Raw genomic sequence first — 250,145 nt, 5'->3', positions numbered from 1 at the left:
GAATAAGTATTTTCAGAATAAATGAATAAAGCTGACTTAAGTATCGGAGTGTTCCCGGTCTAGAGACCGGGAACCCGTTGATGTCGCTTATTTTGTAGGTAAAATCTTTCGGATCAGTCCTAGCCGAGAGTCTCGGATCAGTCCTAGTCGAGTGCAAGAAGAAACTCTCGGATCAGTCCTAGCCGAGAGTCTCGGATCAGTCCTAGCCGAGTACAAGAAGAAAACTCTCGGATCAGTCCTAGCCGAGAGTCTCGGATCAGTCCTAGCCGAGTACAAGAAGAAAACTCTCGGATCAGTCCTAGCCGAGTGCAAGAAGAAATCTCTCGGATCAGTCCTAGCCGAGAGTCTCGGATCAGTCCTAGCCGAGTATAAGAAGAAACTTCTCGAACCAGTCCTAGCCGAGAAGGAGCCTCTCGGATCAGTCCTAGCCGAGAGCAAGAAAAAGCCGAGAGTCTCGAATCAGTCCTTGCCGAGAGCAACAAGAAAGCATTCTCGGATCAATCATTGCCGAGAGAGAGAAATAAAGAGAGCCAGGGGGGTCGAATTTAACCCTCGGGTTTTGCAGGTTTTTCAAGAGACAGGGAGAAAACCCTAAGGAAAAAGAAGAAGGTAATGGGGGTAAGATTTAACCCTCAGGTTTTGCAGGTTAGCAGGTTTTCAGAAGGAGACAAAGCTCGGGTTTCCTTAGACATGGAATTCCCATTATTCAAGCAAGCTTCGGATAAGGGAATTGGGGGGTAACTGTTGGGGATAAATCCCACTCAACCCGATTCAAAGAGGAGATTCGAAAGTCAAATAAGGTCAAAACAGATAAGAATAATGATCATATCAGAAATCTAAGAAGATATCAGATCAGAAGTCTAAGAAGATATCAGATTAGAAGTCTAATAAAGGATCAGAGTCCAATTAGAACTTTGATATCAATTCTAGATCTCGATTAGAACTCTGACAGCAGTTCTAGATCGACAAGGAGCAGGAGTTTTAATCCAGCTTTGACTCCACCTCTTTGCCTATAAATAGGCTCATACCCCAGGTACAAACGAAGACTCAGTTTTTATGCATAGAGTATTATTTTCTTGCAGAAGCTAATTTAGGCATCGGAGAGGACCCCCGGAAGGGTCCCTTAGTTTTTGTTGTTTTGCAGAATTATTAAGAAGCGTGAAGAACATCAGAAGAACGTGCAGATTCACACCATACCGGAAACTGTACCAACAGTTTCCAAACTTTAAAAGTGACATCAAGATGCCCCATACTCTGTTGCATGTCAGATTAGACACCTTTGCGTTTTTCTCCCCAAAAAAGGATGGCCCTTTACATATTAGCCACCTTAATTATTATTTACTTTTTTCTTTTCAAACAGTTTTTTTTTTTTTTTTTTTTTTTTTTTTTTTTTTTTTTTTTATAACTTTCAAGGTATTTTAGGGAGCAAAACTCAAAAGTGTCTAATTTTACACGCAATAATAGTATGGGAGGTCCGATGTTACTTTTTAAACTTTGGATGCGTAAATAAAAACGTGGTGATAATTTAGGAGTAAAATATATTTTCCCCAAAATATAAAGATTCAGAAACAGAATGCTCGTTTACCTTTGGTTTCTTATCTTTATCCAACAGTATAGCTCTACAGCCCTACATTAAAAGGGCGAGGTCTTAAAATCATCCACAAAGGAAGAAATTAGGAGAAGAAAAATGTTTTGAGTATGCTGAAAACCTCAAAGAAATCCTTGCTGACTTTTCCTCGCATGACATGACAAATCATTCTATACTCTCGGACAAGGCATTGACCAACACCTTGGAGCCTTCCTTGTCTGATCTGTTTTCAAGAAGAGAACCAACATTTAAGTCAGAAAAAGTTTTCAGCAGATTTAGACAACTTCTTCATCAGATGATTGCTTTGTTCTGTCTTTACTCATAAAAACTATTAGGGGAACTCAATTTCTTAGCTTAGATGGTATGGGTATGCAACAAACACCTCTTTTTTCATTATATATTACTGTCCTACGCTAATGTTCCATTTGCTATGTTCAAAAGGGTCGTACACATTTATCTAGATCTAGGTAAGCATAAGTGGCAAATACCTTCCCGCCCCGAACTTTTGTTTGTAATTTTGACCTATACCACCAATATGTTACACCAGTACCAAAAACAATAAGACGTGTCTCGTTTGATAAAAAATAAAAAGATTTTATTTTTTTACAAAAAAAGGGAGGGGGGAGAGAGGAGAAGGTGGTTGGCCACCCCCACATTGGCCAGAGAGGGTGGCTGAACCACCCCATGGCCTTGTGGGTGGTTCGGCCGACGGCCACCCCTTTGGCTAATTTGGGGGTACAAAAAAATTGGCCTTTTCTTTTATATTTATATATTTTTTTTTCTAATTGTTTTAATATTTTTTTTATCAAACGGGACACGTCTTATTGTTATTAATGTTAATGTGGCACATTGACAGTTTCTGTCAAAATTACAAACGGAAGTTTGACGTGGAGAGTTATTTGTCATTAATGCTTACCACAAGGAGTTTTAAGTCCTTTTTAAAACCCTAAGGAGCTTATTGCAAATCGGAGCAACCACATAGACTGGTTTTTTATTTTTCCATGTTTCTTTTTATAGTGGTAACCACACAACAAAGCAGTCTTTAGCACTTAAAAACTGAATGAAATGACATTACTATCAGTTTGGGTGTTCGATTTTCGAAATCAAAATTCAATTCTTATTTGGTGCGCGGGTTTTGAGGTTTGACTTTGTGAGATAAAATTAGAAAAAGTTGAATAAAATATAATTTGTTTAGAAAAAGTTGAATAAAATATGATTTGTTTTTTAAAAAGTGGTATAAAATATGATTTAATTTAATTTAATTTTTTTTTTTAAAAAAAAAAAACAGAATCATATTTGCTTTTGAAATTATGGTTGCCAAACGAATTAGGCTTTTTGTTCCCTCACTGATCTCAGAGAAATTTTGAGGCTCATTGGAGATGCCCCCTTCAGTACCCAAAGTAAAAGACCAGTACTCAAAGCACAAGCAAACTTTCCGTAAGACACCTAACAAAGAGGATATGAATTCAGTTTCTGAACATGGAAACAATCCATATCAATAACTTACAAGGGCAGATAAAATTTCTTCAACTGTTCTTCGAGAGAAGCACTTATCAATGACATCCAATCTGTAACAATATAGATATAGCCACGAAAAATGAGGATCTTGAGCTTATAAAAATAAAATTAAAAGTTCGAGGATCTTGGATGGTGGAAAGATAGGCAGCTTAACAAAAATGATTTTAATGAACCTTTCCAGCATTTAATCTTTGAGATGTAGTTCCTTTATATTTATATACGTTACATCGCCGTATTATAAGATGATACATATTAGATTTATTTTTCACATGTACATGTGACCTTTTTTGTACACGTGCTTAATTCTGTTTAGCATAGATCAACAGCTGTTAGTTAGCATAGACAGTTAGCGTACTTGCTCAGCAAGCTTTGTAATATAATATATATTCTGCAGATTCTTGTAACTTTACACTTACTTTTGATTAATACAGAAAACAGAGGATTCCTCTTCTCTCATTTTTCTCTCTCTCTCGTACAATTCCTAGCATCTGTTTGTTTCTGTTCTTCATCAATCATTCAATAACAGAAATTCAATATGGTATCAGAGCTTTCGTGATTTTTCTTTCGTGATTGTTCCTTTCAAATCAAGTTTTTTTTTCTTGATTCTTCTCTGTTCTTCATCATTTTTTTTTATGGAAAACCTATCTCTCACTTCATCTTCTTCAGCGATGGATTCTTCTAATCCATTGTATCTCCACAACGGAGATAATCCAGGAATTCCTCTTGTTTCTCAATCATTGACTGGAGACAATTATTACACTTGGAGTCGATCAATGCTCATGGCACTGACTGCGAAGAACAAGGTTCTTTTCATCAATGGAGGTTTGCCAAAGCCCGACCCTTCCAGTCCAGATTTCTTGCCATGGACGCGATGCAACAACATGGTACTTTCTTGGATCATTAATTCTGTTTCTAAGGAAATTGGAGTTAGTATCATTTGTGTTGATACCGCTGAGGCAATGTGGACCGATCTTAGGGATCGTTTCTCACAACAGAATGGACCTAGAATCTTTCAGATTCAAAAGTCCATTTCTGACTTGAGACAAGATAATCTTTCTGTGAGTAGCTATTTCACCATCCTCAAGGGATTATGGGATGAACTACTCAATTACAAGCCTTTACCACCATGTACGTGTGGTACAATGAAGGTCCATAATGACTACCAGCAACAAGAATATGTGATGCAATTCTTGATGGGATTAAATGAATCCTATGCTCAGGCTAGAGGTCAGATTTTGATGCTTAATCCTCTTCCACCTATCAACAAGGTGTTTTCACTAGTAATTCAAGAAGAAAGACAGAAGGAGATTTCGAATTCTGTTACTTCTCTTAATCAGAATTCTGCTGCTTTGCTCACCAAGTCAGTTGTGACTACATCTGGAAATTCAACACCACGAGGTCGTTTTAATAAAAACACCTCTTATCGTAAAGATAAGCCAACATGCAGCCACTGTGGAATTTCTGGTCACACGGCAGAGAAATGTTATAGGCTGCATGGGTTTCCCCCTGGCTTCAAATTTACCAAAGGAAAGGCTGCTGAAGACCTTTCTGCCAATCAAGTTTCAGATTTTTCCGGGATCCAAGAGGTCTCTTCATTGCCTTTCACTTCAGAACAGTATCAGAGGATCATGGCTCTCATCACACCTAATTCTGAGATTAGTTCAGCCAATCAAGTAGGTCAATCTCAGAAACTCATAGCCAACATGTCAGGTAATTCTTTCTTTATGCCTCATTCTACTCCTCATTTCACACATTCTGTTTTTTCTTCAGTTTCCACATTTCATAAAGCCTCAACATCTAAAAATTGCCCCTGGATTCTAGATACAGGAGCAACCGACCATATGGTTTGTTCCACATCATATTTTACCACCCACATTGCATCTATTTCCAAATTAGTAAAATTGCCAAATGGAAATTTTGCTACCGTCACCCACATTGGAACTGTTAAAGTTTCTTCCACCCTTACCTTGACTAATGTCCTTTGTGTTCCTTCATTCTCTTTCAATCTTGTATCAGTTAGCAAGCTCACCAAAAATATATCCTGCTGCATAATTTTTCTTGCTAACATTTGCTATATTCAGCATCTACAGACATGGAAGACGATTGGAGTGGGTAGGGAGTTTGGAGGTCTGTTTCATTTACAGTGTAATCATGTTCCTTTTTGTAACAATTCTGTAACATCCTCTAACATTGTGCCAATTGTGCCAATTCACAGTTTTTCTGCTCATACGGTTTCTCCTAGCACATGGCATTCTCGGCTAGGTCATCTCTCGGATGCTCGTCTGAAGCTCCTTAGTAGCCAAAATTCTCAGATTTCTTTTGATTCAAATAAGTGTTGTCTTACTTGTCCTTTAGCTAAGCAACACCGTTTACCTTTTCCTATTAGTAATTCTGTTTCCAGTCACCCTTTTGAAATTGTACATTGTGACATTTGGGGCCCTTTTTCTACAGCATCTCTTACAGGTGCTAAGTACTTTCTTACCATTGTAGATGATTTTACTCGATTTACATGGTTACATTTGATGAATAATAAAGGCCAAACTCGTTATTTGCTTTGCTCTTTTTTTTCAATATGTTGATACTCAGTTTCAATGTAAAATCAAATGCATTCGTAGTGATAATGGTATTGAATTTCAAATGACAGAATTTTTTAACTCCAACGGAGTAATCCATCAGTTGAGTTGTGTTGAAACACCTCAACAAAATTCTGTTGTTGAGAGGAAACACCAACACATTTTGAATGTTGCTCGCTCCTTACGTTTTCAAGCACATTTGCCTTTGTCTTTTTGGGGTGAGTGTGTCCTATCTGCTGTTCACATCATAAACCGAATCCCCACACCAATTTTATCTAATATTTCTCCTTTTGAAAAATTATTTCATAGCCCTCCTTCTTTTTCACACTTTCGGGTATTCGGTTGTCTTTGTTTTGTTTCCACTTTATCTCATCACCGTACTAAGTTTGCCTCTCGGGCCAAACCATGTATCTTCATTGGTTATCCTTGTGGTATCAAGGGTTACAAGGTTTTTGATCTTCATAGCAAATCAATTCTTGTCTCCCGAGATGTTATTTTTCATGAGGATATTTTTCCTTACAAAACAACCACTTATCCTCCTGTTTCTAATAATTCTTCTCTTATAAATAATTCTGTCTTACCTTTTTCCATTTCTGATTCTACTTGTGATCCTCTCATTCATTCTCCTATAGTTACTACTTCTAGTAGTGATAATCATACTAGTTCAGTTCCTGTTTCTGTTAATCCTCCTAATCTTGTTTCTGTTTCTGATATTGATGATTCTTCTCTTTCTCATTCTGATGTTCCTGTAATTCCTACTCGAAAATCTTCCAGAGTTAGACAGCAACCAACTTATTTACATGACTATCACTGTCAATTGGTGGACTCTTCTCACTTTACTACCCAGCCATCTTCTTCTTTGACTGCAGATCTGCCCGATTCAGGTATTCCTCATAGCCTTTCATCTGTTTTATCATACTCTCGATTATCACCATCTCATAAACACTTTGCTCTTTCAATTTCCACTTCCATTGAGCCTCAATTCTTTCATCAAGCTGTCAAGCATGCTTGTTGGCGTGAAGCCATGAAATCTGAAATAGATGCTTTAGAGTCTAATCAAACTTGGACTCTTACTCATTTGCCTCCCGGAAAAACACCCATTGGTTGTAAATGGGTGTACAAGATCAAGCATCGAGCAGATGGATCGATTGAACGGTGTAAAGCCCGTCTAGTTGCAAAGGGTTTCACTCAATGTGAAGGATTGGATTATTTTGAGACTTTTTCGCCAGTTGCTAAGATGACTACTATTCGGTGTCTTCTTGCTTTGGCTGCTATTCATAATTGGAAGCTTCATCAACTCGATGTGAACAATGCATTTCTGCATGGAGAGTTGGATGAAGAAGTTTACATGCAATTGCCTCTTGGTTTTGCTAGCAAGGGGGAGACTCGGGTATGCAAATTAAATAAGTCCCTTTATGGTTTGAAGCAAGCATCTCGGCAATGGTTTTCTAAGTTCTCAACCACTCTAGTTCAACATGGTTTCATTCAATCTAAGGCAGATTATTCATTGTTTACTAAGAAGTTTGGTTCTTCTTTTATTGCCTTATTGTTATATGTTGATGATATAGTATTGGCTAGCAGTGATTCTCAAGTCATTCAAGATTTCATTGTCTTTCTCAATACTCGGTTCAAGCTTAAAGACTTGGGACCTCTCAAATTTTTTCTTGGGCTTGAGATTGCCCGCAACAGTACTGGCATTGCTCTTTGCCAAAGGAAATTTGCTCTTGAAATTCTTTCAGATGCAGGACAGTTAGCTGTTAAACCAGCTAAATTCCCCATGGAGCCGAATGCGAAATTTTCTGCTCATGAAGGTGAATTACTTGAAGATCCAACTGTCTATAGAAGATTAATTGGTCGTCTTTTGTACCTCACCACTACTCGACCAGACTTGACATATTCTGTACATACTCTCAGCCAGTTTATGCAATCTCCCAGACAACCGCATATGGCAGCAGCTCTTCGAGTTTTAAGATATGTTAAGTCTGCTCCTGGTCAAGGCCTCTTCTTTCCAGCATCTTCTACTTGTCACATTAAAGCTTTTTGTGATTCCGACTGGGCCGGATGTCCTGACACTAGGCGCTCAGTTACTGGTTTTTGTGTCTTCTTAGGCTCTTCCTTAATCTCTTGGAAATCTAAGAAGCAACACACGGTCTCTCGGTCCTCAGCTGAAGCTGAATACCGATCTATGGCTGCCGTTTCTTGTGAGATTACATGGCTATGTAGTCTTCTTAAGGACCTTCAGATTGATCATTCTTCTGCTGCTCTCCTTTTTTGTGACAGCAAGGCTGCCATCCATATAGCCGCAAATCCTGTCTACCACGAACGCACGAAACACATTGAAATAGATTGTCATATTGTGCGTGAACGAATTGAAAAGGGTGTGATTCGGACTCTCCATGTTTCTTCTGCAAATCAGCTTGCAGACCTCTTTACTAAGTCTCTTGGAGCTGTTCCTTTCCATTCTCTTTTGTCCAAGATGAACATTATGGATATTCATTGTCCATCTTGAGGGGGAGTATTAGATTTATTTTTCACATGTACATGTGACCTTTTTTGTACACGTGCTTAATTCTGTTTAGCATAGATCAACAGCTGTTAGTTAGCATAGACAGTTAGCGTACTTGCTCAGCAAGCTTTGTAATATAATATATATTCTGCAGATTCTTGTAACTTTACACTTACTTTTGATTAATACAGAAAACAGAGGATTCCTCTTCTCTCATTTTTCTCTCTCTCTCGTACAATTCCTAGCATCTGTTTGTTTCTGTTCTTCATCAATCATTCAATAACAGAAATTCAATAATACAAACAAGTGAACAACCGATTAATTCGATAGAGCTTTTTTCATTTGAGGCATAGCAGATTAGATATCTAAGAGATAAGTAAACCCAAGAAAAATTGGTCGCCCGAAAATATAAAATATTATAGAATTTTTTAACGGTTTTAATTTAATTTTAATTTTTTTTTATTAAAAAGAGAGATAGTGAAATTAAATCCAGACGACCAGTGAAAAAGATACAGTACAACAAATCCCTCCACAAGAAAGAGAGTACCTCCTGGCTCCTACTAGTAGTAGTTGGATATCTCTAGTTAAAACTAGAAGAACATTACTTTGAAAAAAAGATCGAAATTGTCAGAGTTTAATGGTTCCTAATTATCTAAAAGCTAGGGAAAATGAAATAACTATGAAAGGAGCTAATTAATGAAGTTAATTAGTTGGCAGGAAAAGTGGACTTGCAGATTGTCAAGCTAATTCTAGATCCACTATCATCTCTGCAAATTCCAGTCTTGCCCATAAAAAGTTGGAAAATAAATTGAACTTTGACATTATATATGTCTAGTCTTACACGTCTATATATATATATACACATATATTTCAATTAACTCCTAAATTTAGTCTAATTAATCATTGGATTTCACCAAACCTCCCAAAGTTTTGCCTTAAATTTGCAGACTATATATTTTCTATCCATTTAAGAAAAAAGAAAAAACTAAAATATTCGATTCGATCTCATATTCTCTCCCATGTGAACATAATTCAATATTTGTAGTTAGCTTATGTTGAATGAAAAACAGTGACTTGTGGACAACGTTCAAAGATTATGGGTCATTTGAGGTTGGTAGTTGGCCGGTCAAGTTTATAAAGAATACAAGTGGATCATTTCACGTGAAATAAAAAGAATCTATTTCGCCTCCTTTATAACCCTTTTTTTTTTGTTATTAGTGAGGAAAAAAAAAAACTATTTTATGTTCGGGAGAATAATAAAATATTAATTAAATAATTAAGAGCTTATTTGAATTTGAGTTAAAAAAACTTTTGAAGTACTTTTAATATATAAAAAGTTTTGCTAAGCAAAAACTTTAAGTCCGTTTGATAAAAAACTTAATTCTTTCTTCTATTGCTCTAAATTAGTAAAATGGTCTAAAATTGTGTTTTGAGATAAGCTTGAAAATGACGTTTATATATATATATATATATATATATATATATATATATATATATATATATATATATATATATATATAGCTTTTTCATACTTTTTCTATAGATAAAAGCTATATTTTCCAATGCAATTAATCCCAAACAGGTCACCCATTCTTATCGGCTTAATCTTTTGAAATAAATAGCAATTTTAACAAAATTAGATTAAATATTGAGAAAAGTACACTATCCCCCTCAAACTACCACTCAATTGTCAATGTCCCCTCCAAATTACCAATTGTGTCAATGTCTCCCTTCAAACTACCAAAACATGTCAATGTTCCCCATAAGTCTAACAAAATGACAAAAATGACCATAATTTTTTTTTTCAATAAGACAAAAATGCCCTTATAAATTCGGAAAAAAAAACTAAAACTAAAAAAAAAAAATACAAAAAAAAAAGAACGATTTTTTTTTTTTTTAAAAAAAAAAACAATCGAAAAACAATTGAAAATTATATATAAAAAAAAAAAAAAAAAAACAAAAACAAAACCCTTTTTTTTTTGTATAAATTTTTGTTATTTTATATTTTTTTAAATAACTTTTTTAGTTTTCTATTTAAAAAAAAAATTGAGGATTTTATTAAGGGTGTTTTTATCATTAGGGGAGACATTAACATTTTTCGGTAGTTTAGGGGGAGAGATTGACACAATTGGTAGTTTGAATGGGCCATTGACAATGAAGTGATAGTTTGAAGGGGTTTTGTGTACTTTTCCCTTAAATATTTCACAAATCTAATAATATATATATAAGGGTTGCCTAAATCTTGAAACTTAGCTGAGATAATTAGCAATAATTTATTTATCTTTCTACACAATAAACAAATTAAGCCATAAAAGTTTTCACGGTCAAAACTTAGGGGCTGTTTATTAATTAATTTGTTAAAATCTTAAACCGCAAGTTTTGCATTTATAGCAATAAATAAAGCCTTAAAGGTTTTCACGGTCTGACCTAAACTTTATGGTCCTAGATTCAATAAATACTCCTCTTCGAATTGGACCAATTAGATTTCAAAGTGTATTAATTAAGTCCCCTCCTTTGTAACCCCTTTCAATATTTGTCCTTTTCCTAGGTTTGAAGGACCATTACCCCACAAGTCTGAACCTCCCTTAATTTGCTTATGAAAAGGTTATTAATTAGTCAAAGAAAAAGTTTCTTATGGTCCATTTATATATAACCTCCATTTGTAGACCATTTTTTTTTTTTGTTGGTTATTAATATAATATACTTTTTATTTATACTTTGATCTCCCTATTTTTATAGAACAGAAATTTTTTTCAAATTGGTTTGTAAGAAATTTTATTTTGTAGGAAATTTCCTACAACCCACATATAAAAATGACATGTGAGAAGCATATGTTTTTTTTTATTAAAAAAGTACACAACTCTCCTCAAACTACCACCTCATTGTCAATGTCCTCCCAAACTACCAATTGTGTCAATCTCCCTCCTAAACTACCAAAAAATGTCAATGTCCCCCTAATGACAAAAATACCTTTAATAAAATTATCATTTTTTTTTTAAAAAAAAAAAACTAAAAAAACTAAAAAAATTATTTCAAAAAATATAAAACAAAAAAATTTATACAGAAAAGAAAAGGTTTTTTTTTCTTCATATATATAATTTTCAATTAATTTTTTCCTTAAAAAAAATTATTCTTTTTCGTTTTTTTCCTTTTCTTTCTCTTTTTAATTTTTGCAATTTGATTTTTTTTAAATTTTATTTTTTTTCTTTTTATTTTTTGTTTTTTGTTTTTAGTTTTTTTTTTTTTCGAATTTATAAGGACATTTTTATTTTATTGAAAAAAATTTATGGTCATTTTTTTTCATTTTGTTAGTCTTAGGAGGACATTGCATGACATGTTTTGTTAGTTTGAAGGGAAACATTGACACAATTGATAGTTTGGAGGGGACATTGTCGATCAGAGGTGGAGCTAGGATTTGAGATTTGGGGGTCCAAATTGAAAAAAAAAAAATTGGAGGGGCCAAAACTAAAAAAATAAAAAAAAATTAATGGTAAAATAATTTTTTTGGGGGGGCGGGGGGAAACCCCTAGCCTTGGGGGGCCTAGAAGGCCAAGGGTATCTCTACCCCTGTTGACAATTGAGTAGTAGTTTGAGGGGGATACGTATACTTTTTTTTTTTTTTTTTATTAATACTATTAAAAAAAACATGTAAGAAGTACACATTATTTAAATAACATGCACTTCTCACATGTCAAGGGATATATGTCAATCTTATATGTGGATTGTATGAAATTTTTTACAAACCGATTTGTAGAAAATTTATGTCAATTTTACAAAAAAAAATAAAATAAAATAAAATTGACCCCTCCGCATAATAATGGCCAGCTCCATCCTTGATCATAACCCCTAAGGATCATCTCCCTTCCCACACTCATAATCCATGTCCTATATATATATATATATTTATCATTTTCTTTAGTAATGCATGTGACACGCACAACTTTTTATAATTTGTTAACACGTGTTAGTATGCGATTGGAACATGTCAGCCACTATAAAAAAAAAAATAAAATAACATCATTCAATCACGTAATAACACGTACATATTAACAAATTGTAAAAGATATACTTGAATCGCCTCTGTCAACTACTGTACGTACATTTTTTTTGGTAAGCTGCATCAACCAATTACGTTACCTACCGATTTGCATTACCAATATTAGCCTATAAGGTTTGTTTTCCAAAGATTGAGGAGTTGACTATCCAATTCTCAACGGGAGCATGCAGCATGCAAGTATCTTTTTACTTATTTATTAATTTCAATATATGATGGTAAATTACAAAATATGGAAAACCCTCTTTTGACCCATGCATAAATTTTCAATCCCAACAAAGACAGCATGCTAGATTAGATATAGCCATATTTTGTAATTCACCACAAAATATATAGCATATTAGCATGCTATATTATATATATATAGCATGCTGTCTTTGTTGGGTTTGAAAATGTATGGCCGGCTCAAAAGAGGGTTTTCCATATTTTATAATTTATATATATATTTTTTGTATACTCTTCGTCTACTAGGAATTTTCTTAGGCCTTGTTTGGTTTGCGGAATGACCATTCCATTAGAAAAAAGAATAGCTATAGCTATTCCTGAGAATAGAAGGTGATGGAATGGAATGACTATTCCTATTCTTTTGTTTGATAATAACTCACACATTTTAATCTGAATTCAAAAAATACCCTACAATATATTATTATTATTATTATTTTTTTTTTAAAAAAAATCAAACTAAAAAAAAAACCAAAACAAAAAATATTAAAATAAATTGGTGGCTGGCTGGCCACTCACCGTTTACCGGAGGTGGCCGCAGCCACCCCTAAGTGGGCTCCAGGGGTGGCCACGGCCATCCCTGAAGCCCATCGTGGCCGATGAGAATCGAGGTAGCCCCGAGGCATTCCGAGGGTGGTGCAACCACCCCTGGCCCTAGCCTCCACAGTGGCCGGCCGACCACCCATTTGGGGTTTAGTTTTTTTATTTTCTTTTTTTTAAAAAAAAAAAAACAAAAAACAAAAGATTTGAAAAAAAAATAAAAAATGAGTTTTTTTTTTTTTGAAAAATGTAATCTTTACCCCAAAGAATAACTATTTCTCTCATTTTTTAGAGGAATAGGTATTCCTCTTCGTAAGATAATAGCTATTCCATGGAATAGACCATTACCAAACTAAAGAATAATTACTCCTATGGAATAGCCATTCCATTCTAGGAGTCTATTCCGCAAACCAAACAGGGCCTTATTCTTCAATAAAATTATTATTATTTATAAAATAAAATAAAATAAATCTAAAGACTTTACTAGCAATAAACCTAGCCCATGGATTAATAGATAATATAACAAACTCTATCGTATTAAAGTTAATTTATTCAAAGTAGACATCTTCGAAACTACTATGTGGTATAGCCGTGTACCGGGTAAACTAAGCTCGAAAATGCTTCTTATAAAACATACATAGTTTATAAAATATTTTTCAAATTTTATTAAGCCCTATTTTTTCCACAGAAAAATATGAGGAAAACATCATTCTTATTTTATTTGGCAGATGTAAAAGCTAGGAAAATATTATTCTTATTATTATTTTATAGAAACTTGGAGATTTTCATTAATATGAAGAAACATCTTGCTTAGCAAGTACAATAATATTACTAATGATTACAGAAAAATCTTTCATCCAAACCTGATCTAAGGATAACTATCTTAGCTAACCTGTGTGCCGCTTCATTTGCATTCCTAATTTGTACAGTTCCCACATACTAGCTATGACTAAAAGCTGCTCAGAAGAATTTCTGCATCAGTCATCAAATGCCCATATTTGCCCCAATAGCTCCCATCTCTCCATAAAGCATAAGCAATCTCCGACTTATCCCCCTCCATCATAATATTTTGATAGCCCAAATCTCTACTAAATTCCACAGCCTTTCACGCTGCCATCACCTCTACAGAAGGGTTAGAATTATATGGCTTTGTAGCGCACATGCATTGATGCTAACACTTCCCCTTCATGATCTCTAGCTATTATCGATCCCCATTCCCATCATCTTTTTATTTTTGCAACAGCAGCATTATTCCAAACCGGGACAAAAATGGCCGGTAGACGAAATTATGATCTTCATGGTGAACGAAATTATTACAAACAAAATTCGTCCGAACGAGATTATGAAATCAAATAAATGGTAGAGATAGACCGGTATATTGCAAATTTTATCTATCCGAACACTTATCCTAACAGGTTACACCATCCATACTCTCACATGGACCACCCTATTTCACGGGATCCATAAAAACTAGTCAATTAGTATAACAAAGACATTTAGAGATAACAAATTATCATTTATTTATCTTCTGAAAACGTCATTCTGCACCAATACATGCCCCCGATTGAAAGTGATCATATATATATATATATAAGAACAAACCCTCCCCTCCTTTTTCTTTAACATTTTACTTTGGTTTTTCAAGAACTTCTCTAGCTGGTTAGGTTGCTTAATTTGCAAGTTGAAGTTAATATTAGATAGTGTTTAATTAGGCTAGCTAATTAAATGGGTCAACATCTGTGTTTTGTAATTTGATTGTGACTGGTAATTGGGTCAACGGGTATCTTAGTTGAACCATATATATTCATTCGTTACTCTTTGTTGACTATATATATATATATAATACCTTTCAAATTACTTAAAGTTATCCTTCTTAATTTGTCCCATCTATCAAAGCATCGGCTGACAATGGACGTACGCTTATAGATTCAACATTAGTTCAATTGTTATACAAACAAAGATTAATTAGACGGCCACATATGTATTTCTTGTCTCATATGTGTTAATAATCCAAAGAACAATTTCATTGAATTTAATTAGGGCACGATTAATAAAAAGGCTAACTCAATTGAAAGAGCAACCTGTTTCTAAGACAGTTGCTGCACGCAGTGGGGAGCCAAGATTTTGGATAAGGGAGTCAAGATTTTTTTTTTTTTTTTTTTTTTTTTTTAATTTTATGAATAAAAAAAATTAAATTTGGAAAAAAAAAATTATTAAAATTATTAAAAAAATATAACTAATGCAATATATAAATAATTCAGCAAAATTTAATTATTTTTTAAAACATATAAATTTAGCTTACAATTTATTTTGTCACGTCTTGCGTTAATTAATCAGTTGTTCTAAACCACTCTTCATACATTGAGATCGCTGCATGATTTTTTCATTGTTGATAGTCTTGAATATTCCATTATCAAATAATTACAATTATATATTTTATACAATTAAAATATCAAACAAAAATTATATATATTCACAAACAATTAAATATGAAAAACAATTATGAAAAATAAAAGCAATCCAAATTTAAAAAAAAATAAATAATAAATAACAATAACAATAATAATAATAATTTAAAAGAGCAAATGAGAGAAGAACGATTTTTTTTTTGTGGGGGGGGGGGGAGGAATATATTCGGTGCCTTCGCTGCCTTGTCACTTCTTTGTTTCACAAATGAAAGAAGAACAAATTTTAAAAAGAAAGGTCATGTCTTGACAATCTTGTTAAAGGTGCAGAGTCAATTGTGCAGTGCAAAGTTCTTTCTTACTTATGTTATACAGTGCGTTTTGAAAAGAAAAGAAAAAATATGTTTGGATCGTCTTCAACCTTGGTCTCTTGTTCAACTTCTATAATTTTTCTAACCTAATTACAAAAATGCCTTGAAGGCTTGAGTTCTGAAAATAAAAGAAAATCACAGTGGATGGTTGGAAATTTGCCTCCTAATGAGTTTCGGAGGGTGGGCAACTGTAGCATAGGTAAAAATTTTACAATGACTAAGGAAAAAAAAATAAAAAATTATTGGAGTTGAGAGGGGTATTTGACTCCCCTCGACCCCCCCCTCCATCCGCCCATGGCTACAGGTAGAACACTAGAACTAAAAGGTTATTACGTGGTTAACAATCAGCCAACAACTACCAAAATCCATCTCCCGAGTACCTCGGATAAAAATAGACACAAAACTCCCAAAAAAAAGAAAAAGAAAAAAAAGAAATAAAGAGTAGGCCTTTCGTGACTCATAATATTTTTGATTGAATCTCTTTCTTAGAATTCATTACTGATCGATTTAAGCATTGAAAGCTTCTCGATGATCTCTTTCGAATAGGCATCATTCATTTCTTGTGGTCTTTTCTTATTTCGCAAGTAACCACCGTTCAATTCGACCATGCAAAAATATGCATCAACATTACAAAAAGTATGATGGATTGGAAGAAAATGATGGAAAATTGGAAATCCTCACTTACACAAAATAAAATAAAATAACTATAGAGGTAAAAAGAGGAAAAAAAAAAAAAAAAACTTTATTCATATATGTATAATTCCTCAGCCTCACTCACTTTGATAATAATTTGCACCAGTGTACTACAATGACTTTGCAGCCTTATATAGTTATATATACACAAATATTTCTTTTTAATTTTCCTTTTCTTTTTCTCGTTTTTTTTTAATATACTTAAAAATATTACTTAATTTAATTACGACCAATCTCAGGCCATGCCGAGGTTGATGTCAGACTCGGGCTATTTATTTCTACATGGCCAGGCCATCTATTAGATTCGCATTCACTGCTTTGCCAGAAAGCTGGGCCCAGTTATTGGATTTTAGTATGGGCCTAGGGAAGGCTTTACATGCCTTGGTCATCTACTCCACGCTTTTCTATATAGAAATTAGGAGTATACATGTAGTTGTAGATGCGATTGTTTGTAATATTTGTAGCCGCATTCACAAAATATAGATACCATTGTAATATACCTGCATCATGTTTTTACTAACCGCACTTACAAGGTTATTGCGATTATTAAATGCGGTTATTATTCGCTCTTTGCATATTAGGTAATGGGCCTTTTGACATATTTTAGTATTTTGAGTATTTTTTAAGTCTTTATTAGGGCATGTTTTTAACGATTTTAAAAATGATTTAGACCAATTTTTCGTGTTTTAAGCTTGTTTTAATTTTTAGTGCTACACAAGAAAGCATCACACCAAATTAAACCAATGTAAACATAACCTATACCCAATCCAAAACGACTTCGTGTTGGTGAATTATTAAAATTAAATATAATTTATATATAATATATAAATGGTATGGATGTGGTTAATAACTGCACTGTATGCCCTAAAACTATTATCTGTGTCCGCATTATGGATAACGGTTTTTACTAACCGTATCCGCATGTGCAGATAGCGGATTGTTTCGAATAGCGGATGCGAGTAGTTAATATCCGCCCACATGTATACCCCTAATAAAAATTATACTCGTTAATATGTATGCAACTTGTGGGATGGTAATGCTACTGGTACGAGGCTCCATTTGTTTTGGCGTAATATAATTTTTGAAAAATATGCTTTGTATTTTTCATTGCTTCCTATGTAGAATTAACTTGGAAAATGAATTCTAAAAAAATAAAAAAAATAAAAAAAAAACCCATAGGGTCTAGCAGAGGCCAGAACAGTATTCTTGCATTGGTCCAGCAATTTGAAAATGTTAATCTCAAATTCGAATAATGGTTTACATTTTAACAAATGAAAACCATATTACAGAAATTAAAGAAGCTTTTTCAGTCAAACAGAAAAAAAATAAAATAAAAAATTGTCGCACCAAACATTAGAAAATACGAAAAATATTTTTCGCCAAAACAAACGGATCCCTAAAACCGTAAACCATTTTTCTGAGTTTGATCTTCTCCTTATCAAATCGCTAGAGTTCGCCGGACCACTGCCGAAAATCGCCGACCCTTTTTCACCGTCACTCATTTTCCATACGAACCAAACGCAAAAAAATATTTTACGTCAAAACAAACGGAGCCTAACATTTGAAAAGAGTAAGGGTACGAGTGGTAAGCAGAATAACTATTCTATTAAGAAAATGAACAGCTATTACCGGAAGAAATGGAATTAGTGGAACCCAAAGGCGCCCCAACAACAACAAAGACCTAGCAGAATGGCCAACAAGCATAAGCCAAACAAACTTAACATGAATTTTGCTGACATGCATTTTATTAGGATTCCAAAAGTGTAATGATTTTATTCATCTTGACACATCAAAGCTTTGCAATGGCTGACAAAGGCAAGTTGGATCTTGCAGGGAGCTTTAAATCTTCCCACTCTTCAGCATCCACCATAGACAAGTACGACTCAACCATATCATTGGTAACAAACTCCAATCTAGAGGGTTCCTACAATCCTACTGAACGAAAATCCAGAAAGAAGGAAACCGAAGATGAAAATTAGCCAAAGAAGGAAATCTATATTTATGGAAAACATTGAGAGACTATATATAAAGTCTCTAAAATGCAAAGATACAGAATCAGAATGTCGGTTTACCTTTGGGTTCCCATCCTTTTCCAACAGTATACCTCTATAGCCCCTGCATTAAAAGGTAAGGTCTTAAAATCATCCACAAAAGTTAAGGTTTGCCAATCTCTTATGACAGGTCTCCTAATATTTTGTCTAAAGAATTAGACCTTTTTTTAAATGAAATTTTGCATGTCCTCAATATTCAACCACTTTGAATATATTTGTTAATGTGTTTTTGAAGGTTTCTGTTTTTGTATTTTTGTTTAAAAAAATATTATGATGTGACATAAAATTGAAAATTGTTTTTAGAAATGTTTTTTAAATGGGACCATGTGTCCTTTGAGAATATGTTTTCTTAAAAAGTGTTTTCTACGAGGTCTTCCTTTAAGAAAATGTTTTCTATAGTGTCCACATGCTTATGCTTATGTTTAAAAACCCAAACAAATGTAGAACTCTACTTATACAAAATAAAAAATTAAGAGGGGAAAAAAAGAAAAAAGAAAAAAAGAAGCCTGTCAGAGTCGCTGCACAGTCAACCAACAAGCAAGGCCACCCCTCCTCTACTTCGGGTGGCCATACAGCCATCCTTCTTTTTTTTTTTTTCTTTTTTTAATGTTAAATTATTTAATTTTTTTAAATAACAAGTTAACTCTGATATCTACAAAAGTTAAACACAAGTTTTGTCAAAATATTCCTACAAAAATAAGACATTTTTATAAAAAATGTTTCATGTTAGAAGTGTTTTGTGTTTAGAATTGTTTATTAATTAATGTCTTGAGAACAAAAAACATAAGACATAAAGCATGTGCTCGAACAAATTTGGATTATCTACTTTAACTGTAGTTTATATATATATAAACAAGATTAAGAAGAATCTTAAATATCACAGACTCCATATTGCACTTTATCCTAGACCTCTATAATATAAGAAATGACTTAATATCACTTAGTAAGAAATCAAAAGTGAAACAATTTCCCCTTTATCACCTACCTTGATACACTAAAGCTTCGCAATGGCATATGTAGGCAGTTTGGATCTTACAGGAAGCTTTAAATCTTCCCACACTTCGTCATCCACCATAGAGAAGTACGAGTCCACCATATCATCACTAATAAGCTCCAATTTAGAGGGCTCCCACTGGGAATGAAAAACCAAAAATAAGGAAACCAAGGATGGAAATAACCAAATAAGCCTACGGAAATTATATTTATAAACATTGTTGTGCAATTGTTGTATAAAAGTTGTGCAACTAACATATCTCTATTTATAAAAACCATTGAGAATGGATAATCTAAATAAAAACCATTTTCATTTACGCCTCCAAACTTTAAAAGTGACACCATGACCCCGCATACTACATCACATGTCAGATTAGACACCTTCACGTTTTTCTCCCCAAAAAAGGGTGGCCCTTTTCATATTAGCCCCCTTAATTTTATTTACCTTTTTTTTTTTTCAAATGTTTTTTTTTAATAACTTTAAGGGTATTTTGGGGAGAAAAACACAAAAGAGTCAAATTTTACACAAGGTGGTAGTATGGGAGGCCCGATGTTACTTTTTAAACTTTAGATGCGTAAATAAAAATGCAGTGGTAATTCTGGGACGACTACAATATATTTTCCTCAAAATATAAAGATTCAGAAACAGAATGTTCGTTTACCTTTGGTTTCTTGTCCTTATCCAAGAGTAAAGCTCTACAGCCCTACATTAAAAGGGCAAGGTCTTAAAATCATCTACAAAGGAAGAAATTAGGAGAAGAAAAATGTTTGAGTAAGCTGAAAACCTCAAAGAAATCCTTGCTGACTTCTCCTCGCATGACATGACAAACCATTCTATACTCACGGACAAGGCATTGACCAACACCTTGAAGCCTTCCTTGTCTGATCTGTTTGCAAGAAGAGAACCAACATTTAAGTCAGAAAAGTTTCAGCAGATTTAGACAACTTCTTCATCAGATGATTGCTTTGTTCTGCCTTTACTTATAAAAATATCAGGGGAACTCAGTTTCTTAGCTTTTTTTAGATGGTATGGGTATGCAACAAACAAACGACTATTTTTTCATTATTTATTACAGTTCTACGCAAATGTTCCATTTTTTTATGTTCAAAAGGGCCGTACATTTATCTAGATCTAGGTGTATCATATTTCTTTGGGAAAAATACAAAACCAATTTATTTGGTTGCACCGATTTGCAATAAACCTTAGGGTTTAAAAAACAACTTAAAACTCCCAGTAGTAAGCATAAGTGGCAAATACCTTCCCGCACTGAACTTCTGTTTGTAATTTTGGCCTAAACCGTTAATATGCCACACCAGTATCAAAAACAATAAGACGTGTCTCGTTTGATAAAAAATAAACAGATTTTTTTTTTTTTTTTTTTAAAAAAAAAAAAGGGAAGGGGGAGACGGAGAGGAGGTTGGGGGGGGGGGGGGGGGGGGGTGTAAGGTGGTTGGCCACCCCCACATTGGCCAGAGAGGGTGGCCAAACAACCCCATGACCTTGTGGGTGGTTCGGCCGACGGCCACCCCTTTGGCCAATTTGGGGGTGGTCCAACCACCCCCAAACATTTGGCCTTTTCTTTATATTTATATTTATAATTTTTTATCAAACGGGACACGTTATTATTAATGCTAATGTGGCACATTGACAGTTTCCGTCAGAATTACAAACAGAAGTTTGACATGGAGAGTTATTTGCCATTAATGCTTACCACAAAAAGTTTTAAGTCATTTTTAAAACCCTAAGGAGCTTATTGCAAATCGGTGCAACCACATAGACTGGTTTTGTATTTTTACCTATTTCTTTTATAGTGGTAACCACACAACAAAGCAATCTTTAACACTTAAATATTGAATGAAACGACAATACTAAGGCTTTCTATTCCCTTACTGATCTCAGAGAAATTTTGAGGCTCATTGGAGATGCCCCCTTCAGTGACTGAATTGTCGCAGAGATCCAATCATCCTTTGTATTCAAGGCCTCTCTCTCCTACAATAGCAAGCATAAGGATATGGTCAGGTAAATGGTTAAATTCTATCTATGCACACCAAAAACACCCAAAGAAAAAGACCAGTACTCAAAGCACAAGCAAACTTTCCGTAAGACACCTAACAAAGAGGATATGAAATTCAGTTTCTGAACATGGAAACAATCCATATCAATAACTTACAAGGGCAGATAAAATTTCTTCAACTGTTCTTCGAGAGAAGCACCTATCAATGACATCCAATCTGTAACAATATAGATATAGCCACGAAAAATGAGGATCTTGAGCTTATAAAAATAAAAAATCAAAAGTTCGAGGATCTTGGATGGTGGAAAGATAGGCAGCTTAACACAAATGATTTTAATGAACCTTTCCAGCATTTAATCTTTGAGATGTAGTTCCTTTATATTTATGTATGTTACATCGTTGTATTATAAGATGATACAAACAAGTGAACAACCGATTAATTCGATAGAGCTTTTTTCATTTGAGGCATAGCAAATTAAATATCTAAGAGATAAGTAGTAAGCCTTACATACTTAATGTCGAAGTACCTCGTATAAGTACTTATTTTGGCCTTCCCAACTTAAGTTGCACGTTAATGAAATCATATTTATTCATGCATGCAAAACACAGGTACAAAAATAAGTACAGATTAAAACAAAAGATTAATACAAGCCCCACAATTAAAGCTTAACATGGATAAACAAAATGCATTATTGCATTTCAACCTAATTTACATGGGGGGCCTATCATTAGATAGAAAAACAGGGGGGTTGAGAGATCCCGTGAGGAGGGGGGGGGGGCTATTTTTTGCTGACAATTTTAGTCGGTGACAATATAGAGTTCACTTAGAGCAGTTAACTTCATGATTGACTAAAATTGCCACCACAATTGTTAAAAATCCTTGGCATACATGGAATACAGTTATATGAACAAAAACAATAAAGGCCATTTAATTAGAACTAAAACAAATAACATTAATTCAACGCAGAAATTACCTGCGATATGCACTTTGCTCTTTCAAATAAGGTTTCTGTGAGTATTCATCAATAATTGCAGAAATGATGGGTGGATCACTTGAATCTAGCTTGTGCAGTGCTTCTTCCAACAAAGACAATCTCTGTCCAATAACTAAAACTCATAAGAAGGCATTCAAATGGCCTAACTATCATGATTAAAGGACAAAGGCTTTAATAAGTCAAGGCAGAGAAACATAGAGGTGAGGACTACACATTTAGCGCATTTCATGTTAAGGGCATAATCAACAAAAGATTCTTAAGGACAATTATCAAACAGCAAGTAGGGATAATAAGTATATCCTAAAGTTAAAAAATTCATTATCTACTTTCAGCAAATATGAAAGATTTTTGAATAAATAAGTTTCATTTTCCATGCAATATTATTGTATTTTATATCCTTCCATGACTGCAGATTTAACTTTAAATTTTATCAAATGAAACATCAATTTGACTTCTACAAATGACCATTACTGATATTTAAATATGAAAGATGCATGCCACCGTTAACAGAAGCGAATACCTGAAAACTTGAAACTATGTTAAATACAAATATGTTGCATACACACACATACACAACTATAAGAAGTCTCTTACATGCATGCAGCAGTTTGCATCATCCCCCCTTTTCTGGGACAAAGTTGCCCACATTATAGGTAATAGTAAAATGATTTTCTCTTCCTCAATCATAGTAATGGGTTTCTTCTTCAACCAACTCACCAACCCCCACTAATCTTCTGCACTCACCATGCAAACTCAGTTCCCTTTGTCCTTTTAACTTCAGGCTCTACGCGTATAAAATGTGTTTGAGGAGGTTTTCTTTGAAAATTAGGTTCAGCTTGAGACTCTAAAAGGATGGGCAGGGTTTGTGGGACTTTGCAAGAACCTTAGAGATAACACTTGCCACCATTACCAGCTAAAATGCACAATGGAATATGACGTCATTTACTGTTCAACCATTTTCAACATTGTGCCTCTTACCTAGCAGCACTTCTTACAATATAAAGAGATCAACGAGAAATCAAGAAAATTTTCAATTAGAAACTTACATGTAATTGTAAAAGGATGAAATAAAGTGAAACCAGAAAAGAAATGGAGAGAATAGATTGGGGGGAACTGGAGTGAGGGAATGTCGCAAACTGGAGGCCTGGTTGTGGCTTTTTGAAGTGATGTTACTGTTGAGAAACAGGAAGAGAGAGAAAGGGCTGGAGTAGAGAAAGTCGTTTTCTTTGTTATTATTTTCTTGGTAAGTTATGCATGCACGAAATGGGTCTCAAACCCATGACTTCAGCATCTCCACTGTTCTTTTTCTTTTTCTTTTTTTATAACTTATAAGTACCATCTCCACTGTTCTTACAGAGAAGAGGTGGTGCCATTTACACTAGAGCACATTCGCGAATTTGCTTTCCAGTGTTTTTGATTAATGACTTAATCAGCCTCACCTTTAATGAGAAAGAAGGGGCACTTTTGTCCTAGAAAATTGTGGCACGTAAATGTATGTATAATATTTATCACAAATTTACTTCTCACCTAAATAACATAAAAAAAAAAAAAAAGAAGAAGAAGAAGAAGAAGAAGAAAAAAAAGGAAAGGAAAAACTTAGACAGGAAACTTAGTCCACGAAAAACCACAATCAATCATGCCAGCAAAACCATGCCAATGCATGATACTGTTTCCAACAAGCACTATTCCTCAACCAAACAAGGTGATGTTTTTTCTTCATTAGAACTTTGTGCACTATATCTAAAATCTAATAATTAAAGTAGGATGAAATACTACCGCCGAGGGGACAAAGTGAGTTGCAAGGCCACATGCAAGCATTTCAGCACCATCCAACCTAGTGCCCGTAAGACCAACATATTCTCCTGCCAAAGGTTTAGTAATATAATGAATATTCAATTACAAATGAGATCAAAATCTATAACTTCATGACAGTGGCTAAAACAATCAAAACAACATGAAACTTTCATATAAATCAAATATAACATATACATGCAAATGAAGAAGAGGATGGGAGAGAAAACACTCGAGTTCATTCGGATTGCAAGTCAAAGCACCTGTTATTCTGTTGATAATTATGGAAGAATTATGAAACTTTGAGTTTTCTAGAAGATTACTTGCATAGTAGGCTGAATCAGTGCCCATGATGGTCTGTTGCACCTATGCTCATTGTAAGATTTTATTTATTAAAAATATTAGTCCCCAGTTTCTTTGTTTCTTCAACTTTTAGTGAGATGTAACCACCCATTTGAGTACTTGATCCCAATTTTTGTCCTTTTTTTTCTTTCTTTCTTTTTTTTCCTCTTTTGTGCTAGGAATTGATAAATTGATCCCTATAACCAAATACTTTAATTCCCAATGAAACTCCCAAGCTGCAGATTATGCATCTCTCTCTTTCAAGTCCTATACCAAGTAAATATAATTCTCACACCAAGGCTACTAGTTTGCAGTAGTATAAGTCATTCATCTACAAATAGGAATTGAACTACTCACGAAAATGATCTACTAAAGAAATAAGCTGACTAAAATCCTACGAACTACTGATGAAATTAAACTTCACCTCCTTGTTTAAGGAATAAAGAGTTAGTACATAGATCAAGAATGTAAATGGCATTACCAAAGAATCCAGGCAGTCTTGACAAGTAATAAGAGGCACCTACATCTGGGAAGAGTCCCAAAGCTGTTTCCGGCATTGCAAAGACCTGCAACAAGTCCAGTATCAGAATACATTTTAACCAAAGAAAGCTAGAGCTAGTAAATCTAAAAGAATACTCCTCAAAAAAATAGAAAAAGGTGAGAGCAGTTCATTTTTTTTTTAAAAAAAAAAATGTAAATACAACTCATGTACTAATACGGGATTGAACATGTGATCTCACCCTCCACTATCAATTGTTTGTAGTGAGAGAAGATGCCATTTGGTCCAAAGACCCTGGCAAAAGAAATAAAATCTTGAACTTCTAAATTTAGAGATTTTTAGAGAAATCAAGAACTATTACCATTTTCATAGATTAACTGAACCCAACTCAATAATACATGATCTTTCAATTATATTTATTTCCATCAAGAACGTTAAAATGGGAAACAAATAGTTCAGATGGCACCTCATTCCCCCATAAGTACAAGGTGAAAAGTGAGGTTGTGGGTTTTAAGACACTAGATGTGTGTATAACATGCCAATCAAAAGAAAAAAAACAAACGCAGATCAGCATTGACTCATTTTCAGTAAATTGTCATTTATTTGAATTCCCACAATGACATAGGTTAGAAAACAGCACCATGGAACCCACCAACAATAAACAGCATGCATAAACCAAAATACATACCATTTTGAGATGGATGAATCAAACCAATTCAATTGATAGCATTGACATAGAAAAGGGGAAAGAAAACTGCAAACGCAAGTTGTTGAAAGATTAAGCTACAAAATCTCTAGCTCCTCAAACATTTTCCAACTCAAAATTTTCAACTATAAAGATAAAACTTAAAGAAATCTATAATCACCACAGCCCAAGGAAAGGCTAATTCATTTATGGACCTTTTCCCTATCAGTAAAATATGTCCATACAAACACCTCATAAAATTTTCCAATTCTTTAAGTTGGAGACGAGGCAATATCCTTGGGTGGATCAGTGGTGAATTCTTATGAACTACATCATGAGCAAATTCCAACACTTGGAACCATGTTTAAGAATTCGTGAAAAGCACGGTTGAGGCCTACCAGTGGCTTTCTGTACGCACAATGTTTTTAAAGAAGATTCGTAAAGTGCCCATTTGATCTCTTGAAAAAATGGATTGCCTCCTAAAAGGACAGTCATCTGCAAGTCAACTCCCCACATTCTACATGATCTATTGATACACCATTTTTCATTGAGCATTATCTGGCAACTTTTCACACGTGGATACAATGTAGAATTATTAGCCCCAAATGTTTGGAGTTGCATTGGGATGCTACAATTTAGAGTATGCAGAAACAAAAAGGAGCTATGTAAAACCAAATTGAAGAACATTTTAACGAAATTCAAAACAAAGTGCTGTAGTGAAAACATCCAGTTCATACATTACAATTTTTTTTTCTTGACTCAGAGAAACAGTCCATGAGATAGGAAGCAAGATTGCTTAAAGTACCCAAAATAAATAATAACAAAATCCAAAACAAAGTGCTGTAGTGAAAACATCCAGTTCATACATTACAATTTTTTTTTTCCTTGACTCAGAGAAACAGTCCATGAGATAGGAAGCAAGATTGCTTAAAGTACCCAAAATAAATAATAACAAAATTCAAAACAAAGTGCTGTAGTGAAAACATCCAGTTCATACATTACAATTTTTTTTTTCCTTGACTCAGAGAAACAGTCCATGAGATAGGAAGCAAGATTGCTTAAAGTACCCAAAATAAATAATAACAAAATTCAAAACAAAGTGCTGTAGTGAAAACATCCAGTTCATACATTACAATTTTTTTTTTCCTTGACTCAGAGAAACAGTCCATGAGATAGATAGGAAGCAAGATTGCTTAAAGTACCCAAAATAAATAACAAAAAAAAAGGGTTTTTTTTCAACACCCACATTGTTTATCAGATAACTTTCTTGTCTCTTAAATGCAATAGCAACAATTGTACTAGCAATTATACATTTAGTTCACTTTTATTTTTGTTACAAGTGATTTAAAAAGAATGTTTGCAGTTAGTAAGCAACAATTAAGATGAAAACTGGGTTTTTTTTTGGGGGCGCGGGGGGGGGGGGAGGGGTTGGAAATTGAAAACCATGAGATAGACAAACATAATCCAGACATTCAGAACAGACAATCATCAAATAGAATTGGCCATAATAATGAAAAGACAATGTCAGTGTCTTAAATCACAGAAAATTGTGCAATTCATAATAAAATTCACCATTATCGAAAGAAAAAAAATATATTAGAGCGCACGCAAAGGGCTTTGAAGATTGCGAGAAATCGGTGGAACAACTTAAATCCATTATGCTCAAATCCCTTTTATGCATGGAAGGCGGTGTTTAGTAGTCCTGATTTTTCTAGCTTCACGGAATTTTTAGAATTTTGTTCTTTTTTTTTTCTCCATTGTAGGGGATTTATCCTCTATACTCCATGTGTACATAGGTTGAGCCCCCTCTATGCTTTTTATAAGATTGATTTACTTATATAAAAAAAAAAAAAAAATCACCTCTACAAGGTGAAGTAAAACTCTATATAACTTTAAACTAGAGATAAAGAGACAAATACCGAGTTCTCTGTTGCAACCCGGAATCTACCATGTATCGAAGCGCCAGCCCCACCTCCCATGACAATTCCATTAAGAATTGAAACCTTCACCAATTTCACATGCTAATGGTTAAGAAAGAATATATACATGCAGAACATAGATGCAAAACTTAACTTGACCAAGAATGCTACCACTCTAAAAAGTCATTATAAAAGATACATTAAAATTTACACTTCATGGCAAACTGGGTCACCTGGGTTTTACGATATGTGGCCATAATGTAATTTAAGATGAACTCCTTGCAAAAAAAATGTGCACCTAATCTCCAGTCACCTAATACATACAAATATGAAAGAACAATATTATATGCTTTGCATTCATTTCCTTCACGTCTTACAACATAAATTATTGACATTTACATAAATCAAGCATATTCTAAAGAATAGAATCTAGAAGAAGAAGAAGAAGAAGATGAAGAAAATGCTTCCATATTAACTGAGGTTGAACCTTATCAAAAGTTGTAGGTCATCAATATTCTAAATGTTAAGGATCAGTGTGGTCCATTAAGCAATAAAAAGAACATATACCTTCAATAATATCACGAACAACAGCTGCAACATCACCACCAGCACAAAATGCTCTTCCCTTTCCCTACAAAATCAGGACAACAGAAGAGTCATAAAGATTGCATTCTCAGTGAAGCTGAAACGATAGGTTGCACGTCCAATTTTTAAATTATGACAAGGATCAGTTAAACAAAGTAAAATACCAATCTTACATGAATGGATGAGAAACATTCTTAAAAATCCTGCAAATGAACAACCTTTACAAGCTATATGAATGAAACCAACAAATTGGATGACTATTAGGTTCTTCAAGTCTTGCAAGTAAACAACCTTAAGAAGGTGGCTTTTTCAAACAAGTTTGCGCACAGGACTAAAGCAGTCAATCAATTTTCTTTAGCCAAAATCAAATCAAATTACTTTTCGGCACTCACTACAATGCTGGGCTTGTATTTCAAACCAACAGCTACAACTAGGGGTTAACTTTACAACACAATCCTTAAAAGAGTTGGTAGAAATACATACCAAAAAAAAACCGTCACAATAATACATTAAAAGAATCTTAAGACTGACACATATCCACATATATATGGGACATGTTAGACATCTATCCCCTAACCATCTCCTACCCATCTCCATACAATCAAGTTTCAAATCCACCATTGGATCTGTGGGACCCAATGTGGATTTGAAATTGAGATGGGTAGGGGATGAATGTGTATCATTTTTCATGCATGAAACATATGCTCCAGAAAAATGATATCCATTATACAGATTTTAAATTAACATCCTCTAAGATGCAACTGAATTTCTTTATGGTTTATTTACAATACAACTTGAAGATAAGACTTGAAGACTGTATTTTAGAAGGAGAGTACCTTGACGATTACCAACTTGACATTAGAATCCTCCTCGTAGGCAACAAAAAGTTCCAGTAGCCGAGAAATCTATAATTTGAAAAGGAAAAAAAAAAAATGAAGAAGAAAAAAGAAAGAAAGAAAGATAGAACAATTAAACTCTAGTTCCAGATTTCATGTTATAGCAAATTGGTTACTTCATTTACACCATCCCATTCATGCACATGTATTTATGCATTTTAAATAGGTATGTATAACATTATCTTAAACAAAGCAGAATATCATGACCAGTAACAGCAATGAGAGAAACCACATAAGAGGAACAAAAATGGAAAAAACTTCCCCAGATTCAATCGATGGTTAACATACAAGACAATTAAGAGAAGGACATATATATATATAAAAGAAAAAGAAAAAAACAGAAGAAAGTTGATCCACCAAAACGGACTAGAAATAGCAAATCATCCATATTCAAGAAAGAGTATTCAACGGATAAATCACTCCAATTCTGAAACAAGGAAGCAGCAACACAGAATGCAGATATATAAACTCATCAATGAGTCAAAATTATTAACTCAAAGTATTGGATACAAGCTTGGATAGGTATCCTATAATGCATGTTTCCCGATCTGTTGACCGAATCTGACAAACCCAACCAGGCTTATAACTTTGGCTCGCAACTTCGAAACCATGTGCTGAGATAAATGTCACCTACTGACCCCTTTCAAATCTTGCTTTTTGAAACTAATGCATAAACTGAACTAGAGAGTGAATAACTCTTAGCCAAATGAAATACAGTTACTTTTGCATCAGCCAGAAAGCTGAGCTTGTAGTTAATAAGAACAACTAGGGTTGGTAACCTAACATTGGTTCACGAGACAATCCTCAAAGGAATTGTGAGGAAGTACCCACTAAAAAGAACAATCTCCACAATGATGCATTATATATATATATTTCCTGAAGAAAAATAAATGCACAAAGTAATGCCATTCAACCAAGATATGCTTGAATGATTATTTAGAGGAAATTTTCCTGAAATGAAAGGATAACTGATGTTTTTAGAATAAACCACGCTCCAAGTTTCTTTGATTTCTTTTTTTTTTTTTCTTTTTTTATTCATACAGTTGCTATGAACACAGTATGGGATATATTTTTCTCCACCAGTTATGTTGATTAGGAGACATAAAAGCCTCAACCAAAAGAAGACCAAATGGACAGCAACCATATAATGAAGCTTGAAAGAAAAAAGGAAAGCAAAAGAAAAACCAGCAAATTCAAGTGGAACATTAAAAACCTGATTATGTGATTATTTATTCTTTTACATGTCATTAAGATCCTCAAAGAATAACATAGAAAGTGATTCAAGAAAACACGCTAATGTCACAATATTATAGTTATTTGTCCAAGAAAAGTAACAAATTTTTTAAAGGCTGTTTTGTAATCATAACTCAGATCAAGTAGCAAATAGTGGATATACACAAGAGGAAAGCGCTATGTAAAATGCTATAAGCCAAAAGCAAAATCTAAGCATAAGATTTGTTATACAAAAGACGCTTCGATGAAAAAATTAGCATTTTAAATCTCTAATACAGAGGATAATTCAAGAAAATACATCAAAGTATCCAATAATTTTTACGCCGTACCATTTGAAATGAAAGGGCATTCAATTGCCTAGGCCTATTCAACGTCAATATTCTCGCATACGACTTCTCTTCAATCAGAACCTGAAACATACAAAGTTAATCATGATAAATATGAAAGGAGGTTATTGCAAAATTCAAAAGTAATTTAACAATATCATGTAGTTTCAAAATAGTATTAATTCATGCTTTCAATCCGCTAATCAGCGTGAAATATCTTGATTTACAAATGGAGTTTCATCCAGTGATTGCAAAAGAAATGAACTGAAACGCTAATCCTCTGTTTGGTTGCCTAGAAAGAGTGAAAAGTAGAATAAACAAGTTTATCGATTGATTAAAATTTAAAGGTTGAAGATCTTAGTCTTGCTTCGAACGTACTAATTGATAGCTAAGCCTGTCATAAGCCCAATCAAAATGATGAAAAACCAAACCGAGCATGAAAATGAATTGAATTCCAGAACGTAGCGCGAGATTGAAAACTGAAAAGCTTGAAAATCGAAGAACCGGACGGACCTGATCCTCTTCGGGTTTGGTTGAATTGAGTGGAGCCATGGTTCTCTGCTTGTGAAGCTGTGTGTGTGAAATGACCTGCTGGTTCTTGATAAGCGCGGTGGCTTTCACCGTTGGGATCAAATTCGTGCCCGCGAGTAGTAGGCCTCTACAAACTGGACGGGTATATTCCCTCTGCAATTGTTATCCGCATAACCGCTTTCAAAAGCGATTATTTAACTGTTTAAGCGGAGGCAATTAGCAGTGATATTTGCTTTGCAATCAATAACTGCCTACCCTTGTAATACATATTACATTTTGGAATAATTATCTTTTTTCACCATAAACTATCGATTTATGTCATTTTACCCCCACGAACTATCACTTCGACCAAAAGAGAGCATCAAATTACTATTTTTACACACTTTGCCCCCTTCCGTCAGGAATCCTGTTAAGTTGGATGGAATATGCCATTTTTTTCCGTCAGGAATCCTGTATAAGCGGAGGCAATTAGTGGTTATATTTGTTTTGCAATCATTAACTGCCTACCCTTATAATACATATTATATTTTATATATCGAAAAAATATATGTATTAAGAATTTGTTTAAATTTAGTTATTTCGATTTGTAATATTTTGGTATATTTGGTTATTTGGATTTGTAATGGTTTTTATTTGAATTTGGATTTGTATTTGTATTTGTATTTGTATTTTTTTTTAATAGATATTTTAGATTTCTATTTAAATTTGTTAATTTTGTACCAATAGGTCCAAAAATTATAATTTTTTTTTTTTAAAAAAATAAAATCTGCCAAAAAACCGGCCCAAAGCCTAAATTAAAAAGCGGTTTTCAAACCGTCGATTATAAACATAATTACTGCTAACCGCCTAGGCAGAGGCAAAGGCGGTTACAATTGTTAAAATTCAATAACCGACTTAGGCGGTTGTATTAGCGGTTTTAGCCAATAACCATTAATCGTAATCGCTTGTACCACCCTAGCTGGGGTACATGATTATTTTGAAGGGATCAAAACTTTGTCACTTATAATGGCGACCTACGAGTCGACAGTCGCTACATTCGGCTCATTGATTTAGATTTTAGAGATACTCTTTTCTTTTCTTTTCTTTTTTTCAAGAAATGCTACGTTCACCCCAAGTTCATACTTTTAACTTGAAGAAATTTTTTTAAAGAGAAAAAAAATTAGAATTTTAACTTTTAACTATACATTTCTTTACATGAAAATTATTATTGAATTTTAAATAAATCACCATTAAATTTTGGACCAATGGTAATTTTCCCTATCACTTTAGAAAGTGTGCACTTTAGAATGCATATAAATTTTTTCTTTTGAGGAATGTTGCATTATTCAACAACTCAACAATAGTGTACTGCTTGACGAAAAATTCTATTCTAGTTTTGGGAGTGTTTCCCTCTCCTCAACCTTCCTCCGATGGTTGTTATTGTTACCCTATTTGAGGTTCGAGTAGGGTTGAAAGGTCTTTTGAGGGTCATGTCCCTACTTGCGTCCCCTTCAATGAAAGTTTGAGCAGGGTTGAAGGGTCTCAAAAGAGTCATGCCTCTACCCGTTCAAGTAGGGTTGATGGTCTCGCGAGGGTCATGCCCTTGCCCTTCCTTTGTTTTGGTTTCTATGCCACTTTGCCGGCCCTTTCTTGGCATTTCTCAAGGTATAGAGGATAGGTTTTTTTTTTTTTTTTTTTTTTGGTTATTTATCTCTAGCTTTGGAATCATTTATGGACTCATTCCTTACTTTCTGTCATTTTCGACACAGTTTCTTTCATTTGGATTTGTGGTTAAGGAGCCCGCCCATCTTAAATTTTTGTTCCTTTCTAATCCTTCTCCATTTTTTTTTTTATAAGTAATAAATTGGTTTTCATAAAAGCGTAAGGTGCCCCTAAATACACTGGAAATATACAAAAGAAAGCACCTAACTAGAAAGCGAAAAAGAAACAGCCCAAAAAAAGAAATATAAACCCAACAACCCTCAAACCCGAACCTTCAAGAAGCACACCCTACTACAACACGAGAGCCCTATTACAACACGTGAGGCTTGCCTATCCTATACCGAAAGGATGTGCTTGTATCACCAAATTCAAAATCTCCCTCCGAAGAAAGTCCTCTTCGAAGGCCTCCATAATCGCCAAGAACGAATCCTCGTTCACCCTGGAATCATCATCCTTTTCAACATACAAAAGGAGTGCCGAAGTCGATGAAGACACAACTATCTCTAAAAGCAAGATATGAGTAATTGAAGCTTTCATAGCCGGACTCGGGTTAAGAAAGCCCCGCCGAAGGAAGCCTTTCATCGAAGAAAAATTAAAATAGCATACTCTTTTTTTATTCCTCATTATTTATCTCAAATTTTTTTTTTTTTTTTTTTTTTTTTTTTTTTTTTTTTTGTGAGTCTCCTTTCCTTTTACCGTCTTTTCCATCTCTTTTCTCACTCTCACCAATTGAAAATTTTCACTCTCCTCTCAAACATTTTATTCCTTTCCTTTTGAAAATATAGCAATTAGAAAAATAAAAAAAAATAAAAATAAAAAAAGACAAATTTTTAAAAATACAAGCAATGTTCGATAAAGTTTTGCTAAACTCTTACCACTTCTCAAATGCTAAAAACTCTTCTCAAATAAGTTATCCAAACAGATTTTTAGATGTGGCCCTACCACTAACACACTTTTTAAAACACTAGATAGCTCTTCTCAAAACTCAAAACACTTTTAAAAAAATAAAACACAAGATTCTTCTCAAAAAATAATTACTATAAACTTCTGGTAGCTCCACAATACCGTGAATCCGCAATGGCCACTATGAACTTCCAATAGTCTTGCAATAACCGCTAGGCAGCTACCACAATGATGTGTAACCAACAATTTTTTTTTTTTATTTTTTATTTTTTTTTTATTATTTTTTTTTTATGTTGAGGGAAACACTCTTCAATTTTTTATTTTTCAAAGACACTTCTCAAAATTTTACCAAGCCAATTTTTATTTGTTGATTTCACATACAACACTTTTCTTTCTTCTTCTTCTTCTTCTTTTTTTTTTTTTTTTTTTTTTTTTTTTTTTTTAGCCCCCAGTGCCCCACTAAAGCATTTATGAATTTTTACCTTTTTCAAAACCCAAAACACTTTACCAAAGAGACCATGCATGATTGTTGGAAAGGCGTTTTAGCTTAGACATGAGACTTTTTTTTTTTTTTGATTAGAGCTTAGACATGAGACTAATAATAGAAACTTTCCCAGATTTTGGTGATGGTGAGTTCGACGATGGTCACCAAGAAGACTTTTACAATCAATGTGAGTTAAGCTCACGCAGATACTTGTTGTCACTCTTTTTATGGCATAGTACTTATTTTATATGTATCAAACATGCATATTTTATACTCAAATGCATGAATAATTTGCAAATATTGTGAACTCTATCTTTTGTGTAAATAGGGCGTTTTTAAATGGAATTTTTTATCGTGACAATAATGAAATTTCATTTTATGACATGGCTAGTTGTGTGGGAATGACAATCACGAACTTATTATTATATTGGCTGTGACTCGATAGTGCATGTTTACTTTTATGTGGTTGGTCTTGTATCTAATATTTGTTAGTGACCAGCACATTCATGTACAAGGGTTGTAGTTATGCTTTGTGACATTGTTAGTGGTATGAATAAATCGGGTTGGACTGACCCATATAACAGTAAGTTTAGTAGAGTTCTTTTTTCCCCTTTATCACCTTGATATACTAAGACTTCGTTTGGTTCGCAGAATAGATATTCCATTAAAAAAATAAATAATTATTACTGGGAATGAGAAATATTGGAATAAAATAATTATTCAAATTCCTTAATTTGGTGACAACACATATTACACAATTGGAATTGACTCAAAATTACTAAAAAAAATCCACATAATTTCTTATTTTTCAAAAAAAAAAAAAACTCAAATCTTAAAAAATAAATAAATAAATATTGGACCTTAGATTTGTGGGTGGCCAGATTTGATCTAAGTTCTTTTTTTTTTTCTTTTTTTCTTTTTTAAATTTGTTTTTAATTTTTGTTTTTAATATTTTAATATTTTGTTTTTTAATTTTTAATTTTTTTTTTTAAGTTTAGTTCGAAAAAATTAAAGAAAAAGATGGTTTTTTTTTTTTTTTTTTGGGAAAAAGGTTGTCTATTCCCTTAGGAATAACTATTCCTCTAAAAAATGAGAGAAATAACTATTCATCTTCATAAAGGAATAGTTATTCCCATAAAATAACTATTTAATAGGTTCCTACCAAATAAAAGAATAGTTATTTCAATAGAATAATCATTTCATTTTAAGCACTTATTCCGTAAACTAAAAGGCTTAAAGCTTCGCAACGACATATATAGGCAGTTTGGATCTTGCAGGAAGCTTTAAATCTTCCCACACCTCATCATCCACCATAAAGAAGTACGAGTCCACCGTATCATCGCTAATAAGCTCCAATTTTGAGGGCTCCCACTGAATAAAAAACCAAAAATAAGGAAACCGAGGATGGAAATAACCAAATAAGCCTATAGAAATCTATATTTATAAAAACCATTGAGGGTGATAAACTAAATAAAAATCATTTTCATTAACGCTTCCAAACTTTAAAAGTGACATCAAGATGCCCCATACTTTGTTGCATGTCAGATTAGACACCTTTGTGTTTTTCTCCCCAAAAAAGGATGGCCCTTTACATATTAACCACCTTAATTATTATTTACTTTTTTCTTTTCAAATAGTTTTTTTTTTTTTAAAATAACTTTCAGGGTATTTTAGGGAGCAAAACTCAAAAGTGTCTAATTTTACATGCGGTAATAGTATGAGAGGTCCGATGTTACTTTTTAAACTTCAGATGCGTGAATAAAAACGTGGTGATAATTTAGGGGCTAAAATATATTTTCCCCAAAATATAAAGATTCAGAAACAGAATGCTCGTTTACCTTTGGTTTCTTATCTTTATCCAACAGTAAAGCTCTACAGCCCTACATTAAAAGGGCGAGGTCTTAAAATCATCCACAAAGGAAGAAATTAGGAGAAGAAAAATGTTTTGAGTAAGCTGAAAACCTCAAAGAAATCCTTGCTGACTTTTCCTCGCATGACATGACAAATCATTCTATACTCACGGACAAGGCATTGACCAACACCTTGGAGCCTTCCTTGTCTGATCTGTTTGCAAGAAGAGAACCAACATTTAAGTCAGAAAAAGTTTCAGCAGATTTAGACAACTTCTTCATCAGATGATTGCTTTGTTCTGTCTTTACTCATAAAAACTATTAGGGGAACTCAATTTCTTAGCTTAGATGGTATGGGTATGCAACAAACACCTCTTTTTTCATTATATATTACTGTCCTACGCAAATGTTCCATTTACCGTGTTCAAAAGGGTCATACATTTATCTAGATCTAGGTAAGCATGAGTGGCAAATACCTTCCCGCCCCGAATTTCTGTTTGTAATTTTGACCTATACCGCCAATATGTTACACCGGTACCAATAACAATAAGACGTGTCTCGTTTGATAAAAAATAAAAAGATTTTTTTTTTTACAAAAAAAAGGAGCGGGGGGAGGGGGGAGAAGGTGTTTGGCCACCCCCACATTGGCCAGAGAGAGGGTGGCCGAACCACCCCATGGCCTTGTGGGTGGTTCGACCGACGGCCACCCCTTTGACCAATTTGGGGGTGGTCCAACCACCACAAAAAATTTGGTCTTTTCTTTTATATTTATATTTATATTTTTTTTCTAATTGTTTTAAATTTTTGTTTTTTATCAAACGGGACACATCTTATTGTTATTAATGTTAATGTTGCACATTGACAGCCTCTATCAAAATTACATACGGAAGTTTGAAGTGGAGAGTTATTTGCCATTAATGCTTACCACAAAGAGTTTTAAGTCCTTTTTAAAACCCTAAGGAGCTTATTGCAAATTGGTGCAACCATATAGACTGGTTTTTTATTTTTCCATATTTCTTTTTATAGTGGTAACCACACAACAAAGCAGTCTTTAGCACTTAAAAACTGAATGAAACGACATTATTATCAGTAATTGGGTGTTCGATTTTCGAAATCAGAATTCAATTCTTATTTGGTGCGTGAATTTCGAAGTTTGACTTTGTGATATAAAATTAGAAAAAGTTGAATAAAATATAATTTGTTTAGAAAAAGTTGAATAAAATATGATTTGTTTTTTAAAAAGTGGTATAAAATATGATTTAATTTAATTAAATTTTTTTTTTTTAAAAAAAAAAGAATCATATTTGCTTTTGAAATTATGGTTGCCAAACGAATTAGGCTTACTGTTCCCTTACTGATCTCAGAGAAATTTTGAGGCTCATTGGAGATGCCCCCTTCAGTGACTGAATTGTCGCAGAGATCCAATCATCATTTGAATTCAAGGCCTCTCTCTCCTACAATAGCAAGCATAAGAATATGGTCAGGTAAATGGTTAAATTCTATCTATGCACACCAAAAACACCCAAAGTAAAAGACCAGTACTCAAAGCACAAGCAAACTTACCGTAAGACACCTAACAAAGAGGATATGAAATTCAGTTTCTGAACATGGAAACAATCCATATCAATAACTTACAAGGGCAGATAAAATTTCTTCAACTGTTCTTCGAGAGAAGCACCTATCAATGACATCCAATCTGTAACCATATAGCCACGAAAAATGAGGATCTTGAGCTTATTAAAAAAAAAAAAAAAATTAAAAGTTCGAGGATCTTGGATGGTGGCAAGATAGGCAGCTTAACACAAATGATTTTAATGAACCTTTCCAGCATTTAATCTTTGAGATGTAGTTCCTTTATATTTATATACGTTACATCGCTGTATTATAAGATGATACAAACAAGTGAACAACCGATTAATTCGATAGAGCTTTTTTCATTTGAGGCATAGCAGTTTGCATCATCCCCCTTTTTCTGGGACATGGTTGTCTGCATTATAGGTAATAGTAAAATGATTTTCTCTTCCTCAATCATAGCAATGGGTTTCTTCTTCAACCAATTCACCAACCCCCACTAATCTTCTGCACTCATCATGCAAACTCAGTTCCCTTTGTCCTTTTAATTTCAGGTTCTACGCATATAAAATGTGTTTGAGGAGGTTTTCTTTGAAAATTAGGTTCAGCTTGAGACTCTAAAAGGATGGGCAGGGTTTGTGGGACTTTGCAAGAGCCATTAGAGATAACACTTGCCACCATTACTAGCTAAAATGCACAATGGAATATGACGTCATATACTGTTCAACCATTTTCAACATTGTGCCTCTTACCTAGCAGCACTTCTTACAATATAAAGAGATCAATTAGAAACTTACATGTAATTGTAAATGGATAAAATAAAGTGAAACCAGAACAGAAATGGAGAGAATAGATTGGGGGGGAACTGGAGTGAGGGAATGTCGCAAACTGGAGGCCTGGTTGTGGCTTTTTGAAGTGATGTTACTGTTGAGAAACAGGAAGAGAGAGAAAGGGCTGGAGTAGGGAAAGTCGTTTTCTTTGTTATTATTTTATTGGTAAGTTATACATGCACTGATGCACGAAATGGGTCTCAAACCCATGACTTCACCATCTCCACTGTTCTTACAGAGAAGAGGTGGTGCCATTTAAACTAGAGCACATTCGCAAATTCGCTTTCGAGTGTTTTTGGCTAATGACTTAATCACCCTCACCTTTAATAAGAAAGAAGGGGCACTTTTGTCCTAGAAAATTGCGACACATAAATGTATGTATAATATTTAGAGAAATGTTAGAAAAATACGAGTGACACACCCCCTCACAGTGGGCCCTACCTCATGTGAGATAAGGGTGTGTAACCAGTGTGTAATTGATGTTTTTTTAACACCCCTATAATATTTATCACAAATTTACTTCTCACCTAAAAATCAAAAACAAATAAAAAAAAAAGGAAAGGGAAAGGAAAAACTTACAGAGGAAACTTAGTCCAGAAAAAAACTACAATCAATCATAATGTGAATGTAAAGTCTCTACATGCCAGCAAAACCATGCCAATGCATGATACAGTTTCCAAAAAGCACTATTCCTCAACCAAACAAGGTGATGTTTTCTCTTCATTAGAACTTTGTGCACTATATCTAAAATCAAATAATTAAAGTAGGATGAAATACTACCGCCGAGGGGACAAAGTGAGTTGCAAGGCCACATGCAAGCATTTCAGCACCATCTAACCTAGTGCCCGTAAGACCAACATATTCTCCTGCCAAAGGTTTAGTAATATAATGAATATTCAAGTACATATGAGATCAAAATCTATAACTTCATGACAGTGGCTAAAACAATCAAAACAACATGAAACTTTCATATAAACCAAATATAACATATACATGCAAATGAAGAAGGGGATGGGGGAGAAAACACCGGAGTTCATTCGAATTGCAAGTCAAAGCACCTATTATTCTGTTGATAATTATGGAAGAATTATGAAACTTTGAGTTTTCTAGAAGATTATTTGCATGGTAGGCTGAACCAGTGCCCATGATGGTCTGTTAATTGCACCTATGCTCATTGTAAGATTTTATTTATTCAAAATATTAGTGGCCAATTTCTTTGTTTCTTCAACTTTTAGTGAGATGTAACCACTCATTTGAGTACTTGATCCCAATTTTTGTCTTCTTTTTTTTTTCTTTCTTTTTTTTCTTTTTTTTTTTTTTTTTTTTTTTTTGTCTTTTTATTTCTTTCTTCGTTTTTTCCTCTTTTGTGTTAGGAATTGATATATTGATCCCAATAACCAAATACTTTAATTCCCAATGAAACTCCCAAGCTGCAGATCGATTATGCATCTCTCTCATTCAAGTCCTATACCAAGTAAATATAATTCTTGTTAGAAATAATTAAATAACAATTATTTCTTTAACCTAACATGTACAGTGAAAAATTAAATAGAACAGTTTTAGGCATACCTCTGGCCATTGTTGCTCAAGCACTCCTCCAGAACTTCTAAGAACAAAATTATGAGGTGTCTTCTAACCTATGCCTATTGCTTGATGGCTGTATTGATGGTGTACACAGGCACTCTATTTATAGGCTAGGTTAGGGACCCTCAAAATGGTAAACACCGTATTTGTTTCCTTCCATCAAGGAAACAATATTGTTAATTAATTTTTTAAATCAATTAACCGATTCCATATTTACGGTAATCTAAATTAACCATAATACCGTATATTTGTTTATTAAAATATAATAAACGATTCCATATTTCATTACGGTAATTTAATTAATTAAATTACCTAACCGTAATACCGTATATACTATTTATTTATTAAATATTAATAAATACTTCTTTATGTGGCATATAAGCCATATATGGAGATAATATCTAACATTCTCCCACTTGGCCTTTATGACACATAACCTTATGGTATTAGGTTCTTTAGTTTGGCCAATCACTTATGGAATCCTCTCACTCAGATAAGAAATGTTCCACACGAATCATGGCGGTAAAACCATTATAAAATTAGGTCGTCCCTTCCATGTATCACAATGTAAAACACTCCTTACATGAGTACCTTATGGATAATCAAGCTTTATGAATGAACTTCCTATAAGTCATTCGGGTTCAACTTTATTTATCCTCATGGATAAAATAACAAATGTGCACAAAATCTTTATTATCATAACTTTATGTCTATAGACCAAAAAGAGACAAACCAAGCGAAAATGAATTAATGAGTCTCATATATTCCACATGACTTTATTCTTTCTTTACTGGTAAACTTTAAGTCATGGGATCCGCAATCATTAATTCAATACTTATATGCTCAATGACCATTTATGTCTCTTAATGTTATCTCTCGTACTGAGATATTTGATGTCGATTTACTTCTGCTTCTACTCTTTATTCTTATAAAAGAAGATTATAGTAGAATTACCGCAGAGTATCTTTATGGTCTAACTGTGAAATCGACAATATTGAGACTTTCAACAAAATGTCTCATCCATCATGCCTGTGTTCTAAATTCATAGCACGCTAGAATTTTAGCTTTCTTGGTAGACGTAGCAACCATAGTCTGCATACTGCATCTTTAAGATATATCTCTCAATAAAAGATATATACCCTAAAGTAGACTTTCTACTATCTACACAATCAGCAAAACAACTAACCACCTTCAAATGGAAACTGTATCCTTAGGTTAAGTTGTACTTCTTGGTTCCTTGCATATACTGCAAGACTTTATTTGCAGCACTTTATTGACTCAATATACTTATTGTCAGTCATATGGTTATGTATAATGCAGACGCTTAAAACTTTTCATCTGCCCTTATTCCAATACCTTTTGGGACATTAATCTGTATTTAATTGGTCCCTCTTAATTGCTACTGAAGGTACATAATCCTTCATTTTAAATCTTCCCAAAACTTTTTCAATGTAGGCCTTCCGAGACAATGTTAATATTCTTTATGTCTCTGTGAATCTCTATATCAAAAGACATAAAAGATTTCACCCAAATCCTTCATTTCAAAGTTTTGTGAAATGAACTTTATGTAGCAAACCTAAATCAGCACTTGCAAAAATAATATTCACATATAGGACCAGAAAGATTACTATACTCCCACTGACCTTAAGGTATATATACTAATTAACAAGGTTTTTCAATAAACAATAAAATAATAACCTTGTAAAAAGTATATTACCATTGAGAGATCTATCACAGCCCATAAATAAAATTCTTTAATTTACAAGCTTTCTGATTGTTATTTATAAAACTTTTTTGATTGTTTCATGTAAACCTCATCTTTAAGATCCTCATTCAGAAAAGTTGTTTTCGCATCCACTTGATGTAGGTCTAGATAGAAATGAGCTACTAATGCTATGATTATCTTGATGAACCATTCTTAGACACTGGAGAAAATGTTTCACGATAATCAATGCCTTCCTTTATGAGTAAAACCATTGGCTACGAGTCTAGCTTAACCTTTTAGCCATGGACTTATCTCTTACTTCATGGCACTAAATCTCAATGTGGAGTTTTCTCCACTCATAGCATGTGAAACCAAATTTGGATCATCTTTATGTCCAATGTCAACATTAGACTCTGGGAGGTATACAACATAATTACTAAGAATTGTTGATCTCCTTATTCTATAGGATTTTTCTTAATTCTACTTCCTCTGCATTTTGCAATGGGAGAATAGACTTTTGAACCTGTTCTGTATGAGTTGGTTGTTCTTAAAATGATTGTGGTTCAGGATAATTAATCTGATTTTCTCTGAATACAATCAATCATCCTCTATGAGGAGGAGATTTGGCCAACTCTAGTGCTTCCTCAAATTCCAATTTGTGTGAATGAGCACTTCCACTAGGTTCCGCATCCTCTATAAATTTTACAATCAACAACTTTAGGCTTATGTGAAGGATAATAAAAACCCCTTAAAGTTTACTAGATAGCTTATAAAAGATTCGCTGGTTGTCCTTGAATCTAATTTCCTTAGGCGAGGATTATAAATCCGCTCTTTAGCTAGGCAACCCTACATGTGTAAATAATTTAAACTTAGCTTCTATCTATTTCATAAAAGGTGTCTCAAGGACAACTTTAAATGGAATCCTGTTTAACATATATACAACAGTCTTCAAAGCTTTACTCTATAAGGGTAATAACAGATTAGTATTACTAATTATTTCCCTTTTGTGTATACCTACCTTAATACTCTATGCCTATATTAGATCTTATGATCTTCATGTTGTTTCTCCTCTTCTTCCTTATAGGTATTAAAAACATTCAATACCCCAGCTTTAATATTTAGAAGATAGAGATACATAAACTTTATATGGTCATCATTAAAAGAGATAAAAATATCTCTGACCATTTAGACAATGAGTTTGAAAAGGTTAACACCTTTCAATATACATGATCTCAATAATTTTAAAAGGCTCTCTTTGGCACCTCTAGTGGTCTTGTTGGTATACTTTTCCTTATGCAATCCACACAAGAACCAAAGTCGGTAAATTACCGACTTTTATTTACTGTATGGAGATATATTTCGATCTCCAAAGCCATAACCAGAGCATTTTTAAATTCTCAAAGACTCTACTTTACATCAACATCAATACGCAGAGACAAACAAATAATTTTGTTTCAAAAGTTGGGATGTAGGTCAATTTTAAATAGGCTTTAAATAAACCCCAACCAATATTCCACCAAAAATAAGAAAAATTTCAATTTAAAATAAAATTGAAATTTTTAACAAGCCAAACCAGAAAATAAATTTCTAAAAATATAACTGAATTTCAAAATTAACCTATAGATCCCAACAACCTCAAATTATAAACGTGTTATTCATTTTTAAAAGGACTCTGCATTTGTGTTGACAACGTGGATTGTTAAACCATAATCAATCCACAATATATATTTGAATGAGTCACTAAAAGAGATTCATGACATACTAGATATATGATATTATCTTTATTTTTTAAGTCATTTCTTACACTTCATGCAATCTTTCTTTATATGCCCTTAATTTTTCTTATTGCATGAAAAGTAAGTATCTTGATTGCTATAATACTTTATTGGCACCTTATTCTCATGCTTTAAGTGTTGGACATGATTGCATTTATCGGTCATTCTCTTGACATGAGTAACCATGTGAACCCTTTATGAATTTTCTCATATCCTTGAACACACATGGTTAGAAGTTCACTTACTAACCATTTATCCTTATGTGTGTTAAAAGATAAAATTTTACACTTAGAAGAGAGAATTCAAAAAATGAAATAGACCAACAATGACTCAAAAAATCTCAATCTTTAGGTACTTAAGCTAAGTTATAATATCCTTCATTCCCATAATGAGATTATAAACACTTTAGAAACTGTAAAAGGTCGTCTTTAAAGCTTTTTCTATTAGGGTGCTGGCCAAGTTTTGTTTGAACTTATTAAATGTTCATAAACAACCTTTATAAAACTTTGGCTCTAAAACATTCAGGAATAAATCCCTGATGACTTTAGTGACATGAGATTTCATGAACATCTAACTTAAGTGATTAAATCACTCCCACCGTTCATGCTTAATAATCTCATGTGGCGTACTTAATTCCGCGGGAGTAGGTGGTTGTCCACACGGAGCACCAAATTTTTAACACCACAAATGAAAAAGCATATTAATATTTTTCAGTCAGAAAAATATTACCATAATGTATTGGAATATGAAACTACCAAGGTAGAGTAATATGAATAGCTGCAATAACCCAAACATAAAATAAATACTTTAATGCTATGAATTAACTTTATTTTAAATTAGCCAATGCCAATTTAAATAGTAAATTTCAACCTACCTGTGGGCAAATGTTGCATCACGCATGAAATTTATTCTTTATTAATAAGACTAAAGCAAATTTAAATATTAATAAATAAAATTCTCCGTACCTGTGGGCAACCGAGAGAAATTTTACTTTCAATACTAAATTTGTCATCTTATTCTAATTAAGTCATAAAAATAAAAACTTCCCTGTGGGGATAAGTAATTAAATTTATGAATTAATTACAAAACGATGTTAATTTTTCTATATGAAGTTCACGTGTATGATCTTTATGCGATTATTATAAAATCGAGATGCTGTGGCTCTCCCAAAATCATAATAATCATGCTGTAATTCATGAGCATCTAATAAATCTTTATGAGGTTCATGCGTGTAATCCTGATATAATTATCATTAAAATTTGGGATGCTGTGGCTCCCCAAAATCATAATGATAATTACGTGTGTGTAATCTTGATGCAATTGTCATTCAAAATTGAGATGCTGTGGCTCTCCCAAAATTATCATGATAATTGCTACTTCATTAACATCTAACAACTTTATAGATGCCCCCTTAATAGCCCCAGGAATATAACAAACTAATACTTAAATGGGGTAAACAGTATTTTTCAAAGGTGCAACCAGGTGAGTTCCCAGGAAAGTGAGGGGGGTCACATGGACACACTTAAATCCCAAGACTTTCCTAGCCAAAACTTTTCTAGACATTGCATTCTTGGCATTACTGTAAACACACCAGTATATATGGTATTGTTAATTATTCTTAGGTCTAGGCATCAAGCAAACAATATAAATTCAACAATTAAAAATATATTCATCAATTCATGTATTAAATAAACAATAATTTTAATACACAGTACTGTAAATAATAAAGGGAATAAAACCTTAATGTGAAAGTATAAAACCAGGCTTAGCTCAATGGTTTGAAGCTTGTCACTTTATGGACATGAAGGTCCCAAGTTCGAACCCCATATGAGCCAAATCTTTTATTTTATTTAAATGCTACTGTAATGGGCTACTATATTGGGTTGGGCTACTATATTGGGTTCTGCTATATTTGGAATCTTGTGACCCAGAAGCCCAACCCAATATAGTAGCCCATTACAGTAGCATTTAAATAAAATAAAAGATTTGGCTCATATGGGGTTCGAACTTGGGACCTTCATGTCCATAAAGTGACAAGCTTCAAACCATTGAGCTAAGCTTGGTTTTATGCTTTCACATTAAGGTTTTATTCCATATTTACGGTAATCTAAATTAATAGAAATAACCATAATACCGATTCCATATTTACGGTAATCTAAATTAATAGAAATAATCATAATACCGTATATGTTTATTAAAAAATAATAAACATAACAAACACCGTAAATGTGATATAAAGGCCACAACAAAAAAAGAATATTACATTTACGGTGTTTGCTATGTTTATTATTTTTTAATAAACATATACGGTATTATGATTATTTCTATTAATTTAGATTACCGTAAATATGGAATCGGTATTATGGTTATTTCTATTAATTTAGATTACTGTAAATATGGAATAAAACCTTAATGTGAAAGCATAAAACCAGGCTTAGCTCAATGGTTTGAAGCTTGTCACTTTATGGACATGAAGGTCCCAAGTTCGAACCCCATATGAGCCAAATCTTTTATTTTATTTAAATGTTACTGTAATTGGCTACTATATTGGGTTGGGCTTCTGGGTCACAAGATTTCAAATGGGCTACTGTATTGGGCAATTAGGTCAACCCACTTAATCGGGTCGGGCCTCTGGGTCTATGTATAGTGCTGGCCCAAATTTGGGTCTATGTATAGTGTTGGCCTAAATTGGGTCAGCTCACTTAAATGGTCCAAAACTGCATTGGTTTTAAAAAACCCTGCCCAAAAATATATCCAACCCAGAAACCTTAATGGGTCGAAAACCCTATCCGGTCACCAATCAACCCGACCCGTAATGTTCCAGATGGGTTGAAAACCCTAAAAAATGGAACCTTAGCCGCTACCCCTTTATGAAAATACCCATATCAAGATTACGGCAAGGATCTATTTCTAAACCAATATGCTTTTCAACCATACGTGAACATCAATAAATGTAATTACAAATAAATTATGTTCACAAAAAAAAATATTGAATTCAACAAAAAACTTAATACTGAGAAATACATGAAAGTACCCATATCATAGTTCAGGAATCCATATCATAATATACCATGAATAGAAAATATCCATATGTTATACATGAACAAATTATGTTCACAAAAATACTGGATTGAACAAAAATATGTTTAACAACCGTATGTGAACAATAAAAAATAGATTATGTTCACAGAAATTATGGATTCAACAAAAAACTTATTGCTAAGCAAAATAGCATAGAAGTTGCTCTGATACCACATGTTAGAAATAATTAAATAACAATTATTTCTTTAACCTAACATGCGCAACGGAAAATTAAATAGAACAGTTTTAGGCATACCTCCGGCCATTGTTGCTCAAGCACTCCTCCAGAACTTTTAAGAACAAAATTATGAGGTGTCTTCTAACCTATGCCTATTGCTTGATGGCTGTATTGATGGTGTACACAGGCACTCTATTTATAGGCTAGGTTAGAGACCCTCAAAATGGTAAACACCGTATTTGTTTCCTTCCATCAAGGAAACAATATTGTTAATTGATTTTTTAAATCAATTAACCGATTCCATATTTACGGTAATCTAAATTAATAGAAATAACCATAATACGTTATATTTGTTTATTAAAATATAATAAACGATTCCATATTCCATTACGGTAATTTAATTAATTAAATTACCTAACCGTAATACCGTATATACTATTTATTTATTAAATATTAATAAATACTTCTTTATGTGGCATATAGGCTATATATGGAGATAATATTTAACAATTCTCACACCAAGACTACTATTTTGCAGTATTATCAGTCATTCATATACAAATAGGAATTGAACTACTCAAGAAAATGATCTACTAAAGAAATAAGATGACTAAAATCCTACGAACTACTGATGAAATTAAACTTCACCTCCTTTTTTAAGGAATAAAGAGTTAGCACATAGATCAAGAATGTAAATGGCATTACCAAAGAAGACAGGGAGTCTTGACAAATAATAAGAGGCACCTTGATCTGGGAAGAGTCCCAAAGCTGTTTCCCGCATTGCAAAGACCTGCAACAAGTCCAATATCAGAATACATGTTAACCAAGAAAGCCAGAGCTAGTAAATCTAAAAGAGTATGCAGAACAAAAAGGAGCTATGTAAAACCAAATTGAAGAACTTTTTAACGAAATTCAAAACAAAGTGCTGTAGTGAAAACATCCAGTTCATACATTTCAATTTTGTTTTTCCTTGACTCAGAGAAACAGTCCATGAGAAAGGAAGCAAGATTACTTAAAGTACCCAAAATAAATTACAAAAAAAAGGGTTTTTTTCACCACCCACATTGTTTATCAGATAACTTTCTTGTCTCTTAAATGCACTAGCAACTATTGTACTAGCAAGTATACATTTTTTGTTACAAGTGATTTAAAAAGAATGTTTGCAGTTAGTAGGCAACAAAAAGGTAGAAATTGGTTTTTTTTTTTTTTTTTTTTTTTGAGGGGAGAGAGGGAGGGGGGGGGGGGGGGGTGGAGGAAAGTGAAAAGTGAAAACCATGAGATAGACAAACATAATTCAGACATTCTGAACAGACAATCATCAAATAGAATTGACCATAATAATGAAAAGACAATATATATATATATATATATATATATATATATATATATATATATATATATATATATATATTTTTTTTTTACAAGTAATAAGCCAATCTCATTAAAAGCATGAGGCGCCCCTTAGTACACTGGGAGTATACAAAAGGAAACACCTAACTAGAGAAACGAGTAAGAAAATCAAGAAAGCTAAAAGATAAGGGGAACACATAAGTCATAGTCCAAAGATACAGAGTGTGATAGAAGGAAGATAAAAGTTTCTCAGGGGTTTTCTCCACGTCCTCAAAGCTCCGGTTATTGTGTAATTCATAATAAAATTCACCATTATCGAAAAAACAATATTAGAGCAGAATGCAAGGGGCTTTGAAGATTGCGAGAAATTGGTGCAACAACTTAAATCCGTTATGCTCAAATCCCTTTATGCATGGATGGCGGTGTATAGTAGTCCTGATTTTTCTAGCATCACGGAATTTTTAGAATTTTGTTCTTCTTTTTCTCAATTGTAGGGGATTTATCCTGTATATTCCATGTGCACATAGATTGCACTCCCTCTGCACTTTTTATAAGATTGATTTACTTATATAAAAAAAAAAAACATTCACCTCTACAAGGTGAAGTAAAACTCAATATAATTTTAAACCAGAGATAAAGAGACAAATACCGAGTTCTCTGTAGCAACCCGAAATCTACCATGCATCGAAACGGCAGCCCCACCTCCCATGACAATTCCATTAAGAATTGAAACCTTCACCAATTTTGCATGCTAATGGGTAAGAAAAAATATATACATGCAAAACATAGATGCAAAAATTAACTTGACCAAGAATGCTACCACTCTAAAAAGTCATTATAAAAGATACATTAAAATTTACACTTCATGGCAAACTGGGTCACCTGGGTTTTATGAAATGTTGCCATAATGTAATTTAAGATGAACCCCATGCAAAAAGAATGTGCACCTAATCTCCAGTTACCTAATACATACAAATATGAAAGAACAATATTATATGCTTTGCATTCATTTCCTTCACGCCTTACAAAATAAATTATTGACATTTGCATAAATCAAGCATATTCTAAAGAATAGAATCTAGAAGAAGAAGAAGAAGAAGAAGAAGAAAATGCTTCCATATTAACTGAGGTTGAACCTTATCAAAAGTTGTAGGTCATCAATATTCTAAATGTTAAGGATCAGTGTGGTCTATTAAGCAATAAAAAGAACATATACCTTCAATAATATCACGAACAACAGCTGCAACATCACCACCAACACAAAATGCTCTTCCCTTACTCTACAAAATCAGGACAACAGATGATGTCATAAAGATTGCATTCTTTGTGAAGCTGAAACAATAGGTTGCATGTCCAATTTTTAACTTATGATAAGGATCAGTTGAACAAAGTAAAAGACCTATCTTACATGAATGGATGAGAAATGCTCTTAAAAATCCTGCAAATGAACAACCTTTGCAAGCTATATTAAGGAAACCAACTAAATTGGATGACTGTTAGGTTCTTCAAGTCTTGCAAGTAAACAACCTTAAGAAGGTGGCTTTTTCAAACAAGTTTGCGTACAGGACTAAAGCAGTCAATCAATTTTCTTTAGCCAAAATCAAATCAAATCAAATCAAATCAAATTACTTCTTCACTCACTACAATGCTGGGCTTGTATTTCAAACCAACAGCAACAACTAGAGGTTAACTTTACAACACAATCCTTAAAAGAGTTGGTAGAAATACATACAAAAAAAAAAAAAAAAAAACCAATTAGCCACGTGTAATTAATACATGTGGCTAATTGCAAATATAAATATAAAAAAATTACAAAAAATATAAATATTTTAGCCACGCGTATTAATACACGTGGCCAAGTGGCCACGCGTAATGAATACACGTGGCTAAATGTCATCTAGCCACGTGTATTTATTACACGTGGCTAATTGGCCGCGTGGCTACAGTAACGGCTACTATAGCCACGTAGCTAATTGCATGTTTTTTTGTAGTGACCACTTTGTAAGAGTTTTTTTTTTTTCGTAAAATGTTTTGTAAGACTAGCATTTTTTAAGTAATTTTAAAAGTCTTTCATGTATTATTTTTATGTTTTTTTAAAAATAAAAATTATCATTTGATTAAAATTTAATAATAATCAATCACAAGCTTAATAATAATTTTAAAATCACCTCATTTTTTAAAAAACATAAAAATAACACTAAAAAACTTCTAACATCACTCAGCATTCCTCTTAATCAATATAATAGTAGATTTTTCTTTTCTTTTATTTTTTAGACTTTATTTAGTCTTAAAGTTCTGATGTCAAGTCAACTTTCTTCTTGCGCAACACGACTATACCCCACAAACCGTATGGACAGCTCCGGATCAAATCCACGCGGTTTTGACTATCCACCCACAAAACAGCCATCAGAGGCAAATCTTAGTACGTATATTACATATATATGCCGAACATAGATGCAAAAATTAACTTGACCAAGAATGCTATCACTCCAAAAAAATACATTAAAATTTACACGTCATGGCAAACTGAGTCACCTGGGATTTACGATATGTTGCCATAATGTAATTTAAGATGAACCCCTTGCAAAAAGAATGTGCATCCGGGCATACCTAATCTCCAGTTACCTAATACATACAATAAATAAAGAAAAAGAAAAAGAAAAAAAAAAAAGAGAAGAATATGCTTTGCGTATCATACACCGCTAGATCGCGAGACGAATATAATTCCCACCACACAAGTCCACACAGATCGCCAGTTGAATCCCTCGTCAAATTTCTAGTCTAATTAAAGTCCCTTAGCTTCATTAATTATCCTATAAATCATGAATTGAATGAAGACTGGTCGCTATCTCCACAGGATTATAATTCATGAAGTGGAAATTTGAGGTACTCTTAAGTAATATTATACGTGTGGACCCAATTAAAAATGGCCGGGTTTGCCTGTTCCGAATGGAAGTGACCATTTTATGAACTTTATGATGACGGATTGTACTACACCCTAATTTAGTGTAATTTAGGTAGACAATTTGTACAAACCAAAGATGAGTTATACTATTCCATTGATTGTACGTGTGTATCTTATTAAAGACGTAGCTAATCCATACTTAGGGAAGACGCGTCGTATCACTTCTTAGTGGTTAGATGGAATGTCCGTGCTAATCGAAGATGGATTATACTTATTCTTTAGAGATAATTTCTTGACTACTTGAGTGAGACGAACCCTATATCATGCATAGTTTGAATTTTCCTTGTTAATTTATAATTATTGACAATTGTTATGCGATGAGTGGTGAAATCAATCCCACCCCTATTTTTTTTCTATTTATTACAATATTTATTTTTATGTCTTTAGTTTTATGCATATAACTTAATTATAAATAAAATAAAATCAAACTTCTTTTAATTAAGTTATATTTAATCTTGAAAAACTTAGTAGCAATTCATACGTAGTCCTTGAAGTTCGACACCCTCAATATAATCCTATTCTACAAGGATTCATACTATTACGAGTGGTAATTTTATTATTGATATTTTTGCACACAAACTATCACATCACACTTTTTTAAAATCATCAAACATAAGGATATTCTGGACCTAAGGGCATGTTTAGGTAACACATTTGTTTTTATTATATTTTATTGTTTTTTAAATATATCTTTGGGTTGTTTTACTAAATTTGATCAATTCTACTCAATTTTATCCAATTTTTTATTTTTTATTTTTTTTTTGTCTTAGATTTTTTAAACCATTCAAACATAATTTAAAAAAATAAATAAATTTTCTCCATATTTATAATTTGAAATATAATAAAAAATATTAGAATATAATAAAAAAAAATTACACACCAAAACTTGACCTAAAAAAGTCTGCAATGAAGTTTAAAAATTGGTCGGACAAAAATGAGTAGAAACGCGCGTGGTGGTGTAATGTGAAAAGACTAACACATTTGTAAGGTTTTTTTTTTTTTTTTTTTTTTTTTTTTTTTTTTTTTTAATTTAAAAAAGTATTCTAATATGATATTCAGGTGAAAATTATTCTTATATTTTTAAGAATATTTTGTGTTTGAGATATTTGTTCGTGTTTTTATTTGGAGCAGACAAAATATTTAACAAACGGCGCCTATATTTTTTAAAAATTATTAACATATAATTTAAAACAAAAGCGAGTCTCATCAAAATATTACTCATAATATTTATATCAATTCAAAATAGTTTTTAAAATTAAAATATAAGAGAAATACTAGACATTATATTTCTATCAAACATTCTTCCGACAAACGTGATACGTATCAACTAACTTACTAAATTCTTTGATTAATTTTTGTTAAATACATTACAAAATAAAAATATAATATCCCCCATTAATTAAAATAATATATATATATATATATATATACACAAATTATTATCAATATATTAAAAACCTGAAGAAAAAAAAATATATAGGCCTCAGGCAGCTAGAGGTGATCAGCTTGTGTTCTAGTGGGGGCACCGAGGATATTGTGGCGTAGTTTTGTTCCTTCCCGTTCACGAAAGGCGAAAGGCGTTGAAGATGACGTCAGAGTCGCAGCAGCCGTGGAGACTGGACCCCTTCCGGAACATCCCTATATCCAACGGCTGAGATATCACCGAACTCATTGGACGGCAGAACTGGTAATTGTTTGGTTTATATATACATATATCATATAGAGTAATGATTCACTACCACCTAAATATACAACTTTTCACCACCTTGTCTATGTGGTAAGGTGGTCCCCCACTACTTTTTGAGTTTTTTTATTTTTTAAAAATAAATTAAGGTGGGGGACCACCTTGCCACATAGGCAAGGTAGTGAAAAGTTGTATATTTAGGTGGTAGTGAATCATTATTCAATCATATATGTATATATAATATATATGCCAAGTTTGTTCATTTTTTCGGTGCGTGTCTGTTGGGCCCCACCTTCCCTAAAAAAGAAGTCCTTCATAAGATAAGGAGGGGTGCTACACATGCACCCCTCATCCACCCTTCATCTTCCATTTACAAAAAAAAAATTGATTTTAAGCAAAAAGGTGTCTGATGTGACATCAAAGACACCTTTTTGCATAAAAATTAATTTTTTTAAGCAAAAGAGGTGGACAAAAGGGGAATGAGGGGAGGATTTTTAGCATTTCCCTAAGATAAGATTGGACTTTGCTTTGGCCTCGGATCTTTCACACAGTGTCTGCTCCTCTTTCGTCCGTCCTCTCTCTCACACACATTTATTTCTATTATCAACTACTTGAGCTATTATTTTCAACTAGGGGCACGTTTAAATAACACATTTGTTTTTATTATATTTTATTGTTTTTGAAATACATGTTTGGATTGTTTTGTTAAATTTGATCAATTTTACTCAATTTTATTCAATTTTTTTTTTCAATTTTATCTTAGGTTTTCTAAACCATTCAAACATAATTTTAAAAAATAAATTTTTTAAGTATTTATAATTTTAAATATTAGAATATAATAAAATAAAATAAAAAAAATTACACACCAAAACTTGAACTAAAAAAGTCTGCAATGAAGTTAAAAAATTGGTCAGACAAAAATGGGTAGAAACGCGCGTGGTGGTGTACTGTGAAAAGACTTAACACATTTGGTCTGAGTTCGTGCATGGGAGGACGTGTCCCAGAGGAGTGTCTTCTCTTGCTCGGAGCCACACTTTGGGTTGGTCGGGTCTAAAGAGCACTAGTATCATCAGTTATTTTATATTGGTTCTCTTCCTTATATTTAGAAATTTTTTTATGAAAATTATAAAAAAAAACCTTCCACAGCAGATGCCCTATATTTAGATGAGAGGGTTGAGAATGAATAGTGATTCCCTATGTATACATGTCTACTATTCATTCCCTATGTATTATTTTAATATAAAAGAAATATAATTAATTGATATATGGAAGAGAGAAAAAGTAGGAAAGGGAGAAAAATAATAAAATAAGAGTAAAAAAATAATGTTTAATTGATATAGAGAAAAGTAAGGAAATCTATTGTGTGATATTTTTTTATAGGGAAGCGAAAAGTAGTTTTATTCCCTAAATATAGGAAAAATGGTTGAGAATCTGCTGCTAGTGCTCTAAGGGGCGCTTGGCCTCCAAAGATTCAATGTCATATAAATAGATACAATTTTTCATCATTTTGTTATATAAGTAAGGTGGTCTTTTATTATTTTTTTGAATTTTTTTTTGAATTTTTTAAAATAAATTAAGGTAAAAAATTACTTTATCACATAAGTAAGATAATAAAAAATTATATATTTAAGTGCTAGTGAATTATTACTCATTATTATTTACCTCATACCCTAAAAACTGGCCACGCCTGCTGACGACAATGTGAGAGACAGATTCCTATAAATTAAGGTGTTGGTCCTGTTGGAATCCTTCCGCACTCGGAGAGATCTGAGAGGTTTTTTCAGATATATTGGTGGCGTGGCAGTGGTGGTGGAGCTGGCCCCTCATACACAGATATTCACAAGGCCTGCAGGTTAATTTCCAAGTTTTCCGCCTTTCCCCGCTGTCACCGGCCTCCCGTAGAACTTTTAGCGCGCACTTTCCGCTGGTTGCGTTACTCCTACCGTCAGCGCGTGATCTGTATCCACTGGCGAGCGACCTGCAAACTGCTGGTCAGTGTTGTTCTTTTATTTTCTTTTTTCTTTTATGCTATTTTCTGCTTTATTGAGATACCAAAAATTAGTTTTGTGACAAGATCTCATGTATATACACATACTCAACTCCTTTGGAGTTTGGAGATTTTCAGCAGGAAGGGATCAGCTGCCGTTCATCAAATCACTGATCAGTGGAATTCGAACTAAACACAAAGGAAAGATATGTCAGCTGAAGTGACAGAGCTTAGAAACCCTAGAACTCCAAGTCGCGGTTTCAGAATGATCCGTAAAGTTAGAGTGCCCATGGCAAAATGGGTGAAGGAAAGAAAAGGTCTCTCTCTCTCTCTCTCTCTCCCTCATGGCAAAATGGGTGAAGGAAAGAAAAGGTTTCTCTCTCTCTCTCTCTCTCTCTCTCTCTCTCTCTCTCTCTGTGTGTGTGATGAATTAGATACCATTTTCATTCAACAACTGAACCAATTACAAGCAAGCTAGCCAGTTAACTGGACAAAACAAAGGAGACTACAAACCAGAGTACTCCGTACACTTCAAACAACAAGCAAAACAAGAGCAACCCTCATTAAGAAAGAAGCTCACAAACCAGAAACTGCAACTGCTGTAAAAAAAAAACCTGATGTATCAAGAATCAACCCAACAAATCCAAGATATAGAAGCCTTCTCCTTTGTTTAATTTGTACAATATTTGGAGTTTGATCTGCACGTGCATGTAAGCTTTAGACACAGTTTAAAGTTTCTGTACATTTGTCAACTTTTAAAATAACAAAGTCAAGAACCCAGTTAACTATATATATATATACATCATTTGCACTGAGCATCTCTTTGAGTTAAAGTGCATATATGTTTTTGGTGATTATATATGCAGTGAGCAAGGTCCAGGGAAGAGTACATGTACATCAAGCTATATCCCCTTCTTATTTTTGATTTCGTCAGTGATTGGCCTACTCCAAGCGGAGAAAGCGCTTAAGGCTCATCCTGCGAACATGTGGATCTCCGTAGTTGCCTTGGTCATCTTTTGCTTCTCACATGCAACCAAGAAGAAGATTAATACTCAGAGTACTCGTTGGGCAAGATGCTCTCCGATCGTCGAAGCTTTTCGTGTCCTTTCGGGAACACTTGTAGCGGTCTCACTGATATCAATCTTTCTGCCAGACCCTTTTTGGTGGTTATTTTTCGTCATATGGGTTCTTCTGGCTTTTGTAGTTATTTACCTGAGAGGTATGAAAGCATTTCAGATTGATGGAACGTATCACAGTGCAGTGAGATGTTTTGCCTAGCTAGCTAGGTTATAATATCATGGGTTTTTTTGTATTATAATAAGTTAATTTACACGTGTATCAAATGCCTAGTTGTGTTCAAAAATAAAAGATAAATATAAGTTTTATGTAGTCTATATGGGAAACGGCTCTTAATTAAGCATCGACAGACTATATTTGGATTACATTTAAGTTAGGAATTTGATGCGAATTGCATTATTTTTTATAAAGATTATATTATCTTGAATTTAGGAATTTGATGATATTGAATGATCCTAAATTAAAAGATTTGATTAAGATTATATTTAATCTGTAAATTCTATAAATAGAACATTTTGTATTATACATACACTTATCAAGTGATCAATAAGAGTATATATAATGTAGTTCTTCAAGTTTTATCGTGTGAACATAGGTCATAGACCGATTCATGCACGTATAATGTTTTGTTTTTATTTTTTATTATTCCGCTATTGCATTTATATTTCTCTACCATTATGATTTTCTCCAAGGTCTCAAAGCTATATCAAACGCTAGTATTCGATCATGTAGTATTTTGATTTGATTTGATTTGATTTGATTTGATTTGATTTTCTTTCTTTTCTCATCGTTTTGTCTATGTTCTACACAAATATCGGAGAACAAAACTATTTATTAGAGTAGATATTTTATAGACAAATATTTAAAGGACCCACAACAAAATAAGATGAAGTGATGTTATAGTAACTTTGAGCTTAATCATGGAGTAATTGTTTTAAGATAAACTTTCTCTGAATTGTTAATTCAGGTGGCCATTACATCTCAAATGTTTTAAAAATGGTGAGGTATATGCTAAGAACTAATATTATAGAATCATTAATCTATAGAGAATATAAAAAACAGTGTCGAAAAAAATGAGAGAAATGAGTTGGTACTTGACTGGGCCTAACTAATACAGGCCCAACTAATTAGCAAAATGCCAAAGCCCACTAATTCAGCTAAGCTCAGTATTTTCTCCAAGGTCTCAAAAATGAGAGAGAAAGGGCTGGAGTTGGGAAAGTCGTTTTCTTTTGTTATTATTTTATTGGTAAGTTATCCATGCACGAAATGGGTCTCAAACCCATGACTTCAGCATCTCCACTGCTCTATTTCTTTTCTTTTTTCTTTTTAAGTACCATCTCCACTGTTCTTACAGAAAAGAGGTGGTGCCATTTAAACTATAGAGCAGTTTCGCAAATTTGCTTTCCAGTGTTTTTGACTAATGACTTAATCACCATGACCTTTACCTTTAATGAGAAAGAAGGGGCACTTTTGTCCTAGGCACGTAAATGGATGTATAATATTTATCACTAATTTACTTCTCACCTAAAAAACAAAAGCAAATAAAAAAAAAAAAAAAAAAAAAAAAGGGAAAGGAAAAGGAAAACTTACACAGGAACACAAACGGCTCATAACCGTTAGAACCGTTTGTGTTCAAAACAACTCCAAACGGTTAGAGCTGTTTTTGTTCAAATGGCTCTAATTAGAGCCGTTTTAGTCAAAAACGGCTCAAAACCATGATTTCCATACCCCATATTCTAAGCCGTTTTCAAAAGGCTAAAAAAAAAGGGCTCAAAATAGTTTGAGCCGTTTTTAGGCCTTAAAACGACTCCAAAAAAGCGGCTCAAAATGCCCATTTTTTTTGTAGTGAGTCTCTCAAAACCATGCCAAAGCATGATACTATTTCCAACAATCACTATTCCTCAACCAAACAAGATGATGTTTTCTCTTCATTAGAACTTTGTGCACCATATCTAAAATATCAAATAATTAAAGTAGGATGAAATACTAGCTACCGCCGAGGGGACAAAGTGATCGAGTTGCAAGGCCACATGCAAGCATTTCAGCACCATCCAACCTAGTGCCCGAAAGACCGGCCAACATATTCTCCTGCCAAAGGTTTACTAATATAATGAATATTCAAGTACAAATGAGATCAAAATCTATAACTTCATGACAGTGGCTAAAAAAATCAAAACCGCATGAAACACTGGAGTTCATTCGAATTGCAGGTCAAAGCACCTATTATTCTATTGATAATTATGGAAGAATTATGAAACTTTGAGTTTTCTAGAAGATTATTTGCAAGGTAGGCTGATCGGTAAGAAAGAATATATACATGCAGAACATAGATGCAAAAATTAACTTGACCAAGAATGCTACCACTCTAAAAAGTCATTATAAAAGATACATTAAAATTTACACTTCATGGCAAACTGGGTCACCTGGGTTTTACGATATGTTGCCATAATGTAATTTAAGATGAGCCCCTTGCAAAAAGAATGTGCACTTAATCTCCAGTTACCTAACACATACAAATGTGGAAGAACAATATTAATTATATGCTTTGCATTCATCCCCTGATCGGAGAATATCATCGCCTTCTTCCCACCACACAAGTCCCACTAGTGCCCATGCCAGTTGAGTTCCTCATCAAATTTCTAGTCTAAATTCCCTTTATTATTCTTTAAGTGAATGAAGACTTGGTACTATTGACTAATGTGCATTTGGAGATCAACCCACAAAGTGAACCTTGTTTAAAATAAGATTATAAGTGGAAATTTGAGATAATCTTAGGTAATGTGGACCCCAAAATGGGTTTTTCTGTGTGAAATGAAAGTGACTTTTTTGATATTTTAATTTCCATAATATTGTGTGTTTATAAGATCACCAGAAAGTGAATCTTATTAAAAAGAAGACAATAACTGAGGCGTACGTGTGATAATTACCGGAAAATGGTTTTATTTGTTTGAAATGAACGTGATGGGCTTTTAAAGTAATTTTTTCGCCGTCTACTTTATATTGATTCAACTCAATCCTTCATATTTTTTGTGATTATGTGAATGATTGTTATACAGCGGTTTTAATTGATATATGATCAAGAGGGTTAGATAGGCGATGCCTAGGGAAGATGGATTGCACTACACCCTAGTTTGGTATAATTTAAGTAGATAGTTTGTACCAACCGAAGATGAGTTATACTATTCCATTGATTGTGTGTATCCTATTAAAGACGTAACTAATCCATACTTAGAGAAGACGGGTCGTGCCGCATCTTATTGGTTGGGTTGACGGTCCGTGCCAACCGAAGATGAATTATACTTATTCTTTAAAGGTAATTTATTGACTACTCAAGTGAGACAAGCCCTATAGTATGCATAGTATGAATTTTCCTTATTAATTTATGATTCACAATTGTTATGCAGTGAGTGGTGAAATTAATCCCATATTCTTTCTCTCATCACTACAATATTTACTTTTATGCATTTAACTTAGTTATAAATAAAATAAAATCAATCTTCTTTTAATTAAGTTATATTTAATCTTGAAAAATTTGATAGCTAGCAATTCCTACGCAGTCCTTGTAAAGTCTCACATCGCCTGGGAATGATGATATACTTATATGTATAAACGCATCATTCTCAACATAATGCGTTTTAAAACCGTGATGACCATGAACCTATTAGAACTCTGCAGTTAAGAGTGCTCACCCTCAATATAGCCCTATCCTACAAGGATTCGTACTATTGCGAGTGATAATTTTATTATTGATATTTTTGTATACAAAACGACCACATCACACTTTTTTAAAATCGCCAAGCATAAGGATATTCCGGACCTAAGGGCATGTTTGGGTAACACATTTGTTTTTATTATATTTTATTGTTTTTGAAATACATGTTTGAGTTGTTTTGTTAAATTTGAATTCTACTCAATTTTATCTAATTTTTTTTTTTTTTTCAATTTTGTCTTAAGTTTTCTAAACCATCGAGACATAATTTTAAAAAAATAAATTTTCTCAGTATTTGTTATTCAAAGAGTAGAATATAATAATAATAATAATAATAATAATAATAAAATTACACACCAAAACATGCCCTAAAAAAGTCTGCAATGAAGTGAAAGAATTGGTCGGACAAAAATGGGTTTAGAAATGGGGGAATGTGTGTTAGAGCTTTCTCAGCAATATATGCAGCTTATTTGTTGACTTCTCAATTGTTATTTGTTGTCTTAATTTCAGGGAAACGAAAATTTTAGGAAGCTGCATTTGGAGGGGGTTTTATAAGTGATTCTCATACCTTACATCGGTTTGTTGTCTTCTCAATTTTGGTCACTTACAAATTAAACCCCCTCTAATGCAGCTTCCTAAAATTTTCCCGAAACGAAAATTTACACGAAAATTTTAGGAAGCTGCATTAGAGGGGGTTTAATTTATAAGTGACCGAAATTGAGAAGAACAGGAAAATTTTAGGAAGCTGCATTGGAGGGGTTTAATTTATAAGTGACCGAAATTGAGAAGAACAGGAAAATTTTAGGAAGCTGCATTGGAGGGGGTAAAATTTATAAGCGACCAAAATTGAGAAGACAACAAACCGATATAAGGACTGCGTAGACCGATATGAGGAACAAGAAGTCAACAAATTTGTTGGAAAACCGGCGATTAGCCACTTGCAATTTGGTATATATGCTGCCCAGGTCTCTAAATCACACCATTGGAAACCCAATCGTAAATGCCACAAAATCCATTACACGAATCCCCTGTTCTACAATCTACACCATCGTCCCAGAGGAGTTCTTCTCTTGCCCTGTTGTTTTTGTTGTTCGACTCTCTGACGGTGCGCATCGTCGTACACAGAAAGACACTGAGAGGGATGTGTGTTTGAGTCCTTTCGAACTCGGAGAGAGAGGTTTTTTCAGATATATTGGTGGCGTGGCGGTGGTGGTGGCCGGTGCTGTCCGTCCCCTCATACACACAGATATTCACAAGGCCTGCACGTTAATTTCCAAGTTTTTCGCCTTCCCCCGCTGTAACCGGCCTCCGTGGAGCTTTTGGTACCTTTCGCTGGTCGCCTTACTCCTACGGTGAGCGCATGATCTTCACCCGCCTGTAAGTGTTGTTTTTTATTTATTTTCTATTATATATGCTATTTTCTGCTCTATTGAGATTCCTAAAATTAGTTTTGTGACAAGATCTCGTGTATATACATACTCAGCTCCTTTGGAGTTTGGAGATTTTCAGCAGGATGGGATGAGCTAGCTGCCATTCATCAAATCACTGATAAGTGGAATTCTAACTAAACACAAAGGAAAGATATGTCAGCTGAAGTGACAAAGCTTACAAACCCTAGAGCTCCCAGTTTCAGAATGATCCGTAAAGTTAGAGTGCCCATAGCAAAATGGGTGAAGGGAAAGAAAAGGTTGCTCTTTCTCTCTCTCTCTCTCTCTCTAGATTCCACAATTACCATTTTCATTCAACAACTGAACCAATTACAAGCAAGCGAGTAAAGTACCAGAGTAGTACTCCATACACTTCAAACAACAAGCAAAACAAGAGCAACCTCATTAAGAAAGAAGCTCACAAACCAGAAACTACAACTGCTGCAAAACACAAACCAGATGTATCAAGAATCAACCCAACGAATCCAAGAGATAGAAGCCTTCTCCTTTGTTTAATTTGTGCAATATTTGGAGTTTGATCTGCACGTGCATGTAAGAGCTTTAGACACATGTTAAAGTTTCTGTACATTTGTCAACTTTTAAAATAACAAGTCAAGAAAATATATAAGGGTATTCAACCAATATCTGAATTCAAAAGGGCCCGGCCGTACGTAGTACATTTCATATTTCTCCACTTTTTTTATTTTTTATTTTTTTATTTCCACTTTTGATTCCAAAGAATCTATGGGAAGTGACCCAGTTAACTATATATCATTTGCACTGAGCATCTCTTTGAGTTAGAGTGCATGTTTTTGTTAAGTTTTTGGTGATTATGCAGTGAGCAAGGGATGAGTAATTCTTCCACTACATCAAGCCATATCCCCTTCAAAATTTTGATTTCGTCAGTGATTGGCCTACTTCAAGCAGAGAAACTGCTTAAGGCTCATCCTGCGAACATGTGGATCTCCGTAGCTGCCCTGGTCATCTTTTGCTTCTCACGTGCAACCAAGAAGAAGATTACTCAGAGTAGTACTCGTCGGGCAAGATGCTCTCCGATCGTTGACGCTTTTCGTGTCCTTTCGGGAACACTTGTAGCGGTCTCACTGATATCAATCTTTCTGCCGGACCCTTTTTGCTGGTTATTTTTCGTCATATGGGTTTCTCTGGCTTTTGTAGTTATTTACTTGGGAGTTACGAAAGCATTTCAGATTCATAGAACGAATCACAGTGCAGCGAGATGTTTTGCCTAGCTAGGTTATAATATATATCAAGGTTTTTTTTTGTTAATTTACACGTGTGTGTATAAGGGAAGCGATGATCGGATAACACACTTTACACAATAATTATATAACATGTTTATATGAGGTGAGACTCATGTGGTGGGTTTCACTCACATAGATCTTACTCATGTGAATGTGCTGTGTAAATAATATTATTTTTTATAAAGATCATATTACCTTGAATTTAGGAATTTGATTAAGATTATATTTAATTTGTAATTTTGTATTGTACACTCATTAAGTGATCAATAAAAGTATATCCTTTTAGCTTTATCGTGTGGACATAACTGAACCACACAAAATGTTTTATCTTTATTTTTATTATTCTGCTATTACTTTTATATTTTTATACCATTATGATTTACCCCGTGATATAAGAGCTATTGCGATTTAAAAACGCAAAAAATCTGTATTTTCAAATCGCAGGTAAGATGATTTTTTTTGAAAACGCAAAATTTTAAAGGCTAATTTACGATTTTAAAGGTTAAATGCTATTTTGCCAAACGCTTAACTGCATTTTTAAAAATCACTTTTTTCAAATCACACATTTTAAAATTATTATTTTAAATCGTACTTTTTAAAATCGCAAGTCCAAACGGACCTTAAGATGAAAATATAGACAAATATTTTATTTAAAAATTTAATTTCATGTACTAATTTGACTTAAAATATAAAAATAGCACTTATAAAACAAATATTGTATATTTAAGAAAAGTAGATCGATTTTAATATTTCTTAAGAACTTTAAAAAGTTTATCTACCAATCTCTGTTTTTTTTTTTTTTTTTTATTGGTTGGGGTGAAGACTCGAATCTCTCTGGGTACCATTGCTCTCCAACTGAATCCAATCAGAGTATAGTAAAGCGATCTCGGCGATCAACCCCTCCTTTCTTGCATACACAGACGGAATCAAAAGCAATGGAATTTGGGTTTGAAGAGAAGGACTTCCTAGCATGCTGCGGAAGCACCAAGTTCGCGAAGGAAATGGCGTTGAATTCCCCTTTCGCTTCACTGGAAGAAGCCGTGTCTGCCGCCAGAGACGTGTGGTTCAACAAGGTTGACGTCCACGCTTGGCTTCAAGCCTTCTCTGCCCATCCCCAGATCGGAGATTCCTCCCCTTCTTCCCACCACACAAGTCCCACCAGTGCCCAGTTGAGTTCCTCATCAAATTTCTAGTCTAAATTCCCTTACTTTATTATTCTTTAAGTGAATGAAGATTTGGTACTATTGACTAATGTGTATTAGGAGATCACCCACAAAGTGAACCTTGTTAAAAACAAGATTATAAGTGGAAATTTGAGATAATCTTAGGTAATGTGGACCAAAAATGGGTTTATCTGTTTGGAATGAAAGTGACTTTTTTGATATTTTACATAATATTGTGTATTTATAAGATCACCAGAAAGTGAACCTTATTAAAAAGAAGACTATAATTGAGGCGTGTGATAATCCTGGGTAACAAGCACCAAAAAATGGTTTTATTTGTTTGAAATGAATTGTGAACGTGAATTATTTGATAATTGCCACTGTATGTCTAGATAAACTTAAATGAAATCTGTTTATTTATAATACCCAGATGAGCTTTGGCATTGAAATGGTTTTGGGTTTTTGAATTTTGGAGGAGGAATTAAGTGATGCGTTTGTGAAGACTATCCCAGGACTCGACATACTGGATCAGTGAAAAACCAATACTCGCTTAAATTGTGGAGTTAGAGAAGCTTAATATTATATTTGTTAAATCAATACTGTCTGGAGATTATGGTGACTAAGAAGGTTTATATCCTGTAGACTTTTTCTCTGCTCTACTTTTGAATTTCACTGGGTTTCTTCTTTCAACTTCTTCTTCTTCTTCTTCTTCTTCTTCTTCCTGTTATTTTATTTTATTTTTTTCAGTTTCAAGTTAATAAATCTTATACTACAAAATGACAAGACATACTAAATTTTTAATATTTCAACGTTTATTATGAATAGAATATATGTTTCATTGAACTTTTTGGTTGGGAAGTTATGTATTTCATTGAATTTTATATGATATCATGTTATATTTTATCAATATATGGTATATGGGTCACATTATTTGCTCATTTATCTGGCCTTTGTCTGCAATCTGGATTTATATTTCAATTTTCATTGTTTCTTTTTGCTCTTATGTTATCATCAAATTCAGGGAGCATCCAAAGTTTCTTCTTTGTTTAGCATACATTTAGTCATTTTAACCAAATAGGTGGCTGAGTTTCAGCTTTGATGTAGTTTAGCCAAGTTATGTTTGAGTTGTTTTGTGAACACAATTAATACATGGGAAGGGTTCAGGCGAGGCATTAAAGTTTATTGTGTACCAGAAAGGGCATCATTGACCAGATGAACTGCTACCAGCTCGAAACATGGTGGGGGGAAAAAGGCAACAAGAGGGGCAACCTTGTATTCTACTTCTTGATTACATTGATGTCATATCATCAGCCACTTAACCCTTTCCTCCTTTTTGTGGCATAGCCTTGATTGTTCTCTTTATATGCCTTTGCATTCTGAATAACTTGTCACGAAATCTTTCTGTAGGTGGAGTAAGGGAGAGCAGTCAACTGCTTTAGCAACTGCTACTGGTTCTGCCTTACAGGTTAGTATACTGCTGCAACAAGTATAGTCTGTTACCTATTAAATTCAAAGCTACCAATGGTCCACCTCAGCTGTCATGTACTTTGGGGCCGGGGGTAAAGAGAAAAAAGGTACTGGCAGAATAGTGTGGTCCAAAAGAATTTATTGGCAACTTCACTTTCTACATTCTTGTAGCCTTGACCTTCATGATAGAGCTTGAGCTTGTATAAACAAACCAATGTATTTAATGCTTTTATTGCTATATCCCAAGAGCCCACCAAACACCAAAAAAGAAAAGATGTTTATACTTAATTGACCTGTTTGTGCTCTGTGCTCTAATGTCTTTGCATTAATATGTCCCCCTTGGCCTGTGCAGGAACTGTCTGAATGGAATGCTCGGTATAGGCAAAAGTTTGGTTTTGTATTTCTTATATGTGCATCTGGGAGAAGTTCTGCTGAAATACTTGCTGAATTGAAGGTAATGAAATTAGAGTTTGCTTTTCAAGCCGACATTAACATAAAGAACATGATTTTGTAGAAATACAATAACTTTAAGAAGATAATTTTTTGTTAGATTACTTTGTTTTGTCAACATTTATTTCCAGAATCTGTACCTATCTTCAGAGTGTCTAAGACATTATCATCTGGTTTTATGAAATAAGTAAACTATTGCAGTTCCTCTTTTAACATGAGTGCATTCAACAAACTCCAATTTTCCTCTATTTTAATTGTCTTAACAGAAATAATAACCAATCAATGAAGAACACTTCTAAGGTGGGTTGGCATGGCAAATATTTACATTTCTACTAGATTTTCATTCGATAACCATGAAATGATAAAAAGATACCGTTTGTTTAAGACCAATGTTATACCAACGTTGCATAATCATTTCTTGTGTTATAGACTTGATGTTAAGTATCAGGTGACAATTTCGTTATAATGGCCTTTGGAGTTTATGGGTGGCAGTTTGATGTTGACATTTTCCATTTTGCTCATTGCAGAATCGGTACCCTAATAGACCCATAGTTGAGTTTGACATTGCAGCTCAGGAGCAAATGAAAGTAACAGAACTACGTCTAGCGAAGCTCTTTTCAAGCAAAGCTAAAGTGGCATCGACAACTAACCAATATCCTGCAGTTGTCGCAAAGAAAGTAGAAGGTAGTTTTTGTTTTGTTTTGCTTCTGGAACAACTTTTCCAGTTTCATAGAAGAAAATTCATTTAGTCCCAAGTTATTAAATACTCGGGTTTAGGTGTTTCTTTTTACCCAACATATGCATGTTCGGACCCTCGTTAGAATATCTTGCTTCCTCATAATAAGTTAGTCAACTTTCTACTTGCCTGATGAGTTTAGTCAATTTCTTCTTTTCCAGCTCCCTAGCATAAGGAAAATGTCATAGTTAGAAATAGATTTAGTGGGGATAAAATAAATTTACAGTTGGGTGACATTTCTACCATCTACAATTGGTTTTACACTCTAGCAAATTCCCTAAAATTTCTGGTCCAGAATTGTACAGGGCTTCTTTCTAAATCTACACAGTTTGTGTTATTTTTAGAAAAGAAAAATTAAACAGAGTTCTTGTCACTTGTTATCAACATGTTCCTAATTGCTTTCCCCCTCTAGAAATTCATTCTTGGTTTTAGTTAAGCCAAAATTTCTTGCGTGTTACTGTTCCTCTGAAGTTTCTGTGGTATGTTCTTTTGCTTCCAACTCTTTCCCAACCAATCCATAAACTATTTATTCCTGAGACAGGTCTCTTATCCGTGCATGTCTTGTTACCGTTCAAATTAAGTCAATTTGTTCTTTTTTTCCTTTTTTTTCTCTAGAAGATCGTGTGAGTATTATTGGAGGCCATTTAACTGTCACTTCTGAAGCCACAGCTGGGAAAACAACACAAATTTCAACTAGAACCCGTCCACCCATTACAACCCATGTCTTGGATGTTTCCCGAGGGTCTCCAGCTGCTGGTATCGAGGTACGTCTGGAAATGTGGAAGGGCGCTCAACCCCGTCCGTCATTTGGTGAGACGGAAATAGGTGGTTGGGTATTTCAAGGTTCTTCAACTACAGATAATGATGGACGAAGTGGACAATTGACGAGCATAGTTGATGCAGTGGATCCAGGCATATACAGGATAAGTTTCAACACTGGTAAGTACTGCCCAGCCGGGTTCTTTCCCTATGTCTCTATTGTATTTGAAATCAGAGAGTCACAAAAGAGGGAACATTTTCATGTTCCTCTGTTGTTTTCACCATTCTCATGCACTACTTACCGTGGAAGCTAGAACTCTATGGTCGATCAGTTGATGGATAAATCAGTTGTATTTCTGCTGCAAATTATCTAGAATGAATAAAGCAGTAAATATTTTTAGACCATTGTTTCCATGTGTAACAAGTTCTAAATAGCGTGTCAATGATATAAAAATGCTCTGCTTGTTGCTGTAATATTGGTGCCCTTGTATGCTGTCACTGAGGAATATGTATAACTTGTGACAAGTGAGACATGTAGTACATTCATGAAAGGTAGATACTGTTATGGAGATTGATATCGTGGGAAGCGTTATAGTGAAATTATATAACATATTGGGATATTACTCGACGTAAAAGCTTAAGCCTATGAATTTTGGCCTAATTATGTTATGTTAACCATTCACTCTTGTTACATCATTTTAATTTGTGACTAAACATTTTTATACTTACACGTGTATATTCTATAATTTCTCCTTCATTGTATGTTAATCTCCACATCGCTACAGTTCTATCAAATGGAAGCTTTTTTTATTATTGTGGGTCATCTCTAAGATCACTTGTGTGGGCTATGTGGCTTTATCCATATCCAGAACCTTTGTCCCTGCTCTAATTGCGAAAGGGATCCACCATTCATGCATGCATATAGTCTATACTCTCCGACTACGAAAGGGAATCACCATCATTCACCATCATCTACGATATCTTTATACTCTCTCATTCAAATGAAAACCTTTATCAATCTTAAGATACTCTCTCATTCAAATGTAAACCTTTATCAATCTTATAAGACGTCTTTAGGATTACTTGTGTGGATTGTGGGTTTTTGTTCCAATTGCAAAAGACACCACTAATATCTATCATACCACATTCAGATACTGGCTTTGATACCACTTGTTATGAAAATTGACACATTTAGGAACATTCTTGTTATAATAATATAACATATTGGAATACCATTCGGCGTAAAAGATTAAGCTTATTGATTTGGGTTCAACTATACTAATTAATCCTCCACTCTTGTGGCATGTTTCTAACATGGGGCTTAACCTTTCTATACACATGTATGTTCTCACATTTTTTTTTTTTTTTTTTTTTTTTTTTTTTTTAATGAAGCTTGCATTACCTTTTTTACTCTTTTAGGCAACTGCTAAAGGTTTTTGTTTATTTATTAATTATTGAAATGGGGAAAGGGTTGCAAGGGAGTTTTTTTTTTTTTTTTTTCTTCACTCTTGATCCGAAAGGAAGAGAGAGTGGAATATCTAAAAAAAAGGGTGGACTCCTCAACAACAGACCAAAAAGGCAATAACAATACAGAAAATACATACAAATAGTAGGAAATTAGTTAAAAGATGACTCAGTCCTATTAAGGGGTTGCATAAAGCGGTGAAAACATCAAATCATAAGACACATGCAGGGGCATGACCGTCTCAAGACCCTTCAACCCCATCTGAATCCCAAAGGACATGGTAAGGGGTATGACCTTCAAAATATCCTTTAACTTTACCCGATCCTCTGTATGACCCTCTTACCATGCTTTTTATCTAATATTTCAAAACCTTCTAAATGGGTTGATTGGTATAATATATCAAAATGAACTGATCATCCCTCTTCACTTCTTTATTGAAAATAATTGCACTCTTACAAGTATACTTAAGTTTTGTTAAAAGTCACATGTAACATAAATATTATCTTGAAACCTTATGCTCCAACCAAAAGTCACTTTATTGTCCAAAGGCCATACTTCTAAAAATCTAAATAGTTAAACAACATTTTTTTTTGAATAAAATTACTTTAAGAATAAATCAATTCAGAATTATTAAATCTTTTGCTCTAACCAAAAGTCACACCACTTGCATATAAGTGTAAGTGTTTAAGCCTTATTGAATTAAACTTCAAAATAAGAAAGTTTAAAGTATGAGAAAAACTATGGTTACCAAATGTATTAGAAAACTTACGTTTGTGATGATGGAATTAATTATCCTTATTCTTCTTGTTGTGCAAGCCAATGAACTTGCCCCTACCCCATTTTGTCCATATTCACCTCCCATGCAGCTATCTTATTCCTCAGAACTTGATGAAGCTAAAGGATTAATGGAAATTTGTCTTACAAGAAAATTTAAAAATTGTGAGAGTTTTAAGAAAACATGGCCACTTCCCGACCTTGAATATGAATTATGTATTCATTATGGTCATCTTTACTGCCTGAATCATATCAAAGTTATTCATGACCCAGTTATAGATTGCTTCACAATCAATTGCAAGCCAAAATCAAAAATTAGACCCCTTCCCCTCTCTTATGTGAGGTGTTTATTAAAATGTTATACAAAGTATATCAAGAAGCACCCAAATGTCATCCATACAAAGAATCATTGAGTTTCGGTTTTTGATTTGGTAAGGAGTTCCTAAATACTCTCATTCTCTGTCTCTTTCTTAATTTAAGCACTTCATATCAACATTCTCTAGAATCATGTAGATTTCCTCAAATTTCAACCATTTTTTCAAATTAAATGGTTGAGATTTATCATATTTAGATGATAAATAGAAGGTTGATTAGGAATTACATAGTTTCATTCACCAAAAAAATATTAATTAGTGATTCTTTTACATGAATCTTAACTTGTATTAAAAATTGATATTCATACACCTTTGCTAATTTATAGAATATTTAATTAGTAATTCCAATAGTTAAAGGGATGCCAGATAAATTCCACTATTATCATAACCCATGGTTGTCACTATTTCTCTTTTACTTAACAAAACTATTGTTACAATATTTGTATTGATCTTGTTTTCTATGATAAATATGTATAAATCGCCAAAAAAAAAAATGACCAAATAGTGATGCAGAAATTGATGGAGTCATGGTGCACCACGTATTAATGTGCAGTTCTACTACCATCTGTAATTCCCAAGAAGTTCAAGTAACATAAAATAATATAAAAATATGTTCAATTTGTATGAAATAACTTATTAATTTTTTAGTATGAGGTACAAGAATACCTTAGAAAAATTAGAGCAAATGGCTGCAAAATGAATTGAGAGCCGAAACAAGCTAGGGTTTTTGGGTGAGCAAGAGCTCGGTTGACCGAGATGCACAATAGTGGGTGGCTGGGAAATTAATGTAGATTGGGCGGCATTTGAGTATTTGAAGACATTAGGAACAGAATATAGTGTGAGTGTTTGAACGTCCGACAGCTGTTCAAACGACCCGAAGAATGTAGATCAATGGCAATCTAGAAGCATCCATTCCAAGTTCATTTCGGACTGAATTTGGGACATACCGTTCCAACGTTCAATTTGAATTGAACTTGGGACAGACGAATCTATCTAGTCCTAATCTGGTCGATCCAAGTTCAGTTTGAATTGAACTTGGAATGGAGTGTTTATTTTTTTACCATTTGGAATGAATTTCCTTCTTGTACCCACGATGAAGAGAGAATGAAGTTGTAGTTAATACAAAGTGTCATTTTAAATGTTTCTCAACCTTTTGGCCAAAGGATGTGTAAGGGTCTTAAAGTGTAACACCTCCAAAATGAGGTAATTGTGTTTACTTAACTGGGTGGGTTACCGGCAAATTGCTCAACTTAATTAACTTGTAACTCACTGAAGGATTCACCTTCAAATTAAATCAGAGTAATAACGGGCATGCAGAAGTGGAATCATGATCTGAGATATTTTAGTTCTAAACTTGCAACGAAAGTACGTATCATCAAACACAGGCTCACAGCTTCCAAGCAAACATTACTATAATAATAACATTCTAATTACTTGAACCTTACAATATGAGTTATCCACTTGGCGTCTTCATTTCAACGAATTCCTCACTTTACTCTTATGAGACATGCTAATCTGTAAAACATCAAAGTGTTTCACAGTGGAAGGGTAAATAACTGCGTAAGTCCACGACTTAGTAAATAAATAGTCCCAAACCTTTCCACTTCTCTTCGATCATTGAGTTAAAGATTTATATAACATAAAGCTTAAATGTGGGTTTTCATAATCAATGTATATTGCTCCTGTTATTATGCTAAGGAAAATGATGGTTTATTTCAAAGAATAGATATGGCATAATACCGGTAACAATAATGTTATTTTGATGCAAGAAAATCATGACATATTCCATGTGGTCTATTCCAGGATATTAATCCATTCCAAGTAGAGTTGGCACTATCCTGAGGGACTTATAATACAATACCGGTATCCTACATATTGTACGCTACCATCCATCACTAGCAAATCGACCGAGTCTGACTTCGGTTGGTCCACATTACTAATGAAGTCTGTCTATAGTGACCACTAGGGGTGTGCATGGGGCGGGGCGATGCGGGTTTTCGCCTTTTTTGGCCCCGCCCTGCACCTTTGCGGGTTGGAAATTTCCAACCCGCAAACCGCACTTGATAAAGATTAACCGTGCGGGGCGGATCACTGTGGGGCGGGTTCGCGCGGGGCGGGGCTGGTATTTTGAGTGGCATTTTTATGTAATTTTGATTTTATTTTGTAAAAAATAAAAATTCAAAAAAATACTGGTTTTTTTAATAAAAAAATTAAATTCATATTAATTTTTCACAGAATCTTATGAATGCAAAGTCAATTTTTTAGGAAATCAACTCTGTTTCATTAAAGAAAAAAAATTATAATTTCAAAGCTCATTAAATTTAGTCCTTCGACATGTTGACACATATCTTTCAATCGTTCATATTTCCATACAAAAACATTTTCCATGGAATTAGCCTTGTAAACTAAACTAAAAACTCTATTAATTATAGATAAAATTCTAAGAAACATGATTTTATTTTATTTTTTCTTTTTTTCTCCTTTGTGCGGTGCGGGGCGGGGCGGGGTGGGGACCCGCATTTTTTAAAAGGCTAAACCTGCAACCCGCCCCGCCTAAATTTCTCAAATTAAGACTCTAACCTGCAAAAAAACCTGAAAACCCGGTCCTCTGCGGGGCGGGTGCTGCGGGGAGGGGCGGGGATTGCGGGTTTCGCACACCCCTAGTGACCACCATGAAAGCATGACTGCGCCAATTATAACAACCATTGGATCTAAGACCAAACATCTTCCCAAGTAATCTCTTTGACCATAGGGTCAAGCCCATATAGTAAGTACATGGTCATTATACCGCACGTACCGGTATACCATGTCATACAATGTAAATATTGTTCATTTATTAACGTTATAAAGTAAATATTACTAAGTGCGAACTTTTAGTAACAACAACAGGTTCACAACATATCATTAAGAAGAATAAGAATGTGTTTAATCAGCTGACATATCACACATTAAAAACAAGACTAGTTTTGTAAGTATTTACTTACCTCAAACGCTCAACCAAGGGTTCAGACATCTCAAACTCTCGCTGCTGCGAAATGTGACATAATGTTAGACAAAATAAACTGAGAGTCCTAATCCATGCACATAGAAATCCTAAAAACCACTTAAGCATTCTAACGCGACATTAAACCCTAATTACCTTTTCCTGGCCACGGTCGAATGTTCTGTATTGGGGTCGATTGCTCAATCATTGTGGGGGTCGTGTTGAAGTATTGATTAACTGCTCAAATTCACCTCTTCCTATTAACTTAAGCTTTTGGGATAAGCGGTAATTTAACATGGTAATCTATACTTTAACACTTTCTCTCACGTATGGGCTCAAACTCATTTTTAATAGGTGATGCCTAACACATAAAATATTTTAATTGAAATGTGAGGTAAATGAAAGAGACAGGGTTCAAACTCAGATTTTTTTTTGTTCTAATACTATGTTAAATCACCACTTATCCCAAAAACTTAAGCTAATAAGAAGAGGTAAATTTAATTACTTAATCAATATTTCAACAGGTCGAATGTTTGGTCCTCCGAGACGAACATTCGAGAAGTACCAGAAAGCACAAAAATCTTAAAACTCGTACTTAAACTGTTTTCTTTCCCAAACCAAAACTTAAAATAGCTTGAATACAATATGTTAAATCATGCCAACGTAAAAGTTTGTGAAAATAAGTGTAGGCTTCTAGTTTTTCAAAACAATTTTCCATATTCAAGAGAAATTAATTGTAAACTTATTATGACACATTTAAGATTTAATTACAACACATGTTTAGGGTATTAACAACATGAAAAGAGTTTAGAAGCCGAAATTCTCAAATGAAGTCGAACAACACCAAAGTCGCTCATTTCTCCAAAATCTCTCTCATTCAAAATATGGGTAATATGGATGCATGGAGGGGTAAGAGATGTCTGAGGGTTGTGAGGGGTGGTTTATATAGAAGGGGGTTGAGAGGATAAGGCGGAATGAGGTGGATAGTAGGTTAAAATTGTTTTGCAAGCTATATCAAGCGTTCGGTGTACTGGCTTGAACGTTTGATGTACTGTTTCGAAAATAGAAAGGGTTCCACATCAAACATTTCAAAGATTCCTTGAATGTCTGGTGGTCTTCGCTCGAACGTTTGATGGTCCATGTTTGAACGTTTGGTGGTCCTTGTTCGAATGTTTGAGGTATTACATGAAGATTGGAGCACACAACCCAATCATATGGGGTTAAATTAGTATGAAGACAAGTAAACTGCATAAAGACATCTTAAAATGCAAATGATGTTTGTTTATTGCTCACATATGATAATTTTTTATTGCATAAAATTCATTTTTTGCTTGAATTATGATTTATTTTATTTTATTTTATTGTTTATAAAGTTTGATATTCTAACGATGTCTTGAAGTTATACATAATTTAATCATATTTATTTACTGATTGTCGAATCATTTCTTTATTATATTCTTGAAACTTCTAGATAGTGTCGAGGCACATAGAAATTTCGTAGCACGATTGAGGTTTTGGTCATGGTAGATGGTGAAGTTAGCAGTAAGGAATAACTTACTAGCAACTTAGTGTATTGTTTGGTCATGACATTGTGTTATAGTTATGCTTTATTTGAATTTTAGAATTGGAATAAATTATAAACATTATAACTGTTACATTTCAAAGTTTGCAAGTTATAATTTATGAAGTATTTTGCTCTCATTAAGTTATATGGTATTTACGTTCCTTTGCATAATAAAAATGTAAGATCACTTATTTATTCTTCATAGGGTCAAGATGTGTTAATAGGGAAGTTCTCAATTTTTTCAGGTGTAACATTGAATTCCTTTGGACTCTGGAATAATATTCTGCATAGACATTGTATACCTCATGATACCATTATATTAAGTAATGTTGATTGGACAATTTCAAGCCCAAAAGTGATCTACAAAAAAATATTTAAGGCTCAAAAGTGATATAATTTGGGAACTTAATTTTAGATGAAATTTGTTGATTTTATTTTATATTTCGACATTTTGGAGTGGCTGTATTGAGACCTCAGAAATAATATACTTTAGTATGTAATATGTAATACCCCAGCTTACATTCAAAGGAAAATGGGGAGTTTTGATTTTGGTCTTAAAAGCTAAGCAAATTTAGAATGTTTTGCATTGGTAAGATTGTGAATATAGGTGACTTTTGGACTAGGTCATGGATTAAAACCGCCAGGGAATGGATGGTTTTAATTGGTGATGTTAAATTTGCAGGGTAAATGATTAGGATAAGTGAGATTTGTGATTATTAATACATTAGAAAGTGCAAAAAAAATTGAGAAGAGAGAGAGATTAGTTGGAATTTTCAGCGATTTAAGTTTTAATTTTGTGTTCCTAGTAGATGATGGAATGATTCAAAACTCACGTAAGTCATGACTCAATGAGTGATTGGTGTAATAAGTGCTCAAGAAATTTGAAATTCATTTCAATTGAGGTTTCACAATCATGCATGGTTTGAAATTCTATATTCACAAATTCTATAGATCATTTGTGAAGTTATACATAAACATGCACAACCCCAACAAGAGAACAAAAATAAAAAGAACACATGAACAAAGTAGCATTTTCATGGAGTGTGAGGGTGGAATAGTCTTTTAATTCCTTTGTGTATGTGTGCGTGTGTGTGTGTGTATTTTGTCATCTTGGAACCCAAATCCATGAATTTGATATGAAAATTAGTAGGTGGTTGATTTTGAAATATTGTCGTGTTAATTTGTTAAAATCTTTGTTTTCTATCTTTTGTTATATGTTCTCAAAATAAAAACATTAGCAAACAATCAAACACACAAAACATTTAAAAAAAAAGTTTTCACATTTATTTCATATCAGAACACTTTTTTCTTAAAAAAGAAAAACACTCTTCAAAACTCATTAACACATATCCCATTATATATAAAAAGGCATTCAAAGAATATCTGAATTAAAAAGGGTCTATTGTCATGTGCATTTCAATTTTCTTTACTGTTGAAGTGTTTTTGTTATCTTATTGATGATTGTGCAGTGGATCTCTATAGCTGCCTTGGTCATCTTTAATTTGCTTGTAATACATGCATGCTAGGGGTGTAAAATTGGTCGGTAGCCGTTACTAACTGGTAACTGGCCAACCGGTTTTGTTACAGGTTGAAAATAATCGATAACCGACCCATCGAAGCTATTTTTAATTTTAAAAAATATTTAAACCGATTATAACCGGTAACTAGGTGGGTATGTGGGTGTGTGTGTCTATATATATATTCTAGCCTCTAGGTTTTACTTTTTGATTTCCATTCCAACCGTCCGCCTCTTTTTCTTTCTCTTTACTTTCTGCCGTTCTACTTCTTTGAATCGTTTGAATTTGGAATTTCTCTTTTTTCTTCTTCTTCAGTTCCTCTTTTTCTTTTCTTTTTTTTCTTTTTTTTTGGGCCCAAAAATCCAATGTTTAAAAATGCCCTTTTTTTTTTTTTGGGTTTTAAAAAATGGCTAAAAATGTCTAAACTAAACCCAAACAACCAATTGTTTAATTTGTTTACCAGTGCAAATAGCCAGGTACCAACCAGTAATCATCGGTTATTAAATAACCGATTAACCGGCTACTTGATTACTGAAGTCGGTTGGAGATTCTGGCCAACTAGCTATGCCGATTACAGTTACCACTTTTTGCCAATAACCAGTAACCGTAACCATGATTTCACTTCTAATGCATGCAACTAAGAAGAAGAAAATCCTAGCTATCATCAATCTTTTTGCCACACCGTTTTTTGTGGTTATTTTTCGTCATATATATGGGCTCTTCTGGCTTTAGAAACAAGCTTTGGTAGAATTGCTCATCCCAAGGCCAATTCGAACGAGCGACAAAATTTTAACTTGTTCAAATGAGTACTAAATGGTCTAGTTTGAACTGCCTGCAACAAATTTTTGTAATCTGATTTTCTTTTAATGTTTTGTTAGGGTTAAGAGTCCAGGTAGTTTAAACATATGTTTTGGCCGTCTAGAGCCCCGGTTTTTGATGTGTTGTGATTAGAAATCAATAAGAAACACTCGATGAGTGGTTTTTATTTATTATTATTTTTAATCTTTTTTGCCTCAATTTCATTATTGATTCTTGGTTTTGGGAAGAATTGTAATTCTTGTTCTTGTTAATTCAACGAACACACTATGTCGCATTGCAACAATTGGTATCAAAACCCAGCAACTTTCCTGCCATGGCGCAAAGAAGACATGACATAGGAAACAAATATGCAAGCCTTGGTGTTGTGTAAGAGCGCGAAGAAACAACACGTGGGGAGCGACTAACGGTATGGGAGCAATGCATGGACAAGCAATTTGATCAGCTTACAGATCAAATTGGTGCACAAGTGGGAGCGCTAATTGAACAATTTGCCGCCATGGGTGATGCTAATAGCTAGTCGTCGTTGCCATTAACCAAATCCGCGTGTCTTGGATGAGGATGACAAAGTTAACCTTTAGTGATTAGATGCGATCTCAACGGAGAAATTTACGGTTTAACCTGCCGGATCCGCGATACGTTGCCTTGACCGTTATTTATGAGCCTTAAATCCATCTACCGAATCCATCCATCTTATATATGTTGAGGAGGAAAATGAGTTTGTTGATGAAGAGTTCTTAGAAGAGGAGTTCATTGATGAGGAGTTCCAACATGCATGAAGAAGACATATGCATATTGAAGAGCCTTTTCAAGAATTATTGGAACCTATAATATTGATGTTGGTTAGGAAGATTTTATGGAAAATTCTTTGTCATATGATAAAACAATCGGTTGGATGAGATAAGTCTCTCAAATAAAACAGAAAATTTTGTTGATGAAAATGTTATATATATATATATATATATATATATATATATATACTTCATGTGTTTGATGAACGCCCAAAAAATGAGGAATATTTAATATCCTTATTTACTAAAGCTCCCACAAAAAAGATTTTTTTTTTTTTTTAAATAAAAATAAAAGAAGGAAGATTCATAATTATCAAAAGAAAAGGGCCGAGAGTTTCACAGATTTCGTAATACTTCGCAAATCTTGGAAGTCATCGATCGGTGAGGAAACTTCTCATTTATTTAAGCGTTATATTCGGCTTAATTAGATGAGATTAGTCTCCTCAAGTGTCATCCACAATTTGGTATTAAATGTCTGCATGTATGACACGTGTCAAGTATCCTGCCATATGTTAACAGAGAGACAGAGAAGTTTGTACGTGATCAATCAGTGTATAAATGTGGAATATGTGTGGTGTTTTTAGGGCATTGTATTTGCTTGCCATTCATTGAGTTTCCGCAGGTTTAGGTTTTGAAGAAGACAGGGACAGCACAGTACGGAAAAAATGCAGGCTGTGAAGGAGAAGCTACAAGATATGAACGCCATGCGCAAGGTCAAGGCTGAAGCCAAGGCCGAAGAGCAGGTAATTAATTAGAAGGAATACCATAATTAAGATGATAAACATTTTGATATATGCTGGGTTGTGGGTCATTTTGTTTTGTTTTTGGTTGTGCTATTGATTAGGCAGTGTTAATATTGATGATCTATAATATAATGTTTCGAGAATTGTTAAAATATTAATTAAATAATTTTTTTTTATTAATTTAATTTTTTTATGATAAGTAGTGATCTACTTAATTAATGTCATATCAGATCCAAATGTCACGATGAGTTCGAACTCTGACTCTACAATTCACCTCATTTCATATTAAATATTTCACGTACGTGTTGGGTGTCACTTGTTGAGAAGTAGTTTAAACCCATACATGAGATGGAGAAAACTTTTTACATAATCGGTGATTTAACGTAAACCAATACACAAGCATCTCGTCAAGGGTCATGGATAGATTTTTGAATCTCCAAGTGAAACATATTAATAATATATCTTGCACCTTATACACATTCTAGATTTATAGGTTTATATTAAATTTAGAGGTAAATATATTTAAGCCCCTTGAACTAATAGTTATTTTCAACTTAGACCCACAAACTAACAAGTGTGATACTTGGATCAATACATCAAACTACCATTTTGTATTAAGAAAAAAAAAAGGCCACTTTGTTTGCAAGGATAGAAAAGTACGTGGTCAAGTTTTTTACCCGATACTTCCTAAAATACCTATATTTTTCTAAAAGACAAATCAATTAAAAAAAATATATAAAAAAAGTCTCCCCAAACCAATTGCTGGCCACCCCCAACGTACCGCTCTTGGGGTGGAAGGACAAATCTGGTTTTTTAATGGTCAAAGTGAGAGTGTTTTCAAAAGATCAATTTTGGTCAAACTGGTCACATGCATGGCACGTGACTAGCTTTTCATCCATTCTAACGTCTCACGCTAATGGAAGGGTATTTTTTTTTTCTCACGAAATTGTAATTTAATGTATCCAAGTACCGCACTTAATTGTTAGTTGGTAGAGGCTAGATCAGCTAAGTATGTTGAAAAAATATATAATTGTTAGTTCAAGGGATTAAGTTATTATAGTTACCCCCTAAATTATAATATACTAATCATTCACTTTTGAGACTATATATCATTTAATATAGAGCATAATAACTTATACTAAAACGTTTATATATATATTTTCAAATTTATCAATTTTTATTTTATATGTAGGCGGAAAAAGACTTGGCAAAAACCAGGATGGATGTAGCTCATGAGGTTAGACTGGCAAAAGAGGCTGAAGCCACGATGGAGCTGCATGTGGCCAGGGCTGGGCAGAAGATAGAAAGGGAAGCAGCCAAGCATGAGCCTATGCACCCAAATGCAACTCCCAATATCGTCGATCCAGCCGACCATTGTGTTTTGGCAGCAGAAAATAACACATCCCTCAATTGATAAAGAACAAGTTGCGTAACCATTCATTAAAATTCAAATATTGTTGAATCTCATTTTTTTTCTTCATTATTTTATTTTCTAAGCAAATCACAGTGTGTTTTCATGCCAGTTATTTATTGATGTTTCATATATATATATATAGTACGTATAGCATGCAATTTATGCATTTCCATGCTTCTCTACATGTGTACTTATTTACGTACGTGGGGAATAATAAGCCATGATCGAGCAATTAATCATGCATTAATTTGGGCGTAATTTACTGCTAAGATGCTGTGTTTATATATATAAATTAAATTATTAAATTCATCAATTTCTATTCACTTAAGCTTGATCAGCTTTTAGAATAAGTGGTGATAAGCTCAAGCTTTTAGAATAAGTGATGATGATCAGTTTGAGCCCATACGTGAAGAAGTGTACGTATTAGAATATAAATTAATAAATGATAAAATTTATAACCAGTGATGAGTTTGAGCCCATATGTGAGGAGAGTACTGTTAGAATATAAATTAATAAATTATTAAATATTTCGTTTCCTATCAATTATATATATGTAACTATGCTGCGCGCCCGTTTCCTGGTTAACTCGATAGTTGGAGTTGAAAAACGATAGACTTGTTCTTGCAAAGCCATTTTCAAATCGGGATGTGTCGATCTCTTTCAAATCAAAAAGGGGCATATCAAACCATTAAGGATGGTGGTTCAGTGGCTTAAAGACAATTCCCATGTGATGCAGTAAACACTAGGGTTGGAAGAATCTTTATGCTTGATTAGTGTAAACCATTTGAAGTCCCATGCACTAATGTTCTGAAAGTTTTGGATCAATCTATGAAAAAAAAAAAAAGAAGAAGAAAGAGAAGGGGTCACATCAAAGAAATTGAGCTAGGTATACGTACACATTTTACTGGATGGAGTACTCTTTGTGGTGATGGTATTCTCATAAACATCATGTCCAAAAAACTTTTAGAAATTCCCATCTTCATTTTTTTTTTTTTTTGTATAGTAATGGTACAAGTGTACGTCATATTTACGTGCCAATAACTTGACTTTTGACCTAAATGTCTACTAATTTAAGTGATAACATTGAAATATGATTATGTAATTATGTCTTAATTACGATTACATAAAAATAGTGCTCAAAATATACTTATGTACGTCATGACAGACGTACATGAAGTCCGGTGATAAATGCACATGTACACCCAAATATCTTCTAGATATATATCTTTTTTCTTTTCCATAATTTCACCGTTATCTTTTCTCCTATATATCTCTCTCTTTAATTAATAGGTTTATATATATATATATAGATGACTACATCGGTCCCTTCTATATTTGCCACGCCTTCATTGTTGTCTTTTTTTATTTTTGTTAGTCCTTCATTGTTGTCTTGGAATGTGAAATAATTAAGAAGCAATTATATATGTGCAAATAATAAGGAAAGAAATTAAGGGAAGAAAAGGGCACACAAATTGATTTTCAAAAACTCTATCTATATATATATATATGGAATCAAATTGATTTGTACACTTAATTGGCCAAGTGGATATATCTATACATCGGGAGTGAGTCATAATCTATATCTCAAGATTTGAGCTGACAATTTTTGGAAAATTCTCTCTCCCCACTATTAATTTGTTATAATTTACTGTGACAAACAAAAGAAAAAGAAAAAAAAAAAAAAGAAGGGACTCAAATGTCATGATGAATGAGCTACACTAGCATCTTTCTAAAGCAGTACCAACCGTTATTACTTGTCATTCAATCTTAGGATCCATCATTAGAATAAGAATATATGTTAGTTGATTAAATTCACCTTATCTCATTAATTTAAGTTTTTAGACAAGTAATGATTTGACAATATAATCATATTTAATTGTCCCACTTAAATATTTTAAATGAAATCAAGAAAATTTATTTTACCGTCAAGATTTTGTTTAATTTGTTGCAGTGTATATATAATATACCACGTCATTTAAATGGCATATTAACGCATACACCATTAAATTTGTGAAATTTAATTTAAACAATAAAATGTATCTCTTAATTTACAATTCAGTGAAATGGGGAAGTGATCCACTTAAATAACATGTATTAATTCTTCAATCAATTCGGTATAATTAATTGTTTCCATGGCACCGCAATTCCCTCAGCGTGTATCTCTACTCAGGATTTCTTAGCTGTAGTAATAGTAAAGCAATTAAGATTCCATTTCTAGCTAATTTCTTGGCTGGCGCTAGCTATATGCTTTACATGCAAGCTTTGCTCCCTGATTATTTTTTAATTTTTTTTTTTTTAATTTTTTTTTTATTCAAGAGGAACTTTTTGACATATTACATACTCTATCATGTAATTAGTTGTGCCACATAGGGCTGGAAATTTTTGAGACTGTCTCATAAATTCAATACAAAATTAGCGGATAATGGTTGAAGAGTCTGGCGCATTTAATTAAATGGATCGTGTTAGAATTAGCTTATATAATTTTATTCTCATGCTTCAACAATATCACTCGAACTTAACACATGGCAATATTAGGACGACTAACAGTTTTTGACATGAACCAAACAAGAAATTTGCGATTGGGTTAAAGTTGAGGAATTTGACCATTTTAGTATACTAAATACGGCCAATTTAGATTTCCTAATCTTAAAATTAAGCTGGTCTGACCTCCATACCAACTAATTAGAACTTCCTTGGCATGCATAAATAGGTTTTTCGATTCTCTGAACCAACTCGAATTTAACCTGCCTGGCTGGAGACTAAATCAAAGTATCTTTTTCTCTTAATTATTTTTTCATTATGTCAAATGATAAGATTTGAACTAGTGTTGTATGCTCTAAATGATGACAATCCCTACAATTGGGATGCTCAAATTTTACAAAGACAGTGGAATCCAACTGCGCGCGCTCTGGACAGGTTAAAGTGCATGCGTGCGGAATTTGCCTGCCTAAGGTAGGTGAGCCCACAGCCTCCTACTTAAGTACTGGTCAATTGTATGGAATCCCAATCCGCATGCTCTATGGTGATCACGTCCTACATTAGGTCAATACAACTTGGTTGGCTTCGGTTGGTGGAGTTCAAAACCCTCCAAATTTGGACCTGAATAATAGCCAGATCTAGTTATAATGTCTACAATAAATTCAGAAACCCAAATAATACATATTGTTCATTATGAGAATCTTACAAAATAATCAATTGTCCAACCAGCTGTCCATATATCCAGCTATTCAACTACGCAATCTTCCACATTAACAAAGGCATCTCTATCTTTAACCTATAAATACATGCTTTTTTGGAGAAAAAAAAAATTACCAGAAGTGTCTGCCAAACAGCCATCAAAACCCATATTTCCTCGAGAAATCATCTCTGGCTAGCCAGCCATGACAAGAAAGAAAGTTAAGCTTGCATACATCACAAACGATAGCTCAAGGAAGGCCACCTTCAAGAAAAGAAAGAAAGGGCTGTTGAAAAAGGTGAGTGAGCTTAGCACCCTTTGTGGGATCGAAACATGCGCAATTATTTACAGTCCTTATGAACCACAACCTGAGCTTTGGCCATCCCCCATGGGAGTCCAACGTGCGATCGCAAGGTTGAAGACGATGCCGGAGGCCGATCAAAGCAAGAAAATGGTGAACCAGGAAAGCTTCCTGAGGCAAAGGATAACCAAAGCTCAGGAGCAACTGAAGAAACAGCAGAGAGAGAACCGGGAGAAGGAAATGACGCAAGTCATGTACAGAAGCTTGGTTGGAGAAGGGTTGGGAAATCTGAGCATTGGCGACTTGAACGAAATGGGGTGGCTTATTGAGAAGAACATAGCGGAAATTGAAGAGAAGATTAAGTCACTTCAACAAAAGCCTCCTCCCCAAGCCATTAAGACTGAGGAGAATGACCATCATGATCAGGCAGCAGCAAAGAACACGATTGGTTTGGGTATGGATGCAACACAGAATCAGCAGCAATGGTTAATGGAGTTTCTGAAACCCAATGAAGACTACATGGCAATACAGAATCATCAATGGTTAATGGAGTTGCTGAAATCGAATGATCAGAACGTGGGTTTTGGCAGGAACGAAGACGTGCTTCAGCCATATGCATTCAACAGTAACAGTAGTTTGTGGTACTAGTTTCCCTTTCCCTTAAATTGTGCATGATTTCCTGTGAAAAAAAACATGCACGTTGTTGGAATAAAGGAGCAAAGCTACGCAAATATCAAGGAGAAATATGGCCGGCCGGTTAGCGAATTATGTGTAGCTAATCTTTTGTTTTTTTGTTTTCAATTTCCTTACTTTTCCACTCCCTTAATTACTCCTTAGTACTATAGTTTTTATCTCGTTCTATATTTTTCTTGAAGTTTGGTAATCTCTCAAGTCTTATTACAGTTTTTGTACGTACTTTGTGGGAGCAGATAGCTAGTAAACCCTATCATAAATTGAAACAAAATAAGAATATTCTGAGCAGGAAGGATATTTATTAATAATCCTGACATGAATGCTCATTTAAATCTACAGTAATGTAAAGGGATATTTAAAATCTTCTGGATTGCTTGTAGTGCAGGATGGAATTCTTAAAATCCTAATTATTATTTTTGAGGCAATTGTCATATCAATACTTAACACCCGTAGAGAATCTTATTTTTTTTCTAAGTTGTACGGTATAAGTTGACAAAATTTACATTATTTAATAAAAGTATAATGTTAAGATTTTAAAAACTCTACCTCGAAAATCCAATTATGAATTTGAAAATGAGATGAAGGTAGGAGATGGCCATGGGTGCGTAGGAGATGGATTTATATCAGTTTTCTTTTAGCTAGGAAACTCTACTATATATATAGTGCATGCTCTTAAAATTTCAACGATTATTTTTAGATCACTTTATTTAGATTTTATCATCTTTAAGGGCTCGCTTGAGTTTGCGATCGATTTCAAAAAGTGAAATTTAAAAATAGCGATGTTAAAATGTATGATTTAAAAACGCATTTAAGTAGCAAAATCGTAGTTTGACCTTTAAAATTGCAATTTAACCTTTTAAAATTGTGCATTTTTAAAAAAAAAAAATATCATATTGCCTATACTTTGAAAACGTTAATTTTCTGAAATTTAGTTTAAATATAATTTTTTTAATAACGAAATCACAATAATAAATACACCCTTACTAATCCAGTATTTACTATATATGAATTCAATTTGGACAAAAATTTCCTACAAACCTAGAATGCGCTTCTCACATGCTATTTTAATAGCATTAATAGAAAAACGTGTGCTTCTCACATGTTTAAAGGGCACATGTCACTCTTATACGTGGGTTGTACGAAATTTCCTACAAACCGATTTGTAGGATTGTGCAAATTCACCGATTACCGCCTACCGAACCGCAGCTGAACCAACATCGACCGTCTACCGACTCTACCGACAAAATTCGGTTCAGTAGTCGGAGGAGAATCTTTTAACAGAAAGTTGGTCGATTCGGTAGGCAGTCGGTTAAACGGTTAACTGACTTACCGAACTGGCTCGAACCGATGATTAGCCGACCGCTTAACTGAACGGCCTAAATTGAAACAAAGTCGTTTTAGTGATAACGAAACAATGTCGTTTCAATTAAACTTTTTTTTTTTTTTAAAGAATAAAAAATCAAAGCAGCATCGTTTCGTTACACATGAAACGACACCGTTTTATGAGGACTATATATTCATTGCTTTTGTGAATCATGAGTCCGTGACCTTGACCTAGCCGGCTAGCCCTCTCCATTCCATTTTCACCTTTTCGGACTACCAACCACCGCAGCGCCTCCCGGCCCTCCCCACGACCCCACCTGTGACCTGTGACCTATCCCCGCCGAATTGGCATTCGGCGAATTGCTTGAAGCCTGAAGCCTGACGGGTGTCTCTTGCGCTGAACACGGATGGGTGAGTATTTGTCTCCATGTGCTAATATTAAAAAAAATTACTATATATTAAAAAAAAAATTACTCCTAAATTTTTTTTATCAAACCGAGCCCATGTAATTGCAAATAAATTTCTTTTTGATTGAATTGGATGAGTATTACTCTCCGCGTGCTTGAATTTTGTGGGTGGATTGGATGACAAATAGTCGATCTTGGTGTGCACAACTTGCTGCGAAGCTTACAGTAATTAGTAATTGGTCAATGGTAAAATAGCCATGTTTTATTATTATTAAACGGTGCTTAGCTAAAGAAAAAATTGTATTATTCATTATTTTTTCTCAGTTTGATTGTAGTGCGGATGGGTTGTCTCTTGCGCTGACATCACTGTTCCCGCTGCGCATGACTCTGTTTTCCTGGTAAATGCAATGAATTCACCTTTATTCTCTTAATTCATCATTCAACTCAAATTGTACTTATAACTACTTACACATATTTGTCTTGGTCGAAATGTCGGTTAGTGGTTACATTCGGTCGATATTCCAGTTTTGATGAAAATATTACAAAAAATTTAAAATATAAATAATATTATTTAGTAAACTGTTATATAATTTGACGAAATAGCTATGATAGTGAAACTTGGTCTTTGAATCAATATTAGTAAAAAAATAAATAAATTAGTTAGAACCCCACTTTCACAACCGGCTTGGATGTTCTGTTCAACTCGTAATTTGTGGTTGTCAAGATTGTGTCACCAAGTTGGCTATGATGGGGAAACCCTAAACCTATGGTTAGGGTTTTAAAATAAATTTGCTTGAATCGAAATTCATAAAAAGAGTGTCCTAGGAAGAGTCAACCTCACACTATACTAAACTGGTATATCTATTAACAGAAGCTTGTTATGCCAAAAAAACACAAAAACACTCACGGTTAGTTTTCGACCAGTGACGAAATTAATGCGGTTAATTTCCTAGGAAGAGTCAATTTTCCTTGTTCTTGAATCATCGATAATTGATGTTGTGATGATGTTGTCCTAGTATGAAAAGTTTGATCTTTATTAATTTATTATTTTCATAATCCAGATGGATGCACCTACACTTATGGTTATTGGTACTGGTACACCTACACTTGCACCTACATTATCAGTAGCTACATCTTGTTATCCATCTCCTCCTATTGATAGACATGATAGTTCAATAGGTATTGAAGAAAACATTGATGTTGAATGTGATTCTGATGAGTTGGAGACGGATACACAAGGGATTAGATGTGCTGGTTGTGGTGGACGACCACCACTCCCTAAGAACAAAAGAAAAAGAAAAAGAAATGTTAGGAAAAAATTCATAGTGTGGCAACATTTTACTAATGATCTAGAAAGTCCTGCAGATAAGTCTGGGGCATGTTGTAATTATTGTGGGCTTGAGTATAAATGTCACAGAAAGAGCAATGGCACCTCTAACATATTGTACCATGCCAATTGCCAAAGCATGCCAACAGTACAAGGCATTACTAGCTAATCAAGATGCATCTCAATCTAAGTTTACTTTTGAGTCTGTGCCAAGTGAGGGTGATGGTGGTACTGGTAGTTGTAAGAACCTAATAATTGCAAAGTACTCTAAAAAAATCATTAGGGAGACACTTTGTGAGATGATTATTGTGTATGAAATGCCTTTTTCAACTGTGGATAGGATGGAGTTTAAGAAATTGTTCAAGGTTCTTGAGCCTCGATTTAAGCTTCTTTCTCGCTATACATTGATGAGGGATTATGTCAAATTGCATATGCGGACTAAGGAAACAATGAAGACCAAGTTTTTGAAAATTGGTCAAAGGGTTTGTTTAACCACTGACATATGCATGGACTTCGATTCAAAATATGAATTACATGTGCATCACTGGACATTTCATTGATCCTAGTTGGAAATATTAGAAAAGAATATTGGCATTTCGCCGAGTGTCAGATCACAAGTGGTTAACGAATGCGAAAGAATTGGAGCAATGTTTGGAGGAATGGGGGATTCCAGGGTCATTGACAGTATCACTTGACAATGCAAGTACAAATGATATTGTAGTTGATTGTTTTAAAAAGCGAACTATAGCCAATAATGGAGTTATTTGTCACCATGAGTTTATTATGTAAGGTGTTGTGCACATATTATCAATCTAATTGTGCATGAGAGATTGAAAGATGTAGATAATTCAATCGTAAGGATCCGAAATATGGTGAAATATGTAAAGGGATCCCCTCAAAGATTGGCCATCTTCAAGTCTTGTGCGGAAATGGAGACAATTGGGTATCATGATTCATTGGTTCTTGATGTTCTAACTCGATGGAACTCTACTTATATGATGTTGGATGTGGTAGAGAAGTATGAAAGTGCATTTGAACTAATGTCAGATGAAGATGTGAGTTTTGGGAACTACTTGTGTGAGGATGGTGGAGGAAGAAGGGGGTTAAGGGTTCCGCTTGATGAAGATTGGAAAAATGTTCAAAACTTAGCTAAATTTCTGCAAGTGTTTTATGAGGTGACAATTGAGATATCGGGTTCCATATACTCGATTTCTAACAATTATTTCATTATACTCCAAAATGTTTATAATACTTTGATGGAGTCTTGTGAGAGTGATGATGATTCGTTTAGGTCCATGGCGATCAAGATGAAAATGAAATATGATAAATACTGGGGAGACTTTGAGAAAATTAACCCCTTGTTGTTTGTCGCTTCTGTGCTTGATTCACGTTACAAGATGATCATTTTAAAATTTTGGTCCAAAAGTAATGTAGGTGAAGAAAAAGCAGAGATGATTATCACCAAATTGAATAATGCATTGGAACAGTTGTATAATCTCTATGCTAAGAATGTTGGAGGAAGTGGGGACAAGTCAAATGAAGAGCAGAGTTGCGGAAATTTAGCCTCAGTGGGTGCGGGTACTTCTACTACTTGTAGAAGTAAGAAAGATGCTTTAACGGACTTCCATTCACTTCGGGCGTCCATAAATTTGGCATTGTGTCGGACAGTGATAAAAAGATATTTTGCGGAAGATGTTGAGCCACCATGTAAACTTTTGATGCTTTGATGTGGTGGAAGATAAATTCATCAAAGTTTCCAATTCTAGCTGAGGTTGCACAAGATGTCTTGCCAATTCCGATTACCATTGTTGCTTCCGAGTCAGCATTTAGCACTGGAGGTCGCATCATAGATCCTTTTCGGAGTTCTTTAGCTCCGAAAATAGTGGAGGCTCTTATATGTACTCATAATTGGTTGAGATTTTCTTAGGTCAGTGAGCATGATGAGTTACATATTCTTACTTTTGAAGATGAAGATAGCTACAAGCTTGACTCAAGTAATATTTGTTAATCATATTTGTTCATTTCATATTTGTTAATTGATTCAATTATTCGATTGAATTGATTTTTACTAATTCTCTTAAAATTTCCTTGTGGTAGAAATTATGTCTGACTCCATCACATTTGACAATGAGACTTGAAGGATGTACTTTGTCACGTTGAAAGTAAGTGGTATGTTTTTTCATCTTATTATTTTCTTGACACTTACTTGTTTGTGGTCTAATGGTCTTTTACTCTTTTTTATTGATCACTATATTTATGACTTATGTTTTTTGATTTGTTTGATCATTGAAGGATTAAGGAAGCAAATTGAAAGTCATCACATGTCTCTTGGAGGAAGTTTTTATTTCTCTAATTCTCTTTTGGAGTTTTTGTTGGAGACTTGGAGCTGTAATTTTTAGCTTGTTACTATTAAATTATGATTTTGTAACTTTTGTTTGAAATTATGGAGCTTTTGGAACTAATAATGTTTTGAATTTTGGAGTTGTTGCCTGTTGGTGGAAACTTGATAAGTTTATACTTATTATTGTGAGTTGGTATTGAGATAGAGATAGAATATATTCTTTTTGTTTGATGTGTGCTATGATGAATCCTGAATTTAATATTCTGATTTACCAGAATATGCAAAGGATTTCTGAGCAAATTCTTTTAGACAGTCTTTCATTAGTTTCAATGTTTCATGTATTTTTAAATTTTTTTCCTGCATTTTTTAGGATGATACAGATATTACTATTTTTTCTTGCTGCTTTTTTTTTTCCCTGCTTTTAGTCTTTAGAACATATGTTTTCCTACTTTTTTTCTTGCTTTTTTAATTTTTTTCCCTCCAGGCTGCAGCTAGCTAGTAGCTGAACATTAAGTTATTTTTATTTTTATTCAAGTATTAATGTATTATTGAAGAAAAGTAGAGTAATCAGTAATTTTGTAATTTATTATGAATGTATGATTGTGAGTTGTGGTTTGCACTCAGAACTGAGTGTCTGAGTGCATTTGACTCATTTTGCAATTTGCACAAAGCACAATTGCACTCACCGTGAATTGGATTTTTATGTAATTATGTTATGTTTTCCACTTTTCTAGTTTTTTCTATTTTTATGTATTATTGTTTTTTCTTTTAAATTATGTAAAAATGACTCGAGGCATAAGAATATTCAATAATTTTCATTTGAAATTTGAAATTTGGAATGGGCCACCGGCATTGGCTTGGGGTGGACTAGTAGTGGTGCGGGGGCTTCTGGGCAGGGGCTACTGGCAATTGGCAAATATTTAAAATTATTTTGACCTATTAAAAAATAAGGCCCAAATCAAGAAGGGCCAGAAAGCCCATTTTAAGGCTTATTGTTAACCTAAACCGATTAATCGACCACCTTAATCGATTGTTAACCAACGCCTTAACTGACCGCCTGCCGATCTTCTGCCAATCGCCTTAAGTTCTTAACCGAGTTAACCGAAAACTTCAAAAATATTGCTTGCCGGTTAAATGTCGGTGAATTAACCAACTTAACCAACCAAGTCGGTTAACCAAACCGCGTTAACCGATTTAACAACCGACTGAATCGCTGCACACTCTACCGATTTGTAAAAAATTTATGTCTAATTCAAAGTATTTTAAGATCCTGTGAATTCGTGTGCAGAAGACAACTTTTTAAATATTCTAAGCCGTACAATTGGACCATTCTTTTTTTTGAATTGTCTGCGCTCTGCTACATATATACTATACTAATTAATCACTCAATAATTTTCTTGTGAATTATCTACCCCAGAAATGTCTCCTTCAGCCGGCCTGCGCGTAAAGCATTTTATAAGTGCAACTTGACTGTACGTGCAACTTGTAATAGGATATATGTTTTTTTTTTTTTTTTTTAAGATAACTTGTAATAAATAAATTAACCATTTAATTAATATTTTAATACGTAGTAAATTACAATAAACTTTGTGAAGAGTCAATATTTTTGTACGTAATGAAAGAATCGAAGTTAATATTTTTCTAAGAGTTAATTACATGGGATAATGGTTAATTATACAAAGGAATTAATTAACTTGCATGTAAAAAAGAACCAAAGAAATGAAATTAATCAAAAAAGCTTGCTTGCAAATTCATCCGCTTCAGTTCCACCACCATGGGTAGAAGCCGATTTTCGGGCAAGTTTTCTGAGCTGTGACAAGCTTCGTCCCAGCTTCAAAGCCACCTTCATCTCAAACAACTCTCCATTTTCTCTTTTCTCCAAATCTTTTTCTTCAAGTTCGCCTTCAATCGACTCTTCCAACAGGTGAAAGAAGCCAGCGCAATTCCTGTACATCTCAAACACCATCCCGACTTGCCCGCCATGCTCAAAAGCAGTAACCGCGCTAGCTAAAGCGCCGGCAGTCACCGCCACTATCGCTGCCACCGATCCATCACCCACAAAAGCAGAGCCCACGGCCGCAATGCCGGTGAGCACCGGCCCTGCGACGGCCAAAATCTTGTTGATCTTCAACGCCAAGTTGCCTAGCCTTACGTAGTCCTCAATGTCTTTTCTCTTCACAATTTCAACGATATTTTTCATTTCCGCTTCCAGCTCCTCACTCCATCCATTCCTCTCCATCTTCCGGCCGTCACGCCGTTTTCCTGCATCATTTGATTTGTCTTTCTTCCTCGGCCACCAAACCGCCGGCACAAACGTTGCCGGGAATTTGTCAAGCATTGCTCCAAGCAAGGGAAGTGGGTAGGCTTTGTCAAGAGCCAACAACTTTTCCATCACCCTTTTCACGTCCTCCTCAGTTGTCGTGCGAAGAGCGAGCATAGCTTCGATTTGGCTCTGGAGCTGCCTGAACAACCTTCCGGCATTGCGCTGCTCTTCCGCAAGCTGTGAAGGCTGGATTTTGTTCATTACAAGCAGCATCGCCGTGGCGGCAGAATACAAGAGCGTGGAAGACAGTTTAAGAGCCAGAAGAGGCATTCCGACGCCTCCAATGGCGGCAACGCCCGCCATGGTCGCGGCAGCAAGAGTTATCATGTTGATGGAGCTCAAAAGAAGGGTGTTCCAGCTGTCACGCTGCTCTCCAATGTTGGTGTGCATGTCTACTCTGTCGGCCACGACCTCAAGGATGGCATAGAGCTGCGTATTTTTTTCTATCGGGACGTCCCTTAAAATCAATTCCTCTACCGCCTGGAGATTTCTTGTTGGGATTTTTGGAGCTGAGTAAAGGAGTCTCGGAAGTTTTGGGACGTGAATGGAAGCATTAATAATGGTTTTCTTTGATGAAGAAGATGAGGAGAATAGAAGAAATGAAGCTTGTAGGGAAGCCATTAATTTGTTTGATCCAGGAGGAAAGATTGAGAATGGGAGATAGAGGAAAGGGTACGTAGTAGGGTCTTTTTTATAGTAGCCAATTGGAAAGTGGTCAGCTGTGGAAAATATTGACTGGCTGAATGGTTCACAATGGCTGACCTTGAATCCCTCTCTGTACGCATATATAGTTTAATTTTCAAGTTCAAAGTTTTCTCCTTTGCCTTGGTTTCTCACTCTACACCCAATAAAAATTCAATTTTTAAAGGTAAAACTTCACTTAACAAATCTCCTAAATTTTCGTTACTTTTGAAATAAATTTATTTTTCAAAGTTTAAAAACTCTCACTTTAATGTATCTAATTTTTGCAATCTTATCCGTCAGTGGACATTCTCCACACTCAATTACACCAACTAACGTGGACCACTTAAAAAAAATTTTGTCTTCATTTAGCTCGTGTTAAGTCAACGGTAGGGGTGAGCTAAACCCACCCAAAACCACAGATCCGCCCCGAACTACCCCACTTTAGCCGATTTTTACATTGTAATTTGCAGTTTTTGGTTGAAATTCAGACTACCCGTGCGGTACGGGTCGAGGCACGGGTATAGCATTTTAAAAAAAACGGATCCTCGACCCTCACCGCATCGCCCCGCATATATACAACTAACACCTAAAAAAACCCTAAATTCATTTCATTTCGTCCTCCTACCTTGTGCCGCTTCTCAGTTCTCAAGTCACGGCTCTCAGTCTCTCACAAAGATTCATCATTTTGTTCACCTCTCTCTCGGCTCTCAGTCCACCATAGTGCTGCACACTAGTATTGGTTTCGATCGTGGGGATATATTGAAAGATCCGATCTCAGAGCCTTAGATTAGAAATTTGAAGATGACAAGCAACTTCCAAACCCATTTTTACTGCAAAAAAGCTTCTCCATAATTGTTGGTATTGCTTTTGTCTATCTCTGTTGAATTTTCGAAGGCTTATTTTGTTTGATGGTGTTTCTTTGCGTACTATTTTAGTGTTTTTGTTCTTACAAAATTGTTCTTTCAAGATTGGAGCAGAGTAGGGGTTTCTTGAAAGTGGAAACTGGAAGTGCGCCAATGTCCAATAAATGAAGATTTGGGTTCGATCTACAGATGCCCCGATCCGCCCCGCCAAACCCGCACTCCCCGCCCCGCTTCATCCCGCCCTGTACATACCCACCCTCCTCGGCTTCCCCTTGGAATATGCGGTTCATGGGTTGAAACTTGGCAACCCGTAGGGGTGCAAGGCAGGGGCAAGGGCAAAAAGGGCAGAAAACTCCCCCCCCCCCTCCCCCGCCCGTGCTCACCCTAGTTAACGGTATGAAATGAGTATAATAAAATAAACGTGAAGTGTAGCATTATTCAAAATATAAAAAGTAAAATATAACATTAATTAGTCATTAGTCAACCAAATAACATATAGTCATATGGATTTTAGCCGCTATCAAAGGCCAATCCTGTTTGGTCTATATAAATTATCTGGCAAACGGCCCAACGTTATCATTGATCTTCCACTAACAAACCAAGTTGGCAAGTTGGTCTCAAATGAAAAGAAATACTTTTCTTAATTAATTTCAAAGATTCTTGCTTTATTAACTGATTTTTTTTAGCCGCGTTTTTGTTTATTTCCTAATTAATTGGTTACAATCATTTTATGTGTTTAAAATTAGCCATTTAAATTTTAGATACTTATTAAATTATATATATATATATATATATATATATATATATATTTTCTCTCTTTCTCGTCGACAATATACGACAATGTCTGCCGCCATGGATTAGGTATATATGAATGCGATAATTTGGGAGTTGTTTGGGCCATTCAGCCTTTTCAACGTCCAATCCAACTAATTTGCCTACTTAACCAATTTGTCTTTTTTTCTTGTCGATCGTTTGTGCGTTTTCATTTTCGTTACTTTTTTTTTAAACAATAATTTATCCCCACCCATTTTTTTTTTATTTTTTTTGAGAAAAAACAAAAACTGGGCTCAGTTTGACAACACTTTTTAAGATAACATTTTACTTTCTAGTAAAAAAATAAAAGCATTAACAAACAACTCATTAACTCAACACACAAAACTTATTAATTAACTGACAAGTGTCTAAAATATATGTGAGAATCACTTTTTTTTAAAAAAAAATAATGTATGCAAAAATTACAAATTTATGTGATTTTCACGTGTACGTACGTAGTATGTCAGTTTAATAGATATAGAAGTTATAATAAGTGAACGTAAAAAATACGGAAAAATCAATTTATGTTAGACGTTTGAAACTTATTTCTTCAAGTTGATCACCACGAAACGCAAAGGAATCTTTCAAAAGAAGACTTAGTACTCCTATTGAAATTGAGGTAGACTATGACTTTTGAGATTTGAACATTTTGCCAGCTGAGAGACAAGACTCCCACGAACGTCAAATTTTATTGGTAGACAAAGCAGTCACAAGATTACCTTAGTTTTTGCCAAAAGAGAAAGAAAATCATGATCTAATCTACAAAGAAATCACCAATTCTTTTCTTTTTTCGTGCAAGTTTCAAGTAGTTGGCGACCAAAGATAGCTGTCTAATATTATTTGTTGAGATTTGTGTATAAATCTAAAATTGAATAAAAGCGGAATAGCTAGTAACGGAAGTAAGAGAGAGAAAAGAGACAGAATTTGCGTGGTTCATTTATGACCTACATTCACAGGGTAAAGTCCAAATGGTTACATTGTGCTCAATAACTTGATTATTTACAATATATAGGTTTTTATTTATAGTTGAATAAGTCGACATATACAAGTAAACCTAATTAAATCGACTTATACTAGGAAACACAAATCAACCTAGACTCAAAAATATAAATCAATAATATTATATTCAGAATATATTCTAACATTATTAATAATATGCATTAATTTCTCCATATATATATATATATATATATTCGAGTTTCAAAAGCTGCTCAACTACCCTCAGCAAATCCCACACCAACATGTTGCCTTTGAAGCATATATACGAAAGCTTATACAATTCGTTGCCCTTTCTTGAGCTTTGAGTTGCAGCAAAAATGGCAGGGGAAGATGGAAAGAAAGAGAAAGAGAAAGATGAGAAAGATGGAAAGAAAGAAAAGGAAAAGGTTGAGGAAGTGATCACTGCTGTTTACAAAGTTAACATCCATTGCCAGCAATGTGCACGTGATATCAAGAACCCACTTACACGTACACAAGGTATTATCTGCATTCCTTTTTTGATGTTCGATCAGTTTTTGTTTCCCTTAATTGTGCTTGGCTTCCAAGAAAATGGAGGAAAAAGAAGAATGTCTGGACTACTATTGTTTCCTTTTTGTTTCTTTCATTTACTTGGCATAGCAAGGCGATAGGAGCCTAAAACTGTTAAGAGTGTTTATTAAATGATAAAATTTATCTTTACTTATTAGTTTTTAAGTTTTTCGGATGAGTGGTTTTTAACAAAAGTATCATTGCCATTGTGATAACCAGGGGTTCATGCTGTGGATATTGACGACGTGAAGGGTGAACTGAAGGTTAGAGGTGTTATCGACCCAAGTAAAATTCATAAACAAATAGAGAAACTGAGTAAGAAAAAGGTTGAGTTGGTATCACCCAAACCCAAGATCAAGGAATTGGTAGAGATCAAGAAAGTGGTGGAAGAAATTAAACAAGTGAGTCTTCATTTTCACAATCAATCTTGTTAATAATCGAAATCACTAAATACAATTGCATCTATTTAATATATATTTTTCATAGAATCTTTAATTTTCAAAGGATTATAATTAGAGTATTTAATAAAAAAAAAATGGGAAAAATATGGTGGCGAAGGCCCCCAAGCCACCATGTAGCTCGATCTGTCCGTGTGCATGGATATATAGTTGAAACTAGAACTTGATGAACTCTTGTACGTACATCTTGGTATTATATATCATTTATAATCATTAGTAGATGAAATTAGCTCATGTTTTGAATCTTAGCCCATTTTGCATTCCATAGCATTTCAACACAGAATCCCATCCTCCAGGATCACATTAAGAACTTTCACCAGCTGGTTCATTTTTGAAACCAACATGCATGCATATATGATACCTCCATTTTGATTGACATGATCATATTTCATCACTAAGAATACATAACATTTTTCTTCGTCCATTATATAGACGACAAACATATCCAACAAAATAGGAATGTTCCAATCAACCTGAAGAAGGAAACATAGCAATCTAAATCGCTATTACATTCAACCGAATATGTTGTGCCCCGGCCCATTAGAATCAAATGTTCGAGTGCTGTTAGATGTACTACAGCTTTTATTACACGTCCCTTACAAATTAAACTGATGTGTCAGTCTACATAGTATGTACTTATCACGTCAGTCATCAAACAATTAAATTTACCTATCAAATTTTTTTCACCGCACATGATAGGTCCACGTACCATGAGTTTGTAAGGGGGTTGTACTAAAAGCTGTAAAACCCTGAATTTATATTGTAAATCCAGTACTTCATAAGTTAAACCCTTATAATTATCCTCTAAACTGATCATGTTTCCAGTTTGTCACAGTTTTCTTTGCAATTAATAATGGTAAATGCATCCCCTAACAATACGTTTCCTTAGTTTGTACAAACTTCCGCAAATGCAAAAAACTGACCTATTTTTATGATTAATTGCAAGCCAATTGTGCGCACAACATCAGTGAAAGTTAACATGCACTGCGACAAATGTGAGCAAGACCTGAGGAAGAGGCTACTGAAGCACAAAGGTAAAAATCAAAAGAATTAATTATATATTAAACGATTTAATTAACACCTAATCTCATATATAATTAAGTTTCTCAACGACATGCACAGGTATTTACAGTGTTAAAACTGACAAGAAAGCAGAAACTCTGACAGTTGAAGGAACCATTGAGCCTGATAAACTACTGTCGTACTTAAAGAAGAAGGTTCACAAGCATGCAGAGATTATAACCACAAAACCAGAGAAAAAAGAAAAGGAGAAAGGTGATCAAGGTAATAAATCCACGGATCAGAAACCCTCCGACAAAAGTGAAGGAAAATCCACTGAGAAACCCTCTGACAAAGGTGAAGGAAAATCCACTGAGAAAACCTCCGAAAAAAGTGAAGGAAAATCCACTGAGAAAACCTCCGACAAAGGTGAAGGAAAATCCACTGAGAAACCCTCCGATAAAGGTGAAGGTAAATCAGGTGGAGGGAAAACTACTGAGAAACCCTCCAATAAAGGTGAAGATAAATCAGGTGGAGAAAAAACTACTGAGAAACCCACTGAATCCACCAAGATTATAGAAGTTATGGAAGAGATAAAGATTGTGGAGGTTAAAACTAAAGAGGGAAAGGATCCATATTTTATTCATTATGTCTATGCTCCCCAGATGTTTAGTGATGAAAATCCAAATGCTTGTTCTGTAATGTAGATATATATATATATGGGTGATAGTACTGAAATAAAGAGTCTTGTTACAATTTATTTGGGATTTTTCCCAATTTTTATCATACAACTGAACTATGAAACAACCACAATATATATGCTATGAACCTTTACATTCGTGAGCAATTTTTATTTTTATTTTTTATGATTATACAATATTTCCATATCGTGTTTTCATTTTAAGTACTTGTTTTCTTTATCTATTTAGCTTTTCATATGATATTAATGTGTGTAATTATATCAACCCAAATTAAGACAATGGAGGTTTGTATTTCTGGTTTATCCATTCCTTAGTCATCATTACCATATTGTTCTTAACAAAAATGCGAGTAATTAGTCATGGCAATCCTATTAGATATATGATACATTGTCACATTACCACATAGACAAAGTGGTCAAGAATAGTGTCTTGAGGTAACAAAAGATCATATCTCTCATCCTATTATTATCATAAAACATATTAAAGTACAAAGAGTTTCTGACATATTTTCAATCAAATAAAACAGAAAATGCAGGACGTAAATGGCTATCGACTCTTAATATAACATATTAGAATATCACTCGACTCAAAATCTTAAACGTAGAGGTCTGAGTATGGTGTTATGAAATACTACAAGTTCACTAGGAGCCCATTAAAGCTCACTAGCCCTCGGACCCATAAAGGCTTGTCCACCCTAAGGAAGAACCGAGTGTCCCGTCAACATGGGACCCCTAAGATGTTTCATTAAATGATGAAACTTCAGCCGACAAGTAGCTCCTAGATGATCTGATTATAACTAACTAACCCTCAATTGACTTACGGTCCATAACTGGTGGTTACGTAACCGGCTAGCGGCCATATGTATAGTAAAAAGGCTATATAAAGAAAGGTATCCCCTCATTAACAACATTTCTTATTTGGATGTGACGCTCTAAAATAATGAAGGACATTCATGAGAATCTACCACCATCCATGTTGAATATCTCATTTACCTCCGATGTTTGCTATATCAGACCTACTTGCCCTATGTATGCTTATCCTATAAAGAAGGTTACAAACCCTAATTTGATGTATGGATTCCATTCCCTTCTCATCCTCTTACTTCTTACCCTCTCAGAGATTACTCTACTAACTTAAGTTTCGGAGTGTCCCCTGTTGCCATTCTCCGATAAGTCACCCGTGTTTGTTTTAGTCTTTGTAGGTATTTTTAGCTGAATTACCAGGATGCGGTTAACTATATCAACGAAGTCCAATTATTTTATATTAATTATTCATACTTTTGAGTGCTAGTAGCTATTTGATGAGGGACTAGCTTAACCTCTCATATTTGCACGTATATACTTCAAGAACATATTTGGGGTCAACTAATAAGGTTGTAGAAGTCATGCTTTTTAAAGATCTATATACAGAAAATGGGTGAAATTTTTTAGGAAAAATTAAGTGGTGAATTTTTTTTTTTTTAAAAAAAATACCAATCTTAATTAAAAATCTACTGACATTAGAAACTTTTCTTTCTTTTTAGATATTCATGATTATTATAGCAAGGTATGTTCAAATTTGAACATATGGGCTTCATCGAAGAGTGGAAACTTTAGGTGTTGTTGATCATAAAATCAGACAAATCTGAATTAATCCAGATCTCCTAGCTAGGGTATTAAATCTAAGATAACGTTCTTAAAATCCTAACTATTATTGTTTTTTAAATGGACCAGATTTTATGATTTTATAATCACAAATATCGTTAATGTTTCTTTAATTCAATATATCTTACTTAATTGTATGTTTATATGGTAAAATAATAAAACTATTTAATCTAAAAATAATGTTTTTTATATGTAGAGCGTGAATTATGTAAAATACAAGAGGATTTGCTGAGAGAAGATTAAGGTATATATAGATATCAAAATCATCAACATGACCATTTCTCAAGGTTTGGAAATATTCAAACAAGTGGCTTGAAGAAGTGTCCTCTCTTCGTACGTGCTTAGAACTTGTCCATTTTGGTAGGTTAAATAAATTTGAACTTAGTTTTGTCCTTCCCCTAAGAAACTTGGACATCTTAATATAAATCTTGGAGTACCGTCAATTCAGTCATCAAAGTTAGCTCATCTACTAAAGGGCATTAATTCTACACAACATTTCTTCTTAGCTTCATATATAATACTGTCTAATAAGTCCTTATCACCGGCAAAATAAATTGTGAAAGTCTTAGAGAAATACTTTTTTGGTAAATGAAAAGAAAAATGAATTCATATGGCTCGATCATCTAAAATGACATGACAATTAAGCAGAGTAAATTGCCTCATTCACTTTCTTATAACTCAACCCGGCCCCAACTTGCTTAATTAACAAGAGAAAAGTACATTGGAGAATAATGCATGCCTACTAATTCTTAATTTAAGTTAATTTGTATGAAGTATAAAACTCCTAAAGATAGCAAATAGACTTAAGAAATTTAAGTAAAGAATTGATTAAACTGATTTTTTTGTTTTCACTTCTTAGTTTCATCCAGCAGGTCTGATATATAGTTTTTCTTTTTCTTTTTGTGATTATTTCTTGTTCAATTAACAATACAAGAGTAATCTGAGATCTAAGTGAATTTATAAATTGTCAAAGAAACCATCAAGTGATCGACATCAAGAAATGTTAGTTGATCCAAATTATCACAAGATGGAATTAACTATTAATTGTACTTGTGGAATTAACTATTACTATACAGATGGATCGGAATCTATCTATCTATCTATCTATCTATCTATCTATATATATATATATATATATATATATATATATATGTAAACTCGATCGTGCTAAAAGTAAACAAATAAATAAGCTTCCTAAACATTAGTAACCTGCCTAGATTTGCTCGATCTCTTGAGAGGTTTAAGAAAGAGATAGAGATCAATTAAAGTTGGTCGATCAGCTAGCTATGTCGTTTTATTATTGTATATTATTATGACGTTTTCAATGTATAACTTTAATTCGCTGGACCACCAAGATCACATGATCACATTTATCCTTCGATCAATTGTTGAAACCATAGTTTATTTATACGATCTTTATTGAGATTTGAACACAATTAGTTTCATCAACATGACCCTTCAAGATTCAATAGATATATATAAATATATACAAACTTTATAATTCACTCAGTTCAATAGATTATATATATATGAAGAAAACTATGATCATCTTTAGAGTTGTTCTTGAAAGCTGGATATATCTTCAAACCACTTGTAATGAACAAAAGGAGTTCCACAAACGATCAAATACATGAGAAATTAACCAAAGTTACAACATTAACAAACATAAAGCAATTAGCAAGTAATTGTACAAAGATTAATTGATGAGGTCTAAGGATACCCTAACCTTTAAAAGGTCAATAAGGCGTTCGCCCACCTGAGTTCCCAGCCCAACCATCAACAGGTAACTGACCATTCAAGGGAAGATTGAAGAAAGGCAGCCCGGAAGAAGGGTCCGCCGGAAACGGTTTTCCAACACCACCGCCAGATGACTGCGAAACTTGTTGATGAATCTGCAATGGTTCCTCCTCGTCCAAAGGCAACCTCTCATACGCCACGTTAGTGAATGACGAAGCTATGACAATCACCGGCCCTGAAGCAATCAAAGCTCCCATAACGTTCCCTCCCACAACCTGTCCTTGCCCGCCTGCTAGAAATATGTTCAGGCTCGTCGCACCGGGTGGTGCCGGTGGGGGAAGAAACGAGCCTGAAAGGGATAATATCTCGAAGCGGCCGTGCAGAGTGACAACCGAGCCGGCAGCCGACGGCTGCCTCAAGCTCACGTTGGTGACTGTGCCGGTGCCGCTCAACACGCAGATCCCACGCTGACGCTTCCGCGCATACATGGCCACCGACTCGAACACGTCGCAGCCACTGCTGACCTCCAAGATATGTGCTCGAAGCGCGTTAGCGCTTTCTCTAGTGATGATCACCGGCGGTTTAGGCTTGTTTTTGGAGCCGGCCGGTCGACCCCTTGGCCGGCGAGCCACGACATCACCATGAACTAGTTCATGAGGGATGTCATCGTCATGGTCCGGTGTGGTGTTGTCATGATAGTCGGCATCTTCCGGCGGTCTTTGGAGATGAAGGTCAGGGCGTTGGAGGTTTTGAACAAAGCGAGATGAACCCAAATCTAAGCCAGCCATACACACAGAGCAAAAGCAAACAGAAAACAAAGGAAAATATAGTAAAATAAGGGAAACTAATAATAGCTCATTATTTTATGATTCTTTAAGGAAATGAGAGGCCATAATTCAAACCCTAGAACGAATAGAAAACAAATGGTGGAATCGAGTGCAGAGAAAGAGAAGGGATCGAGGAAGGGAAGAGGAAAGAGACAAAGGTAGCAGATGCAGCCATTCGATCTCTCAAATCAAAGAAAGTAAACTTGCGTATAAAATATTAAAAAGATTACAAGTATTTTAGTGGGGTTTTAGTTTTCTAATGAACTTTTAAGAAAGTAAAACATGGGGGGATAAAGTTTGTTGTATATATATATAATATGTCCATGTCGAAGGTCCATTCATGGATTCTTGAATGAGTTTATTACAACTTTTATTATATATATTTTTTTTACAATTTAATTGACAAATATCAATCTATAAATAGCAAAATAATTAAACAAAAATCTGATTTATCAATTTCATTAGTTAATTACAAACCCGTTAATCATACAGTACTATTAATTATTTTACTGATTAAGAACTCACACATCAGTTTATAAAAAAATTATAATTTTCTTTTCTGCATATATATATATATATATATAGAGAGAGAGAGAGAGAGAGAGAGAGAGAGATGTTCTGGCCCCAACAAATAGAAAAGGAAAAGTTATCCTTTTAGATCTTTTTATATAGGCAATGAGAGAGAGAGAGAGAGAGAGAGAGAGAGAGAGAGAGAGAGAGAGAGAGGATAATCCTGGTTTAATATATGATTCCGAGCTGAAGGACATTGAGGTGAAAGATGATTTAGTTGGTTTTGATACACTACCACTAGTACTAGAGGAATGAATTAATAAATGAGTTGGCCTAATTGTAAATTAAAAACTAATTAGTCTAATAAATTAATTAGTAAGCCCAAACGAGGACAAGCACGTGTATGTGAGGGCTTTGTGACCCACCAAATGGTCATTTTACAACAACTACTAAAAGATAAGACTTTGAATTTATAAAGAATAGACTTGTACGTGTTTCAAACTTTGGTGAGCTTCATCATTTCTACTGGGATAGGTGTTATATAGAGCTCTCCAAGAAGACACGGAAATATTGTTTAATTGGGGCCCGTTCGTGTTTACAAGTTCAAAAAGTGTAATTTAAAAATAGCGATTTTTAAATATGCGATTTGAAAAAATTATTTTTAAAAACATAGTTAAGCGTTTTGGCAAAATCACAGTTTAGCCTTTAAAATCGCAGGTTAACCTTTAAAATTTCTACATTTTCAAAAAAAATATCACATTACCTGCGATTTGAAAATGCAGTTGTATGCGTTTTCAAAATCGCAATTTTTTAAAAATGCAATTTTCAAACGATTCATTTTCTGGGATTTGGTTTAAAATCACACTTTTTGTTTACGAAATCGTAATCCGAAGCACACCCTTATTAACGCAAATTAATATGTCATAAAAAAAAAATATATATGCAAATTATATAATTTCTTTGAATTATTCATAATACTTGACTGAGACGCCATTGAGATAGACTCGATCGATTCCTGAAAATAATATCCGAATTCTCTAAATGCATCATCTCCACTAATAGCATGAAAACTGAGACTATACAAAATCAATAAATAATGGTCCCTCATAGTTTAGGTCAGACCAAAAAAAAAGCCCCTCGATCAAGATTTTCTTGGTTATCCACTTTTTAAACAAATCCCAAGCTTTTTCATTGTTTCAGGTCTTAATTGGAATGGGAGGCACGTTAGGAAGAATGCAAAAATAGGGCTAGGGGCGATCCAGCAAGCAATCTCTAGATCGAGAAAATATGAATGAAAGAATACCCACTCTTTATTCATGACGTTATATGTATGAGAAAGGAAATTAAGCACGAAATTTTTATTTAAAAAAATCAATATATTTCAAAACATTTTAACTTTTTATTTTATTTTATTTTTTATAATCATTCAAATAAAAATATCAATCGCAAAACAAAATTTGTTTACTATTCTATACAGATTTTTTCTTTTTTATATTCCATTAATTAGTTCTTATTATTAAAATAATGTGGCTTTTAAATAAAAAGTGGTAAAATAATTGTGTGATAAAAATTGTTATTTAAGATAAAATAAGGCAATTCACATACATCCGGGCCGGGACAACTCGTACGCCCATATATATAAAATAATAATAAATAAATAAAGCACTAGAATATTCATGGTCGACCCCATTCATAGCCTTTCATAATACATTTGATGCCCCAAAAGTGGGTTGGTTTAATGATATATATATATATTTGGTTTAATGATATATATATATATATATATATAGGTAGGTAGGTAGGTGATCGCAGCCCCCAACTATAGAGGAAAGTGACTCAAATATTGCTTTCTATTCGTTTGAAAAATAGCTCGAAATACACCCCAAAGGACAAGCATGCAACAATTAGGGCATGCCCAGCTAAGCGATCGACCAACATTTCCCAAAAACAAATATAATAATAAAAAAAAAATGAAAAAAAAAAATTGTGAGGGATAAAATGCTGCCATGTCACTCGACACTCGTCTCCCGAAAAAAAAATTTGTATTAAAAATAGAATAAGATGTACATGTAACATTTTTTTTTTTTAAGGAAAAATTTAATCATTTCATTAATACACCCAAAGGATAACATAGTTACAGCTAAACTGAGTCAAACTAGACTCAGACCATTACAAGGACTCAGAATAATACAAGTACTCCATTACAGTTACCCCAGAACATAAATCATACCGACAGTTACTACAAATAAGCCTAGCCAACAGAAATGTGCATTTGCGTTAACAAATGAACCTCTACTTGCACTATAGAGTCGGTCATAAACAATCTGTGCTAAAAAGCAATGATCAGGCTAAATCTAACACAGAGCAAAACTCTCAAATACAATCTATCAAATACAAGAGAAACATCCAAAACAGAAGTTACCGTTGGAGGAAAACACCACCGGAGACAGCGCATGTAGCACACGCGCCGCCATTGGAAGATCCCCTACAGCAACCGAACACCAGAAACCCTCGGACGCCACCAGACAGGACAAAAGAGACGGAGCGTGGCCTTCACGTGCTGCCCAAGGTGTGCAGAACACCCTGGCGCGTGAAGACCACACACTGATCACCAATGAGTTTTCCAGCCGTAGCAAGCGGCAACTGAACCAGAGGACGGCAGTGAGCAAGACTAGAGGGCGCGTGTCGACTAGAGGGCGGCGGAATAGCGCAGATCTGGCCTCAAAGATTGATAGAAACTGAAGCGCGGCCAAGCCTTTCTACCAGCGACACGAGCAGCGAACTCTCCCCCTCCAGAACCTCTCTGGAGTGTTTTCCTACCAAAAACAAAGAAAAACTAAAAAACCACACAAACCTCCATAGTCCAAAAGGACTATGAGAACTAAAACCACTACCGAAACAAGTCTGGGAGGACTCAAAACTCCACAGCCTTAGTGGCTGAGAAACTCTAGCCTCCACTGGAACAACTCAGGGAGGAACAAAAACCTCTCTAACCCTAAAAATGCTAGAGAGGAAACAAAAACTGTGAGGAGGGAGGCTTGGAACCTCCCTCCCCTGGCAAACGACAACACTGTTTAGATTAGGAGTTTCTGAAGAGATGTGAAAAGCCAAGTTTTGGAGGCAATGAATAGCAGTTGAACCAGATGTACATGTAACATATCTCTAAGAAATATTATCTAATTGCAATATAAATAAAGATTAATTACGTACCTTAGTACTAATTTAGGAGACCCTAAATCTGAATTCTGAGTTCCTATATATTGTGGCCACTTGATGCTTCCTGAGTGCAACCAATAATGGATACATAAAATATAGGAGATGAGAATAAGGAATATTACAAGAGCTAGTTAGATTAGAATAAGGAACTTTGCGGTTTGTCAAAAAATTCCTGATATTTAGAAATAAATTGTATAAATTCAAGACTTCGTCGTCCAAATATGCTAATTTGACATACCCAAACTTTTCACAAATGTTTACTAGAAGTTTTTCTATTAAAAAAATTAAAAATTATATGATTATATACATTCAAGTTTATAGAATCGATGAGGCAGATATCTACAAGAAAAATGATAGAAATTATTTCGTTGTACATTGGATGTAAATCTCTGTACAGCAAATTTACAAAAGGAATGGACCGGATCGAGATCGATGTACAATAAAATGATGTCTAACAACTCTCTATTTACAAAGAATCCTTTAAACCCAAGACACCGTAACCCTAAGTAATCTTTCTCATCACCTTAGTTGTTAGGAAAATTATCCGCTCATAAGGTTGTAGGCCACGAGGCCCGTGATCAGCCCACAATTAAAGTCCTAAATGATATCAGGTCAAGCCGCTAGGTTTGCTGCTACCTCTAAGCCTATAAATACACATTTATAACAGGTATAATCCTAGACTCAATTATTCCAAGCACACTGTCTTTTTGAAATTAAAATCAATACTCTCTGACTCTGGCATCGGCACTCCCGACGCAATGTTTATTGTTTTGCATATCATGAAGAACGAAAGTGAATTATCAGGCGAATCATAGAGTGACACGTCACCTACCGAAAAACCGTATCAACATTAGTGAAGGTGTAAGAATATTCGATGGATTAAACCAATAATCTAGTTCCCCCCCCCCCCCCCCCTCTTTAAATTGGAAGAAAAATAACACCAACGTACATCATCACCGGGGATAAATGGAGTTAATTATTAGAGTGGAGCATAGGAATATTGAGTTCTTGGTTTGATCCTTAATTATCAAAGACCAAAAAGAAGTGGATTTAATAACATTTTATTTTCATAAAAGTAAGATGGGTATCTCGTATTTTCTTTTTGGGACTAGTGGGATTGATCATCGTGACCCAAATGTCTTCTATCCGCATTATATAAAGAAAGATTCATGGGTTAGATCATAACAATGATTATGTTTTAGACATATTGCAAAATGGACAGAGAAATTAAAGGTTGTAATTTAAGGATCATGTTTTGGGTACGATCGATCGATGTCATGTTTGGCAAATGATTGCTATCACGACATTTTCTTATAATTTCATAGGACACTTTATGTAACATTTATTATGCCTAATTATTAAAATATAAATTATTAGGTGACTTTTTTATAAAATATATAAACTAATTATAGTGACAATGGTTGAAAATCTTTTTAAAATGAGACCTGGTACATGCGATCTTTATACTACATATGTTGTCTATCTATTTTGTAAATTAATTATTGAATTTAAAAAAAAAAAATGTATAAAAATATAAAGCAGATGTACACACGTGGGAAGAAAAAAAATCATTTCTCTTTTTAAATTAATTCATTCATTTAGAGTGGGGTGTGAAAAAACAATTTTTTAATTGGTTGATTAGAGGGCCAACTCGCTCTCTTCCATTCTTTTAGAGCTGGTCAAAACTTTTCATACACGGGAAAGCGGAAAGACCGGGGGGTTATGGGTCCCCGCCACGTGGTGCAAGCTAATTTCACACCCACGCGCCCATTAATACAAGCCACGCGCTCAACTTGTTTCTATTTTCTTTGAATGCGAATCACCTGCGGGGAGGTGTATTTTATAATCAAAGAATACGTTTACTTCTTTCCTTTTTACAAAATGAATATGGACACGTGGAGAAAGGACAAATTTGATGAGTAGTTAGAGCTATACTTAAGCTTTACCCCACCATTTTATCTATATTCATGATCATATCAAAACTCAATTAGTCCACAAATCCATATTGATTGCTAGTATTAAAACAAAACAAAAATATGATACCAAATAGTTTTTCACGTGCAATTGAATTCACAGGAAAGTGAAATAAAGAAGATTTATTTTACGGTCAAAATTTTATTTTTTTATATTTAACAGTATTTATGGTGACACGTAATTTAAAGTTCGTAAATAATGTAGTAACATATACATCATCACATCCGTAAAATCTAATGTAGACTATGAAATTGAACATGATGCCAGCATACTTTGAGTTGCCATCAATCTTGCACATGCAATTGTAAATCAACAAAAAAAAAAAAAAAATAGTTGTATGAATCTTAAGTTAGCACTAAAAAAGGATTGGAGGAGATCCCAATCCTTTACAAAATTGTTAAGTGAGAAAAGGAACAGGCCATTTTCCAAGCTAGCCTTTTTGATCTTGTTAGCAAGCCTAAAGGACAAGGGACCAAGTTTCATGCAACACCTAGTTTCGAGTAAGCCAAATTAAATCTAAAACCGTGGGCTAGAAAAGGTTGGAAATCAATATATTTTGTGGGTCGTACACTTAAAATGAATAATTCATATTATAACAACAAAGCAATGAAAAAAAAATTGAAAGAAAGAAAAAAAGAAAAGAAAGGAAAGGAAAGGAAAGAAAGTGGCTTTTAGTGTTTGATGTGGTGGCCAAACCACTAAAGGGTAATCTGCGCACTATCTACTATATGGGCATTCATTGTTGGATCTCATCTGTATTCCCTACCATCAAGAGAACTCAGGACAAGGCCTTTTTTTTATCTTTTATCTAGACATGTCTACCTTACTTGAAAGCTCCTGGTGCTGCGACTATCACCGGTAAGTTGCGACTATTTAAGTCTAGCATTCGTGGGTCGTTTAGGGCGATTTGGTTGATTTAAAAGTAGTTTGGTCACCCCTATCCAAAGAATAGTTCGACCACCCCCAAACGGTGATTTAGAGGTGGCGCGTTCACTCATGATGAGATCTAGGATGGCCGAACAAAAGGGTGATGTGGCCATCCCAACAAACACCAAAAAGCCACCTTTAAATAATATTATATGATAACAATTTTAACTCCTCTCTCATCTTACTAATGTGCTCTCAAGTGTATGCATACAAGAAGCATTCTTTTTCTTTTTCTTTTTCTTTTTCTTTTTCTTTTCTTTTTTGAAGGAATATAAGAAGAAGCTTAAACTATCTTTGTGGTTCCTATAGGATTTTGGATGAAAGCCGGCCTCTAAGAGATTGCCTAGCAGGCTTGGCATGCTCTTAGAATTGTGGAAGGTTTTAGTTCTCCATTTATTTACGTATGATTCTGTGCAACTTTTTTACTCTAGCTGCAAATCATTTGGGGCAGCTTGTAAATTTATTGCATGTTCTGAGGGGCTACTGCTAGTAAGTTTTCGCATTCTTAATTTTATTTAATGTGAAATGTGAATCAGTAATAGCAAGGGGAAGGATTTCCGTTTATGAAATTATTGGCTTAACAATCTCTTGGTTTTGAATACTGATTATCGCTGTTTTTGTATTTAATCAATATTATATTATATATATATATATTCCTCTCATGTTCCCCAATCAAAATACAATAATATAATTGGAAAATCATGGTACTTTATTTTCTTACCTTTTTTCCCGTTCTTTCTCAACCTAAGAGGAATAATGTTACAATGTCAACTTTGCTTACCAGACGAAATTTGAGCAGACCAGGTAAAATAGACATCATAAATTTATTCAATAAACTCTAGCTCAAATGACAAAATGGGATAGAATGTGAGATCTTGTATGTAATACCATCACACTTCAATTACTATTATATGCATGTAATACACTATTCGCCACTGTCTCAAAATATACTTGATGAATTGGGAATCTATCACAAAAAAGTTCTCAATCTATTGAAAAGAACCTATCAGTAAAACTCGACTGTACAAAGCTTTGGTAACAAGCTGAAAAGGCAGGGATTCTTCTCTTCACTATTACAGTTTGATTCTAATACCAACAAGGCAGCAAGCAACAGCAATGGAAGCTGGGAAAGGCACACAACCAATACAAATCCCTCAGTCAATACCCAAGCTGGAATAGGGTTCAAAGCCACCCTGACAATCAGAAAAATTCAAAATGAAATTACTATGAACACTACTGTTGTCAAACTAAAAAGAAGCTATGTAACATTACCCTGACCATTAAAAAGCACTTGACACACAGGAAATCTATCAACAACATGGAAAGCATATATAGGTTTCTTTAATTTTTTTTGGTAAACTTGGGTACTCTAAAGCTTCAAACTTTTCAAAATTCAAATTTCTGATATGGTCTAGGGTGTTATATTTCAGCTTCGTCTTATTCTTCCACTTGAATGTATCACTGACATTGGCAAATAAATTTAGACCTCAAAATCAAATGCAACACATAAACTGCCATGTGTTGAGAAGGATGAACTTACAGAGCAGTCATCATGAACACGCCATATGGTCTCCCCCAGGAGGTTTGCTACTGACAAGACTGTTAGCTGAGGAAAATAGTTTTGCTCCAACACCGGAATGGTATTTGTTATGATCACTTCTTGAAACAAACCGCTCGACAGCCTCTCTATTGCAGGAGGACTGCAAACAGAAAAATAATGCAATTCATTTTTCAATATAACGAGATGCACAAACATTGATTGCATTTATCAAATTACAAGAATTCTTATTTGATAGTCATAATTGAATTGCGACACAAATATACCAGAATTTTATTATAACCCATAACGATGGCCAGAAAAAGAATTTACAATCAATTAAAAAGAAATATGCAGGACCAAGTGCAACAGACTACATAGTATCAGTAATCAATTAAAGGAATTTAACCATCATAATCGAAGGACCTTTTTGGGTCCTTAATCATATCTATATGAGCGTCTTTAGAGAAATTGGGGAACATATGTAGATATGATAACCCTATAGGTTGCATGTGTTGGTAAGACATCTACAAACGTTTAATGTCTCAGGAGAATTTACAACAATTATAGCCAAAAAAAACTGCAGAATTTCTTCCAGAGACTTTATCATGCTTAAACTATAGTTCAAAAGATATCCAGAGACTAGAAACGTGCATGACCATTCAAAAAGTTATGTTGAAGTACTACAACAATCTTTTTCTTTTCTTTTTTATGAGTACTCAAAATTTTAAAAAAGTACTACAACAATCATTAATTGATATAAATCTGGTGTTTCAGCCAAACTAGTATTTAAAAGAATAATCCTTAATCAACTTGTGCTTAAAGACTGCACAAAGATGGTAAAGTGTTTCAACTAACAAATTTGAATATTCAATCACAGAATTCAAATCTACTTGAAATGAAGCACTAGATTTTCAATTCAGCTGCAAAATCACTAAAAAATGAACCCAAAATGAATGCATATGCTTTAAGGAGAGAGAACTCTCTCCACCACCCTCTTTTTTTACCTTCAATGCAGAAAGAAGGAATGGTTATTGGCTCCTGGTCCAACTTCCATTTATGTATATCAGGCAATTTGCAGCTTCAGCTAATAAGTTTTTTATTTTAATATGCCAGGATGAATGAAAGAGAATATTCATGAGCTAGAAAGGATCCAGATACCTAAAAACAGCATGTGTACTGCATGCATAGACTTCCCTCGCCCCCTCTTGGTGTAAAAGAGCTGCACCTTTGGAAATAGTCCCTGTACCCACCAGACAAACAGTTAACCGATAACAAAAAAGTAACACCAATTAATAAATATGAAAACATGAGCAGACAAGTGAATTCCCTAGGATAGGAGATATACCATCCATAGCTTTTACAGCTAAAATGATAACAATATAGCCATATAGGTTTAAGGACTATTCCTTCCACAGACTTAAAAATTCCACAAACAAGATAATAATATGATGGAGAATACATATTTGGTCAACCTATGTATTTATTGAGGAAACATTCAAAAAGAGTGTAAGAGTGTGTGTGTGTGTGTGTGTGTGTGTGTGAGAGAGAGAGAGAGAGAGTAGAAGGAAAAAAATAATAACTACCAATGAATTGCAAGATAATCATATAACCACCACATGCAGGCTTAGGCACGATTCAAGTTAGTCATACCCAAATAACTTCTGGCAATGGAATCACTTAATACAGTAATACTGCAAGCCCCATAGATGCATGTCAAATAATTGGCAAAAGCCATGCACATCACTAAAATGCGCAAACATAAAAAGTATAATGATACACCATAGATGTCCTTCATCATAAATTGAAGTTTCTTTTATCCTTTTCTTTTAAAAGGGCAAAAATTAAAAAATAAAGACACGTTTGGTAAACATTCTTCCATTTGCAACAAACATTTAAGGAAAAATTAAAACAAGAATTTTATGTTTCCCATCACAAGATGCATTTCAAAAGTATTTCATCATAACAACTACCTCCCTCACAATCACCATTGCCACCACTGCCACTGCTTCATCATTACAGTGAAACCACCATAGTGTTCTCATCACCACTGCCGCCGCCACCACACCACCAGCACTATGACCATCGTCATCATAATTACTGCCATGTAACCACTAACTCCACCATGCTCCACCACTAACACCACCGTTGTTGCCCACCACAATCATCACCACCATACTGCCACCACTATCATCATTATTGCAGCCACAACCATAATCAGAACACTGCCATTGTCACCATAATAATCACACTATTACCATACCACTACCACAATCATCCCCACCATCACCGTCACATTCCCGCCACTTCCATATGTGATTGTTGTCTCCATTACATCATGCCTCTGTTGCCACAACCTTATTTTGACTACACAACATGTATCCTTTTTTCATTAAAATGGCAATGAGAAAAAAAATGATTAATGTCTCTATATATCTTCTTCGAGCCTTTCTAAAAAAAAAAAAAAAAAAAAAAAAAAAAAGCAAGCAAGAACTTTTTTCAAAACTGCTGTATCTACTTATTTACTCTAATTCATATCAGCAATCATTTTCCAGTCAATTAAGACAGAAGTGAGGGTGTAAAAACCCACCAGCTGTGTCAATCATATCATCCACCATAACTGCTACTTTCCCCTTCACATCACCTATCAGATTCATCACCTGCAAGATGACATTCAGCATATGCTTGGGTATCTGTAGATAGCTGTTTCAATATTGAATCAAACAAGAGAATTACATAGCATGTGTACGAGTATATATGATTGTTTATTTGTGTATGAAAACTTAGATGTAAAGATAAGGTATGATGCAAATCAACATTTTGCAGGAAAACACAACTATATGGCAATGAAACAAAGAGCAATAATCTAGCATACCCTAATGCACCCATCGCCACCCCCAAAATGAAAATTTTTTTTTTTTTTTTGATAAGTACCCCCAAAATGAAAAATGAAATATACTTGCATAATATAGGGTGCCAAATTACATTTGGTGGCCATTTTGGTTGGTCAGGAAATGGAAAATTTTCGAAACATATCGAGGACATTTCAGAGAGAGTGTAATTTTAGAGTTGTTACAAATACAGTAATGTAAGTCCTTTTTTATTTTCTAGAAATTTAAGGTTGGTATGATTCCATACATATAGGCATACTCTCAAGGACACATTTGAAGACCAAAAATTTTGTGCATGTTGATGCTAACACCATAACATATTTATAGAACTGCACATGCATAAATAATAGATCAAACTCTAAGAACATGTTTACCATTAAAATTAGTTACGGTTATCCATGTCAAGACTTAATTATTTCTTATTAAATGGATTTCGCACTATCTCTACTTCCATTTTTATTGACATTTGAATTTATATTGTTAAAATTATAAGTTTAAGGCGTCGCATTGAGTAACATTTCAAAGCTGAAAATGGAAACCTTTACAGTAAAAGCTACATTTAATTTTTTTAGTCAGTAATTTTGATTTATAATAAAGATCAGCAAATAAGAGAGAAATATTTTGAGGTTCACTTGTAACAACATTCAAGGAATAAGGGCTTAGTAAACTGCATATAGGAAATTACTTTTGGCATCAAACTCTTACATAGATGTAAGGTTTTCCATTTACCTGTGCAATGTTATGAATGTGCCCATTGTTTTCTTTGTTGTTATCCTTCAGTGTTATAAAACTGTATCAAATTTTTTATTTTCAATGATTATGGCCAGGGGGGAGAGGAGGCCCTACAGACAACAAGCATTTTACCAATTTCTCATCTCTTTTCCCAATGATCCTTCATATTTCATTGAGGCAATATGAAACATATGAACTTTAGGAATTCTGGACCACAGATCACAAAGTGTAAAGAGATAAAAATCTAATTAGAGAACCAAAGTAAATTTAAATTTCAGTAGATCCACCTCTGCGACATTATGTCCATGACGCCTTTTATCAACAATGGCAAGAGGCGCATCAGATAACTTTTTGGCAAAAGCACGGGCTCTAGCAACACCACCAACATCTGGCGAGACCACCACCAGATCATCACAATATATACTCTTGCTGGCAAGGTAATCAAGTATCACAGGCTGGTGATGCACAAAGAAACAAACATACAAATGATCAACCAACTTATAAGGAAATGTTACTAAGAAAAATTTCTATAGATCATACGTGTAACACGCAGTGAGACTGATGCAGTTGAGAGAGCCAAAAAACTTAATATACTTCAAACTAACATTGAAGAAAGGCTCTCAAAGTGAAACAAAAGGAGTCTCCCTACCTGGATGCTAAATCAAGTAGACTCTTAAGTTATTAAAAGAACTTGAAAAAGCCCAAGGCATTTCTCTTTGATAGGTGAATATCAACCATCTTGAATGATTTCACAGTCTTCTGATAAAACAAATCCTATGAGATTATTTTATTGAGGGCTTTTTGGATACTTAGGCTGAATGTAAAGACATTTATGGATGAAGAAATCTAAGTATTCTCTTTTAGCTTTTTCAGCAAAGCCAAACTCTATCTCTATTTAACTCAACTTCAGGTAGCTGTGTTAGAGATAGGACATCCTCGTCAAACTCCAGCACTGTTGTACATGAGAAATAATATGGAAGAAATGCAAGTTGCAAGGATTTCTTACCTGACCATATACATGATCTACTGGAATATCAAAATAGCCCATGGACTGCCCGGAATGGAGATCACAAGCAAGAACACGGTTTGCGCCTGCTTCCGTAATCAAATTTGCTACAAGTTTGGCCGCAATTGATTCACGCCCGTGTGTCTGAAGGAACAGTATTCGGAGATCACGAATAAAACAAACTTGAACTCAGAAAAAGAGTTATCTTGGATATTAAACATTGACTACAAAATTCTTATGCAGAAGCTACTAATTATCTTAGGCTTCTAAAATGCATAGCAATTTATGATTTTTCAAAATCTACTAAAGGGTAGCTTTCTCAGTCATTAACAAATTATGCATTTTAAAATTTCCCACTAGGTAGAAAATCTGTTTTTTCTTTAGACTTCACCATTTCACTCAAAATTATAATTTGGGAATAGATACTCAAAAGCAAAACATACACTAGCAACCAAGTAACAAGCCACAATCTCTAAAATTTTCTCTCTGGTTTTGGACGTGGAAGTTGATTTTTCTCATCTCTTGGGATGGAGAAGGTGGTCTAGTTTCGTTTGTTACTTGTGGCGTTATCATTTTTGTAGCCGTTTTCAACTCCCGAAAACCCTCTGCCGTGATATTAATACTATGATGGCTAAATTTTGGTGGGGTCATAAGGAGAACACTCCCAAAATCTCGTGGATGAGTTGGACTAAATTGGGTAGAAACAGGAATTCGGAAGGTTTGGGGTACCGAGATTTGGAGGCTTTCAACATGGCATTATTGGCCAAGCAAGGCTAGCGGTTGGTTCAACATCCAGAGACTTTGGTGGCTCGTGTCTTTCAGGAAAAGTACTTCCCTGGGGGTTCTTTCTTGGCAGCTTAGTTTGGAGAGAGACCTTCCTTCGCCTGGCGGAACATATGGAATTCCAAAGCTCTTCTTCAGGAAGGCTTATTGTGGAAAGTACGGAATGGGGACAGTATCAAAATCTGGGGTGATCATTGGCTCCCTTCTAATACCCATGAATTATACCCCCCCTCAGACAGTGTGGATTCTCAAACAACAGTTAAAGCACTTATTCATCAGGGTCTGAATTGGTGGAACGTACCTCTAATAGAAAGCATTTTCCCAGCGGCTGTGGCAGCATAGATTTGCAGTATTGGAATTTCTCCTCGTTCCCACGAAGATCGTCTAATTTGGCCGGGCACTAAGACTGGAGATTTCTCTGTCTGCAGTGCTTATTTCCTGGAGGTTGATCGGCGCAACCAACTCCACGGAAGTTGCTCATTGTTGGTCTCTGCTAATCCTTTTTGGAAATTTATCTGGAAGCTGCGAGTTCCCTGTGCTGTCCAACTGTTTCTTTGGTGGGGTTGCAACAATATTCTTCCTACAAAGGATAAATTGTTTCACCGGAAAGTTGTCCCTGATCCCTTCTGTCCTCTGTGTGGGGTCGAGGTGGAAACTGCAGGGCATTTCTTATGGCGGTGTGGGTGGTCAACTGGGGTCTGGACAGAGTGCACGAGAAGTACTCAGAAGAGTGTCATCTCTGATAGTGATTTTCTTACCATTTTTCATCATTTCAGTACTCGTCTGGAGATTGAAGTTCTGAAATTGATGGCTGTTACGGCCCATAAACTTTGGACTAGAAGAAATCGAGTGGTGTTTGGGGGTAAGTTCTTGCCCCCCAGATGTTTGGTGGATTGTGCGAAAGAAACTCTCTCTGATTTCCAGCAGGCCCATTCCTCTTTGAAGCCGGTTCTGGGTGGTGGTACGCGGGTTCAGCAGCGTTGGGTAAATCCCCCTGATGGGTGGATAAAGCTGAATTGGGACGCAGCCATTGATGTTCATTCGAACACTATGGGGCTAGGTCTTGTCGCGAGGGGTTCTACTGGTAAGGTGAGGGCAACGATGAGTAATTTCCTTCCCTATCTCACTGACCCTGCGGTGGCCGAGGCGTATGCGGCTCGTCAAGGTGCGATACTAGCGCGAGATATGGGATATCAGAAGCTGATTCTGGAAGGGGATGCACAGGTGATTGTTCAAGCTCTCAACTCTGGTGGTGGATGTGCGGTAACCTACGCTAGTTTGGTAGCTGACACGAGGGAGATTATGAAAGATTTCCCTTCCTGGCGTGTTGTGTTTGTTTGAAGAGAGGGTAATGCCGTTGTGCATCACCTGGCTCAATTGGCTGTTTCTACTTGCATCTTTCGGGTTTGGGTCGAGTCTTTTCCGGACTCTGTCCGTGACTTTGTAAGTTTGGATCAAGGGGGACTTTCCCCAGGTTAATGAAGTTTCTGTTTGTTATCAAAAATAAAAAACAAAAGTAACAAGCCACAATGACTGACCACAAACTAAGAGTGGGAGACCAGATGAAGTTAATCACATAATGTAATAAGGACCTAACTGCAAGTTATGAACATAAAGAAACTATACCACATAGATTATATAAATTTTTTAAAGGCCCTGATCTACTATTGGAAGAAGATAGTCAATTCCAGGGCCATGAAGCAGTGTACAGAAATAGTTCTTCATCAAGTTATCATGTGAACAATTTGAACTAGAAATTGATAGAAACAATAGGAGTGTTTCCACATTTGACGCTCAAGCTAAAACGAGATGAGTTCATTAACCAGATTTTGTGCTAATTACATGAAGTTACCTTTCTATCAGCCCTGGCATATCCGAAATATGGAATCACTGCAGTAATATTTTTGGCTGATGCCCTCCGACAAGCATCAATCATTATCAGAAGCTCCATAAGATTCTCATTTGCGGGAGGACATGTGGGTTGCACAAGATAAACATCACACCCTCTGACACTCTCTTGCAACTGAACATATATCTCGCCATCAGCAAAACGTTTTATCTTAATTTTTCCAAGCTCCAGACCCATGTAGCACGCAATTTCCTATTTAATACCCGATAACTATCAGACATGTATATAGCAAACTTCTATGCACGACAGGGACAAAAATTCCTGATATAAGTAAACAATAAAATGTCATATTATTAGGAAAAAAATCCAAAAGCATTATCCTGAAATCTTCCTTCTCATACTATGGCCCATATATCTATATAGGGATTTGTTATACTCTCCACCTCCAGGTAGAGGACAGGTCTAGGTGCCCTTTTTTATCTGGTCAAAGATGTCTCTCTCTCTTCAACTCAAAAGATTCTAAAATGAATGAAAAAAAAAATCATCACAAGCAACCTTTTCTTTAATCACCATTGTGGGTTGCACCCCTCTGCGCTTTTAATGATTTGAAGTACAATTACTTATCAAAAAAAAAATATCAGTGTCCTCAACATCTCTGTCCAAAATTTTCACATTGGTCGGTTTTAATGTAATCAACTCGTTAGGTGAACTTTACAATTCAGTCCAAAATTTTCACATTGGTTGGTTTTAATGTTATCAACTTGTTAGGTGAACTTTACAATTCAGTGAAATTCAATTCCAGAATAGAGAATAGTGATCATTAGATTCATTGCAGTCATAATGTTAAATGATGCAAAATAACAACGAAAACATCAAAGGGCAAAAGAAAATAGCAGCTGTGGCTGTGTGCCGGCAAAGATTTAGATGATGCACAGCATTAGTGTTTGGATGACGATGAACAGATTCAACAATTGCAGTGGCAACAAGAAAGTGACTATAAGGGATGGGATATTCAGCTTGAGACTCGGCAAAAGAAGATGGAGATGAAATTGAATTTCAATTTCAATGATGCATATTAGCTTTAGTTAAGGCTTAGCTATCAAAGAACAGGGAATTAAGGGTAAGTTGCAAAGAGGAGGTTATGGCAATATATGAAATATAGCAACGAAAATCTTAAAGAAACAGAGAAAGTTGAAATTCATTCCCAAACAAGAAACACATACACAAAGAGAGAAGTCAAGGGTCCAAGCATTCACAAAATCGAATTGGCTGTTGGTTAAAATAAGAAAAAGAAAAATAAAGAAATCATGGAGGACTATTCTCCAAAGCACTCATCTAATGTACTCACATTTTCAGGTGTAACCCCAAATTCCATTCCCAAACCCTGTTTGGACAAATCCTTTATCACCCTAAACCCTAAACCTTTCAAGATTGAACCGTCATGAAAATTACAAATGCAACATTGACAACCAGAGAAATATGCAAACTATATGAAAAGAGGGGGAAAATAAAAAGTCATATAAATTCACTTAAAGAGTGAGATTTATGCTTCAAACGCTACGAATTCGACCTGAGAAAGAGCGGGATTGGCCGTGCCGGAGAATATCCGGAGGCGGGTGTCGTGCTCCAAATGCGCTGCGCTCGAAGGCAAACGACTCGGCGTCGTAGGCTCGCCGGCGATAAACGGAGAGTACGGCTTGCCGTTCTCGCACTTGAGCGAATCCCTCACCACACTGCATTTCTGGTAAAAAAGAAATCATTCTCAGTTCTCCAACAAGAAAGAATTAAAGCATTGAAGAGGAAGACGAAGCGGGTCTTACGACGCCGTGTTGGGAGGCCGGGATTCTAGAGCGGAGCTCGCTTGGGAAGAAACTCGAGCGTCGAAGACATGGCGAGTGAGAGTGAAGCAGAGAAGACATTTTTCTCTCTTTTTCTTTTTCTTTTGCTCTTTCTTTTTGCTGCCTTTTTCTGAGCTTCTTATCAAAGAGTTCATTTACGAGAGTATACAGTTAATATTTATATGTATATATATATACATAGTTATTAGTTAGTTAAATATAACAAAATAAAATTAAGTAAAATAATTCATCTATATTAAGAGATCTATTTCCATAGATTTGGTGAATTCAACTTAAATACGAAACTGTTTTATTTTTCTATTACCAAGAAAAAAAAATCTGAATTTTTTTCTGAGAAAATAAATATCAAGGGAAAAAATTCCCTCCTAAATATACATGAGATTGAGTTCGTCTATACGGAGGACGAGGGTCAGACCCTCGTCCGACCCTCGTCCTACGTGGCACCTTCTTTAGGTTTTTTTTTTTTTTTTTTTTAAAAAAAAGAAAAATCCAAAAGAAAATCCATGAATGACTTTTCCCTTTCTCCCCATTTCAGAAAAGCCATCTTCCTCAAAATTTCAAAATCCCCAAACTTCATCCCTCCATCTCCACCGTCCCCCTCCCCACCCACCGCCGACCGCTGCCGCTCACGACCACGCCGCACGCCGCACAAGCCGACCGTTTCACCTTCCCCCTCCCCCACCGATAGCGTTTCAGCTTCCCCCTCCCCCACCGACAGCATTTCAGCTTCTCTCCACCATGAGCACCGCCGATCGCCACCCACCGCCTACCAGGAACTCCAACGCATACCCAGTCAGTCTCTCTCTCTGACTTATCCATGGATTTTCTTGATTTCTTGCTATGGGTACGTGTTACTCTGAGTTTTGAATAAATATTGGCAGTGGGTCTTGATTTTTCGGTTTGACATAGCTTCTATGGTTTTGTATTCGTTATTGTTCAAAAATTTAGGTTCTTTCAAAAAATACCTGTTCTTTTTTGTATTCGTTGATGGCCTCACCATTTTCCTTGTTTTGGTGTTTGACTGTTTTCTTTGTTTCTCTTCGAAAGTTCAAATAATGATTTAATGTTGCTTCCATTTACACATATATCCAAACAGATCCTAGACTCTACCTTAAACTAAATGGCAGATGGCATTGCCAATTTCCATTTTATCGATTGTGTTAATGTTTGTGTTCTCTTTCTTTCTTGCAAATGGCCGTATGGTTTTTTTTTTGCGCTCTAATTCTCTGATTTTTTTATGAAGGCAGTAAACCAAATGATAATAGCAGTTTATATCAGGAATTTCTGAATTATTTTTTACATCAATTGGTGTTTGGAAAATTAGCCTAATCAAACTGCTACGTTGAGTTTAACATATGTACACCCAAATACATAATGCTAAATTAGTCATGAATTAATATATTCTCTAGCCATTACTGCGAGAAAGAATTTAAGGATATTTGTGACTCAATATTTTGAAAGAAAATGGAGAAGGTAATGCTGTTTACAAGTTAATGTGCTTGTCCTGGATTTTGTTCCTGTTATACAAGAACTTTGTCTTCTATAATTTGTTCATTAATAGCTGGATTTGAGCTTCAATCTGTCTGTTTTTTTGTCGGTTTTTAGATTTTGAGGTTGAAATTTTTGGTTTTTGATTTGCAGATTAGGGTATTGTGCAGTATGAATCATGAGGATCTGAAGCAGCTTATTTAGAGAAGGCATAAGTGGGTGTATTATATTATTTGCTTTGAATTTGTTAGATGCTCAAAAGCAGGCTAGGGGTGCCAACATTTAATGTCTATTGAACTACTAGCTTTGGAGTTCATAGACACTCCTTTTATGTGCAAATGCTGTAGTGGCTTATGATATTTATAATCAGCTTGCAATTGCTTTTTCCATGGTATTGCTTTTCCCTTCCAAATTTGTGTTTAATTTGATTGGAACTTTGGGTGTGTTTGAAAGCAACTTTGAGGAAGAACATCCATGTGACCGTGGCAGGCTGCAGTACAATTCGAAACTCCTCAATCCAAAGATAAATCATAAAGTACCATCCAAGCCCACCAGGCACCACCAAATGCAAAAAAGCACTACTAGCATGCGAACCATACCCTCTTCTATGAAAAAGAAGCTAACCAATCATTATCTTCACAAGCAAAAAGAAATTGCTTCACAAAAACAAACAGCAGCTAGCAGGTCCAATTTGCTTAACAAAACGAACGTCCACGGCTCACCTCAGATTCAGGAGTTCATCTATCTGTGGGACGAGGGATACTTGTTTGCTGTTTTTGTTTGTTTCAGTTGAGAGCTTGGTTGAGTTTTTGTTTTTGCCTATGCTTCTTTTTTGGAGTTGGCTTTTTTGCTGTGTTGGGTTTTTGGTCCAGGCGTGCTGCTAGTATGTGGTGCTTTTTGGAGTAGTTTTCTTTGTGTTGTATATAGCCAATAGTCGATTTTAGCTTTTCTGTGTGCTTTGTTTTGAGAGAATTTTGTTGTAGCTTTGCGCTTGAGTTCCAGCTTGATTGCTGGGGTGAGTAATTCTTTAGTTGGTTGTTATAAAATTTTCATTCATCCAAGGCGAGATAATGATTCTTATTTTTATTTTTATTTTTTTCCTGAAATGAAAAAAAAAAAATTTGAACAATTGAAATTTGGTAAGGCCCGTACATGAATTATTATTATATCAAAATAATACATGAAATGTGCAATACTAAATATATCAAAATTTCATTGGTTGCTAGAAACATTCTAATCAGATTTCCAGGACATAAAGGGGGCAAAAAAATTCTTCTACATTGGCAATCCAACAATAATCTGAGCTGCCTATAATGAATCCCAAAGGAAGAGTTCCACTTCTCCAAGAATTTAATTGCCTTTGAGCACAAAGCAAGCTTCTCCAATTCCTTCCCTGTATCAAAAGACAAAATTTGATCACCCAACTGGATTGAAAGAAATTATGGTGGCAACAGTTTCTTACTGTACGGGAAATCTACCACTCATCTCATCCTTTTTAAGACAAAATAATCGATAAAATTTCTGTCAAAGCAAACCACTTTTCCAGGGATTTATAAAATTTAGTGTGTATAAACTTGGTAAGATCATCATATCAAAGTATGACCTAAGGGATTCCTTGAAATGGAGAGCCCAGCTAAACGTACCAAGTACACCAATTTGATATATATTATTGACAAGATTGAGCCAAATTTTGATTTCAACATGTTTAATCTACAACCATATTGACAACCAATCCACCTAACGTAGCATGATTCACAATTAGTTAAGGGAGAATTAACCTGTTAAAAATTCCCTAATTGAGCTCTTCAAATATTCATACTCCTTCGCAAGCCCATAACCAGTTGCCATTGGGACAACATTGTCAATCATCCATTCCTTGCAAAATGAATACATTTAACAATAATCAATTTATTTTTGCAACAGGTACACATAAATGTTGAAACATAATATTCAATAATCACAACATTGTCAAACAGAAACAGAAATATAACTCAAATGAATGAAAACTACAAACTGCTCGTAATCTGAGGCAGCAACTGAAAACAAAACAGGAAGGGCATCCATCATAATTTCCTGTTTGGAGAACATTTTGGTGGACTAAATATGTAGAGAAAAAAGCAACAATTACCCGAGTTTAAGACATGATTTTCCTTGAAAGAGAAAAAATATAAATAAAAATGGTATCTCACAGTGAAGAGTTCATCAATTATGAGAAGTGTGAGATACCTTACCTGCAACAAATTATGTCTAGATCAAATCAATGTTCACCAAAGCCTTCTTTCTCTTGAAACAACAGCAATATTGCACTTAACGACAATATTTTTAAGGCAGAGAACCCAAAACCGATAAACAAACAAATTACTTCCACCCCCCAAATAACCGTAAAATGAAATTGTTCCAACACATTTGAAAAGCATATATTTGAGTGAATGCTTGATTTTTCCCCCACTAACAAAAATAATATCTAGAGTCCTGTTTATAGCATGACCAAGGATACCACAACTACATTGCAATTCACAAGCATCGACTTGACTCTTCAACCCACCTAACCCAACAAAAAAGTATCTAAACTGCCTGTAAGCTAGATAAATTCATAAGGCCAATATCTTGTGTAAAAAGCTCAAAGAATCTTAAGGACTCAAGTTCATAACTGAATGACTTGTGGTCTCACACTACCAATCTACCAAACAGACTCTCAGATTTCAAAAGGATTGCATTTAAACAAATACTAAAACGGAATACTAAAACGGAATTAAGGCAACCAAACCAAATAGCAGAAATTAGGGATTTGTCTTGAACAAATTAGTTTTATTTTAATTTTCCCATCAGTCTTCTCAGAAACCAAACACAGGCTAATAAAACAAACTCAAACACAAATCAATGCAAACTGATTGTCCGGAAATCCAAATTCCAAGTAGAATCTAATCCCAATGCATAGCTTAATTATCGGCAAAAAAATGTAGAATCAAACCCTGTACTTATCCACACAACAATATCCATCGAAACTCATAATGAAAAAAGAAAAAAGAAAAAAGAAAAGAAACAGATAGGCTGAATTATTATGAAACAATTAAGCAAAAAACAATTAAAGAGACAAAACGAATCCGAAAAATGAGGACCTGAGAGTGATCGCTCTTCATAAGGTCCATAAGGGTCTGGGCGGCGAGTCAGAGCTCCGGATCTGAATCGCGGACAACCGATTTGATAGCCTTGAGGAGGCGAGGGTCCACCTCCGGAGCCGTGGAGTAAGTCGCCTTCTCTATCAAAGTCCTTACCTTCCCTCCCTCTTCTCTCTCCTCCATTGCCATCAATTACTCTGATTATTACAAAACAAAGAGGGATTGATTTTTATTTGAAAATCCCCAATTTATATGGCTCTAAACCTTTGGGGGCAATTAGACGGTACATTTAATTACGAGTTCGTAGAGAGAAAGAGCAAGAAACCAAAATCGAAATACCCACCTGTGCAAACCTCAAAAAATCAACAAAAAAGCACCAAGGAGAGCAAGAAGAAAGAGCTTACCTCTCTGGGTCACACCAAAACCAAAAGCCTCAAAACCCTAGATCACCATCAAGGAAAAAGACGAGCCTGAGAGGGAGAGAGAGGGAAGATGGAGGTTAGGTCGGCGATGGGCGGCGTTGGGAAGGGGGAGAGGGAAGATGGAGATGGAGGGATGAATTTTTGGGTGAAAACCAGATCTGAGGTCGCCGGAGGTTGGGTGACGTGGTCACCGGTGCTCGGAGGTTGGGTTTTGATGGTTCCCGATGGGTGGCTTTCGGCCGGAGGTGGGAGGGAGGGAGAGGGAAGATGGAGGAGCGCGGGAGAAGAGATGAGGAGGGGGAAAAAATTTTGGGGAATGAAAAATATTCAGAAAGATATGTTGCATCTGTCTTTTATTTTTTATTTGAAAAAAAAAAAAAAAAAAAAAAAAAAAAAAAAAAAAAAAAAAACAATAAAGGTGCCACGTAGGACGAGGGTCGGACGAGGGTCTGACCCTCGTCCTCCGCATAGACGAACTCCATGAGATTAGTGGATAAGGTTTATCTTTATGTAAATTTCGTGACAAATGCAAACAAAAATGAATTTTTACATTTGAGTGGGAATGCCAAAAATCGTATTTTTATTTAATTTTGTTGATGTAACACTCCTTATTAGCTCTTAAATTAGCTATTATTAAAATAAAAATAAAAAACAGAGCTAATTGACAAAAAGTTAAGTAACATATCTACAATTATTTTTGTCAATTCAATATTTAATTCCCATATTTCACTTCATTTTAAAATAGATAAATGCTGATTAAAATCTTAACCATTTAGTTTGAAAGCAATAATAAAACATACTTTTTGTTAGAATATATTCTAATTATTATAAAATATTCAGAATATATTCTAATACTTTTAGAGAGATAACTATCGAATAAAATAAAACCATTCTGAATTTATGCTTGGCTAATATGTAAGAATGGTTCAAATTTTTGGATTATAAGTGTATTTAATCTTATGACCACACAATAGGAGGCTACAGCATTTTATACTTATGTTTCGTTTGTTTCACCGTAAAATGTATTTTTTTAAAAATATTTTTCGGAGTTTGATTTTTACGAAAAAAATCACTGACAACGAATAACTATTGGTGACGAGATTCCATCACTGGCCGGTAGAATTGCTGCCACTTTCATTGGATTCGGGCTACTGTTGTCAAATTCCAATGATGGAAACCAGAAATTACCAGATAATCTAACTAATAATTATAAGCATGTCAAAATTACATGCTGCATTAAAAATACATAGAAAAAAAAAAATGCATATAAATATTTGACACATTTTGAACAAATATCAATTTAATAAATCCGGATGGAAGAAAACTTTGTCCAAACTTTGTCCATAAAAAAGTGACATTCTCAAAGGCCATACCCATATCATTGAATCTTTTATCTACTTTAAAAAGACCGAATAAAATAGTAAATACTGAGTCTGCACAATTTGCAAATCATCCATTTTGAACACTTTGAACAATCCCCACGGTGCTAAATTTTTAAGAAGCAATAATCAAGAGAAAAATAAATAAATTAATAACTATGATGTCGGCTATTTTGCCAAATCATAGACATTTTCTCTATCATTATTTATTTATTTATTTAACTACACAGAAAATTCAAGAGACCATGTAGAAGACAATGCTTAAAAGCTCTAGGCCAACTTGAGCAGACCTGCTCCAAAGAAGAAATACAGAAGTAGTAACACAAGAAATGCAGAAATGCATAAAGATCTACAATTATGGACCATCCAACTTCCAACTTATTCACATGAGCCAAAACTTATCTTCCTTTACAAGTGCAATAGTACTCGTTAAAAGGACAAGGGAGTTTGAATAGTTTAAACTGAAATGGGATCTTGTATAAGCTGACAATGAAAAGCATATCACATGCTGGATCTAGGCATCAAGAAGAAACCCCATATGGAAGAAGCGCAGCAGCCACAACCCTACCCTCCTCATTCAGTATGTTGTAAGTGGACACAGCATTTCTCTGAAATGATGAAGTTAAAAATCATCAAGATTCTAATATAAGTTACCAGTGTTGTAAAATCGATTTTGGTTGGAGTCTTGGTTTTTCACTTGGAAAATGAGCATAACAGTACCACTGCCGGTTTCGGGTGTAACACTAATTAAGAACAAATCTCTACACGAGGGCACATGCACTGAGCGCGCACACACACACAACACACAGAGATGTAGAAAGAGAAGCAAACACTGAAAGATAATACCCCCACTAACTGCTAACCTATGTTAAAGAGCGACGTAGGGTAGAATTTTAAGTTCACTAGAACTATTTTCTTTAGTATTTTCACCATCATACCCCACCATATACAGCAAACAACAAAAATAAATTAAAAAGGTGAATATATATTACTGGTTGATTTTGGCTGAAATGAAAGGTGAATATCAACCACAATGGACTGAGACTAATACTGGAAAACAAAGGCATCAAGTACTGTGTTTAAGTTAAACATTTGGTCAAACATACAATCCTTTAATAAAAATGTTTAGCCAATTCAGAAAAACAGAAAACATTCACATTAGTGTTTGCTAGTATGTAAATGCATTTACAGATGCCCATTATTGAATTAGCTCATTTCTTGTGCACTAAATCTCAAAGGGCTCCACCCCAGCTACACATGTTTGTTGTGCCACAATTACTATTTTCACAAATGACAGCGAAGGTAAGAAACCAAGCAATGACAGGTGCAGGCAATTAACAATCTTACAGGCATATGCAATAGGAAGATATAGCTTATGAATGCCTTTTGACTAAATCGGCCATTGAGCCAGAGTCCGGCACTCAAGAGAGCAAGTCCGGACCTCCATAACTAGAGGAATCAGGACAGACTTGTAGAGCAAACCCAGAATGAAGAAAAGGACCCGATGGGCTCAACAAAGCAAGAAGACTTTTTTAAAATTCTATTGATGAAGAGATATCAAGACTCAACAAAGCAGGGAATATTTTGGATGCTTTTGGCGGATTGCTTACTACTAGGTTGGATAGGATGTCAACCTGTGGAGGCACCATTTGTTATTATTGGACAAATTTCTCCTTTCGTTTTCTTCTTGTCAGGATCAACGACGTTGGGATTAGATTAGCAAACTATGAATGGGTCAAGAGGTTGAGTAAAGTCTCTGTCATCTCCCAAAGCAGGGTGGTTAGGTTGCAGTCTTCATTGATCGGGTGGTCGGACGCAATCTCAAGTGCCTGAAAGGTCCTTTTAACAATTTATAACGCAAGCTTGCTCCCCTAGTTTTACCTAACAAGCTAACAACCTCAACTCTACGATGGGTCGGGCAAGGTAAACTTCGAACAACACCAAGCATGCCTAACTTCCAGCCCTTGGAATCCAGATGAATTCACCAGAAAACCCCGAACCATTTACACATTTCCCATATAGGAAAACCTCACCACCCTGTTGTTCCTTAAAGAATATAGGCATTTTTCAACACTTAAGATATCCTATTACTTTAGCACAAACTTCTCTTCTCCTCTCTTACTCTCTACTGCACTCTCTTTTATTGCTTGGTACTCTGACAACATTTGTAACTTGGTCTTACTCCTCTCATGCTCCCCAAAACACCAATTTCATTGGAAAATCATATTACTTTCTTCTTCCTTCTTTTCCCTTGTTTTTTTAGCCGAAGAGGAATTATGTCAGAATTTGGACTTTGGTCAGAAATCCTACATCTATTACTCCATTTATTGATGAATTAACAAACAATATAAATAACCATGTGAGACAGAATTATAACAAACTGAGAATGAGGTCAAGCTCAGAAATAAGGGGGAAAAAGCTAAGATACCGAGTCAAGGGCTTCTAACTTCATGCCAGTAGACCGAATGAAGCGCCGAAGTTCAGGATCTATTACTTCAATGTTCCTCCCACAGCCAAGGATCAGAATCTCTGGAAAAAAGTTATTAAGTAGAAGGTCAATAAAAAATAAGCAGCAGATTGTTAGTTGCTAACAAAAACCAATACTCAGCGATTACTCTACATAGATACAAATGTACATACATATACATACATAGACATTACTCTACAGTGACATTATGGAGAGAGTTTAAGTACTTATACCAAGATGCATACCTATTGAGATTCAGGTCATTGTCAAACACTTGAGGACTAAAATTACAAATGTAAGTATACAGATCATCTTTGGCTAACTCCAAAAGTACGTCTGGAATTTTTTTTTTTTTTTTAATGGAGTAGACCTAAGTTTATCATTTCCTCGTTTAATTATTTATGATGGTATATCACCAAACCGTTTGATGCACACAATGTGTATTATTGGCAGGGAACCCATGTTTAACATAACAATTTGAGTCACAACACAGGCAAGGTGCGTGTGAGAAGTAAAAACAACGGGCCAACATGACAGGACAATACCACAATTTCAATTCTTACCTGGTATAGGCCGCACAATTTGGAAGATAGATAAGCTGCACCACAGCATAAAGAAGATGAAATGTCAGACTCAGGTGTGTGGCGAACCCCATATTCTTCTTCAAGCTAAAAGAATAATTGCAACAGGGAACTTGAAACTCTTAGAAACTCACAGGAGCTGGAAGAATATCGGAGACAATGAACCAATATCTAAATACATGCACCCAACAACCACACACGACACAAGGCAATAATTCATATAAAACTAAAAAATGGAAAACTAATGCAAAGCATATGAGGCGATAAATCATACAAAACTAGAAATTGGAAAATTCATGCAACAAAATGGCAATCATATTCAAGTTAGTATATAGGAGTTTTGATGATATAATGACTAAGAACTTATGCCCAAACAAAAATTTGTCACTCCAAAAGAATGGGGAAAAAAAAAACAAAATTTACACCACACCTATCTGGGGTGACCTCTGGGAATTTCTTTGGAGCCCAAGACATTAACATGTTCCCCACACAAAGCAATCCACCTTCATAATCAACGCCATTTACAGTGAACCCCGTTTCCGTATACCTAAGTTTAGCAAAAGCAAACACAATTCAATCTAAGTTACGCAAAGTATGTGTGATTGAAATGAGAAAAGGGATTTGATTTTGAATGTTGTAAAAATAGCGTGATGGTTGAGTGGTAATTCATGGCATTCTGAAGGGGAAAAAGCGGGAAAAGAAGGTACCGTTGGAAGCGGAGCTGGTCTTCGGGGACGTTGTCGATGAGATTGATCTGATCGTAGAGGGAGAAAGCGCGTCGCAGTGACGGCAACGCCGATGGGTTCGTGGGCTTTGGGGACTCCTTTCGGAGGCTCCGAATGAGGCTGGGCAGCGTTGCCACCGCTCTCTGTCTCACTGCCATCCAGTCAATTACCCAAGTATGTGGGAGATGTGAACCTAAAACAGAATATTAAACATAATTTTCCAAAACAATTAATGGACTTGCAATAGTAAAAATAAAATAAACACAAAAAGGAATTGATTCATATCAGCGAGAGATTATTCACCAAATACATAGAAGAAATGAATAAAAAATAAAAAGAGAAGAAGAAGAAGAATAGGAGTTAAAAATGGAAGTGGATGAGATCAATTATATTTCCCCAAGACCTTTCCAACTTTAAGCTCCGTTTCCCTTCATTTCCCAGTTCTCTCTTTCATTTTCACCAACTGGTAATAACCCCATCTCTCTGTTATTGTATTTATTATATGTATATGTAAGACTTTAGGATCATGCCCGAGACAATAACTCCAGCAAGGGGATCTAGAAATTTAACTCCGAGAATAGAGCCTCCTAAAGTTGAGATGAATAATACAAAGTCAGCAAGTTTTCACCAGATTGAAGAGAACCAGGTTTTCAAAGAAAATTTATAAAGAACAGGTTGAATAAACAAATAATATGAACATGGTTGATCACTCTAAAGGCATTTAGTCAACACGGAACCACCAACCATAGTTGGAAGGGAAGACGAAATAGTGCATATGTACTGCATCACTCATCATTTTTCCTAAGTCTAATCAAACTCAGATGGATTAAGCCCAGAAAAAATTGAACCCAAAATGGGAGCAGGTTTGGCACAAAACATTATTGGATAGCATCAGCAAGCACATGACATATGAAAAGAGGAAGTGCAATGAAAAGGTTATCTTCATTAACTGCTTAAGCAGTGGGAAGAGAAAAATTATATTTATTATCTCTCTGAATTCTTTTTTCTGAATTAATTGCACAATCTTTTGGAAGATATATAACCTACACCCATGAAGATTTTTTAATCGGATATAGCACCATATATCATCAGGCATTATATTACTTGCCTCCACAAATTTCTCCGTAAATGGAGGAGATCGGTACCGGTGCCGGAAATGAGGGAAATGGTCGCCGGAACTGTGGGAGCCCAAATCTCAGCCAACTTTGTCCCTCCAATTCCTGCATTTTCTCAGCCAAATCTCACCCAAAAACAACTAAAAAAACCGGATCTGGAGAGAAAATCAAAAGGAAAGAAAACAAAAAAAAAAAAAAAAAAAAAAAAAACTTAGAAAACCTTACGGTGGATGGGCTCGTCGGCGGCGGCTGTGGTGGTGGTTCGTCTGGGGCTGCTCGTGGCGGTACAGTGGTTGGGTCGTCGGATTCTTCGGAGCCGAACCGGAGATGGAGAACGGACGGCGACTTTTGTCCGGAGATGGAGAACGCACAGTGGCGGCTCGTGAGTGGTCGACGGTGTCGGGCTCGTGAGTGGTCGACGGTGGCGGGCTCGGGAGTGGTTGACGGTGGCGGGCTCACGGTGGGGTTGAGGAGAGGAGATGGAGAGAGGGAAGGAAAGATTTGGGGGGAAAATAGTTTGGGGAAGAAAATGGGTTTAGAAGAACGGAGATGTCTTTCAACTTTTCAAAATTCGATTTTTTTTTTAATTTTTTTTTATCAAAAGAAAAAAAAATATATATATATATATATATATTAAAAGCCAAAATCACTACTCCTTTTTCTGAGCTTGTGATCACATAGTTCATTTATGAGAGTATACAGTTAATTTATAATTATATATATAATTATATGAATATTGCTATATAGTTATTAGTTAGTTAAATAAAACAAAATAAAATTAAGGAAAATAATTCATCTATATTAAGAGATCTATTTCCATAGATTTGGTGAATTCAACTTAAATAGAAACTGTTTTACTTTTAATTAATCGTATCGCATAGAGAAAAGTCTTCTTTCTAGAGAGAGAAGGTCTAAAATTTCTAGAGAGAGAGAGAACTCTGTGAGTTCCGTTCGTCGGGGGGGGGGGGGAGGCTCCACGTCTCCCCCTCCTGGTGCTGGTGTTCCCCTGGCCGTTAGGGCAAGGGGTTTTTGTCTCCTAGCTTTTTGGCTGTAGGAGTTTTGTTCCTCCCGGTGATTGAACCGGTGGAGGTTGCTGGTTTTTCTTTTCTTTTTTCTGTAGTTTTCTTGTGACAAGCAATGATTTTCAAGTGCTGACCCGTGAAGAACAGTGGGTGTTAGAGGATTTTTTGTGGAGTTTTGTTCAACGTCAAATCTATTAGCCTCAGCTGGTTTTTCTCCAACAAGAACTTTCCAAGTGTGGTGGCCGCCCTCTTCTGGTCAGGATGGTTATTTTTCTAGGCCATGCAGTTCGTCCATGGTCGGTTGTGACCCGCACGCGCCGGTGTTTAAGTTCTTCTGCTTTTGCGTGTGTGGGCTACAACTGTTTTCTCCGGTCTTAGAAGGTGCCGATCTCAGCTTGTGGAAGTCGTCTGTCGCTAGGAAGGTTCCCGGCGAGGGAGCGTGTTTTACACGCGCCGTCTCCGGCAATCGTTTCTTGCCGGTGTCTGCATTATGGGTTTCTGTTTGTGTTTGTTGTATATTCCTACTTGTATTCACAGTCTACCATTTGGTAGCTGCTTCAAACCAGGTTTTCCTGGTTTTGTGGATAAAGATTCTTCATCTTTGTTCACTCCGATGGCCTTCGGGCTCTGTTTCTCGCCTTTGGGCGTTATATTTGTATCTGGTGCCCTGCTTGTATTGTTTGTTTCTTCTCTGGTTATGTATCCTTTTGGGGAGTTTTTCTAAGGAATGAAATGGAAGAAGATGGCACTGTGTTAAAAAAAAAAAAAAAACTATTTTACTTTTCTATAACCAAGAAAAGAATAAAAAAAAAGATCTGAATTTTTTTCTGAGAAAATAAATATCAAGGGAAAAAACTTCCCTCCTAAATATGCATGAGATTAGTGGATAAGGTTTATGTAAGTTTCGTAACAAATGCAAACAAAAATGAATTTTAACATTTGAGTGGGAATGCTAAAAATTGTATTTTTATTTAGCTTTGTTGTTGTGGCACTCCTTATTAGTTCTTAGATTAACCATTATCAAAATAAAAATAAGAATCAGAGCTAATTGACAGTAACATATCTGTAATTGTTTTTCTCAATTCAAAATTTAATTCCCATATTTCACTACATTTTAAAATAGATAAATGCTGATTAAAATCTTAACCATTTAGTTTGAAAACAATAATAAAACATACTTTTTGTTAGAATATATTCTAATTATTATAAAATATTCAAATATATTCTAACACTTATAGAGATAACTATCCAATAAAATAAAACCATCCTGGATTTATGTTTGGCTAACATGTAATATCCTATTATATTATGAAAATTTGAGAGAAAACCATGACAACTTCTTCTTGCAAAAACTAACGTGTTAGTGCTCAGAATTCTCGCTCAATTACTTAAAGTTTTTATTTTGCTATTTGATGTGAGAATGAATTATTGGATGATGGATTCAGTTTCTAAGGTTTTTAGGAATTTGTGTGTTCGGTTGAATTTTTATCCTTTGGATTCGATGAGTTTGGATTCTCCTCTGTTTGTAAGGATCGAGAAATTGATGGAATTCTTGTGATTGGGCGTTAAATGTATGTTTGTGTGACTGGGGATTGACGAATCTGAACTTGATAGTGTGAAGGTTAATTTTAAAGTGTTGTTTGTTTGTTGAGAGGGTTCATGAGGAATGTGTATGGTGGCGGTGCTAAGCTAGAGGAATTTCGCTTAGTTACAGCTTTTCAGTTGCCATAAAGGAGTCAGGAAGCTCGTGTCTTGTTGTCTAAATTTTAATATGCTCTTCATGGCAACTCTTTCACGCATCTTGAGATATTGAAATTTATCATTTTCACTTGATGGGTAAATAGTAGAACGATAGCTGAAACTGGTTAGATTCTTCAATTATAATGTTTTGAGGCCAAACTTAACTGGATTGAAAATAGTAATTAATAACTTCAGTTTTCCAACTATGATATTATTTGACCTTTAATCCATTATGTAATATTGGACTCTGAGCATGTAAATTATTATTGTGATGTAAACTAGACAACTATTCAGGTTAGGAGAATGAGCTTAAAAGAAATAGAAAACTCAACTCAACTTCATTGTGTTCTTACTGTCGGCTTACATCAGGGTGTTACTGGACTTCTAATGAACCTCTAATGACTAATAATGACTCACCCATGATAGGTTAATAACAACTAACTAAAGATTTTCCACACCTCAAATTTATATTCTGCTAACTAAAGATAATAAACAAACTAAGATAATCCAATAATCCAATTAAGGAAATAACCCACATGCATGAAACAGGAAATAACAAAACTAATATAACTAGTGTATGAGAATGACCGCTGAAAACTTGACATTAATCCTTTTTCATATTCTGGCAAATCTTGAATTTTGGATCTTTTTAGTTTCTAAGTTGAAATAGATATAATATCCTCAGCTACTTTACAAGGGTATATACTGGATCGTGCCAATCATTGAAAGGGATTCATGCGTTTGAAAACTGTGCATAACACTGTTAGAAAGATTTATTTCAGTATCTTGGAACTAGGACTATATCATTAGTAATTTGCTGAGAATTATGGAGACTTGATTATTTGTTGCTAGGATTTTCAAGTCTTTAAAAGTTTGTTTCTACATGAATATGTAATGACTCCTATGTTTTTGTAGATTAGAAAATGCAAACCGTATTGGATATATGTCTTTACTTCGAGTTTTCCGTATAATGTATTCCAAATTTGATATCTTTTGAAATACACTCTAAATATATTCTTATGATCTAATCTAGGTAAAAGTAACTAGAATCCTACTCAGAAGCATCAGGTAAGGGAAACACTACCTCAAAACCCCGGTGATGTTTTAATAGAATTTTTTCAAAAGAAAAAGTCGGAGATTTTCTTAACTCTTTCAACTCTTTTAATATTACTTGCCTTTTTATATTACCCTCATAATAATGCTCTTATTATATGATGTGATTGGAAACTCATGTGGTCATATTTAGCTTATATTTGATACATATGCACCATAGGAATAAAGTTGGTGAAATCATAGTTCTCAAAGTATGTGCACCATATGAATAAAGATGGTGAAATCAGAGTTCTCAAAGTATATGTGCCATATGAATAAAATTGATGATATCATAATATATGTGTTACATGCACACCGTATGAGCAAAGGTTGATGATATCATAATATATGTTATATGTACACACAATTTTACCCCCACAACACCATGTCATAGACGATCCGAATCATATATGTGTTATGTGTTATGTGTTATGTGGGTAGCATGACAACCACGCGGAAGGACGAAAGTGTGGGCTATCAGCTGGGTGGCCTTTACCTGGGGACAGGGACGGAGGGAGGGGGGGGGTTGGCAGGGGCCATGGCCCCCCCCCCCCCCCCCCCCCCCCAAATTTCCAAAAAAAAAAATTTTAAGGTGAGAAAAAAAAAAAAATCTAAAAAATTAAAAAAATTAAGGTTAAAAAGAAAATTTAGCTTACTTGGCCCCTACCCAAAAAAATTTTCGGCCATTGGCCCCTCCCCATAAGAACTTCTGGCTCCGTCCCTACCTGGGGAAGTTTCCAACCCGGTACAACTCTTCCCTGTGACGACAGGATGACGAGCCAAACGTGCGCTGCTCATGGTTAAAAGCGGAATTGGGCCAAGGAAGGTTAAAACTTACACGCTATATAAATGATACTTGAATTTGATCTAATTGTATTTTATTTAACTGTTTATTTATTTGTATAAGTATTTGAACTCTATTCAGAATTCTTGAAAAGAAAATTACACTTTTGTTTGTTGTGTTTTTCTTATTGAGTTGTTGAGCTCGCTTTTTTTCCCCAATCTTTTCAGATGACATAGTAAGCCGGAGTCATTTCTTATAATGGTGTATGCCAAGAACTACTATTTATATATGATGAAATATAGCCTCGTGCTATTTCCTGAAAATTACGTGGATAATTTTATTGTATAAATCTAGTTCGCGTTTTTCCTTATATCCTAAAACGGGGGTGTGAAAGAATTATAAATACCATTAAGAATTAAGCAAAAGCACTAGTGGTGATCGGAGGTTTTTCGGTGTTTGGGGGTTGAGGGGATGCTCTGGCGCCGGCGCGTGTATTACACGCGCCGCCACTGACGGTGGCTCTCCCGGAAGCCAGATTCCCCTTTGAGCTCTCCTGTGTTTTAATTTAGTTATGGGTTTCTCTGACAGTTTGCATTGTGCGTGTACTAATTCAATCTTTGGTTTTTGCCCAGTTTGTGTGACCGACTCCTTGTTCAAGTAAAGGTGTATGTCAACGCAGAGGCACCATTTTGTTGGTTAGATTTTTTTAGTTGCAACTGTCTGTATTTATTTGAGTCTGACTCAAATTGCTTGTACACCTCGGGTGGATGATTGCTGGAATGTATGTAGTCTGAAATGTTTGCTGTAATGGTTGATTATATCAATGAAAGTTCAATTTTCCTTAAAAAAAAAAAAAAAAAAAAAGCAAAAGCACAGGGTAACTATAGCTAAATTCCAATCCCACACATGCAGACAATCTTGAACACACAAAAAAAAAAAAAAAAAAAAAAATACATGAATCATGTCAAAGCTCACAAAACAAAACCAAAAGTCCACTCAAAAGAACCCCAAATTCAAATTACTCAGAAGCACAGTTTTGACAATAAACTCCCAAAAAACACTTCTACAAATTTTTCCCCCGAACCCAAATCTTTACTGATCATCATCATCAGCGTACTCATGTAGCTCATGCATCAAATTTTAGCACAAATAACAGCGCATAATCATCAAAAACTAAGCTATTGGTTATCGTAGGATTTCCATTTATTTATTTATTTTTTAGGGTAAAATGGAAATACCCAACAATGGTCTTTGTCACTAAGGAAGTGGCTGGGCCCATTTCCTAATAGAAGTACAAAACGTGGTCTTAAGATGGAATTAATTGTCGGCGATCAAAACTACCTGCATCAAAGATTCCATTCTCCCCCTTCGTGCACATTCCTTATAGCACTAATAGCAGTTACCATATATTGGTTCACTTCCCTATATTTAAGAAAAATTTCATGAAAAACATAAAAAAAAATCCCCCACAGCAGATGCCCTATATTTAGATGAGAGGGTTGGGAATGAATAGTGATTCCCTATGTATACATGTCTACTATTCATTCCCTATGTATTATTTTAATATAAAAGAAGTATAATTAATTGATCTAGGGAAGAGAGAAAAAATAGGAAATGGAGAAAAAGAATAAAATAAGAGTAAAAAAATAATATTTAATTGATATAGGGAAAAATAAGGGAATCTATTGTGGGGTATTTTTTTATAGGGAAGCAAAAAATAGTTTTGTTCCCTAAATATAGGGAAAATGGTTGGGAATCTGCTGCTAGTGCTCTAAAGCACTAGTAGCAGATGCCCTATAAATGGTTCTATTCCCTAAAATAGGGAAAATTTAAAAAAAAAAATTACCAAAAAACGCATCACAATAGATGCCCTATTTTACATATTCATCATTGGGTAGCTACAGTGCTACCCAATAATGTATTGGGTAGCATTGTAGCTACCCAATGCTTAATATAATGATAAAAAATAACACTCTCTCTCCTCTCACGCGTTCTTTTATTCTGAATCACTTTTTATCTTTTGTTTTTTTTTTTTTACCCCTACGCTTTGCTTCATCTTCCTTTCTATTCTGAATCTCCATACCCCTCTCTCTCTCTCTCTCAATTTTTGCTTCCTTTTGGTATACACTCTTTGGAGCACCAGATCAAGGGTTAGCCTTGGAGGATGCTGCTGTCGCTGCCGACGAGCTCACCGAACCAGAGTAGAGGAAAACTTGGGCCTTGGATTTGTGTTGTCTTGTGCCAATTTAGATTTCATATCTCTTAATCTCTCTGATTGGAGAGAAAAAAAAAATATGAAAAATGGTTGAAAGGCAAAATCGTCTCTTTGTCTCTCTGTTTGGAGAGAAAAAAAAATATGAAAAATGGTTGAAAAGCAAAATTGTCTCTTTGTCTCTCCTTGCTCTTTGCCTCTCTGTGTTGTCTTGTGCCAATTGCCAATTGCCATTTGCCATTTGCCAGTGTTTTGTTGAAGAAGAAGATGAAGAATGGGGTTTGGAAGGGACAAAGTTGGACGTTGATGAGAGAGAGAATTAATTGAGAAAAAATAAAACTTGCTTTTGGAATAAAGTTAAAAAATTAAAAATTAAAAAAGGTAAAAAAAAAATATTATTTTAATATATAGGGAAAGATAAAGGGAAGCTGTTGTGAAGTGTATTTATATAGGGAAAGAAAAAGTGGTTTGATTCCCTAAATTTTCCTTAAATTAGGAAAAATGGTTGGGAATTTGCTGCTAGTGCTCCTAGAAAATTTGATGTGAATTTTAATTGTACTCGCAAGTGCACGAATCGTTTGCAATAAAGAGTTTTACAAGTGCGAATTCGATCTCATAGAAAATTATGTTTTTGAAAACAAAATTTATAACTAAATTAATCAAATCCTAACCCAATTTTAAAAAAAAAAGTTTGATTTTGATAAATAAAATAAAAACATAAATAAAATAAAACAAAAAAAAAAATACTATGATTGGTTTGGATACAGAGAAGAATAAGTTTTCTTCTTGGGTATTTGTTCAAAATCCGAAAACCCGCATCACACCCGCAAAAAACCTGAATAAAAACCCGAATTCTATTATTCTCAAGGCTGTCTTTCAGATTAATGGTGGGACCCACGCGCAGGAAAAGTTGACTAAAAAACGCATGGGTCCCACATTTAAATAATAAAATATTAATAATTTAAATCAAAAAAATAAAATAAATGAAATTAAAAAAAAAAAACAGAGGGGTGGCTGCCGGCTGCCTGACCCTCTTGGGGGAGGCCGCGCGGCCACCCTCGACCTCCTCTGGGGGTGGCGCGCGACCACCCCCATTGCCTGGGGGTGGCTGCCAACCGGCAGCCACCCCTTGCTTCATTTTTTATTTTTATTTTTAATTTTTAATTTTGATTTCAATTATTTTTTTTTAAAAAAAAAATTATTTATTTATTTTTAATTAAATAATCAATATATAATAAATTATTATTATTTAAATTATTATTTCACACAACTTTTCAAAATACTAATCATTATACACAACTTTTTAAACTTCTAATCATTTCTTACCATTAAAATATAATATTTTTCAATCTCAAAATTCAACACCCAAACACAATTTTTTACCTCGATATTTATAAATAGAATTAGAATTCAATTCTAATTCTAAAAATTCAATACCCAAACGAACTATAAGGTTTTGAAATCTACTCACCGAATCCCTACCCCACCCTTTTTTTCCCCTGTCAGTACGGATAATCAGGAAACTGAAATAGTTGGTTGCTTGAGAAGCCAACTATTTTATTCTATTCCTATTTTACTTCCAACATTTTAGTTTATTATCTTTTTTTCTTTGTTCTTCATATTAAAAAGTTGGGGGTAAAATTGGAATAGACTGAAATGTTAGCCTTTCGAAGAAGTCAACATTTTATTCTATTCCTATTTTACCCCCAACTTTTCAGTTTATTCCCAACTTTTTTGATTTTTCATATTGAAAGATTTAGGGTAAAATTGAAATAAAATAAAATGTTAGATTCTTTTTCAAACTTCTCTGCTATCCGTAGATTCCGTACCGACACAAACTGACGAAAAGGAGGGGAGGGGAGGGGAGGGGGAAGGGGTTAAGTGAACGGGGCCGGAAATGGGCCCAGCCATCTTAAGACCACGTTTTGTACTGTTCTTAGGAAATGGGCCCAGCCACTTACTTAGTGACAAAGACCATTGTTGGGTATTTCCATTTTACCCTAAAAAATAAAAAATAAAAAATAAAAAATAAAAAATAAATGGAAATCCTACGACAACCAATAGCTTATCGCCACATTACAGACATTTGACTGCCAGGATGATTAAGAAGTGATTTGACTACCACGTTTACGTTGCATTGATAATGAGGGTTGATTTTGTTCTACATTTGCAATACATGAGTGCAAAAATTTATGACTAATTCCAACCCTCATAATCAATTAATGCGACGTAGAATGTGGTAGATTGACTGCCAGCAGTCAAATGTCTATAACGTGGCATTAATTGGCAGTCCTTCCTTTACAACATTCCTAACTAGATTTAGAATTGGAATTTGATGATTTATCAAGAAAATATATATATATATATATATTTATGACATCAGAGATTACGTCAGTACTTGATGAACCATCACAGAATTAAAGCATCGTATAGTCCTTCCTTTCCAAGTTTCCATGTCTCGTGTGCCTTCAACAGTTCAACCCGCACTCTTTGTCCTCTTTCTTAGTTAACGTTAAAATATATTATTGTCTTTTCTATTATGATTATTAGTTATTCTATATATACATGTTTACTATTTATTTCATATGTATTATTTTAATATAAAAAAAGTATTTTTAATTGATATAAGGAATAGAGAAAAAGAATAAAATAAAAGTAAAAAAAATAATATTTAATTTATATAAGCAAAAGTTAAGATAATTAATTTTGAGGTTTTTTTTTATAGAAAAAGTAAAAAATAATTTTATTTCTTAAATATAAAAAAAATAGTTGAAAATCTATTCCTAGTGCTCTAAAAATAAGTGTGAGGAATCTCTCTGCCATCGTGTCATCCCTAAAATAGATAGGATACGTACCCAAAATTAGATCCTATACAACAGCTTCTCACGGTTATACTTTCACGTATTTTAAGATAACAACTAGCAAAGAGTCCCGAACAGGGCATGCCGCATGGATGTACCGCATCTTTTTAATCTTTTTAATAAGTGGACCCCCACTATTTGTACTGGTGGTGGTGAGGAAAATTTAGAAGAAACGCGTTACAAATTAACTTGCAATTCAAAAGAATATGCACAACCTTTTTTTTTGTTTTGTTTTTTGTAATGCATGCTCTTATTTAGTTAAAAATTTATTGATTTCTGGTTGGGTCCCTTGCATTGCTTTGTTTGTGATGCTCTAAAATCTTGAATGATTGTTAAGACAGTTTTACTCGATCACTAGACAATTTATAATTTTGTAATTGGTACGAGGATTGTATAAGAAGTCGAAGACCAAAAGATTCAAAAAAAGCCTCGAAGTCCATTTTCAATGCTTCCGTCCGCCTATGCCAAACTGACATTTCAAAAGCAAAGGCGGGATGAAAATTGCCTCTATCAAAGGAAGAGTGGGAGGTTTTTTGACTTTTTCAACAACGTAGAGGCAAAGTGCAAAAATAACCAATGTGAAAATTTTGGACAGAGATGTTGAGGACAGTGATATATATATATATATATATATATATCACTATATATATATTTTATAAGTAATTATAATTTAAATCATTAAAAGCGAGCGCATAGGGCGCAAGTTGGTGGCTCCTTTCGATTAATTTATATTTTAGAAAAACATTGTCAATAAAGTAATAATTTGATTGTGACATATATGTATTGTTATACCAAAATCCATATGTCAAAATATCCTTTTGCTTTTTAATATTCTATTAAATTTTGTCAAAATTTTTAAAATATTTGTAATTTTTTAAGAAAAAAAAATACTCAAATTTAGGTATTGGTCAAAATTTAACAAAATTTAAAAAAATACTCAATGCTTGAATCTTTGAAAAAATGTATAAATTTTTTGAAGAAAATAAACACAGGCGTATTTTAAGAATTTTAATATAATTTAACAGAAAATTCTAACGGTAGATTGAAATTAAAAAATGAATAACCTAAATTGATATTTTTTAAAATTTTGGTACCTTTTAGTAAAAATGATGAAAGATAGAGGTTGTAAGTAAAATTTTTATTTATTTATTTAACTTTAGAATGCAAGTACGCGGAGACAATGCATCAAATTAAGACGCTAGCCTATTGATTCTTAGCATGAATGTCAAGAACCCAAGCCACCAATAAAAGTAGTTTAAGGTATATATAAAGTCCAAAATACCCAAATAGCGACGATTCCGTAATAATTAATAGAACACAATGGAAATACATATACAAAGCAAAAAGCCAGAAATACAAAAATGGTAAAACAAACACAAGACATCAGCCACTCATAAACACTCGCGCCTTGGACGACGTCTCTCTTGCCCCCGCAAGCTAACACAATCCCCCAACAACAAAAAATGCGATACGAAGTGAAGTAGCCGAACAGCATCACAATGAAAGCAAATAATTAATCAAACAATATTTATTAATACTAATGAGACGATAGGAGACGGGAACTGAAGTAGCTAGTACTGTATACGGTTGCTTTGCCGGTCAGTTGCATACGAGCTAGATGTTCGAAAGCTCCAGATTGATCTCTTCGGGGTACGCTGAGGTAGACGTGTTGGTTGAACTATAGCTGAGCCGGCAGTTTGGGCATCGACTTGTTGGTTACGCATGGAGTAATTGGCCAACTTCTTAAAGAACAGAGTGATGACCATCTTGAAGATTACAAGCAAAGCAACCTTTGCAATTTCATGATACCCATGAGAGCTCTGTGAGCTTACGGGGGCATGAGGAGATGGAGCGCCGTACCCTTCCATTCTTGTCGTTGAAGAGAATGAATTAAGTTGATCAGAGCTACTCACAGAAGCTTCGTATTTATAATACACAGTTTATAGTATCCAGTCGTTGGTATGAACGCGGGGGGGGGGGGGGGAGGAGAAGCGGTCAAAACTTTCTGGGGTTAAGACGTCATTGTGACTACCCCAATTTCCTTGATTATGAAATTGTTCTGGGGTTAAGACGTCATTGTGACTACCCCATTTCCTTTGCATTGATTATGAAATTGTTCTGGGGTTGAGAGGTCATTGTGACTACCCCATTTCCTTTGCATTGATTATGAAATTGTTCTGGGGTTAAGACGTCATTGTGACTACCCCATTTACGTTGCATTGATTATGAAATTGTTCAACGGGATACATGTATCATTTTTCAAAAAATATGGATACACGTGATGATTGTAAGCGAAAGAAATTCAACGAAACAAAGCATCCACAAGCAACCACTCATAAAATGTGTGGACCGATTTTTGGATAATTTTTTTAATTTAATAATATATTTAATGATTTGAGATAATTTCAAATAATTGACTGCTTGATTTTTATTTACAAAATAATTGGATATCCTTTGTGACTTATTCTACGAATACATTTGATGGTTTAGTTTATACCAGATATCTTTTGTGATTTGTGTAAAGAATGGATACATGTGATGTTTTGATTAACTATTTGAAGCATAATAAAACATACTTAAGATTTTAATTGTGAGAACTTCAGATTAATATTGATGAACATGAAGTATATTGTTATGATTCGATGAGGGTGAATTCCAAAATCTTAATATTTTTTTTTTGTTTTATTTTATTTATGTTATTCTTTTATTTATCAAAATTAAAATTTTTTTTTAAAACTAAGTTATGATTTGATTAATTCAGTTATAAATTTTGTTTTCAAAAACGCAATAAAAAATGTGTGTAAAATTATACACTTGCTTGCCAAACCAGTCCGACCGCCCCTGCTACCCTTCAAGAGACGTGTCTTCTTCTTCTAGATGTAGAACAATGACAACCCTCACAATCAATGCAACGTAAAATGTGGTAGTCAAATCACTTCTTAATCATCCTAAACCGGCAGTCAACTGTCTATAATGTGCCCTTCAAAAAAAAAAAAAAATGTCTATAATGTGGCAATGAGCTATTGGTTGTTGTAGGATTTCCATTTATTTCCTTTTTATTTTTTTAGGGTAAAATGGAAATATCGCACAATGGTCTTTGTCACTAATTAAGGAAGTGGCTGGGCCCATTTCCAAGAAAAGTACAAAACGTGGTCTTAAGATGGAATCAAAACTACCTGCATCAAAAGATTCCATTCTCCCCGTTCATGCACATTAATATTCCTTGGTAAGGACCACGATTAAGACCGATTCAGCGCTTGCCTTTACATATAACCGATTCAGCGCAGTCATAGTCAGGGAAGTTTTGAAATGGGGACTCAAAACTTTCTTTTGGTTATCTTTTTTCTACGCGTTATTAATTTGAATGCACGTACGATTTCAATTCGTCACATCATGAGTTGCGAGTTTAAAAAAAAAAAAAAAAAAAAAGGAAGAAGAAGAAGAAGAAACCTAGCTATGAGATTAATTTTTTCTTTGAAAACTCAATTAATTATGTTTATGTATAGATTGTTATACCAAAATCCATTTGTCAAAATACCCTTTTGCTTTTCATTTCTCCCTTTCGACTTGAACAGTTAGCGTTGGTTAACGTCTTCCATTTGGCAATGGGGCGCGACCGCCGTGACCCACGAGATACGGGCTAAAAAACAAAAAAAAAAATTAAATTGTTGACAAAGCTAAAAAAAAATGTGTTGTATTTTTTTTACATTACTTAAGCAAAATCCTTGAAAATAACATCTATCTCAAAGCTACCGAAGGTGGAGAGAGAGACCTCGAGGGCTATTCGAATAATAAATAAACTAAATAAAATAATAATTATTCCATTTGAATGATTTATTTTGCATACCAAAAGCAAACATATATACTCTCGTAGTAATTAAAGTTAGAGCACCTCTAACTTCACTCCAATTAGTAATGGTATTGAAGTTCTTTTGGTGGTAAAAAAAAACATAGGAAAAGATATTATATAAACAAAAAAGAAGTTCCATTTCAACGGAAAAAAAGAAAAAGAAAAAAAGATACCATTTGGAGAATATATAGGAATACTTTTTAACTTTTACTTCTCTAGTATTTTTCTTAACCAGTTTAGTAACTTTAGTTTGACTAAACTGGCAGTCAAATGTCTATAATGTGGCAATAAGCTATTGGCAGTCAATTTGATTACACACGTGTCTTCTAAGTGTAATTATTCGGGTGTCCTTCATTTACAACATTCCTAACTAGATTTGGAATTGGAATTTGATGATTCATCAAGTAAATATATGACATCATGATGAATCATATATGACATCATGATGAATCATATATGACATCAGATGATGTCATACATTTACTTGATGAATCATCAAAGAATTAAAGCATCAAATAATTTATCATGGTCTAATTTGTTTAACAATTTAAAAAAAGATTGATTATTATTAAGTACATTATTTTTGTTATTTTTTTGTAAATATATGACATCATCATAAATACAGCCAACACAGTCCTCCCTTTCCATACATGTCTCCTGTGCCTTCAACTGTAACTCTCCATCCTCTTCCTTCGCTACCTCCTCCCCTATAAAGTATATAAATACACAACGTTTGTGAGTTGTAGTTCTCAACTTAATTCATTCTCTTCGATGACAAGAATGGAAGGTTGCAGTGCTCCATCTCGTCCGACCCCCATAAGCCCACAGGGCTCCCATGTGTATCATGACCTTGCGAAGGCTGCTTTGCTTGCAATCTTCGAGGTGGTCATCATTGTGTTCTTTAAGAAGCTGGCCAATTACTTCATGCGTAACAAACAAGTCACTGTCGGCCCAGCTACTGTTTAACCGCCACGTCTACCTCCAGCGTACCCCAAAGATATCGATTTGGAGCTTTCGGACATCTGGCCCGCATGCAACTGACCGGCAAAGCAACCATACGTCTGCGGCGGCTACTTGAGTTCCCTTCTCCTATCGTCTGATTAGTATGAATAAATATTGTTTGATTAATTATTTGTTTTTGTGGTGATGCTGTTCAGCTACCTCACTTCCCACCGCCTTTTATAGCATTGGCGGATTGTCGTAGTTTGCGGGGACAAGAGAGAGGTCGTCCAAGGCGCGTGTTTATGCGCGGATGACGTGTTGTGTTTGTTTTACCACTTTTGTATTTATGAGCTTTTTGTTTTATATATGCATTTCCTTTCTATTATCTTAATTGTTATGTAACCGCCGCTATTTAGGTATTTTGGACTCTATATATACCTTTAACCATTTTTACTGGTGGTTTAGATTCTTGAAATTGAAAAAAAAAAAATGAAAGACGAATACCTTAAATTGACATTTTTTTTAAGGTTTAAGTACTTTTTTATAAAATAATGAAAAATTATGGGTTATAACTCCCAAAATAATAATAAAAGAAGAGAGAACTGGAGAGCCAAAGCTAAAACTTATTAGAAAATTATTTAAAATTTTCTTATTATGTAGTAAAAAAAAATAATAATAACCAATTTGATGGAAAAGATTTGCTATAGAAAGACGGGATAGATAAAAAGAATTATTTTTGTAAGCAATTTTATTTTCATATTTGTTTTCATTTTCGTATTGGTCATCATAGAAATGATAAAAGCAAACCGGCCATTTGAGAGACAGAGAGAGAGTATAAATTATAATACACATGTAGATCCACTGAAAATATATCTAGTTTTTTTGTTGTTGTTGAAGAATTAGGGATCGATCGGTGTAGATTAATAATTAATTATTTAAGTTTATGGTCATAGAAACGTGTAATGCCATCAAGGCCAGGGAAGCTTGAATTTAAGGTTTCTTAGAAAAAAAAAAATGGAAGAGTTTTTATATATTTTAGGGTTAAATACCTTTTTAGTCTATGAGATTTCTAAGTTAACACGTGGTGAGCCGTTAGTTTTTTGATGGAAAACTTAACCGAGGTATTAATTCGATCTTTTTCTAAAATTGCGGTACCATCTGTGATGCAAATTAAAATTTAAAGACTAAAAAATAAAACTTTCAAAACTTTAAGACTAAAATATTTAATCCTATATTTTAATGCGGAGAATTTACTATGAAGTCTGAACGTAGCAGAAAAGAGTCGTAGCAACAATTAAGGTTGATATCGATGCTCTTGACTAGGGTTGTAAGGGAGCCGACTGGGCTCGAGGTCCCGCTCGGTACCCGCCCGGTTCAACCCGATCCGAGCTCGAGCTCGGCACTGTTGAAACCCGCTCATTACTATTGAAACCCGCTCGATTAGTTAGTGATACATTCCCAAGTCGCCCGACATAACTCGAAGGGGGCTCGTGAGCTCGACCCGTTCAGAGCCCAAACCGCCCTGCTCGTATGAGGCCTCGAGAGCCCGGCTCGTTTAAGACCCAATCAGACCGACTCGCCCGCCCGACTCGTTTATGGCTCGAAATTTCAAAAATTCAAATCAACAATTTGGATATAATAATTTATTAATTCTATGACATATCTTATATAGATCATATCATTTGATCATTATCAGATTCATATGAATACAACTATAACTATATAACTATATAAGCATATGATCCGTTCAATATAATTATATACATATTATCATTAGATACGTTACATAACCTACAAACGTAACAATGTGATTTATGTAATGATAAATTTATCAAATTACATTGTTAGGATAATAGTATTATAATCAACAATGTGATTATTTAAAATTACAATTCACAAATTTAATATTATCATAATTCATAACTCATAACTCATAAGTAATCAAATATGTTGGGATTTAAGTTATTTAACATTAGAATTTATAATGTAATTAACTTAGTATTACATAATCATTCATTCATATATTATCTTCATCACCTTTTCGAGTTTATCATCAAATTTCTTGATTTTTTTGCTTCATGTGCTTCAAATCTTTCCAATATTTGACATCCTGCCTTTCAATCTCCTTAAACTCTTCCTTACAACTTCTGAGTTGATTATCTTTAATTTCCTCTGAGACTTTCTCCTCATGCAGCAATAACTTTTGCAGTTTTGAAATATTTTCCTCAAGTTTTGGAATCAGATCTATAGAGTGATCGCGCAGTCACGCTCCTTTTATAACTCAATGTCTCAATGATCTTTGATGAAATGCTGAAATGGAAAGCAAGAAGTTGACTTTCTCACATTTTCAAGTATATCATCAAGTTTCTTAATCTTTTGCTTCATGTGCTTCAAATATTTCTGATATTTGACATTCTTGCATTTCAATCTCCTTAAACTCTTCCTCACAACTTCTGAGTTGATTATCCTTAGCACTACAACTTCGGATAGGAGAGATGATGATCATATATTCATATGAATTATAGATCATATTAGTATGATAGACTGATAGTATATCATTATCAATGTATCATATACTATAATACTAATATAATCATATACACATTATTACTAGATGAATTTATGTAATTCCAATTTAAGTTAATGGTATAAATGTATAATAGACTTAATAGTATTATAAATTATAATTAACAATGTGTAATGTGTTTGTTTATAATTACAAATTAAAGAATATCATAGATTCATAATTAAATTAACTTATATACTAATACATTAATACTATTATACTAAGTTACTAACATTAGGTAATAGCCAATAGGTAATAACTACATCTACATTAAAACCCTAATCCTATAGACTTTAGTATTTAATTAATAAGGAATAAGTAAAAAGTAATAACTATACAGTCTATACGGTCTATGCCATGCCCTTTTAAAAAAAATAAACTACATCATAGATTTAAACAAATGTACAATTGGTTAAATGTATAATGTAGATAATATAGTATATCGGTATTTTAAAAAATGAGTTAACAAAAAAAATACACTTGTAACTCATAAATTATAACTTATCTTATGAAAATGAATTTTATTTTTTAATATTATTAATTCATTAGACTAGCCTTTGTTAAGTACTTAAGTTGTTTGTTCTTTTGTTTTTACTTTTATTAATTCTAATTACAAATAATTTATTAGACATTTAGACAATATATATTTTTTTAAGTAATATTTAGAGTCTTAGACAAATTAGACTAGTCTCCTTAAATTAACTTATATATTAATACTATATCATATGTATTAATGTAGATAACATGGTATTTTAAAAAAATTTATTAACAAAAAAAATCACTTATAAGTTATAACTTATCTTATGAAAATGAATATTTTTTTTAATATTATTAATTTATTAGACATTTAGACTAGTCTTTTTGAAGTTGTTTTTTTTTTTAAATTAATTTTGGAAGACTTAGTTAAAGAAAAGAAGAGAATTGTTTTTTTTTTTTTTGGAAAAAAAAACGAGGAGAGGAAGAGTCTAGAACCTCAAAAAATGGAAAGGGAAATTTTTTTTTTCCCCCAAAATTGAGTTGGCCAGCATGTTTCTCGAGAATTCAAAATGCAACGCCCGTAGCCGTCCAATTAAAAGTGGAATAAATTATAACCGTTGGATTTGAAGATGGATGACAGCTAGTGTGCATGACTGAGGTGGCCCTAATTCGGTGTTTCACATGTCCACATGAGCTGGGTTCTTAACTGACCATATTTGAGATTCAAAAAAAAAAAAAAAAATCGTAATCAGCGATCATAATGATTTTCGATGAAGAGATGGCACTGGTTCCAGGCATACCACACCGTCGCGCACGCAGGGGATCATTTTTTTTTTGTTAACCTAGGGTTTGTCTTTGAAAAGCCTCTTGCTGACAGCCCCATTAAATTTTCTGCTCAATTTAGATCACCAAGGCTTGATCTAAGCTGTTCAAATGAATTGGTTTTACCCAAAAATCAATCCAACGGTGAAAAATGGAGAAAACGCCTTAAATGGGTATAAAAAATCCCTACCGTCACTCGATTCAATCGGCAAGCATTAATGGCAAATCAGATGAAAATTGAATGGTCTCATTCAATTTTTTCAACGACCCGTTCATCAAGTTTCTATCCGCCGTTAATGAACGATCAAGGAGAAAATCCAATGGCAAACCTGCCGTTCTAGTTTTCTATTTTGTTCCATTTCATTTTTGTTCTTCAATATCGTCGAGTTCAAACTAGAAAAGGGTACAAGGCAATGGTCGATCTGCCATCGCATCCCATCCTCACGATCCCGATCACTCCAAAGGCTAACAAGCCTCACCTCTCGAAGCTAGAATCCCTAATTGATCTGATGGATGTGCTACCACTACTAGACTCTTTGCCTTTGTGTGTTTTATATTATTTTTTTGTTGCTTTTTATTACTCTAATCCACCCATTTGATATATCTGCTTTTTGTGTCTTTATTTGGTTGTTCATTCTTGCACCCAGGTTTTGTGTTTTAAGTTTTGATTCTTTCGAGTACTTGAAGGCTGAATTCAACTACATCTACGTCTACAAGTATATATCTTGGCCCGGCCCTCTTGGGTATGTAATCCTGGTCTCAATGGAGTTTCTTTTTTACATTTTATTTTTTAGTTTTATTTACTTATCAAAACATTAGTTAATGTTTGGATTTGTTTCACATTTCAGGTGACAGAATCACGGATTAGTTTTCAAATCTGCAAAATACAAACCCTATTAGAAATTAGAAAAATATCCAGCCAGAGGTTTGTTTGACTGACTTTGACATATGGTCTGCTTTGTTTCACATTTCACATAAGTTAATGTTGTTTGCTCTGGCTTGTTTATTGTTGTGTTTTGTAGCCGTGTTAGGGTTTGTTTTTGTAGGCTTGTTATAGTCGTGCCATGTTTAGTTGTTAGTTAACAAAACATAATCTGCCATGTTCTTTCTTTTATCTGTTATGCTTTGCTTTGTTGTATTATATAATCTTCCTTGCCGTTTGAGGTTAGACTAGTTAGTTAACAACCCTAGAATCTGCAATTCTCTTTGATAGTCCACATTCTATAATCTATAATCTGTTATGCTGGCTTTTGTTTGGGTAACTGAGTTGTTTTAAAAATTATGCTCTGTAATCTGTTATGCTCTGTAATCTGTTATGCTCTGCTTTGTTAGAAATCTATAATCTATTATGCTGGATTGCTGGGATTTGTATAACTGAGTTGTTTAAAACAATATGCTTTGCTCTATTAAAAATCTGTAATTTGTAAAACAATATGCTTTGCTCTGTTAAAAACAATATGTTATGCTTTGCTCTGTAATAACCTTAAAACACTAAATACTTAAACTATAGAACTCTCATACTTCATAATCTTAAACACTAAACCCAAAATCACAAGCATAAGAGACAAATCTCTAAAACTTAATCCCTAAAACTCTGAAACTCTAAATCTATAATCTCTAAAACTTAATCCCTAAAACTCTGAAACCCTAAATCCATAGTCTCTAAAACTTAATCTCTAAAACTCTGAAACCCTAAAACTCTGAAACCCTAAATCCCTAAAACTCTGAAACCCTAAATTCCTAATCCCTAGAACTCTAAAACCCTAAATGGCTAAATCCCTAATCCCTAAAACTCTAAAACCCTAAATCCCTAAAACTCTAAAACTCTAAATCCATAATCCCTAGAACTCTAAAACCCTAAATCCCTAAATCCCTAATCTCTAGAACTCTAAAACCCTAAATGGCTAAATCCCTAATCCCTAAAACTCTAAAACCCTAAATCTGTAATCTATGTTAGAAATCTGACATAACCTTTAGTTGACAGCCCTAGTTTTGTTTTAAAACAGCACATGGAGGACAAAAGGCAGCCTATGAAAGCCAATGAAGTTGTATTAGTCAATGAAGTAGACTCAGGTGATGATACAACTAATCATTCCATTTCCAATGGAGTTGGTGACAGTGGAAATGCATCAGACCAACCAGTAACTGTTGATACTCCATTGGATCCCCAAACTATATGTATTCCTGGTCCTACTGATTCTCAGCCTATGGGTAGTGCTCCTACTCCTGTTGAGATTAGTACCGGTACTAGTAGTAGTGCAAATGAGAGGAAACAGAGGCAAAAGACTTCTAAAGTTTGGGATGACTTCTCCCAAATTGAAGTGTTAGGTGTAAAAAAATCTCAGTGTAATTGGTGTAAGAGGCTATTTACTGTTTCCAAATCTAGTTCTACCTCAACACTTGGTAGGCATTTGGTAGCATGTGTGAAGTATGTGGCGTCCAACAGTAAGCAAAAGATTCTGACCTATGATCACAGTCAGCTAGGTGGGGGGGCTATAGTGACAAATTTTTCTTGGAGTGAGAAGAAAGTTAGGGAACTTGCATCCCACATGGTGTTGTTCCACGAGTACCCTTTTAACATGATGGAACATGATCTTTTTAACAAGTTTATGAAGGTATGCACGCTCCATTGGAAAAAGATTAGTCGTGCAACTGTGAAAAGTGATTGCATGTCTACATACCTTAGTGAGAAGAAGAAGATTAAAGCAATGCTTGGTGGGGTTGAGAAGGTAAACATAACAACTGATATGTGGACATCTTCGCAAAGGGTGTCATATATGGTTGTTACTTGCCATTATGTAGATTCGGATTGGTTTCTCCAAAAGAGAATTTTGAACTTTTTTAATGTACCTCATCCTCATAGTGGTGTTGTCATTGCTGATACTCTTAGGAAGTGTTTTATAGAATGGGGCATTGAAGATAAGGTATTAACAATAACAGTTGATAATGCAAGAGCAAATGATTTTGCCATTAGAATCATTAAAGATGATTTTGAGTTGAGGAATGAGTTGGCTGTTGGGAGTCGGTTATTCCATGTGTGATGTTGTGCGCATGTGACAAATTTTTTGGTGCAAGCAGGGCTTGCTAAAATTGGAGACTTTGTTGATTCTGTTAGGCAGGGAATAAAGTATGTGGTTGCTTCAGAGTGAAGGTTGAAAGAGTTTAGTGGAATAGCTCAACGTTTACATTTGCCATCTAAGAAACTGGTTCTAGACGTCCCCACACGTTGGAACAGCACCTACTTGATGTTGGTCACTGCAGTAGGGTTCAAAGAAGTGTTCCCAAGATATCACAAAGTTGATCAAGCATTTCAGTGGGTTTGAGTTCGGAACAGTGGGAGAAGGTGGAGAATGTAGACCAGGTTTTGTCAATTTTTAATGAAGTTACAAATAGGGGTGTGCAAAACCAGCAATCCCCGCCCCGCCCCGTAGCACCTGCCCCACCCCACCTCGTAGAGGACCGGGTTTTCGGGTTTTTTTGTAGGTTAGGGTTTTAATTTGAGAAATTTATGCGGGGCGGGGTGGGTTGCGGGTTTAGCCTTTTAAAAAATGCGGGTCCCCGCCCCACCCCACACAAAGGAGGAAAAAGAAAAGAAAAAGAAAAAGAAATCATGTTTCTTAGAATTTTATCTTATAATTAATAGGGCTTTTAGTTTAGTTTACAAGGTTAATTCCATGGAAAATGTTCTTGTATAGAAATAGGAACGATTGAAAGATATGTGTCAACATGTTGAATGACTAAATTTAAGGAGCTTTGAAATTATAATTTTTTTCTTTAATGAATCAGAGTGAATTCCCTAAAAATCTGACTTTGCATTCATAAGATTTTGTGAAAAAATAATATGAATTTAATTTTTTTTATTAAAAAAACCAGTATTTTTTTTGAATTTTTATTTTTTACAAAATAAAATCAAAATGACGTAAATGCCACTCAAAATACCCGCCCCGCCCCGCACGAGTTGTCTTTATTAAGTGCGGTTTGCGGGTTGGAAATTTCCAACCCGCATAGGTGCAGGGCAGGGCCAAAAAATGCGAAAAACCGCCTCGCCCCACCCCATGCACACCCCTAGTTACAAACATGGTATCGGGAAGTGATTATCTTACCTCAAATTTGTTTCTACCTGAGGTATGGAGAATGAAGGAAATTCTGCAGTTGAAATGTGTTGATAGGCATGACTACATTAGATAAATGGCAAAAAAAATGGCTCAGAAATTTGAGAAGTATTGGGGAGAATGCAATTTGTTGATGTCCATAGCTGCTGTCTTGGATTCGAGATACAAGATGAAGATGTTCAATTTCTGTTTTCCTCTTATTTACCTTGATTTTGAGTATCCCCAGCACATACAGAATGTGCTGGCCATTATGCATGAGTTGTTTGAAGTGTATGTCACTGCCCATAATTCTGCTGTTTTGAAACACAGTGCTACTGAGCAAGCTACAGTTGTTTTGCAAAGTGTTTCTACACCATGTGTCAGTAGAGTTTCCACAGCTCAATCAATGTATCGGGATTATGTTAGAACTACTGATGTCATTCGACCTCTTAAATCAGATTTAGATATCTATCTTGAAGAGGATGTGTACGTAGGCGATAAGGATGACAATGGTGAAGATATTGATAACGAATTCGATGCTTTGGGATGGTGGAAGTTCAATGCCTTGAAGTACCGAATTTTGTCTAAGATGGCAAAGGACATTCTAGCCATACCCATCACCACAATTGTTTCTGAATCTTCATTCAGTGCAGGTGGTAGGGTAATTGATCCACACCGAGCATCCTTGAAAATTGAAACCGTTCAAATGCTATTGTGTGGATCCAATTGGGTGAGAGCACTCCATGGTCTCAAGAAAAAAACTTCTGAAACTGTAAGTGGCATTTTAAGCACATAATTTGCATGAAATTACATGTTTTTATCACTGATTATTGTTTAGGTATAAACTAACTTTATTACTTGTCTTTGTGCTTCTTTTTGTAGAAACTGATTGAAGTTGAATTGCCACCATCTTCTTGGATTTGATTCAGATATTCGGACATTATTAACTTTATATATGTTTATTTTTTGTTAAGTATGTAATATGAATTGTTGGCCATATATCTGTTTAAACTTGAACTGTTGGAAACTTGAACTACTTCCTGTTGGACAATCTGTTTAACCTGAGCTAATATACCATTTGTTCCTTTTTGTTGGAAAAGTTGGCATGACTCAAGTCATGAGGTATGTCTTAACTCTTAATTGACATAATGATATGTATAGTCTGTCTAGACAAATCTTTAATGATAAATCTCCCTTGACATTTTTATCAAGGTAAACAAAACTTTGATTAAATATGCAAGGGAGTAAAAATTGTTAACAATTCTTTTTGTCTTAGTGCAGTGTGGTCTTGTAAGCAGTGGCATTTGGCAAGTCACACGTGGCATTGTGAATTTGATCTCTTTGTATTTTGGCCATTTGGGTGAAGTGGTGAACATCACTCTTTGTTTGAGTAATTGAGTTCTTTAAAAAATTATGATCTGCTTTTCTTTGGTTTTTAATTAAGCTTTTCTTTGGGTTCTAAAGTTTTCTTTCATTTGTCATATCCCATATTCTGCCATGTTTATTTTTTAGTTAATAAAATACAATCTGCCATGTTCTTTGTGATGCTTTACTTAGTTAGAAATCTGTAATCTAAGATGCTCCATATTCTGCCATGTTTATTTTTTAGTTAATAGAACACAATCTGCCATGTTCTTTGTGATGCTTTGCTTAGTTAGAAATCTATAATGCTCCATTTTCTGTCATGTTTATTTTTTAGTTAATAAAACACAATCTGACATGTTCTTTGTTATGCTTTGCTTAGTTAGAAATCTGTAATCTATGATGCTTTGCTTGAGGTTAGATTGTTTAGTTAACAACCCTAGAATCTGGAATTCTCTTTGATAGCATTAGTCCACATTCTATGAATCTATAATCTTAAACACTAAACCCTAACAGATTCTCATTTCTTATAATCTTGAATTGTTACTTATAACTCTAAAGCCCTAAAACCTTAAAAACTTAAATACTTGAGCCATAGAACTCTCACATTTCAATCTATCATTAAAGCCTAAGTTAGACCTTTGGTGATGGGACTTGTATGCCAAGAGATTCTCATTTGCCTCTTATGTGCGTAATTCAAGAGAATCACAAGCATAGGAGGCAAGTGGAAATCTTTTGCATGCAAGTCACATTACCAAATGAGCTAAGATATGCACTATTGATAATATTGAAATGTGAGAATCTGAAATCTGTTATGCAATTTATTTTATCCCAAGAATGTCTTAGTGCAGTGTGGTTTTGTGGCATTTGGCAGTGGCAATTCAGATTGTTTTTAACTTTTCATTTTTTAAATTGTTAATATGTCCTAATTTCAGTTGTCTTTTAGTCCTTCACTCGAATGAGAATCACTCATCCTTCATGTAAACCTGATCTCTTTGTAAACTTGATCTCTTTGTATTTTATACACTTTTTGTTGGAGAAGTTGCAGTTGGTATGTATAGTCTGTCTAGACAAATCTTAAATGATAAGTCTCCCTTAACATGTTTATCAAGGTAAACAAAACTTTAATTAAATATGCAAGGGAGTAAAAATAGTTTAACAATTTTTTTATTTTTTATTTTTGGTCTTAGTTTAGTGTGATCTTGTGACTCCTTTGGGTTGTGGCATTTGGCAAGTGGCAACTCAAGATTGTTTTTAACATTTTGCAGGCTTGTAAATTTCAGTTATCTTGTAGAGTTGTAGACTTGTAATCTTTTTAATTTTGATCTCTTTGTAAATTTGATCTCTTTGTATTTGCGTAAAATTTGATATCTTTTAGAGTCTCAGACTTTGTAAATTTGATCTCTTTGTATTTGAGTAAAATTTGATATCTTTTAGAGTCTCAAACTATGTAAATCTGATCTCTTTGTAGTTTGTATGTTGTAATTTGTAAACTTGTAATTTAAGTTGCAGGTAGATACAACTTGTTTCATTTTTTGATTTATAGCTTATTAGCTTTAGCCTTTAGATGAATCTTGATTCAAGTTTGTAAATTGCACACTTCAAATTTCAAATTTCAAATTTATCTTTTTTTTTTTTTTCTTCCTCCAATTATTGTTGATCTAAACGAGCCTTAATTGGGTCGAGCTACCCAATTAGGGCTCGACAGGCCGAGCCCTGAACCCGAAGCTCGGGCTCGGGCTCAGATCAAACCTAGAAAAACTTTTTGGGTATGATCTGAGCTCGAGTCAACTCAAGCGAGTCGAGCACTCGGATCGACTCGTGAGGACTGACTTAATAGTCCTGAGCTCGGTCCCGAGTTAGGATATTACCCCAACGAGTCGATCCCGGACAAAGATCCTTAAGCCCGGCTCGAGCTCAGGATCGACTCGTTTAAATTCTCCTTAAAGCAATCCGGACCGGGATTACCAAAACTCAACTCGGACCGGCTCGTTTACAGCCCTACTCTTGACCACCGATTTCTATCAAAAGGACCGCCAAAGGTGTTCAAGGGCGCACGTTTTCTTTTTTTTTTTGGGCGTACGTGTGGTCAAAGGAAAAACGACTCGAAAGAGACCACTTTCAGAAAAAGAAAATAAAAATAAAGTTATTGACAATTTGACATGACTAGACGTGCAATCTGAAGCACTAAAAAGTTTCGATATCCAATGAATTACTTCCAAGATGGCAGTGAGACAGCGGATATAATGTAATTACATAATGAATTACATTATGTAAAAGATATAATGTAGGGATAGGGCCTTTAATGGGCTTTAAGGCCTATACTAAGGAATGACGTATTTTAGAAGGTGTTGAGGTGTATAATTCTGTTAGCATATTTTCTAATAGAATAGGTTATTTAAGGGGAGACAACGGGTAGAAGGTAGAGAGGAAGGAGTAATGATAGGCAGGAGACGGCTTGCCGTCCCTTGCCCGGCCCTTTCCTACGTGGAAAGGGCCTTTTGCTTTTGATATATTTTTTTTAAAAAAAAAAAAAATCGAAAATCGGATTTTGAAACCTGATTTCTTCCCCAAACCATTTTCCCCCTATTTTTTCCCTCCCTTTCTCTCTCTCTCTCTCTCTCTCTCTCTCTCTCTCTCTCTCTCTCTCTCTCTCTCTCTCTCTCTCTCTCTCTCTCCATCTCCTCTCCTCAACCCCATCGTGAGTCCGCCACCGTCGACCACTCACGAGCCCGCCACTCCACTGTGCGTTCTCCATCTCCAGCCCAAACCCAACCACCGAGCGTTCTCCATCTCCGATTTAGCTCCGACGACCCAACCACTGTACCACCATGAGTAGCCAATAACTAAAAGATCCGGTTTTTTTAGTTGTTTTTGGGTGAGATTTGGCTGATTCTTGGTCATTATTTTGTGCCCTAGATCTTGAAAAGCCAATACCCAAAAGCTTAAGCTTCTAGATCCTTGAACCGGGGGTATAGATTTTTGCCTGGATTGGGGATCTCATCCAGCTCGATTCAACTCATTTCCTTTCTAGGTAATCTCTCATAGTTGTGCGTTTAAATTCCTCTTCTTCTTTTTTTTTGAAGAATAGATCTTAAAGTTAGCATGTAATATTATACAGGTAAAGAATAGCTTGCAAGTTGTTAGATTATTATTCTTGAATATGTATTCTAGAATTTTGAAGAACTTGGCTTCAAAGTAAAGGTTTTCGTAATTTATGTAGAAGTTTTGAATTGCTTAAAATGTGTACACTTTTGCTCTGCTTAGTTGATGAGAAACGGTAAGAAAAGAGAGGACAAAAAGAGAGAAAATACTTTGATATTGAATATGGGTTCTTTGATATGGTGCTGCTCGGCCGAATTTATTATGGTGTTTTAGTTGGGTGCTTTAACATTGCTCCTTTTCTTTGCCCAAGAATTATTGGCAAACCTACTTTTTTTGTTTGATGATGCCCTTCCTATGTTTGATTATGTGGTAATGGGAATCACAGTTAAAAGGGATCAAATGAGGGGTAACTCTGTGATTTGGGGCATCTACAGGTAATCCTTCTTTAGAATGTTGTCTGCAACATTTTCATCTATGTATTTAGGAATTTCAGAAGTTTATGTTACAGAGAGCTGTGAAGATGTCTAATTTTTGCTTCGTTGATTCCCAAGTATTAGAGAAGAAAACTAGTTGCTGCTATGTTATATAATATATATAATATATATAATATATAGGAATGTCCTAGAAACCACTTGGAGCCTATGATAATTACAAATGTTTTGAGTCTTGAAATGACCTTGTTATAGCATCCAAGAGAAAAAATGCAGCAAAATGGAACCCCTAATATCAAAATTAAATTTAAACATGTCACTCTAAGAATTAATTTTTAAGCACTCCCAATACCAATCCTATACTAATGACATAGATACAAAATCTATCTTATATTTGGATGGCTTCCTTCTGTTTTGATGAAAATTGGTGGTGCCTATGGCTCTTCATAACTCCTATAAAAATTAATTTTGAAGTTTTTTTGTTGAGATTTCTCAAGCAAGTTTAATTTTGTTTGATCTGAATATATATTTTTGTTTTATGGATGTATCCTCATCATTTTTTTTTTCAAACCAAATTTGTGAATGGACATGTGTCCATGATGTTTATGGAGTTGACTTTTATAATTTTGAAGTTCAAGAAAAAAAAGGTTGATAGAATTTGAGGATTTTTTTTTTTTTTTTTTCTTTTTGTTATGTTAGATGGATTTGGGTGGAATTTGAGCTATCTGGGTTGGGAGAATTTTGATTAAATTTTGGCATGAATTAACTTAGTCTGGTAAAATTGAAGTGTTACACTTACGTGGAGTGAATGAACTTGGTTTTGATGTTGGTGGGGAGAGTAAATGGCGCTACTGTACTTTCTCAAATTAGCTTTGTGTTATATTTCGTCGTCAGTGGTTTATGACATTTTTGCCAACTTATTATTATTATTATTTTTTTTTTCATATAGAAAGTCGGTTATTGTGATTTTTTTGAGTGGGTTGATAATGAGATGTCTGCATACGAGAAGAGATTAGCGCGACATTTGAAAGAAATGGAGAGAAGACATGCTGATAATGACAGAGTTGAAGAATTGATTGAAAAAAGGCATATGTTTTGTATAAGTTGTAACTAAAATGGCCTCTCAGTTTGGTTGGTTCTGCTTGTTTAAATGTACATACAAATTTATTTTGAATGAGACGTGAAGTTGGATATAAATCATCATTTTCTTTCATGATATGAGAGGTTGTTAATTACTTTTGAGTTTTCTGCACATAAATTTGCTCCCAAACACATGAATAGTTTATAAGTATTCTACAGATCGAAAAGAGCTATCATGGTTTTCTGCACAAACAATGTTTCTTCCATCACCAAACTATGGTGTTTATCTACAATGTTAAGTATCAGTTCACCGGAAATAACTGATTGTATAAATTGGAAATTAGCAATCGTCTTCTGTACAGGTTTTGTTTAGGCACACTTTTACACTTATATTTTCACATCATAAATATTTATTTGAAAGTGAATAAATTGAAAGAAAAGAACAATAGTAAGAGAAAGCAGACCCAGAAGAGGAAAATCTATAGACAAGAAATGTGAGATTCTATATTACAAATCCAGAATTTCATCAACAACCCAACAATTTCCATCACGAAATTGATACCCATTCGACCCAGAATAACCAAGTTTGGAAACACTACAAATGTTAAAAAAAATTACAAACAGCTTCTCCAAGAGGATTAACAGTACACATGGGCTACCCCAAAAAGGAGAAAGAATATACAAAACCAAATCGTTATACCCTGATTAACCAGATTCAAATATTTATTGAATGCCCTGAAACCATGGAACAGTCATGTAGAAGCAGCTTTGAGTCCTTCTCAATATTTAAGGAACTCCAAGATGAATGTCTCCTGCCACATCAACACAGTCACAACAGAGCCCCAAGAATCCATGCTTAATAAATGAATGCATACGCCAACATGCATACCTATATGTACATTAGTTATACAAATTCCAACCAGTGTCTTGGTGCATATCTATACATCTTTTTTTTTTTTGATAAGTAAAGTATATTCAAAAGGCGCAAAGGGGCGCAACCCAAAGTACACAGGCATATCTATATATCTTATAGCAGCAAAATGGCTATCCTTACGAATTTTACATGTTGAAATAAAAAAGGTCCAGAACTTTAATTTAACCACCAATGTCATAAAGACCAGACCAATCAAGAAATAAGAATCTTCTCATTTTCACAACTCCCATTTTTAAAAGCTTGCCTAGCATCACTCGATGTACACGTATATACAAACAATTCATAAACTTTTTCTTTTGCTTCTACTGTTAAAGATCCTAATAAGTTAACTTCCAAAGAAAGATAACTATTAGGCCCGCAAAGGAAAAAACAAAGAAAGCTAAAGAACTCTTGCCTGTGTCAAATCAACAATTTCTTCTAAAAATCCAGGCTATGGCAACATACCATGCTAGATACCTTAGCTTGATCAAGAAAAAGTCCAATTTCATAAAACTGTGCGCAACATGATATTATTTTGAGACAGCCAAAGCAAAGTTTCTATCCGATCATCATAAACACTTCTCAGTCCAGTACCCAAAATGGCAAAAAAGTGTAACTTGTAGTCTCTTGAGTCACACCTTTCGTTTAAGCTTCAAATGTCACTAAGCCCAAAATCTAATGACCCGTCTACCATAGGTAAAGATCTTACAAAGTACTGGAAGCTAACACGCTTCACAGTTTTTTAGCAAGCAGTTCAAAATTCAATAATTAATAGATACAATAAAAAGAAAAAAGGGACCTCACCATTTGCGACAAGTATATGAAATCAGCTTCTCCAAGAGTATAGTAAAACATACTCTTCAAACACAAGAATCAAGAAGATTAAACAAAATATATATCTGTTCTAAATTATGTACATTATCATTTAGTTCATAATTACAAGAAAAGCACCCAAGAAACATAGAGAGAAAAAAAAAAAATGGAAAGGTTTACACCTTATGACAGGCCATTAGAATCAGCAGTGCAGCAACTGATTCGGTCTTCATATAAATACAAGGAACACACTTACAAACACAAAGGAAATACAAGAAAGAAACACTTAAAAACATTAAAGATTTTAACTCACCTTAAGAGTGCAAAGCTCCATAGCAGAAAGTGCAAAAGTTCATCTCCTCTAGGCTTGAACTAATTACTGAATCTCAATAAAATGAGGTTTTTTATTGAGATTATGGCAATAAATGAAATATAGCAACAAAAATCTTAAAGAAACAGAGAAAGTTGAAATTCATTCCCAAACAAGAAACACATACACAAAGAGATGAGTCAAGGGTCCAAGCATTCACAAAATTGTATTGGCTGTTGGTTAAAATAAGAACAAGAAAATAAAGAAACATGGAGGACTCTTCTCCACAAAGCACTCATCTAATGTACTCACGTTTTCAGGTGTAACCCCAAATTCCATTCCCAAACCCCGTTTGGACAAATCCTTTATCACCCTAAACCTTTCTAGATTGAACCGTCATGAAAATTACAAATGCAACATGGACAACCAGAGAAATATGCATACTATATGAAAAGAGGGGGAAAAAAAAAGTCATAGAAATTCACTTAAAGAGTGAGATTTATGCTTCAAACGCTACGAATTCGACCTGAGAAATAGCGGGATTGGCCGTGCCGGAGAATATCCGGAGGCGGGTGTCGTGCTCCAAATGCGCTGCGCTCGAAGGCAAACGACTCGGCGTCGTAGGCTCGCCGGTGATAAACGGAGAATACGGCTTGCCTGTAAAGAACCTTCTTTCTTTCTTCAACTGTAATACTTGCTGAATTAGGATAATAATGAATGGATGATTATACGGGTTGAATGTTTGAAATGATGTAAGTGAAGGAGGTGAATGGACAACTGCTGTGGCTATATTGATTAAATTCAAAGGAACATAAACTGGGCAATTCGAGAAGCCCAAGGTCTCCAAAGTAATCAAGAACAGTAACGGGCTACAAAACATCAAAAATCTCTGAAACAACTAACTTAACAAAAGGCTATATAAGCCCAAACAAAGCAAAGCTAATTCAGTCCCCAAGGCCCGAGATTCCAGGCGCAAATCCCGCCCACGCACGTTCCTGTATTAACTCTCCTCTCCAAAATGCACCGCTTCACTTTCCAGCAATCAAATGCACCGCTTCACTTTCCAGCAAGTGGTCACCAGCTGTTGCCCACTTCTCACCAACTGCAAACCAATACCAACTACTCCTCACAAGCTTCTGCCACGTTGCACTTCAGTCTCTAGTGTCATTTTCTCCTTCTTCCAACCAAAATACCTTTCAACCTTCAACGCCTCCTCCTGCACACATAGCCGTTAGGCTATGGCTGTAAGGCACATGACATTGCCGTTCTCGCACTTGAGCGAATCCCTCACCACACTGCATTTCTGGTAAAAAAAAAAAAGAAATCATTCTCAGTTCTCCAACAAGAAAGAATTAAAGCATTGAAAAGGAAGACGAAGCGGGTCTTACGACGCCGTGTTGGGAGGCCGGGATTCGAGAGCGAAGCTCGCTTGGGAAGAAACTCGAGCGTCGAAGACATGGCGAGTGAGAGTGAAGCAGAGAAGACATTTTTCTCTCTTTTTCTTTGTCTTTTGCTCTTTCTTTTTGCTGACTTTTTCTGAGCTTGTTATATATATATAATTATATGAATATTGCTATATCGTTATTAGTTAGGTAAATAAAACAAAATAAAATTAAGTAAAATAATTCATCTATATTAAGAGATCTATTTCCATAGATTTGGTGAATTCAACTTAAATACGAAACTGTTTTATTTTTCTATAACCAAGAAAAGAAAAGATAAAAAGATCTGAATTTTTTTCTGAGAAAATAAATATCAAGGGAAAAAATTCCCTCCTAATTTTGTTGATGTGACACTTTTGATTAGCTCTTAAATTAGCTATTATTAAAATAAAACTAAAAATCAGAACTAATTGACAGTAACATATCTGCAATTATTTTTGTCAATTCAATATTTAATTCCCATATTTCACTACATTTTAAAATAGATAAATGCTGATTAAAATCTTACCATTTAGTATGAAAACAATAATAAAAGATACTTTTTGTTAGAATATATTCTAATTATTATAAAATATTCAGAATATATTCTAATACTTTTAGAGATAACTATCGAACAAAATAAAACCTTTCTGGATTTATATTTGGCTAATATGTAAGAATGGGTCAAATTTTGGATTATAAGTCTATTTAATCTATGACCACACGACAGGAGGCTACACCTTTTTACACTATTTCAGTTTGTTTCAACATCAAATAGTTTTTGGCGTATGATTCTTATAAAAAAAAAATCATTGATAACGAAATTTTGTCATTGGCCAACAGGATTCCCGCCACTTCCATCAAATTCGGGCTATTGTTGCTGGATTCCAATGATATAGATCAGAATCCGGCGGCAATTGCCATATTCCGACCAATTTTGTAAGAATCTGCTCTAATACAATCGAATTCCGACAAAGGTAACCGTAATCCAGCACAAATAGCCAAATTCTGGCGAAACTAACTGGAATCTGGCATAATACAACCGAATTCTGGCGACGGTGGCTGGACATCTCTAGATTCTGGCACTAGCCGAATTCTGACCTGTTTTGCTAGAATTTGGCTTGCAGAATTTCGATGGTGGTTGCCGGATTCCGACGATCATTGCCGAAATCCATCAAATGTCCTTGAATTCCAACAATCGAATACCCAAATTTGGGGACTTCGGTAATAAATTCGAGCTATCAACAAACTCTAATACCCGACAGTAGCAAATTTTCATAAACATGCGTGTAAGAATAAAGAGTTTAAATCCAAAAAACAATTTACAGTTTTCAAAACTGTAAAATCGTTTTTCAAAAATTAAAAAAGTATTTACGATCAAATTAAAAATAATTTTCGTTGACACCAAAAAATACAAAACATATTTTTCGCCTTAACAAATGAAGCATTAAATATCATTCCCTCACATAAGATAATTCAATTATGAGATTCTTGCCCAACATTAAAAAACATTACCAGATGATCTAACTAATAATTATAAGCATGTGAAAATTACATGCTCTATTAAAAAAACATATGGAAAAAAAAAAAAAAAATGCATGTAAAAATTCCACACATTTTGAACAAATATAATTTAATAAACCCAGTTAGAAGAAAACTTTGTCCATAAAAAAGTGCCCTTCTCGAAGGCCATACCCATATCATTGAATCTTTTATCTGCTTTAAAAAGACCGAATAAAATAGTAAATACTGAGTCTGCACAATTTCCAAATCATCCATTTTGAACACTTTGAACAATCCCCACGGTCCTAAATTTTTAAGAGGCAATAATCAAGAGAAAAATATATAAATAAATAACTATGATGTCGGCTATTTTGCCAAATCATAGACCTTTTCTCTATCATTAATTATTTATTTATTCAACTACACAGAAAATTCAAGAGACCATGTAGAAGACAATGCTTAAAAGCTCGAGGCCAACTTGAGTAGACCTGCTCCAAGGAAGAAATACAGAAGTAGTAACACAAGAAATGCATAAAGATCTACAATTATGGACCATCCAACTTCCACCTTATTTACATGAGCCAAAACTTATCTTCCTTACAAGTGCAATAGTACTTGTTAAAAGGACAAGGGAGTTTGAATAGTTTAAACTGAAATGGGATCTTGTATAAGCTGACAATGAAAAGCATATAACATGCTGGATCTAGGCATCAAGAAGAAACCCCATATGGAAGAAGCGCAGCAGCCACAACCCTACCCTCCTCATTCAGTATGTTGTAAGTGGACACAGCATTTCTCTGAAACGAATGAAGAAAAAAATCATCAAGATTCTAATATAAGTTAGCAGTGTTGTAAAATCGATTTTGGTTGGAGTCTTGGTTTTTCACTTGGAAAATGAGCATAACAGTATCACTGTCGGTTTCGGGTGTAACACTAATTAAGAACAAATCTCTACACGAGGGCGCGCGCGCGCACACACACACAGAGATGTAGAAAGAGAAGCAAACACTGAAAGATAATACCCCCACTACCTGCTAACCTATGTTAAAGAGCAAGGGAGGGTAGAATTTTAAGTTCACTCGAACTATTTTCTTTAGTATTTTCACCATCATACCCCACCATATACAGCAAACAACAAAAATAAATTAAAAAGGTGAATATATATATATTACTGGTTGATTTTGGCTGAAATGAAAGGTGAATATCAACCACAATGGACTGAGACTAATACTGGAAAACAAAGGCATCAAGTACTGTGTTTAAGTTAAACATTTGGTCAAACATACAATCCTTTAATAAAAATGTTTAGCCAATTCAGAAAAACAGAAAACATTCACATTAGTGTTTGCTAGTATGTAAATGCATTTACAGATGCCCATTATTGAATTAGCTCATTTCTTGTGCACTAAATCTCAAAGGGCTCCACCCCAGCTACACATGTTTGTTGTGCCACAATTACTATTTTCACAAATGACAGCGAAGGAAAGAAACCAAGCAATGACAGATGCAGGCAATTAAAGATCTTACAGGCATAAGCAATAGGAAGATATAGCTTATGAATGCCTTTTGACTAAATCGGCCATTGAGCCAGAGTCTGGCACTCAAGAGAGCAAGTCCAGACCTCCATAACTAGAGGAATCAGGACAGACTTGTAGAGCAAACCCAGAATGAAGAAAAGGACCCGATGGGCTCAACAAAGCAAGAAGACTTATTTAAAATTCTATTGATGAAGAGACATCAAGACTCAACAAAGCAAGGAATATTTTGGATGCTTTTGGCGGATAGCTTACTACTAGGTTGGATCGGAAGTCAACCTGTGGAGGCACCATTTGTTACTATTGGACAAATTTCTCCTTTTGTTTTCTTCTTGTCAGGATCAAAGACATTGGGATTAGATTAGCAGACTATGTCATCTCCAAAAGCGAGGTGGTTAGGTTCGAGTCTTCATCGATCGGGTGGTCGGACGCAATCTCAAGTGCCTGAAAGGTCCTTTTAACAATTTATAACGCAAGCTTGCTCCCCTAGTTCTACCTATAAAGCTAACAACCTCAACTCTACGATGGGTCAGGTAAGGTAAACTTTGAACAACACCAAGCATGCCTAACTTCCAGCCCTCGGAATCCAGATGAATTCACCAGAAAACCCCGAACCATTTACACATTTCCCATATAGGAAAAAGCCTCACCACCCTGTTGTTCCTTAAAGAATATAGGCATTTTTCAACACTTAAGATATCCTATTACTTTAGCACAAACTTCTCTTCTCTTACTCTCTACTGCACTCTCTTTTATTGCCTGGTACTCTGACAACATTTGTAACTTGGTCTTACTCCTCTCATGCTCCCCAATACACCAATTTCATTGGAAAATCGTATTACTTTTTTCTTCCTTCTTTTCCCTTGTTTTTTTAGACGAAAAGGAATTATGTCAGAATGTGGACTTTGGTCAGAAATCCTACATCTATTACTCCATTTATTGATGAATTAACAAACAATATAAATAACCATGCGAGACAGAATTATAACAAACTGAGAATGAGGTCAAGCTCAGAAATAAGGGGGGAAAAGCTAAGATACCGAGTCAAGGGCTTCTAACTTCATGCCAGTAGACCAAATGAAGCGCCGAAGTTCAGGATCTACTACTTCAATGTTCCTCCCACAGCCAAGGATCAGAATCTCTGGAAAAAGTTATTAAGTGGAAGGTCAATAAAAAATAAGCAGCAGATTGTTAGTTACTAACAAAAACCAATACCTTTAAACTACAACGATTACTCTACATAGATACAAATGTACATACATATACTTACACATGCACAAGTTACAGTGACATTATGTAGAGAGTTTAGGTACTTATACCAGGATGCATACCTATTGAGATTCAGGTCATTGTCAAACACTTGAGGACTAAAATTAAAAATGTAAGTATACAGACCATCTTTGGCTGCCTCCAAAAGTACGTCTGGATTATTATTTATTTATTGTTTTTTTAATGGAGTAGACCTAAGTTTATCATTTCTTCATTGTTTAATTATTTATGATGGTATATCACCAAACCGTTTGATGCGCACAATATGTATTATTGGCAGGGAACCCATGTTTCACATAACAATTGGGTCACAACACAGGCAAGGTGCATGTGAGAAGTAAAAACAAGGGGCCAACATGACAGGAAAATACCACAATTTCAATTCTTACCTGGTATAGGCCGCACAATTTGGAAGATAGATAAGCTGCACCACAACATAAAGAAGATGAAATGTCAGACTCAGGTGTGTGGCAAACCCCATACTTTTCTTCGAGCTAAAAGAATAATTGCAACAAGGAACTTGAAACTCTTAGAAACTCACAGGAGCTGGAAGAATATTGGAGACAATGAACCAGTATCTAAATACATGCACCCAACAGCCATACACATGACACAAGGCAATAATTCATATAAAACTAAAAATTGGAAAACTAATGCAAAGCATATGAGGCGATAAATCATACAAAACTAGAAATTGGAAAATTCACACAACAAAATGGCAATCATATTCAAGTTAGTATATTGGAGTTTTGATGATATAATGACTAAGAACTTATGTCCAAACCCTCAGGCTAAGAACATTAGGTATGCTCAATACAACAAATAGAACTCGATTACCCTAAAATGGCAGATTGAATAACTCTTTTTGAGACTTTCTTCCTTTATGTAAGGGTAGCCAGAGCCGAAAGCAATCTTCTAATCATTCTTTTTCAATCTTCAATGGTGTTCCTGAAAAAAATATGTTGTCTAGCCCAATCCACAACTAATTATCACCAACTTGAAACTCAATACTTACAATATTATATTCCATTTTCCAACTTTCACAAATTCATAAAGTTTTCTACTTTAGTTCTAATTATCCCAAACACTTAAAACCTGGTAGAAAAATAGTAAACTTAATTGCTTAACCATTATTCTAACAGTGCACCACAACAAAAGAATATCTTTTGTGTTCTACCGACTACGATTGAAATCTATAACAAAAAAAATAGCATGTCGCATACTAAGTCCAACAACTCATCCACCACTCTAAGTCAAGATTATCAGGGAAGCAAAGACATCATTCCAACCATCCAAAACACATATAAATAAACAAACAAAGCAACCAAAACTAAATTATCACTCCAAAAGAATGGGGAAAAAGAAACAAAATTTACACCAGACCTATCTGGAGTGACCTCTGGGAATTTCTTTGGAGCCCAAGACATTAACATGTTCCCCACACAAAGCAATCCACCTTCATAATCCACGCCATTTACAGTGAATCCCGTTTCCGTATACCTAAGTTTAGCAAAAGCAAACACAATTCAATCTAAGTTAAGCAAAGTATGTGTGATTGAAATGAGAAAAGGGGTTGAATGTTGTAGAAAGAGCGTGATGGTCGAGTGGTAATTCATTGCATTCTGAAGGGGAAAAAGCGGGAGAAGAAGGTACCGTTGGAAGCGGAGCTGGTCTTCGGGGACGTTATCGATGAGATTGATCTAATCGTAGAGGGAGAAAGCGCGTCGCAGCGACGGCAACGCCGATGGGTTCGTGGGCTTCGGGGACTCCTTTCGGAGGCTCCGAATGAGGCTGGGCAGCGTTGCCACCGCTCCCTGTCTCACTGCCATCTCTCTCTCTGTCTCTCGAATGGCCGGTTTGCTTGGATTCAGTGCTGTAGTTTTAAACTACAGCACATCTGTTGTAAAAAAATGGAAGGCCCAGATTTACTTTTTCAAAACACTGTCGTTTCACTTACTGAAAAATAAAAGAAGCAAACGGTGGCTAGCGTTCTTCGTTTGAGTCGCATTCGGGCTCTTCTTTTCACAGCTAAAGGCTGAATTTTTCTTGTCCCTGTGAACTTGGACTCATCTCTTAACTTAGAGATCTTGTTGTTTCCTTGATTCTCCTTCTTCTTCACAACCTCTTTCTCCCTCCTATTCTCCCTGTTCTTGGTCCTCTGTTCCTTCCTCTACTTCATTTCTCCAAAACCCATCTCAGATTTCCTCACTCTCGAGCTGTTATTGGTACTTTCATCCACATCATTCAAGCACACAACCAAGAAATCATGATTTTCCCTCGTTTTCCTGCATTTTCCCCCTGATATTTTCCTGCATTTTCTTCGCAACCAAACGAACCCTCAAAGAAAAAGAAAAGGCAACGGTGTAAAGCTTACAGCAAATTCCACCACAACAGAATGCCGACGCCGAAGCTCTCCTTCGGGATTGAGCGTACCACCACGTCCGCGTTCTCCAGAAACATTTTCGAGTCTCCTATAGTGGGCATCAATTAAAATCGACTTTTTCTCACCAGTTGCTGAAAAATTTCCACCGAAAGTAGATAATGTCTGAACAGTTACTGATCTGAGACCCAAACGGAGGGACGATTCATTGAACTGGAAATGGGTCTCTTGGCGAAATAATGGTGTGGATTTGATGACCCAGATGGTAAAGAAGGTGAAGAAGACGACAGAGGAAATGATTGTGAAGGAAAATACCAGTAATCTTGTGGGTTTCAAGGAGAAACTTCTCTGCTTCTCCATCTATGCTTGGGTGTCGAGACAGAGAAGAACGCTTTAACAAAGAGTGAAAGACAGACAGTACAGATTTGGTGGCACGGCCGACTAGAGCTCGGGAGAGATGGCCGGCCGGCGAGATCTACTGGAGAGAGAGAGTGCCCGAGACAGAGAGTGAGGGCCACCGGATGTGACTCAAACGAAAAATGTTGAAAAAATAAACAGTAATGCTAAAACCACAACTAATTTGCACAACTTCGTCACAACCCTATTCATAATGGTGTGGAGCCCACACATATGGACCCCACGCCATTGTGAGTGGGGTTGTGATGAAGTTGTAAAGGAGTTGTACCCCAATCATCTCTCATAAATAAATTTGACCTTCCAATTTTTTTACGGCAGATATGCTGTAGTTTAAAACCTACGGTACTGTAGCCAGATTCGGTTTGCTTTTATCATTTTTGTAAAAATATTTAATGCTTGAATTTTGAAAAAAAAATTATAATTTTTTTTAAGAAAATAAACATGGGCGTATATTAAGAATTTTTATAAAATTTAACAAAACATTTTAACAGTAGATTAAAATTAAAATATTAATAATTTAAATTGACATTTTCTAAAAGTTTGGCTATCTTTTAACAAAAATATAAATGATAGAAAGCAACACATCGGATTTATATTGTCTTCTTCAGTGAGCTAACTTAGAGTAATAGTCTCGTTACAGCAGATCAAAATGACTGTCCAACATGATTTCCAAGCACGTGGAAAACGATGACTCGTGGCGGGGAGGATCCAATGAGAAACGCCAGTCACCGAGAAATCTGGTTGTTCCAGTCAGGTTAAAACTGCTCAAAAGGAGCTATATATATATATATAATATGAAAATTTCTTACGACCCGCATATAAAAATGATACATATCATTTAAACATGTGAGAAGCACATATTTTTTTTATTAATGCTATTAAAAAACATGTAAAAAGCATTAGCTATTTAAATAATATGTGTTTCTCACATGCTAAAGAACACATATCAATCTTATATTCTTATATGTGGCTAAAACATGGCTAAAATATATATATATATATATATATATATATATATATATAAACGCGGTAAGCGCGCTTTGGCTAAAAGGAACTACTCAAATACTGTTTAAGACTTCCAAAAATTGAGGACTTTTTGTATTCAAAAAAGTCCCCAATTAATTGGGAACTAGCTAGTGAATTTTTTGAAGTCTTAATTGGGAACTAGCTAGTGAATACAAAAAGTCCCCAATTTTTTGAAGTCTTAAACAGTATTTGTGAGTTTTTTTTAGCTAAAGTGCGCTTAGAGCATTCCTAGTAATCTCATCAAATTTTACTCACCAAAGTAGTTAAAAACTATTTTTCTCTATTCTGGTGATCCATTTTTTTTTTTAAATTATCCCAGCAGTCTCACCATTTTAACTATTCACTATCACTATTCTATTTAAATAATATTTGTTCAGATTTTTTTATTCTTTTTTTATTTAATCTTTTTATACAACAAGCTACAATACACCTCCATCTTTTTTCTTTTTTTTTTTTGAATTCCATACACCTTCATCTTGAAATTAAATCATTGTTAAGAAATTTATAGAAGTTTTCATATGCTTCTCAACCAAATTCAAGAAAGAAATAAATAAAAGATAAATGAAAGAACTACAAAGTTTATGTCAGGGACAAATAAATCTTCATGTCCATGAAATAAAAACATCATCGTGTGAGAGAGATGTGAGATGGGAGAAAAAAATGGGAGAAAAAAAAAAAAAAAAGTGTGTTGATCATGTGAGAGAGAAAAGAGAAACAAAATTGATGAGAGTTAGTAAATGAATATTACTCATCAAAATTTCAAAAATTTTTGGTTAAAGTGGTGAGACTGCTGGAAATAATTTTTTAGTGTTTTCATTAAATTAGCTCACTAAAATAATTAATGAAACTACTAAAAATGCTCTTACGGCGTTTTATATATATATATAGCTCCTTTTGAAGGGTTGAACTATTGTTCCTTTTTTCAGGGTAGATGGTAGCTAAGGAAGAGGACGAAGAGTTACTGTATATAAATACGAGCGCAACGTGGTGGTTGAACAGTAGCTGAGCCGGCACTTTCAGCATCGACTTATCGATTACACATGAAGTGTAATTGAATTTGGATCCTCTCTAATAAAATGTAAAAAAATAATTATATCTCTACTTTATAAGTAAATGGAGAAAACCCTCTCCATTTGTCCGAAGTAATTGGCCAGCTTCTTAAAGAAGACAGTGATGACCACTCCGAATATTGCAAGCAAATTAAGCAGCCTTCTCAAGTATAGACTATATGATGCTTTAATTCTTTGACGATTCATCAAGTGACATAATCTGTGATGTCATATATATATATACTTGATGAATCATCAAATTTCTGTCCATACCAAAAATGGAAGACGCTAGCCAGCGCTAGCTATCCAAGTCGAAAGGGAGAAATGAAAAGCAAAAGGGTATTTTGACATATGGATTTTGGTATAAAAATATATACATAAACATAATTAATTGAGTTTTCAAAGAAATAATTAATTAATAACGCGTAGAAAAAAGATTAACCAAAAGAAAGTTTCGAGTCCCCATTTCAAATTGAGATAGACTCGATTCTCTCAGGCTTCAACTGGGTATAATATATATAATTTAAGAAATTTAGAATCTGTGCGGACTATACCAGGTAAGAATTGAAATTGTGAACATGTTTATGAACATATTTAAATTTTAAAATAAATAATAATTTATTTAATACCTATTGCACGTGCATAGATATGATTAAAGAGAACACAAAAAAAATACATATATAAAACAAAAGGCCCAAAAATATAAAAGTGGTAAAACAAATACAATACATCAGCGGTGGATTGGGAATTTGCATAGAGCAATTCTGATTATTTGCTTAGTTACGTTCTCAATAAACTGAAAGAACAGCTTGTTGTGGGAGGTGTTGTCCTTTCTTGTTCTGATAATTTCTGGATCAAAAGAGGCTAAAAATTATCCCATTTTAGTTTTGATGATTGTTCTAATAATGTATGATCATTGCATCGATTTCTGTTTTCAACTACAAGTGTTTTTATCGCATTTAATACCTTTTTTCTTCTTACTTATGACTTTTTCAGAGGCTCTGAACAAAATGCAGTATCAGCAGGATTTGTAAACAAGCAGGAAATGAGACCGGAGGGGTTTGGAGAGAGGGATGACCGGATCTATTTCAAGGGATGCTAGGAGAGAGGGACGGACGACCGGGAGAGATGCGGGCTAGTGGAGACGGCGCCGGTGAAAAATGACGGACGACTGGCCGGAGAAGAGAGATAGAGAGAGGCGTTGGGAGGGGAAATGATTTTTCCATCCCAACTCGATTTAGATTCAAAACTCAAAAGAAATAAAAAAAAAAAATTTTAAAAAAATCATTGCCAGGTAGGACGGGTGGGATTGTGGTGGGTACCCTAGCATTTCTCCATACCAAATGCCATAGAGAAATGCTAGCTAAGCCCGGTATGCTGACCATAGTTTCTATTAATAATTAACGATGTACAATTGAAATGTATATATTAAGCTAAAAGATTACAACATATAAGTTACAATTTAAATTATAATTACAAAAGTCAATTACAAAAAATACAAGCCATATCATATCCTTTGAATGCTGCGACTCTTGCATCTCATCCCCTTGCTTTCAAGAATTCATGGTGACTTTTGCAACTCATCATCCAACTCTTTGTAAAAAGCCAATTACAAAAACCACATCAACTCATAAAGTGACTCTTGCTTTTAACTTTTGAATGATGTGAAAGTAAAGAACAAGAATATGTTATTTATTCTATACACAACTGGAAATTACACATTACTGTGTTAGGAGAAGTTGTTGACTTGATTCTTTATTTTTCAAATTTTTAAGTCACTTTAACCAAAGAGTAACAACTTCATATATATATATATATATATATATATATATATATATATATATAGTGTAAAGTAATTTTTAATTTTTAATTTTACTTTAGTGTACTCCTTTGTGTTCCAAAACTAATACAGCTCAAAGAGTTTAATTCCAATTTAGTGTAAAGTAGTCATTAAATTAACACCATTTAGAGGTTAATACTTTCTATCTATAACTATCGAAGTGGAAAATTGCTTCAACTATGTTTGATCTTCTACAAACAGAACACTTATCAATCAAAATCCACCATTTAAGTTTCATTAAACAGAATCAATTTTATAAAAGTTGAATTCTAAAAATTCCAACTCAAAAGTAACCAAAGAAGCCCAAATTTTAATCAATAAACACAACCCAAACAATAACCCACCTTGTCAACTTAATCCGAAAATCCAAAAAGAGGTCATAACTTAAAAACCAAAGTTGAATTACATAGCCCTTTCCATAATATTTTCACATATTTTCAAATCTATAACAATCACTCACCAAACCCCCATATAAATAACATGCGTATCACAAAATTTCCAAACCTTTTGTAGAGGTAAACAAGAAACAAATACATCATTACGCCATTTTCACCTAAATTTCACAGATTTTCAATACTCTAAAGAATCATTCACAAAACGCACCACAAAAACTAAATGGACATCACCAAAACCCAAACTTTTCATAAACATAGAGCAATGCATAAAGAAAAAATATAGAGAAAACAATTTTTTTTTTTCCTAAACCCCATAATTCGACAAACACAGAAGACCAAAAAAAAAATCTCACATTTCTCATCCATTTGCGACCAAATGCAAAACAAAACAAAGTATATCATTAAATGGGCCAAAATAATTCGACCAACATAGGTTTTTCAGTTTAACTTAAAAAAAAAAAAAATGTAAAAAAAAATAACAAAGGTAGAGATCATGATAACTCAAGCATAAAGTTTTGTAGTTTGTTGTAATTTCTATCTTAGGTTAAATCTATTTTGTCCCCCCAAACTACCACCCTTTCTCCGGATGGCCCCCCAAACTACCACTTTCTGGTTTTTTGGCCCCATCCGTCTATTTATGCCGTCAATTCTAACAGAAATTGGCCAAAAACCCGAAAATACCCCTCTCTTAACCGTGGGAATTTCAAAGTGTAGGAGGGGTATTTTCGGATTTCTGTTTAGATATGATGGCATATATGGACGGATGGGGCTAAAAAATCAAAAAGTGGTAGTTTGGGGGGCCAGAATCTAAGCATTGGTAGTTTGGAGGGCCATGTGGAGAAAGAATGGTAGTTTGGGGGGCTAAAATATATTTATCCCTTCTATCTTTCTTTTCTTTTAATGTTTTACCAATAAAAAAAAAATTTGAAAAGGTTTTGCAATAAAAACTACCTGTTGATACCGGTGGAGAGGGCGGCGCCAGTGCCAGTGGGTTTCAAGGGATGCCAGGAGAGGGGAATGACCGGCTATTTTTAGGGAACATTGAGAGAGAGGAAAAACCAGATCTATTTCAGGGGACGTCGGGAGAGAGGGACGGCCGGATCTATTTTAGGGGACGCTAGGAGAGAGGGACGGACAATTGGGAGAGATGCGGAAAACATTTCTTAATTTTGTCGCTGTCTCTTCCACCTCCTTAGAGCATTTCTAATAGTCTCATCAAATTTTACTCATCAAAATAGTTAAAAATCATTTTTCTTTATTCTGGTAAGCCACTTTTTAAAATTTTTTCCAACAACCCCACCATTTTAACTATTCACTATCACTATTCCATTTAAATAATATTTTTTCAGATTTTTTTATTCTTTTTCTATTTAATCTTTTTATACAACAAGCTACCATACACTTTCATTTTTTATTTTTTAATTCAATACACCTTCATCTTGAAATTAGATCATTGCTAAGAAATTCACAGAAGTTTTCATATGCTTATCAACCAAATTCAAGAAGGAAAGAAAGAAAAGATAAATGAAAGAACTACAAAGTTTATGTCAGGAACAAAGAAATCTTCATGTCCATGAAATAAGGACATCATCATGTGAGAGAGATGTGAGATGGGAGAAAAAAAAAAGGAAAAAAAAGTATGCTGATCATGTGAGAGAGAAAAGAAAAATAAAATTGGTGAGTGAATATTACTCATCAAAATTAGTAAGTATTTTCACTCACCAAAACTTTTTGGCTAAAGTGTGAGGCTGCTGTGAGTGAATTTTTAGTGTTTTCATTAAATTAACTCACTAAAATACGTGATGAGGCTACTAAAAATGTTATTACGACGTTATATATATATATAGCTCCATTTTTAGGGTAGATGGTAACTAAGGAAGAGGGCAAAGAGTTACTGTATATAAATACGCGTGCAACGTGGCAGTTGAACAATAGCTAGGCCGGCAGTTTCGGCATCGACTTATTGGTAACGGGAAATGCTTGCCTTACAACCCCCACCCAACTCCCACACAACCCCCACTCACATGTGTGTGAGATCCACGTGCATGGGACCCACACACATGTGAGTGGGAGTTGTGTGAAAGTTGGATGAGAGTTGAGTGGGGGTTGTGAGTGTATCATCTCCCATTAGTTACACATGAAGTAATTGGCCATTCAAAGAAGAAAAAGGAGGATTTTGAACTTTTTAAAAATAATTATTTACTAATGACATACACGGAGGTGTATGGATCATGTATATGATTTTCTTTTAGATTGCAATTCTTATCCAGGCTTTTGGACCGTCCAGTGTGCTTTCTTTTTGCGCAAGTACGATGAATTGATGGGATTTTCATTATTTTCCGGTCTTCTAGGTTTTGGGCTTGTTTGGGAAAGCCAGGAACATAACAGAGCAGTATAGTGAGCATCACTTACTATTCATATTTTTTTATTTTATTTTTATGTTTTCTAATAACAATTAATATCAAAATATTTTTATTTTTTTTACTTTTTATATCACATCAATAATTTTTTTATTACTATTCAAATAAAAAATTCACTATAATACAAGATTATTTTTACTTTTCTATACAATTTTTTTTTTTTTACTTTATATCACATCATCACTTTTTATTAATTTTAAAATTAATAATTCACTATTCTGTTTTGTACAAGTATTTGACAAACAACACATTTTATTTTGTTATTAGTTAGTTAAATAAAACAAAATAAAATATTAAAATTAAGTAAAATAATTCATCTATATTAAGAGATCTATTTCCATAGATTTGGTGAATTCAACTTAAATACGAAACTGTTTTTTTTTTCTATTACCAAGAAGAAGAAAAAAATCTGAATTTTTTTTTTGAGAAAATAAATATCAAGGGAAAAAATTCCCTCCTAAATATACATGAGATTAGTGGATAAGGTTTATCTTTATGTAAGTTTTGTACCAAATGCAAACAAAAATAAATTTTTACATTTGAGTGGGAATGCCAAAAATTGTATTTTTATTTAATTTTGTTGATGTGACACTCCTTATTAACTCTTAAATTAGCTATTATTAAAATAAAAATAAAAATCAGAGCTAATTGACAGTAACATATCTATAAATAGTTTTTCAAAAATTAAAAAGACTTTTACGGTCAAGCTGAAAATAATTTTCATTGACAATTATTTTTAATTGCACCAAACACCGAAAAATACAAAAAATATTTTCCATCCAAACAAATGGAACATTAAATATCATTCCCTCACATAAGATAATTCAATTATGAGATTATTGCCTGACAATAAAAGACATTACCAGAAAATCTAACTAATAATTATAAGCATGTGGAAATTACATGCTCCATTAAAAATGCATATAAAAACTCCACACATCATGAACAAATATCAATTTAATAAACCCAATTGGAAGAAAACTTTGTTCAAACTTCGTCCATAAAAAAAAATGCCCTTCTCAAAGGCCATACCCATATCATTGAATCTTTTATCTGCTTTAAAAAGACCGAATAAAATAGTAAATACTGAGTCTGCACAATTTGCAAATCATCCATTTTGAACACTTTGAACAATCACCACGGTCCTAATTTTTTAAGAGGCAATAACCAAGAGAAAAAAAAAACTATGATGTCGGCTATAAAATGCCAAATCATAGACCTACAATTATGCAGAAATGCATAAAGATCTACAATTATGGACCATCCAACTTCCACCTTATTTACATTAGCCAAAACTTATCTTCCTTTAAAAGGACAAGGGAGTTTGAATAGTTTAAACTGAAATGGAAACTTGTATAAGCGGACAATGAAAAGCATATTACATGCTGGATCTAGGCATCAAGAAGAAACCCCATATGGAAGAAGTGCAGCAGCCACAACCCAACCCTTCTCATTCAGTATGTTGTAAGTGGACACAGCATTTCTCTGAAACGAATGAAGACAAAAATCATCAAGATTCTAATACAAGTTAGCAGTGTTGTAAAATCCATTTTGGTTGGTGTCTTGATTTTTCACTTGGAAAATGAGCATAAAAGTACAGCGTCTGTTTGGGGGTAACACTAATTAAGAACAAATCTCTACACGAGGGCACATGCACTGAGCGCACACAGAGAGAGAGAGAGAGAGAGATGTAGAAAGAGAAGCAAACACTGAAAGATAATACCCCCACTACCTGCTAACCTATGTTAAAGAGCGAGGGAGGGTAGGGTTTTAAGTTCACTCGAACTATTTTCTTTAGTATTTTCACCATCATACCCCACCATATACAGCAAACAACAAAAATAAATTAAAAAGGTGAATATATATATTACTGGTTGATTTTGGCTGAAATGAAAGGTGAATATCAACCACAATGGACTGAGACTAAGGCTGGAAAACAAAGGCATCAAGTACTGTGTTTAAGTTAAACATTTGGTCAAACATACAATCCTTTAATAAAAATGTTTAGCCAATTCAGAAAAACAGAAAACATTCACATTAGTGTTTGCTAGAATGTAAATGCATTTACAGATGCCCATTATTGAATTAGCTCATTTCTTGTGCACTAAATCTCAAAGGGCTCCACCCCAGCTACACATGTTTGTTGTGCCACAATTACTATTTTCACAAATGACAGCGAAGATAAGAAACCAAGCAATGACAGATGCAGGCAATTAACGATCTTACAGGTATATAAAATAGGAAGATATAGCTTATGAATGCCTTTTGACTAAATCGGCCGTTGAGCCAGAGTCCGGCACTCAAGAGAGCAAGTCTGGACCTCCATAGCTAGAGGAATTGGGACAGACTTGTAGAGCAAACCCAGAATGAAGAAAAGGACCCGATGGGCTCAACAAAGCAAGAAGACTTTTTTAAAATTCTATTGACGAAGGGATATCAAGACTCAACAAAGCAAGGAATATTTTGGATGCTTTTGGCGGATTGCTTACTACTAGGTTGGATCGGATGTCAACCTGTGGAGGCACCATTTGTTACTATTGGACAAATTTCTCCTTTTGTTATCTTCTTGTCAGGATCAAAGACGTTGGGATTAGATTAGCAGACTATGGATGGGTCAAGAGGTCAAGTAAAGTCTCTGTCATCTCCAAAAGCAGGGTGGTTAGGTTCGAGTCTTCATCGATCAGGTGGTCGGACGCAATCTCACGTGCCTGAAAGGTCCTTTTAACAATTTATAACGCAAGCTTACTCCCCTAGTTTTACCTAACAAGCTAACAACCTCAACTCTAAGATGGGTCGGGCAAGGTAAACTTTGAACAACACCAAGCATGCCTAACTTCCAGCCCTCGGAATCCAGATGAATTCACCAGAAAACCCCGAACCATTTACTCATTTCCCATATAGGAAAAAGCCTCACCACCCTGTTGTTCCTTAAAGAATATAGGCATTTTTCAACACTTAAGATATCCTATTACTTTAACACAAACTTCTCTTCTCTTACTCTCTACTGCACTCTCTTTTGCTGCCTGGTACTCTGACAACATTTGTAACTTGGTCTTACTCCTCTCATGCTCCCCAATACACCAATTTCATTGGAAAATCGTATTACTTTTTTCTTCCTTCTTTTCGCTTGTTTTTTTAGACAAAGAGGAATTATGTCAGAATGTGGACTTTGGTCAGAAATCCTACATCTATTACTCTATTTATTGATGAATTAACAAACAATATAAATAACCATGTGAGACAGAATTATAACAAACTGAGAATGAGGTCAAGCTCAGAAATAAGGGGGGAAAAGCTAAGATACTGAGTCAAGGGCTTCTAACTTCATGCCAGTAGACCGAATGAAGCGCCGAAGTTCAGGATCTAGAACTTCAATGTTCCTCCCACAGCCAAGGATCAGAATCTCAGGAAAAAGTTATTAAGTAGAAGGTCAATAAAAAATAAGCAGCAGATTGTTAGTTGCTAACAAAAACCAATACCTTCAAACTACAGCGATTACTCTACATAGATACAAATGTACATACATATACATACACATGCACAAGTTACAGTGACATTATGGAGAGAGTTTAGGTACTTATACCAGGATGCATACCTATTGAGATTCAGGTCATTGACAAACACTTGAGGACTAAAATTACAAATGTAAGTATACAGACCATCTTTGGCTGCCTCCAAAAGTAGGTATGGATTATTATTTATTTTTTATTTTTTTAATGGAGTAGACCTAAGTTTATCATTTCCTCCTTGTTTAATTATTTATGATGGAATATCACCAAACCGTTTGATGCGGACAACATGTATTATTGGCAGGGAACCCATGTTTAACGTAACAATTTCGGTCACAACACAGGCAAGGTGCATGTGAGAAGTAAAAACAAGGGGCCAACATGACAGGACAATACCACAATTTCAATTCTTACCTGGTATAGGCCGCACAATTTGGAAGATAGGTAAGCTGCACCACAGCATAAAGAAGATGAAATGTCAGACTCAGGAGTGCAGTGAACCCCATATTCTTCTTCTAGCTAAAAGAATAATTGCAACAGGGAACTTGAAACTCTTAGAAACTCACAGGAGCTGGAAGAATATCGGAGACAATGAACCAGTATCTAAATACATGCACCCAACAACCATACACATGACACAAAGCAATAATTCATATAAAACTAAAAATTGGAAAACTAATGCAAAGCATATGAGGCGATAAATCATACAAAACTAGAAATTGGAAAATTCATGCTACAAAATGGCAATCATATTCAAGTTAGTATATTGGAGTTTTGATGATATAAGGACTAAGAACTTATGTCCAAACCCTCAGGCTAAGAACATTAGTTATGCTCAATACAACAAATAGAACTCGATTACCCCAAAATGGCAGATTGAATAACTCTAAGTCAAGTTAATCAGGGGAGCAAAGACATCATTCCAACCATCCAAAACAAGTATAAATAAACAAACAAAGCAACCAAAACAAAAATTTATCACTCCAAAAGAATGGGAAAAACAAAAAAAAAACAAAACAAAATTTACACCACACCTATCTGGAGTGACCTCTGGGAATTTCTTTGGAGCCCAAGACGTTAACATGTTCCCCACACAAAGCAATCCACCTTCATAATCCACGCCATTTACAGTGAACCCCGTTTCCGAATACCTAAGTTTAGCAAAAGCAAACACAATTCGATCTAAGTTACGCAAAGTATGTGTGATTGAAATGAGAAAAGGGATTTGATTTTGAATGTTGTAGAAAGAGCGTGATGGTCGAGTGGTAATTCATGGCATTCCGAAGGGAAAAAGCGGGAGAAGAAGGTATCGTTGGAAGCGGAGCTGGTCTTCAGGGACGTTGTCGATGAGATTGATCTGATCGTAGAGGGAGAAAGCGCGTCGCGGCGACGGCGACGGCGGCGACAAGATATTAGAAAACATATTAGAGAACATATATATACCCTGGCTCAAGGGGTAAAAAGGAGAAAAGATAAAATCAGGATCATCGACCGACAAGAGGACTAAGATGGACCCCACTCCATGTGCCCAGGAAAGAGAAGGGCACATCCTTCCTTTCCTGGGCAAATTTAATTGGCTAATGCTTAGGAGAAGCACTTCTTCCGGACATCATCCGGAAAAAATGCTTTTCCATGGCATTATTGTAATTAAAAATGGCATTACTGTAATATTTTAATTACAACAATGCCATGGAGAAGCATTTTTCCCGGATGAAATCCGGAAAAAATGCTTCTCCTAAGCATTGCTCAATTTAATTTGTTTGTCTATCCCGTCTTTCTATAGCAAATCTTTTCCATCAAATTGGTTTTTTTTTTTTTTTTTTTTCGCTACTACACGAAAAGAAAATTTTAAATAATTTTCTAATAAGTTTTAGCTTTGACTCTCCAGTTTTCTGTTCATTTATTATTATTTTGAGAGTTATAGCTTATGATTTTTCATTATTTTATAAAAAAGTACTTAAATAGTAAAAATTTGTCAATTTAAGATATTCGTATTTCATTTTTTTTCAATTTCAATTTTTTGTTAAAATTTTCAAAATACCTCTAATTATTTAGGGAAAAAAAATGTTCAGATTTAGGTATTGGTTAAAATTTAACGAAATTTGTAAAAATAACCGATACCTGAATCTTTGAAAAAAATATATAAATTTTTTTCAGAAAATAAACACATGCATATTTTAAGAATTTTAATAAAATTTTACAGAAAATTCTAATCGTAGAATGAAATTGAAAGATGAATAACCTAAATTGATATTTTTAAAATTTGAATACCTTTTTAACAAAAATGATAAAAGATAGAAGTTGTAAGTAAAATTTTCCTTATTTATTTATTTATTTATTTAACTTTAAAATGCAAGTACACGAAAACAATACATGAAATTAAAATATGGGCTTATAAATTCTTGGCATGGATGTCAAGAATTCAAGCTAGCAATAAAAGGAATTAAAGATGTATATTGAGTCCAAAATAACCAAATAGCGGCGGTTGCATAACAATTAATTAATTGAACACAGAGGAAATACATATGCAAAACAAAATTATCAGAAATACAGAAGTAGTAAAACAACCACAAAACAGCGACAACACATCTCTTGCAGCCGCAAATGGTTGCTTTGCCGGTCAGTTGCCTGCGGGCGGGACGACGACGACCGTCTCCAGCTCGATCTCTTGGGGGTTCGCTGGACGTGGCGGTTGACCTGTAGTGATTGGTGGGTCAGTCTTGAAGTAATCGGCCATGAGCTTCTTATAGATCACAGTGATGACCACCCCGAAGATGGCAAGCAAAGCAACCTTCGCAAGGTCATGATACCCATAGGAGCTCTGTGGGCTTATGGGGGCCGGACGAGATGGAGCATCGTAACCTTCCATTCTTGAATCTTGTCGTCGAAGAGAATGAATTAAGTTGAGAACTACGACTCACAATCACAGTCGCACAATAACACTGCTACCTGCAGTGATAATACATACAACATATTAGAAAACCGATGGACCGAAAACACTACTATCAGAGAAACACTAACTTACCTCTCTACGATTACGACTCACTGAAATCGACGAAACAGAGAAGAAGCCTTGAGAAAAATAATATGATCAAATGTCTGAACCAGAGAATGTGAGCACAAGATGATTTGAGCGTGTTGGCTTATATAGCCACACATAGAAATTGAGTTTCAAATCGTGGCCGTTGAAAAATACGTTGACTGCATCCAAAGGCCGTAAACTATTGTTTTCTGATGCGTTGGTTCCCAAGTTTGGGAACTCGAAACTTTCTTTTGGTTAATCTTGTTTCTGCGCGTTATTAATTAATTATTTCTTTGAAAACTCAATTAATTATGTTTATGTATATATTTTTATACCAAAATCCATAAGTCAAAATACCCTTTTGCTTTTCATTTTTCCCTTTCGACTTGGACAGCTAGCGCTGGTTAGCGTCTTCCATTTTTGGTTTAGACAGAAATTTTCTACAAATTAATTTGTAGAAAATTTCTTACAACTCACATATAAGAATGACAAGTGTCATTTGGTATGTAAGAAGCACATATTTTTTAATAGCATTAATAAAAAAACATGTAAAAAGTACATGCTATTTAAATAATATGTGTTTTTCATATGCTCAAGGAACACATGTCAATCTTATTTGTTGGTTGTAGAAAATTTTTCACAAATTGATTTGTAAAAAAAATTTGTCCTTTTGCTAATGGGGTGCGACTGTCGAGACCCGCGAGATACAGGCTAAATGCCATCCTATCGATAGGAATTATTTATACGTGTCAGTTTTGGAGATCGAAAGGGAGGTAAATCCTTTCGATTAATTTATATTTTAGAAAAATATTTACAATAAAATAATAATTTGATTGGGACGCGGACTTTTCTCTTAATTTAGAATGGAGTGTCTTTGATGCAGGTAGCTAGTTTTGATTGCCGACAATTAATTCCGACCATATTGAAGAAATAAAATCTCTTTTGTTGGTCTCATCCAAAACCACAAATCGCCACTTTTGTGGGAGAAATAAAAAATGCTCAGATTTAAGTATTGGTCAGAATTTAACAGAAGTTTTGAATCTTGGGAAAAGTGAGTGTATCCAACACTCATTCTCAGTTTGTTATAATTCTGTCTCACATGGTTATTTATATTGTTTGTTAATTCATCAATAAATAGAGTAATAGATGTAGGATTTCTGACCAAAGTCCACATTCTGACATAATTCCTTCAATATGGTCCCAATAATTATGATTTCAACGATAGTAAACAGCGGTTTTGTTTAGTTCTAGCGGTAACGACAAATACAGTTCAAGTCGTAGCAATAATGATTTCAACGATACAATAACAAACAGCACCAGCAACAGGTAAACAGTTCAAGTCGTAGGAATTAATTGTCGGCAATCAAAACTAGCTACCTGCATCAAAGACACTCCATTCTAAATTAAGAGAAAAGTCCGCGTCCCAATCAAATTATTATTTTATTGTAAATATTTTTCTAAAATATAAATTAATCGAAAGGATTTACCTCCCTTTCGATCTCCAAAACTGACACGTATAAATAATTCCTATCGATAGGATGGCATTTAGCCTGTATCTCGCGGGTCTCGACAGTCGCACCCCATTAGCAAAAGGACAAATTTTTTTTACAAATCAATTTGTGAAAAATTTTCTACAACCAACAAATAAGATTGACATGTGTTCCTTGAGCATATGAAAAACACATATTATTTAAATAGCATGTACTTTTTACATGTTTTTTTATTAATGCTATTAAAAAATATGTGCTTCTTACATACCAAATGACACTTGTCATTCTTATATGTGAGTTGTAAGAAATTTTCTACAAATTAATTTGTAGAAAATTTCTGTCTAAACCAAAAATGGAAGACGCTAACCAGCGCTAGCTGTCCAAGTCGAAAGGGAAAAATGAAAAGCAAAAGGGTATTTTGACTTATGGATTTTGGTATAAAAATATATACATAAACATAATTAATTGAGTTTTCAAAGAAATAATTAATTAATAACGCGCAGAAACAAGATTAACCAAAAGAAAGTTTCGAGTTCCCAAACTTGGGAACCAACGCATCAGAAAACAATAGTTTACGGCCTTTGGATGCAGTCAACGTATTTTTCAACGGCCACGATTTGAAACTCAATTTCTATGTGTGGCTATATAAGCCAACACGCTCAAATCATCTTGTGCTCACATTCTCTGGTTCAGACATTTGATCATATTATTTTTCTCAAGGCTTCTTCTCTGTTTCGTCGATTTCAGTGAGTCGTAATCGTAGAGAGGTAAGTTAGTGTTTCTCTGATAGTAGTGTTTTCGGTCCATCGGTTTTCTAATATGTTGTATGTATTATCACTGCAGGTAGCAGTGTTATTGTGCGACTGTGATTGTGAGTCGTAGTTCTCAACTTAATTCATTCTCTTCGACGACAAGATTCAAGAATGGAAGGTTACGATGCTCCATCTCGTCCGGCCCCCATAAGCCCACAGAGCTCCTATGGGTATCATGACCTTGCGAAGGTTGCTTTGCTTGCCATCTTCGGGGTGGTCATCACTGTGATCTATAAGAAGCTCATGGCCGATTACTTCAAGACTGACCCACCAATCACTACAGGTCAACCGCCACGTCCAGCGAACCCCCAAGAGATCGAGCTGGAGACGGTCGTCGTCGTCCCGCCCGCAGGCAACTGACCGGCAAAGCAACCATTTGCGGCTGCAAGAGATGTGTTGTCGCTGTTTTGTGGTTGTTTTACTACTTCTGTATTTCTGATAATTTTGTTTTGCATATGTATTTCCTCTGTGTTCAATTAATTAATTGTTATGCAACCGCCGCTATTTGGTTATTTTGGACTCAATATACATCTTTAATTCCTTTTATTGCTAGCTTGAATTCTTGACATCCATGCCAAGAATTTATAAGCCCATATTTTAATTTCATGTATTGTTTTCGTGTACTTGCATTTTAAAGTTAAATAAATAAATAAATAAATAAGGAAAATTTTACTTACAACTTCTATCTTTTATCATTTTTGTTAAAAAGGTATTCAAATTTTAAAAATATCAATTTAGGTTATTCATCTTTCAATTTCATTCTACGATTAGAATTTTCTGTAAAATTTTATTAAAATTCTTAAAATATGCATGTGTTTATTTTCTGAAAAAAATTTATATATTTTTTTCAAAGATTCAGGTATCGGTTATTTTTACAAATTTCGTTAAATTTTAACCAATACCTAAATCTGAACATTTTTTTTCCCTAAATAATTAGAGGTATTTTGAAAATTTTAACAAAAAATTGAAATTGAAAAAAAATGAAATACGAATATCTTAAATTGACAAATTTTTACTATTTAAGTACTTTTTTATAAAATAATGAAAAATCATAAGCTATAACTCTCAAAATAATAATAAATGAACAGAAAACTGGAGAGTCAAAGCTAAAACTTATTAGAAAATTATTTAAAATTTTCTTTTCGTGTAGTAGCGAAAAAAAAAAAAAAAAAAAAACCAATTTGATGGAAAAGATTTGCTATAGAAAGACGGGATAGACAAACAAATTAAATTGAGCAATGCTTAGGAGAAGCATTTTTTCCGGATTTCATCCGGGAAAAATGCTTCTCCATGGCATTGTTGTAATTAAAATATTACAGTAATGCCATTTTTAATTACAATAATGCCATGGAAAAGCATTTTTTCCGGATGATGTCCGGAAGAAGTGCTTCTCCTAAGCATTAGCCAATTAAATTTGCCCAGGAAAGGAAGGATGTGCCCTTCTCTTTCCTGGGCACATGGAGTGGGGTCCATCTTAGTCCTCTTGTCGGTCGATGATCCTGATTTTATCTTTTCTCCTTTTTACCCCTTGAGCCAGGGTATATATATGTTCTCTAATATGTTTTCTAATATCTTGTCGCCGCCGTCGCCGTCGCCGCGACGCGCTTTCTCCCTCTACGATCAGATCAATCTCATCGACAACGTCCCTGAAGACCAGCTCCGCTTCCAACGATACCTTCTTCTCCCGCTTTTTCCCTTCGGAATGCCATGAATTACCACTCGACCATCACGCTCTTTCTACAACATTCAAAATCAAATCCCTTTTCTCATTTCAATCACACATACTTTGCGTAACTTAGATCGAATTGTGTTTGCTTTTGCTAAACTTAGGTATTCGGAAACGGGGTTCACTGTAAATGGCGTGGATTATGAAGGTGGATTGCTTTGTGTGGGGAACATGTTAACGTCTTGGGCTCCAAAGAAATTCCCAGAGGTCACTCCAGATAGGTGTGGTGTAAATTTTGTTTTGTTTTTTTTTTGTTTTTCCCATTCTTTTGGAGTGATAAATTTTTGTTTTGGTTGCTTTGTTTGTTTATTTATACTTGTTTTGGATGGTTGGAATGATGTCTTTGCTCCCCTGATTAACTTGACTTAGAGTTATTCAATCTGCCATTTTGGGGTAATCGAGTTCTATTTGTTGTATTGAGCATAACTAATGTTCTTAGCCTGAGGGTTTGGACATAAGTTCTTAGTCCTTATATCATCAAAACTCCAATATACTAACTTGAATATGATTGCCATTTTGTAGCATGAATTTTCCAATTTCTAGTTTTGTATGATTTATCGCCTCATATGCTTTGCATTAGTTTTCCAATTTTTAGTTTTATATGAATTATTGCTTTGTGTCATGTGTATGGTTGTTGGGTGCATGTATTTAGATACTGGTTCATTGTCTCCGATATTCTTCCAGCTCCTGTGAGTTTCTAAGAGTTTCAAGTTCCCTGTTGCAATTATTCTTTTAGCTAGAAGAAGAATATGGGGTTCACTGCACTCCTGAGTCTGACATTTCATCTTCTTTATGCTGTGGTGCAGCTTACCTATCTTCCAAATTGTGCGGCCTATACCAGGTAAGAATTGAAATTGTGGTATTGTCCTGTCATGTTGGCCCCTTGTTTTTACTTCTCACATGCACCTTGCCTGTGTTGTGACCGAAATTGTTACGTTAAACATGGGTTCCCTGCCAATAATACATGTTGTCCGCATCAAACGGTTTGGTGATATTCCATCATAAATAATTAAACAAGGAGGAAATGATAAACTTAGGTCTACTCCATTAAAAAAATAAAAAATAAATAATAATCCATACCTACTTTTGGAGGCAGCCAAAGACGGTCTGTATTTTCCAAATGGTGGCTCTGCCCCTGCTCACAAAGTTTTCTTAGAAATCCAAATCATTGTTGTTGCTACTTCAATCCAAGAACCTGCTATTTTACTAAAAATGTAGTTGAGGATGTAAGATCTAAACTGAAATGCTGCAATGTTTAGAGAAATTATTAAGGATTCATTAGATGGAACACCTTAATGTTGGTCATAGAAGCATTGGTTACATATGTTAGTGTACTCCTTAGAAACCGCGAATATTGGGTTGAATTGTGATATGAATGCAAAGTGTCAATATTTCACTTAGGCATGGGGTCCATTGTATTAATCCTTCAATAAATGTGAACTTTAGTATGGTTTACTGATTGAGGAACAATGAATGTATCTCTCTATCACTCATTTTTTCATGACTATAATCTTAGTAGAGCACTTTATTTTGCTGAATTAATGCCCCCATCACTTCTTATGTTCCTTGCTTTTATATTTTATTTTTTACACAGACTGTTAAATGTATGCTTAAGTTTTGTAATTTGAAATTCAGATTTGAATAGTATTATATAATCTACAGATTTTCTTTTCCCATACCATACTTGTGTTTGTGAGTGGGTAAATTATGTTGGCAAAGCAAATTGTACATTTAAGGATTATTTTGATTAGGAAGAGGAAATGTGAAGTAGCACTTATTTTGAACGTAATTTGATTGGGCTGGAATTTGAAAGTTTTGAATGAAATTGCAACTTGGATAAAGCAATTGGGTGGTTTTAGATGGTGGGTTGTCCGGTTGTGAAAGGTCCTTAGCTTTCTGGTTAAGTCTTCGGCCGATTGTTGATGACTTGGGATTGGATGACACCTTCATGATTGGTAGGGGTGGAAGTCATCAATGATCTTTGGACCAACTGACATTGCTTGGCCCCACAAAAAAGAGTGGGGTGGTGAAGTCATTGATTCGATCCTATATGAGAACATGATTGTGTTTACCTATCATTGATATAAGGATTGTTATAAAGAAGTTTCTTGTCTTTCAGCTACTCTAGTTTGATGTTATATGCAAGTCTTTCAACAGTTGACCACGAGTATGTGGGATTGGTAGCAGGGTTATTACAACATTATAGCTTGAAGTCAACTTAAACCACCAAGCAACCGTGACAACTTTCATTCAAAATTTATATGCCCAAATTGTTCAGGCTTGAGTGTTCAAGTTGTGTTCAAGGGTTTGGATTATGGTTGGACCTTTCATTAGTTTGTATTTCAATAGGGAATTTAGTGCTATTTATGTTATTGGTTACAAACATAAATTTAATTTTAGGAATTTTGAACTCTCAACTTAGGTTAAATCATGTTACTTTGAGGATTGAAGTAGTTTCGTGGTTCTTTAAGATAGCTCTAAAGGTTCTCTCTTTTGAGGTTCTGAGTTTATTGACTTTTGAGTTAAAAACCTTTAACTATACAGATGGATATGATTTTGTGGTACTCTGAGGTGAAGGCTCTTTGTCATTTGATGTGTAGGGATTGAAGAATCATCAACCTAGTCTAGGTTGTTATCAAGGTTAAACAAACTCACATACACAAGGTGTACTTTTGCGCTTTTTTTTTTTATTTTTTTGTGGGGTGGGGAGGCACATTACTATGAGTGTTAAAAAATGTTTCTGTTTGATTGGTTTATATTTCTTCTTTATGCATTTACATCATTTTACATCGTCTAATCCATTTCAATGCTTTATACTTTCTTAGGTGGTGCTTGGAGGTGGTCAAGATGCATCTAATGTCAAGACCACTGATCATCGTGCTGGAAAATTTGAGGCTAAATTCTTTGAGAAGGTATAATTAGAATCATATTTTCATTTAAGTTCTCTAATAATATAACAGTCCGTGGCTGTTTAGTCTCTTCAGTATATGATGTACTCTCATTTCCCTATGTGTAGATTCTTCAAGAAGAAATTGGAGGTGTGAAAGGGCATTTTGGACCGATAAATGCTCTGGCATTCAACCCTGACGGAAAAAGGTGTGTGTGTGTATATATATATATATATATATATATATTCTAGCAAATTAGGTTTTCTAAATTAGTGTTGACTAAAGGCTCCTTGTCTTGCCCCATACTCTAAACCATATATTATCGAAAACCAGAGTATATTTTTTCATAAATAATCAATTAAAAATACCTAAAATATTAACTCGTCAAAATCTGCCACAAACATAAGCTCTGAGCTCTATAAACACTAAGAAGGATTACATGCTACAAAAGCATACATCTCCTTACAACGTAACATTAATTTATATAACTGGCATGTGTCTACTTGAGTGAGATGAGTTTAAATGGATGTAGACGGAACGATGTAATTGAAAAATGCTTAAATTTGGAGGGTAACATTGGCGCAATTGGAAGATTTGGCCAAATTGAAACATTATCTAATGTTGAAGGAGCACAATTGCACTTTACCTTAATATGTATAAAACGCAGGGATATTTGGGTGGAAACTTATGATAATAGTGATAGGTTATGTTTATATATGTGTTCTGGTATATGTATCAGGTCTATGAGTCTTTAGGTTATTTGCATAAATATGTGTCTGTCTTAAATTGGGGGGTGTAACTTAGGCTGGTGGAGGCTTTTTTGAAGTAGTACTAACTGTTTTCTTGGTAGTATTGGCATCTTTAAAGGTAGAGAGAGTATTGTGTGATGGTCTTTTAGGATTTCTAGTGAAGGAATAGGAGTTAACCCAATATTCTTAAGTTTCCCATGGAAATGGAATGGCATGCATCAATCTATAATTGGCTTATGCTCATTTCCTATTTTTGCTGCTTTTCTGTAATCATTTGTTGAAATCAGTCGTGTTCAATTGTTCAGTTTAAATCAAGGCACATTAATTCTATGTCTCCTATTAGTGTAGTAGTTATATTAGCCTTCACTTTAAATGCTTTTGTAATCTGATTGACCAAAATTGTCCTACAATTTGGTGGAAATTTGAATTGTTTAAATGACATGATGTCTTGAATTACAATTTAAATTTTTTAGCTCTTACCTATTTGATATTTTTCAACTCGTAGTTTCTCAAGCGGAGGCGAAGATGGTTGTGTACGTTTACATCACTTTGACCCCGATTACTTCCACATCAAGATCTAGATTTGGAGCATAAAACTTTCACATTGATTGAACGGTGTGGCTGATTAATGCCACCCAACAGAGAAGCTTGGCTTGGAAATTGGCTTGGAAATTGGAAAGTGTAATGATGTTATCACTTGGGGGATGATTTTCTCACACAAGTATCCCACTGAACAATTGAGAGCATGACTTAAGGATGATTTCCCTTCTTGAGGGTTTATTTATTTATTTTATGAAGTCATCTATTAAAATTAGAATAGAGCTTTGGAGGTTCTTGGAAATAAACTTTATTTTCCTTCTTCAGCAGTAATTTTGTAGTGTGGGTGTTGGATAAAGCAATGCTTAATTAATATTTTGCTTGTTGGAACACTGTTTTTGTAGAAGATGTACGTAAGATTCTGTCTGTATAGATGATCGTCGTTTCTAAAGTTATCTCCAAGAAGATGTTCTTTATTTTACATCCTGTTAGCTCCCTATTTTTGATATTTCCATTTCATAGAATTTTAGTTTTTTTATTTTTGGAGAAAAAACTGAAGGCAGTAGTTTGTTCTCTTTGATACATGTTATGGTTATTTATTTACTTAGTAAATCTAAATGGCAATTATAACATGTATCAAAGAGATAATATCATGAAATAATATAAATTTCATAAATTTATAACACGTATCAAAGAGAGTCAACATTAGATATAATATTTTTATTTATTGTATATTATAATAAATAATATATTATTAAATAAGTGAAAAGGAAAATTACATCAAACTAGGATTGAACGACCCAAAAATAAACACTGTTCATTCTCCCTCTTTTCTGCTTTACCCTTTGCCCTCTTTCTGTAGCATTCTTAGTATTAGCTATTTTTTCTTTCAAATATCATTACTATTCTCAATCAATGTTTGAACTTTCAAACGAAAAAGATGAAAGCTTCAACATTGTTCTAACCAAATCAAGAACAATGCTTCATTCACATTTTATTCCAAGTAAAAATACTTGCTCAAATTTCAATGCTGAAGAGTACAAACACCAAAACCAATATAAAATAAAACAAAACCAGTCGGAATTTTGGAGGGTTTACCCAAAAATAATTGACAAAATTTTACAGGGTAACCTCTTTCTACCTTCTTATTATGTAATGTAATACAAAAATCTAGATGCACAATAAATCAAGGAGCTGTGTACAATGGAGCAGGCAGAAAAGGAAATGGTGCAACGGAGGCATATGCAACGGGCGGGCGGGCTTTTTTGCCGGCTGTGGAACGCATCACCGTGTCCTTCTGGTCGTCGCGGATTTCACTCTCTTCTGCTAGAGTTCCCAAGGAAGATGAGAGCTCAGCAATCCTCTCTGCATTGTCTTCTTGGACACACTGTTGGTTATCTGGAAGACGGTGAAGAAGAAGCCCCGACATGAATACAGGAAGATACAGAAGACTAGCATGAAACATCCTCCTAGCTTTTTGTGAAGTTCGGTCTCTATAGAATGAAAATGCCGCATAACTTATTGCAAGAGTAAGGACTGATGATTCAAGACAAAACCACCCAGAAGTCACACCCCCTGCAGACAATTCAGTAAGGTAAATGAGAAATGAGACGAAGTCTGCAAACCACTTAGTATTAAAAGACGAAAAAATGCTTGCAGCGTGAAATATCAATGATACAAAAATTGGTCAACGGAAGGAAACTACATAACATACAAGCATTCATGCTGTTAATGACGGTGACAATTTGTTTCCACATCCTTTTATTTAAGTTTACAAACTCTGATGGTTGATATAGATTTCATAAGGTCATTGGGGCTCAGAGTTTGGGAGAGAAGAAGAGGTCACTGGATGATGTATCCAACAACCAGGCTACTTGTAAGAAAACCACGACACAAATACTGCAAAAAGATACCGAGGATGTTATAAAAACAATCGTCACACCTAGAGAAAATTATGAAAAGGCAAATAAAAATAAATGAGGAAAACCAACAAAACAAGCTGAGTCTCGCAACTTTCAAATTGAAACTTGGAAAGAAAGATAAGGGCACAGATTTTGAAAACTTAACAACCCATAATCTCTGGCATGAGAGAACTAGAGAGAAACAAAAGTAATCTTTTTCCCAAAGGAAATCAGTCTTTAATACCATTGAAAGGCAGTGGCACACTATCTTAGCAAGAATTCCCAGTTAACAAAAAAAAAAGAAAAGGAAGGCTTTTGGAGAATGGAACTCACAATCATAGGCTAAGTACCCCAAAGGGATCAAATATAGGGAGTTCCTTAAAGCCACCAAGGCAGTTCTCCGACCAGAAGCATCAGCAAGGGAGAACATCCTAAACCTGAATATGCATCAAATGATGAATAATGAGTACAATAGAAAAGGCCAGGTGAAATGCATTGAAGACCCCAAGGTGCATGCACGGGGTCCCACTTACCTTATACGATATATAGACAATCAACTAGAAAGACACCTCCCAAACCCAAACTTAATACAAAATTTTTTGATAAGTAACTTAATACAAAATTAGTATATTAAAAAACTGTATTCAAAATAAATTATACCAATAAGCACATGACTCTTGTGATAATGTCAACAGGCCAAATCTTCAGATATGTACCAACCCAGCCCAATTCAGCCAAACGACGAACAGGTAATCTTACATCCCAGAACAATTTCCCTAGATTGATCTAGGAGCAGTGCTACGGAGAAGTAAAATTTCCGGATGAATTCCGGAAATTTGCTTCACCCAAGCATTACCCTTGATCTAGTTACCCAAAACCAGTGTCTGAGTTTGGATTTTACTAGAAAACTGGTGAGGAACTGGGGAGTCACCAGTTAATTTCACACATTAATAGTTACAGTGACAGCACATGCACATACCCTCCAGCAGCATAATCATTGCGGCACATGTAAGCAAGAGCCATGAAATGCGGTATCTGCCAGAAATAGAGTGCAGCTGGAAGAATCAACCCATTGAGTGAAACCTGGCCAGAAGCTGCAGCCCACCTGAAAACCCAATGCGGAAACACATAAGCCTGCATGCATCGATAATCACTACTGCATCAAAACCCTGTAAGTATGCAGCCAGTTTAAGTATGATCAACCTAAGATAACATTTAGTTTCAATCAAATCGACCTCTTTCAATTATTTAAAAGAGAATGCAATTTAATATCTCTATATATAGATATCTAAAATCAAAAGTTTGACATAATTCCTTACCATTATGATGACCAACTTTGAGTGAATACATAATTTGTAAGCACTTAATTACTTAACCCCCCATACAAAGTTAAGAGTTCATTAATTCATCATCACAAACAAGAAAAGTTTACAAATCCTGCAATATTAATAGGTCAACATGTGAATACAGAACTATGGCCAGACCAAAAACAAGTATTCAACTCAAGACACGCTCAACATTATAGCAATTATATACAGTGAAACTGCACTTTAATCTAATATTTAGCACATAGCTATGCTGCCAACAATTCCCCTTCTCAAGAAGGAACACTTGACACATCACTTTCAGCAACAAAAGTCCAGCAATGACTTCAGATGGAATCCAACTTCTTCGTCAGGCCATTCGATCATCAAGATGTGAGTCTTACAAGGGAAGATCGAGAAATCTATTAAATCACCAATTATCTCAAAGTTTAAGCTGATAAAAAAAGATGAATTTAATCGTTTAATTAATATTTTGGCACTCCGTTTACGTGTAGGCTCAAGTTCCTTCTTAACAAGTGAGGCCAACACGTAAAATGTTAAACTGAAATGGATGGTAAACTGTAAATTCAGGGTTCAAAATTAAGTCATCTGTTCTGATATCATATTAATTTATCATTTGTCTCAAATGCTTAAACTTGTAAGAAATTATGAATTTAATCATTTAATCAATATTGTAACCAAATCTACATCATATCTTGAACTAAATCACACCCTTCACTCCCCTCCACGATTTTCTTATGAGTTCTCTTTTCTTTTTCAGTTTAAGTCCAGTTTGAAAGTCGATGAAATAAAGTAACATTGGACAAAAGAAAAGGAAGAGTTACCTTTTAATAAGGGGGACTATTCCATTTTAAATGAGAATCAGTATATTTACAAAAAAGTATGTGTATGAGAGAGAGAGAGAGAGAGAGAGAGAGAGAGAGAGAGAGAGAGAGTTTTATCAACATACTATATTATTGAGAAAACTGTGCACAGACAAATCCACTAAGGAAAATCTTCCAATCAGAAAACGTGCCCAAAAAAAAAATAAAACAAAAGCAAAAAGATATATAAAGGACGTATTACCCAAGAAGTGGTGGAATGGCACCAACAACAGCGCCAACCCATGTATTGACTGGGTGGATCTGCTTCAAGGGAGTATATACAAATGCATAAAGAATCAGATTGGATGCTGCCAGCCCAGCTGCCAACATATTAGCCTGCGACAGCCTTGTCATAGAAGCAGCAACATTAGTCTCTCAGAGACAGGAATTCATAATTTAACTATCAAACTTAATACACCAAAAGGGGTGAGCGAATTTATCTGGTCACCTTGCTTGCCAATAAAGCAGTGCCAGCTACACCAACGGAAGATGCCCAGGTGACTGCATGGGGTATGGTAATGCGCCCTGAAGGTAGTGGTCTTTTCCTTGTTCTCTTCATTTTGGCATCATTGTTTATCTCAAATACCTAAGAGAATATGATTCATTAGAGAGAAATTTCAAGTCAAACTAGCCAGCTTGTCAAAAGAAAAAAATGGTATCAGCAATCAAAAACGGCAACAAGATTAAGCAACTCAAGATCGCTTAAACAATACCTACCAACTCAAGGAAGCAACAAGTACATTCTCCACATTACTTAGATTTGAATTCTCACCATTCCAGTGATTTTCATACTTCAATGTTGTATTTTTTTTCATCCCTTCTGTTCTGTAGTTATTCTCACCTTTTAAATTAACACAGCCAAAGTAAAAAAAAATAAAAATAAAAAATAAAATAACGGAATCAGAAAATATGTTCACTGATGTAGTGGAAAAAAATATGTTCACTGAAAGATTCACCAACTTAAAACTTGAAAAGGAAAACCCACCTTTTCCCTAGAAAATAATAATAAGCTGCCTCCTTCTAACACTGTCTTAATGGACTAACTCTTTTCTTGTTTCTTTCTTATTATATTGGGTTATTACACTATCCACTTCAATTTTGACAACCAGAAAATATTTTGCTTTACCTATGAAGTATGAACCCAAATCCCTCGAAACAAAGACATGGATACATGACCTTACAATTTTAATAAAATTTATTCTTAATAACTTCCTATTTTGGGAATTGTCTCAAAAGTCTCTAATTCCCCTTTGACAAATAAGACTCTAAAAAACCAAACTCTTAGCCTTATAACAAATAAATCCTTCCGTCATATTTTCAATCCAACTTTTGATGGAAGACTTGTCATCTCCATGTCAGACCAATAAAAACATGCCACATGTATTCATATCCGTGCCACCATGACATATAAATAATTAGGCCCAAAAAAAATTTAAAAGGAAAGGAATAAGAGAGGGTGGAGATCCACTGCCCTCAAGTGCACCCTCCATCCCGCAAAGGCCGGGGGTGGCTCCACCATCACAAAGGGGTGTGGGTGAGGGTGGCTCCGCCTAGGCCCAGCTTGCGAGAGTGGATCTCCACCCCCCCAACGCCCATCGACACCCTCTCTTTTTCTTTTCTTTTTTATCTTTTTTTTTTCTTTGAAAACAATGGGCATAATTGTCTGTGGTATAGTGACATGGATATGGAAACATGTGACACGTTTTTATTGGTTTGATGTGAAGAAGATGACAATTGGCAAGTCTTCCATTAAAAGTTGGATGGAAAATATGACAAAATGACTTATTTGTTACAAGGCCAAAACTCAAACCTTTAATTGTAAAAATTAGAAACCCATGCCCTAATTTGTCACATGGGTAAAACTCAGGGAATTTTGGGGCAATTTTCCCTTCTTAATCAGGTGCTCCAACTTTGATTCATGGAACTATAAGGTTTTTCATTACCTTTTGGCTTATTAAATTTGATTCAATACTTGAGAATGGTTTTATTCGGCTGGAATAATTGCTTTAGGTTACAGGTCTACATTGTGAGGCAATCATATCAAATTTACCATTTGCATATATGCCGTACCAACCTTCCAAGTTGTTACATTTATTGTCATTACCTTCTCATATAGATGTGATTTCTCCAAATCCCTAGATATGAATGCCTAGGTATCTTCCTTTCTTCAATAAGAAACAAAAATATTAAGAACATAGAAACAAGTCAAATAGTGCTTCCACCCTAAAAGAAATGAGGGTGACAGAAAGTACATAACTTAATCTTCTTATTCATGGAAAGTTCCCCAGATCACCAATCATTTGAATTCAAGCTCTTTTTAGTCATTTTACTACATTGCCCTGTTTTTTTTAGTCATTTTACTACATTCCTTTCTTCATATATGAATATATATGTCCCATGTTTGTGACTTTCTTCAAGGGTTTCTATATCTTTGAGCTCTCAAACCTTAAGGGACAAAGTTAATCTATGCAATATTTCATAGCAAAATGAATGATAAGAAGCAAAGAAGGAACCAAGAAAAAAAAAAAAAGGCTATGGTCCCTGAAAATTTGACACAATTTTGAATTTCGTCCTTGTTCCAATTCTGATCATGAAAAATTTATAAAGGCGAAATATCATATTTCCATTCATCCGTCATAACAAAAAATGCAAGCCATGTCAACTTTCCAATGTGCCACATCCACCCTACATGTTCCACATTTGCAATCTCTACAACAGCTGAGGATGCAAAGATGACATTGCTCCTTTCAACTTGTTTAGGGATAAAAAAAAAAAAAAAAAAAAAAATTAAATAAATAAATAAATAAATAAATAAATTAAATTAAATTAAATTAAATTAAATTCCAGAGATGAAATTCGAACATGTGTCTAAATTTTACGGATCAAGAGTCTATTTTAACTAAAAAAGAATAAACACATCTCTAAGACTGAACCTGATTTAACGAGCTAGCAGATGCTGCAACCATCATGGTACCAGCGCAAGTCCAACAAAGGCCAGTAAAATCAATTGCACTTCCACTCCCAAGAACAAATCCAGTCCCAGAAGTCGCGACTACTAGCATGCTGGAAAGGAGATAGAAGATAGTAAGACACAAGTTCCTAAATATGAGTTCAAATGTCAACATAAATAAATCCCAAAAAAGGAAGAGGCGTTCTGCATGCAACATAATGTATTCAAATTTCACATGTATGCATGCATGCATTTATGAGTTTCTCTGTGTCAGAACTCTTTATACAACCCCAGCACCACAAGAGCTTAGTTAGGGGTGAATCTTCTCAGAAGCTAAGGTTCATAGTAAATCTATGGAAATGAGTTTCCCAACCCATTGTGGCATGATGCAGGGTCAGGCTATAGGAGCTGGCTTTTGAAGCCCAGCCTGAGTAGACAAAAGAAAGCCTTTAGTAGCCGGACAACGCATCAATCCACCGCCATTTTCACTCTCGAGATTACAACTCAATACATCTCTTAATTCAAATTAAACTCTACCTTAAAAATCATATCCAAGATGATGGTGTTACTTCTATGGTTTGAATTTGATTACAAACCATAAGATCCACACTCAATTTCAAGCACAACTCTTAATAAAGGACCTCCACTAAAGTTTCAACCCCTACTTTCCTCCAGGGGGAGGGCAAAAATAAGAAATTTACCAAACCACCCAAAAAATTACAAAGTACACCATCACACAAATAACCACCAAAGAAATACCACAATTCAGCTCCAATACTCATTCTACAACTCCATTTCCTACTCCTACACATGCACATCCATTTCCAGATCTAAGGACAACAAGATTCAAAAAAAAATCAAAATATATATACCAATTTTCCAAGGCCTGTGATTTGAAAACATAAATTTTTGTACATTTTTAAAGCGCCACGTTTTTAAAAACACAATCCTAAATCAAACACTTTTCGCGATTTTGTTTAAAAACGCTTCTTTTTTCCTACGAACTCGCACGCCAAACGGACTCCATAACTGAAACTCGGGAAAACCATTCGGAAACAACAAAAATGGAAAAATTTGAGGAATCAGTACCTGAGCCGAGCCTTGGAGAGCTCCCAGTAGCAGCGTGAGTAATGGCGAGCGAGGTCGGCGACTTGGCGAACCCTAGCCACCGATCCGACGGCCACGGACGAGAGATCGACGGTCCCATCGGGCTTCGGAAACCCTAGGTTGAACGATTCCGAAGACGCGGAGTAGAGGTGAGGGATAGGGATCGGCGTCCGAACGACGCCGTATGAGGTGGAAACGAGAGGGTTGCAAGGGTTTGAGTGGAGGAGTTTGGAAGAGAGACTCAGTGAGCTCCTCCTCCACATGGTGGTGAAGGGAATTGGCAGCGTGGAGAATTTCCAAAGATTTCGATTGTGTCGGGGTGGTCTCTAAGAACCATCGACAACGGCCGTTCAGACCTCGGATTGATCAAAACATAGGCTTAACACATGTTTATTAAAAACATGGGCTTTTGTTAAAAAATTTCACTTTCTGTTTTTTCATGTAAAAACAAAAACTTTAGGGATCAAATTCAAATATAAAATACTCTTAAAAATATAAATTATCAAAATATGTTTTTAAGTAAAAATAAGTCGAGTTCCAAATTGCTTCGTTCGCAGTCCTAATCACATCCTAATCGAACAGAGGGTTAAACAGACTTCCAAAGAAACCCATTCACAAATCGTTCAAATGTTGCTCGAATGAGAGAGCCTCAGAGATGTCCAATTGAGGCCCAGGTTAAGGCCTGTTCGAATGGCACGTCGAATTGTGAAACCCTAGACTTGGTTCAAACCAAACTTAATTTGGTTCATATGTACTAGATTGCGGCAAATCATAAAAACCTTGTCGACTCGGCTTAAAAAGTTATGTTTTGTCCTATTTTATAAGACTTTCGTATACTTGGAGGGTTAATATTCCATTGTTGTGAGAGAAGTTTATCATTAGTTCTTAAGCATAAATACATCATAAACTTTTCCTAGTTTATTCTTTGCCAATCAGACCACAGAAAAAAGCCTGCAGCCACCATAATTATGGTTTGAAGTGGACGAAGTTCATGCATGAAAGTGATCCATATAAAAGAAGGCTAAAGGTTTTAGAATCACTATGGTAGGAGGTGATCGAGTCGTTTACCGTGGTTATAAGATTGGGTCTTCAAAGTTATAAAAGCTTTATAAGTAAAATATAATTCTTCTATAGTTGATCTCTTTTTATTAATTGTTTTACTGTTTTCTTGGATTTTGGTTTTGATCACTGAAATTAGTTTGATATTTGGCTTGGTAATTGGGTGTTTAACAACTTGGGGTATAAATCTAGAATCTTCATAGATATATAGAAAAAGAACAAAGAGAGAAAGAAAGAAAGCATAAAATATTCGTAGGACAAAGTTTTTCTTCAAATAAGGTGAAGAAAATTTCTCCCACCCAAATGCCTTTGAGAATCACATACAATACTACAAATGCATCTAAGAATTAAAAATGTATGTCTCACTTCATTTTAGACACATTAACTTAACGGATTAAGTTGAAAGAAATTTCTCTAATCCGATTTTTATTACAAGTTTTGTTACAAACTGTGATGACAATCAATAAATATTTAAATTTACGTGTCAAATTTTGTTTTTATTTATTTATTTTTACCCATATAATGTGACATAAGATACATATTGCAAACTGTGGTGACAATCACTAATTATTTCACCGCACATAGGATAGGAACTTACATAAAAAGTTTACATGAGAATTTACGTATAATACTAATTTAGCGGCGTGTCTGTTCCGAGAATTAGTGACGAACTGATTAGTGGCGTGGCAAAAACGGCACTAATTACAGGTCACTAACATTTAGTGACGTGTCAGACGACAAAAAACGCCACTAAATGTAGGTCACTAAAAACTAGTTCTTTTGTAGTGATGTCAATCTAATTCTGAGAATATCCTGTGCTCAACTCAAAGAAATGAAAAATCTAGGCATTTCTCTAGTCTCATCGCACAAATCTCTCTCCCATCCAGTTGTGCTTTGGAAATATTACCAAAACATAGCAATTAATTGCCATATATAGCTGATGATCATATAACTCTGAGCTGATCATTAATGTGGTCGTTGCCGCCATTGTTGTCTCCACTCTTTCCTTCAAACTTGATATACTTATACCACTTGGCACATATGATGTAGACAATGAGATCAGCTGCTGTCAAAGCTGCCAAGAGGAAGAAGAACCTGTCTAGATGACCTTTGTTAAGGTCGCTGGGAATCCAACCCGGCGAACCATCTCTGGCAGAGATTTTCATGACAATTGTCACCAGCAAACTGCTCACATAGTTTCCCAGCGATATGGATAGCATGTAAAGGGCACTTCCGAAGCTCTTTAACCCGTCGGGAGCCTGCCCATTGAAGAATTCTAGCTGAGCAACGTACATGAAGACCTCAGATGCTCCAATAAGTACGTACTGTGGAATTTGCCAAAAGATGCTCAAAGAACTCGAACCTTCACAGTTGGGGCACTCCATTGTTGCATGGTCTAACCTGCACGTGAATATAAACTAAATGAGTAAATTCATCAATTATTATTAATTTAAGCTCTTGAGATAAGTGGTGATTTAACATAGTATCAAAGCAGAGGTTTTGAATTCGAATGTTGTCTCTCTTGATTCACCTCTAATTTCAATTAAATGTTTTACATATTGGGTTTCATTTATTAAAGAGGGCTTTGAACCCATGCTAGAACTGTACAAACGGTCCTAAACGTGTAACCGCGTGGGTGACGGTTAGCTTTTTCCAACTAACCGCCTAAAGCAGTGCGGTTAGCCGTGGTAGGGTAGGCGGAGGTAGTTAATTAAACGCCTCGACCTACCCTTTATATATATCTATAGTATAGTATAGCAAAATGACGTTGTTTTGGTATACGGTTTCACAAAACACTAAAACATGCCCAAAACCGTTAACACCTGCCTAAAAAAGAGGCAAAAAAAAAAAAAGGGCTCAAAACACCAAAATAGGCCCATACTTCACAGACGGTCATCGCGGTGCAATTTGAGCATAAATAACTGTTAACCGACAGTGAGGACTGTTGATAACCATCTGCTCTAGACTGCTAACCTCCTAAAGCGGTGCGGTTAGTGATCAGAGACAATAACCGCTAACCGCCACCGCCTGTACAGCCCTAATCCACACGTGAGAACGAGTGTTAGAATATAAATTAAATGATTAAATGTATCATTTTTTTTTTTTTATAATTAGTTGTTGAGATAAGTGATAATTTAACAACCTGAAAGACTCTACAAGCCCAGCTGCAATCATCGCCAATATTGCTATAACAAGGCCAACTCCCATCCTCTCAAGCTCGGTGAATCCTTTACCACTCTTCTTCCACCTGGCAAGAAGAGGGTCGAGAACCCGTCTGTAAATGAAAATGAAAGCTGTGACACTGAGAATGTCAAAGCTAGACATGCTTGCTGGGGGAATGTGGAACTTGGCAATGGTGGTCTTCATGGCAGCACCTTGTTCCACAAAGAGAGACGCCATTTGAGTGAAAACTACTGAGTACATAATCGTGCATAGCCAGATTGGGAGGAGCCTTAAAACGCATTTGACTTCTTCAACTTGTGTCACGGTGCAAAGATGCCATGGATTGTAAGTCTCCCTGTCCATCTGGTGGAAGTCCTCCGAAGTGATAGCTGCTGCTCTATCCAAGAATCTGATGATCGAGGGTGAATGTGAATACAATTTAATCTAAAGTTCAAAATATTCGAGCAGTAACAAAGGCATGATTTTGGTTCAAAAAGAGATCAGACTAAAAGATAGAGTTGAAAAAAAAAAACTAAAAATATTAATAAGATGATATCCCAAACTTACTGTGAGCAAGGGCTTAGGTGCATATCAATCAATTAATAACAATAACATTTTTCTTAATTATACCTATATTATTGATAGGCGCCGTGATTTTTTTTTTTTTTTTTTTTTTGAGAAAACTTCACTCACCACCCTGTTTTTTCATTACTTTTGTAATTATACTTTTAAACTTTAAAAAATGTCAATTTAGTGTATTCATTTTTCATTTTTTTTTAATTTCATTAGGATTTTCCGTTAAATCTTGTTAAAATTTTCAAAATACTCCTGCTTTTTTTAAAAATAAAAAAATAAAAAATTAAAGATTCATGCATGGATATTTTTGTAAATTCCATTAAATCTTGACCAATGCCTAAATCCTTACAATTTTTTTTTTCTTTCTAAAAAAAATAGGGGTATTTTAGACATTTTGACACCCATCCGTAAGAATTTAATGAAAAATTCTAACAGACTGGTGAAATTGAAAAAACTGAAAGATAAATACACCAAATTGAACTTTTTAAAATTGAAAGGTATAATTGAAAAAGTAATAAAAAAGCATGTGTGGCAAGTGGAGTTTTCTTTCTTCTTTTTGTTTTTGTTTGTTTGTTTGTTTTGTTTTGTTTTTTTTTGTTTTGTTTTGTTTTTTTTTTTTTTTTTTTTTTTTTTTTTTTTTTTTTTTAAGTTTGTCTTTACTAAGAACAAATCAGAATACAAACAAATTCCAGAAAAATCTGGAACTCAGCCACAAAAAGCAGCTCAACTCAATACACTAAAACCTCCCAAACAAGCTAAAACCAGTCAAACACTAAAACCTCCTAAATAAGGGTGGCAATTTGTGCTCACGTGTCGGGTTTGGGTAGTGTCGAAGTATGAATATAAAATATATATAAGTCAATTATAATCCGACCCATTTAATTAAACATGCTAAACTCATCAATCATAACTCGCAATTTCGTATTAAGTTCGTGCCAAGTTCTTGAGTTATGTCAAAAATTTTCAACCCTAATTAAATATTGCATGTCAGGTTTAACTCATGCCAATTGAGACGTGAGTATATGACTATATATATAGGTTAATTTTAATTTAACTGATTTAATTAAACGAATCAAACTCTTCCTCCCTAATTAATTTCGTTTGGATTCATGTCGAATTCGCACGAATGTGGTATAAAAAATTGCCAAGCTTAATTAATGAAATGAGTAAAAAGGATATGAACTTACTTGAAGCCTTGAGTGTGAAGCATCTTTCTGTCCCCATTCTTGGCATAATCCTTTTCTTGAAACTCAAACAAATCTTCTCCACTTGGGATCATCTCAGCCTTCCATTTTCTTGAAGCAGCGACCAGCACTTGGCAAAACCTAGAGAGGGGATTGCCTTGAGGTTTGAAATGCCTGTACCTTTTGGTGCCACAAAGAAACAAGACCAATGCCAGAGCAGCAGAGATAGCTGATGCCCAAAACCCTAGTGCCCAGTTCCCTCCATCCTCAAAAAAGCCCAAAATAGTGTTTGAAAAGAGAGATCCCAGGTTCAAAGCCAAGTAAAAGTAGCTGAAGAATGCTATTTTAGAGTACCCTTCGCTAGAATCCTCTTCATCAAACTGATCTGCTCCAAATGTAGCTATGTTTGGTTGGTAGCCTCCGTTTCCCAAGGCAACAAGGTATATTGAGAGGTAGAACAGTGCTAGATGAAAGCCTGAATGGGATCCACAATGAACATGATCACTTCCACACCCACTAGGCTTGATTAAGAATATGTATGACGATATGGAGAGTGATACTAGGCCCTGCATGATCACATATATTCACGTAAGCATGCGAAAGATTTACGTACTAGTAATTGATATAAATGGTGATTTAACATAGTATCTGAGTAAATTAAGGTCGTGAGTACAAGTATTGACTATGTAGTTTATACACCATTTCAATTAAATAGTTTATATGCTAGGTCAACTTACTAGTTGGGAGAGATTTAATCTGAACACATACGTAAGGGAGTGTACTAAAGCATTAACTAAACAATTAAATTCATTATTATTATTATTATTATTATCAATTTAAGTTTGTGGAATAAATGATAATTTAACAAACTGAAATTAGACTATTAGGAAAAAGAAAACCATTAAAAAACAACTCAAAACACAAGTCATAAAACATTATAAACTACTTTAATCTTTATATGACATCAAAACAAAAAATAAAAAAAATAAAAAAAATCAAAGAGCACCATTCAATAAGTTTTATCAAACAAACCCGCCTCGTTTAGCTAGCAACCATCTTCTCCCTTATTTTCATTTCTTCTAAAAAAAAAAAAAAACACATTTTTTCAAAATTATTATCAAACTTTCTTCACTTTTCTCTCACAAAATATTCAACTTCATTTTTACTTTACATCATATCATTCACTTTTTACTAATCATTCAAACAAAATATTATCAACAAAACTCTTTACCAAAGGACCAGGCTTTGTTTGGCCCCGTTTAATAACCCCCCTCCCCTCCCCTTATTTTCACTTCTCTCAAAAAAATCAAATTCAAAACATTTTTAATCTTTTTTACTTTTTATATCACATCAATAATTTTTTATTATTATTTAAATAAAAAAACCCACTACAATACAAATTTTATTTTATTTTTATTTTTTTCACTTTTTTATATAAATTATTTATACTTTATATCACATCAATCACTTTTTACTTTCATTCAACAAAAAAATTTCCCCCATAAAGGGAGGGGAGAGGGGTTATTAAACGGGGCTTTGTCATTTTCCATTTTATTTTCTCTTTTTCAAAACAAAACACATTAAAAAAACAACTAAAAACACAAAACACTCAAACTATTAACATCTTTACATCACATTAGAATATTTTTTTGCAACTTACAAGGACAAAGATTGCTTGGAAGATGGCACAAGTCTTGTATCTTCCCAAGTAAGACTCACTAAGGAAGGCACCGACGAGGGAGAAAAGGTAAACAGTTCCAGTCCATTTGCTAACGTTGTTAGCTGCCTCGGCGTTGTCTTGACCCAACACCCTCGTCAAAAACAACACCAAGTTCACTCCTACTCCGAAGAATGCCAACGTAGCTAGCCCTTGATTCACTGAATGATTTTATTCCAAAACAAAAAAAACAAAACAAAAAACAAAAGGTGATCAGCTTTATATATATATAGAATCTTCATCGGGTTGTTAGTAGTACTAACCGGTGATTAAACAATAGGGAATTAATTTATGTGACAAATTAAGAAATGGGCTGGCTATATATATATATATATATATATATATATATATATATATATATATATATAAAGCTTAATCATGAATTATATGTACTTGTTGATTATTTATTTATTTATTTTTTATTTTTTAAAAAAAGGAATTTTCTATGACAAATAATGGCCTACTTAATGATCAATATATATTACCCACCCAAAAAAAAAAAAAAAAAAAAAGAGATAGAGATTCATTGCCCACATAGAAAACATATAATGATCAATTATATGTACTTGTTGATTCCTTTCGAGGCATGATGTCTACAAAAGAAATTATGAAAGTGCAACTAAACTACTCATCAATAATAAAGAGTAAGACAACTGCTAATTAAAAGTAAATATAGTTTTTAAATTTTTACTATTAAGTACTTAATGGCACTCATATGAACCACCGCGTAAATTTGTAAGGGGGTTATATTCGATCTAGTGTAAAATATTATTTTGTTTTAATGTTGTTGTAGGTCAAGGGTAGAAAATAATTACCGAGGATCAAAATTGCAGCGACCCAAGAACCAGTTCTCTGTCGGATTGCGGGGCGGCCATGCCAATCAACAGTTCCATCAAGTGTGCAAACCTCTCGCCCATTTTTCACCTTTCCATCCACGCCACCCTGAAAGTTCAACCGCAATAAATTATCTTTCAGTGATATATATAATTGACTCACAATTCACATTCCAGCCAGAATATATATATATATATATATATATATATATATATATATATAGAAAAAAGGAATATATATCTCCAATAAAATCGTGAGTTTTAACATTGATAGTGTCAAACTTTTAATTTTTTGCAGTGTTACCCATTTGTTAAGATTTTTCATTCAATCCTAACGGATGCCTAAAAATTTACCAAAATACCCACAAGTTATTTTTATAATTTTATTTTCTAAGGTGAAATTTAGATTTTTATAAAAAATTAAAAAAATATATATTAGGGGTATAAAAGTCATTTCACACATTTTACTGTTTGATTTAACTCCAAACCCTAACGAAAGGTCGACATTGCAAAAAATTGAATTTATATACTAAATTGAGAGCTTCTAAACTTTGGGAGTAATTACAAATGTCATAAAAGTTCAGGATGGTTAAATGAAATTTTCCTTAATTACTTTCTAGCGGGATCTTACGTTTTTTTTTTTTCTGAAATTTTGTTTGTTCATGTTTGTTCTTGTATAGGCACGGCTTGTGTAAGCTGCTCTTTGACTTTTTCACCTTCTTGCGGATTTTTTTTTTAATCTTGTTGAGTTTTTTTAATAAATTTTTAAGGTAATGCTACTGTTCAATGTGCTTATATTTATTTACCACATTTATTTTAAATCAATTAACGTGACATACTTTAAATAATTTTTTTTTTTTAACCGGCTAACATAGTTAATGTAAATAGTAGACGAAGTCTTGATTGTGTTGGGACAGACATTCTCAAAAGAAAGGGTTTCAAATTTTGTAAAACAATACAAAATTTTCCCTCTCCTTCCCTTCTTTTCACTTCTCTAAAAAAACATCAATTTCAAAATATTCTTTTTATTTTTTTTTTATTTTTTATATTATATCAACACTTTTTTATTATTTTTTAAATAAAAAATTCACTACAATACAATTTTTTTTTTTTTTTCACTTTTTCATATAAATTATTTCAACTTTATATCATATCAATCCTATTTTTTAATCATTAAAAAAAAAAAAAAAACCCAAGGAAGAGAAAAGGGGAAAGGAAATTTGAAACGGGCCAAAATTTTGGGACAAACTGCTGTATGTCACCATCACAAACATCTAATTTTGATTTTGATTTTTATGTGTATATAGTTTGTCATGATGAACTCAATCATGATGATCCATATATATATATATATAGATAAGTCAAACCAGGCCATCTTGTGCAATCACATCGGACAGGCTGGAGTGTCACACATGAACTCTATAACATAAGCCCATGATGAATATGATATGCAAGTGACAATTGATTGATCTGAATATTTGAACAGCAAATTTTAGCTTTTGTTTTCAGCTTTATGAATTATTGAACAATGAGCAACTACTTTTTCTAGCTACTCGATCTTAGTAAAAAGTTAGAAAATTTTATCAGAACTAGCTAGCTGAAATTATTAAATTATTGTTATTTGAGAATTAGCTGAAAATTGCAGACCTAATTCATGTGACCTTTGATCAAATTATAAAACTAATGTCATACATGTTAAATCTCTGGTTAATTATTTTAAAACTACTATATGGTTAATATATGAGACTTAGCACGTACAATATTTAATTAAAATAAAGAGTTAAAATTAGAAAGACAAAATCCAAACTTAAAATCTTTACTATAATACCATTTATCTTAAAAACTTAACAATAACAATAACAATAATAATAATAATAATAATAATAATAATAATAAGCCCGGCTGCTCAACTTTCTTTTTTGTCCAAAGTATAGAATTAAATCAAAAAACAAACGGCCGTGCAAAATTAATAAAATCTATTAATGTCGGTGGCTAAAAAAGTAGAATCCGATAATTTCTGTAATCACCATGACATATACGTGAGACAAATTAAATTAAGTCAGGAGGATCATGTGACATGTACTTTACGAGGAACAATCAACTACCTATATATATCTTCACACATCAAGTGATCGACAAGTTATATATTTATATATTTATATATATATAGAAATGAACTTTGAACCTTAAATATCTTTGTTTTATCAACCACTGAACTGGCAATATATATATGGCTTAATTTCGAAGCCAAGCCTAAGAGTACTGCTGAAAATGTCTCTTAGATATTTTGCTTGATTTTTTTTTTTTTTGTTTGAAGTAAGAATTAATTTATATATTGAAGAAACTCAACAGAAAGAAAGAAGAAAAAAAAAATCATAATCAAACCCTTAAAAACATAAGCAATGGCCTATAAGATGACTTGTGAGAAATTGTTAAAGAAAGTAAAAAAAAAAAATATATATATATATATATATATATATAAGCTTCATTCTAGAGGTAGCTCCAGCTTCATGCAGCATGCTACACTTGCTATATATTTTCCCAGAGCAGTACTGTAACAGGAGGAAGCTAGCATAGAATATGAAGCTGATGAATAAATTAAAGCTAGTTAATTAGCTCAAACAACTGATGATCATATCTTATATAAATGACGATGAGTAGCATTAGCATTTCACAAGATTTTGTATACATTTTCATGGAAAGTATATACGAGAGAATTCACTAACCTGTTTGCAAATGTTTAAGCAAGCCATTATATTGGAGAATTAAAGAAGTGGATGGATGGATGGATGGAGGTGATGAGCAGGAGCAGACCTACTGCAGATATATAGAGAGAGAAAGAGAGAGAGAGAGAGATTTGGGGAGGAATTAAGAAGATGGAGAGAAGTGTGAAAAAGGTGGAGGCATAATTTATGAAGGAGTGGGGAGATGTACCGTGTACGTATATATAGAGAGTGGCAATAGGAAGGGACGGCTGAGATTTGAAGACCCAGATGCAGGAAATCATGAGAAGGAAACGTGAGAATGTTGAATACAGGCATGCAGATATGAGATATCCTCGTGATGGCAATGAATTAATGACTAGGACGATTCTCTCTCTCACTTCAACGACACACACTGACGGTGATTTAGCTGTCTTTGATTTTGACATGCATGTTTCAAACCTGCTCGATCGATCTTTCTACTTTTCACCATTTTTATTTTATTTATTTTGTGGGACATTTTAGATGGATCCGTTTAGTGATGTTGCGTGTTTCTTTTTCTTTTCTTTCTTTTCGGCATCATTTGGTGGAGTAATATCTGATCGTGTTTGGACAGCCGCCTTAATTAGATGGCCTAATTTACCAAAAGATAATAATTACTTAAGAAAAATGTTACTCGTCCTCGTACTTATTTATTATATTTAATTTAGGAAGAAACTCATTTTAAGGTAACAACTTATTTGACTCGAGAGTATTAAATTTCAAAACATATCAAATTAAGGTATTTAATATTTATTTAAACGTCTTAATTACAAGTATTTCGTTAGGATTTATCGTTAATTAGAATTTAGGTGTTGGTAAGAATTTAATAGAATTTACAAAAATATTCATACCTGAATCTTTATTTTTTATTTTTTATTTTTTTAAATAAACACATGTTACACATGCGTATTTTGGCGTTTGAAAAAAATATTAGATACCCTAATTTAAGGTATTATAAATTTCAATACCCTTAAATCAAATAGGCCGATGCTTCGGTACTCTTAAGCAAAGTTCACCCTTTATTTTATATAGACCACTATATATGTTTTAAGTAGTTTTTTTTTTTTTTCTCAGTTATTTAAAAAAGAAAAAACAAAGGAAAAAAAAAAATTTAAAACACAGCCCATCAATTAGTACTGTAAGATGACTAGTGTACATAACAATTAAGTGTGAAAAAAACAGCTTGCTAATTAAGAGTTAAACTATGAGCTTTCCCCCATGGTAATTAATAATTACTATATATACTTTATTACCGACTCTAAAAACTGTGGCTCCTTATTGTCTAACTAAAATTATTTATCATGATGTTAACCATTTTGTTAATTTGAAGTTAATTTTATGTGATTACAACTGTTTTTTTCTTAAAGCCTATCCATGGAGGTGGCCGGCAAGCCGGGTTAGATTCAAAAGGACTTTATGTACGTTAAGGATCCTTTGAAGTCAATCCCGACCATCAATTTTAAGTTGAATTATATAGATTTTGTGATCTCAATTAATATTTACTATAATTATTTAAAAAAAATCTTTTTTTAAGAAAAGAAAAATTATTGTATCTTGCTTTGTAATGCTGAGATGACAAAAGCATTCCCTTCTAGCTCATTTAGTAAACAATGAAAATTACTCTTCCATACGTGAGAGGTAGTGGATTCCATCAAGTCATTCATCAAAATTGTTGTCTCCATATGAAAAACAGTACTTGAGATGCTACAATATTTATTATAATTTCCCTATAAACACTACGTGACAATTTATAATTAGTATTCTTATATATATATATACTCGAGTGAAGAGTAAAAATGTTTAATTATTTAAGCAATTAATTAGACTGTCATGCACATTACAGTAAAAATTGTAGTACCCATAACAACTTTCTATACTAAAATAAAAGTCCCCTGATTTTTCATTTTACTTTCTCATATACATGGATTGCCGGGGACTCATTTCCTTGGTTTGTCTATATATGTAAACCAAATCATATGCAGATTCTTCATTCTTAGGCTTAATGGAAACATCAATTATGACCAATCTCAAATTAATTGGGTTTTTATATGAAGGGAAGCAAGGCATCTAGAACATCCACTATCTGGACCATCGTATCTAGAACATCCACATAACAAAGAAGATCCACTCTCGGGGACTAAAAGATAAAAAACAAGAAGATCCACTTCATATCATTTGTGTATACAGGGGAAATCCACTACTAATATATACTTTCCCTCCTACCTAATATATTGCTCCTTCTTGGTTCCTTCCTAAGTGACTCTGAAATATAAATATCCTTTTATATGAACTCAGAACAAAAAAGATACCCTTTATATGCTTAGTAATAATTCCATTTTCTTATCAACTGATAGTGCATTTGCTTTATTAATTGATTATGTAAATTCCATTTAAAAAGTTCCATCATGATTATGACTGCTTAAGCAAACTAGTTACAACAAGAAGAAATTAGAAGGAAAACTATCATATATAATGTACTATTGGAATACTGGAATGATGATTAATTGTCTTATAAAAATAATCTAGATTGAGTATTACTAGGAATATAAGGAGTTAGAATGGAATGAGTGAATGACCATTCCTTTTAATTTGTTTGGTGATAATACATGAATGTCCAAATTTTCTAACCGAAATAGAATCAGATTTTAACCAAATTTTCTAAAATACTCTTATCAAAATAATACAGGAAAAACACTCTCTCTCGGGTTGGCGCCACCCCCAACCATCGTGCTGGGATGGTTGAACCACTTGATCTGGTGGTTGTAGCTAGCCACAAGATCGAAGCCCACCAAGCCACTGCCCGACCCAGCCCACCATCGATCACCACTCGGCCTCGCCAACTGTTGGCCACCCCCAACCTAGTCTAGCGACAGCCCTCCGTCATCTCCTACCACCATCTAATGCCGTCTCTGGTGACCCTTCGCTGTCTCCGACTATCGTACGGTACCATCCTGGTCGTCTATGATAATTCTAACAATAGCACATATTGTATTTCATTTTAAGTTTCTCATTTATTCAATTCTATATATATAGTGCCTAATATTGCTCTTCTCCTTGCATATATATGACTATAATTATATTTCTCTTCGGTGTCTAACCTTCCCATATATATCCCCCTCTGTCACTGATCCCATTTTCTCCATCATCAAAATGATTGGTTTCTCTTTTGAAAAATTTAATGTATTTTCTATTTTCCTTACAATAAATACATATTGTTAATTTATAAGGTTCTCTTTCCATTCATATTGAAATTTATGTATTTAAGAAATTAAATGGGGAGAATAGTAGAAGACTTTCTATTATAGTTTAATTTAGGGTTGGACAAAAATTTTCTACTAATTAGTTTGTAAGAAATTTCATACAACCACATATAAGAGTGACATGTGTCCTTTAAACATGTGAGAATCAAATTTTTTTTTATTAATGCTATTAAAATAGCATGTAAGAAGCACATACTATTAAAAAAAATGTGATTCTCATATACCAAAGGACACATATCAATCTTATATATGGGTTGTATAAAATTTTCTACAAACTGGTTTGTAGGAAATTTTTGTCCTCTAGGGTTAGTTTGAGCTTGCGATTTCAAACAGTGCGATTTGAAAATATAATTTTTAAAAATGTAGTTAAGCATTTGATAAATTTACAGTTTAACCTTTAAAATCATGCATTTTAAAAAACACACCCCCTTGACTTTGAAAATGTTAGATTTTTTATTTTTTTTCGTTTTCAAATCACAAATTTAAAATCGCATTTCCAAACGATACATTTTCTACGATTTAGTTTAAAATGATACTACCAAACGCATTCTTACACCAAAATAATAATAATAATAATAATAAAAAAATCCTTTTTTCCACCTATTATTAATTATCAATCCTTTTATGCAAACCTTTCACGTGTATCCAATAAATTTATCTTAATTTATATATTGAGATACACGACTGATTAACTAATTACAAATCCTAATCTAACCTAACCTACCCAAATATTAATTCTCACTCTCTCTCCCCACAATGTCGAACATGGCAAATGGTGTATGTAATCTCATGTCTCAAATGATTTTCTCCACTCAATTAAGGAAGACAATTACGAAACGACAAAGGCTTGTGGACAATAAAGCCCCAAGTTTGGCATCTCACTTACATAAATAAATAAAATAAATAAAAAGAAAGATCAGAGATTGGCATCTCAATTTCTATGTCCACGTACGTCACAGCCAGTGAGGTGCTTTGTCCATGAGGCATGTCTCATTTTGGATTCTCCTTTCATATATATGTTGGCTAAAAAGGCTAACAAAAAAAAAGGAGATTTTTTAATTCTCATATTACGCATGCATCTATGTACCCATTATTTGGTTCTTAATTTTAAGCTGTTTTCCACAGTTTTCCCTTTAACTTTTGGGGCACCATTAGTAAAATGGTATTAAAAAAAAAAACCCTATAAAGTTTTGTTTTTTTCAAATTTTTTACTTTGTCCCCGTGACTAGCTATATTCGGTAGGAGATCTACTCAACACAAAAGCTTTATTAAGCTTATGGGTTTAGGCACGACTATGTTATATTAATGACTCACACAGTCACACTTGTGACTTTTTTTAATTTAGGACTTAATCGTTTTCACACACGTGTATGCTCAATAATTAATCTCGATCCCTAACTTATTCGTCCAAAACCAAGCTAATTAATGTTGAATCAATCATACGTTGATTAGGTTGAGAGACAGCTTGCATCCTCTAAATATTAAATGCCTTGTAATATATGAATCATGTTTAAAATTAAGTCAAATGAATTAACTTTGCAAATATTTAATATATTAATACGCATATTCCAGACATATTGTCGAAAAGTCCTGCATATATATATATATATGGTCATTGGTCTCGATCAAGACATGAACCACGAAGTTATGCAATTTATGTCAAACACAAACAAAACTTCCAACGCAATCACCAACAACTTAATCACACGCCAACCAAATTTGATAGAAACTACGTACGGAGTGTTTCTGCAACCTAAGCAACATTTGCGCCCATTTTGTGGAGACCCAATGACTTACTGACAGCTAGTTGGATGCATCAAACCGCTAGTACCTCTCCCGGTACCCCTTCCTCCGATGCCGGCTATCGATCAATTAAATTTAAGACTTTTTGTTTTTATTTTACATAAACGTGCACGCACACATAAAAAGACTATATTTTATGTGCTTATTTATTTACATAGGTTTGAATTTCCCATACAAAAAATCCTGGTTTCGACCGTGTACTAATTGGCTACCTTATTGTTAAGCTATCTAGTGTATTGTCTTCTGGTTCGATCTTTGAGGTCATGATCCTGCTGCAAGATGAGATTCAATGGTGGAAATTCAATCTAAGTTCTTTGAGGTCCACTTAATTAGGTCTAGAGAAGATCATGTTACCTGGTCTATTTCCCTTTGGGGAACATATCAATGAACTATTACCTCTGTGAAGCTAATTAATTAATGTAAAGATCAGTCTAGAAGATGTTCTAGCTTGGTCTGTATTAGATTAATGAAGTTAATTTGTATAGCTAATTTCTTCTAGCTAACTCTCTTTGTTTGAATTGTAGCTCTAGGTATTGAATTTTTTTTTTTTTCTTTTTTACTGCATGTAAATGTTGTTATTACCTTCTGTCTACTTCTTTTGCACTAATAAGTTCCCTAGTTAGGAACGAAAAAATCTCATATTTATCATTTAACATGTTAGCAACTAAAAATATAAATTCTCATATGACAGGCAGTTAGTACGTACTTAATATTTACAACGTTTATAAACCGACATGCCAATTCACATGATTTATAAATTTACGACCTATCACGTGAGTTAATAAAGAGATTATAGTAAAAGCTCCGGGCTCTTATTTTCCTTTTTCTTTTAACAAAATATGTGAAAAAATAACTTTATTTTGGTAGAAAAATCGTTTAAACAAAGTCCTAGCCATACTAATGTGGACGGAAAGATTAGTCTCGATTCTCTAAAAGTAGGGGACGGTTGGAGTATAGACTTCATGTGACGATTAAAGTTAATTAAAAAATGTCTTTTTGTGTGTAATTTGTCAATTTTGTTTTACTAAGTTCCAAGTGGGTGGGTAAGACTTTTGACTCAAATTTCCTTAGGCAGAAAAGAAGGGAATCAAACGTGAAAAGCAAGAGCTCGTATTCAATTCACGCACGGCTTTTTTGGTTTCCAATGGCTTATCACTTCAATGATCTGTAAACCAATAAGCACACTCAAATATCTTAATCTAAAACCTTCCTTATCATCTTCACCCTGCTCTCGTCTCAGCAAGTTGCAGAATTTTCGTAAACATGTTAATATAATATGTCCTCGATCAGTACTCAAAAGTCTCAAAGATAAGCACCGTACGTGTAACGATGTATTAAAGAAAACGCTAGTTACATTTACACGATCAATCACTCGAAAATAGCTAATCAAATTGTAGAGTTCTAAACTTGTTTAACGTCTTCAATGCCCAAAGATAAACACGATGTACATAATGACGAGAAAAAAGGATAACATCTTCGATACCCAAAGATATATAAGCACAATAAGTGTAACGATAAGAGAATTTGCATGATCACTCGAAAATGGCTAATCAAATTGTAGAGTCATTCTAAACTTGTTTAACGTTTTCATTTACATAAAGTTAAGCACGGTATATGTAACCACAAAAGAAAAGATTAATTAGTCATATTTGCATGATGACTCAAATTAAGATAAGTAGAGTATCGGTAACGACGAGAGAAAATTAAATGTTAGTTACACTCGCACGATTCTATTACTCTATGATGACTAATTATATTGCAGAGATCTAAATTTGTTTAACGTCTTCAATGCACAAATATGCAGACGCACATATATTATCAAAAAGCTTTCTTATCTATCATCTGCAGCCTGCTGTGTCAGCAAGTTGCAGAATTTTTTGAAACAGGTTTAATGTATTCAATGCACAAAGATAAGCACTAGCTTGCTTGATGACCATGAACTGGAACTGGATTAGTCTTTGTAGGTTATGATTACAACAACGGCTGATGATTCAGTCTAAAGAAGACTTTAATTAATTTGGAATTGGGATAGTCTTTCTAATTAATTATCATGACAACTATGGCTGATGAATTGGCATATTTAATCCAAGAAGATCATGAGCCGTCAAGTTTGAAAACACGTACTCTTAAAGAGACATGTGGCTTGAAAGTCAACAAATTGTTGCATCCACAAGTAACTGTATTCCAAACATTCAAAATTATTGAACTACAAATCTGCAAGGTTGCTTGCTGTAGATGCAAGGAACATCCATAGTGATTTCGAATCGTTTTTCAAGAGTTTTGTCTACAAAAGGAAAAAGGGTTGTCATAAGGTTGACAGTCTAAAGATCGGAGGCACTCCAACGCTCAAGTCAATAAAAATCCTAGCCGAAAGAAAGTAAAGCTAGATGAAAATAGTAATAAAGTGTACGTATATGGGCATAGTAATGCATGATAGGGGATATATTTGTAAAAGTCTATGGACCTTACTCACTCTCAAAAGATGCCTTGAGAGAGGAGGAGTGTTCATGGCTTATAAAGTCTACAAGACAAGAATCTCTTAGCAATGTGTGACACTTTAAAACGCCCCCTCACGTGTGACATCTTTGGCCAAACACGTGTTCAACAACAGGAGGGAAATGTCCATCATTGTCAAATGAACCTGTTCTGATACCATGTAAAAGTCCATGTGCCTTACTCACCCTTAAAAGACGCCTTAAGAGGGGAGGGGTGTCCATGGCTTATAAAGTCTACAAGACAAGAATCTCTTAGCAATGTTAGACACTTTAACAATATTAGAGAGTGTCTATATCAGTGTGGTAGCTTTAGAGTATGTATTTAGGCCTTCCACTAGACTGATATTTGCGTCTTTTAAGCCTCTTTAAGCTTTCTCAGTAGTCAAGCTTTAAAGGTCCATCGGTATGTAATATGACCCTCCCCAGTAGTTTCTCGATTCATTTAATTGATTAGTCATGTGCTAATCAAACAATAAAAATCTGAACTTATCTTATAAACCTATCGGTATCTGGGCCCTCCAATTTTCAATAAAAAGTTGTACTCGTTGAAAAATAGGGTTCTAATTTCTATGATCTAAACCGAATGCCAGTGCATCGATGGATTTAATTGGCTCATTGAATTTGTTTTGTCCTTTCTCTTAAAGAGAAAGATTATTGATTAAAAAGATTTTTGGGGGTTGGTTTATGTTCCATCACTCTTTATCATAGTCTAATTAAGTTTGCTCCTGTCATCGTCCTTGGAGTGAAAAAAATGGCGTTAAAGAGGGTGGTCTCATACTTTTCAATTTTCTTGAAGACTAGCCCGACTCCTTGGAAATTTGATTTTATCATATGAATCTCATCCCTTTTTGTTGAAAATAAGAAAAAAGTCCTGATCTCCTATAATGCCCTAGACATGTTAAAATTAAATATGTAATATTTTTACTCTCATTTTCTTTCTTTTTATTTCTTTTCCATACACTACTGGCGGCTAATTAACAACTTCTACAGAGTTCAAAGACATTGGCTACATCATGTCATCCTAGGTCATGGAATTATATGTCTTAATTGCAAATTATTCCTATAGTTTCGCACAAAATATATGACTTTTTGGATACATTGTTTCGGAAATATGTTTTTGCGAGGTTGGCTCAATAGATTTTGAGGCCTACGGTGACAAATTTAGGTGGGATTTTTTTATATTTAAATATTTAATTTTTCCTGAACAACTTGTAAAATTCATCTTTGTTATGAGACATATGTTGTGTTGAGCTACATATAATTCTTTTTATGCAAAATTTAATTTACTTCATTCTAAAAATTATTTTAATAGACAACTTATTCTTAGTTTTAAGTCACGTAAAATTATGAGTTTAAGAACCGTTTTAGGGTTACAAATAATATAACATTCAATTTTTCTTTCTTTTCCTCATTAATATCTTAAAATTCAATTCTTTATATTTATTTTTTACTGTAATTAAAACCTTAATTAAAGGCATTTACTAACTTTTTTTGTCATAATATTATTTTTACCATAATTGGGGCCTTAATTAATTAAGAGCATTAACTAACTTTTTTTTTTTTTCATAATTGAGACTTTCATTTTTTATTTTTTATTTTTAAAAAGAAATTTAATATACTATCACTAGTTGGGGTCGGGGGTGTTAGAAAAACATCAATTACGTTACACATCCCCCTCTCACATGGGGTGGGGCTCATATGCATGTAGTGGGTTCCACCCCATATGATAGGGAAAGCGTGTAACTAGTGTGTAATTAGTGTTTTTTTAGCATTATCCTTCGAGGTCTTATTTAATTGGAGGCCTTAAGTAATTGCTTAATTTGCCTAACCATTAAACCGACCCTGTGTTTTTTTGTTAGATCCAAAGCTTTTCTTTTTAGGGTGTTCGTGATTTTCTCGTTGATTGCTTTTTAGCTAGATCGTGAGATGGTTTTAATGTAATTTTCTGGCTTTATTTGTCCATGTTTGTCTTCTTGTAAGCCCTTGCTTGTGTAGGCCTCATGGTTCTCATCCCATCTTGTTTATTAGGGTTGTCTGCGGATATTTTTGTTATTGTTGAGTTTCTTTAATAAACTGATCTTACTTTAAAAAGAAAAAAAAGTAAAAAAAGAAAAAAAGAAGAAGAAGAAGAAGAAGAAGGTATATGTGGTCAACACCAAAAAAGTAATTTTAAATTAGTCGGATAATTACCACATGAACCCTGGCCTTTACCCTTTTGCTTATTCAGTTTATTTTATTTTATTTTTTTATTTTTTATTTTTTTTTACATGACCACACAAAAGAGATAAAAAGAGATTTGAACTAATGACATCTACTTCATGAGGTATGATCTTAACGATTGAGCTACTCCTTGGAGACTTTGCTTATTCAGTTTTATGAAAAGAGTAATGATTCAATACCATCTAAAGATACAACTTTTCACTACTTTGCCTATGTGTCAAGGTGGGCAAGGTAGTCCATCACCTTAATTTATTTTTTAAAAATAAAAAAGCTCAAAAAGTAATCACTACAAAAAATTAGTAGTTTCACCACGTGGTTACAGTAACCGATACTATAGCCGCGTGGCTATTTCGCTACATGATAGATTACCCACGTCGCGATTTAGCCGCGATGATAATCACCACATAGCGAAATGCTTGCGTAGGTAATTAGTCACGTGAATTTTATCACATCGCCAATTAGTCACGTGGATTATTGCAACATCGCGAATTGCAAAAATAAAGAAAGGAATCAAGCCTTTTTTATTTCCGCGCGCGCCTCTCGGCTACTAGATGCACTTTGGTTCAAATTTTTCTTTTTTTAAATTAATTAATGCATGTGATAGGTGACTCATGATGAACATCTCTATAGAGAGATGCAGACTGCAGTACCGACTCATGATCATCGTGTATTTGAGTGTTGAATTTTTAAAATTAGAATTAAATTCTTATTTTATTTGCGAATTTTAATATTTGACTTTTTAAAAAAAGTTGAATAAAATATAATTTGTTTAAAAAAAGTTGAATAAAATATGATTTATTTTTTAAAAAGTTGAATAATATATAATTTTTTTTTTTTAAAAAAATAGAATTAGAATCATATTTTGTTTCTAAAATTCCGTATCGAAATACACCTGTAACGACCCAAGGAAAAACGCTAGCCACATCTGCGCTATCACTTCAAAAGGACTAGTCAATTTGAAAATTTTCTTAGAATTACTTATAAAGCCCAGTTTCACCTAGTAACTAGGCAACGTGGGACTTAGCACTCATCTATATCTTATAAATCACTCACTCTATATGAATCATTTATCTCTTTCTAATATGGGACCGGGGTATTACAAGTCTCCCAACTCTCTCCTGTCTCTCTCGTTGTATCTGAAAAAAATTTCTCATGAGAAATCTCTCTCGTTGATCAACTCTCTCGTCCCTCTCTGTCTGACTTTCTTTGTATTTTTTCTTTTAGTTGAAAATAAGAAAAAAGTTCTGACCTCCTATAATGCCCTAGACATGTTAAAATTAAATATGTAATATTTTTACTCTCATTTTCTTTCTTTAATTTCTTTTCCCTTTTCCATACACTACTGACGGCTAATTAATAACTTCAACAGGGTTCAAAGTCTAAGATATATCAAGAAAGTCATGACATTGGCTACGAAAGATCTATCACGTAATCCTAGGTCATGGAATTTTATGTCTTAATTGCAAATTATTCCTATAGTTTCGCACAAAATATATGATGTTTATTGTTTCGGAAATATGTTTTTGCGGGGCGGCTCAATAGATTTTGAAGCATAAAGTGACAAATTTAGGTGAGGCATTTTTTATATTTAAATATTTAATTTTTTCCGAACGACTTGCAAAATTCTTCTTTGTTAGGAGACATATTTTGTGTTGAGCTACATATAATTCTTTTTATGTAGAATTTAATTTACTTCATTTTAAAAATTATTTTAATGGACAGCTTAGTCTTAGTTGTAAGTTCACGTAAAATTATGAGTTTAATAACTGTTTTAGGGGTATTATTAATGTAACATTCCATTTTTCTTTCTTTTCCTCATTAATATCTTAGAATTCAATTCTTTATATTAATGTTCTACGGTAATTGAGACCTTAATTAAAGAACACTAACTTTTTTATCATAATATTATTTTTTTACCATAAGTGGGGCCTTAATTAAAGAGCATTGACTAACTTCTTTTTTTTTTTTTTTTCATAATTGGGATTTTCATTTTTTTTTTAAAAGAAAATTTAATTATACTATCACTATTTGGGGTCGGAGGTGTAAGAAAAACACCAGTTACAAACTGGTTACACCCCTCTCTCATATGGGGTGGAACCCAGATGTAATGGGCTCCATCTCATGTAAGAGGGAGAGTGTATAACAAGTGTGTAACCGGTGTTTTTTTAAGCATTATCCTTTGGGGTCTTATTTAATTAGAGGCCTTAGACGATTGCCTAATTTGTCTAACCATTCAACCAACCTTGTGTTTTTTTGTTAGATCCAAAACTTTTATTTTAAGGGTGTTCATGATTTTCTCGTTGATCGCTTTTTAGCTAGATTGTGAGAGGGTTTTCAATGTAATTTTTTAGCTTTGTTTGTCCATATTTGTCTTCTTGTAGGCCCTTGCTTGTGTAAGCCTCATCCCCATCTTGTTTTTTAGGGTTGTCTGTGGATATTTGTGTTATTGTTGAGTTTCTTTAATAAACGACTGATCTTACTTAAAAATAAAAGAAAAAAAGAAAAAAGAAGAAGGTATATGTTGTTAATACCGAAAAAGTAATTTTTAATTAGTCAAATAATTTGTTTTTTTAGTGGTGAGGGTGTATAGTTAGGGGTGGACCTACCTTAGTAGCCATGGGAGGTTGGCAACCCCAAAAGTTTATAAAATCCTTAGACAAATATTATTTTATATATCACGGCCTCATTAATGATGATTTTTTCATTCTCTACATGACTGGATGATTTAGCTTTTACTCTACTACTATTTATATTTATGTATTTATTTATTTACATAGGTCCGGACCCCATGCAAAAAATATTGATTTCATCCCGGTGTATGGTTTCTCAATTTAGAATTTTTCTAGAAATATAAAAATTTCAATAATAATTACAAAAAAATAATAATAACATTTATGATAAGAAAAATAACATATTATATAGATTAGACCGTTTTATTTTTAAAAAATGTGTAAAAAAAAAAACTGTAATATAAATATTTGGGTAATAAAAAATTCGCTTTGAAAATGTGAATCTTGTTAGAAAATGGTTATAAGTTGGATGGGGGGTGTGATTTTTACCGAACTCCCTTAATCCTCATCATCAAGATGGATTTGTAGGTATTAGCCAAAGATAATTGATGGCTAATTGCTTAAATATGGCCTAAACCAAATCATAGATGGGCAAAAGCCTCACTCATGCTGGGCCTATGGGCCCTCAAGTGGACACCACAATTATTGGCCGAGATGTAATATTCGATGGGCCAAGTGTTCACCTCCAACCTTTTCCTCTTCTTTATTTTCCATACCACAATTATCCAATTGTTTTTCTTCTCTCTCTCTCTCTCTCTCTCTCTCTCTCTCGGAAGTTTGTCTTGAATCTCTTTCTTTTTTTCTTTTTCTTTTTTTTTTTTTTTTTCTTTTTTTTATCATATTTTTTTTCCTTCGAGAAGTAAGGTGTAGTTTTCTCATCCTCCATAGATTGAAAGTTATTGGTTGTCATTGTAGTGTTGATTGCTAGTGTAGCAGTCTTTTTGCAGTCTGCGATATGGCGAAAGATCTCTCCAAACTCTGGAGGAATTTTTCCCTAACTGAGGAGGAGAGCCAGGGGGTAGAGGCGATTGACCAAGGAATGCATGAGATTCTCTCTCATAGAAGATCTTGTCTGGTAGACAAACTGTTCTCAGCCCGGATCATTGAGAAAGGTGCCACCAAATCAACTCTTATCCGAGGATGGAGACCTTCGGGATCAGTAGTCTTCAAGGCTGTGGGTGAAAATCTTTTTTTGGTGGAGTTTGAGATTGCATGGGACAAGTCTAGGGTGCTCGAGGGTCGACCTTGAATCTTTGAAGTTGAAGTTCGAATTAGTGTCCTTCTGGATACGTATGTTCAATCTCCGTCTAGCTTGCATGAGTGAGGCTGTGGGTATCCATCTAGGTACCTTGGTGGGACAGGTGGTGTCTTTGGTGTAGGATGGGGAGTCTTTCTCCGTGTGCAGATTTGATTGGATATTTCCAAGCCCCTTACGAGGGGGTGGGTCCTCAAATTTAATGGTGAAACTATTTGGGTTTCCTTTTCAATATGAAAGGTTACCAAAGTTTTGCTATCACTATGACATTATTCAGTGAATCTTTGAGCTCTCAAACCTTGAGGGACAAAGTTAATCTATGCAATATTTCATAGCAAAATGAATGATAAGAAGCAATTAAGGAACCAAGAAAAAAAAAAGGCTATGGTCCCTGAAACTTTGATACAATTTTGAATTTCGTCCTTGTTCCAATTCTGACAATGAAAAATTTATAAAGGCGAAATATCATATTTCCATTCATCAGTCATAACAAAAAATGCAAGCCATGTCAGCTTTGTAATGTGCCACATTTGCAATCTCTACAACAGCTGAGGATGCAAAGATGACATTGCTCCTTTCAAATTGTTTAGGGATTAAAAAAATTAAATTCCAGAGATGAAATTTGAACATGTGTCTAAGTTTTATGGATCAAAAGTCTATTTTAACTTAAAAAGAATAAACACATCTAAGACTGAACCTGATTTAATGAGTTAGCAGATGCTGCAACCATCATGGTAACAGCACAAGTCCAACAAAGGCCAGTAAAATCAATTGCAATTCCACTCCCAAGAACAAATCCAGTCCCCGAAGACGCGACTACTAGCATGCTGGAAAGGAGATAGAAGATAGTAAGACTCAAGTTCCTAACCATGAGTTCAAATGTCAACATACATAAATCCCAAAAAAGAAAAGAGGAGTTCAACATGCAACATAATGTATTCAAATTTCACATGTATGCATGCATGCATTTATGAGTGTCTCTGTGCCATAACTCTTTATACAACCCCAGCACCACAAGAGCTTAGTTAGGGGTGAATCTTCTCAGAAGGTAAGGTTCATGGTAAATCTATGGAAATGAGTTTCCCAACCCATTATGGCATGAGGCAGGGTCAGGCTATAGGAGCTGGCTTTTGAAGCCCAGCCTGAGTAGACAAAAGAAAGCCTTTAATAGCCGGACAACACATCAATCCACCGCCATTTTCACTCTCGAGATTACAACTCAATACATCTCTTAATTCGAATTAAACTCTACCTTAAAAATCATATCCAAAATGATGGTGTTACTTCTGTGGTTTGAATTTGATTACAAACCATAAGATCCACACTCAATTTCAAGCACAACTCTTAATAAAGGACCTCCACTAAAGTTTCAATCCCTACTTTCCTCCGGGGGAGGACAAAAATATGAAATTTACCAAACCACCCAAAAAAAATTACAAAGTATACCATCACACAAATAACCACCCAAGAAATTCCACAATTCAGCTCCAATACTCATTCTACAACTCCATTTCCTACTCCTACACATGCACATCCATTTCCATATCTAAGGACAACAAGATTCACCAAAATAAATCAAAATATATTTACCAATTTTCCAAGGCCTGTGATTTGAAAACATAAATTTTTGTACATTTTTAAAGCGCCACGTTTTTAAAAACACAATCCTAAATCAAACACTTTTCTGTTTAAAAACGCTTCTTTTTTCCTACGAACTGAAACTCCCGAAAACCATTAGGAAACAAAAAATGGAAAACTTTGAGGAATCAGTACCTGAGCCGAGCCTTGGAGAGCTCGCAGTAGCAGCGAGAGTAATGGCGAGCGAGCTCGGCGACTTGGCGAACCCTAGCCACCGATCCGACGGCCATGGACGAGAGATCGACGGTCCCATCGGGCTTCAAAAACCCTAGATTGAACGATTCTGAAGACGCGGAGTAGAGGTGAGGGATAGGAATCGGCGTCCGAACGACGCCGTATGAGGTGGAAACGAGAGGGTTGCAAGGGTTTGAGTGGAGGAGTTTGGAAGAGAGACTCAGTGAGCTCCTCCCCCACATGGTGGTGAAGGGAATTGGCAGCGTCGAAAATTTCCAGCGATTTCGATTGTGTCGCGGTGGTCTCTAAGAACCATCGACAACGACCGTTCAGACTTCGGATTGATCAAAACATAGGCTTAAGATATGCCTGCTAAAAACATGGGCTTTTGTTAAAAAATTTCACTTCTTGTTTTTTCATGTCAAAACAAAAACTTTAGGGATCAAATTCAAATATAAAATACTCTTAAAAATATAAATTATCAAAATCCTTTTTAAAATAAAAATAAGTCGTGTTCCAAATTGCTTCGTTCGCAGTCCTAATCACATCCTAATCGAACATAGGGTTAAACAGACTTCGAAAGAGTCCCAAACTTAATTTGGTTTGTATGTACTAGATTACGACAGATGATAAAAACCTTGTCCTATTTTATGGAAGCCTTACATATATACCACGGCTTTCATACACTTGGAGAGTCAATAGTCCATTGTTGTGAGAGAAGTTTATCATAGTTCTTAAGCATAAACAGATCATAAACTTCTCCTAGTTTATTCTTTGCCAATCACACCACAAAAAAAAAAAAAAAAAAAAGCCTAAAGCCACCATAATTATGGTTTGAAGCAGTTCGTTCATGAAGGTGATCCATATAAAATAAGGCTAAAGATTTTAGAATCACTGCAGTAGGAAGTGAACAAATCATTTACTGTGGTTATAAGATTGAGTCTTCGGAGTTAAAAAAGCTTTGTAAGTAAAATATAAGTCTTCTATAGTTGATCTATTTATGTTAATTGTTTTACAACTTTCTTGAATTTTGGTTTTGATCACTGAAACTGGTTTGATAATTGCCTTGGTAATTGAGTGTTTAACAACTTGAGGTATAAATCGAATCTTCATAGATATATAGAAAAAGAACAAAGAATGAGAAAGAAAGAAAAAAAAAAAAAGCATAAAATATTCATAGGACAAAGTTTTTCTTCAAATTAGGTTGAAGAAAATTTCTCTAACCCAAATGCATTTGAGAATCACATACACCACTAAAAATGCAACTTAGAATTAAAAAGTATGTCTCACTACATTTTAGACACACGTTAGTTTAACGGACTGAATTGAAAGAAATTTCTTTAACTCAATTTTTATTACAAATTTCTTACAAACTGCGGTGACAATCACTAAATATTTAAATTTACGTGTCAAATTTTGTTTTTAATTTTTATTTTTTTACCCATATTATGTCAAGTAAGATGCATATTGCAAACTATGGTGACAATCACTAATTATTTCACCACACATAAGATAGGAAGTTACATAAAAGTTTACATGAGAATTTACATATAGTACTAATTTAGTAGTGTGTCAGGATCTACCACGCCACTAAATGAGAATTAGTGATGAACTAATTAGTGGCGTGGCAAAAAGAGCACTAATTACAGGTCACTAACATTTAGTGACGTGTCAAACGACAAAAAATGCCACTAAATATAGGTCACTAAAAACCAGTTCTTTTGTAGTGATGTCGATCTACTTCTTATGATATCTTGTGCTCAACTCAAAGAAATGAAAAATCTAGGCATTTCTCTAGTCTCATCGCACAAATCTCTCTCCCATCCAGTTGTGCTTTGGAAATATTACCAAAACATGGCAATTAATTCCCATATATAGCTGATGATCATATAACTCTGAGCTGATCATTAATGTTGTTAGTTTGTAATTGGCCATATTCTGTTGGATAAAATCACTTATGTGTAAAGATACTTTTTAACAGGGATTCTGCTATTCATAAGTGCTTCCAGAAGATTCTGCATAGTTTTGCAAGTCAGAAAAACCGGTTTCCAGCCAGCCGTCCGGACGACGTGTCATACCGTCCAGACGCTCAGCTGTCCAAAGCACCAACCGTTCGAACGATGTGTCATATTGTTCGGACGTCCATCAGACTAAAGCATCATCCGTCCGGACGGTGCCCAGTTTTATCAAGCCAGATGCTCATTTGAACTGTCAGCCTATAAATAGAGGCCCCTAGGCTTGAGAACTGCAAAAATTCGGTATTGAATTTTATTAGTGCTTAAATAGCTATATTGTGAGATTATTGAACTGAATTGATCTCTCTAAAGCCGTTGCTGTGCTTAATCTGAAGTCTATCTTAGGGGTTGGCCCTAAGGTAAAAGATTTCATTGAAGACCCTTTCAGGTAGAAGACCTGGTTGGAAGGCGTTCGTATTGGGTTACACGTTAGAGAGTAAGGTACGACCACTGCATCAGGGGTATATGAGTGCTACTACTTTGTATCTAGTCTTGTCTTCTAAGTAGTGAATATCCTGGGTTTGGCTTTCCCGGAGTGATTTTTCTCATATTGAGTTTTCCACTTCGTTAACAAAAATTTTGTGTTATTTAATTTCCGCATTGTTATTATTTTGTCAACACTTAGCGCACATACACACTTTCTTTATGATAGAAGTCAATTTCAATTTTTCAAATGTGGTCGTTGCCGACATTGTTGTCTCCACTCTTTCCTTCAAACTTGATATACTTATACCACTTGGCACATATGATGTAGACCATGAGATTAGCTGCTGTCAAAGCTGCCAAGAGGAAGAAGAATCTGTCTAGATGACCTTTGTTAAGGTCGCTGGGAATCCAACCCGGCGAACCATCTCTGGCAGAGATTTTCATGACAATTGTCACCAGCAAACTGCTCACATAGTTTCCCAGCGATATGGATAGCATGTAAAGGGCACTTCCGAAGCTCTTTAACCCGTCGGGAGCCTGCCCATTGAAGAATTCTAGCTGAGCAACGTACACGAAAACCTCAGATGCTCCAATAAGTACGTACTGTGGAATTTGCCAAAAGATGCTCAAAGAGCTCGAACCTTCACAGTTGGGGCACTTCGTTGTTGCATGGTCTAACCTGCACGTGAATATAAATTAAATGATTAAATTTATTCATTATTATTAATTTAAACTTTTAGGATAAATGATGATTTAACATGCTATTAGAGTAGAGATTTTGAATTCGCACATTGTCTTTCTTGATTTACCTTTCATTTCAATTAAATGTTTTACATGTTAGGCATTATTTATTAGGGAGGGCTTTGAACCCTACCTAGAACTGTACAAACAAGCCTAAACGTGTAACCGCATAGGTGGGTGGTTAGCTTTTTCCAACTAATCACTTAAGGCAATGCGGTTAGCCGTGGTAGGGTAGGTGGAGGCGGTTAATTAAACGCCTCTGCCTACCCTTAATATATATCTATGGTATAGTATAGCGAAATGGTGTTGTTTTGGTATAGGGTTTCACAAAATACTAGTAACATGCCTAAAACCGTCCAACACCTGCCTTAAAAAGAGGCAAAAAAAAAAAAAGACTCAAAACACCAAAATAGGCCATACTTGACAGACGGTCACCGCACGCGGTGCAGTTTGAGCATAAATAACTGTTAACCAACAGTAAAGATGGTTGGTAACCACCCGCTTTAGACAGCTAACTGGCTAAAGTGGTGCGGTTAGTGATTAGAGACAGTAACCACTAACCACCATCGCCTGTACAACCTTAATTCACACATGAGAACGAGTGTTAGAATATAAATTAAATGATTAAATGCATCATTTTTTATAATTAATTTTTGAGATAAGTGATGATTTAACAACCTGAAAGACTCTACAAGCCCAGCTGCAATCATTGCCAATATTGCTATAACAAGGCCAACTCCCATCCTCTCAAGCTCGGTGAATCCTTTACCACTCTTCTTCCACCTGGCAAGAAGAGGGTCGAGAACCCGTCTGTAAATGAAAATGAAAGCTGTGACACTGAGAATGTCAAAGCTAGACATGCTTGCTGGGGGAATGTGGAACTTGGCAATGGTGGTCTTCATGGCAGCACCTTGTTCCACAAAGAGAGACGCCATTTGAGTGAAAACTACTGAGTACATAATCGTGCATAGCCAGATTGGGAGGAGCCTTAAAACGCATTTGACTTCTTCAACTTGTGTCACGGTGCAAAGATGCCATGGATTGTAAGTCTCCCTGTCCATCTGGTGGAAGTCCTCCGAAGTGATAGCTGCTGCTCTATCCAAGAATCTGATGATCGAGGGTGAATGTGAATACAATTTAATCTAAAGTTCAAAATATTCGGGCAGTAACAAAGGCATGATTTTGGTTCAAAAAGAGATCAGATTAAAAGATAGAGTTGAAAAAAAAAAAAAAAACTAAAAATATTAAAAAGATGATATCCCAAAAACTTATTGTGAGCAAGGGCTTAGGTGCATATCAATCAATTAATAACAATAAAATTTTTCTTAATTATACCTATATTATTGATAGGCGCCATGATTTTTTTTTTTTTTATTATTATTATTTTGAGAAAATTTAACTTACCACCCTGATCATACCTTTAAACTTTAAAAGATGTCAATTTAATGTATCCATCTTTAAATTTTTTCTAATTTCATTAGGATTTTCTATTAAATCTTGTTAAGATTCTCAAAATACTCCACCTCCCCCCCTTTTTTTTTTTTTAAATAAAAAAATATTCAAGCATGTGTAGTTTTGCAAATTCCGTTAAATTATGACCAATGCTTAAAACCTTGCAATTTTTTTCCTTTTTCTTTCTAAAAAAAGGTGGGGTATTTTAGGCATTTTGACACCCCTCCGTTAGAATTTAATGAAAAATTCTAAAAGATGGATGAAATTGAAATTTTTTTTGAAAGATAGACATACTAAATTAACACTTTTAAAGTTGACGGGTGTAATTAAAAAAGTAATGAAAGATCAAGAGTGGCATTTGGAGTTTTTTTTTTTTTTTTTTTAAACTATGAATAAGTTTATCTTTACTAAGAACAAATCAGAATACAAACAAATTCCAGAACAATCTGAAACTCAGCCACAAAAAGCAGCACAACTCAATACCTTAAAATCTCCCAGACAAGCTAAAACCAGTCAAACACTAAAACCTCCTAAATAGGGTGGCAAATTGTGGTCACTTCAAAACATGAATATAAGATATATAAGTCAATCATAATCCGACTCATTTAATTAAACAGGCCAGACTTATCAATTCTAACTTGCAATTTCATGTTGAGTTCGTGTCAAGTTCATGAGTTGTATCAAAAATTTCCAACCTTAATTAAATATTGCATGTCAGGTTCAACTCATGTCGAGATATGAGTATAAGACTATATATATAGATCAACTTTAATCCAACCGATTTAATTAAACGGGTCAAACTTTTCAACCCTAACTCGCTAATTAATTTCGTTTGAATTCATGTCGGATTCGCACGTACGCAGTATAAAAAATTGCCAAGCTTAATTAATGAACTGAGTAAAAAGGATATGAACTTACTTGAAGCCTTGAGTGTGGAGTATCTTTCTGTCCCCATTCTTGGCATAATCCTTTTCTTGAAACTCAAACAAATCTTCTCCTCTTGGGGTCATCTCAGCCTTCCATTTTCTTGAAGCAGCGACCAGCACTTGGCAAAATCTAGAGAGGGGATTGCCTTGAGGTTTGAAATGCCTGTACCTTTTGGTGCCACAAAGAAACAAGACCAATGCCAGAGCAGCAGAGATAGCTGATGCCCAAAACCCTAGTGCCCAGTTCCCTCCATCCTCAAAATAGCCCAAAATAGTGTTTGAAAAGAGGCATCCCAGGTTCAAAGCCAAGTAAAAGTAGCTGAAGAATGCTATTTTAGAGGGTACTTCGCTAGAATCCTCTTCATCAAACTGATCTGCTCCAAATGTAGCTATGTTTGGTTCGTAGCCTCCGTTTCCCAAGGCAACAAGGTATATTGAGAGGTAGAACAGTGCTAGATGAAAGCCTGGATGGGATCCACAATGAACATGATCACTTCCACACCCACTAGGCTTGATTAAGAATATGGATGACAATATGGAGAGTGATACTAGGCCCTGCATGATCACATATATTCACGTAAGCATTCGTAAGATTTACGTACTAATAATTGGTATAAATGGTGATTTAACATGGCATGGTATCAGAATAAATTAAGGTAGTGAGTTCAAGCATTGACTCGATCTGCAGTTTATACACCATTTCAATTAAATATTCTATGTGGTAGATTTTACTTGTTGGAAGAGATCAAGTCTAAGCACACACGTTAGGGAGAGTAGTAGAACCTTAACTAAACGATTAAATTCATTATTATTATTATTATTTATTATTTTAAGTTTGTGAAACAAATGATAATTTAACAAGATGAAATTAGACTATTAGGAAAAAAAAACATTAAAAAACAACTGAAAACACAGAATACTTGTATAACATTAAAAACTACTTTAATCTTTATATGACATCAAAACAAAGAAATTAAAGAGCACCCTTAAAAAAGTTTTATTAAACAAACCCACCTCGTTTAGCTAGCAACCATCTTCTCCCTTATTTTCATTTCTTTAAAAAAAAAAAAGCTTCTTTTCAAAACTATTATCAAACGACTTTCTTCACTTTTTTCTCTAAAAAAAAAAAAAAATCAACCTTACTTTTACTTTACATCATATCAATCACTTCTTACTAATCATTCAAACCAAATATTATCAACAAAACTCTTTACCAAACGACCCGGACTTTGTTAATTTGTTAAAGTTATTTTCTTTTCCGTTTTATTTTCTTTTTTTCAACACAAACACATTAGAAAACAACCTAAAACACAAAATATTCAAACTATTAACATCTTTACATCACATCAGAATATCAGAATATTTTTTTGCAACTTACAAGGACAAAGATTGCTTGGAAGATGGCACAAGTCTTGTATCTTCCCAAGTAAGACTCGCTAAGGAAGGCACCGACGAGGGAGAAAAGGTAAGCAGTTCCTGTCCATTTGCTAACGTTGTTAGCTGCCTCGGCGTTATCTTGACCCAACACCCTCGTCAAAAACAACACCAAGTTCACTTCTATTCCGAAGAATGCCAACGTAGCTAGCCCTTGATTCACTGAATGATTTTATTCCAAAACAAAAAACAAAAGGTGATCAGCTTTATATATATATAGAATCTTCATCGGGTTGTTAGTAGTACTAACCGGTGATTAAACAATAGGGAATTAATTTATGTGACAAATTAAGAAATGGCCGGCTGGCTATATATATATATATATAAAGCTTAATCATGAATTTTATGTACTTGTTGAAATTTTTTTTTTTTAAAAAGGAATTTTATATGAGAAATAATGGCCTAATGATCAAAATTACCTGTGCTTTCCCAACCAGAAAAAACAAAAAAAAAAAAAAAAAAAAAAAAAAAAAAAAAAAAAAAACAGAGAGAGATTCATGGCCCACATAGGAAACGTAATGATCAATTATATGTGTACTTGTTGATTCCTTGCGAGGCATGATAACTACAAAAGAAATTATGAAAGTACAACTAAACTACTCATGTATATATATCAATAATTAATAAATTAAGAGTAAGACAACTGCTAAAAGTATTATAGTTTTTAACTTTTTACTATAAGTTCGTTTGTTTTAATGGTTGTTATAGGTCAAGGGTACGTATAAATAATTACCAAGGATCAAAATTGCAGCGACCCAAGAACCAGTTCTCTGTCGGACTGCAGGGCGGCCATGCCAATCAACAGTTCCATCAAGTGTGCAAGCCTCTCGCCCATTTTTCACCTTTCCATCCACGCCACCCTGAAAGTTCAACCGCAATAAATTATCTTTCACTGATATAATTGACTCACAATTCACATTCCAGCCACAATATATATATATATATATATATATATATATATATATATATATATATATATATATATATATATATATATATAGAAAAAGGAATATATATCTCCAATAAAATAGTGACTTTTAACATTGATGGTGTCAAACTTCAAGTTTTTTCATAATGTTACCAATTTGTTAAGATTTTTCATGAAATCTTAACGGATGCCTTAAAATTGACCAAAATGCCCCCAATTTATTTTTATAATTTTAATTTTCAAGGACAAATTTAGATTTTTATATATATATAAAAAAAGGTATAAAGGTCATTTCACACATTTTACTTTCTTATTTAATTCCAAACCTTAACGAAGGGTCAACATTGTAAAATTTAAATGATATATATATATATTAAATTGAAAGCTTTTAAACTTTGAGAGCAATTGCAAATGTCATAAAAATTCAAAAGGGTTCAGGTGAAATTTTCCTTAATTACTTTCTAGCGGGATCCTCAGGTCTTTTTTTCTATTCTTTTTTTTTTTCAATTTTGTTTGTTGATGTTTGTTTTCGAATAGGCGTGGCTTGTGTAATTAGCTGCTCTATTTGACTTTTTCGCCTTCTTGTGGAATTTTTTTTTTTAATCTTGTTGAGTTTTTTCAATAACTTTTTAAGGAAATTAATGCTACAGTTTAATGTGTTCATATTTATTTATAACATTTATTTTAAATCATTGACGTGACATACTTTAAATAATTTATTTTTTTAAGTAAGTAACATAAGTAATGTAAAGCGTAGACAAAGTCTTGATTGGGTTGGGACATGCATTCTCGAGAGAAAGGCATGATGGATGAGGTTGCACGTAAAACATGACAAAGTTTGGGACAAACTGCTGTATGTCACCATCACAAACATTTAACCTTTGATTTTTATTTTTATGTGTAGTTTGTCATGATGAACTCAATCATGATGATACATATATATATATATATATATATAACCAGACCATCTTGTACAATCACATCGGACAGGCTGGAGTGTCACACACATGAACTCAATAGCATAAGCCCATGAATATGATATTTGAACAGTAAATTTTAGCTTTTGTTTACAGCTTTATGAATTGTAAAATAATTATTAGAACTAGCTAGCTGAAATTATAAAATCATTATTATTTGAAAACTAGCTGAATATTGCAGATCGAAATTGGATTGGCAATAAAATAATTATATATATTTAACTCCTAATTCATGTGACCTTTGATCATATTATAAAACTAATGTACGGCGATAAATGTTAAATCACGGATTGTTCTAAAAATAATATATGATCAATATATGAAGTTTATCACGTGAAATATTTATTTAAAAAAAAAATTGAATTAATAAGAAGACAAAGTTCAAATTTAAAATTTTTAATATAATTATCATGTTAAGCTGAAATTTTGGACATTTTGTTTTTGTCCAAACAATAGAAATTAAATCAAAACTCAACCGGCCGTGCAAAATTAAGAAAATCTATTAATGTCGGTGGCTTAAAAAGTAGAATCCGATAATTTCTGTAATCGCCATGACATACACGTGAGACAAACTAAGTTACAATCGAGGATCACGTGACATGTACTTTACGAGGAACAATCAACTATCTCTAATATCTTCACACATCAAGTTATATATACCTCTAATATCTTCACACATCAAGTTATATATATATATATATAGAGAGAGAGAGAGAGAGAGAGAGAGAGAGAGAGAGAGAGAGAAATGGACTTTGAAGTTTGAACCTTAAATATCTTTATTTATCAACCACTGAACTGGCAATACATTTATGGCTTTCGAAGCCAAGCCTAAGAGTACTGCTGAAATTAAATGTCTCTTAGATATTTTGCTTGATTTTTTTTTTTTTTAAAAGTAAAAAAGAATTAATTTAATGAAGAAACTCATCAAAAAGAGAGAAAAAAAAAAAAAATCATAAGCAAACCCTTAAAAACACAAGCAAGCGCCTATATATATATATATAAGCTTCATTCTAGAGGTAGCTCCAGCTTCGTGCATGCTACACTTGCTATATATTTTCCCAGAGCAGCACTACTGCAACAGGAGGAAGCGTAGTGTTAGAATATTTTATATTCTCAATATTATGTTTATTGTATCTTTTCTATTAGGATTTATTCTATACTTTAATTATTCTAAGGTTTCTTAATTACTAGTTATAGCCTTTTTATATATAGAGGTCTCTTGTAATATGTTATTATTAGCACTACTCAATACAATATAGTCCTTAATATATTTCCGCTCTCTCTCTCTCTCTCTCTTTCTTTCTTTCTTTCTTTCTTTCTTTCTTTCACATATATTCTCTATTTCATATATTTATTTTAATATGGTACAAAGCCATTGTCTTGTAGCCTCCAATAAATGTCTTTGAAGTTTCCTAGCCTTCCCTCCTGCAACCTCAGTTTTTCAGTCGTCTGCACGCCCCCAAGAGTTCCGCCGCTCAAAATCTCTTCCACGCCTTCATCGCAGCCTCATATGGGAAAATTTTATCCCAATTCAATGCTTGCGAACTATAGATCTACAGATCTATGGAAGATCCACCGCCATTGGCCTTTTCCAGTGACTTCCCAACTTTGTTTTCGACTTTTGGCCTGTTTCCGAACTCCTTTTAGTCTCTTTTCGGGTGACTTTTCGGCCTTCTCCGGCTACTTTTCCGGACAACTTCTCCGGCGACTTTTGCCTTTCTTTTTCCCAAACACAAGGTTACACCTTGAGTTTGAGGGAAGATGTTAGAATATTTTATATTCTCAATATTATGTTTACCATATCTTTGGGGTAATTACCTTTTCCCCCCATGAACTACCAAAAAATGCGCGATGCCCCCATGAACTACCAACTCGACCAAAATAGAGCATTCAACTACCAAAGATAACCATTTTCCCCCCTTCCGTCAGTCACACGCCGTTTTACCCTCATTTTCTTCCTCTTTTCCCCCTATGAACTACCACCATTTTCCTCTTTTCTCCCCGTGAACTACCATCATCTTCCAACATGCCCCCATATAAAACGGCACATGACCCGTTGACCGTTTGTTTTAACCCCTTTGACTGACGGAAGGGGGGAAAATGGTTGTCTTTGGTAGTTGAATGCTCTATTTTGGTCGAGTTGGTAGTTCATGGGGGCATTGGACATTTTTTGGTAGTTCATGGGGGAAAAAGGTAATTACCCCCATATCTTTCTTATTAGGGTTTATTCCTTGTATCCTTCCTATTAGGATTTATTCCATACCTTAAATACTCTAGGGTTTTTTGGTCACTACTCATAGCCTCTTTATATATAGAGGTCTCTTGTAATATGTTATTATCAGCACTACTCAATACAATGTAGTCCTTAATATATTTCTTCTCTTTCTCTCACTTTCACATATATTCTCTATTTTATATATTTATTTAACACATAGAATGAAGCTGATGAAAAAAAGCTAGCTAGTTAATTAGCTCAAACAACTGATGATGATATCTTATATAAATGATGATGAGTAGCATTAGCATTTCATGCATGAAAAGCTTGTGATCAATCCAAGATTTTGTATACATTTTCATGGAAAATATATATATACAAGTGAATTCACTAACCTGTTGGCAAATGTTTAAGCAAGCCATTGGATAATTAGAGAAGTGGAAGGATGGATGGATGGAGGTGATGAACAGGAGCAGACTGCAGATATATATATATATATAGAGAGAGAGAGAGAGAGAGAGAGAGAGAGAGAGAGAGAGAGAGGGAGAGAGAGAGAGAGATTTGAGGAGGAATTAAGAAGATGGAGAGAAGTGTAAAAAAGGTAGAGGCATAATTTATGAAGGAGTGGCCGGGAGATGTACGTATATATAGAGAGTGGCAATATGAAGGGACGGCTGAGATTTGAAGACCCAGATGCAGCAAATCGTGAGAAGGAAACGTGAGAATGTTGAATACATGCAGGCATGCAGATATGAGATATCCTCATGATGGCAATGAATGACTATGACGATTCTCTTTTTCACTTCAACGACACACACTGACGGTGATTTAGCTGTCTTTAACTGATTTTGACATGCATGTTTCAAACCTGCTCGATCGATCCTTCTACTATTCACCATTTTTATTTTAATTATTTTGTGGGACATTTTAGATGGATCCCTTTAGTGATGTTGCGTGTTTCTTTTTCTTTTCTTTCTTTTCGGCATCATTTGGTGGAGTAATATCTGATCGTGGACGGACAGCCGCCTTAGTTAGATGGCCTAATTAACCAAAAGATCATTACTTAAGAAAAATGTTACTCATCAACGCACTTATTTATTATATTTATTTTACGAAGAATTTTACTTAAAGAGTATTGTATTATCGGCCTATTTAATTTAAGAGTAATGAACTTCAAAACGTCTTAAACTAAGGTATCTAATATTTTTTCAAACGTCTCAATTACAGATATTCCGTTAGGATTTGCCGATAACTAGAATTTAGGTGTCGATAAGAATTTAACGAAACTTACAAAAATACCCATGCTGGAATCTTTGAAAAATTTTATAATTTTTTTTTAAAAAAAAATAAATACATGAGTATTTTGAGAATTTTGGCTGGATTTCACGACAAGTTCTAATAGAGTACTTGTAATTGAGACGTTTGGAAAAATATTGAATACCCTAAGTTGAGACGTTTTGAAGTTCAATACCCTTAAGTCAAATAGGCCGATAACTCAGTTATTTAATAAAAAACGACAAACACATTTAAAACACAGCCCATCAATTAGTACTGTAAAATGACTAGTGTTTCATGACAATTAAGTGTGAAAAAACAGCTAGCTAATTAAGAGTTAAACTATGAGCTTTCGCCTTTCACCCATGGTAATTAATAATTACTATATATATATACTTTATCACCGACTCTAAAAACTGTGGCTCCTTATTGTCTAATTAAAATTATTTATCATGATGTTAACTATTTTGTTAATTTGAAGTTAATTTTATGTGATTATAACTGTTTTTCTCTTAAAGCCTATATATCCATGGAGGCGGCCAGCAAGCCGGGTTAGATTCAAAAGGACTATCTGTTAAGGATCCTTTGAAGTCAATCCTGACCATCAATTTTAAGTTGAATTATATAGATTTTGTGATCTCAATATTTACTATAATTATTTACAAAAATTATTGTATCTTACTTTGTAATGCTGAGATGACAAAATCATTAATTCCCTTCTAGCTCTTTTAGTAAACAATGAAAATTACTCTTCCATACGTGAGAGGTAGTGGATTCCATCAAGTCATTCATCAAAATTGTTGTCTCCATATGAAAAACAGTACACTTGAGATGCTACAATATTTATTATAATTTCCCTATAAACATGATATGACAATTTATAATTAGTATTCTTATATATACTTGAGTGAAGAGTAAAAATGTTTAATTATTTAAGCAATTAATCAGACTGTCATGCACATTATAGTAAAACTTGTAGTACCCATAACAACTTTCTATACTAAAATAAAAGTCCCTCGATTTTTCATTTTACTTTCTCATATACATGCATGGATTGCCGGGGACTCATTTCCTTGATTTGTTTATATATATAAAGCAAATCATATGCAGATTCTTCATTATTAGGCTTAATGTAAACACCAATTATGACCAATCTCAAATTAATTAGGTTTTTATATGAAGGGAAGCATGGCATATAGAACATCCACTATCTGGACCATCGTATCTAGAACATCCACATAACAAAGAAGATCCCCTATCGGGGACCAAAAGATACAAAACAAGAAGATCCACTTCATATCATTTGTGTATACAGGGGAAATCCACTACTAATATATACTTAATTTCTCTCCTACCTAATATATTGCTCCTTCTTGGTTCCTTCCTAAGTGACTCTGAAATATAAATATCCTTTTATATATATGAACTCAGAACAAAAATGATACCCTTTATATGCTTAGTAATAATTCCATTTTCTTATCAACTGATAGTGCATTTGCTTTATTAATTGATTATGTAAATTCCATTTAAAAAGTTCCATCATGATTATGACTGCTTAAGCAAACTAGTTACAACAAGAAGAAATTACAAGGAAAACTATTATATATAATGTACTATTGGAATACTGGAATGATGATTAATTGTCTTATAAAAATAAGCTAGATTGAGTATTATTAGGAATATAAGGAGTTTGAATGGAATGAGTGAATGACCATTCATGTTAATTTGTTTGGTGATAATACATGAATGTCCAAATTTTCTAACTGGAATATAATCAGATTTTAACCAAATTTTTTAAAATACTCTTACTTATCAAAATAACACAGGAAAAACACTCCCTCTCCCCCTCTCGGGTTGACACCACCCCTAACCATCGTGCAGGGGCGGTCGAACCACCCGATCTAGTGGTTGTAGCTAGCCACAAGATTGAAGCTCACCAAGCCACTGCCCGACCTAGCCCACCATCGGTCACCGCTCGGCCTCGCCAACCATTGGCCACCCCCGACCTAGCCTAGCAACAACCCTTCGTCGTCTCCTGCCACCATCTAATGCCGTCCTTGGTGACCCTCCGCTGTCTCCTACCATCGTACTCTACCATCCCGACCGTCTCCGATAATTCTAACAATAGCACATACTGTATTTCATTTTAAGTTTCTCATTTATACAATTCTATATATATAGTGCCTAATATTGCTCTTCTCCTTGCATATATATGACTGTAATTATATTTCTCTTCAGTGTCTAACCTTCCCATATATATCCCCCTCTGTCTCTTTCACTCTCATTTTCTCCATCATCAAAATGATCGGTTTCTCTTTTGAAAAATTTAATGCATTTTCTATTTTCCTCACAATAAATACATATTGTTAATTTATAAGGTTCTCTTTTCATTCATATTGAAATTTATGCGTTTAAGAAATTAAATGAGGAGAATAGTAGGAGACTTCCTATATATTATAGTTTAATTTAGGGTTGGACAGAAATTTCCTACAAACTGGATTGTAAGAAATTTCATACAACCACATATAAGAGTGACATGTGTCCTTTAAACATGTGAGAATCACGTGCTTTTTTTTATTAATGCTATTAAAAAAAGCATGTGAAAAGCATATACAATTAAAAAAAACATGTGATTCTCACATGCCAAGGGACACATGTCAATCATATACGTGGGTTGTATAAAATTTTTTAGAGACCGGTTTGTAAGAAATTTCTGTCATTTAGGGTTAGTTTAAGCTTGCGATTTCAAACAATGCGATTTGAAAATGTAATTTTTAAAAATTTAGTTAAGCGTTTGATAAATTTTCAGATTAACCTTTAAAATCGTGTGTTTTAAAAAACGCACCCCCTTGACTTTGAAAATGCAATTTTTATTTTTATTTTTCATTTTCAAATCACAATTTTAAAATCGTACTCCCAAACGATATATTTTCTATGATTTAGTTTAAAATGCACTACCAAACGCACTCTTACCAAAAAAAAAAAAAAATCATTTTTTCCACCTATTATTAATTATCAAACCTTTTATGCAAACCTTTCACGTGTATCCAATAAATTTATCTTAATTTATATATTGAGATACACGACTGATTAACTAATTACAAATCCTAATCTAACCTAACCTACCCAATATCTTGGATTGTGACAATAAAATCAACATCTTTACATATTTGCGTTTGAAAGCACTTAGAAAGTTATAATATTTAAAGCTTCTCTAATCCAATAGGAAGCCATTAATTAGTTTTACCCAATTGCTTATATTACAAATATTAATTCTCTCTCTCTCTCTCTCTCTCTCTCCCCATAATGTCGAACATGGCAAATGGTGTATGTAATCTCTTGTCTCAAATGATTTTCTCCACTCAATTACGAAACGACAAAGGCTTGTGGACGATAAAGCCCCAAGTTTGGCATCTCACTTACATAAATAAATAAAATAAAATAAATAAAAAGAAAGATCAGAGATTGGCATCTCAATGGCATCTCAATCTCTATGTACACGCACAACAAAAAAAAATTGTAAGTTGCCACTTGCAAGTTGCCACATGTCCAAGCTGTCCACGTCACCAATGTGCCATGTGGCACACTGACCACGCCGCAAAACGTCAGCCACATGGTCTCACTCCACGTGGCACATTGGCCAAGTGGATTAATTACACGCGGCTAGCAGTCAGCCACGTGGACCAGGCAAACTGTGGAAGGTGGCATATGCCACGTGGCAAAATGTCTTATTATTTTATATATATATAAATCCATTTTTTTACCCAAAAATATCACAAAAATATTATGACAACATTTGAAATTTACCATAAACACAAAATCAAATTACGCAAATCAATAATTATAAGTCCAATACGACAATAGATTAAGTACTAATAAACGTTATTGTTATTAACAAAATAAAGTTACACAAAATATCTATAAATCTGAAGCCCGCCCTTGCGGATCACGAGTTCCCATACCAGGCGTGTACTCGCCAACAGGCGATTGCTGTACAAGGGATGGTGTAGCGGGCGATGGTGTCCCGACAGAGGAGTGCTGACTCAGCTGTCGTCTAATCCAATCGTTGTCGCATTAACTGCAAGTAATGAAAACAATTAAAAAATTTGATTATATGCATATCAAGTCCATAACATTGATTAAAAATAAGCAGTTTACACAATATTAATCATACTTGCAGATGCATTACTAACAGACGATGTACTACCTCCGTTTGCAGGTGGAGACTGCTGAACACCAGGGCTCACATGTGATACTCCTATGGAGGTGAGCACAATCTCGAGGTGTAGCATGCGTTGCTCCAAGGCGTCATTCCTCTCGGTCTGAGCCTGTAGTAATGTCTCCATTGCCACAATCCTACTCTCATGTATGGAGCAGCCCCGAGATGTGCACTAGGATGATCCTCCTTGTGAGCGAGCCCGGTATGAGAAACACGTCCCACGTACGAGAGTAACGTTCGGCCCAACTTGTCGAACTCTCCCCTCGTATTCAGGCAAGGTGGGCAATTCGGGTTCGTGTCAACCCAACCGACCCGATTACATAAACGGGTCTGACACGAACCCGACCCGATTATTAATCGGGTTGTGACACGCGACCCGAACACGACCCGATTAATAATCGGGTAACCCGAACACGACTAATAATCGTGTCACCCGTTTTCCCGACCCGACCCGACATCAATTTCACAATATGCATGTTTTTTCATATGCTTTAACTTTGCCCCAATTTCTCCGGTTCTCCCCCACCCTTCATACGAATATCTTCGATCATCCTATGCACCATGCTCATCTTGGGACGATCTCTTGGCGATTGGGCGACGCAAAGCAAAGCCAATTGCAGAAGAGCCAGCATTTCCAGCTCCATCTCTTTGTACGCCAACAGCTCAAAATCAAGCACTTCCCATATACAACACTCTTCTCTTGACATGCGTTGAAGAAGAACCCACTTCACCAAATCCATTTCTCCCTCTTCAACTACTGCCATTCTTCCCGTCAAAATCTCCAACAAAATCACCTAGAAGCTGTAAACGTCGCATTTCTGGGTGAAGTTGTTTCTTTGGCTGAGAATGAGTTCTGGGGCTTTGTAGGCGTCGTGTGAGGAGGACGCGGTGGCCGGGAAGAAGAGGTGGTGGAGACCGATGTCAGATATACAAGCAGTGTCGGAGTGATCGAGTAGGATGATGTGAGGTGTCCTTGGAAGAGCTTGGCTTTGTTATAAGAATGGAAGAATGCAAGGCCGTGCGCAGAATCTGAGGCTACTTTTATCCTTGTGCTCTACTCCAATGGAGTTCTTGTGTTTGGGCATTTTACACACCGGACACAAGTCATCCAGATATTCGTGTTTGGGCAAAATCGTGTTTGATTTGGGCATTTGGGCATCCGCCGCATCCTGCATCCGGCATTTCCATTTAGTTTTTTTTTTTTTAATACAACCGGGTCAGAATCGGGTTGACCCAATTTCGACCCGAACCCGATTATATAAAACCCATACCCGATTTTTCCTTGTCGTGTTTGTGTCGGGTTCGCGGGTCGTGTCAAAAATTGCCAACCCTATATTCAGGCCTCCCCAACGCCTGTTTGTACGCGTCATTCAGCGCCCAACGCACCTTGTCTTCTGACACGCTCTGAGTAGCAGCAAGATCACTCAATAAACTCTGTGTCATCTTCTCCTGTACGTCGTCAACATAAAATACACATGTAGTCAATATATACTTTATCACACGCATAAAGTATAAATATTAGTAAAATAGATAAGTAGCATACACATAGGACCCGTGTACATTCGTTCGGGTGAGTGTCGTCCTTCCTAGTGTGCGTCTTCACGAACGACTTCGCTCGAGTGGGGGGCGTGCTAGAAGTAGTTGCTTGTCTCCATCCAATTGAAATAAATAACAAACAGTAATATTAATTTAGTGTAAAAAAAAACAATTAGATACAAATATTATAACATCTACATATATTTGTTCATACCTCATCGTAATTAAATCTAGCATAACTTTTGGATCCCAAACAATGGGAGAGGTCGTTCTGCTCCTGCATCCGCTTCATCCGTTCATAGGTCGCCTACACAATGAACATTTCATAATATTTAAGCAGTGACACACTTAAAGTAGTAATAAAATTAATTGAACAATTATTGAAAATACACATAATAGTAATACAATCAAAGACCTACATACCATTTTTTCCTCAGTACACCAATCCCTCAGCAGGTACTCCACATTTGTTTTGTCATACTTTTCAAAAACTTTGTTTGACACTCTTGCACGTATACTTTCAGGCGTGTCACTGTCTTGAATATGTGGCGCTTTTTTAAATTTGGGCTTCCACAAACGGTGCTTACGTCCAATATCAGCCCACGCTTCGTGTTGTGCCTTGCGCTCATCTACAGATACGGGGAGATAAAACTTCTTCTGCACATGCAATTTAAACATTAATTATATAAGTTCAACAAAAATATAACCCTAAGTTTTTAAAAATAAATAAATAAATTAGTTTCAATGTCAAAGTGTATTGAAACATCTTCTATAAACATACTATCAGCGCGTCCCACATAACCTTCTTAATCTACTTTTCTACCCTTGCCCATTCGTCCCGCATATGTATGTGGGACCCGCTACTCACAAGCATTCTTGTAGCACATCTAAAACGATTATAGGCTCATCCTACAGGTTGTGTTGCAGCATTGTACTACAACACAATCTTTTTCCCTTTCGGGAGCACCCAATTCTTTTCTGGGTCCCTAATCACCTCATAGTAGATGCTCCCGTCTGGATTGTACCCTAACCAAAGAAGATAAAACATTTAATTTAATATACTAAAAAAATAAATTATATTAAACAATGATATATTATAATTTATGTTATTTTCAAACTTAATATGAATTGGTATTATAATATGGGTTTCAATGATGTATAAATATGTATTTACCCATCAACCAAATCTGGTCAGTCTATATGCGCTGGGTCGCTGGGTCATCTGCATGCTCCTCGCCAACCCCTTCCCCCGGGGGAGGCTGCTGGTCATCGTCTGAAAGCATATCCTGGGAGCTATCGGGGGGCGACTGATCAGGACCCAACATCGCGAAGTCCCCCTCGTGGGGAATTTGGCTCTCCCCCAGATCTCCCGGAGCCGGCATCTGTCCCACCCATGTAGCCAGCATCTGCCTCTCCCCCGGCTGTGGCAGCGAAAACCTATCATCATGTGTCTCACTATCAAATCCACATGGTGTAGGTCCAAACCAGGGGTACAGAGTGTACGACATATTAGCCCAAAGTGGGTTGATCTGATCATGACCCTCTTGCACCCACCATCGAGTCACGTGACCCGGTGAGATGATCCCTAACTGCGAGAACATCGGCGGCACCGAATATGAAGAACAAGAATATTCAGCAGAGCCGGTCTGCCCATGATCTAACATGGCCATCCCCACCGTACCCGGCAGGAATGGTCTATAAGCGCCTTCTGGGGGTGTGGCCATGGCGTAGTATATAGTGACCCATGAGCTGTGATCGTGGTCGTGGAGGGCACACGTAGGTGTGGTGCTCGGTGTGCACAATGAGGGGGTCTCTGGTCCATTGAAACCTGTGAACAAATATAGACAAATTATTAAACACATTAAAAGTATAACTACTCAGTTATGCAAATTAGACAATGATCGCATTTATTAATTACTATATGTTACAAATTAAAAAAGCATATTGAATTTAAGCGAATTGTACCAACAATTAATATAGCACTCATCCAACGGGAGCTTCAATCGGATCTATGTCGGGCCTATCATGCTCGAATTCATCATTCATATCATGTAGGTCAGCAGTGACTAATATGAGCGGCACGCATTCGTGATAGGTTGCACCTGCATCATGACTCTCTTCCCCTTGACCAACGTCGTACACGCTTCGAGAGTTAGTCCTCATGGAACAGTTTGCCATTGACCACCTACCTGTTATACTTGACTGCTGTCTCCTTCAGCCCTCTACAATGCATAACCAATTTGTGGCCCAATTCCTCCCTACGTTGATGGTCCAGTCCATCGACCTATGTGTGTATTACAAATATTAAAGACCACATTGGTTAATTACGACATGTAAATTGTTAATTTGTCATTGGCCGCATGCTGTTGGACAAAATCACTTCTTTGTAATGATGCTTTTAATAGGGATTCCGCTATTCAGAAGTGTTTCCAAAAGATTCTGCACAGTTTGCAAGTCAAAAAATTTGGTTTCCTGCCAGCCGTCTGAATGACGTGTCATACCGTCCGAACGCCTAGCTGTCCAAAGCACCAGCCTTCCGGACGATGTGTCATACCGTCTTGATGCACATAAGACTAAAGCATCATCCGTCTGGATGACGTGGATTCCCGTCCAGACCTTCCTCCGTGTTGAGAAGCTTTGAATTGCTCTAGCTTGCATCCGTCCGGACGACTCTCAGTGTTCGATCAAGCCTCAGGATTTCTTTCCAAAACACAGATATGGGAAGATTGCTACAACCGTCCGAACGACGCGGATTCCCGTTCGGACGCACTCATCCATAAGGCAAGTATCGCAATTCAAATCCAGACGTCTGGACGCTAGTTAGCATGGTCCGGACGCGTGTGTTTCAAATAAGAAAATTGTGTGCATCAGAATAACCGTCTGGACAATCATCCTCCTGGTCTGGATGCGCGAAGCCTCTATATGGAAATTACTTGCAGTGATTGTGCGATCGTTCGGACGACAGGGCAACACCGTCTAGATGCGGCTCTCAAACAAGAAATATTTTCAGCGAAATTTTTTTAATTTCAGTCGCACAGTTATCCGTCCGGATGGCCTATGACCACCGTCCAGAAGACGCCCAGTTTTATCAAGTTAGAAGCTCATTTGAACTGTCAAGCTATAAATAGAGGCCCCTAGGCTCGAGAACTGAAAGAATTCAGTATTGAATTCCACTAATGCTTAGATAGCTATATTGTGAGTCTATTGAGCTGAGTTGATCTCTCTGAAGTCGTTGCTGTGTGTGCTGTTGCTGCGCTTAAACTGAAGTCTATCTTAGGGGTTGGCCCTAAGGTAAAGGATTTCATTGAAGACCCCTTCAGGTAGGAGACCTGGTTGGGAGGTGTTCGTGTTCGTTAGAGAGCAAGGTACGACCACTGCATCAAGGGTATGTAAGTGTTACTATTTTGTATTTAGTCTTGTCTTCTGAATAGTGGATATCTTGGGTTTGGCTGCCCCGGAGTGGTTTTTCTCATATTGAGTTTTCCACTTCGTTAACAAAAATCTTGTGTTATTTAATTTACACATTATTTTGTTAACACATTGTGCACACACACACTTGCTTTATATTATAAGTCAATTTTCATTTTTCATAAATCATATCTTAAATTACACTGAACACGCAGTATAATGTGGGTGAGGGTGAGAATAGTGAAGATGAGAAAATGACGAGGAAGGTTTTAAATGACCCATACTGGAAGGTAGTGATGAGTGATGATGACGATGCGTGGGATACTATTGATGAACCAATAGCTGGTACATCAACCCGTGGATGTGAAACTTCCACATTTGGAGATGATTGGTATGATTTTATTGAGTTTGATGAGGAGGCTGTTGGCGAGAATGATGAAGATAGTGGTGATTAAGAGGGCGCCCAAAAGGAGGCAACTCAACCAGAGACCACTCATGTTGGTGGCTCAAGCGGTCCGGCTACTTCGGCGGCCCAATTATTGGATGACGATGAAGAGGATGAGGTATGCTCTAAGTTGGCCAGAAGTGATATTTTGGTAACTCCTCCTAAAAGCGATGAGGAGTATGAGTCGATTAGTGGGGTTGAGTATGTTACTAGGACTTCTCAGTTTCAAGATGTGGACATGGAAGACCAGCATTTGGAGGTGGGCATGTCATTTGATTCGACATGTCAGTTCAGGAAAGCTATGAGGGAATACAATTTGTTTAGGGGGAAGGATGTTGAGTTCACAAAAAATGATGGGGACCGGGTGATTGGAGTTTGTAGGAATATGGCTATGGGTTGTCCTTGGAGAGTTTATGGTGCATCTGTATCGGGTGAGATGACTTTTTTGCTTAAGTTACTGAACCCTAACCACCAATGTACAAGATGTTACAAGTCTTTGATTGTAAATTCTAGGTGGATTGCAGATAGGATGGTCCACAAATTCAAGACACAACTAAACTATCCACTTGTAGCTCTCTGTGAGGATGTGAAAAGGATATGGAATGTGGAAGTTAGTCTTAGACAACTGTATAGGGCAAAGGAGAAGGCCAAAGAACAGATAGAAGGTAAGAACAAAGAACAGTACAAGCGGTTATGGGACTATTGTGCAACTGTGAGGCAAACTAATAGAGGAAGTACAAAGTTGATGAAAGTTGAAAGGCCTACTTTAGATGTCCCACCCACTTTTCAACGGTTGTATATGTCCTTGGCAGCATGCAAGGACGGTTTTAGATAGGCTTGTATGCCTGGGATAGGTGTTAATGGCTGCTTTCTTAAGGGACGTTATGGGGGGCAACTATTGGCTGCTGTTGGGAGAGATCCGAATGACAACATTTATCCCATTGTAATGGTTGTAGTTGAAGCTGAAACGAATGATAGTTGGAGTTGGTTTCTAGATACATTGGTGGCTGACCTTGGTCCAAATGGATCTATTGGGTGGACATTCATCTCAGACAGGCAGAAGGTATGTTTGTTTGCTGAGTTTGAATATTAAATTATTGTTGTTTCTACATACATTTTCACTTGTGCATTTACATTCGTGGTTGTAATTAACTATGTTGTTTTTTTAATTATTTGTCTTATGTTGTTTTGTGCCTAGGGTTTGATTCCAAGTTTCGAGGCAGTGCTACCAAGTGCCCCGCATCGCATATGCATGAGACATATGTATGCGAACTTTAGGGGCGATGGGCACAAAGGATTGGTGCTGAAGGACAAGTTGTGGAAGGCAGCTACTGCCTACACCATTAATGAATTCAACAGGGAAATGGAGGAGTTGAAGAAACTGAGTCCAGCTGCTCATGATTATGAACAACCTATGTGAGTGCTTCAATTCGTACATGGGACAAGCCGATCATTACCATGCTAGAGATGATTAGGAAGAAATTAATGCGGCGGTACCAAAAGAAAAGGCAGGAAATAAGGGAGTATATTGGGGAATGGTGCCCCAAGATATTGGCAAAGTTGGAAGAATGTGGAAAGGATGCTGGAGAGTGCACTGCTCAGTATACTGGGGAGGGACTATTCGAAGTGGAGTGTAGTAAGGGCACATTTGTCGTTGACCTGATGCTCGTACTTGTGGGTGCAGGCAATGGGACATGACTGGCATCCCATGCCCACATGCCATCTCTGCCATCTTATATCATTCTACCAAACCTGAACAGTATCTGCATCGGTATTATAGTGTTGAGAGTTACAAGAAAGCTTACTACCCAATGATATACCCAGTGTCAAGCGAAGACCAATGGGTAAGAACCGGCCAAGATGAAGTGGATCCACCTACTGTTAGAGCTACACCAGGCAGGCCGAAGAAGGTTAGGAGAAGGGGTCTGGACGAGCCAAGAAATCCACATTGCATGAGGAAGGGTGGTGTAACAATGAGATGCTCGAAGTGCAGGGCAGCTAGCCACAACGCCAGGACTTGCCCTAAGAGGAAAAGAGTGTACACTCAAAGCAGTTCGCGGGCAAGTATACCCACGAGCACTGCAACAGAGTTGACACAGTTGACATTTGATGATGTAAGTCTATTTCCTAAATATATGTTTATAATAAAATGCCATTGCCGACCGAGTTAATGATTTTACTAACTTTATTTGTTTTATGTTGCAGATTCCTTCTCAGCCAGTTCCTGATGATTCACAGCCTACACAGTCGTCTGCACCTGTACAGCCCATTTCAAGGCCCAAAAAAAGACATGCATCTATTGCTTTTATTGTAGGTATCAGTAACTTTTTTTTTTATTACAAATATATATATATATATATATATATATATATATATATATGTGTGTGTGTGTGTGTGTGTGTGTGTGTGTGTGTGTGTGTGTGTGTGTGTGTGTGTGTGTGTGTGTGTGTGTGTGTGTGTGTGTGTGTGTGTGTGTGTGTGTGTGTGTGTGTGTGTGTGTGTGTGTGTGTGTGTGTGTGTGTGTGTGTGTGTGTGTGTGTTATTTCTAATTGTTTTTCGTTGTATATGCAGCCTGCTTCTACCAAAAGGTGTAAGACAACTCCAGCTCCCTCAATGCATACTCGAGCATCACCTAAAGGAAACCAAACAGTTGTAAGTAAATACAGCTTTACACATATACCCCTATAGGTAAATAGACTTTGAATTACTAACTCATCATGTGTTTCACAGGCAGGGAAGCCCACAACTGCCCATGTTAGACAGAAGACATTGGGCCTTAAATCTGGTGATGCAAAACCTACCGGGAGGTCTAATAGGTTGTTAGCAACATTTAAAGAGCCCAATTCCAACAATGAGATACCAACTTATGACCTCACTTCTGATGCTAGTCAACCAACAACTGCACCAACAGTGGTCACTCGGGAACCGGCCAGAGCATCTGGACTTGTCATTCGAGAACCAACAAGGAGGTCAACAAGAGTGGTGGTACCAACAGTGGAGAAAGGTATATAGCGAAAGGAAGCTAAAAACAAAGGGAAAAGACCAATATGGCAGCCTTGATTGGTTATTGGAAACTGTGTTTGGTTGATGTTTCAGTTGGGTGGTGTTCGTTGTTGGAAGTATGAAGTGACAAATTTTGTTTTGGGTTGTGTTTATGAAGTAACTTTTGTTGTTGTTGGAAGTGTAAGAAGAACAAGTAGGCCTAAGTTATGTATGAAGTGACAATTTATGTTGTTGGTTGTGTTTATGGAGTAACTTTTGACGTTGGTTGTGTTTATGATGTAACATCATAACATTTGTTGTTGCTGTAATTATGGACTATGTTGATTTGGTGTTGTATAATGTCGTTGGTTGTGTTTATTTTCTATTTGTGGTTGTTGTTGTTGTAGGTATGGACTTGATGGGTTTTTGGGAGGACTATTTTTTGGCGTTGGTTGTGTTTGGAGAGGAGCTATTTGTTGATTGATTTATATGTGGTGTTTGGAAATGTCATGTGATTTTTATACAACTATTTTAATTGATTGAGAGCAAGTTGTTAAATCTACAAGGAAGAATGAACTGATTTACAATCACCAATACCAAATTACATGCCATATAATGTTACAAGGTAATTACATTTTCCCCTCATGGACTATCAATAAATTACATTTTCCCCCC

General features: G+C 34.7%; 17 protein-coding genes, 2 long non-coding RNA genes and 1 pseudogene across 25 annotated transcripts; 6 read left to right on the top strand and 14 right to left on the bottom strand.

Annotated features, from left to right (window-relative positions):
* Nucleotides 1-1,585: 1,585 nt before the first annotated feature.
* LOC133880298 (uncharacterized) lies at nt 1,586-2,982 on the bottom strand. Its single transcript, XR_009902230.1, has 3 exons — nt 2,936-2,982; nt 1,710-1,811; nt 1,586-1,627 (listed from the first exon to the last, which is right to left on the bottom strand). It is a non-coding gene; the product is annotated as an uncharacterized LOC133880298 (long non-coding RNA).
* Nucleotides 2,983-18,187: 15,205 nt separating this feature from the next.
* LOC133880169 (3-hydroxyisobutyryl-CoA hydrolase 1-like) lies at nt 18,188-31,528 on the bottom strand. 2 transcript variants are annotated; one of them, XM_062319064.1, is made up of 16 exons: nt 31,314-31,528; nt 30,804-30,884; nt 29,182-29,250; nt 28,328-28,391; nt 27,994-28,073; nt 27,761-27,844; nt 25,139-25,223; nt 24,301-24,386; nt 22,504-22,625; nt 21,686-21,746; nt 21,406-21,504; nt 20,300-20,401; nt 20,177-20,218; nt 19,507-19,653; nt 18,543-18,585; nt 18,188-18,405 (listed from the first exon to the last, which is right to left on the bottom strand). In XM_062319064.1, exons 1-14 carry the CDS (start codon nt 31,350-31,352, stop codon nt 19,516-19,518), a joined length of 1,152 nt encoding a protein of 383 aa, XP_062175048.1. In that variant the 5' UTR covers nt 31,353-31,528; the 3' UTR covers nt 18,188-18,405; nt 18,543-18,585; nt 19,507-19,515. The 2 variants fall into 2 exon arrangements, with proteins under 2 accessions (XP_062175048.1, XP_062175047.1); XM_062319063.1 differs by having other exon boundaries at nt 18,188-18,402.
* Nucleotides 31,529-36,313: 4,785 nt separating this feature from the next.
* On the bottom strand, nt 36,314-49,301 carry LOC133879224 (3-hydroxyisobutyryl-CoA hydrolase 1-like). Its single transcript, XM_062317755.1, has 8 exons — nt 49,227-49,301; nt 48,994-49,077; nt 47,700-47,784; nt 39,452-39,537; nt 38,368-38,528; nt 37,905-37,965; nt 37,625-37,723; nt 36,314-36,483 (listed from the first exon to the last, which is right to left on the bottom strand). Exons 1-8 carry the CDS (start codon nt 49,272-49,274, stop codon nt 36,346-36,348), a joined length of 762 nt encoding a protein of 253 aa, XP_062173739.1. The 5' UTR covers nt 49,275-49,301; the 3' UTR covers nt 36,314-36,345.
* Nucleotides 49,302-63,248: 13,947 nt separating this feature from the next.
* LOC133880347 (uric acid degradation bifunctional protein TTL) lies at nt 63,249-67,691 on the top strand. Of its 2 annotated transcripts, none has more exons than XM_062319303.1 (5): nt 63,249-63,623; nt 65,026-65,083; nt 65,438-65,539; nt 66,063-66,219; nt 66,890-67,691. In XM_062319303.1, exons 1-5 carry the CDS (start codon nt 63,391-63,393, stop codon nt 67,342-67,344), a joined length of 1,005 nt encoding a protein of 334 aa, XP_062175287.1. In that variant the 5' UTR covers nt 63,249-63,390; the 3' UTR covers nt 67,345-67,691. The 2 variants fall into 2 exon arrangements, with proteins under 2 accessions (XP_062175287.1, XP_062175286.1); XM_062319302.1 differs by having other exon boundaries at nt 66,887-67,691.
* Nucleotides 67,692-77,979: 10,288 nt separating this feature from the next.
* On the top strand, nt 77,980-79,512 carry LOC133879588 (late embryogenesis abundant protein 6-like). Its single transcript, XM_062318209.1, has 2 exons — nt 77,980-78,057; nt 79,250-79,512. The coding sequence occupies exons 1-2, from the start codon at nt 77,980-77,982 to the stop codon at nt 79,469-79,471; spliced, it is 300 nt and encodes a 99-aa protein (XP_062174193.1). The 3' UTR covers nt 79,472-79,512.
* A 3,339-nt stretch (nt 79,513-82,851) lies between these two features.
* On the top strand, nt 82,852-83,595 carry LOC133879223 (agamous-like MADS-box protein AGL80). The gene has a single exon (XM_062317754.1). The coding sequence runs from the start codon at nt 82,852-82,854 to the stop codon at nt 83,593-83,595; it is 744 nt and encodes a 247-aa protein (XP_062173738.1).
* Nucleotides 83,596-90,641: 7,046 nt separating this feature from the next.
* Nucleotides 90,642-92,049, bottom strand: LOC133879316 (probable F-box protein At4g22030). Its single transcript, XM_062317843.1, has one exon. It carries the CDS (start codon nt 91,980-91,982, stop codon nt 90,768-90,770), a length of 1,215 nt encoding a protein of 404 aa, XP_062173827.1. The 5' UTR covers nt 91,983-92,049; the 3' UTR covers nt 90,642-90,767.
* A 2,895-nt stretch (nt 92,050-94,944) lies between these two features.
* LOC133879941 (heavy metal-associated isoprenylated plant protein 4) lies at nt 94,945-97,543 on the top strand. Its single transcript, XM_062318765.1, has 4 exons — nt 94,945-95,197; nt 95,468-95,649; nt 96,653-96,740; nt 96,829-97,543. Exons 1-4 carry the CDS (start codon nt 95,038-95,040, stop codon nt 97,410-97,412), a joined length of 1,014 nt encoding a protein of 337 aa, XP_062174749.1. The 5' UTR covers nt 94,945-95,037; the 3' UTR covers nt 97,413-97,543.
* A 3,083-nt stretch (nt 97,544-100,626) lies between these two features.
* LOC133880496 (AT-hook motif nuclear-localized protein 23-like) lies at nt 100,627-101,835 on the bottom strand. The gene has a single exon (XM_062319448.1). It carries the CDS (start codon nt 101,572-101,574, stop codon nt 100,786-100,788), a length of 789 nt encoding a protein of 262 aa, XP_062175432.1. The 5' UTR covers nt 101,575-101,835; the 3' UTR covers nt 100,627-100,785.
* A 7,280-nt stretch (nt 101,836-109,115) lies between these two features.
* LOC133880442 (ribose-phosphate pyrophosphokinase 1) lies at nt 109,116-119,023 on the bottom strand. Its single transcript, XM_062319392.1, has 9 exons — nt 118,859-119,023; nt 118,609-118,779; nt 117,042-117,290; nt 114,407-114,550; nt 113,688-113,855; nt 112,368-112,437; nt 110,939-111,020; nt 109,781-109,940; nt 109,116-109,433 (listed from the first exon to the last, which is right to left on the bottom strand). The coding sequence occupies exons 1-9, from the start codon at nt 118,955-118,957 to the stop codon at nt 109,395-109,397; spliced, it is 1,182 nt and encodes a 393-aa protein (XP_062175376.1). The 5' UTR covers nt 118,958-119,023; the 3' UTR covers nt 109,116-109,394.
* Nucleotides 119,024-119,319: 296 nt separating this feature from the next.
* On the top strand, nt 119,320-120,774 carry LOC133879632 (velvet complex subunit B-like). 3 transcript variants are annotated; one of them, XM_062318269.1, is made up of 3 exons: nt 119,353-119,562; nt 119,593-119,689; nt 120,539-120,774. In XM_062318269.1, exons 1-3 carry the CDS (start codon nt 119,405-119,407, stop codon nt 120,587-120,589), a joined length of 306 nt encoding a protein of 101 aa, XP_062174253.1. In that variant the 5' UTR covers nt 119,353-119,404; the 3' UTR covers nt 120,590-120,774. The 3 variants fall into 3 exon arrangements, 2 of the variants coding, with proteins under 2 accessions (XP_062174253.1, XP_062174252.1); XR_009902130.1 differs by having other exon boundaries at nt 119,320-119,741; XM_062318268.1 differs by having other exon boundaries at nt 119,359-119,689.
* Nucleotides 120,775-121,520: 746 nt separating this feature from the next.
* On the bottom strand, nt 121,521-124,264 carry LOC133879631 (uncharacterized). The gene is made up of 4 exons (XM_062318267.1): nt 123,909-124,264; nt 123,505-123,701; nt 122,164-122,260; nt 121,521-121,778 (listed from the first exon to the last, which is right to left on the bottom strand). The coding sequence occupies exons 2-4, from the start codon at nt 123,532-123,534 to the stop codon at nt 121,549-121,551; spliced, it is 357 nt and encodes a 118-aa protein (XP_062174251.1). The 5' UTR covers nt 123,535-123,701; nt 123,909-124,264; the 3' UTR covers nt 121,521-121,548.
* A 1,182-nt stretch (nt 124,265-125,446) lies between these two features.
* On the bottom strand, nt 125,447-130,758 carry LOC133880585 (uncharacterized). Of its 3 annotated transcripts, none has more exons than XR_009902330.1 (7): nt 130,419-130,758; nt 130,187-130,298; nt 129,061-129,271; nt 128,784-128,900; nt 128,336-128,440; nt 127,734-127,834; nt 125,447-125,913 (listed from the first exon to the last, which is right to left on the bottom strand). XR_009902330.1 is itself a non-coding variant. In XM_062319572.1 (7 exons), the coding sequence occupies exons 3-7, from the start codon at nt 129,234-129,236 to the stop codon at nt 125,827-125,829; spliced, it is 516 nt and encodes a 171-aa protein (XP_062175556.1). In that variant the 5' UTR covers nt 129,237-129,271; nt 130,187-130,298; nt 130,414-130,749; the 3' UTR covers nt 125,447-125,826. The 3 variants fall into 3 exon arrangements, 2 of the variants coding, with proteins under 2 accessions (XP_062175556.1, XP_062175555.1); XM_062319572.1 differs by having other exon boundaries at nt 128,336-128,370; nt 130,414-130,749; XM_062319571.1 differs by having other exon boundaries at nt 128,336-128,370; nt 130,419-130,749.
* Nucleotides 130,759-164,118: 33,360 nt separating this feature from the next.
* LOC133880753 (uncharacterized) lies at nt 164,119-168,276 on the bottom strand (annotated as a pseudogene).
* An 8,814-nt stretch (nt 168,277-177,090) lies between these two features.
* Nucleotides 177,091-180,824, bottom strand: LOC133880051 (uncharacterized). Its single transcript, XM_062318918.1, has 4 exons — nt 180,465-180,824; nt 179,846-179,879; nt 179,226-179,327; nt 177,091-177,406 (listed from the first exon to the last, which is right to left on the bottom strand). The coding sequence occupies exons 1-4, from the start codon at nt 180,512-180,514 to the stop codon at nt 177,320-177,322; spliced, it is 273 nt and encodes a 90-aa protein (XP_062174902.1). The 5' UTR covers nt 180,515-180,824; the 3' UTR covers nt 177,091-177,319.
* A 5,517-nt stretch (nt 180,825-186,341) lies between these two features.
* Nucleotides 186,342-190,775, top strand: LOC133880755 (uncharacterized). The gene is made up of 5 exons (XR_009902392.1): nt 186,342-186,701; nt 187,287-187,321; nt 189,306-189,392; nt 189,497-189,576; nt 190,623-190,775. It is a non-coding gene; the product is annotated as an uncharacterized LOC133880755 (long non-coding RNA).
* An 834-nt stretch (nt 190,776-191,609) lies between these two features.
* Nucleotides 191,610-199,291, bottom strand: LOC133880270 (protoheme IX farnesyltransferase, mitochondrial-like). The gene is made up of 7 exons (XM_062319189.1): nt 198,783-199,291; nt 197,677-197,806; nt 195,192-195,329; nt 194,946-195,079; nt 193,535-193,660; nt 192,889-192,992; nt 191,610-192,229 (listed from the first exon to the last, which is right to left on the bottom strand). The coding sequence occupies exons 1-7, from the start codon at nt 199,061-199,063 to the stop codon at nt 191,841-191,843; spliced, it is 1,302 nt and encodes a 433-aa protein (XP_062175173.1). The 5' UTR covers nt 199,064-199,291; the 3' UTR covers nt 191,610-191,840.
* A 1,032-nt stretch (nt 199,292-200,323) lies between these two features.
* LOC133880305 (protein NRT1/ PTR FAMILY 7.3-like) lies at nt 200,324-209,251 on the bottom strand. Its single transcript, XM_062319245.1, has 6 exons — nt 209,059-209,251; nt 206,315-206,441; nt 205,443-205,660; nt 203,786-204,348; nt 202,003-202,431; nt 200,324-201,260 (listed from the first exon to the last, which is right to left on the bottom strand). The coding sequence occupies exons 1-6, from the start codon at nt 209,083-209,085 to the stop codon at nt 200,804-200,806; spliced, it is 1,821 nt and encodes a 606-aa protein (XP_062175229.1). The 5' UTR covers nt 209,086-209,251; the 3' UTR covers nt 200,324-200,803.
* Nucleotides 209,252-223,127: 13,876 nt separating this feature from the next.
* Nucleotides 223,128-224,912, bottom strand: LOC133880252 (protoheme IX farnesyltransferase, mitochondrial-like). Its single transcript, XM_062319170.1, has 2 exons — nt 224,453-224,912; nt 223,128-223,506 (listed from the first exon to the last, which is right to left on the bottom strand). The coding sequence occupies exons 1-2, from the start codon at nt 224,731-224,733 to the stop codon at nt 223,365-223,367; spliced, it is 423 nt and encodes a 140-aa protein (XP_062175154.1). The 5' UTR covers nt 224,734-224,912; the 3' UTR covers nt 223,128-223,364.
* A 2,263-nt stretch (nt 224,913-227,175) lies between these two features.
* LOC133879222 (protein NRT1/ PTR FAMILY 7.2-like) lies at nt 227,176-241,226 on the bottom strand. Its single transcript, XM_062317753.1, has 6 exons — nt 241,074-241,226; nt 232,219-232,345; nt 231,430-231,647; nt 230,044-230,606; nt 228,352-228,780; nt 227,176-227,611 (listed from the first exon to the last, which is right to left on the bottom strand). The coding sequence occupies exons 1-6, from the start codon at nt 241,224-241,226 to the stop codon at nt 227,176-227,178; spliced, it is 1,926 nt and encodes a 641-aa protein (XP_062173737.1).
* Nucleotides 241,227-250,145: the final 8,919 nt, after the last annotated feature.

Source organism: Alnus glutinosa, chromosome 10 (genome assembly GCF_958979055.1).
Source record: "Alnus glutinosa chromosome 10, dhAlnGlut1.1, whole genome shotgun sequence".
Lineage (NCBI taxonomy): Eukaryota > Viridiplantae > Streptophyta > Magnoliopsida > Fagales > Betulaceae > Alnus > Alnus glutinosa.
Note: the sequence above shows the minus strand (reverse complement) of the source record. Positions and strands in the feature narration are given on the sequence as shown.

What these genes read in the sequence shown, in the direction of transcription:
- LOC133879631 (XM_062318267.1), bottom strand. Translation starts at nt 123,534, where the DNA reads ATGGACCTTATGAAGAGCGATCACTCTCAG. An exon ending in TGAAGAGCGATCACTCTCAG is followed by an intron (nt 122,261 to 123,504) that starts GTCCTCATTTTT and finishes TCATTTTGCAAG; the next exon opens with GAATGGATGATTGACAATGT. An exon ending in AATTAGGGAATTTTTAACAG is followed by an intron (nt 121,779 to 122,163) that starts GTTAATTCTCCC and finishes CTTTTGATACAG; the next exon opens with GGAAGGAATTGGAGAAGCTT.
- LOC133880270 (XM_062319189.1), bottom strand. Translation starts at nt 199,063, where the DNA reads ATGTGGAGGAGGAGCTCACTGAGTCTCTCTTCCAAACTCCTCCACTCA. An exon ending in CTCTCCAAGGCTCGGCTCAG is followed by an intron (nt 197,807 to 198,782) that starts GTACTGATTCCT and finishes TCTCCTTTCCAG; the next exon opens with CATGCTAGTAGTCGCGACTT. An exon ending in GCCATTCCACCACTTCTTGG is followed by an intron (nt 193,661 to 194,945) that starts GTAATACGTCCT and finishes TTGGGTTTTCAG; the next exon opens with GTGGGCTGCAGCTTCTGGCC.
- LOC133879222 (XM_062317753.1), bottom strand. Translation starts at nt 241,226, where the DNA reads ATGGAGACATTACTACAGGCTCAGACCGAGAGGAATGACGCCTTGGAG. An exon ending in ACGGAGGTAGTACATCGTCT is followed by an intron (nt 232,346 to 241,073) that starts GTTAGTAATGCA and finishes TTGAACTTTCAG; the next exon opens with GGTGGCGTGGATGGAAAGGT. An exon ending in CTCCACACTCAAGGCTTCAA is followed by an intron (nt 228,781 to 230,043) that starts GTAAGTTCATAT and finishes CTCGATCATCAG; the next exon opens with ATTCTTGGATAGAGCAGCAG.
- LOC133879316 (XM_062317843.1), bottom strand. Translation starts at nt 91,982, where the DNA reads ATGGCTTCCCTACAAGCTTCATTTCTTCTATTCTCCTCATCTTCTTCA.
- LOC133880496 (XM_062319448.1), bottom strand. Translation starts at nt 101,574, where the DNA reads ATGGCTGGCTTAGATTTGGGTTCATCTCGCTTTGTTCAAAACCTCCAA.
- LOC133880305 (XM_062319245.1), bottom strand. Translation starts at nt 209,085, where the DNA reads ATGGCTTGCTTAAACATTTGCAAACAG. An exon ending in CGCTGCAATTTTGATCCTCG is followed by an intron (nt 205,661 to 206,314) that starts GTAATTATTTTC and finishes AAAATCATTCAG; the next exon opens with TGAATCAAGGGCTAGCTACG. An exon ending in GGGCTTGTAGAGTCTTTCAG is followed by an intron (nt 201,261 to 202,002) that starts GTTGTTAAATTA and finishes ATTCACGTGCAG; the next exon opens with GTTAGACCATGCAACAATGG.
- LOC133880169 (XM_062319064.1), bottom strand. Translation starts at nt 31,352, where the DNA reads ATGGCTCCACTCAATTCAACCAAACCCGAAGAGGATCAG. An exon ending in GAGCAAAGTGCATATCGCAG is followed by an intron (nt 21,747 to 22,503) that starts GTAATTTCTGCG and finishes ATATTGTTACAG; the next exon opens with ATTGGATGTCATTGATAGGT. An exon ending in TCAGCAAGGATTTCTTTGAG is followed by an intron (nt 20,219 to 20,299) that starts GTTTTCAGCTTA and finishes CTTTTAATGTAG; the next exon opens with GGCTGTAGAGCTTTACTCTT.
- LOC133879632 (XM_062318268.1), top strand. Translation starts at nt 119,405, where the DNA reads ATGACTTTTCCCTTTCTCCCCATTTCAGAAAAGCCATCTTCCTCAAAA. An exon ending in GGAACTCCAACGCATACCCA is followed by an intron (nt 119,690 to 120,538) that starts GTCAGTCTCTCT and finishes TTTGATTTGCAG; the next exon opens with ATTAGGGTATTGTGCAGTAT.
- LOC133880442 (XM_062319392.1), bottom strand. Translation starts at nt 118,957, where the DNA reads ATGTCTTCTCTGCTTCACTCTCACTCGCCATGTCTTCGACGCTCGAGT. An exon ending in CCAATCCCGCTCTTTCTCAG is followed by an intron (nt 117,291 to 118,608) that starts GTCGAATTCGTA and finishes GGTATTAAATAG; the next exon opens with GAAATTGCGTGCTACATGGG. An exon ending in GTGTTCATGATGACTGCTCT is followed by an intron (nt 109,434 to 109,780) that starts GTAAGTTCATCC and finishes TCTGATTGTCAG; the next exon opens with GGTGGCTTTGAACCCTATTC.
- LOC133879223 (XM_062317754.1), top strand. Translation starts at nt 82,852, where the DNA reads ATGACAAGAAAGAAAGTTAAGCTTGCATACATCACAAACGATAGCTCA.
- LOC133879941 (XM_062318765.1), top strand. Translation starts at nt 95,038, where the DNA reads ATGGCAGGGGAAGATGGAAAGAAAGAGAAAGAGAAAGATGAGAAAGAT. An exon ending in TGGTGGAAGAAATTAAACAA is followed by an intron (nt 95,650 to 96,652) that starts GTGAGTCTTCAT and finishes ATTAATTGCAAG; the next exon opens with CCAATTGTGCGCACAACATC. An exon ending in GAGGCTACTGAAGCACAAAG is followed by an intron (nt 96,741 to 96,828) that starts GTAAAAATCAAA and finishes CGACATGCACAG; the next exon opens with GTATTTACAGTGTTAAAACT.
- LOC133879224 (XM_062317755.1), bottom strand. Translation starts at nt 49,274, where the DNA reads ATGGGGTTCATCTTAAATTACATTATGGCAACATTTCATAAAACCCAG. An exon ending in GGGTTGCTACAGAGAACTCG is followed by an intron (nt 47,785 to 48,993) that starts GTATTTGTCTCT and finishes GACTTGTTGCAG; the next exon opens with GTCTTTGCAATGCGGGAAAC. An exon ending in CTCACTTTGTCCCCTCGGCG is followed by an intron (nt 38,529 to 39,451) that starts GTAGTATTTCAT and finishes TGTGCATTTTAG; the next exon opens with CTAGTAATGGTGGCAAGTGT.
- LOC133880347 (XM_062319302.1), top strand. Translation starts at nt 63,391, where the DNA reads ATGGAATTTGGGTTTGAAGAGAAGGACTTCCTAGCATGCTGCGGAAGC. An exon ending in ACAAGTCCCACCAGTGCCCA is followed by an intron (nt 63,624 to 65,025) that starts GTTGAGTTCCTC and finishes ATCTTTCTGTAG; the next exon opens with GTGGAGTAAGGGAGAGCAGT. An exon ending in AAATACTTGCTGAATTGAAG is followed by an intron (nt 65,540 to 66,062) that starts GTAATGAAATTA and finishes TGCTCATTGCAG; the next exon opens with AATCGGTACCCTAATAGACC.
- LOC133879588 (XM_062318209.1), top strand. Translation starts at nt 77,980, where the DNA reads ATGCAGGCTGTGAAGGAGAAGCTACAAGATATGAACGCCATGCGCAAG. An exon ending in AAGCCAAGGCCGAAGAGCAG is followed by an intron (nt 78,058 to 79,249) that starts GTAATTAATTAG and finishes TTTTATATGTAG; the next exon opens with GCGGAAAAAGACTTGGCAAA.
- LOC133880051 (XM_062318918.1), bottom strand. Translation starts at nt 180,514, where the DNA reads ATGTTAACGTCTTGGGCTCCAAAGAAATTCCCAGAGGTCACTCCAGAT. An exon ending in CCAGAGGTCACTCCAGATAG is followed by an intron (nt 179,880 to 180,464) that starts GTGTGGTGTAAA and finishes GCTGTGGTGCAG; the next exon opens with CTTACCTATCTTCCAAATTG. An exon ending in AAATTGTGCGGCCTATACCA is followed by an intron (nt 179,328 to 179,845) that starts GGTAAGAATTGA and finishes TAACTTTTTCCT; the next exon opens with GAGATTCTGATCCTTGGCTG.
- LOC133880585 (XM_062319572.1), bottom strand. Translation starts at nt 129,236, where the DNA reads ATGGCAGTGAGACAGAGAGCGGTGGCAACGCTGCCCAGCCTCATTCGG. An exon ending in GACCAGCTCCGCTTCCAACG is followed by an intron (nt 128,901 to 129,060) that starts GTACCTTCTTTT and finishes TGCTAAACTTAG; the next exon opens with GTATACGGAAACGGGGTTCA. An exon ending in CCAGAGGTCACCCCAGATAG is followed by an intron (nt 128,371 to 128,783) that starts GTGTGGTGTAAA and finishes GCTGTGGTGCAG; the next exon opens with CTTATCTATCTTCCAAATTG.
- LOC133880252 (XM_062319170.1), bottom strand. Translation starts at nt 224,733, where the DNA reads ATGTGGGGGAGGAGCTCACTGAGTCTCTCTTCCAAACTCCTCCACTCA. An exon ending in CTCTCCAAGGCTCGGCTCAG is followed by an intron (nt 223,507 to 224,452) that starts GTACTGATTCCT and finishes TCTCCTTTCCAG; the next exon opens with CATGCTAGTAGTCGCGTCTT.